We start from the raw sequence: 234254 nt of genomic DNA, 5'->3' as shown, positions 1-234254 counted from the left end.
TTATTATTTTTTAATTTGAGATAAAATTTACAGAGGCTGGGAATGTAGCTCAGTGGTAGAAAATTTGCTTAAGCTTAAATGAGGCTTTGGGTTCAATCCCCAGTACCACCTCACCACAAAAGAGAAAAGAAAATGAAATAAATTTTACAAATAATGAAAGGCTACAAATCTTAAGTGTACTGCTTAAAGTTTTATCTGTGTATAGTCTGTATAACCATCTCCCAAATAAAGATATGGAAAAATTTTTTATCACCCTAGACAGTTCCCTTCCTTTTACTCCCTTTGTCTAATTTTTTTCCACCATAAATTGAATTTGCTGTTCTTGAACTTCATATAAATAGAATCATAGACTATGTCCTCTTTTGTATTTGATTTCTTTTGCTCAACATAATATATCAGATGATCTGTGTTTTGTGTGTCAATAGTTTTATTGTTGTATATTGATCCTTCATTTGAATATACTACCAATTATTTTTTCCAGTCTGTTAATGGGAATTTGGATTTTTTCCAGTTGACTATTATGAATAAAGCTGCTATGGATATTCTTGTGCAAGCCTTGGTTAACTTAAGCACTTAATTCTCTTGCATATCTCTAGGAGTGGAATTGATCATAAAGTGCTATATTTTAACTTTATTTGAAATAGCTGAGGAGTTTTCCAAAATGGCAGTGACGTTTAATATAGCTGCCAGGATAATAAAATGGTTTCACTTGTTCCACACCTCACCATTGCTTGGTATTGCCAATGTTGTTAATTCTAGCCATGTGCTGTGGTTTTAATTTATATTTCCCTGATGATTGGTGATATTAGGCACCTTTTCATATATGTATTGACTTTTTCTTCACCTGTTTACATGTCTGTGTAGTCATAGTCTTGCACACAATACAGCTGGGAGTAGTAAAAGGATGGCGGGGTAGAGAAAAGATAAAATCAAAAGATGGGGTGTTGCTGCCCAGTGATTATCTGAGACTTGTGAAAATGGCTTGTTGTTTGGCCAAATTTCAGTCCTTTGGGTCACTATTTATATCTTCAGGGTGATGCTTGCTGCATCCCCAAACTTTCGTAGCCTAACAAAATAGAGGTATATTTTTTGATCACCTAATTGTCTCACAAGGGTATTCTGGTAGATGAGTGACCTCCTTAGTGGTTATTTGGGAATCCAACTCTCTTCCATCCTGTGGCTCTGCAACCTTGATATATGGCTTCTAAGTTCTTTTTTCATTAACCTAGAGAAAGGGAAAGAGTAGGAGTGGGTGGGAGAGTTGGACTTAATGAAAGTTTTTATGACTTAGGCAAGGTAATGGCAAATATGTTTTCCATTCACTGTTGAGAACTTGGTCACATCAACCATAAGGGAAGCTGGAAAATGTAGCCTTATCTGTGTGCCCAGGAATCTGGGAGTCAGCTGACACACTGTGCCAATGCTGAGGAAATGGGATGTTTTCTAGGACCCTTAAGTGGATTTCTGTACTTGATGGAGTCTTTATCTGCTTCAGATAGCAAGGAATCTGTGTAGATTGCTGAGAGAATCTTAAATAGGACACTTTCTTCTCATGCTGTTAACTACCTGAATATACAATAAGAATTGGAGTGACCATAGAAGTACAAGTAATGATAACTTAATAAATTAATTCCATGATGGCTTAAAATTCCTGGGTGAAAGCTTTTCTTAGAATATGTTTTTATCTTATATCAGCTTATGAAATAAACAGTTTAAGGTAACAAAATTACTTTGTCTTTCATTCATATTCTAGTAAGTTTTGCAACTTTCTAAAATCTTTGTTTTTAATGACTTCACTTATTAGACAACTTCTTATAAGACTATCCATGGAAAAATGCAAAGCTATTTCTTTGACACCTTTCCCTTGAGCTACTGAGATATTACTTATATATTGGAGTTGCCAAGTTGGGATATTGTTATTTTGTGATTAAAATCCTCTATCAATAAGAATCCCTTAAACCCTGTGCCAGCAATCTTTCTAGAGGGAAGATAGAGCTTGCTTCACCATTTCAGATGTCTTATAATTAAGTGGCCCTATATTGTTTACATTTTTTCCTAAGCAAATCATTGTTTTAGGGCAGGTCAATAGAATTACAATGTGAGTCACATATGTAATCAAATATACCAAGTATTGCTATTTAAATATGTAATCTAATAATTATTGAGATATTTGACATTTTTATGTTAAATCTTTGAAATTTGGTGCATATTTTACATTTATACCTCAATTTGGATGCTAAGTTTTCATTAGATATACTTGTTCTGCATTTAGATTTTATAAAATGTACAGTTATAAAGTAGATTCACAAGTTGTTCTAAATATGCTTAAAAGTTTTCCAATAGCTTAATCAAGTCCATTTTAAAATTTAGATTAAATAAAATTAAAATTCACATCTATAATCCCAGAAATTTAGGAGGCTGAGGCAGAAGGATCACAAATTCAAGGCCAGATTCAGCAACTTAGTGAGACCTTGTCTCATAAAAAATAAGAAGGGCTGGGGATATAACTGGGTTCAGTCCTCTGTACATGTACAAAAAAAAGTGTGAAGTGCACAGTGGCCACATGTGGCTAGTCAGTACCATGTTGACGATACAACTCAAGAGTGTAGGTGAGTTTACAATGGCTAAACTGTGGAGCCAACCTATATGTCCTTCAGTGGATGAATGGATAAAAAAAATGGCATTTATGCACAATGGAATATTACTAAGCACTAAAAAAGAATAAGGTCATGGCATTTGCAGGGAAATATGGATGGCATTAGGGAGGATTATGCTAAGTGAAGTTAGCCAATCCCCCCCCCAAAATAAATGCCGAATGTTTTCTCTGATATAAGGGGGGTTACTCAAAGTGGGGTAGGGAGGGGAGAGCATTGGAGGAAGATTACATCTAGATAGAGAATAGGAGTGAGAGGAGGGTAAGGGAGGGGGAAGGGGAATAGCAAGGATGGTGGAAGGTGATGGTTATCATTATACAAAACACATGTATGAAGATGTGAAAAAAATAAACTCATATTTTTGTAACAAAAAAAAAAGTGTAGGTGAGTTTAAACTGTGAGTTCCAGGAAGCAGGGACTTCTGCCTGGTGTTAATATAAGTGCTCAAAAAACATTTGTGGGTTGAAAATATTGCTAAAGTTAGTATTTTGGGGGGGTGGTGCTGGAGATTAGAACCCAGGGTCTGGTGCATGCAAGGCAAGCACTCTACCAGCTGAGCTATATCCCCAGCCCTGCTAATTTATTTTTTGTTGTTGCTGATGGACTTTTATTTTTTTAAACTTGTATGTGGTGTTGAGAATCAAATACAGTGTCTCACACATGCTAAGCAAGCACTCTACCACTGAGCCACAACCCCAGCCTGCTAAAGCTATTTTTAAATGTTTAAAATTGTCAGCATTGAAGGAAGTGCTTAATAAATAAGCTAGTTTCATTGAATCTAAAGGGAAGTCAGATTTCCAAAATTAAGCTTTTATTTCCCAAATTTATTTATTCCTAGTGAGTATTTGGAGTGCAGCTGTTTAGACCAAAATGATTATACCATTTTTGGGAATACCTTTTCCAGTCCAAAGGTTGGTAATTCTGGTCAATTTCCCTATTTAATCACCACATAACGGACCAGCTAAACAATGTTGTGGGTAATTAAGTTGTACATTCTGAAATCCATTGTTTGGACTTGGGGAATATAAATAAAGGGATAATGAATATTGTCAAAACAAGGCTGAAATTCTGAAAAATAATCATACATCCTATTCCACATCAGTTTCATATTTTTGTAGGAGTATATTGCCATTTATCCTAGCTGGAGGCCTAATGCTGGGTTCACAATATTTTATTCACTCAAATCACTTAATATAATTTCACTCTATAGATTCTTTTTTAAAAAATTTTTGTAGTTGTAGATGGATAGAATGCCTTTATTTCATTTGTTGATTTTTATGTGGTGCTGAGGATCAAACCCAGTGCCTCATGCATGCTAGGCAAGTGCTCTGCTGCTGAGCTACAGCCCCAGCCCACTCTATAGGTTCTTAATCAAGGAAATGACAATCCTTAATGCTAGGCACTGCAAAAGACATAATCAATTCACAGCAAACAATTCTAGATTAATTCTAAGCACTGTAACATACTTAATCACGATAGGCTCATGATAGACATTCCCTTTGCACACTAAGCTCAAGTCTCAGATCAAAAGTCTCAAGCCTTAGGCTTTAAGTCCAGCAGATGCACACTCACACAGACCATGGTGATCAGATCAGGAACCAAGACAGGTTTCTCCTGGGGTGGAGCTGACAGCTGGTAGAGGAGAGGGTTGTAGGGAGAAGTTGCGGCTCTCACCAGGGTCAAAATGTAGCTGTAGAGTTTGAGACTGTGAGAACAATGCAGAGAATCAGGCAAATGATGAAAAGTGTCAGTCCAGGTCCTCATCAGGCTCTCTCTCAGTGTGAGGGCATCATTGTTGGCTGGCTGAATGTCTGTTGGTTTGCTCCATTAATACAAAATTTGGGGGGTTTTGACCCCCCCTTTTAATCCTTATCAGGTGCCACGAGGTCTCTCAGTTCTGGTAGTCCCCATCCTGATCTTTTTGCCTTTCCCTCTTATTGGGCTAGGACAGCATGCCAGAGACTTCATTCTGAGTTTATCAGGGTGAGGAGAAGTAACTTGTTTGTGCCTGAGGGCCATACTGGAGGGCTCCGTAGGTGTCCCTGGTGAGACTGCAGGTTTCAAACTGGAGTTTTAAAATGGAATTGCTTAGACTTAGGTCTAAGACGATCCTTATACTCTCAACCTTAAAGGGTCTGTGGAAAGAAAGAGAGCCACTGGAATTCTTTATTCTTATATAGGGGACACACAAGGGGAGATTCTATGGAACATTCTATCCCAAAAAGGGCAAAAAGGTAGGATTCAAAGAAACAGGTGAATGTAATTCAACCCCAGCTGGTGACTGCTACTCCTGGAGCCATGCCTTGTTATCTGAGCTGGGATAACACCCAAGGTACTTTGAGGCAAGAATTGTTCAGAACCCGGTGCATCAGGACTCAAAGGCATCTGCATCCAGGGCAGTTCCCAACAGGAACATACACTTTTGGTGGGCAGGGGGTGGGAGTACCAGAGATTAAACTCAGGAGCACTCAACTACTGAGCCACATACTCTGCCCTATTTTGTATTTTATTTAGAGACAGGGTTTCACTGAGTTGCTTGAACTTGTGATCTTCCTGTCTCAGCCTCCCTAGCCACTGGGATTACAAGCAATTGCCACTGTGCCTAGCTAGGAGCACACACTTTTAATGCACAAAATTTTACCTGAAAAATGTTCTTAGTGTGAAGAGGAACTCTATATATATTTTTTGAAAATGGGAATCTTACACTCTAATGTCTGTTTTTTCCACTAGTGACCCATATTTCACCAGCTCATTCAATTATGTACTCAAGTTGACCTTCTTTCATAAAGCCTTCTTTGTTACTATAGCTCACATTTTCTTCCCTTCCCTCAGTTCATTTCTTATTCATGGTAATGCCCCAATATTTCCCAGTATTTGTTTTTCAAATATATGTCTACAATGGTGTGAATTATTTCCCATTTAATTAATGAATTTTATTTTTAATTTTATTTTAGTACATCCAAATTAGTGTTTGTTAAGTGTCAGTTACTCAACATTCACTTGAGTACACAGAAAACAAGGACAGTATGGAAACCCTGGCTAAGAAACATCTTAAAGATGTTCTAATGCATTGGGCTCAAATTGATATACTGCTTTCTGCTTGACCTGAGTAGTTCCAGAAGCTCAGCTAAGCTTAGTGGGAGAGCTGGGTTTCCAGATGTTGTTGGAATTGTAGATTAAAAGACAAGTCAAAATGAAAATGACAGCCAACCTTTTTATCCACTTAATGCAATAGTATAAAAACAAGGGTCTAAACTGGAGAAGGCACCTGCTTGCCCATTTCATGCTCTGACCCACCCCCATAGAATGACCCACTGGTTGAGGATCAGGTAGATCAGCACACATGGAAGGGGTCATAAAGTTCTGACAGTTCTGTGGACCTAGGAGCAGTGGGGAGGGAGAGGGGAAAGCTAAGAGTAAAAAGATTGGTTTCAAGTTAAGTGGAGGTGCCTGCGCCAGGAATATAAATATGTGTAAGGGCATGGCTATGCAGAGGACCATAGTGATTTCCAGAAACTGTATTGCACAGGCAGTGTACCAGGTCTGTAGGGAGGGCAGCTTTCCTTGTGGCTTGCCAGGCAAAGTCTTTGTAATTGCCTATAATCAGGCCTGAAAAATCACATAGGGTTTTTGACCAGGAGTCATATTTCTCAAGCAGAAAGTCACTAATGTTGTTAAGACTCAAGACTGTTCTCATTCACTCTAGTATGCACATTTTCTCAAGTTTTAATATCTATGAAAGCAGGGCACATTTTGCAATTGATGCCTGCAATGCTGTCAGTCAGGTAACAGTTGTGTGAGAAGCTTTCCATTGAGTAATATCCCCAAATTGCCAGCATCAGAAAGTCAGGTTTGATGATATTCTGTATAATTTTAGATCATGTTCATAAAAAGTATACATAAGATCTTGAATTTGGCCAGGTATATTCCTGGCATCTCTATTTTAGGCCTTCCTAAGACGTTCTGGCGTTCTGGTAAGCTCCTCAAGACTCAATTCTTAGTTCTCTGAGAATAACTTTTTCTTTTCACTTTCTCCCTCCATATTCCTCCTCCTCCTCCTCCTCTCTCTATCTCCCGCTTCTCCCCCAACAAAGCCCTTATTCTATAAAGTACATATCGGCACCGTCTTTATAGGAAACATTCCCATCTCAGCTTGGAAAAGTGTTTTTTCCCAGGAAACAGATGCAGTTGGCATATTTCAATGTGCATTGGAAGGAAGCAATCCTGCCTAGAAATATAGTTAGTTGGAATTCATAGAATCAACAAAGATTCATTTCTCTCAGCTAGGAAGGTGACAATATCCTTAGAAGAGAGAGAGTGGGAAAAAACGAATACCAAGGGCTGGGGTGTAGCTCAGTGGTAGAGCTCTTGCTTAGCATGTGTGAAGCACGGGGTTCAATCCTCAGCACCACATTTGTGCCTATCTACAACTAAAAATTATTTAAAGAAAAACTAATACAAAGGCTCTGACTTATTTACAATGTTTAGCAATGTTTTTGTTCAAGTTAGATCTTTCATGAGCCAGCACAGTGCAGATAACCATTCAGGTTACATCATCCTTCTTGCTAAAAAAGCAAAGAGTGATGCTTATATAAATCAGACTTATCGGTATTCTATCTGGAATCCATCATTTACTTGCTATGGTCATTACTCAAGGTGCTTAACCTCTTGCGTTGGGTGTTAATTTTTTTCATGTATAAATGGGGGACTTGTGATGATATTGAACCTATAGGTTACTAGAAGGACTGAATGAGATAACACATGTAAAATTCTTAGTAAAGTAGTTGAAATATTATAAGCTCTCAATCAGTCTTCATTATTATTGTTATTGATAGAAAGATTGATAGTATTAAAAGATTGTCAACAATACCCAAACTGGATGATCTCTATCAATAATTATAATCATGAGTGACATTTGACACTCCCATGCTGCTGGCAGGAACATAAACAGGCATAATTTATCTCGAAAGCCATTTGGCAATATGTATCAAGAATGTTACAAATATTTTATTTTACCCAGAAAGGGTGCTGTTGGAATTTATTTATTTTAGGCATGTGATCCAGTATAGGGACAAAGCTACATGCCCAAGAATGCTAACACATTTTTACAAATAGTGAAAAAATATGGAAAAACTCTGTCAGATCTTATGTCTTCCTCATTGTCTTTATTTTTCCCTCTCAATGATGCTTACCTTTTCTAGGGGTTGTTAGGACCATGCTTTTCTGGGAATGGCTTGAAGGTTTGCTTAGGAGTTTGAGAAACAAATAACATGATTGAAAATGAAATTCACTCATTTGGCTAGCTCTCTCACGAGGGAGAGGGAGTTGTGAAGAAAATTCACATATGAAATAGGACACTTTGTTGGACTGTGTCAGGACTGTTCCATAAGCTCTTGCCAGGTAGAATAAATGGGATGTTCTAGAGGCTTCCACAAGATTCAACTAGAGCCATTTCAAAATCTAGCTATTAAACCTGCACAAAAACAAGGAATGGGGATTTGATTCTAATGACATTGCAGTGAAACACACTCTGTCTTAATTTTTATTTATTTTTTGGTACTGGGGATTGAACACAGGGATGTTTAATTACTGAGCCACATCCAACCCTTTTTATTTTTTATTTTGAGACAGGGTGTCACCAAGTTACTGAGGTTGGCCTTGAACTGTGATCCTCCTGCCTCAGCCTCCCGAATCACTGGATTACAGGCATGTGCTACCACACCTGGCTGTCTTCATTTTTACTACCCCAAACTTTTCCGCATATTTTTCCCTTCTTTTATTGGGGTGGGGGAAGGAAGTACTGGGAATTGAACCCAGGAGTGCTTAACCACTGAGACATATCCAAAGTCCTTGTTATTTTTTTATTGTGAGACAGGTTCTAAGTTACTTAAAAAGAAAAACTAATACATAATTATGTATTTGGGGAGTTCAAAACCCAATTGAGTCGAATTTATGAAAGATGATATGTCTTGAGCTCTGTAATGTTTTGAACAATCAATAAAAAAAAAAGAAAAAAAAAGAAATAAAAATTTAAAATGTTAAAAAAAAAATTTGAACACACACACACAAAAAAAGAAAAACTAATAATTTAACTTTGCTGAAAGGCTGAGGCCGACTTTGAACTTGTGATCCTCCTGCTTCCGCCTCTCAAATCACTGGGATTATAGGTGTGTGTCACTGTGCCCAGATTTATTTCTCTCTTCTCATATTACCCTTAGCCTTGGGTTATTCCGATGTGTATCCCTTCTTAAGAACCACTAGCTAGATGTATATTAACAACTTCTCTTTTTTTCTACTTTCTTGAAATTTGTTTTAATTACACATTGCTCCATAACAAATTACCCCAAAATAGAATGGCTTAAAACAACATTTAGTATCTTTTCCTTTCTGTGAGTTAGTAATCTGAGCATGCCTTAGCTGCTTCTTTTGTTTGGGGTCTCTCACGATACAGTTAAGGTATTGGCTGGGATGTGATCATCTCAGGGCTTGACTAGAAAAGGACCTGCCTCCAGGCACTTTCCAATAGTTTTGAACTGTCTGTATTTTCTCATCAATTGTTGACCAAGGGCTGCACTGAGTTCCTGCCATGTGTGCCTCTCCATAGAATGGTTTACACCATGGTAGCTGGCCTTATCACAGTGAACAAGTCATGAGAAGGAAGGAGAAAGAAGTTGCAGTCCTCTAACCTGATCTTGGAAATAACATACCATCATTTTTTCCCCCATGGACCAGCGATGCTTTATTCAGCATAGGAGAGGCACATCTTCAGGGCATCCCATCACTTTTTCTGTATTCTGCTTGTTATAAGTGAGTTACTAGTTCAAACCCATACTTGAAAGGATTACATGAAAGCGTGAATAACAGGAAGTTAGGTTGTTGGGAGGCATTTCAGAAGCTTTCTACTGCACAATGTAAATTATTACACATGAGACACAATTTAGAGTAAGGGTATGGATATCATTCCTGTCCATAATTCTTGAATGTAATACTACCATAGCTTTAAATATGCAGTCTGACAATTTGATAGTCCCCATCCCATTAGAATAGCTGGTAGTTTGATCTCAGTCATAACTGGGTTTCATTCTTACCCTGACACATATATTCATGGTTGCCCGAGATTCAAGGGTCATAAGCACCCTTCAGCCCTCTACCTGTCCATGTTGCTTACTGCTGAGATAGATGTGGTTCTCTTGGTCAGTGTCTACAGGGCCAGCCAGTATCTTTGTTGCTGCCATTCTATGGTGGGGCAGAGCTGAGAGTTCCTTTTTCCAAGTTCTGGCCACCCTAGGTGTACCTCATAGTATGGGGTATGAGCACCAAGAGAAGCACAGAACACCAAATTATTGAAACTTACAAATCCTTGACCCTTCCCCAGTTAGGGGTTAGATGGTGGTGGTTCTTATTTTCTGCCGCCCTTTCAAGGCATTCCCCATTCCATCTTTCATTAATCTGAGCTCTCTCCATAAACTAGGAGAATCATTGACTTCATGTAGACCTTTTCAATCTGGGCACATTCTTGAGTCATAGAAATAACAAGGATCCTAGCTTCTTACTTGTAATGGGGAAGAAGGGAAAGATAAGAGAGTGGAACACTTTTCAGAATTATCCTGTTCGACAAGTTATCAAGAAAAAAACCTCTTAGACATCATTTAACTGTTGTGATTGTACCAAGCTGTTAATAATCTCTCCTTTCTGAAATTTTTGTTTTTCTAGGCTGTAAAATCTCCTGAAGGATTGATTTATATTCTCTCCCTCCCATTTTGTTTCCACACACTCATTTACTTGGAGCTTTCTTTGCTCCAATTACCACTGCATGTAACTGAGGTAATGCTGTTAATTTCTCTAAGCAGAAGACCAGTTTGGAATTCTTAGCCCTATTATTATTATTATTATTATTATTATTATTATTATTATTGGTACTGGGGATTGAACTCAGGGGCACTCAACCACTGAACCACAGCTCCAACCCTATTTTGTATTTTATTTAGAGACAGGGTCTCACTGAGTTATTTAGCACCTTGCTTTTGCTGAGGTTGGCACCACCATGCCTGGTTTCACCTTCTTTTTTCTTTATTTTTTTTTTTTACTGCCAATTACTAACAGATTCTTTTAATAAAATGGAAGGCTTTATCATCTTCAAGAACTATCTATCCTCCTTTCAGCTAACCTACCTCTGACTTTGCTTTTCCTTTAGAAATCCAAATCTTATTGGGTGAGGTTTCCAAAGATGCATTTGCAAGATGTTTTTATGAAGTGTATTTTATTGCAAGATAGGTAAATAGAGAATCTGACAACAAATAATTGTAAATATAAAAAATATACTTGACAGAATTAAGCATTTATCATTTAAATGGAAGCATCTTTTTGTAACCAGTCAAGGGAAATGAAATTGATTTTTCTTTTTCAATCTTCTAAAATTTGAAATACCAAAACATTTTGGTATATTTGTCATACATCTATTATTTTGTGGGATGAAATTATTTTTTCTTATACATATTAGTAAGTGGTGAGAATTTTTGCTCCAAAAAATTGTCAATAGAACAAATATTTAATAGAGCAACCCTATTTTACTAAGGGTATATTAGGTCAACACAAGTTTAACTTTTGTTTGTCTTATTCATTTTTACCTTTAAAATTTTAACAATGGTTCAACTAAAATATATACTTGCATTGAATTTAATGAATCATAAGTTCTATGAGATTTGTTCACAAAAAATAGTCATCTTCTTATTTCAGTTATCTATCACTACATTAAAACTACTGCAAATGTAGTTGCTTAAAACACTAACCATAAAAATAAATTAAACATTTTATTATTTCTTATCTCTAGGGTTTAGATGTTGAGTGTCATCAATGTTCCCTATGTAAAAGCTTGGTCTTCAGGGTGGTGGTATTCTGAGGTGCTGTGGACCTTTGTGAGTTGGGGCCTAGTGAAAGTCCTTATGTCACTGGGGTATGCTATCAGAGGGGGTTGTGGGATCCCAGTGCTGCTCACTATCTCTGTTCCTGGCTCAAGATGCAGCTGCTTGCTCCTACATGTGCTCTTGCCATGAGGTGCTATCATCTGACACCCTCATCAGAGGCCAAAGCAATAGGACTCTTTGATCTTGGACTTGTGAATCTCCCAAACTATGAGCTACATGAACCGTTTCTCTTTATAAAGTTAGTTATCTTGGGTATTTTGCTATAATGATGGACAACTGACTAATACACTTCTGGTTCAGTGGGTTAGGAATTCAGAAAAGGCACAGAAGGATGGCTTATCACTGTTCTGTGTGATGTCTGTTGCATTAAAATGTCCAAGATGGCTTCTCAGCTAAGATGGATCAAATGGCTGGGGTCTGGCTACAATAACTCAGCTGAGATTTATATATTTGGCTTTTTTCTTCTTAATGACTGAGTCCCTTAGTTCTTCTCTATGTAGTATTAGGGCCCATTCTTCACCTCTCCTTTCACGTTCTCTTCATGGGAGCTTTTGGGCAGAGAGCCCTATTTCTTACATGCCAGCTCAGAGCTTCCAATAATGCAAAAGTGGAAGCTGCTAAAACTCTTTTAAGTTTTAGATTTGAGACTGGCCTAGTTATCATTTTTGCTATGTTCTATTAGTTAAAACAAGTTATTGGACTAACCCATATTTAAGGGAGGGGACTCCCACGAACAATTCTCTCCTTGGCAGCCAAACTTTCTCTTGTGTCTGCAGTTGTTTTGAGCTAGAGAATTTCCTGTTCCTCCCAGTGGTAACAGTCCTTTTGTGGATAAAAGTGTAGGATCCTGGGCTTCAACTGGTTTCACCATTAGTAGACGGGTTTGCTTTTATTTTATTTTATTTAGTGGCAAATGGATCTTTGCTTATGTCTTGGGATGAGAGGATTTCCCATCGTTTTCCAGAAGCAGATGGACTTTGCTTTTATTCCTCCTATAGATGCATTGGAATTTCATCTGTGCTTTGGGCATGTCAGGGTTCCTTGCCCTAGTTTTTGATATTGGGAAATAGTTGGAGTGAAAAAGGTCATATATTCTTCCCTGCTGTAATTTTTCTTGTGGACAATTTAGTAAATGACCCTGGTCAGAGCTACTTAGTATTGGTGTCTTCAAACTATTTGAAACAGACATGCTTGTCCACACTTGTCTTTAGAATTCATTAGAAGTTTTGCTGAGGCTTTAACCAGCTTGTATGTTGGCTACTTCTTTTTTCTGTGCTTGTTAAGGGAAGAGACAGTTCATGTGTTCCATCTCTCCTTACAGCACTTGTTCCTCTTTAGAATTCATTCTATTGATTGGCAATGACTCCAGCTCTTTGATAGACTAAAGAAAAGTTTTCTATGTTATTTGGCTTTTGTTGTTAAGATGGAAGTGATGGTCTCTTGTAGTTTTCTACTTTCTAAGCAAAAGTCCAAATTCAATTTTCTGTGATTTGTGTAAACACAGGTTTTACACAAATATAAACATATTAATCTTAAAGCTAAAGATTCTATTATAAAAAGTGAACACAAGCTGGGCATGATGGCGCATGCCTGTAATCCCAGCAGCTCAAGAGGGTAAGGCAGGAGGATCACAAGGGCAAAGCCAGCCTCAGCAACTTAGCAAGACCCTGTCTCAAAATAAAATATAAAAAATGGAGGACTGGGCTGTAGCTCAGTGGCAGAGTGCTCTACCATGTGTGAGGCACTGGGTTCAATTCTTAGCACCACATTAAAAAATAAAATAAAGGCATTCTGTCCATCTACAACTACAAAAAAAGGGAAGGGGCATGGGGAAGGCTCAGTAGTTGAGCACCCCTAGGTTCAAGCCCTGGTACCAAAAAGGAAAAAAAAAAGTGAACATAAAATTCCCCATTATAGTAAACATAGAATCTCATAAAATTGCTTCTTGCTGATAAAAAATCTACAGCAGGGTTGGGGTGTAACTCAGTGGTTGAACACTTGCCTAGCATTATGTGAGGCCCTGGGTTCAATCCCCAGCACTGCAAAAAAAGACAAAACAGACCAAACCAACCAAACAAATAAAAAACCATTAATCTGTATACACTGTGATAACAAGATGAAGAGACACATTAATCTACCAAGAAAGGAATCTTTCTCCCAATTTGGTTAATATCTATGTTCTTATTGTCTTCAAGATCCTTTTTCTTTGTATAAATATATTTTAACATTTTAGTTTATCCATATGGCAATATGTAAAAGTTATCTCTGTCAGGTATCTGTTTTTCATTTTTCAAAAATTTTGTTGTGCTGGGCACAGTAGTGTATGCCTGTAATTCCAGTGGTTCTGGAGGCTGAGACAGGAGTATCGCCACAGCGAGGGCCTAAGCAACTCAATAAAATACAAAATAGGGCTGGGGATGTGGATAAATGGTCAAGTGCCCCTGAGTTCAATTCCCAGTACGGGGGGGGGGGGGGAAGAAAAAAAAAGAAAGAAAAGTCTTCGTTAAGTTGCAGTTTGAGTCTTTGTTCTCTGGGCTTCAGTTCAACTTGGCCAGGGCTGAGTTATTGACATTGAATGTACTAAGCACACCAGGAATAATAAAGGCTATGTTTGGATCCTCTGCTTTTACACTACCTAGACTTAGACTTTTCTTTATTTTAATCTGCTCCTCTGAATCCATAAGATAAATGCAGAGTATGTGTATGTTTTAAATCAGCTCTCCCTGTTCCACTTTATGATGGGGCTTCCTTTGCAACTGCTTAACTCCTCCCATTTCCCCTCACATGTTCTACAGACTTCAAGGAATGTGCTGGAGAAGATTGCAGTTAACTGCTGTGTGATCTATACCTTCTCTTGCCTTTGGGAAAGGATGGTGTTAGAAACAGTGGGTATTCTCCATGACAAAATCCTTCTCTGTTAGGGATTTTGATTTTTATAAACCTTAGCTTTGATTCTGCCCCCATGAGAATATAGTTAGGTAGCATCTTCTCTCTGTGTTGTTCAAAGAACTTGAAAAATAAAAAAGATGCTTTGGTTATGATGTGGCAAAACCTGGCACTGCAGTTAGGCAAAATGTGTCAAAACCTGGCAGACCTCTCCTGATGGTGACTGAGCCCTTTCCAAATACTTAGCTCAATGTCCATGGAGGAGCCTTCACAAGTATCACTTCAGCATTCTTACCATCATGACTCATTTGATATTTATTGAATGAGGGAGTGTCACAAAAAGATGGATTTTAAGAACTATTTGAAGGAAGGGTATCATTTGAAAAATGATATGTCCAGTGAATTATCCTTTTAACATGTCATTTGGACGATATTGTTCCTTTCTTTGAGACTTGTGAGGGTTCCTAATTTTTTAATTTGTGACACCCAGTCATGCAGCACATGAGTCATGGAGGGCCTTTCCAGCATATCTCAAGATGAGCTTACCCCTATCATTTGGCAAAAGTTTCTTCTGCTCCTCAAAATTCTCCTTTTATACTATGCTCTTGGATGTACACACCTGCCGGTCCTTCTCCAGAATGCCTATGGAGCCACGTTTCCTTCCTTTATTGAAATTCTTTTTGAGTTAGATTTCCATCACAATAACAAACACCCAAGTAAATCAACTATAAAGAGAAAAAGTTAATTTTTACTTCCAGTTTTGGAGATTCTGGTCTATGATTAGTTGGCTGTATTGTGTTTAAGCTTGTGACAGGGCAGTATATCATGTCAGGAGCATGTGGGTGGAGCAAAATCACTAAATTCATAGCCATGAAGAGAGGGAGGAGGGGGCCAAAGTTCTAAAATATCATTCAAGGGCATTTCCTGATCACCTAAATACTCTCTGCTAGTCCTACCTCCTAAAAGCTCTATCACTTCCCAAAAGTTCCACTCAGGAGATAAGCCTTTACCATGTGGACTTTTGGGGGCCACTTAACATCCAAACTATAACATTATTTAAGACCTATCACTTTGTAAAGGTTCCCCCACAAGTTCACCTAGATTAATAGTAAATACGTGCCACATTCCTTCATAAGAAGGAACTGTATAGTGCTAGCATATGAATTTAATTGTAGGTGTACAATAAAAGATTACTGGTTCTGATTTTGCCAGAATTCCTTTGGGTGTAGCTCCCACCCTTTGGACCAGGAGAGGAAGCTGAAGGAATGATAGAATGTGACCAGACAACAGAAAATGTATCTGATAATAGAGAAGATGTAAGACAAATTGCAACAATGAATTCTCAGTATGACTGGCAAATGTATTTGGAAAAGAACTTTTTAGATGCTTTTGATTAGCACCTTTTATTAAGCATCAGACTTATAGACAGGAGGGGCTACACTATTTGTGGAGTTTAGTGAAAAGTAAAAATTTTGGGCCTATTGTTCAGTAACTATTAAATAATCCAAGACAGCAATAGCAAGGCATTAAACCAAAGCAGGGAGCTTCTAAGTACAGGGCCTTGGGTGATACTCTTCCTTCCACAGGTCACATGACCTATCTGTAGAAAATTAACAGGAGATGGAAAGTTGAAAAGTGACTGACCAAAATCAAAGATTAATTTATTTAAAATCAAAACCCCAGGGCTGGAGTTGTGGCTCAGTGGTAGAATGCTCACCTAGCATGTTCAAGGCACTGGGTTCAATGCTCAGCACCACATAAAAATAAATAAATAAAAATAAAGATATTATATCCAACTATAACTAATATATATATATATATTATATATACATACACACATATATATACATACACACATATATATGTATATATGTATTTAAAAAAATCAAAAACCCAAAGGCCCATTACATTCCCAATACAAATTACAGATAATAACATTAAACCAAATCTTCTTGGTATCATGAGATACACAGAAGACTGACGCTATCTTCAATGTCAGAATTTTTCAACTAGGAAAAGTTATCAACTATGTGATCTTTAAGAGTAGAAGTATGTCATATTCTTATGTTGATTAAAAGTGAGTAGATTTTTAAAAGTAAAGAAACAGCTATAGAAAAGATAACATTTGGATAGGAAAGATTGCTGTGAGATTTGCAAGATACAAAGATTCGTTTATTCATTTATTCACTATACACCTAATATACTGTCAAATGCCAACCTTTATAGAAACCAGGTAGACTTTCTCTTATATAGTGAGAATTTGTGGATTTGGGCATAACATGCTTATCAATGCCTTGAAAGGGAGTGAGGTAGGAAGCAACATTGGGAAGAGGGAAAACTTGAACTGAGAGGCAGGTCCAGCAAAGCACAAGAATCTGCATTTACAAACCAGCTCCCAGTTGATGCTCATACTGTGGCCCAATGAAAGAAGACATGTACAGCTGCCCTCTGTGTCCATTGTTCCTCCATGGTTTCTTTTTAGTTGCAATACTATGGAAAAACCATTTGGTATTTTTGAGCTTGCTTAATTATGTAAAAATACAAATATTGTTTTCCATTCACTGGTCTTTTTTTTTTTTTTTTAAACTAGTGGTACTTAACCACTGAGCCACATCCTAGCCCTTTTTATTTTTTCTTTATTTAGAGACAAGGTCTTACTAAGTTGCTTAGGGCCTTGCCAAGTTGCTAAAGCTAGCTTTAAAATTGCAATCCTCCTGCCTCAGCCTCCCAAGCCTCTGGGATTATAGGTGTGTACCACCATACCCAGCTACATTCATTGGTCTTAATTAATGGTTTTTGAAGAGTATTTAATGAGGCAAATGCTTGGAAGACTTGTAGAATTTCCAGAAAGTGTGATACTGCATTAGTTCTTGGCAGGCTAATGTAATGAAGTCCATTTATATTTCCTCAGAAAGGTATTATGTGATTCTATTATATTTCAGATAAGGAGATTTCAGAAACTCTACTTGAAAGTGCCCTATTTGATTCCCATCAATGTTCTTACTGAAGTGTAATTGTGTGCACAGAGGTTTTGGTGTTTTGTTGCGGTTTTCCTTTTCTGAGTTAGTGGAATCTACTCACATTCTGTGATTTGTTGATTATACTCTCAAACCTGAAAGTAGAATTTTTGCTTATACAGTTTAAAGATTTAATTATAAAAAGTAAACCAGAACTTACTAATTAAAGAAGGGTTATCATCAGGGTATCTGTTTTTTAAATCAGAAACGTACTTCAAAGATGTCATAATGGTTTAATATCCAGTAATTCCAAATATGTTTTTGGATGTCCACTTCAGCTGGCTTTTCTGTGGTGTCTGTGTAAGAATTAAGTTTGATGCCCTAAAAGCATCCATTATATATAATGTTTATTGCATATGATATGAATAAATTTCTGGGCAAATTATGTCCTGTTCTTGGTAAAATTGTCACTTACTTTCTGTGTTTTGTGGTTCAGATGAGGAATCTGGATGAGAAAAGCTGCTAGTGATTCTTTTGGTTTTAAGAGTTGTAATTGTTCATTTACAGATTTCTGTGTAACTAGCTATTATTATTATAATGGAATAGAGAGGGCATCAGGAGTTTATTTATATATTTATTTATTTATTGGTACCAGGGATTGAACCCAAGGTGCTTAACCCCAGCCCTTTTTTAAAATAATTTTTTTAGTTGTTGATGGACTTTATTTTATTTATATGCAGTTCTGAGAATTGAACCCAGTGCCTCATACATGCTAGACAAGTGCTCTATCACTGAGCTACAGCACCAGCCCCCAGCCCCAGTCCTTTTTATTTATTTATCTATCTATCTATCTATCTATTTATTATTTATTTTGAGATAGGGTCTTGCTAAATTGCTTAGAACCTCTCTAAGTTGCTGAGGCTGGCTTTGAATTTGTGATCTTCCTGCTTCATCCTTCCAGGCTTCTGAGATTACAGGCTTGTACCACCATGCTCAGCTAGAATTGGGAGTTGATATAACAGTAACACATTTGCAACCTCCAATTAAGGCAGTGACAGGAAAGTAGTCTTTGATTTAGCACCATAATTCTGTTCTGTTGAAATATCACAGAGCTGAAGTTTTCAATTGAGTGCTACAGCAATATGAGAATTTTTTCAGTAATAAATATCTGAAACTAAGAATATTTCATATGTAGGTTATGTAGAATCCTGAATGCTGCTCCTCTATCCCTGTCTTCACCAGGGCAGCTAGTTCCTCTGAGCCTCAGCTATTTCAAAATATACTAATGTCCTTAGGTACTTTCTAGTAGAAGATGGGCATTTCTTGTATTTTAGTGCAGAGATGGAAGCTGTCAGGTGGAAAGATCTCCCATCTACAAATATATCTATATTCAAGCCTACTCTTAGTTCTGAGAGGATAAACACTCACAGTTCCTTCTGTAATGCATCCCACCCAGGTATCTTTTCTTTACAGCTTCATTTCAAAGACAAGCTTCTTTCATGCTTGCTGCTACCCTTCTCTCACTTGCACATACTCTTTCTGCTGCACCCACGGCCTGTCTGCTGCTAAAATGTCATTGTCGCTGGTTCTAGGAAGATTTGTCAAATAAAAAATGGATTCACTTTTCCAAGATGTACATTGAAGAAGGTGGATGATTTCAGTATTAGACAAGGGAAGAAACTCTTTCTATTTTCAACAAGAAAACAGAAATAAAAATTTTAGGAAACATAAAAAGCTCTACTAGGAAGTCATTGTCCAAACAGGTGGACTACAGGGTGGCATAAATTTGAGGAATCATTATAGTTTTGGAAAAGACAATTCAATTGACTTTGAGTCTTGAAATGCAATGTAGCATTACAGTTTGAGGGGCATGGGATCACACTTCTCTTTTTACAGGTATAAAATACTAGTTGGTTCTGCTGCAGTTACAATATTATTATTGTAAGGTCTATCTATTGATGGCTAAATTTTTGAATCAAGGTATAGATAAAACATGGAAAACCTAATAAAAGGAATGTAAACCTTACAAACCTTGAGAATGTAAAATTAGTAGTATAGTTGAAGATTTTTGAAGGTGGAATAGGGGAGAAGATATTTGGTAGGAAGGTTAAAGTAAAACTCTAGAGCAGCATAGTTCAATGGAAATACAATGAGAGCTTCATTGTATCAGGTGTATGGTATCCTGGAGGTAGTGGTGTCTTGGAGCCAGTTTGTATTAGCTCAAGAAGGGTGATCATTAAATTTTCAGGAATTTAGTTGCCAGGCCTAGCCATTATTAAAAATTAAATCATATAAATTTAATTAAATAAACTAAACTAAAAACAAAAACAATGGTATATGCTACTGCACATCTCTTTCCAGCTTAGTATATCACATTGGTAGCTTGAAATTGCATATCGTAGGAGTATTTGTACCACAGCAATCAGCAAATGCAATGAATGAGAGCTTTTAAAATTTTTCTTTGAGAAACTATTGTTAAACATTTACCAGCATACCACTACCTGGAAGCCAAGCGAAGAGAGATTATCAAGGAGAGTGACTGTGTCAAGTGCTGCTACTGTGAGGTCAGTAAAATGAGATCTGGAAATTGACCATAAGATTAAGCTACCTGGATTTTACAGTGACCAAAAAAGACAATCACTGCCTTCATGGCCCTTGCATTTTGATGATTGACCATTGCATTTAACAACTGGTATTTGGCATTAAATAGAATAGAAAATGAAAAATTTCTGTCTTCTGATCCCTGGTTTAATGTTACCTAACACACGGACACGTTGAAGGACCTGCTGCTTTCAGAGTGAACTTCATACTATCTTCCAGGCTTTCCATATTGTTCATATTTAAACTGCTAATTTGCTGCTTTATTCTGCTGGTGTACATCTGTCTAATTGTTCTTTGAGATTTGGCACAAATGTTTATCCTTTTTTTTGATACCAGAGATTTAATGCAGGGGTGCTTGACAACTGAGTCACATCCCCACCCTTCATACATATATATGTATATGTGTGTGTGTGTGTGTGTGTGTGTGTATTTTTGGTGGTGATGCTGAGGATTGAATCCAGGGCCTTGTGCTAGGCAGGCACTCTACCAACTGAGCTATACCCTCAGCCCCCTCCCATATATATATTTATATTTTTTAGTTGTTGGTGGATCTTTATTTTATTTATTTGTATGTGGTGCTGAGAATCGAACCTAGCTCGTCATGCATGCTAGGCAAGCACGCTACCACTCAGCTACAACACCAGCCCCTGCCCTTTATATTTTGAGACAGAGTATCACTAAATTGTTTTAGGCACCACTAAATTGTTGAGATTGGCTTTGAACTTTCAATCCTCCTGCCTTAGACTCCTGAGCTGCTGGGATTACAGGTGTATGTCATAGTGCCCAGCATATTTGCTCATTTTGACAGCCTTTTCCAAACTTTCCAGACAACTTCCCTGAACATGCCCATGTTTGTCTCACTCCTATATTTTTCTCACTTCTCTTAACAGTGGTCTGTTTCTATATCCACCCTGCAATGAGCCTACTGATGGTTAACAATTGGGAAATTAATCCTTAAATCTCTGGGATTTCTATTATCCTTAGCACATAGTAGATGCTAATACATATTCAGAGACTGAAAGAATGAAGTAATTATTCTGTCACATAAGATATTGAGACCTGATCCAAGGCAGAGACCAAAAGACCTACTCTTTGGAAGGATATAAATGGTGTCAACAGAGCTATGATTCTTTCAATCTCAGGACCTTTGAGATTCTCTTCCTTTATTCTTTTCTTCCCTGATTTGAATATCTCATCTGGGGTCTGACATAATCAAAATATTATATTAAAGAAAATTTGTTTCCTTTTTATTCAGAAAGCCCCTTTTGTTGCTAAAATTTCTCATCTGTTAAATTTTTCCTGATCAATTTACACTTAAATTTATCTGCTTAATAATTTCTATCACTTCATATTTTCTTAAAACCAAGTTACTTCTGAGCATCATTGTTAAGTTATGAATAATTTGGTTGCAAGGAACAAAAACTTGTTTAAGCTAACTTTAATAAGCAGCAGTTTATTGCAATCATATAATAGCAATGTCATGGACATCTACAGGCAGGAAATTACACAATAGTAGCTCAAATGTTCCACATGTGCAGCTGGAAGATTGGGATTAGAACTGTTGGCTATCATGTGACTCCCATCTTTGTTTCCCTCTTTGCTTCTCTTTACTCTTTTTCAGCTTTCTTTCTTTGCATATCTAACAAAGCTGTTGGGACCCCTGATGTGATAGCACCCTTGTCCACCACTATACAGCTAACTCTCTTTCCCATTCCTAGGTGAGAGTACCTAAAGGGTTAGCTTGGCCTCTTAGAACCTGAGATTCAATATGGATGAGAGGATGTGTTAGTTTTCTATGGTTATCATTACAAATTACCACAAACTTGGTGGCTAAAAACAACAGAAATTTGTTCTCTCATCATTGAAAGTACAAAATGAAGTAGTCAGTAGGCTTCTGGTGGTTCTGGAAATCCTGGGTACTCATCGATTTGTAGTTGCATCATGACAATCTCTGCTTCCCTAGTTACATGGCTTTCCCCTGATGGCCCCCTCTTAGTTGTGTCTCCTTTTCTGTCTCATAATGACACTGGTTATTGGATTTAGGGACCACCTTAATCCAGGATGATCACATCTCTATTACATCTGCAGAGACCCTTATTATACTTAAGGTCATATTTTGGGGTACAAGGTGGACATCTCTTATGGGGGCCACCTTTAGATTTACTCTGGGAGGTAAAATCAAGGGCTATTTAGCATGGCTTGAAGGCTCCATGGTAAATGTAAATGTAGTCTCCACCTCTACCAGGAATATTTGTTTTTATCATTTTGTATCTTTTCTTCCAAGTAACATGATCTGCCAAAACAGTTTTTGTATTGTAGTAACTTTCTGGAGTCCTCTTTCCTTTGGGCTAAATTAATGGCTCTTCTTTCCTTTTCCTGTAACACTTTATATACACCTCTTTGACAGCTACTTTTTGTTTATAGCACTTTATTTTACATGTCCATTTTACCATTTAAGCTGTGTACTTTTCCTGGGTGGGGCTCTTGCCTCACTCAGTTGTATTTCCACAGTTGTATTTCCACTGTATGTGATGCAGTCAGAGGGGGCCCTCGCCAGAGGCCAAACAATGGAGCCCCCTGATCTTAAGCACAAGACCTAACGTTAAGTTCTTTGAGGTATGGAGTTGAAAGGCTTGTACTGAGTCTTTCCCCATCTTCAACCTCAACGTTTCTTAATTAAATTGTATTAATTCTCCATTCTAGCCAGTTTTAATATTATCCTGTGTTATGTTCTTTGTTACATGCTCAGATCTGCCCCATCTCTTCCTTTCCTATGCTACCATTTAGTTTAGACTTCCTCAGAATAGTCTTGTTGCCTGCTGTGGTTTGGGAATAGTTTGTCTTCCAAGGGTTTTTGTATTGGAAGCTTAATCCCCCCATGGCATTGTTAAGAGGTTGTGGGACTTTCTAAGAGGTGAAGCCTAGAGCAAGGTAATTGGGTCATTGGGAGCACTGTCTACAAAAGGAATTAATATAGTTTTGGTGGGTCCCTGGTTAGTTCTCATGAGAGGGTAGTTATAAAAGATCAATCAATCTCAGCCTCTCTGGTTTATGTCTCACCATGTAATCACACCTCTTACATGCGTTGCGGTTGTAATATCTCCTGCCATGATGTGATATAGTCAGAGGGACCTTCACCAGGGGCCAAATAATGGAACCCTCTGATCTTAAACTTTCAGACCCCCAAATTGTCAATTAAGTAAATCTATTTTATTTAAAGTTACCCAACCTCAGGTATTTTATTATAGTAATGGGAAATGTGCAAGTATACTACCTTAGGTTCAGTGAGCCTTGCATGTTCAAGATTCCCCTATGCTACTTTAATTCACATTAATCTTCCCTGTTGTACAGATATGCTCATTCATGGGTATCCATTTTATACATTTTTATATTGCTCTTTAAATCTTAGCCATGGTCAGTGTATAGTATTTTGGAATTGCATTATTAGTACCAACTTGGTTTTGAAAAGAAGATGGAGGGAAAGCTGTGGTCCTAGAAATCATAGTGGAAAGAAAATTAGGACTTCAGAAAATATTGCTTGGTTCTTCAGGAAGTAAACAATGTTTCTTTGATAATTTATTAAGAGCAAAATATGTTAATTTTTTTTCTGAAATGTTTTAGGTGGCAGTAGTGTAGTCAGTGGTGGGAAATATGTCCTCTATTCCCTGTTAAGTTCTCTGTGGCAGGTCTTGAATATTGCCAGATAGTGGCTACTCCTTTTTAAAGGCTGAAGAAAATTAAGCAGCTGTGAATTTTCAGTTGAACTGTCTACTTCCTTATATTCTACCTGTTGGTCTATCCATGTCTGCTAGAGAGCAGTTGCAGTTTCCAGACAAAATGGACAATTCTTCTACTTCTCCTTGCAGTTCTTTCAGTCTTTGTTTCATGTGTATTGACACACTGTTTTTAGGCACATACATATTAGAGATTATTGAGCTTTCTTGTAGAATTGACCCCTTTAACATTATATAATGCCCTGATAAGTTTCCTTGCTTTTTATACTTCAGTATGGTCTGTCTGAAATTAATGTTATTCCTACTTCTTTTGGTTAGTTACTACCATAGTGTATCTTTCTCCATCACTTTACTTTTTAATTTATATGAATATTTATGTTGAAAGTAGGTTTCCTGTAAACAACATTTACAAGATGTTGATCCTTGTTCTTTTGATCCATGTGAATAATCCCTGTCTTGTAATTGGTGTATGTAGACCATTAAAATTTAAAGTGTTTATTGATTTAGTTGGACTAATACCTATCATACTTGTTACTGTTTTCTATTTGTTGTCCTTGTTTTTTTTTTTTTCATCTTCTTCTTATTGCCTTCAACTCCTTTTCTGCCTTATGTGGTTTTAATTGAGCATTTCATATAATTCTATTTCACTTCTTGCTTATCATATTAAACTTTTTAACTATTTTAGCAATTTCTCTGGAGTTTGAAAAATACATGTACAACTAATTCAAATCCACTTTCAAATGACACTATAATGCAAATAATCCCAATCCCTCCCTCCTGTGTCTTGTATCACTGCAGTCATTCATTTGGTTTATGTATAAACTATACTCATTCCCAGAGTCTTGGGGGACTAAGGCAGGAAGATTGTAAATTTTAGGCCAACCTGGGCCTGGGACCCTGTCTCAAAAAATGAAAAGGACTGGGAATGTAGCTCAGTGGTAGAGTATCCCTGTGTTCAAATCCCAGTACCACAAACAACAAAGCACAAACACACACAAAACCACAACCAAAACCCTGCAAACTATAATTATTGAATACATTGTTGCTATTATTATTTTGAATAAACTCATCTGTTAGGTCAATTTACAATAGGAAAAATAAAAGTGTTTATTTTACTTTCACTTGTTCTTTATTTAATGCTCTTCCTTTGTTTAGGTAGATCCAAGTTTCTGACCTATATAATTTTCCTTCTCTAAAAAAAACCCCTCTTTTTTGACATTTTTTGCAATGCAGGTCTACTAGCAATAAATTCTCTCAGTTTTTATTTGATCTCAGAATATATTTCTTTTTAATTTTGATGGATAATTTCATAGGATATAAAATTCAAGGTTAATGCATTTTTTTTCTCTCAGTGCTTTAAAAATTTCACCCCACTCTTTTCTTCCTTATTTAATTTCTGAAGAGAAGTCAGATGTGTTTTTTTTCTTTGCTCCTCCATATATAAGGTGTTTTTTTTTCCCCCTCTAGGTTTTTGGATTTTTTTTTCTTTATATTTCACTTTCTTTGGTTTGAATATGATACACCCAGAACTAGTTTTTCTGAAATTTACCCTGTTTGCTATTCTATGTGCTTCCTTGATGTGTGTGATTTGTCATCTGACATAAATCTAAGGAAACTCAGTCTTCATTGCTTTAAACATTGCTGTAGTTCTGTTATTTCATTTCTCGTCTTCTCCATCTGGTGTTCCTATTATGCATATATTAAACCGTTTGTCGTTGTCCTACAATTCTTGGATATTCTGTGATTATTTATTAAGGAGTTTTTTCCTTTTTGCATTTCCACTTTGAGAGTCTGTTGCTTATCCTCAAGCTCAGAGTCTTTCTTCAGTTATGTATGGACTACTAATGAGTCCATCAAAAACTTCTGTTAGAGTTTTTGATCTCTAGCATTTCTTTTTTCCTTTTCCTTTTCTTTTTAGAATTTACAACTCTCTGCATACATTATTCATCTGTTCTTGCACTCTATCTACTTCCTTCATTTGAGCCCTTAGCATATAATTGTAGTTGTTTTAAACTCATGGTCTGGTAATTCTAATATCCCTGCCATATCTGGGTTTCCTTTTGATGCTTTCTCTGTTTCTTTCAAGTGTGATTTTTGCCTTTGAGTATGCTCTGTGATTTTTTTGTTGAGAGGCAGACATAGTGTAATAGATAAAAGGAACTGTGGAAAGTAGACCTTTAGCAATGTAGTGCTAAGATTTGGAGGAAGGGGAAGTGTTCTATAGCCCTGTGACAGGGTCTCAATATTTTAGTGAGCAGGTGTCCCTGGACTGGACTGTGAACTTTACAAGTTGAGTCTCAGCTTTCTCTTTCCCCACCACTTAGGTGGTACAGGATTTCTAGAGAGTTTGCAGTTGAGTATTTCCCTTCTCCCATTAGATGAAACTCTGGTTTCTCTCAAGGGCAGGCCTTGTTAAGAACAGAATGCTCTGCTATATTTCTAAATGATTACTCTTTCCCTCCCGCTGCCAGAAGCCTGAGATTTTTTTCTCCAATCATTGCTATGAGAGCTTGGTAGAATGTGTCCCCCCACATTCCATAACAGGAATGTGACCCATAACAGGGTCACCCTGGAATATTTAACTCTCAGACTTGTCCCCATTGACCCTCCAGCAATTCATTAATTACAATCTGCTATGTAAGCCTATTGCACTGTTTTCACTTAGGGTCTTCCTTGGTCATCATTCTTGGAATTCTGTCCTCTTTGAAATTCTGTGTTTAGGCATCCGTTTTTCCCCTTTTATTTTGGTTTATGCTCTTGTTTTGTGTGTGATTTTCAATAACGTTTTGAAGAAGGGTTTCTGGAAGAAATGTTTCTTTAAACTTTACTTTTTAAAAAATACATTTTTTATTTTCTTCCCTTAATTGATATTTGGATGCATAGAACATCCTAGGTTAGAAGTAATTTTCCATTAAATAAGGCATTGATCCATTGGTTTCTAGCTTCTGATTTTGCTACTGAGAAACTGAAAAGTTTGAAACCATTCTCATTCCTGATCCTGAAAAGCTTTTTTCCCCTTTTTATTCTTTTTTTTCTGTTTATTACCCTCTTCTTTTTGTTTGTTTTTATTAGTGCATTATATTTATACATAATGATAGAACTATTATTGACATATTCATAAATACCTATAATGAAATTTACTTCAATGCAACCCTGAGTATTTCCCTTTCCCTTTCCTCCTCTCTTCCCAGTCCTCTTCCTCTGTTCTGCTTGTCTTTCTTCTATTTATTGATGATTTTAAAATTGATACATTATAGTTATACCTCAGAGTGGAATTCACTGTGATATATTCATGCATACACATAGCAAAGTTTGGACAACTTCATTCTGCAGTTTCCTCTTTCCCCTTTTTCCATCTATCCTCCCTCACCTTATTTATTTATTTATTTTTTGAGAAACAGGATCTTTCTGTGTTGCATAGGATGCTCTCAAACTCCTGGATTCAAGTGATCCTAACAACCTTAGCCTCCCAAGTGCTGAGATTACAGACATTCACCACAACACCTGACTTTTCTTTATTTTTAATATTCTGAATCTTCACTGTTTTGCAATTTAGTGTTAATTTATTTTCATTAATTATGCTGAGGACAGCAAGGACCTTTCAATCCTGGAACATACATTCTTCAATTCTTAGAAATGTTATTACATTATTTCTTTCCCTCCATTTCTCTGTCCTCTATTTATGTAACTTCTAGTAGTTAGATGTTGACTGATCCTCATCTCTTTGTCTTTTCTTCCATCTTATGGGAAATTTCCTCAATTGTATTTTCTAAGCTTTAAATTTCAGCTCTCAGATTAGTAATTTCTAGAAGCTCTTGTTCTCCGATTATGCCTTTTTCTTAGCATCTTTTTTTTTAACAATTTATAGTATTTATTCTTTATTCCATACACTTGAGAGTGTCATTCAAACCATAGTTTTAAAATTTTTAAATAGAGAGTAAAAGCAGTCAAATGCTGTTGCCCGAGTCCTTGTTCAACTATGTATCTTAGACAACTTTTCCTTTAAAAGTTCCTGAAACAAATGAAAACCAGTTTTTCAGAATTAGAAATCAAATATTTAGGCTGAGGACCTCAGTTAAGTCAGTATCCTATAACTTTGGTATTTGAAATAGTAATTCTCAAAGGGACAAGTTGAGCCAGAAAGGGGACTGTGTGTATAAATTGTCAGGTTTTGGTGTTTGTTTTCAATCACTACCAGAGAGAAAACTTTCTTTTTATCCTTCTGAGCACCCCACTTCAAAGGAAAACTACATAATTCTTATATGCACAACATCATGGCTGAAATTATCTAATTAGAAAGGTTATACAATTTACATTGTGAACTGCAGAAAGAGCACATTTTGAGTTGGGAAAGAGTGAAGTGATATGGGCTCTGTCAGTTTCTTTCAAAACTTCATATACTTGATCTGGCCTTGTTAAATTGTCAAGTTAAATTTTGAATGCAATTTGCCATATTGAAATAAACAAGAATGCCACTTGAACAATGCCCCTCCCCAGGGTTCCAGAGCCATGTTAGATATTGTTTTATTTTGCAAAGAAGGAGGAGATAGAGGAGGGGGAGGAGGAGGAAAGAAAAGAAAAAGAAAAAAGAACATGCAAGGACTTAAACAACATTGTACGAAGAATTGGGGAGGGAAGATAATATGTCTTTGAGTTTTGAATCTGAGATTGGAAGTCCCAAAGTAGCTGGCTTGTCATTTTGTGATCTTTGGTAAGTAATCTTGTACAGCCTCAAAATACCTACAGGCATAATACTTTTACGGTAGATCTAGCTTTTCAAGTAACACGTGCAAAAAGTAAGGCTCTACTGTTGAGAAGGAACCAGAGATTAAAACGTAAAAGTCTGAAAGGTTTGAATGGCAACCAAAGTTTGCTCTTTTGAAGTCTGTGGTCTCCTGAGAAAGCAATGGAATCTGGAGTCTGCCGGTCCCCTGGAGCACATCCTCAGGATGTGCTTTAGAAGGAGAAGGCCCCACCCCCAATCTCTAGATTAAGAAAATCCCAGACCACGAATTTTCGACCTGTTCTGCCCTTAGTCAATGCAGACAAACTGACTTTGCATCTTATTTTATTTTATTTTTTAGCATTTAGTAACTCTGGGTCATATTTTATAGATACATTTTTTATCATTTTTTCCTGAAGGGTTAAGTAATAGTTTCATGATTAAAAAACTGTTTGTTTTCAGCATTGCCTCTGTTTCTTTCAATTTTTTTCCTAAACATTGTTGAATAGGAGACATTTAGTTAATTTGACTTTGTGTCTGAAGAAGAAGGGGAAGGTCTTTTTCAGATTTTCAAGAAACTTCCTATTTTCATTTCCCATAATTACAGTCAGTTCTTACTGTTCCTGATGATTGTTGAAAACTCCGAATGAATTAACAAATACCGAACCACTCTCCACAGAAGTAATACATGGTTGGCTTCCCTTGAGCCTCTGGTCACGTTTTCATTAACAGAACCATATATAACCTGTTAGATAGGTATTTCTATTTAAAGATACCTTATTTAATATATAATGTTGATTCATTAACATGGAACTCATGCCCAAGTGCTTCTACTCATGCCAAAATGAAGCTTATCTATCACTTATTTTCTTCATGAGGCACATCATATAGACTTCTTTTTTTTAATTTTTAAAAATTTTTAGATGGACATATTACCTTTATTTTATTTGTTTATTTGTTTTTGTGTGGTGCTCAGGATCAAGCCCAGTGCCTCACACATGCTAGGCCAACATTCTACCATTGAGCCACAATTCCAGCCCTCATACAGCTTTCTTGTTCTTAAGACACTAGAAAGCACTTCAGCAAATGCTCAGGGGCCATTTGAAATAGTGAAATCACTACCAAAAGGCACAGAAATGCAAAACTCATGGCACTAAATAAACCATGGGAAGGGGGTTGGAGTTTTAGCTCAGTGGTAGTAGAGCGCTTGCCGAGCACATGTGAGGTTCGATTCTCAGCAACACATAAAAATAAATAAGTAAAATAAAGGTATGTGTCCATCCACAACTAAAGATATTTTTAAAAACAGACATGGGAAGATGCTTGTGAATAGTCTTAGAGCTCAAACAAGAAGGCAGAGTGTTGCTTTCTCCCAAATCAGCTGGGAATGTGTGCATAGGGTAACTTAAGTTTTCCAATACTGCATGTCTATGAATTAATGAAAAAGCATGGTGAGTATTGATTTGGAAATTATAAATAAATTTTAGCAAGTAGGTGAATTAAAAAATCAGAACTACATGAATACTGAAGGCCAGTTATACTGACATGATGTTTCAAATTCCTGAGTTGCTGGGGCTGGGGCTGTAGCTCAGTGGCAGAGCATTTGCCTGGGTTTGAGTCTCAGCACCACATAAAAATAAAATAAAGACACATATTTCCCCTCTCTTTAAAAAAAATTTCCTGAGATGTGTGTGATGGCACAATTATGCTTACTTCTTGTCGTCCCTTTTATGAATTTCTAGGTTTCAATTTTCTCATCTTTGCCAATCCATTTACTACTGATTCACTTCTCATTCCCCCCCCCCCAATTTTTTAGTATCTTTGTTATTTTCTATTGTTTGTTTTCCCATATGTTTTGCTTTGTGGTTCTATACTATTCCTATACATTTACTGTGATTTTTCCGGAGTTTCCTGAGAGAGTGGAGATAAAGTCAGATGCTTAACTGGCCAGGTCTTAACTAGAATTCTCTGACACACAGTACTTTTAGTAAAGTGTTATACATATAATAGATGTTTGCATCTGTTATATTATACATATAATATATAGATAATAGATGTTTGCATCTGTTTAGTTGAATAAACTAAAGAAGTGCTTGTCTTTTATGTTAATATTTACCTTTCCTACATAGTACACTATAATGGAATCTTAAGTATCTTATATTTATGATTTACTATGTATAGACTACCTCTTTCCTCCTTGTTTCTGTTAACCTCTCTGATTTAGTGGAACATGAATTAAGGAAGATGAAGAATGGGTTTTTTAAAAAAGGACTAGAAATCATACCTTGTTTTTAATCTTAGGTTGGGTTTCTTTCCTATTGCGTCATAACCTCTTCACTAGTCTATTTATTTTCTTTATGGTTTTATCAGTTATTTATAAAAGGTTGTAAAAAATTGTAGTGCTCATAGAGATCCCAGAAATCCTAATTTGACCCTTTGGTTTACAGAAATTGAGAGTCAGGCTGCCTTGGTTCAATTCTTGGCTCTTCAACTTAACTCCACTACTTGTTTTCACTTCAGTTTCTTCATCTGTACAATAAGAATAAAGGTACTTCCAATGTCAGAGGATTATTGCGAAGATGAAATGATTAATTTAAAATTTTTTAGTACTATCCCTGTCCTATAGTAAGAGCTCTTTATATTATTAATTATCATATCGTTAATAGTGGCTAAGCTGAGGCTCTTCCCTGCCAATTTAGTGGATTTTCCTTTACACATGAATAAGACTTGTAAACATTATTTCAGAATCAGCTATCATTATTTTCTTTCCCTCAGTTTTTTCCTTGTTTGAAGATAACTGCATGATTGCACATTTCTGCTTTCAAGCTAAGATACTCTAGGATTTCACTTATTACCACAGTCATAAGAACTTCCTGAATAGAAACTTTAAAATTTAGTCACTTCTTTTATGGTTCTTTCAGATGGCACTTCTCCTTTAAAGTTGAGTGGCTTGACAGATGAGTATGATTCTTTATTTATTTATTTCAGTTACAATAATACAATCCATTTCCCAGCATGAGTGGATAAGTGCCACCCTGGGTTGGGCTGGGCTTAAAAGCAAAGGAAAAGCCCCCAGACAACTAGAGAGGAAATGCACATCTTTGTGCATATAAATTAAAGTCCAGATCACCCTCTGGGTTCTGATTTGTGCTGTAGAGAAAAGAGTTGCCTTTGCAGTGGATCCTTTGAATCATCACCTGTGGAATACCACCTAGTACTGAAGGTGAGTGTCATCTCATTTAGAACAGTGATAACCCAAGCTCTTTTCTTACCATGTAAGAATCTTCTTCTGCTGTCTTTAGTCAAATTATGGGTCAGAATCCATTACATTATAGTTTATGTTGACAGGTACAGGGAATCTACTCTTTCAGCAGGTAATATTTTAACACACTGGGTGTTGATGGGGAGTCATGGGTGTCAGGAATCAGAGACTGGGGAAACTATATCTAAATATAATGGATTTATCTTTCAGGAAAAAAAAGAGAAAATTAGCTGAGGAGAGGCAGAAAAAAAAATCCTGTGTGTACTGGTGTTTCACAATAGGAGAGCTAGGGGAGAACAAATGATGAATAGCTAAGATGTGGTTTTAGTGGAGAGCCTATGCTTTGGAATCCCACAGCGTGGTTTTGAATCCTGTTTATGCCACTTACAAACTGTTATTTTTAAACTATTTCTATGTTGTCTCTGAGCCTCAGTTGGCATCTCTGTGAAGTGGAGATACCAACTCTACAGGGATTTTAAGGAAAGAATAAAATTCATGTAATGTTATTAGCACTTGTTAGTCTTATATGTTACATTATGATTCTTTTCTTTCCAATTTTGTTTCTGGTCATCTCAGAATGTTCTTGTGTAGCCCAAATTTCAGGTGGGTTTACAGACTTTAAAATGAAGGCAGTCATCTGATAGCTCTTACTCTTATCTTAGGATAGCTATACTCAGTGTCCTCATCCAAAAAATAAGGATACTATTACTTTATTAGGTAAAAATTGTCACTATTTGACTGTTTTGGGCAATTTTGAAAATAGCAATTCCATATAACTTAACCTAAAATATAATAATAGATGCATTATAAAATACACAAATGTAAATATTAAACATTTAAATTAAAAAAATGCAAATATCTTTCCTATTTACCTCAAAAGGGAGGAAGAAAATTCTTGGAAAGTGCCTTATAAATCTAAGGCGATTATTATTGCTACAATAATATCTACAGGCTCCAAATCAACATTTAAAAGGGAATAAGAAATTCTAGTTGACCAATGAAGTAAACTTTAAGCCAAATTCTTCTAGTCTGTGAGGAATTCTGAGGGACCAAGGAAGGTTGGGCAGCCTACTGCTTCCTTCCCAGAATATGGGTGGGAGTTTTAAAGAATGGGCAAAGAGGAGGGAGAGAATTCTAGGGACAGTATTCCCGTCAGTGAGTCAACTATCTATAGACTGCTAGCCCTGGGAGGGAGAATCAAGCAGCAAGGCCACTCATCCTCACTCAGTACTTCAGAATTTCTCACCAACCACTAGAGCTTGGTTTCAAGTTTTACTGTTCTGTGTTTGGCACAAAGTGGCTATCAACAAATATTAGTTGAATGAATGTATGAGCAACTCACTGAATAAAGGAGTAGAGCCTGCTCCACATGGTGGTACATTTTTGTACAAGTAAAATAAGATCAAGTTCAGCCTCTAGGACACAGCCTTGCATGAGAACTGATTTGCCAGAGGATAATATGTGTGTGTAGGGTGTGTGTTATGGGGGAGTGCAGGGCAGTACAACAGCCACATTCTATTTCTTAACTTTGGTCATATGAGATAGGATGTAGGCAGATGGAGATAATTTAACATGATAAAGTTTTCAGCATCTATTGGCTGAGGCCATGGCACCCCTCTTTGCTTCTCCATCCTGCCTTGTCCCTAGTCACTGCTGGTAGCCAGCAATAATTGCTTGAATTTATTTCTAGTCATCCTAGTCCTAATGATGACTACCTGTAGGTTTTTGTCCTTAAAGATAGGACATCATCCCTTGCTTAAGCGGGATTCACTGTGTATTTAAGAGTCCTTTAGTCTAGCATGGCTTATTCATAGTACTGTTTGAAAATTCTAGGGTTCCATTAAATGCTTTATTCAAATGAAGTCTCTCCAGCAGGAGATTATCTATTTCTAGGAAGTGGCCTCTCTTTAAAAGCCAGTTATTCAAGACTTTTCCATTTCAAAAGTAAGACTGAGGAGCCAGGAATGCAGGAAATGGTTGATGGTTCTCCTTGAGAGCACAGCAGAATCTTAGGGAATTTCCTGTATTTCAGATTTGGAGAGGACAATTTGCCTTCAGAAGACTGACATATTGAAACACATGAGGGATAGAGTTTCCAAGGACTGGAAGGTGCACATCTCTTGTTCAGGGCTCCTCTTTTGTTAAGTCAGTAATCTGAAAAGGCTTCACAGAATCTGAGCATTCAGGGAGGAAGCTTCTTGGTTTTGAGGTGTCTTTCATCAAGGCTGTGGTGAGCTCTTGTGGCTGCACTGCTAGAGTCTATTGCTCTCAGTGAGAGGAAATTTCATCATTTCCTCCTATAGATAATACTGGTTAAAAACTACCAACTTTTGCATATTAGTCATTAATGTTGTACATTCTAAGCTGGCCTCTCCTTTCTGCCCTTAAAGTGTCCTTCCATTTAGGACTCAATTGGTTGAATGTGTTCCTGCAACTAAAAAGCAATTAAGATTTTTTCAGATCCTCCTGTCTGATCTGTTTCCTTGGCTGGAATTCTGAGTAAATGCAAGTTCTACGAGTGTACAGTGACCCACCGAAGACAACTAGGATCACTTTTGTGCACAGATTTTACTAGATGAACTCATTTAAACTTAATTCTAAAATTCTGGGAATTATTTCACATTAGTTTGCATTTACTACCAATAAACAGTCATTTCTTTTTTTAAAAATATTTGTTCTTTATAGATATTCATGACATTAGAGTGTATTTTGACATAATATACATACACAGAGTGTGACTTATTCTAATTAGGATCCCATTCTTGTGGTTGTACATGATGTGGAGTTTCACTGATCATGTATTCATATATGAACATAGGAAAGTTAATGTTTGATTTATTCTGCTATCTTTCCTTTTCTCATCCTCCCTCCCTTCCTTTCATTCCCCTTTCTCTAATCCACTGAACTTCTGTTCATCCCCCTGTTTATTTTGTGTTAGCATCTGCATATCAGAGAGAACATTTGGCTTTTGGTTCTTTGGGACTGACTTATTTCACTTAGCATGATAGTCTCCAGTTCCACCCATTTACTGGCATAATTTCATTCTTCTTTATCACTGAGTAATATTCCATTGTGTGTATATACCACATTTTCTTTATCTATTCATCTGTTGAAGGGCACCTAGGTTGGTTCTATAGCTTAACTATTGTGATTTGAGTTACTATAAATATTTATATGGCTGTTTCACTTTAGTGTGATGATTTTAAGTCCTTTGGATATATGCTGAGGAGTGGGATAACTGGGTGAGATGATCATTTTATTTCATGTTTTCTGAGGAATCTCCATACTGCTTTACAGAGTGGCTGCACCAATTTGCAGTCCTACCAGCAACGTATGAGCAATGTATGTATAGAGGGTCTCAGTTTTTAAAATGCTACTCTCTTCAAGGGCTACAACTTCCCCAGCTTTTCCCCCACATCCTTGCCAACATTTAATGTTTCTTGTATTATTTATAATTGCCATTCTGACTGGAGTGAGATAGAATCTCAGTTTGGTTTTAATTTGCATTCCTCTAATTGCTAGAGATGTTTAACACTTTTTTACATATTTGTTCACCATTTGTTTTTCTTCTTCTGTGAAGTGCTTATTCATTTCCTTTGCCCATTTATTGATTGGGCTATTGGGTTTTTTGGTGTTAAGTTTTTTAAGTTCTTTCTATATCCTGCAGATTAATGCTCTATCTGAGGTGCAGCTGGCAAAGATTTTCTCTCATTCTTTAGGCTCTCTCTTCATGTTCTTGATTATTTCCTTTGCCGTGAAGAAGCTTGATACCATCCCATTTATTGATTCTTGATTTTACTTCTTGTGAATAGCAGTCATTTCTGTGGTGGTCCTTTGGAGAAGGGGAAAGTGGAAAAGTTTCTGGAGGACAGATAAGCATTAGAATAAGGATTTTGTCAGAATGACAATGCTCATTGGCTTTCCACAGTCACTAGCTCATTTCTGTCCATAGGTGCTCTGTGCTCTCTGTGGGATACTATAATTACAGCATTTACGATGTGGTATTTGAAATAAACGCCAATGCTCTATCTCTCCAAGTAGATCCATGGCCTTCAACCCTTTAATGCTCAAAACCACTGGAGGAATTACAACACAAGAATCATCAGTATCTAACTCACTGTAGCATTTGTAGTTTGAAAGAAAATGCAACTGTTCTCCTCTCTGTCCTTTATCTTCTTCCCCTTATTAAAAATCACTGAGCTAACGGACTGGGGCGTGGCTCACAGCAAAGGGCTTGCCTAGCACATGTGGTTGCACTGGATTCAATCCTTAGCACCACAAAACAAATAAAATAAAGGCATTCTGTCCATCTACAACTACAAAACAAGATTTTTTTTAAAAAATCACTGAGCTAGAATGTGACTTCCTTCAAGTCATGATGGGCTCTTCTTTTATTCCCAGTCCCTAACCTGTGGCTGGGACAGTGGTGAATGAATCCAGGAATGCATGAGGTCGTTGCCAGCCAATTCATGAGAGCGCCAGGGTTGGAACATAGAGGGTCTCAGTTTTTAGAATGCCAGTCTCTTAACTGCTATAACTTCCCCAGCTTTGTCTCTGGGTGTGATTTAATACTGTTGACTTTTAATTTTCAGTTTCTTTTTAAAATTTCACAAATAATTGGTATGTATTCTCCTGATAAAGTAACCAAGAATACTTACCATTAACTTAAAAACATTTTAATATATTAATATTTTATTTAACACTTAGTAGTCATAAGATTTAAAAATGCAAAAATACTTGGCAAAGTAACAGTTTTAACTTTAGCAGACACAATCACTTATTTATTAAATTATTGGACTGTCAACATTTTTGTTTTTATAGTATCCACAGTTGGACCTCCTTCACTCACTTTCCAAAGTGCTTTTAGGACATGTAACTAATGGAAGCTAAGATTAAAGGTGTGTCTTTTGCCCAAGAGATAGATAAAAGTGAGACAATGTTCTGAATGATTAGACACAAAAGAATGCTATTAGTATTATGATTAATTTTTAAAGACACATTTATTCTTCATTGACAAATAAAACATTTTCCCTTTATGTTTTATACTCATTTAAATCAAAGTGGCTATTTCATGAGAGAGGGGGGAAAAAAAAAACCTTCTACAGAATAGCATAGGCACCAACTGTTGCTGTGATGTAACAAGTTTTTTAAAAAAAATTTAAACAATTTTATTATAATTAATAATGCAAATTAATTATACAAAAGAATGAGTTTCTTTTCTTTCTTTCTTTTGATACTGGGACTTGAATCCAGGGGCACTCAACCACTGAGCTACATCCCTTGATCTCATTCCTGATTTTAGAGGAAATGCTTTCATTTTTTCCCCATTCAGTATTTTTATTTTATTCAGCCTTTTTAATTTTTTATTTTGAGACAGGGTCTTAATAAATTGCTGAGGGCCTCACTAAATTGCGAAGGTTGGCTTTGAACTTGCAATCCTCCTGCCTCAGCCTCCTGACTTGCTGGGACTACAGGCATGTGTCACAACTTCCAGCTTGGATTACTTGGTGTTAGTTTTTTAGTTTTTTATATATTCTGTATATGAATACTTTTTATATATTCTGGATATGAATCCAGAATATATAAATAGCTGGCAAAGATTTTTCTCCCATTATGTAGGCTATCTCTTCACTTTTTTTAATTAATTTTTTTTAGTTGTAGATGGACATGAGATTTTATAAAATAAAGATTTTATTTTTTGTGGTGCTAAGGATCAAACCCAGTGCTCTCCACATGTGAGGCAAGCATTCTACCACTGAGTTCCAGCCCCAGCCCATCTCTTCACTCTTGATTATTTCCTTTGCTGTAAAGATGCCTTTTCATTTAATATAACCCCATTGTCAATTCTTACTACTATTTTCTAATCTATTGGAGTCCTATTCAGTTCATTGTTGCCTATATCAATATCTTAAAGTATTTCCTCTGTGTTTTCTAAAAGTAGTTTCAGTATCAGGTCTTATATTAAAGTCTTTGATCCATCTTGAGTTGATTTTTGTAAAGTTAAAGGGATTTAATTTCAGTATTCTACAGGCAGATCTCCAGTTTTCCTAGCATGGTTTGTTGAAGAGGCTGTCTTTTCTCCAGTGTGTGTTTTTGTCAAGAATCAGATAGCCACAGATGCACGGTTTTGTTCCTAGGCCCTCTGTTTTATTCCATTGGTCTCCATGTCTATTTTTGAGCCAATTTCATGTGTTTTTGTTACAGTTGCTCTATAGCATATGTTAAAATCATATAAAAACAGTGCCTCTAACACTGTTCTTTTTGTTCAGTATCAATTTTTGTTAAGGATTGCTTTCCTGATTTCTTTCTCAGTGAGTTCATTGTTGATGTATGTTCCTTTTGTATCTTGCTACTTTGCTGAATTTGTTTCTCAGTTCTAAAAGACTTTGGGCGAACTGTAGAGTTTTCTAGGTATAGAATCATATGATCTGCATATAGGGATAATTTGACTTCTTCCTTTCTTATTTATATCCTCTTTATTTATATCTTTTGTCTGATTACTCTGGCTAAAGTTTCCGGTGATATATTGAATAAGAGTGGTGAGCATGGGCACCCTGATCTCATTCCTGATTTTAGAGGAAATGTTTTCATTTTTTTCTCCGTTCAGTATGATGTTGGCCATGGGGTTTGTCATATGTAGCCTTTATTATATTGAGCTATGTTCTTTATTTACCTAGTTTATTCAGAGTTTTTATGATGAAGGGATGTTAACTTTTATCAAAGCCTTTTTTTCCTGCATCTATTGAGATGATCCTGTGTTTTTTTTTTTAATCTTTGATTATATTTGTGTGGTAAATTACATTTATTAATTTGCTTATGTTGAATAAAACTTATATTCCTGGATTGAAACCAACCCAGTTATGATTTATGATCTTTTCAGTGTGATTATGACTTCAATTTGCAAGTATTTTATTGAGAATTTTTGTATCTATGTTTATGCAGGATATTGGTCTATAGTTCTCTTTTTTTGTTGTTATGTCTGTATCAGGTTTTGGCAGCAGAGTAATACTGGCTTTATAGAATGAGTTTGAAAGAATTCCTTCCCTTTTGATTTTATGGAATAGTTTGAGGAGCGTGGATATTAGTTCTTCTTTAAAAGTTTGATAATATTCAATAGTGAATCTACCCAGTCCTGGGCTATTCTTTATTGGGAGACTTTATTATTGCTTCAGTCTCAATGCTTATTATTGATCTATTTCATTTTTTAATATGCTCTGGTTCAATCTTGGTATGTCATATGTGTTTAGAAATTTGCCCATTTCATCTAGATTTTCCTATTTGCATATAATTTATGAAAATATTTTCCAGTGATCCTCTGGATTTCAATGGTATTTATTATAACATCCCCCTTCTTGTGTCTACTTTTGTTTTATATGGGTATTCTTCCTTTTGTTGACTTTGGCTAAGGATTTGTCAATTTTGTTTTTCTAAGAACCAACTCTATTTCATTAATTCTTTTTTGGTGGTTGTATTTTTAGTCTCTATTTATTTATATTTTAGAGACTAAAAATATTTCTGACATTTTTTATTCTCTTCCATCTACTGATATTGGATTTGGTTTTGTTCTTGTTAACCTAGGAATTGAAATGAATCATTAGGTTATTTATCTGAGACCTCTGTTTTTCTTCTGTAGGTATTTACAGCTATAAACGTCTCATAACTGCTTTTGCTGTGTCCTATATGTTCTGGCAGGTTTCATTTTCATTTGATTCTAGAAATGTTTAAATATCCCTCCTGATTTCTTTAATGATCTACTTCTTGTTAAAAAATGTATTGTTTAATATTCATGTGTTTCTATATTTTCTGTCATTGTCTTGCTGTTTACTTATGTTTTTTTTTTCTCTTATGGTGTGATAAGAAGGAAAAAGTATTTAAAAATTTTATAATTGTTAAGAGTTCCTTTTTGGTGTAAAATATGATCTATTTTAGAGAAAGTTCCATGTGCTGATGTTATAGTTTAGATATGAAGTGTCCCACAAAAGTGATGTATTAGATAATGCAAGAATTTTCAGAGATGAAATGATTATGAAATATAATCTATTCAGTGAATTAATCCATAGATATGGATTAACTGGATGGTAACTGTAGGCAAGTAGGGTGTGGCTAAGGAGATGGGTGAGTGGGGTGTGCATTTGAGGTTTATATTTTGTCCTTGGTGAGTAGAGCTCTGTTTCCTGTTTCCATGTTCTGAGCTGCTTTCCTCTTCCGTGCCCTTCCACATGATGTTCTGCTTCACTTTGGGCTCAGGGTTATGGCATTGGCCTTATGTGGACTGAGACCTTTGAAACCATGAGCCAAAATAAATTTTTCCTCCTCTAATTGTTCTTGTTAGGTCTTTTTGTCACAGAAGTGAAAAAGGTAACTAAAACATCTATTGAAAATAATGTATATTGTCTAGTTGTACTTAATAAAATAATCTATATGTGTCAAGCCGATTTGGTCTATAATATAATCTCTGATGTTTCTTTCTTGACTTTTTGTCTGGAAGGTATAACCATTGGTGAGAGTGGGGTATTGAAGTCACTATCATTGTATTTGGGCCTACATCATATCTCCCTTTATGCCCTAGAATGTTTGTTCTCTAAAATTTGGTGCTCCAACATTCATTGGATACATATTTATAATTTTTATATCTTGATGGATATTCCATTTTTTGTCTCTTCTGACTGATTTTGGCTTAACTTCTATTTTGTTAGATATGAGTGTAGCTATTCCTGCTTGATTTGGGATACTATTTGATTATAATATTGTTCTATATTTTTTTCATTTTCAGTCTGTGGTAGTTTATTCTGTATATCATTGCTCACAAGGAGAGTTTCTTGCAGACAGCCAACAGTTGGTCCTTTTAAAAATCCAATCAGTTAGTCTGTGTTTATTAATTAGAGAATTCAGGCCATTTTCATTTAGGGTTATTGACTTGTCCTGTCAGTTTGTTGTTTTTCTTCTGGTTGTTTTTAATGATCTAAGTTCATTTCTTTCTCTCCTATTCTTCTCATTTTTATGGTTTACCGAATTAATCATGGTTGAGTTATATTGCCATATTTGATTCTTTTTATTGTTTTTTAAATTATGTAGGCATGAGAGTAGAATTCATTTTGATGTAATTATAAAATAATGGAATATAATTTGTTCTAATTGAGTTCCCAGTACTTCCCCTTCCCTACCCATTCTCTTACCCCCTGTTCTCTTCCCTCTACTTACAGTTCTTTCTGCTGTTTACTCATAGTTTTTCAAAAAATTAATGTCTTGTGGATGTACATGATGGTGAGATTCACTGTGGTATATTAATATATGTACATAGGAAAGTTAGGTCAGATTCATTCCATTGTCTTGCCTTATCCATCCTTCTTCCTTTTCCTCCTTTCCCCTTTGTTTATTCCTTTGTCCACTGATCTTTCTTTTATTCTTTTTTTTATCCCTCTCCTAATATTTGGAATTACCTTTCACATGTCAGAGAAAATCTTTGACCTTTGATTTTTTTGGAACTGACTTACTTCACTTAGCATGGTAGTCTCCAGTTCCGTGCATTTATGGGCAAATGCCATAAAGTCATTCTTCCTTATGACTAAGTAAGTAATACTCCATTGTGCATATGCCACATTTCCATCATCCATTCATCTGTTCAAAGGCACCTCAGTTGGCTCCATAGCTTGGCTGTTGTGAATTGTGCTGCTATAAACATTGATGTGACTGTGTCATTGTAGTATGCTGGTTTGAAATCCTTTGGATATATACCAAGAAGTGGGATAGCTGGGCCATATGGTGGTTCCATTCCCAATTTTTTGAGGAATCTCCATATTGCTTTCCAAAGTGTTCACACTAATTTGCAATCCCACCAACAATGCAAATCTTGTTTGATTCTTAATTCTCACTTGATTGTGAACTTTTCTAGTAAGATTTATTCTTTCCCATGCTTTTATGATTGTGTTTGTCTTGCCTTATCCTTTATGTATAGGATCCCTTAAGTATCTTCTGTAATTCCGATTTAGTGATCATTAATTCCTTTAGTTTATGCTTATCTTGGAAGGTTTTATTTCACTTTCAATTCTGAAAGATTACTGGAAGATTAGCAGTTTGTTTTGTTTGTAGGGTTTGAATTATAATACTTTACACCCTCCTGGCTTTTAGAGTTTCTGGTGAGAAATATGGTGTTAATATAATGGATATGCCTTAATAAATGACTTGGCACCTCTCTCTTTCAGCTTTCAATATTCTTTCTTTGTTGTGTACTTTTGGCAATTTAACTACAATATGACATGGAGATGTTGTTTTTCTGGTCATTATCTAAATGAATCCTTTACTTTGATGTAAGCATCTCCTAAGATTAAGGAGATTTTCTCCTGTTATTTTATGGAACAGATTTTCTATGCCTCTAGTCTGTACCTTGGCTCTTTTGTCTAAACCAATTATTTAGGTTTGGTCTTTAAATTTTATCCCATAGGTATCGTATGTCCTCTTTGTGATTTCTTTTTTCCCTTTAATACTCTCTGAATGTGATAATTTGTAATCTTTGTCTTCAAATCTTGGTATTTTTATGTTAATCAGCTTTTTATCACTGTGACCAAAAGACCTGACAAGGAGGAAAAGTTTATTTTGGCTCACAATTTAAGAGGTTCACTTCATGGTTCACCAACTGCATAGTTCTGGGTCTAAGGTGAGGCAAAACATCATGCAGAAGGGCATGACAGAGAAAAACTACTCAATTCATGACAGCCAGCAATCAGAGATCTTGAGTGCAAGGAGTCAAGGATAATAAATTCCCAAGGGAAACCTCCTGTGATTTAGTTCCATCATTCATACCCTACTTGCTTATAATTATCACCCATTGATTCATTCAAATCATTAATCCATCTAATTAATTAATCCATATATTAGGTCACAGCTCTCATAATCTAATCAATTCACCTCTGAATATTTCTGCATTTTTCACACACGAGCTTCTGGGGGACTCCTCATAACCAAATCAAAATAATTGGTGAGGTTTGCAGTTGAGTTTTTTGTTTCCCTAAGATTTATGACTAGTTTATTTTCAGAATTGTCATCTCTATTGAATTGTTTTCTCATATCTGGTATTCTCTTCCTTAATTCATCAGTTGTTTATTTGTATGTTCTTTGATGTCATTGATCATTTTAAAAATCAATCTTTTGAATTCTCTGGCATTTTATCTACTTTGATGTCTTTGGGTTCAGTTAATGAAGAGTTATGAACCTTTGGAAGAGTTATATTGCCTTGTTTTTTCATTTTGTGTGTGTGTGTTTCTTGTGTTTCTGTATTGAGATTTGTGCATCTTTTGAGATGGTTCTCTCTTCCACTTTTATGTGAGGATCATCTTAGCATCCTTTGCTTGATGGCTTGGTCCCCAGTACAACTCAGGAGAAAACAAACCATGGTAACAATAACTCGTACTTGCAGCATCATCAGGTTTCCCTCCCTACCTGGGGCCAGGGTTAGGGTCATGGACTACTTTATGCTTTTCTCTGAGTTGCCTTTTTGTTTTTCTCTGCTTTTTAGTTTTCCCATTACCTCTTTCTTCATTCTCAGGGCCCTTCCTCTCTTTTTCTTCTGAAAATATAATTTCTCTTTTGTCGCTCTGACTCTTGTAAATCACATAAAAGACACTTTTATTCTACCTCTTACCTGGAAGCCTGTGACCAGTTTTTATTGGTGATATCTTTATGTTTATAAATCTACATTCTCATTCTGCTTTATCACTTCAGGCATGTTGGATTACTTATATATTTCAGTTGGTACATATATGGGAAAATTTTATCTTTGTAAAAACTGCATGTGACCTTTTCTGAAATGATTTATTTTATTGAAAACCCTTTTTCCTTATGGATGTGTCAAATGAAATGTAGCATCATTCATTTCTTCTGAAATAATGAGTTACTGTTTTTGCATGTCTTTTATTTTTAGAAATCTGTCACCATCTCATCTAGGATAAGACAAGGAGCCAGGAATCTTTTTGTTCTAATAAGCCCCTAGGATACACAAGCAATATTGAATGTCTAACATGTAACAGACATTACCTTGAATAACAAGGCCTCAAAGAGGCATCAGAGAGGTTTCACTTTCACAAAACTGGCTGTGTATGGGGAAGTTAGCAAGTAAACTATTACACAGTATTTTCTGTGACAGGGGCCATAGCACAGACGACATGTTGGAAGGGGTGACTCAAAGGAGGAATTGACTGCTCAGCTCTGTGTGAGAATTCAGGGACAGCATTTTAGAGAAGGCTAGCTTTGAGATGAGTTTGGAAGATGTTTAATTTGCCCAGGAATAAGGGTGTGTGTCGGGAAAAACAAAATGTCTTGATTTTCTTCTAATCTCATACCATAATCATCACATAATTCTTCTGACATCAGGTGGGTAGGGATTTCTCCCACCAGCAAACAAACAATTAGTTCTGCAGCAGCAGATATGGCTGGGTATCCTGTAATCCAATTATATTCTGCTGGAGGTAGCAGTAGATCCCACATGTTGGAGGCTCAGTCTCCAAAAATCCCTCTCCTCAATTTTAGATGCCACGATAAAACCTAGGTTGTTTTTTCTGTGCTTCTGATTGGCTAGAAGTTGGAGTTTACAACTTCCTACTTGGATTCAATTAATTTGTTTAAATGGCTCACAGAACCCAGGGAAACAGGTTTATTGGTTTATTATAAAGAATAATACATATATTAATACAATATTATATATATACAAGGTTATATTATATATACCATATTATAAATAATATTACAAAGAATACAGATATTGGGGGAGGGGTGCAGAACTTCCACCACTCTTTGGGAATGTCCACCTGTTTAGCTATCTGGAAGCTCCTGGACCCCTGACCTTTTGATTTTTATGGAGACTTAATTGCATAGGCATGATTTCTAATAGACTGAAAAAAAACCAACAAAACCTGTATGTGTAGTGTTTTTTCCTCAAAAGTATGAGGAAGGATCCCTGTGGATGAGGGGAGTCCTATGGTCTATTGAATAGGTCAGAGAATTTCATTATGTCCAGCTCCAAGACAAAAGCAGAAGAAGGTTTGAGTTTCTATGACCCAACTTGGAAAAGAGAAATTCTAGTTTCTATAACCTGTCTTGGGAGGCAGTTTTGATGAAGATAATAATAATAATAATAATAATAATAATAATAATAATAATATCACAAAGGGAAAGGGGCATTGGATGAATGTACAAAGCATGGATATGTGCCTAGTATGGTGCTTTTGGGAAACTGTGAGTTGTTCCATTTGGCTGGAATACTTGGGAACTGAGGCAAAGGCCAGAGGATGACTTCAGAGTGGTACAGAAACAGTATTTTTTTTTTTCATGAAGCAGATTCTTGGTGGTGGTTGTAGTTTTCATATTACATAGTAGAGTGCAGTATGGACTAAAGGAAAATATATTGTTATCACACATTTGTGTGATAACATCTGGGGTTGATGGAGTGATTATGAAGAGATTTATGTTATCACAGCCAACAAAACAGAATAAAATTGAATAAAAATAAAACCCTTCCTACTCAAGTATCTGTTTGTCACTTGAAAGGGGTTGTTGGAAAGAGTTAGGAAATAATCTCTCTGGTGACATTTTCAGCTCTCTCTCTCTCTCCAGCCTTCGTGAGCTAATTCAGGAAAAATGTGGATCTTGGCACTATGGATACTTCCTTTATTCTACAAATTCAGCCTGACAGGTAGGTCAGCCTGACCCTTTTATGGATCTGGTGGTTATCCTATTGCCTTCTTTGGAAAAGAATTTTTAACTTCAGTGCCAAAAGACACCCACTTCTAGACAATAGGGAATTTGTGAATGCCCTGAATTTGTGTATGTTGTGCGTGTGTGTGTGTGTGTGTGTGTGTGTGTATACAAGCACATCTGTACTTGAAAGTTTAAATATACCCCTATATATGCAAGTTTGGCAAGATGGCTTATATGACCTCCAAAAAGTTAAGATCACTGTGAGAGTATGATGGTAAGAGCTTGTCTCCTTAGTTTTTGTGTTGATTTATATAACACACACACACACACACACAGACACACACGTAAATACAAAAATAGATAATTTTTACATTTTTTGCCATAAATTCCAAGGATATAAAGGGAAATGAAGCAACAGCATATTTCTACGATGTACCAACCCAACACTACGGGCCTAATATCCATAGAATATTGTGCAGATCTAAGATATGTTAGTTTCATTCCATTTTATGCTGAAAAATTAAGAATCAATACATGTTGGGCTGTGGGAGGATAAGGAAGGCATTATTTACCAGAGTTTAAGTCCTTCTTCTCATATGTCAATGGTCAAGACGAGTTGCATGCCCATGCCTGAGTTCAAAGCACCAAGGAAATAAAATCTTCCTATATGTCAAAGAGAAGGACATATTGATGAACATTGAACATATTGATGAGTATTCATTTTATTTAGCACAAATTTCTAATACCAGTATCAAATGTCCTTCTTTAGACTATTGGTCTCTCTTGCTACATGGCAAGCAGTAAGGGCAAAACAATTGTAGCCCCATATAAACAACCCAGATTGAATGGAATTCCATTTTTTTTGTTACTTTTTTTCTTTTCTCCTAATACCTGTGACATTTTTAGTCCTGAAGACCAGATATGTGACATATTTTATGGCTGATGACTTTGAATATATGTTAACCAAAGCTGCTTCTCTTATATGAATTAGATTCTTTAAAAACAATTGAGATCAAATTCATATATGATATAATCTATCCATTGAAAATATTCAATCCAGGCTAGGGCTATAGCTTAGTGGTAGAGCTATTGCCTAGCATCATGAGGCATTGGATCTGATCCTCAGCACTACATATAAATAAATACATAAATAAATAAATAAAGGCATTGTGTCCATATACAACTAAAAAAATTTTAAAACAAACAAAAAAAGAAAGTTTATAAGACACTGGTAATTGTTATGCTTACAGAATTGTGCAGCTACTACTATAGTTTTCATGACCCAAAAGAGAAGCTTTATAACAGTTAGTAGTCATTCACTATTTCTCTCCTTCTCCCCCAAATATCTTCCCTCTTTCAGCCCAAGGAAATTGCTTGTCTCTTTTCTATCCCTATTTATGTGCCTACTCTGGACATTAAAAAAAATATAACTTCTATTTATAATTCTATATTCTTTGACCAATATTTTCTCATCTCCCATTTCTCCTAACCACCCAAGCACCTGGTAACCACCATTATGTGCTCTACTTTTATGAGATCATCGTTTTTAGATTATATATCTGAGTGAGATCACACATAGCACACACACACATGCACATACATTCACATACTGACATTCTCTCTGAGCCGTGGAGATAGGAGTGACTTGGTGAGTGTGCCAGACTCTCAAGACATTGTTGACTGGCCCTTAGTTCCCCTTATTCTAGACTTTGCACGTTCCCCACGGCAGCTATGAAGTGTTGAGTCTGTGAATATTCTTACCCACCCAAGGACTCCATGGGGAAAGTTTTAAACTATGTGGGCCCTTTGTGGAATGTATTAATGGTGCAGCTTCTAGTCTCCATGTAATAAACTGCATTATTTGGTTCAGGTTCCATTAATTTTGGTCTTGATAAGCATTTGGACTTGGAGATCAAAAGCTTTCTTGTGGTTTTCGGTATGCAAGTAGCAAAGTGAAGGACTTAGAGGAAGCAACTTCTCTGGAAAGAGCTAGAAATATTGACATAATATGAAGGCATATGGCTCTTCCTTATTCCTATTTGTTATTTTTAGGGGCTCCTTTACTCATGCAGACAATGTTCATTTTTTAAATTAAATATATAAATATATATATGTAAATACACATATCTAGAGCCTTTAAAAAATTTTTAAGAGCCTAAACTAAACAAAACACATAATAATGATTATATATTATTATTGTAGTTTGTTGACTACATTCATGATAGAAGGAAATTCTAAGTTTCAACAATAGATTAGTGAAAAATAACGATGTAGATCTTTTCCCATTAAAGTTCCTGGACCCCTGAATTCTACCTATGGACTCCATAAGTGTCTAGATCCTGGTTCTTATCCCTGTATCTAGTTATTCTCCTGGGTGGGGAACTATCTGGAACAAGATATGAAAATGCAGCTGAAGATATTTCTCTATTATACTATATTCTGGGAAAAGAAAATAATTGGATCTTTTTAAAAAATATTTTTTAGTTGTCAATGGACCTTTATTTTATTTATTTATATGCAATGCTGAGAATTGAAGCCAGTGCCTCACACATGCCAGGCAATGCTCTACCACTGAGCCACTACTCCATCCCCAATTATTGAATCTTTTGCATCAGTAACTTACAGTTGAAGTGTGGCATAGTTCAGCATTTTGAGCTTGCTCACATGATCTGTTTCCCAATTATCCAGAATGATTCTATAATTTAATGCTTTACTTAGTATTTAACTAATGCTTAATATTTGCCTGTTTTTTAAAAAATAATTTTTATTTCTCAAATGTTATTTCTTAAGAATATAAAATGTAATTATTAAAAAGTAGAATTCTAACTCTTCAAAGGGAATAATAAAAAAATTAGAAGAGCTAGAATTAGAGTCCTTCGTGAATCTGATTAGGAGAACTTATTATCTAGCAACTAAATCAACAAACCCAGCTTTTGGTAAGCCCGTTTTCAATGAAATTTTTAATGATGACAATATTTATTGTGTACTAAAATTGTGTCTATGTAAATTTTTTTTAGCTCTGCCAGCAAAGCCTGAAAACATTTCTTGTATATTATATTATAAGAAAAATTTAACTTGCACTTGGAGTCCAAAGAAGGAAATCAATTATACCACATACGTTGTTAATAGAACTTAGTAAGTATGGGAGTATGTGTTCTTTCAGTGGGGGCCATGGGAAGAGGCAGAGGCTCCTGATGCACTGATGAGCAAAACTGCTTAGGAAGTAAAATGTTTTCTCAGTTACAATTTCTGTATGGCCACTTTGTCTTTCCAGTGGCTAGGGTAACATCTTGGCTAATTACATCCATGCAGACAGGATCTGCAGCTACATGGGGAGGGGACATAGAGCCACATGATGACCTCCTCTTAGAGCTGCTGGATTGGCTGAGAATAGTCATTAGTTACAAGCAGAGTGGAAAAGTCTGTTTATTTCTTATATTCAACATACCCCTTGTCCTTCCAGCATGTTATACAACTGTCCATTCTTCATGGATGAAGATAGAGTAAGTGGAACTATGATCTAGCACTGAGAAGTGGATTTACCTCAGTCTGCCACTAATTTATTGTATAACCCTAAACAGTATTCCACCAGGACAATGATTCCCAAATTTTCTTTACTATTGAAAGCATCCCTTTTAATTCTGTTTCTATTAGAATAAACTTCTATAATTAAAAATCATCATCCCAGTCAAAAGTTAGGTGTTTTTATATGTGTACTTTTAAAAAAATGTTGAAAATAGCTCATAAAACATTATTTTCTTGTTGTTCCCCTAAAAATAAAGGGACTTATATTGAGACCATTGCAAGATGAACTACTATCTTATCCGTTTTAAAAAGAAAGCCTATGGTTCCAAACCTTTTTTTTTTTAAGCAGAAGATCTTGTCCTGAAAGGGAAATTCTTTTTTTTGTTGTTGTTGTTTTACAAAGAAAGGGAAAAGGCAAACACTATTTTTTGCAGTATCAATGTATCAATGAGCATCTATGTCAGATCAATGCTTTCAGACAGGACTCAGTAAACTTTCTGTAAAGGATCAGACAGTACAGCAGAGGTGGGGAAATTAGCCTGCAGGTCAGACACAACCCATTCTCTTGAATTTATATGGCCCATAGACTTATTGTTTTATGTTGTCAAAATGGTCAAAAGCATAAATCATAAGAAGAAAACTTGGTGCCATATGAAAATTATAATAAAATTCAAATTTCAGTGTCCACAAGTAAGGTTTTACTGGAAACCAGTCTTGCCTATTCATCACAAATTGTCTACAGCAATTTGGGGGCTACTGCAGTAGTGTTTTGTAGTTTTGACAGAGATCAATCTCCTTCCAGAGGCTGCATCTGCAATGCTACCTTGAGGGTATATTTTTCTTGGTGTAATAACTATCATAAATCCTTGAGATCCTTTCTGTTTTCAAGATTCTCTGATTTGGGCTGGGGATATATATAGCTCAGTTGATAGAGTGCTTGCCTCACAATCACAAAAGGCCTTGGGTTCAATCCCCAGCACCACACACACACACACAAATAATAATAATCTATGTGTCTAAGCTCTTTTCCTTTCTCCCACCCCAACAGTCACTGGCACATTACATGTTGAACTTCCTTTTATGTTCGTCTCTGTCTCCTTTGCAATTCCCAGAATCATGTTTGCTATGGTTCTACCCACCCATCTGATTCCTGCTACTATAGGTAAAAGTTACAGCTTAATAGGATCTATCCATCATCATCATCTATGTTAAACCCAGGGGCACTCAGCCACTGAGTCACATCCCTAGCCCTCATTATTTTTTATTTTGAGATAGGGTCTTGCTAAGTTGCTTAGGGCCTTGATAAGTTGTTGAGGCTGGCTTTGAACTTGTGATCCTCCTATATCAACCTCCCCAGTGGCCAGGATTACAAGTGTGTACTGCTAAACCTGGCCATCTATGTGTTTTAATGAGTTTTCTGAAAACAATATATGCTAGTGATAAAAGTCCAATCTGAAACATAAAGAATGTTAAAAAATCACAGACTCAAAGGTGACAACTTTAACAATTTTACTAGGGCCTTTCCAGCTATCTTTAGAATAGTTACATAAATATGTATGTTGACAACGGTGGTCATTACACATTTGATATGCAACTGTTTTTTTTCACCAAAAACAGAATATAGCCATCTTTACATATGAGTAAATATAGATATATTAAAAAGCATTGGTTAAAATCCTACTTATACGTCCACCATAGTTTATTTAACAAATTCTCTTAGACTTTTAAAAAATAATAAATCCTAAAAACTATAATCTGGAATTTCAGAGGCCAATACATTATTTCTTGCCAATAGGAAAAGCATTATGATTGGCTTTTAAGTAGGCTCACAGGGTTTCCAAGGAGGTCTCGAAGGCTCATAGTATCTCAGGAGAAAATAAGCAGGTAACTTTGACCTCTCTTTGAAGCAGAAGGAAACCAAATCCTGAGCCAAGAAAAGAACATCCTGGACCTCAAGAGAAACCCAGAGTAAAACTAAAAAATACAGCTTAATATATTAAGTATGACTACATTTCCAAAATACTATACTAACCTCATATTGAATAATTTTTTTCCTTCAAAGCTCTTTTGGAAAAAAACGTGACATTTGTAAAGCCAATAGTTCGACAGGTGCTTCGTGTTCTTTTTTCCGTCCAACTATAACACCCCCAGATTACTTCACCATTAAAGTGGAAGCTGAAAATAAAGATGGTGTAGCTACATCTGATATTACACGTTGGACCTTAAATGACATAGGTAAGTGTTCTTTGATGTTCTTAGATAGTCTTTATTGAGTCATTACTCTTCTCTTTCTTTTTTCTTTAAAGATGTATTTGTAGACGCAAAGTTCAAGGGAATAGTTGATATGTGTTATGGATATTCAGAAAACTCATTTTCTTATCAAAGAAGGAAGAAAAAAGGCAAGGGAAAGAGGAGGGGAAGGAAGAAGGGTGTGAGTGAGGGAGAAAGTGAGAAGAAAGCAAGCAAAGAAGGAATTAATTGGCCAAATAAGAAAAAAAGGAATGAGAAGAAATATCTGGTCACTGATTTCTTCTTACAGTTTGTTACATAAATTGAATTCAGATAAACAAAAAGACTCCTCCCCTAAACACATTACAAATTATTGTTGCTCATGAAAGAAGAGTAAAACACTTATTTTAAAAAATGTCTCACTAATTCTGACCTTTTACAATTATTTTTTAAAGACTCTTTTTTCCTGTGTTTTATTTATTTACTTTTTTGGTACTGAGGATTTTACCTCGGGTGATTAACCACTGAAGTACATCCTCAGTCCTTTAAAATTTTTTTTTATTGGTTGTGCAAAAAATTACAAAGCTCTTGACATATCATATTTCATACATTTGATTCAAGTGGGTTATGAACTTCCATTTTTACCCCGTATACAGATTGCAGAATCACGTCAGTTATGCATCCAGTTTTTTACATACTGCCATACTAGTGACTGTTGTATTCTGCTGCCTTTCCTATCCTCTACTATCCCCCCTCCCCTCCCCTCCCCTCCCATCTTCTATCTCTACCCCATCTACTGTAATTCATTTCTCTCCCTTGATTTTTTTCCCTTTCCCCTCATATCCTCTTATATGTAATTTTATATAACAATGAGGGTCACCTTCCATTTCCATGCAATTTCCCGACGGGTCTTGCTAAGTTGCTGAAGTTGGCCTTGAACTTGCAGCTTGAGCCTCTTGAGTTGCTGGGATTATAGGCTTGTGCCACTGCTACTGACTCCTGTAATTTTTAAATAACTACTTTATTGAGATATACTTCACATAACATAAGGTTCACCTTTTAAAGTGTTCAGTAGTCTTTATCATATTTACAAAGTTGTACAAACACTTCCACTGTTTAATTCATAACATTTTCATTATGCCACACAGAAATATCAGACTCTTTGGGTAGCAAGTGCCCAATCCTTTACTTACCTTTTCCCCATCCTCAGGAAAGTACAGGTCTAACTTTTGTCTCTATGGATTTGCCTATTATGAACATTTCATATAAATAGAATCATATATTCTATGGCCTTTTGTGTCTGCCTTCTTTCATTCAAATAACGTTTTCAAGGTTTGTCACCCCGTAGCATGTATTAGTTCATCATTTCTTTTTTATAGCTGATTGATATTCCACTGGATGGATATATCACATGTTGTTTATCCATATATCAATTAATATACATTTGGTTCTTAATACTTTTTCATTATTATGAATAATAATGCTTGCTGCAGTCCGGCTGGCTGGGCAAAATAACGGGGTGGGGGGGACTGTGACGAACAACTTGTGTATGTTGATACAGCAGGAGTGGAAGCCGTTTATTATAGGACAACAGAGGTATTTATACATTCCATACAGCTTATCTAATTAACATAAACTAGATACAGCAGTCAACCAATCAGGAATCTCCACACTTAATGGCTCACTGGCATTACTTCACAAACCACTCCCCCTGGCAAAATACCAGGCGCCATCCTGACTTGTTTACAGACCTTAACATTAACCACTCCCTCTGGCAAAATGCCAGGCGCCATCCAGTCTTGTTTACAGACCCTAACATTTGCCAGGCGCCATCCTGACTTGTTTACAGACTCTAACATTTCTTTGGCAAAATCCCAGGCGCCATCCTGACTTGTTTACAGACCTTAACATTAACCACTCCCTCTGGCAAAATGCCAGGCGCCATCCAGACTTGTTTACAGACCCTAACATTTACCAGGCGCCATCCTGACTTGTTTACAGACTCTAACATTTCTCTGGCAAAATCCCGGGTGCCATCCTGACTTGTTTACAGACCTTAACATTAACCACTCCCTCTGGCAAAATGCCAGGCGCCATCCAGACTTGTTTACAGACCCTAACATTTCCCAGGCGCCATCCTGTATTGTTTACAGACTCTAACATTTGCCAGGCGCCATCCTGACTTGTTTACAGACTCTAATAAATACTATGAATATTTCTGTAAAAATTCTTATGTGAGCATGTGTTTCAATTCTCTTAGATATATATCTAGTGAAATTGCTGAGTCATATGATAGAGAATTTTTTGAAGAACCACCAAATGTTATTAAAGTGGTTGTATCATTTAACATTCTCCTCATCCATTTATAAAGGCTATGGTTTCTCAATATCCTTACAGACACACTAACAATAACTGTTGTCCCTCATTTTGATTATAGTCATCTTAGTGAGTGTGAAATGGAATCTTATTATGGTTCTGATTTGCATTTACCCAAAAACTAAGGATGTAGCATCTTTCATATATTTTGTGGCCATTCGTATATGGTTTTTGGAGAAATTTTACTTCATATTCTTTTCCCATTTTTAATTGAGTTGCCTCTTTATTGAAATTTAAGAGTTCTTTATATATATTCCTGGTTTACAAAGAAAACTAAACGAAATTTTCTAATCTCTTTTGACTATATTTAGTATCTATTTAAATATTGTGTAACTTTTCACTGCTTTAAATTTGGAGTAGGGAGGAATTTTAGTCTAAAATAGTAAAACTCTAGAATTATAAAATTGATCTCTGAAGAAACTGCTTTTTATTATCTATTTCTAGGTCCTGGTAAAGTGTTGCTAAGTAGTAAAATATTTTTGGATTCCTTTTATGAGAGAAAAACATATAATAAATAACAATAATATATTTGTAATTAGAATTGTATTTAAATTCAACTGGATGGGATTATGACAGTGCTTTAAGAACAATTGAAAATAGTTTGATTTCTAACTGAAACATGTCTCCCACCACTTAGTGCTAAGAGCCATTAGCCAAGTAGGTATGACAATTTCCTTGCCAGCGTACCCCATGTTGCTTAGAGGAAGGACTCTAAGAAATGGACTTGCCTTGGACATTTGCAGTGACATTGCATGTATGTTTGAGAAAGGTGACCCTGCTCAAGGACCAGGGTGGATCCGGTTTTAGGGAGGATCCTATTGGATTAGGGCAGTTCCAGGTTTAAGGTGTACCCTGCTGGGAATAGGGCGTATCCTGCTGCCTCAGGCATGCCTACTCCTTGAGTTCCTGTTGAGTTCTTGTGGGATTCAGAGAGTATTTTGGGGGATACAGAGCGGAGTGGATGTGTGGATTTTGCCCAGAACGTGAATTTCCCCAGAACGTGTGTAGAGTACCAGTGTGAGTTCGGGAATAAAGAGTTGCTGTTTGAATCTACAAGGTGTGTGGTGGCTCGTGATTTTGTGCCCAGCCAGACTTCGGCAACTTAGGTTTACACTGATAGTTTTGTTTAAGCCTTTTTTCCCCCCCCATAGATAATGCTTGGGTATACTTTTAGTCTAACTTCTGTCATAAGTTATCTTACTAATCAAACTTTTGCTATGTTTGATATGTGTCCTTTTTAAAACTTAAAGTCTATTTTGTCTGATATAAATATACCTACCTCTGCTCTTTGGGTTACTATTTGTATTGAATGTCTTTTTCTTAGTAGTATTTTTTATTGGTGAATTATAATTGAATGTAATAATGGTGAAAGGGTAAAGTTTCTAAGCTGGAAAGCTTGAATGTAAAAGATTAGGTATTATTAAGTTCCTCTGTTACACCCCGATTCCTGAGATAGTTAAGACAATGCCCTACTGGCCATTTAACCTAGGGCCCTGTGCAGTTCGTCACAGGGCCGAACCAATCAGTTTGAATGTGTAACCCGCTTAGGAATGACCAATCACCCCCGCCCGACCTGTTCCCGCCAATGAATGTGCTAATCACGTCTCAGAGTTGTTGTTCAATTTTCCCGCGCCTCATGATGATTTGTTCTGATGTATGCAAAGCCCACCGCCCTCTCCAGAAAGTGTACTTAAGCTCTGCTTGACCTCTGCTCTGGGATCTGGGCTGCTCGCCCTTCTTGAGGGAGCACGGAGCCCCAGTGCGCTGGAATGGATCCCCAATAAATCCCCCCTTGCCAATTGCATGAAGTCAGTCTCTTGTGTGGTCTCTTTCTCCGACCCTTACAATGGGCTTTGTCTTCACATTTACGTACATGCACATAGCATAATTTGGTCAATTACATTCCTGAGTACCTCTTCTTTCCCTCCCACCTCTGGATCCCCTTCCTCTACTCTACTGGCCTCCCTGCTATTTTCATGAAACCCCTCCTGCTGTTTTGATCTTTTTACTTTCAACTTACTTTTGACTGTAGATTAAAAGTGAGTCTCTTGTAGATAGAATTCAATTGAATCATTTAAAAGAATCTGTCTGCCAGTCTATGCCTTTTGTTAGGAGAGTTTAGTTCCTTTACATTTAGAGTAATTGAAAAAGGAGAATTATTTTCACTGTTTTGTTCTTTTCCCTGTATGATTTGTAGCTTTTGGCCTCTTATTTCCTTTATCACTGCCTTCTTTGCATTTAGTTGATTTATTGTAGTTATATGTTTTTGTTTCCTTCTCATTTCCTCTTGTGTATATTCTTTGTGGTTACCATGAGGATTACATATATCACCTACACTTATAATCATCTAATTTGAATTGATACCATGTTACCTTGAATTGCATACAGAACTTATGCCTTCCCAATTCTTCCCCATTTGATGCCATGGATATCATAGATACTCACTAATAGAGATTTATAATTAATTTAATGCTTTAATCTTTTAAGACCCATGTAAAACAAAAGGACTTATGAGCCAGAATCATAATAATAATTGTTTTCGATTCCTCATGTATTCATTTGTACCAGAGGTCTTTTCATCTTCAACTGGCTTCAAGTTACTGTCTAGCATCCCTTTATTTCAACATGAAGGACTCCCTTTAGCATTTGTTTTAGAACATGTCTACTGGTTTATAATAAGCTCCTTTAGCTTTTGTTTATCTAGCAATGTCTTAATTTCTCTTTTAGTTTTGAAGAACAGTTTTACTAGATACAGAAGTCCCAGTCCCAGTTCTTTTTGTTTTTAAAGTTGGGTGCAAAAGCTCATACCTATAATTTCAATTACTCAGGGTGCAACAGCATATATCTATAATTTCAGCCACTCAGAGTGTAGCAGGAGGATTGTAAGTTTGAGGCCAGCCTGGGCAACTTAGCAAGACCCTTTCTCAAAATATAATTTTTAAAAAGGGTTGATGGTGTAGCTCAGAGGTAGCTATAGCTCTGGAATCACGAACACATGGAATTACTGAACTCAATCCTCAGTACCACACACAACTAAAAAAAAAAAAATCAGCACTTTAAATGTACCATGCCACTGCCTTCTGACCTCTAAGATTTTGTTGAGAAATCAGTTTATAATATCATGACATATCCCTTGTTTATGAGTTGCTTCTCTCTTGCTGCTTTTGAAATATTGTTTTATCTTTCTACTGTCTAGTTGTGGGTCTTTTTAGTTAGGTTTATCTTACTTGGGATTTTTTGGGATTCTTGGACTTGTAGATTCATGTATTTCATCAAATGGGAAGTTTGCCCATTATTTCTTTGAATAATCTTTCTGACATTTCCTTTCTCTCTTCTCCTTCAGAGACTCTCAATTGTATAATTGGCCTGCTTGATCATGTCTCACAAGTCTCTCAGGTTCTGTTAACTTTTCCTCGTTCTTTTTTCTTTTTGCTATTCAGATTTAGTTATTTCAATTGTCTTATTTCCAAGTTTGCTGATTTCTTCTTGTGCCTGCTCAAATTTACTCTTGCATCACTCTACCAAATTTAAAAATTTTCAGTTATTGAAGTTTTTAGTTAGGTTTATCTTACTTGGGATTTTTTGGGATTCTTGGGCTTGTAGATTCATGTATTTCATCAAATGGGAAGTTTGCCCATTATTTCTTTGAATAATCTTTCTGACATTTTCTTTCTCTCTTCTCCTTCAGAGACTCTCAATTGTATAATTGGCCTGCTTGATCATGGTAAGAAAAGACCCAAGCAGACTCTAAAATTTCACCTTGGATGGATCCCAAAACTCAGAGCAAGTCTAGCTAATCTGTGAAAGACTGTCCCAGTAGAGTCAGTATATAAACACTAGGAGAGGTGGCTATTGTTTCAAATATCAGAATCTTACTCAGCTTCTCTTTAGGACCTTATGTCATCTATTTTATGTTTCCCTACATAATTTCTTGCCCCAGGCTTCTACAGGTGTGAAGTCTTTCTATAGCTTTCATGAGTTGTTCCTGACACTTTTCCAACCTGAGATTCAAATTAGGCAAAACAAGAGGCCAGCCCTTTCTTCTTCAGACAGGTTAGAATGTTGTAAATAAGGTATACTCTGTTCCCTCCAGTTGAAGGAAGGGAATTAGGAACTGGGTTGCCATCTCCTTTCTACCAAGACCACTGACACAACACAAATAGTGTGGAGCAAGGCAAATAAGACTGCCATAAAACTTTTTTCCTACCTTTCTGAAGGTGACATTTTCTTAATTTGATATTCTAGATTGGTTAGTATAAACCTCAGATAGATTTCCAGAGTTCCTGCAAGCTTAGTCTACTCAGTTTCTGTCCATTTTTGTTTTTCTTTTTTTCAATGTTTCCATTAAGGAACAAAAATTTGGAGTTTCCTAGTCTACCATTTTGCTTATGTGACTCAATACACACCAGTTCCTAATGAACTATTTTGAGAGCCATTTTAATCACAGGAAAAAAATAATAACATATCCTTGGTGATAGAGTTGATTAGTTGAATGGTTATATAACAGGAATTTGTGTTTACTCTGACTAAAGACAGTTTAATTCAATGAATATAGGCAGGAACTTTGGCATAGATATAAATGAGTGTTATCTTAGTTGTTACTAGAAATTTATTTACCTTTTCTAAATCTCCTCTGTAAAATGGCCATTTTTGTTATGTGGTTGAGAGGAATTGACAAAATGATTCACCTGCAAGAATGCTTATGAAGTGTTCCATAAATACCAGTAATCTTATGGAAATACTTAATATGTCTATTGCTTATAGCTCCACTTATAGAGTGGCCATATAGTTTGGTCACCCTTTAGTTCAGGCATAAAAAATACACATTATTTTTTGAGTAGTCACTAAAAGATTTCTGAATATTTTAATGCAGTCAGTGTTTTAATGATATGGCCCTAACTAGGGATTTTGCTTTTCCAAATCCACAATGGTACTATTAAATTCTAGCTAGTGAGGGTGTGATGAGATAGGTATTTATACATTGTTGATGGAAACTGATATTGATGTAGCCTTTTCTAGGAACAAAATTGCACTGTGTAGCTGTTAACCTAAATATCTGTATTTCCTTTTGAAAAACCAGCCAATCAATTCTAAGGGAATTAAGGAAATAATTAGAGATGTTAGAGGAAGATTCATCTATTACCCATGCATTCATTCACTTATCAAATATTTGATACTGGCTATGTGCCAGGTTTTAATTCTGGACTTTGTGATCAAGACTAGCCTCTGTCATTAAGGAACTTTAAACAAAATACTGGAAACACTATGAATGCACAATTGTAGAAAAGTGGTCAAATAAATTTCATTTATTCATAAGGTAGATATTATGAAACTTTAAAAAAAACCATGTTTTGAAGAATTTCTGATTTTGTGTATTAAAAAAATTTGAGCATATGCTACTTCTATAACCAGAAAAACACACATTTCCATAGAGAGAAAATTGGGGCTAGAAGATTTGCAGTGTGAAAAGAAAATGAGAAGTTCTTTCTAATGGGGTTTCCTTAATCATGGGGATCAAGGGGAGGGAGGCCAAGGGGAGGTAGATACAGGGAATAGCTTATTTTCTTGTATGTAGTCTCTCTTTAAATTTCTGTTGTAGTTTATTGTGTAACTATAGTTTGTCTTGATTACTATTTTTATTTATTTATCTCCTTTCTGGTATAAGATATGACCCAATCAGTAAAAGACTGATTTGCAGAAAAATCTCAGGAATAATCCTCTTTTCATTAGGTAATCCTTTTTTGGAGTTAATTTCGGTTGAGACATTCCTTTTGCACTTCCCTGCTATGCCATCTGCATAAAGCAAACAGCAAAATGTGTACTACTATTTATTTTCTAGGCTTATTGTGCTTTCAGTTTGGGCTCAATGTTATTAGCATCTCATTTTCTTGCAAATATGAGAATTGTATGATTTTTATTTTCAGTGAAAATGGAACCACCTAAGATTCTTTCTGTAAAACCAATTTTGGGCATCAAAAAAATGATGCAAATAAAATGGGAATGGCATGACTCGTTATTTTCTTCATCTGACTTCAAATACATGCTTCGATACAGGACAATCAATAGTACCCATTGGGTAAGTTATACTTTTATAATATTTCTATTAGAGGACCTGAGGAAGAGATTCATTGACAACTTTGTTGATCTAGAATCTTTTTAACTTTCTACATTGCAAATAGAAAAGTAACATACTAAGTACTATACTTTTCAGTTGTTTATTCACATCTTTTAGATTGGGTAGATGTTTCACCACAGGTGTATTATAGTCTGAGCACAGTGACACATTAAAGAATGAAAATTTTACTTTTGCATTCTACCTTGGTTTGTTTCTAGGTCTGTTGGTTATCAGATACGCTGTGGTTTGACCATTTCTTTTTTTTTTTCCCAACCTTTAGTAAAAATTTTAAGCATAACACATCTTGGAAAGTAAACAAAACATATATTGCATTTGTCAAATTACTATTAAGTCCGCACTCATGTAAAAGCTACCGAAGTCAAGAATAGAACATTTTCAGCATTCCAGAACCCTTTGATTACCTTTTTCTGATGATTACACTTTCTCCCCTTACAGTTAACTGCTATCCTGTTTTCACAGTAATCATTTCTTTGCTTTTAATATTTCACCATTATGCCAGCTTTCTGGAAAAATATAATTTAAGGAGTGCCCACTATTGTATAAGTGCCCACCAGAAATATATGAGGAACATACAAATTCAATCTATGCAATTTGTATTTTTTATGTTTGACTTTATTCTCTTGATATTGTGCTTTTAAGATTCATTTATATAATTCTAAAATGACTTCACTCATTTAAATAATTTTTTATTGACCGTTTCAAGTGTTATGGTTTAGATATGAGAAATCTCCTAAAAGCTCATGTGTGAGATAAATAAGAAAGATTAGAGGTGAAATGATTGGGTTATGAGAGCTTTAACTTATCAATCCACTTGAATGGATTAACTGGGTGGTAACTGTAGGCAGATAGGATGTGATTAGAGGGGTAGGTCACTGGGGATGTGTCTTTGGGGTATATATTTTGTCTCTGATGAGTGGCCTCTCTCTCTCTCTCTGATTGCCATGATCTGAGCAGCTTTCCTATGTCATACTCTTTTGCCTTGATGTTCTGTCTCACCTCAGCTTGCCTTTTTGCTCTCTTATTAATGCTGAATTTTGATGAACAGAACTTCTTAATTTTGATCATGTTAACTTTTATCAAACTTTTCCTTTATGCTTAATGCTCTTTATGTTTTAAGAAACCTTTTCTTACCTTGGGGTTCAGAAGATAATTCTCCTGTTTCCTTCATCCCAGCCTGAAATTATATCATCCTTCATTTTTTGGTGACCACCTCACATTATGGAGATGTCTTTAAGACTTTTCCCCTCTCACAAAACTTGCTAGAAAAATACATATTCACTATTGTACAATTGTTTTTGTACTGATAATTGAACCTAGGCATGCTTTACCACTGAACCAGATCCCCAGCCCTTTTTATTTTTTATTTTGAGACACTCAGTTGTTTAGAGCCTTTCTAAGTTACTGAGGCTGACCTCAAGCTTGCAATCTTCCTGCCTCAGCCTCCTAAGTCTCTGAGATTAAAGGAGGACACCACCGTACCCAGTAATTTATTAGGTTTTAACCTGAATTCAAATGCTCTATTTGTTCCTATTGAATTTCTTCATTTTGGCCTTATTCATCATTTCACTCCACTTGGAACCTTTATTCTGCTACCCTAAACCTACTTTCAACATTTTACTTCCTTTTTAATACATGATAAACTTACTTCAGATTTAATAACTTAATTCTATGACTTTATCTAATCATTAAAAAAAGCAGTAACTGCATCAGATCCCTGTGGAAAGCCAGTAGACTCTCCAGGGGCATCAATGCTGCCTTCTTTTTTTTTTAATTTATTTTTTTAGGTGTAGATGGACACAACACAATGCCTTTATTTTTATGTGGTGCTGAGGATCGAACCTGGGTCCCGCCCATACTAAGCAAGCGCTCTACCACTGAGCCACAATCCCAGCCCCAGTGCTGCCTTCTTTGAGTGTAATCATTACTCAGGTTTCTACGAATACACCTGATTACCATGACAGTCATTTTTCATCATGTCCAGGAGGCTATCATGAGACCCTTTCCTAGTAGAAACCCTCAAACACGATGTCTGTTGTGTTCTATCCTGTTCTAGAATGCTTTAAGAAAAGAAAATTAGTCAGGTTTCATTTTCCTGTATTCAGAGAGAATGATGTTGGCCACTCCTCCTTCCTGCTTCCTTTCTGAGCCAACTCTGGAACCCTCTTCCCTGACCTTGACTATATGACACTGGACTCACCAATTTATAGTTCAAGGAGCCCCTAAGCAGAGCAGGCCTCAGCACAGCACAAACTCATCTTCCTTCAAGCCCGTGCCATAGACTCAGCAAACTGAGGAACTGTGGGGTGGTTCAGCCACACAACCAGCCCTGACTAGCCACCCCAGTTCTTTCTATTGGTAGGGTCCCAGAGTCACAAAATGTTCTAAGACAGAATTCAACAAGAAACAAACCAGAGCCTACGTCACTCTGACAAATTACTCAACTATGTGTAACGATAAGTGAGGCCAACAAATAGAAGTTGCTCCAACTCTTGGCATTCTATACTCCACCCTTTAACAAAGTCACCCACATCTGCATCCATCTTTGCCTTCTCTCTTTCTGTCCATGAGGTGAGATGACCTTCCTTCTGCTCTCCTGGAGAGAGAGCATCCAGGACTCACTCTCTCCTTTCAGATTTCAAACACAAGCAAGTCTCCTCAGTTCTAGAACCAGCTAAGATCAACCCAACCCACTCCAGCCTCATATTAATGGTCCCCACTCATGGAAAGAGGTACAAATCCTTAACCTTCTGAGACCAGGCCGCACCAACCCTCCAAGCTTGTCTTTCACCTTGAGCTTACTTCAGTAGTAATTCTGGATTGCTTGTTTTCCTTGCAGCACACTGTCTCCCTATTCTGTGTCTCTGCCTAGAACACCCTCTGCTTTTGTACCTGTGCTACTGCCCCTCTATTCATCTTTCAGAACTTAGATGAGATATATTTCTTTCTTAGGGTCTGAGCGAGGTTCCCCTCCTCTGTAAGTCTCTGTCATGGCACTTAACAATCAACACATTTAAACTCATTAGATTCGCCCCTCAGTAGACTGTAAACTCAAATGCAGGTACCTTGATTGTCATTTTTATTTTACCTTTGCTTGTCACATGGCTGTGTTCAACAAGCATCAGTTTAACCAAACAAAACCATGTAAAACTAATTCTAAAATCCCATTGTGCCCATATAAGAAGACCCATGTTTGTATGATGTTATATGGGTAACAAAATGCTTTCTTATGTGTCACCTATTTAATTCTTGCAAATATCCTATACATGAGGCATTGCTATCCTCACTTATAGATTGGGAAATTGAGATGTAGAGAGATTAATAAACCAAAATCACAAGGTCTGCAAGTTGCAAACCTAAGCCCAGGTTTTCTGACTCCAGGTTTGTCATTCATGTGACCACACTTCAGCAACCTTCAAACCTTCCTGCGGTTCTTGTCGCAGGGTTTGCCCCTTTTTACATGTGGACATCCTAGAAGCCATGTGGATATCCTAGAAATGAATCTCAAGATTGTTTAAAGAGTTTGATTTAGGCTTTGCACCAAAACTTCTGACTCATCCCTATGACAAACACTTTGGGTGAGCTAGGATTTGGCACGGAGCATAGACTTAGAAACAAATCTGATGGAGTTAATTAGTGTATTGGTAGGATTCCAAGGCCTGGGTGGACATGGGGAGGCTTTAGATCTAAGCCTGTGTATGAAGGCCTGGAGTCTGGGAGAGCCAGTAGCTCCTCGACTAGACAAAAGCTAAGGTATAAATCCAAGGCAATTTACCTTAAAGGCAAAGTGTTGAAAAGACTGAACAGCCTGTTTTGGTTTTTCTGTAGCCGGGGCTGGGAACAGCAGGTTTAAGTGGTTAGATGAGACAAAGCTTTCTCAGCCTGAGCATGATGAGAAGTACCAAGTAGGCCAAGTGTGTGTTGAAGGAAAAATTAGGAAGATTATTTTAAGAAAGATTTAAAAAGAATATTTTTAAAATTTTTATTTTTGGGTACTGGGATTGAGCCTAGGGGCACTTAACCACTGAGACACACAACCATCACTTTAAAACTTTTTTTCTTAAATTTATAGACAGGGTCTTGCTAAATTGCTGAGGACCTCACTAAGTTGCTGAGGCTGGCCTTGAACTTGCAATCCTCCTACCTCACTCAGCCTCCTGAGCCCTTGGGATTATAGGCACTGTGTCCAGCAAATATTTTGCATTTTAAAAGGCATAAAAAGTAAAATAGAGCATTATTAGACATCCTTACAGTTGGCATATGGATTAGAATTATTTTTATAACCCCATGATGAATGACAGATTGTCTCAAGTTTTGTTCCCAATAACCTTAGTGTGTTGCCATAGTATCTCCTGGGGTTGTTTGGAAGAGGATGCTCCAGGAGCCCAGGCTTTAACAGTGAAAATGCTATTATTGCCTCTGGGTCTTACCTCCTTCCTCTGCCCCCAACTTGATTGGGCTTTCAGAAGTCCCTCTGTAGCTGGGGTGCTCAGCTCTCTGTCACACACTTTCTTCTTTTGCCCAATTACAGTTAGACCCAGGGACTATAATTAAGTACTTCCCTTCACAGCTCTTACATACGTGTAAGAAATATCAGAACTTCCTTCTCTCGCTGGTTGTATACTAATAAAATGGACATCCTGTTAGTGAAATTTGTTTTTATTAATCAACTCAACATAAGTTTAATAAACTAACAGCTAACCATTTTCATTGTTCCAATAATGTCTGTGCTCAGAAATTATATATATATATATACATATATATATATATTTTTTTTTTTTTTAGTTTTTCAAGAAGGGTTGGCTCCAGAAGGGACTTTTAGAAATTTTATAAAACACCACCTTTATTTTGCTAATGATAAAGTGACACTGATTGAGAGAAGGGAACTGATTTAATTGGCCATTGTTCTTCCCAAGAGAATGTCAAAATGAATTTATATATCCAGGCTGTTGAGACTTTAAGCAGCTTGATTGGTTACCCCAAGACCAATCATTTATAAGGGAATATTGGGGTAAAAGAAAGAAACTGGGAGTGAAGAAACTTGTGTTCTGGTTCCAGTTCCACTGATCACAAATGCTGAGGTTGTCTTGGGGTCACTTAACTTTCCTGGGTCTCAACCCTGACCTGAGAGGATTGACCTCGATGCTGCCGAGGTCTCTAACCCCCTTGACCTGTGAAACTGTATTTCTAGGTACTGAAATCATCTCTGAGTTTAAGCTGAGGCCCAGTTTGCCCTGGGTCATGGAGTTTTGCCTTGTATCTTCTAGAACATCATTCACCAGGCCCAGAGATGGAAATCTCTGTTCCCAAGCTCAGAGACAGGAAATGGGGATGGAGGTGGTGGTTCTTGGGGTGATTACATCTATTTAGGTACAAGTTGTCCCCAGGCAGGTGTGGAGGTTTATTTATGAAAATGATGTTTTTTAAAATCAGAGATACACTGTTTCTAGTTCTGAAAGGTAAGAGAGCATTGAGTAGTGAAGGAAATGTGGAAAGGGAAGATGTGCTGCCCCCATTTCAGCTGAGAGCTTTTTCTGTCTCGCAGGTGGAAGTTGACTTCCAGAGTGATGATCTGGTCTACAACCTCACGGGGCTGCAGGCTTTCACAGAATACATCATAGCCATGCGATGTCTGGTCAAAGGATCATACTTTTGGAGTGACTGGAGCCAAGAAAAAATGGGACTAACCGAGGAAGAAGGCAAGCTGCTCTCTGTAATTCCTTGTCTCTGTGCTCTGGTGTAAGGCTGTCTCTGCCTAGACCTGGTAGATTTTGTCAAGTGCCAGGCTTGAGAATCATGGAATCCTGTGATCCCAAAACCTGGAGAGTCCTCATGTTCCCTCTCCACAGGCACTTATAGTCCCCACTGAGCCCCTGGGAGCAAGCTCTGCTCATCTGAGGATGTTAGTTACCTTAGCATCTTTGTATCCCAAAGGCAAAAGATCTCTTCTTTAATGTTCTTATAAGGTTCTTACATTCTACCTGAAGAGGTATCATATTATTTAAAGGTATCCTTTTATAAACTGAAGATATATATTTTAAATCCTAAAGCTACTACTAAAATATAAAGTATAACTAATGAAATGGGAAAAAAAATCACCTTTAATGACAGAAAGGGAAGGAAAAAGACAAGATAGCCAAGTTCCATGGGGGTCTCAGATAACATCTGGTTTCAGCTTCTACTTGGGTCCAACAGTTCATTCCTCTGGCTCCTGCGTGAATTTCCCATGACACCAAGTTGATATTAACAGATGTTTGGCAGAGTTACCCGTGTGATAGGATTCCGGAAATGGTCTGATGCCTTGTGAGTCTTGTATTCCCCAATGGATGTTCATGCTTAGCCTGGACTTCTCCTTAGTGGCTATGGTTTCAGAACAGGGATTCATGCTGCAAATGGGGAATTGGGTTAGACATCCTCCAAAAGCTCTTCTCACTCTGAGCTTCTTTTCTTATATGCATTGCTTTAGTAATATGGAGAAAAAAATCACAGAAAATACCAAACCATTAAGTGCTTAGAACTGTGCCTCACACATGATATTTTTATATGTATAAAATATTTGTTTATTTAAAAAAATTTTTTTAGTTATAGGTGGCCACAATGACTTTATTTATTTATTTTTATGTGATGATAAAGATCAATACCCATATTGTATCCCCACAGCACAGTTAAGTGAGTGCCCTACCACTGAGCCACAATCCCAGCCCTATTTATTTATTTTAAAGAAATTAAAATGTATGTTAAAACAAGGTATGGGCCATGTGTTGTCCTAGCAGCTCAGGAGGCTGAGGCAGAAGGATCATGAATTCAAAGCCAGCCTCAGCAACTTAGTGAGGTCCTAAGCAATTCAGTGAGACCCTGTCTCTAAATAAAATATAAAAAGGGATGGGGGGGGGGGTTGGGATTGTGGCTCAGCGATAGAGTGCTCACCTCGAATGTGCGAGACCTTGGGTTCGATCCTCAGCACCACGTTAAAAAAAATAAATAACTGAGGTAAAGGTATTATGTCCAACTACAACTAAAAAATAAATATTAAAAAAAAAAGAAAAAAAAGGGATGGGGATGTGGCTCAGTGGAAGAGTGTCCTAGGCCCAATCCCCAGTACCAACAAAACAAAACAAAACAAAAAACCAAGGTGTGGACCTAATGTAAACTAAAAAATACATACATTTGGCACATATTGACATTCTATATATGTCATTTCTAAATGTCTAATCAATACAAATAAAATGGTTTACAAATATCAAACAGCACATAAATTGCACAATAAAAAAATGGCCCAGTGGTATTGTTGAAATAGTTCATGTTGTCTATATTTTAGTTAAACCCTCCCTTTAAAATACTAAAATGAAGCCCTGGGATATCATTGATCTTTTCTCTGCTACACCTTTCAGTAGGTAATTTGGTGATTAAGTACTACCTTGGGTGGGATGGTATTTTATCCAGCACTTTTAAAAAATATATATATTTTTAGTTATAGATGGACACAATACCTTTATTTTAGTTATTTGTTTTTATGTGTTGCTAAGGATCAAACCCAGTTCCTCACATGTACTAGTTGAGCTTTCTACCACTGAGCCACAACCCCAGCCCTTGGCTAGCACTTCTCTCTGTGCCTATCACTCTTCTTGTCTGGTGCCTTTATGGCTCAGAGTCTCAAGTCTGGTAAGTTCTTCAGTCCAGCCACTCCCTAATGTCAGTTTCCTCAACTTGTTTTGCTGTCAGAAACAAGATTTACGATTTCATGTGATCTATTAGCTCGGCAAGCTTGGTTAAGAGTAATTTGCAGAAACACTTGATGCTGGTGTTCTCGTTTGCTAATTAAATCAATCAACACTTATTTGTCAAAGTTACCCATAAAGAACATTGGCTCTCCCTCCCCCAGCATTTTCAGGATCCAAGAGGAAATTGATGAAAATGCATATCCAACCTCCTAGCAAATCCCAATTTCTGATTTTCCAACTCATAAACCCTTTGTTTCCCTACTTCACAGTGAAATGCTAGTTGTCTAGTACATATAATTTCAAATCTAATTATTTGAAAAATTCTAAGTTAATGTGAGGTACTACCTATTTTCTCTTGGATTTCATCATATTAATAGGGCTGTATACCTACATTTTGTCATTAAATATCTACTTCCTAAATGATTCTGGTATAATTTGATTCAATTTTTAGCTTTATTACTTAGAAGCTTGTGATATTGGGCAATAATTTATGCTTCAGAAATGAGGATTATGAAATATATGATTTGGGGTTAGATAATTCAGGTAAAATGCTTAATATAGCGATACTTACTAAAAGATAGTTGTTATTATTGTTGGTCTTTAGCAAGGGCATTAGTATGTGTCTGCTTGCTATTGGTTGAGGGGATACCCATATTGTATCCCCACAGCATAACATCTAATTGTTTCTAAATCAGTCCAGGTAATTGATGCCTTAGAATACATAGGTATTTTGATGGACTTGGAAAAATTCAATTTTTTCCCCCACAAATGTAGAGTTACTACTCCTACTATCCTTTGGTTAGACTATAAATTCATTATCAACTCATGGTCAATGAAAAGTTCACTGTAATAATTGTAGAAGATTTACATGCTAGTCAGGCAGGTTTTTTTTTTACTAAAAACTGCATCTGATAGAAAGTCTATTTGGATATCTGCAAGAAATAATGGCCTCAATGAAAGAAGAAAATGCTCAATTAAACTCATTCATTATTGCTGTCTACTAAAACTAAGTGGCTGCCCAAGAGATAAATCTAAGGAGAATTTCACTAAGGTTTCTAATCAAAAATAAAAAAGTCAAAATGCCTGGGATGATTATTTAATAATCAATTTATGTATTTATCCTTGAGATGACTACTTAGGACTGGATTATAATGATCATTTTGTGTTTAGAATTTTCTTTCTTACTCCCAATATTATTATCCCTGATTTGACTTTCCACATGACTGGAACAGAGAAATTCTGCAAATTAAAGAGAACGAGTCCCTCCAATTCTGTGGGTTACCTTTGAAAGTCTGATGGTTTTGTGGGCCCATACTAAGGCTGTCTCTGAGAGAGGCTTTACCTGTGCATATGTCTCACTTGTCTTATAAACAGGCTGAAAGCAGCCTGTTTCTTCCTGGGAAAGTTGAGTACTGGCTGTTCTGTCTTGTCATTCAACAAAGACTGTTGGGAAATAGAAAACTCCTGGGAGAGCTTTTAAGGCAACATCTCAGTGGAATTCAGGTGAAGTCACATGTGAAGTCTAAACAGCTCCAATCACCTTATAAACAGTTTAAATGAAATTACAATAAATCTCACTGGGAGATGCTAGCCCTAGTAGCTAGCCTATGTTACTCATACTTTTGTTTCTGCAAGAGTAGTTGTAGAAATGTGGCTCTCCCTTGATGACAAAACAAGTTATCGGCTTAATTGCCCTTTGGTGTACTTTTCTACACTATAAGGTTGTCTTTAGTTGCAGATACTCATTTCACTATAAGATCCCAATCATTTAAAGTTAAAAAGATCCCTGAAGACAGTCTTTCAGTACTAAAATAGTTCAGATTTTGGCCTTAGAGGTAGGCTCCATTCTTTGTGGACCTAATATAGCATCCCCAGCCACACAACTTCCTCAAGAAAGGATTCAGAGAGCTGCAACTCTTTATTAGGTTCATTTCCTCTCTGCTCCAAATTGTAGGCCACTAGTCTCCTGGACATTTCTTTAGTACCTTCTGCTTGCCTCTCCTGGCTGATGTGTGTGGGTCATTCTTTAATCAGCAGGTCAGCATTTTGACATTGCAGGTACATGTTGGAGCGTTGAACTACAGATTGCTGGTGATCCATCCCTTGTCAGAACTTGCTTGAGACATTTGAGAGAAATAGTCCAGAGAGAAAGTGAAATGTAAATTCCTTATTTTTGTACATTTTGTCCCTGTATACTTAGATCATCGGAAACCTATATTCTCAGACTGTGTTTTTACTAAAAGAAGTTGACTCAGATTTTATGTCCTTGTGTTTTATAGATGACAACCATGAGAAACATGTTTGTATTGTATTTCTATGCTTTTACTCACCTGGGATTGCCGTTTTTGGTCTTTTTGTCGCCCTGTGTCCTTTTTGAGATAAGTCCTATTTATGAACTTAGTGTCCATAGGCAGAAAACAATAATCTCTTCATATGAATTTCTGTGTTTTCTTTTTATCAGGTTATGAGAATTTATTCTTTTTTACTTTTCTTGCTGGGAAGACCAGCATTAAATTTAGAGCTCAGTATCTGAGTGTGGTGACACACACCTGTAATCCAGTGACTGTGGAGGCTGAGGTAGGAGGATGGCAAGTTTGAGGACAACCTCAGCAACTTAGCAAGACCCTGTCTCAAACTAAAAGAAAAAGGATGTCACTCAATGATAGAATGCTTATGCAGCATGTGTAAAACCCTGGGTTCAATTCCCAGTACAGCTAAATAAATAAATAAATAAAATAAAAATTTAGGAGCAGTGAGGAATAGTGAAGATTATTTCCTTGTTACTTTCCTTTTTTTTTTTCCTACATCTTATACCATTATAAGTACTCAAGTTCATTCTTTTTGGACATACACATGGTATAAATTATATATACATAATTTCTTATCAATTATCTGTGTCACTCCCAGCTTTATAGACACATTTCCATCCAGATTTGGAGGATCAATTATATTACAATGGGGTTGTATTGTACTTTTCTTTTTCTCTTTCATTAAGTTATCAGACCCAAGTGCACTTCTTCCTTCCTTCCTTCCTTCCTTCCTTCCTTTGGCACTGGGGATGAACAGGTTTTGTTTTGTTTTTTGGTACTGGGATTGAACACAGGGCACTTTGCCACTAGCTACATCCCAAGTCCTTTTTATTATTTATTTTGAGACAGGTTCTTGCTGAATTGCTGAAGTCTCAGTTGCCCAGGCTGGCCTTGAACTTTCAGTCTTCCTGCTTCAGCCTTCCTGGGATTACAGGCATGCACCACTGCATGCCAGGATGAGCAGTTTTATTTTTAAGTTTGGTTCCTCCCAGTTCTTCAACCGCAAAATGAAGACCACCTTGTTGGTCATTGCAAGGCTGCCATCTCTTCATGCTGCCGTCCTCAGCTGGCTCCCTCCAGCATATTCTTCTCCATTGCCTTTCTCACCCAGTAGCTCAGCAAACTTTCCCCATCTCCTGTTGCAATTCCCTTCTAAGTTGAGCACCTATCTTGTTCCTTTCAGTTCCAGGTGGCCTGGATCTGTGGAGGGTCCTGAGACCAGCTGAGGTGGATGGAAGGAGGCCAGTGCAGTTGCTCTGGAAGGTGACCTTCCTTTGAGTTCTTCTTTGTTTTTTCCCTGTTTAAACAAACAAATAACAACAACAACAACAACAAAAAAAAAAACTTTGGTCTTTTATCCCTGTAAACACTATGATTCTTGAAATTTTACGTCCTGAATTTCCTTTCCTAGAGAGCTTTATGATGCTTCAAATCTCAATCTTTTTTTCTCAATGCCCAGCTCAGAAGAGCCCCAGAGGTCATCTTGTAGATGTCCCGATGCACATTATAGACCCTGGGTCCCTCTTTGGTCTGAAACATTAACATTTAGGACCATTATGAAGTACAATACAGGAGGCACTGTGACCTTTTGCCAGAAGCCATCCCGACTGGCTGCACTAGAACACAGTGTGAAGACTCTCCCTACACACCCAAGAGGAACACTGACAAGGGTCAGCTCAGTGTCCTGAGGTCATTGCCAACATGTCTGGCACATGTGTCCCTTTAAGAACCAGGATATCAGGGTGCAAAGATAGAAGAGGGGCCATGTGATCCTATATAGGATGGAGGCCTGGGAGTGAGGAACAAGGAGAAAGGAAGAGGTAATAAGAGAAGGAAGTAGGAGAGGACAGAAAAGGAGGGGGAGAGGTAATAAGTAGGAAAGAAAATGGACAAAGGAGAGGGAAAAACTTCATGGGAAGTAGGAGAGAAAAGATAGGAAGTTGGGAGAAGAAGATGTCTCTTTAGATGTCTCCAAAATTCTCAAGATAATGCTCATTAAATAATCCCCTACTTGCTGAAGTTCAGACAAGTTTAAATCCTTTTGAAAATGGAGAAATCACTCTGATTAGCCAAGTGACATCTCAATTCCAATTATTCAGGGTTGGAATACCCCCTGCCTTTGTCTCTCTCCTTTCACACCCTAGGGGACACCCTCAGGTTGTGGAGGCAGCAGACAGGATTGGGAAATCTTTGAGAATCAATCCCAGACGCTGGGATTTCTTTTATCAAGAGTGGAAACAGATGACTCTCTCAACAATTAATTTTTAGGGAGATAAACAATGACACACACCCACATATGGTCTTAACTACGCAGGGGTGGGAAAGGATCAAGTAAGCCAGACTGTGAAGTAGGCAAGACAGCTTCAATGCCCTCCTCCTACTTCCCCTTGCCTGGGGACTGGCTTTTCTTTTGCCTGGACAGGACAGCTTTTTCTAAGAATTTGAGTTGGTTTAAAAAAAAAAAAGTACTAAAATTAGATAGTGCTAATGGTTGCAGGAGTCTGTGAATATCCTGAAAACCATGGACTGATACACTTTCGAAGAGTGAACTTTATAGAATATGATTTTTATCTCAAAGCTGTTGTTTTAAAAAGAGAACAGGTTTTCTTGAGAGAGAAAAGCATATTAGTCATTAATAGTGTTTTATCTGGTCTTTTGTGCTGTGGTCTGTGTAAAGGAAATTCCTGAATAAGGAAGGCAATGGGCCAAAGTGACTTCTAAAGCCCTGACTGACTACACATCCAGTCATTCTTCTCCATCTGTGTTTGTAATCAGCAAGAGAGAACAAAAACACTGGGAATCCCTATAAATCCTGGGAAATACTCAGTATGGTGACTACTAGGCAAAACATCTGGTTAGTAGGTCCAGATTCAAGGCTGAAAATTGGAAGTTTGGCTTGGAGCCCCTCCACCCTCTCATACTGGCTTTTGACCAAGGGTCTGGGACTGGTAGGGCAGACCAGAATGTCTTAGTCCTCAGCTGGATGCTTGGCTAGGGTGCCTGGACTAGGGACGCCTGCTGTATCCTCAGGGGTAGGAAGTATGGAGATGAAAGACAAAGGCACAGGTATTCTCCAGCCCTCCAGGCTTCCAGGAAGAAGTTAGTCAGGGCCAGATCAGACTTGAGATTGCTCAGGGCCACTGCCTTGTGGGATGGAGGGAAAGACTTGGAGGTGTGTTGCTTACAGTGATTTGGGCATTCTCCTCATTTAGTCTCATGAAATTGGGCCTATGCTAAAGGCTGAAAGGTACCAAGATGTCTTTTAGCAAATCCCTTCTTTTGGTACTTGAAGGTTAATATCACTGCAGCAGGGTATGTATTCATCACTGAAGGATAATTCCCTGATTGTAGGTCAGCATCTCAGAGCTAACATTACCCCCAACCTCTATTCACCACTTCTCACTGTCTCAATGCCTTTTTTCTTTCTGGTATTGGCAATAAGTTGTGTTTCCTTTGGCTTTAGAAAGCAAGAGGAGCCCCAGTCCTGGAGAAAACATTTGGCTACATCCTATCATACTTTCCAGAAAACAACACTAACCTCACACAGATAATTAATACCACCACCCAGCAGTGTGAGCTGTACCTGGGAGGTGAGACCTACTGGGTGTCTGTGACTTCTTATAATTCTCTTGGGAATTCTCCAGCGGCCACCCTGAGGATTCCAGCTGTCAATGAGACACGTAAGTAGAGTGTGAACTTCTTTTGTGGGTGCCTGGTCCCATCCAACTGCCCATAGCACGTCCTGTCTTCTCAAGAGTAGTTGCTTCTCTTGAGTTAAAATGACAAGGGAGTGGGGACTTTTTAGGTTTTGGTGGAGAATAAATCTGCTGGTAGGTAATGAGTCCCCTGAAATACGGTTTCTTTGGAACAAAGTCTGTGTTACAAATTAGAGACTTCATAAATGTTGGACAAAGACAATAAAGCTTAGGTGCTCTCCATACAGCTCATGTTTGTCCTGGTCCAAGCAGATGAAAGCTGGGTTGAGCCACTTGCAATGGTCATATTTGATCACGATCCTCAGTGATCAAAGCCTCCCTTGATCTCCTGCAGGTGGGCTTGACCAGTCCCCAGCTATTGGGTCTGAATGCTTACTTTCTAGTTTTCTTCCTTTTTTACCCTTCCATTTGACTCCCAAGTTAGGACAAATTCTAATGTGTATACTTGCTTGTCAGTGGCACCTTATACTTGATTAAGAAGCTTTGAAGATCTTACTGCTTCCAGGAAAACTTATATTTTACATCCTGTTTTGGATTAAAATGTCTTTTTGATTCTTATTGAAGAATTGCAAGCAATAGATTTCCTTTCCTCTGATTTATTTTTCTCTATTAAACTAGTACTATCCTTCATTCCATGTATTTTCTCATTTACTCCTTCAATAAGATGCATGTCCAATGGGTAGAATTTCTGTTTTCCCTTTCTTCTTCCTTTCTTCCTTTTCTTCTTTCCTTTTTCTTTTTAAAAATCTAATTTCAGTTCCTATAGAAGCACAAAGCAGTTAGCATAGAGAACGCTCTCAGTGGGGATTTGTCAGCACCATTGTTAGAGAATGTTCTCTCCCATTTGCCACTCTCTCTCTTTGTTTGCCCCAGACTGGCTCAGGCATTTATCTAACCAGCTTTAGACTCCTGTGCCTTTTCTTCTTAAACTTAACTCATTTCCCCCATCATTTTAGAACTCCTGGAAATTTGTATTTTGTGTTTTGAGCAAAATCTTGATATTATTTTAGTATTTAAAGGCATTCCCTGTGGTCCTTGGTTCCTGACTTTCTAGTTCCTACCTGTCTGGTACTCTCATGATGAAGTTTCTGAGAAATGCATTTTGTCCTTGGAATATTCATGCTTTGTTTGTAGGCATTTTGATAAATAGTAATCTCAGTTCCCTAGTATGGCCCCAGAGTGAGGAATAGTGACAGAGGCCCTACAGTCCAACAAGCTCTGAGTTCAAATCTGTGCACTTGCACACGATACCATGAACCTTGGGCAAGTTACCCCATCTCTCTAGATCTAGGCTCCTTGTAAAATGGAGCTATTACATAATAACACAAACTTAATAGAACTGTTGTGAAGATTAAATGAGATTCTGTATGTGAAAATCTTTGTCTTAGTGTTAATTATTATTGTCATAAAAAATTCTGGTTAATTGAATTTCTATTAGACATGAATTATCAATTTAAAAATGCTATAAAATATACTTTAGCTAAAATTATGCTAAATTCACGTAGGTTTTCTCTATCTTTATGTTAGAAACATCAATTATAATGGTCCTCGAATAGAGGTGTTGGCCGACTTGTGTCCAAACCTGGTCTGACACCTGTTTTTGTCAAGTTTTATTGAAACACCACCACACCTGTTTGTTTACATATTGTTTATGTCTTCTTTTGTGCAACAGTGGCAAAGTAGTTGTGATAGAGACCATGTAGCCTGCAAAGCTTAAAATATTTATTTTCTGGTTCTTTACAGAGGAAGCTTACAGACTCCTGTACTAGACATATAAGAAAGTACTGTGGCAAGGCCCTGAGCAAGTTGGTGAGACCTGTGTCAAAATAAGCAATAAATAAAAAGGGCTGGCCATGTATTTATAATACATCAAAATACACTCTACTTTCATATATATCTAATAAGAACAAATTAAAAAAAGAATATATGGGGGAGACATTATTTATTATTTGAATAAAAATAAAAAATGTTTGTATTCCTTTTAAAAATTAAAGAAAGAAGAAATAAATAAAAAGGGTTGGGGATATAACTCAGTAGTAAAGCTCCCCTGGATTCAATCACTAGTACCAAAAAAAAGAAAGAACAAAGAAAAAGTAATGGTCTTCAGAATTTTATTTAATAAAGTAGAGATAACTGGAGAATTGTTATAATTTTTTTAAAGTATAATTGTTACATATTGTCCACTTGTATGTGTCAGGCATTATGCTGAGATACCTTCTATTACCTCATTTTAACTTTGAAATGACCCATGATATAGATGCTGTTAGATCCACTTTCAAGATGATGCAGATGTCCAGAAAAGTTTAGTAACTTGTCCATGGACTCTCAGATGAGATTCCAGCCCAAGTCTAGATGAACCAAAATGGTACAATATACTTTATCTAGAGTCTTGAACGTGGTGTTAATTCTGGTCACAGTTGCTGTGTGATGCTGGGCTGGTTACTTACCTCTGTGGGTACCCATGTTCTCATCTTTAGAATAAGATTGGAATAGATAAATCTTCAGGCGCCTTATGCCTAAACATGGGAGTTTTTATGAGACTTCAGCCAGCAGTCAGTTGAACAGTGTTCTGAGGCAGGGTGTGAAAGAGCACAGCCACTGTGTGGTGAGGGACCTGAGAAGGAGAAGGGAACTATGCTGGAGTAGAGATCAGGTTGGGCCATGAGAGCTGGCAAAGGGGAAACAGTAACCGAGAATTTGTTGGATCCAGTGTGTTTGTCTTCATTAAGAAATTAATGGTGTTTGTAGTCAAGCGCTTTCCCCCTTTCCTAGGGAGGAGCTGTGTTTCCTACCACTGTGGAAAATGTGTTGTATTTAGAATAATTGCTCAAAAAATTCTTGTTGAGTGATGGAAGGACTAGCAATTAGTCTATATTCAGTAGAATGATTTGGAAAATTCTTTTTGAAAATCCCCCAGTAAGGCAAGGCCTTTCCTCTTTTATAATTGCCACATGGCTTCTTGGAACTCTTTCCCTGCCTCTCATGATCTCCTCAATCTTGTTAGCACACTGGGCACTTTAGACCTGGCTCCTCCTATTCCTCATAACTCCTGGTTTGGTGAGCAGAAGGAGTGTGGTTTTTTCAGCCAGTGCTCGCTCATTTTCAGGTCAGGATCTGTGGGCAAATCATTTATTAAGAAAAATGTCTCTGGAAAGATCAGAACTGCAAACAAGGGAAACAGGCCAGGTAGGGGAGAAGACTGAGCCAAGGGTGCTTTTCAGTGTCCCATGACTGCTGTCACAAAATACCACAAACCATGAGCCTTAAAACAAGAGAAATTTATTGTCTCATAGTTCTGGTGGCTAGAAGTCTAAAGGTGTTAGCTGAGCCATGCTTCCTCCAAACCTTTCAGGGGAGGATCCTTCCTCCCATCTTCCAGCTTCCAGTAGCACCAGGTATTTCTCAGCTTATGGAATCTCCACTGACTCCAGTAACTCCAATCTCTGCCTGTGTCCTGCCTCCTGCGTCTCTTTTTCTGGGTCCAGATTCCTCTTTTCTTATAAGGACACATGCAACCCATAATCGGTTGGGTGCAATCTGAAATAAAAGTCCCGAGGAAGATGGTCCCTCCGAATCCTGCAGAGTGACTCTGGAGTATATATTTCAGAATTATCCCAATCAAGCAAAACACACAAACAATAAGAATGAATCTGAGAGGGTCTAAAAGATAAGATTTCCAATGCTCCAGCAATGAGCTTCAGCCTGGAGTAGCTGAGAATGCTTCAAGCCCTGAGCAGGACGAGTCAGGGAGGAAACAGCAGGAGCTCTGGGACTAGGTGACTTGATACCTAGGCTCTGTGCTTCTTGCTGTTCCATGGCCCCTACTTCAGTTTCACATGTTCTTTATACCTTAGCTGTCCTTTCTCAAAGCTACCATTACAGGTAAACAAATTACCTGGCTAAACAAATTACCTGGACTAACAGCTGGAATATCTCATAAAGGTCCAGTTTGGGAAAAGGACCCATAAACTGTGGCTTACAAGAACAAGACTCTAAAATATACACACCACCTAAGAGATCCATTCTTTGTCTCAGGTTTGCTTTTCTTTTAACTTGCAGAAACATCTATGGAAGGTTGATCTCTTTAGATAATAACTCTCTATTGAGATCTATTTTAGAAACAGGTCAATTTAGGGGGGATAAAAGCAGATAAGAAGGTATTTAGTGCTCAAAGGTATTGGATAAAGAAAAAGAATACAGAAATAGCACCATCTGGGGAGGCTGTAGTGGAAGTCCTGAACTTTGACCTTCTTTCACAATTTGGGCAATAATTGGATGCCAAGTGGTTGGGGCGTTGGGTCAAGCAGCTGTGAAGCAGTTTTTATGTCATCTTTCAGCATTTCAGTGCATTGAGGCCATGCAGACCCACTTTGCCCAGGACCTGCTGGTGGTGAAATGGCAAAGCTCCAATCCAGTGGTGGACACATGGATGGTTGAGTGGTTCCCAGATTTGGACTCGGAGTCCTCTGACATCTCCTGGGAATCTGTGTCTGAGGCCAGGAACTGGACAATTCCACAAGGTAGCTGGTGCCAAACCTTCAAGTTCCCTCTGTGTAGGATTTGGTTTCATTTTAATCAGCTTTTAAATTTTTAACTTTGGCTTCCAAACTGTAAATGTAGTTAGTAGCATTTGACAAGCTTGTGCAAGCTTACTGAAGTGTCACACTATTTGGCATTTCCCAAGTATCGCTGGCACAGAAAACTGTGGGTCTCAGGACATGGAGCCTTTCCCTGTATCCAGGCACAGATGAAAACACCATCCTAACACCCAGATATCTTGATCATCTTGGGGATAACACCACAGTTTGGATACTATCTGTCCTACTTAGGTTACTCCTTTCTGTTTTGGCTGCCTGGTTAAGGACCTGGTTAAGGTCCCTTTCTCAGGTGACTGATATAGGGAATTGCTGATTTTCAAGAAAGTCCCTGCCCTATGCAAGATGTGAGGCTTTAGCTTATCACTCTAGCCATTTCTGAATGCTTAGTGGCCTTCATTAGTAATGGCACCTATACTAAGAATTATACTAGCCAGGTGTGGTGGTGCATGCCTGAATCCTAGCAGCCTGGGAAGCTGGGACAGGAGGATCACAAGTTCAAAGCCAGCCTCAGCAACTTAGGGAGGCCTTAAGCAATTTAGTAAGACCCTGTCTTAAGATGAAAAATTTTAAAAGGAGGTACTGGGGATGTGACTCAGTGGTTAAATGACCCTGGGTTCAAACCCTAGTACCCCCCCCAAAAAAATTATACTCATGTAGGGATGCAGGCAGGCGAACCAGAATTCATGGTATCTCAGTTCTCCAGGGTGATGTGCTATTGCCAAAAGGATTAAATTTTATTCTGCACTGCTCCAAATCATATGATAAAATCAGTAATGGAGAAGGGACTGTATATCTTACTTGGATGGTTTTGTAATTTTATCAGAGTGGTACAGCGTTTAATTCTAAGAATTAATTAGAAATTCTTAGAACAAAAATAGATATTAGAGATCATCAAGGAAATTGTAGAGAAATGAAGTATCTTCCGTTGGAACATTGAAATATCTTCCAAGTTATGGTCTTAGACATTAAGCATTCCTTCTACTCTGCCATACTCTACAATTAGCTTAGTTTTTTTCCCTTTCTTTCCTTTTTTTATATAGATAAATTAAAACCTTGTAACCTCTATAACATCTCTGTGTATCCACTGTTCCAAGACCGAGTGGGAGAACCATATTCCATCCAGGAGTATGCTAAAGAATGTGGTATGTATGAACAAGGCCCTGTGGGTGAAGGGAAACCATGGGGACTGTCCAATATTCAGAGAATGATGTGAATGTCTATAGCTCATTCATGGTTGCCTGAAGATCCAATTGTGCAGGACTTCCATCTTGTAGCCATCTCTGTGTTGGATATAGTGGGGTCAGGTTATAGAGTCACTAGATTTTATAGGTGGGGTAGACATTGAAGATCATCAAGTTCAGTTCTGTCACTTCAAAAGTGGAAAACTGAGACTCAGAGAGGTGAAACAACTTTCCCAAAGTCACCAAAAAATTTAGTGCAAATGGAGCTACAACTAGAAATAATAATGAAGACCAATCAGGGACCCTATAGAGTTCATCACAAGTTAAACATGTTAAAATTATTTTTCAATTTTTTCTCACTAGTTATACATGATAGTAGAATGAATTTTCACATATTATACCTATATGGAGTATAACATCTCATTCTTCTGATTGTATAATCATATACACATTTAGGATAGTAATGTCTGATTCCTTGTACAATCTTTCCTATTCCCATTCCCCTACCTTCCCTTCATTCCCCTTAATTTTTTTTAATGTAATAAGTGCTTTAGTGGCAAATTGATCAGATTTATTTTTACCTCTGTGGAAGTTAACATATTCCAGATTCAGCGTTAGAAAATAACTCCTGCTATATATGCAAAGGTAGCCTGTGGAGGCAGTGTTCAACTACTTGAAAATAGCTACACTTAACACATATAAATGAAAGAACTGGGTGCTTCATTGGAGCTAGGGGTATATAAATAAAGTATTTTTCCCTCTGGTCTTTGATGCAACTTTTCTTATTATTTAAGATGCATGATTGTAGAAAACAATCCTTCCAAATAGGGTGACTTATCAGTTCCCTCCTCAACCTCCATTCTCTACTTCAAGGACTGTGGTTTTGGTTTGAGTAGGGACAAGACCTCTGTGGGGAAAGGATCTGCTGGGATGTGTTTCCATTTGGTCATTTATCTTTCTGTCCTCTCAAGCTCCAGAGAAGGGTCCTGTAATCAAGGCAGAAAATATTGGTGTGAACTCAGTTACAATTACATGGGAAGAGATTTCCAAGAGTGACAGAGGAGGTTTTATCAGCAACTACACCATATTTTACCAAGCTGAAGGTGGAAAAGAATTCTGTAAGTAGGCTCATGACCAAGTTGAAGAAACATAACTCCTCAGATAGATGATGTGGATAGACTTGGAGGGGTAGCTCCTATGGTTGTAACCAGCAACCTTGCATGAATCACTTAGCTCCTTTGAGCTTTGCTGAAAACTGGGTCCCTCTTGAGTTTGGAGGTTAAATAAGAGTGAAATGACTTACCTAAGAGGCCTATAGGAACGGCAGAAATTTGATATCATTATCTTGAACAGGCTTTGAGTGATTTTACCCCCTGATCATTTATTCCTGGGAGAGGTGTGCCTGGCTTAAAGAATGGCATAGGACCAGTAGAATAGAGGAAGGAGACCAGGGGTGGGAGGAAGGGAGGATAAGGGAGAGACTGGAGAAGGAATTGGATCAAGTTATATTGTGTGTATGTATGAATAGGCAACAATGAATCCCACTGTTATATATGATTATAACTCACGAGCAAAAAGGAAAAAAAAAAAAAGCACATGTCAGAGGGACATGCCCTGTTTTGATGGCACTTACTTTCAAGGTTCTTTACCACGACTTCTACTGCCCACCACTATGCTGTGCTTTTTTCTTGAGTCTACAGTATCTCCTGATATCTTAAATTTGGGGGATATGCTTGGATTCCTGTCTAGGATAAGGTATAATACACATAACATAAAATTTACCCTTTTAAACAAGTTGTACAATTTATTAGCATTAAAAATATTTGCAATATTATGAAACCATCACCCCTATTTCCAGAACTTTTCTATTCTCATTCAAATAGAAACTCTGTATCCTTTAATCAGTCATTTCCTATCCCCTACTTCTTATAGCCTCTGGAATTCACCAAGCTGCTTTATGTCTCTATGTATTGCCTGTTAAGGAACATCTCATATAAATATAATTAGGGCTGGAGTGTAGTTGCCAAGCATGCACAATGCCCTGGGTTCAATCCTAAGTACTGCAAAATGATGAAAAATAAATAAATAAATAAATAAATAAAGTCATACAATATGCAGCTTTCAAACTTCTTCTATGTTATAGCATTGAGTCCTTAGGGCCTTTTTATGATGGAATAATATTTCATTGTATGGTTATTTGATGTTTTGCTTACACATTCATTGTTTGATGAGGCTTTGGGTTGTTTGACCTATAGATCCTATGAATAATGCTTCTATGAATATTGATGTGCAAATATCTGGGTTTTTGCTTTCAGTTCTTTTGGGTATATACCTCAGAAAGGAACTGCTGAATCACATGGTGCTTTAGCTTATTGAGACACCACCAAATTATTTTTTAAATATTTTTTTTAGTTGTAGTTGGACATAATACCTTTATTTTATTTATTTATGTTTTTAATATGGTGCTGAGTATGGAACCTAGTGCCTTGCATGTGCTAGGTAAGCACTCTACCACTAAGCCCCAGCCCCAGCCCCCACCACACCATATTTCACAGTGATTACATTCCCACCAGAAATGTATAGGGTTTCAGTTTCTCTGCATCCTTGCCAACGCTTCTTACTTATCATTACAAAAAAAAAAAAAACCCAAAACTATTATGGCTATCATAGTGGGTATGAAGTGATTTCTCACTTATTTACATTTCTCTAATCTCTACTGTTACAGTCTGTTCATGTAGTTGTCCGCCATTTGTATATCTTCTTCAGAGAAATCTTTAATCTTGTTGAGGATTTTAAAATCAGATTGTCTTTTTGTTGCTGTTACAAAAATTTTTTTATAGTTGCGGATATAAACTTCTTATTAAACATATGATTTGCAAATATTTTCTCCAGTTTTGTGAGTTGTCTTTTATTCTTTTGGTATGTCTTTTGATGAATAAGACCTTTTAACTTTAATGAAGTTATGTTTAATCTATTTTTTCTTTTGTTGCTTGTGCTTTTGGCATCATATTTGAGAAAGCATTGTGAAATTCAAGGTCATGAAGATTTACCTTATGTTGTTTTCTAAGAGTTTTTATGGTTTTAGCTCTTATATTTAGGTCTTTGGTCCATGTTGACAGGCTAATTTTAAGCAGGTCATGGATAGGGGTTGGAATAAATGATGGAAGTATGGGTTCTAATGTTCTTATTTTGGTGCTACTAAAATGAAATTTTCAGTCCACTTGACAGTGGTACTTGATTTCTGTATTTTTCCTTTAGCTAAGACCGTCAGCTCCAGCGTCCAGCAATATGACCTTGAATCTCTGACACGAAAGACCTCTTATACTGTTCGTGTCATGGCCAGCACCAGAGCTGGGGGGAAAAATGGGACGGAGATAAACTTCAGGACATCTTCCCTCAGTGAGTATCCTTCTTAGCATTTATGGTAGGTTATTTAGAAGTAGCATTTTCCAAAGGGAAGGGAAGTCAGATGAAAGGACAGTACCTAAGTGAGAAGAACCATCTGTTCTCTGGTTCATTTGCCTTCTTGGCAGGCATATAGGTCAAGAGAGAGATGGGGGGCAGGAAAATTGAGAGTTGAATTTAGAAAGACCAGTTATCTGTTCCTTCCCATGGGCAGCCCCGATCACCTCCAGGAGAAGTGATAAATTTAATACCAACTTCAGTCTGAGCATCATACCAGCTCCTATGACAATCCTGTCCTCAAGGTCATGGTCCTCAGTTTCTGAACGTGAGAAGTTACTGCACAGTAGGGCTTTGGAGAGAAAACCTTGGTTGATTAAGAACCACTGACTCATAAGAAAGAATTTAATTTTAGCCTTTGTGAAATTTTTTGAGCAAGAAAGTATATAATTTGCTCACCTTACCAGATTTTACATCTAAAATAGAGAAGAAGAATTTAATAAATATAACAAATAATGTATCTTCATGTGATGGCTTATTAATGCAGATGTTCAAGAGGGACAGGGAGGAGACAAAGTAAGGAGGGAGATGAAGGAGAAGAAGGAACTGTTAATTTCACCAAGTCCTTGAGTGACACAGATTAGATTTTTAAGAACATATTAAAACTTTAAGGAATGAACAATCTTTTAGATTAAAAATGAGGAATCTTACAAAGTTTTGCAATAATTTGTGTAAGCTAAAAATTGTCTGCTTGAAGTTTTTTTGGAAGTCTCTTGTTGTTTACATTCTTAGAAGATAAAATAGGACTCTGGAAAATGTAGCATGTGTCTTTACAAAGAAAACATGTTCTGTTTCATGGACTGACTTTGCCTTCTTGGAACTCTTCTTGATATTGCTGCATAAGAGCATTTAAAAACCCATGTTGTATTTTCAAAACACTAGGCACAAAATTGTATCTGCTCATGGAATTTTCTCCAAGGTTCAAACTGAAGGCAAGATTCTGTCTTGAAGCCTAGAAGTTCCTTAGTCTGTGGATTATAAAGCACCCCACTTCCATCTTTGACCCTCTACAATCTATTCTCTACACAGCAGCCATAGTTCCCAGGTTTACAGTCCCTGCTTAAAACCCACCAGCTCCTGCTCTTGTATTTTTTAAAAATATTTATTTATTTTTTTAGTTTTAGGTGGACACAATATATTTATTTTATTTTTCTGTGGTGCTGAGGATTAAACCCAGTGCCTCATGCATGCTAGGCAAGCACTCTACTACGGAGCCACAACCCCAGCTCCTGCCCTTCTATTTTAAATGAAATCCAAACTCCTCCCCATGGCTTTCAGAGTTCCTCATCATCTGTCCCATGCTGATCTCACTTTCTGTCACTTCTGCTTCTGTGTTCTCTGATTTGTTCCTGCTTCAAAGCTTTTGTTCCTCCCAGGAATGCGTTTCTCTATACTTTCGCATGGCAGGTCCCTCTCATTGTTAAGGTCAGCTCACATGTGGCTTCTTCCTTGGTCACCCTATCTGATGTTTCTATCCTGCTTTCCACCTTATCCTAGTTACTCTATTACTCTGTTTTATCTGAACCAGTCTTGTTATTTATTGTCTTAATCCAGGTACGGGAACATAGACTCCCTGAGAGGAGGCATCTTCTATTTCTTGCTTATTGTGTTTGTTTTATTACTCACAATGGTGTTTGGTAAATGACAGAGGCTCAGTAAATATTTGTTGAGTGAATGAAGTTGGATGATGGCTTTGGTAAGCTCAATGTCTATCAAATACAATGTTAATAATTAAGCTAATGTCAACCTCAGTTACCAACCATAGATTGTGTCCAAATCATCCACAAACTTTTTGTACATTATATACTTGACTAATTTTTCTCAATTTTTAGCCTCCATCAGAATTGAGCCCTTCCCCAAGGGTATAACATCTGTCACATTAGCAGGGAGGAGACAGCTAGGTGGGGAACCATGAATCTCAGGTTTTTTTTTTTTTAAGTAGAAAGAAATTGAATTTATTTGAAAGAAAACTAATAAGAAATGTTGATGAACTACTAGAAGAAAAAGTTAATCTTTGATTTTTGTCAAGAAAGTGAAGAACTTGGCTTGCAAAAGACTTTTCTTCTCCTTTTCCCAAAGGTGTCTTTGAGATTGTCCTTATAACTTCTCTGGTTGGAGGAGGACTTCTTATATTCACGGTCCTGACTGTGGCCTCTGGTCTCAAAAAAGCAATGTGAGTTTATACATAACAGTGGGTGCTTTAAAACCTAGGGATGGAAAAGGGTGGAAGACATCATGGGCACATGATACAAGAGGCCACCATGAAGATATTGGTAGATATTTATTGAGATCATTAAGGGTCACTTTCTGTGGTTCATAAGAATTGTGACCAATCAGGAGGACTTTCACACCTGCACAGCTCCACACACTAGGTTAAGGCCTTTCTGAGGCAGGGAGTGTTGGCTGCTCTTCCATTTGAGTCTAGAGTTGCTAGAGGGACCCCGACAATGGCAAGAGGCAGAGCAGGGAGTTTTGTACTTCTGGGATTAGAACATTGACCAGTTGTATGACACTACAATTTTGTTCCTTGCTTGTGGTACAGTGTTGAAAAGCTGGCTGCAGGGACATTTGTCCTTCTTACCCTGTCTAGTGTGGAGAAGGAAGCCTGTCTTCAGGATCTTGTGTTTCTCCTCACAGTGAGCCTCATGTTTCCCTGAAGGTCCTTCTTAGTAGAGCTCTCTCTCCACATTAGACACTTGTAGGTCAAGCAGCTGTGTTTAGTTAATAATTAAGCTAATGTCAACCTCAGTTACCAACCATAGATTGTGTCCAAATCATCCACAAACTTTTTGTACATTATACACTTGACTAATTTTTCTCAGTTTTTAGCCTCCATCAGAATTGAGCCCTGCCCCAAGGGTTTCTGATTCTGGGTTCTGGAGTGAAACCCAATAATTTGCATTTGCAATGAGCTCTTTTTGCATTTGCAATGGTGCTGCAAATTGGAAGCCACTGAAATAGTAGCTTAAAAGTATTGCCTTTCCAAGGGAATAACTCAAAGGAGTGACTGTGATGGTGCAGTTTTCAGCATCAGTATAGGTGTAAAGACTCAGGGGTGGGAGAGAAAGGAAAAAAAGGAACAGCTTTACAAGGGGAGAGGTCTCCTCCCATCACATTTCATAGATAGTTTACAACTTCCCTCCCCAAACTAATTCACTTTCCCCATCTCTGCCAGGAGACCAGCAGCTTGCCCTTAGTTAGTTAGTGGGGAGCCATGCAGTACTCTTTAGCAAACCTCACTGTTCTGCCTCAGCCATGCAGCATGTGTAAGACACTTTGTGAACTTACCTCCTGTTTGGTTTTTCTTTTCTTTTTTCTTATCTCTCATTAGCAAGTTGACTCACCTGTGTTGGCCCATTGTCCCCAACCCTGCTGAAAGTAGTATAGCCAAGTGGCACGGAAATGACTGCAAGGTAAACAAACAACACCACTGTTTCTGTTCAGGAAGTCATTGTGGGCTGGTGTGGGAAGTGACCAGATGAGTGGAGCTGTGGGGAAGTCGTGAGCTGGGCTTTTATTTAGGGTTCATATAGAGAGAACTCAAGGTTGGAAAGTTCCAGGGAACATCTGGTAGGGCAGATGGAATCAGCCTTCCTGGAATGACTTTGACCTTGTACTCTGCACAAGAGGAAAGGACTTATTAGCAAGGATCCAGTGTGTTCTCAGCATGGGGCTGGTCTTGTAAAGCTTGGTGCTAAAGAAAGACCCCAACCCTATCCTCAATGACTTGATAGTCTAATGAAAGAGAGAGAGAGAGAAGTAAAGAAAGAGAAAAAAGTAGGGGGAGGAGAGGGAGGAGTAGTAGGTAGCTTCGCTATAAGATTTGAGGTCATTTAAAAAGCAGACAAGAACAAATTAATCTAGGGACCACCTAGAGACCCTGAGGGGATGTGACAATTATGGCAATCCAAAGGCTGCCTCAAATCATTTTTCTCAGACTGAGAAAATTAGAGTCACTTTATGTAATTGGGGGTTAGAGTTTTCTAGTATACTTTAAGTAGAAACCCTCCTGTTTCTAAGTTTTTATATTGAAAATTGTTATGAAATTTCTAAGGTATAATTTCTTGCTTAAGTAGGAATAGGCCCCATCAAATTTAATAACCTTTAAAACTTTATTGTGGAAAGACTATTACCAGTTTTTCCTTGTTACAGGCATTACAAATATTAGCCCTTATTTCATCTCAGAAGTCTTCTGTGGCATGGGCATTTTTGGTGAAAATGAATTTCTATTTTCTCCCTCTTCAGTCTTAAGTCACCCTCTTCACTTTTCTACTTATTGAAAGTTATCTAGAGAATAAATGAATTCATAGGCAGTGTGGTGTGATGACTGAAGTGCTTTTTGAATAATCTGCAAGTCAGCTCTCAGCAAGCACTGATTAATGGCCTACTGAGTATCAGGCCTGGGCGAGATCCTGGGGATACAAGATGATAAGGACACATCCCTGCAGTGAGACCACCTTTGATTTTTCTGGTGGTATTGGGCAGGACTGTCAGGGATATAGTTTTTCCATCTCCAAAAGCTCTAAATTTGGTACTCCCATCTTGCCTGGGATTTTGTGAACATTGTGTGGAAAATAGCCTTGAGCTCTCTGGAAGACTTCTTTGAATACAAGGTGCTATTTCTCAGGAGCTGTTGCTTCACTCTTGCCAAGCTCACATGGTTGGCCATCACTTCTGAGCCAGGGAGGAAGGTGGAATGCTGTTTGAGGGGTTGGGACTTTGGTGACCCAAGTTCAATGAGGGGTATGTCCCTTTTTCTTTTCCAGAATAAGCCAAATCTTAAGGAATTTGATGACTCTGTGAACACAGAAGGTAGCATCCTAAAATCATATTGTGTTCCCAGTGACCTCATTGACAAATTGATGGTGAACTTTGAGAATTTTTTGGAAGAGGTGTCCATAGAAGAAGCTAAAAAGGGCCAGGAAAACATTTGGGGAGGAGAAAAGAATGAGTATGTAGCCTCCCCCAACAGGCCTGACTGTCCTCCAGAAAAGAGTTCACAGGTTTTAACTGAGATTCCTTCCAGAACATCCAAACTCTTAAAGTTAGAAATGTCAGAAGATAACTCTTCAAAAGTTGAAGAGCAACTTCTCTCTTCTGGTGAAAGTTTAGGACCAGACGATTTCTATGAGGAAGGAACATTAAACCCATATTTGAAAAATTCAGTGACAACCAGAGAATTTCTTGTGCATGAAAAACTTCCAGACCAAACCAAGACAGAAGTCTAAAGGCCATCATGGTAGGAGACCCTCAGTCTCAGTGTGGATGACCTGGCCTAGAGAAGATATCAAGACTTGGCAAGAAACGCTTCTTTGGCCCCTTCCGCATTCTGCCTGTATTGAAGAAATTCCCCCAGCCCTGAGCTAATACTTGGGCTTGCCTGGCACAGGTGTGAACTTGTGCTGGGGAGAAGAAGAGACATGGTAGGCCTGAGTGCTTTGTAGAGGAAAAGAAGTTATTTTCTTTTGTTCAGGTAATAAGCTCCACTGAAGGACTCCTCGACACATTGACTAAAAATGAAGACCCAGGTTCTGAACTCAAAAGACTTCTTAGGTGGACATCTGGTCTCCCTAGGAATTGAGTCATGGTCACAGCCTTTGCTATAGGGCTATCCCTTATAGTTCCCAGAGGGACTGTGCCAGAAGATTGTTTTTGGTTGGTGCTTGGTGGTCTGGTGGGAACCTGTGTTCTATTCTTCCCACGTAGCCCTAATATCTTACTCTTCTCAACACAGAGGCATAGAAATGGAGTAGAATTTTCTAATGGTGTGCCTGAGCCTCCTCATAGTCCTTGCTAAATTTCAAGTGTGTATAGCAACACATCCCACCCAGAACTTTTCACCCTGGTTTTTTTTTTTTTTTTTTTTTTTTGTATTGGTTATTTTATTGAACACATGGCCTCAACTTGTTAGGCAAGCACTCTGTCACCAAACCATATCCTGACCCCTTTACCTTTGCTGGAGCAAAGGAGCAGAAGTCTTGTCCCAGCCTACAGGCCATTTTCCAGCTTCTGCTGCCCTTCCATCTTGCTCCCATGCCTGGGAGTAAAAAGGTACCCAACATTGAGTGATTTTTGTAAAGGGATACTGACCCCTCACACTGGTTCAGAGCCCAGGAATGCTTACTGAGCACACCCTTGAAAGTCCTCTTCCCAGCAGGGGCTGAGCAAGACCTTGGTACATGCAATGCAATTCCATCACAAGGACTTCTCCTTTGCTCCAGCGAAGCACAGAGCTCGTGACAATTAGTGCAGCCTTTGGTGAAAGTGCTGAGTCGGGATTCCTTGCTGAGACTGTGGCCTGCATGGTGGGGGAAAAGGGCATGTCGCCTGGGATACAGGGATGGTCAGGAAATGACTGAGCAGCCTAAAGGGCCATGAACCCAGCATTTTCAGCCAGAAAGGCTGATAGTATTTTTTCAAAGAGACTTCTAGAAGTTAGTACTTGTGTTGCAGATATGAACTTCACAGGCTTCCAACTTAGGTGCAAAAATATTGCTTTACTTTCCTATAACTAAAATTAATTGCTAGTGCACGACATTTCAAATCTGGTGGGCCAATATGGTGACTTCTGAGTTCCTCTGGGTTTGTAATTCGGTCACAGTTGGGACTTTGACCTTCCAGGTCCTCTCTGGGAGTGATGCTGAGAGTGTTCAATGGAACACTCTCAAATGGAACACAATGGGGTAGGTAGCCACTCAGTGGAATCCTCTGGGATCATGTGTTTTTCTAGCCATGGTTTTGTTGTTGGTTTTATGTTTGTGCCTGTATCTCCTCCTGTCCCTGTGGAGTCACCTGCTACTGTCCTCAGCTGCATTCTTACCATGGGCACAGGAAGGTGTGGCTGCTCTCCCAACCCTGTCTCCCTCCTCATTATGTTCAAATGAGAATCCTCATGAGGTCTAAGGTGGCTGCAGACCCAGTCCCAGGGCTTTTCAGGCCTAGTTTTCAGAACAGTGACTGCTGGTAAACCTGTGAGTGAGAGAAGCACGAAGCAGGCATTGGGGCATGAGACTGTTGGCCTCTAGCTCACTCCCTTACCCCTTCATCCTGCTTTCAAGCCTGGGAGGAGAAAGAAGCCAAACAAAAGGGGTACCTGCATGCCTGTAATCCCAGTGGCTCAGGAGGCTGAGGCAGGAAGATTGTGAGTTCAAAGTCAGACTCAGCAATTTAACAAGGCCCTAAACAACTCAGTGAGATCCTGTGGGAGGTGTGTGGGGGTGGAGAGCCTCGGACCTCACCATCTTGTCTGTCTTATATCTGGTGAGGCTTTTTTTTTTTTTTTTAATAAATACTGGGGATTGAACTCAGAGGCACTCAACCACTGAGCCTTATCCCCAACCCTATTTTGTCTTTTATTTAGACACAGGGTCTCACTGAGTTGCTTAGTGCCTCGCCGTTGCTGAAGTTGGCTTTGAACTTGCGAACCTCCTTTCTTAGCCTCCCAAGCCACTGGGTTTACAGGCATGCACCTGATGAGGCTTTTGAATCTGAACATTCAATAATTTGATGGCTAGGGAGTGAGAAGGATCCCAAATGGCTCCAGTGACTGGATTCCAAGATGAAAATATTGCTTTCTGCCCGCACCTTCTTAGTCACTGAGGCTGACTTGGTAGTTTGCAGATGCGCCCAGCCCTTCCTCTGTCTCATTTCTTCTTCCCTTTTCTCACTTCTGGCCTCCTGTCTTTTGCTTCTTCCCCCTACTCCCAGAGCATCATTTCAACTCTTCCTCTTTATTTTCTTGTTTTTTTTCTTTTCTTTCCTCTCCATTCCCATCAGCCTCCCTCCATCATCTGCCCTGTTTACTTTCGTTGCCTTCCAGGGGTAGGGAGCTGAGGCTCTCTGCTTTGCTCTAGGTAGACCCAAGGTGGCCTCACTGAAGCCAGTCCAGGGGGCTGCTCACTCAGCTCTCCAGCGCAGACTCAGGGCCAGGCCTTCAAGCTCAGAAACCACTGGTGGCTTCTTCTTCTGGATCAAGTCCCCAAATCTCCCCACTCCCAGAATCCTGCTTCTGCTGATTAGAGAAAGGCCATCTGTGTTTTCTGTCAAAGAGGCATTGGGAGGACACAAACAAGGAGACTTGCATTTTAGCAAAGTCATTAAAAACAGACAAAATCCCTCTTAAAAGAGTTTTCTAGGACTCTGGAAACCCTGCAGAACAATTGGGTTGGTGCCCAGTGGTGTCCTCTTTTTTACAATAATACTTTAAAAAGTCAAGAAAATTCAGAGAAACCAATCTGTGTTATTTATTTATTTACTTTTTTACAATGAATGAATCCTCTGGTACTGGAGGCAGCAAAGTGGAGATACTGTATGGGGCTTTTGGAAGAGGCAAGAGGGGAAGAGTTGAGAAAGGAGCCCTAGCATAGGCCCCTCTGGGGCCTGCTGTTCCTCCCTGTGTGCTGGGGTGTCTGGCCACCCAGGGCTGACCTGTCCTCCTTTCCAGGATGCCTTTAGTTGCTGGTACTGCTGCGGGCACACTACCGCCCAGGGGGTCTCAAACCATGGCCCTTGAGCCAAATCCTAGCCTTGTTTTGGTGGGACTATCAGCTGATAATGGTACTGGCATTTTAGACAGTTGAAAACAAAATCAAAGAATGTTTCATGAAGTGAAAACATATGAAATTAAAGTTTCAGTGCACATAAATAAAGCTTCATTGGAACCCAGCCTTACTCATTGTCCATTCATCATCTGTGGCTGCTTCTCCCTGTCAAGGCAAATGAGACGGTTGTGCCTGCAGAGCCTGTGATGCTCACCATCTGGCCCTTGCAGAAAGTACGTGGAAGCCTGCTGTAGCTGATGCATGTGAGGCTCTGGATGCATTATGTTTTAACTTTGAGTTAGCTGTGAATCTTAAAAAAAAAAGTCAGGATTTGTCATTCAGGATCTCCAGGTGAATAGGGACTGGCTGCTTTAGAAGGGCATACAGTCTCTGGCTCCCCCAATCCTTATCGCTTCCCGCCTCCTGGCCACAGCTGAGGTGGAGAGTTGGTGTCTGTTTATCATTCTCACCAGTCCTTAACTGTGATTTGGCCTCTCAATCTCCACTCTTTGACTTCCTGGAGGTAATTTTGTTTGTCAGGAGTAGGAGGGTGCTGCTGGCATCTAGTGGATAGAAGCCAGCAGTGCTGGTAATCATCCTACCATGTTGGGCCCCAAATGACGGCAGTGTCGAGGATGAGAACCCTGTCCTGCCTAGCCTCTGCCTTTGAGACTCGTAGGGTTCTCCTGGGTGTCACTCAAGCATCCACAGATACCTCTAGATCTCTTCCCCCACTTCTCCTCTCTCAAGTTGAAGCTTGTCTTGATCTTAATATTAAAAATTCTGAGAACTTTAAATACCAATTATTTACATCATTCCTGATTCACTCGTGGCATGATATATGTACACCTGTATACATTTTCATCTGTGTGCAAGTATATATTGAATCTATTGTATTCTACCTTTACTTTCACTTATTAGTTCATATATAAAATGCATGCATGAATATAGTTTGTAGCATTTTGAAGAGTCATCCATACTTCTGCTTTATACCTTCATATTATGGTTTGTTAAGGACTTACTTAGTTGATAGGATTATTATTATTAAATTGGTACCAGGGATTAAACCCAGAGGCGCTTAACCACTGAGCCACATCCTTAGCCCTTTTTATATTTTATTTAGAGACAGGGTCTCACTGAGTTGCTTAGGGCCTCGCTCAGTTGCTGAGGCTGTCCTTGAACTCAAAATTGTCCTGCCTCAGCCTCCCAAGCCACTGCTGGGATTACAGGCATGTGTTGCCCTCCTGGCTAGTTGATAGACTATTTTAAATATCTTCCTAGTATAGAGAGAGTGCAGCAAACATCTTTGTACAAAATTTTCTTTTTGGACCTTTGTCCTATCTCCTTGGAGCTGTTTCCAAAAGTGAATAGCTGAGTCATAGCTTATGTTTATTGTCACATCCTGCATGATTGCACTCTCCCAAATGCTATAGTTACTTACAGTATCATCAGAGATGTATGTCTGAGGTATCTTTTGTCCATTTCCACTGATAATCATCTGTTTACTGCTGTAAACTTGATTTTGCTTTCATCAATTGTTTGATGCAAATGTTAATGATCAATAAGGCCTATCTATAATCAAAGTGTGTCACAATGCTGGTGTCTTGCACTCGTATTGTGAGAATCCAAAAGAGTGGAATGTGACAAAGTATGCTAGCAGACCTCATTCTCTCCACAGCTGTCACTGGACATCGGGGTCCATGGGAGAGTTTTCTCAGCAGCACAAACAGCCCCAGTTCATGTTGGAAGTGTCCAGAGGCCACCTTTGCCCTCTGTGCTGAGCTCTGTGCAGGGTGGGTCCTGAGCAAGATGGCTGCCTGTGCTGTGGGAGACAGCAACAGGAAGAACTCAGGTGAGGGCAGAACCTGCAGTCAGCAGAGGCTCCCATGCTAGTTAGATTTATGTTCTACCAATTTCATGTTTAGGAATGGAATCCTCTTGTCCTACTCAACTTTAATATGTGTGGAGTAGGATGCCAGAAATGTATCCCAAGGCCTGGACTTGGAAATAGAAATCAAAATGTGCAAACCAGAAGAGGCTTGCAGAGTGTTCTGGAAGATTGTGGCAACAAGGAAGATGGAACTTGTGTACTCAGGAGGCTGGCTATGCTCTTTCCCACCGACTGATCATCTGTTCACGCAATACAGGGCGTGGAAATGTGCACTTTCAAGTTGAGGATGGAAACATGGCCATGACAATGGGAGTAGCTTTTAAACTGCTTTATTATAAGTGCATTTGTATTTTAACCTGTCAGACAATAAATCTGTAATGCCATTTTTATGTAATGCTATGCCTGTCTTTTAAAGTTTTGCCTACTCAGATGTCTAAAATGTGAACATGGCAGAGGTCAGGGAGTCTAGTGGTTATGGGAAAGAGCCACAGATGACTGGACTTACCAGGTTAACCATGCTTTTGCACTTCCTGGCAACTATTTGGCGGAGCTTTCACATCTTCTATTTAATTCCTCATGGCAGTGTCTACACTCCTCCCAGCTCCTTGAGTTCCCTCCAGGTTTCACCTCACTGCTCTCAGCAGATGACAACATCCCCACTTTACTGGGCGTGTACCACCAGCCTTTCTCTCTTGTCCTGTTCAGGCCAGACTCCTGGGAAGGGCTCAAGGTGGCAGGTGGCCCTGCTCCTTCCCTGAGCTCTGTCCCCCATCCCTTGGCAGGTTCAACTTCCTTTCTGGCCATTCCTTTCCTCAGTTCCAAACATGCTCCCTCTCAGCACTTCCATCTTAAAAGAAGGAAAAGAAAGGGCTCCCTCCATCTTCATTCCCCGCTGGCTTTCTGGGGTTTAAGGGTGGGGTCCTCATTCTGTGTAGCAGCTTCTCCAAACATCTTTTCCTTTTTGGGTAGAGAGAGAATTGCACTAGTTAACTTTGTGGAGGCATAGGAAGTGAGCAGTTGAAAGCAGACAATTTTGGGACAGAGAATAAAGTCACCAGAACAGATGAAAAAGTGCCCCAAGGTAAGGCGAATATCTAGTCATCCTTCCAGGAGAAGCCCTGGAGCAGGGCAATATTTCACATAGTTACCCTGTCCTGTTCATTACTAAGGTGACAAAGAACTAATGTTTATCAGCACTTACCTTGTGTCAGGCACTGAGCCAAGGACACTGCATGTGTAATTCAGAAACCCCATGACCTCTCTGTAGGGTCAGCAGGATTATGCACTTACAGGTGGGGAAACTGAGCTTAAAAGGCTAGGAGACTTGGCCAAGGCTCTGTAACAAGAAGCGGTGGGTTGGAACCCCAGCCTCTGATCCCCCTTGTACTATTCTGTCTCTGGTTATAATAAAGATGGCCTTGTTAACTGGTGATAACAATTAATTGAATATTTCAAAATAGCTAATAGGATGTTCAGTGTCTCACACACAACCCCACCCCCCCCCCCACACACACATGCACGCGCGCACATACACACAAAGATCTGAGGTGATGGATATGCCACTTTTCCTTATCCTGATCATTACAGGGTAATGTGACATTGAAATGTGACATTGTAATGTCTTATTGCTGCTGTAACACATGACCATAATTTTAATTAAACAACACAAATTTATTATTTTATAGTAGTGTTGGTTGGAAGTTCAACATAGGTCTCATCAGGCTAACATTAAGGATTGTATGTGTCAATTAAAGAAGGAAGAGAGAAGACAAAAGAAAATGGAAGAAAGAAGAGAGAAAACAAAAGAAAGAAAAAAGAAGGAAGGAAGGAAGGAGGCCCTGAGGTCAGAGAGAGATGAAGGGGCGTGCAGACTTGGTGGTGTGGAAGACCTTGAGGGTTTCTTCTTGGAGGGCCATATACACCCTTCCCCTCTTCCCTGGGTGCCTGCTAGGACCTCTGAGGTGGGTTTTAGAGTGAGAGAATTGTCTGAGAGAATTCTGAGAGAAATGTCTCTAGGGAGTAGGAGGAAGGAGGGGGCATGCCCATGTCCACAGCACAGAAATGACAAGTAGAGAGAAGACCAAAGGACCCTGAACTTCAGGGTGGGCTTGAGATGACTGCAGATGCAAGAAGAGGTGCCATGACAGAGCGTAGGTGCTGTGAGCTCCTGGAGGACTTGGGCAGGGCAGAGGGGGGTCTAGGGAAAGGATGGCCTTTGCATGGTTGTTGGAATGCGTACCACATGTGACTTTCTTCTTCCCATTCCTTCCTGATTCTTCCTCCCACGCCTTCCCTTTTCCTTTCCCCATTCCTCCCAAGTCACTCTTGTGCTTTTGGCTAACCTGCCCTTGAGCCAGGGAGTTCCCCGGGTTTCAGTCCTGGGTGGACAGCTCACTCCACATGCTGACCTTCTTGCACACCCACGCTTCAGCTGTGTCTGTATCATCCCCAAATCTCCATCTCCACCCTCACTGTCCAACGGAGCCCCGCATCCGCATTTCCACCTGCTTGCTGGAAATCTCCACTGGGAATGAACACATCCAAGACAAACTCTTAGTGTACACTTTCTTTCTCATTTTACCTTCCATTCTCCTTGTTACCCAAGTTGGACACTTGGAACCATTGAAACTGCTTCCTCCTTCTCCACTAGCATCCCATGGGTGGCCAATCCTTACACTCTTCTCTGCAAAACTCTTTTCCTGTGAATCCTTTCTGCTCCATTCCATGGATCCCTGACAGCGCCAGCCTTCATCGTCTTCAGCCTGGATCTCGGAGTAACCTCCTCACTGGTCTCTGTGATTTCAGTCCTGTTTCCTACCCTCATGTTACTTCCAGAGGGCTGCTTCCATGCCTAGATCCAGTTTTATCTCTTGCCTGCTGCCTAATTGCCTCTGACTCGTGACATGGGTACAAAGTCCTTAGTATAGCAATGGATGAAGTTCCTTTAAATTATTGGCTCATGTGCTATCCTTTTAAAGAGTTCAAAGAGTCCTAAGACTATCTTACTGCTCTGTAACACATGACCATAACTTTAATTAAACAACACACATTTATTTTTTTATAGTAGTATTGGTTGGAAGTTCAACAGAGGTCTCATCAGGCTAAAATTAAGGTGTTGGCAAGGCTATATTCTTTCTGGAGTACCACCCTGACCTTTTCCTGCTTTTAGAAGATGCCTTTTTCCTCCGCTCCCAGCCCCTTCCTCCTCCTACAAAACCAGCAGGGTTGCTTCTCTTAGTTCTGCGCTCACCTCCTGCTCTGCCTGCTGGGGCCGTTTTCAATCTGAGTCCTGGAGCACATCATTAAATCTCCAACTAAAGTCTCAACACCCATGTGTGAACTTTCCTCTGGGATGTCATGTTTGTCTACTTCTCAGTGTTCCTAACCCAGCGACCAGCCTTGCGTGACATCAGAACCAGGAACTGAGCCCAGAAATTAATCAAAATGTCATTTTATTGTTGCAAGGCTGCCTAGAAAGCCTGGACTTGACCCAGAAGGCTTGCCAACAGTGCCCCAGAATTAGACACGCCAAGTCACAGCCTGCCACGTTCCCACGGGTCTTGCTTGGCAAGGACAGGCCCTCTACTTCATGTGGGGCACAGAGCTGACCAGGACATGTCATCTTTGCTCCCAGACCAAACAATCAAGGGAGCAGGGGCTGCAGGTACCAGAGCTGAGGGCCATCTGGCTGGCTGGGAACTGGGCCCCTCAGAGCAGGCCCCTAAGAGAGGGAGCAAGGGAAATGAGGATGGATCCCAAAAAACATCCATCTCAGTTCAGAAGTTCTAAGGATTAACAAGCTTTCAGGACTGCAGAGGGTTCAAGATTCCACCAAAGTGCACCCCAGTGAGAGAAAAGCCCAGCAAACTCTGGGAGAGTCAAAACCACAGCTGGCTGTGTGCACAACACAGAGCTGCTGTATTTCAAATCTCCTTTCACAAGAATCAACCCAAAGGACGGACGGGGACATGGACACACACACACACACACACACACACACACACACACGTATCTAGTTGGCCTTTAGGATCAATAATACATATTATCTTAAAAGCTAAGCTGCATGTTTTCTCTGTGTGTCAGCATGTGCTAATTAAAGGGTCTGTGGTGATCATTTTATCAGCCAGTTTTTGTTGTCCTCCAGGAAAAAATATGAGTTCCAGGAAAAATGACATGCTTGCTGGATGTTGATTTCCTGTTGATAAAACAACAGCCTCCTAAGCAGACGTGTCTGTGACATCTCACGGGCTGGTTCCAGAGAACATTGTATCCTTTAACACAGGGGTGAGTCTTCTCCAGGACTCACAGACTCTAGAGCCCAGGTCCCTGCCAGCCCTCCCAAAGAGCAAATAAAACATCAAAAGACAATAGCAGCAATAAAAATCCCAAACAAAACCTTCCATAACAAGCACTTCCAACAAAACCACAAAATGAAAAATTCAGGTCTCTGATTGACTGAATAATTTCCTTCAGGCCCTCCCTAACTTCATTGGCTGGGAGACCCCAGTGAATGTGCTCAGGATGGTCCTCCTGAACCTGATCTGGGATGTGAGGGACCCAATGCTGGGCTGCCCATGGCAAAGGGGATGTGTAGGGCCCAGATGAGCCCCATCTCTGCAAGAGCTGATTCCTGCTCTGAGTCAGGGCAAAGCTAAATTCATAGGTGGAAGAGAGTCGGGCTTCTGGGGTGCCTGGGTTACCTGACAGCGTGACAGACAACCAGAATCACAGTGTCAAGTTAGGACCAGTTCTCAGCAGGATAGAGCCATCCTCAGGTGCTGATTATGCATGATCACCCAGTTGTCACCCATTCTCCACTGGCTGTGGCTTCCAGCCTGGGAGGTGGCAGCAAGGGGCAGCAGGGAGGTGGTGGGGAGGATGGTAAAAGGTCTGGGGGTCTCGCACACTGGTGCCCTCACTTCCCCAGGCCACACCCTTGTGGGAGTAGGGTATGGGCTCAATGGCAAGCCAGGGCTTCTCTGGCTCATTGCCTGTGTGCAAGACGCAACAGAATCCTAGCAATGAAGACCTAGGGTTTCCATGGCTCCCTGGTGCTCCTGCCTCCCAGCTTGTGACTCTGGTAGCTTGGTGGACCCTGGCTGCATTTCGAGTGCCTGTCCATGTGTATCTAAGGGTTTTGAGAAGGAGGGACCACAGTGTTAAAACCTTAGTGGCCTGGGCCCTGGGCTGGTGAGACCCTTCAGGAGCTCAGGGTCCCATCCCTCTTTTAGAGTCACACACTGCTGACATTATCTTGGCATGAAGTAGTAATCTGCTCCTATGCCTTCAGCCCGCTTGTGCCCACTGACCCTGTGGCCATGGAGCCCCTGGGGATGTGGGGATGGCCCTTAATCCCTGCTTCCTTGGCAAGCTTTGCCCTAAAGTCAACCCACCTCCCATAAGACTTCAGGCTCCTCCCATTTCCCATAATGCTCCTCCTGACCCGGACAGCCCCTCAGCCCGTCATAGGGAATGGACCCAGGAGACATTACTTCCTTTTCTCACAACAGTATCAAACTGGACAGTCCCCTTGCTCCACCATGTGGCTAACCAGTGTCAAAATGGATTACCTTGTTTTCACCATTGAGCTGGGCGGTGGCTGTGAGACCCAGACTTTAGGGTTTGCTTTTCCTGTCTCTTCAAATGACTTGCTCTCCCAAGGGGGTCACTGGTGTCATGGGGCATCCACTCCTTCCAGTGGACCAAGGCTCACACAAGGCATTGGCAAAGTTGGCTGAGTCCATCTTTGTCCTCATCTTGAGGCTCTGGTCATGGCTCAGATTAACTAGGTCAAGTGTCCCCTCCCTAGTAACTTGCTGAAGAATCAGGTGGTTTCTGGTTAGCCTCTGGCTGGTCTCCCAGAGCCTGGGTGGATGAGTTAGGGGTGGTTAGTGAAAGTGGGTGGGGATGGGGTATTCTGTGCTAAAAGCTGATCCCCCTGAGAACTCTTCTAGGTCCCAGGGGGTACACCTACTGTCAAATCCATTGGAATCTCCACATTTCATATAAACGATGTTGTCTTTTGTTCACAAACATTTTGAAAGGGTTTTATGTTTCCTTCTTGAAATGATTTGACTGTAAAACCCTGTTTTCTGATTTCTCAGGAATCATCTTTCCCTTATTGGGATTCTTTTGAGTTGACAATAATCCATCTATTACAGTTTGTAAATTGCTTACAAATGTGATACCATACCACTTTAATAAATTCTGAAAAGAACGAAGCTGACATTGTTAAGATGTTTTCCCCCCAGTTAATGGAACATTCTTCATTTTCAATTCTATAATTTTCTTGTTTTGTTGACAATCACTCTTTTCTTTAGGTCAAGTATATTTCTTTAGGTCTCTGAAGAACTCACAGGTCTTGGATCCTGCATCTCTAGAGCCAGATGTACTGAATATCTCTGGCTGAGTGTTGTAATGAAAAATAAAAAAAAGCCCCACTACCACCTAATTGGAAACCTCTGTGGAAGCCATTGGCATTTAAGATGGACATAGAGCAGAAGCGGGCAATGCCCTTCCTTGGGAGATAGTGGGGGTTCCAGGAGGAAGGCGTGGGTCAGAGGTCCACAGAGAAGTAGGAAGATACCTGTCAAGCGGACAGAACCCAGCTGCAATTTCCCCCTGCTCCCTATTTCCAAGAGCTGGTGGAACACTGGGTGTTAAATGTGACTCACAAACAGGTTGTCCCAATGGATCTCCTGGGAGGTTGGGGAGCTGCCAGTTTAGGTGATTATCCTTCTAACCATCACCTGGTTCCTTCTGTGTACACCTTCCCAGTATTAGTCCAGATAGAGGGTTGTGGTCCTATGGTCACAATTGAAGGCTGCATTTGTACAGAAGTGAGGTTAGGGATGATATCTTAGGTGATGGTCCACATAAGCAAAGCCTGAGAAAAATCCGAGTGTAACTAATATTATCCCAGGTGAAAGGAATACGGGAGCAAGAGAGGACTGGTGAGAAAGGAAGATTCTGGGAGAGAAGAGCATGGTTTCAGACCCAGTCCTGCAGGGCAGCTCCTGCTTGATCCTGTGGAGGACCCTGGAAGTAAGTGACTGCTCAGAGTCCGTCCCACCTGGGCAAGGGGATGCGCAATCATGCTCCTCCTAAAGGGGGCCGTTGCCAGGGGCTGCCCCATGAGCTATGTAACCTCCAGGCACTTGAGACTCTTGGCTGAGGTCTAGAGCTCCAGCAGCCACAGGGGAGCCATGAAGAGGAGCCACTGGAGCAGAAAGTGGGGAGCAAATCTCATGGCAGCTGGCGGAGATGGGGCCACCCTCTGCAGGGCCAACAAACTCGGCAACAAAAGATGCGGAGCTTGTAATGAGTTCACACACACGGGTACTGGCCAGACCCCCCAATCCTCACCCAGCAGGCATTTTCAGGGGTGCTTCTGTTTTTAAGGTGGGGCACAGTCAAACATCTGGAGCAAGAGATTGGGGTTGCACTTGCTTACAAGCTCCAGCTTTGCTACCTACTCATCTGAGGCCTCCAAGAGTCCCTCCACCTCAGTTTATCTATAAAATGGGGGAAGGGAAATAATGGTATCACTGCAGATGGAGGAGAGATTAAAAGAAGAAAGGATTATATTGTGCTGAACATACTGCTCAGCATGCAGAAGGTGCTCAGTGAATAACCAGCTGGGCTTTTTTGGGTGGAACACTCAATCACTCAGCTACATCCCCAGCCCTATTTTGTATTTTATTAAGAGACGGGGTCTCACTGCATTGCTTAGCATCTCACCGTTGCTGAGGCTGGTTTTGAACTTGCAATCCTCCTGCCTCAGCCTTCCAAGCCCCTGGGATGACAGGTGTGCGCCACTGCACCCAGCAACAGCTGTGTTTCTATGGTTCTCACTCACTGAGCCTCGGGAGTTGTAGCAGTCTGTTGGCCTCCCTAGCCCCCACTTTTTCTAGTGGTAATTTTGCATCATATATAGTTTCTGGGTGGGACTCTGTAATCTGGAAGGCTGAACACTGGAGCGTGTAAACAGGCTGTTAATGAAAAGGTGGGCAGAGTCTGGGGAAAGACCCCTCCCCATTTTCCTGCCCCTCACCTTCCCTGATGCAGTCTAAAATGGGGAGGGAAGGGTTCAGGCTGGAGGGACTGCAGAATTTCATAGGAGGCCTGCAGTCCTAGAGCAGTGTCCTGGGGTGAGATCAAGGAAGGAGAGATGGAGACAATGGGCAGCGTGAATCTGAAAGAGGAAGGGAGCTCTTTCTCAGCTCAGCTCGGTGCCTTGCTTGTAGGAGATGCCCTTGTTAGAGCGCCAGGGCAGTCACAGGCAGGAAACACTCTCGAGCCCTCCTCCATGTAGGTAGAGTCACAGCAAGGGCATGGCATGGGTCCCTGAAGTAAGCCCTGCCGGTCTCAGGGTGTTGCTTAAAGCTCAGTCCTCATTCCGGTGTCAATCCAGTATTGAGGACAAGTTTTGAGAAAGAGGAAAAAGAAGTTTCATTGCTTTGCTAGCGGAGAAGAAACACAGGGTAGTCCTGTCCCAGAGGTCGTGATCCTGTCAGGGGAACCAAAGGGCTTTTGAGGAGGTGATTCAAAGCCTAATTCAGGCTGTGCCCTGTCAGGGGTCATAATTGACTTGTAACCTCGAAGAGCTGCTTCTTAGGTCTCTGGGGTGCCAGTTCCAAAGCCTGAATGACTTCATTCCTGTGGTGTGTGAGCTCAAGGGCAGGTGACTCGGCCCAGGATGGGAAAAAGGGCATTCATGTTTCACCCACGGTTAGAGAGGGAGAAGAGAGAGGAGAAAAACCATGTCGGTTTTTAAATAAGCTGCCATGGCGGAGCTGCCAGGGTTATGTTCAAAGCATAAAGTGGATCCCTGTTACAGGCATGGGAAGAGGGCCTGGCTTCAAGGGGCCCAGAGCCTGGGGTGTCCCTCCTTGTCTCAGGATGTCTTTCTTTGGACTCCTCTACAAACTCAGAAGCAGGGTAACAGTTCCTTACCTATCTGTATCCTTCCTGTCCCTCTTTTCCTGGAGCCTGGGTCTGGTGGTCATCAGGCTGCTTCTGAAGGTCTTTGCCATCCTGTTTTTCCCCCCTGGTCTCAGTCCCCTTTCCTGCTTCATCCAAATCAAAGAAAAAGGTGTGCTGATGATTCACGAAGGGGACCTCGTGATGCCAAGTAGAGACTTTGATGCCCAAGTGCAGGTGAGGAGTTGAATGGAATTGTTTCATAAGATACGAGTGAAAAAAATCCAGACTTCTACATTCCTGGATTATCCTGTATGACCTAGGGAACGTCTGACTATTATTAATCCACATCTCTGAGGCTTAGGATCTAAGTGCTCCCCAAACCATTCTTTAGGGTCTTATTGAGGGATTGGCACTGCCTCCTATTTGATTCAGGAGATAAGTTGTAGCCTTTTGTGTGGCCCGACTACCAGCCTTTTTGTATGTGTTCTTTCTTTTTTCTTTTTCCCTTTGATACCAGGGATTGGACTCAGGGGAGCTTTCTGCCAATTAGCTCATCCCAGGCCCCTTTAGTTTTTATTTTGAGACAGGGTCTCACTAAATTGCCCAGGCTGGTCTGTAAACTTGCGATCCTCCTCCTGCAGCCTCCTCAGTAGATCGTCTTTCTTTTTAAAATTTTTTGTTTTAGTTGTAGATGAACACAATACCTTTTAATTTTATTTATTTATTTTTTAATGTGGTGCTGAGGATTGAACCCAGTGCCTCACACACGTTAGGCGAGTGCTCTACCGCTGAGCTACAACCACAGCCCCGGTCTTCTTTCTTAAAGCTAAGCCTGATCCTGGCATTTATTTTGTCTTCCCCTCTGAAAAGTGACTCTCCACAGAGCAGGGCTGCTTTCTATTTTCCTCTTGTGCCTAAAGTGTGTGTTTTCCCCTGTGGTGTTGGCAAGTACACAAATTTAACTTCTCAGGACCCTGTTTTCCTTATCACTGAGATGAGGAGGAGTTTGTAAGGATGATTTGTAAGGATCCATCTGACTTTTATTTTCTTTAAAATTTTGCTTTTGGACTCAGTGTACATTTTGCTTTTCAAGAAAGCCTTTGCACTTGGAGGGGGTGGGAGTGGGTGGGGAGGAATCAGGAGATGACTTTATGTTGGGGATGGGAGGAGGCAAATCCCTCATTGTCCATGTACCATGTGACATTTGGTTAGTTGAAAGCACCTTTAAAAAAAAACAAAAAACAAAAAACAAACACCTTCTCCATCCTGTCCTGTCTGTTCATGTCCTCACATAGTGCGCTTTAACAGACACATGCTATATACCAAGAACTATGCTAAGTGTTAGGGGACTGGAGGTGACTAAGCTGGGCCCCTCTCTCCAGGGAGATCAAGTCGTCTGCATGGCCTCAGGACAGAAGAGGCCCTTCACTCTGGGGGAAGGACAGAGGAGAAAACTGGAAGATTTCACTCAGAAGAATCTGAGTGGATTCTTGGTGGACAATAAGAATTTTTCAGCTAAACGGAGATTGAGACCTGAAGACCATTTTATAAGAGGAAGTCATGTGCATAGGCTAGGAGGGTCAAAGAAACTCAGTATGGTCTGCAAACGTGCAGAGTGTGTAGCTGGAGAAGAGGTTATGTCAGGCTGGAAAGAGGTGCCAGGCAGAAAGCAAAAGGAGTGAGCTCTTTTGGACCAGCGGGCTGCCTGTGCTGCCCTCCAGTGGAGCTGCAGGGGGAGAACAGGAGCTGTAGCCGCCACCAGAAATCAGAGGCTCCTGAGGTGGGACAGGCTGGGGAAGTCTGGACAGAACCAGTGAAGGCAAGGATGTACTCTGGGTACTCTGTCCTCAGGTCCTTCTGTCACCAACTGAGGCCAGATTACAGCAATAGAAGATTCTTTGGCCAAGATGATGAGACTGTGGGTGTCAAGTGAAAGTGTGTTTGCGTGAAAATGCCACATGGGTTAGAGCAAACTCGCAGGTGCTAGAGGGGAAGTTCAGGCCTCAGGGCGAACTCTGATGAGGGCCAAAGAGGAAAGAACCTGATCAAAACACTGCTCTGGGCTCAAGGCTGATTAGGGTGCCTCAAAAAGGAGGGAGGGGGCACAGTGTGAGGGCACCTGATCACAGTGTTCATGGGTGGGAAGGCAGCAACAAGAGGGGAGAAACACTCCAGGTCAGAAAGCGCTGGGAAAACAAATGTTCTCCACAAGTGTTGCCAGGGAGGCCTGGACATGCTGAAAGCCATTTGGTACTGTTGGCCACACACTGAAGGATGTGGGCTTGGAAAGTCGGTTTTGAGTCAGAATTGCATTCTGCTATTTGTTGACCATGACCCTGGGCAAATTATGCAACCTCTCAGAGCCCAGGTCTATAAATGGTGCTGGCATTTCCCCCATAAATATTTCCAAGGATTTAATGACTCAAAGCACACTCCATAGATGGTAGTATTTGCTCACTTTTGGACACCTGTGTCAGCATGTGGCCCCTGTCAGTTCATCAAAAATGTCTGAGGGGCTGGCATTCTGGCTCAGTGGTAGTGTGCTCGCCTAGTAAGCGTGAGGCCCTGGGTTCGATCCTCAGCACCACATAAAAACAAATAAAGGTATTATGTCCAACTACAACTAAAAAATAAATTTAAAAAATGTCTGAGGGTTTGCCTTGAAGGGGAACAGCCTTGGGCATGCATCGAACAACTTCTTATCCCAGCCACATAATCAGCCTCTGACCTTAAACTTCAATTTCCTCAGAGGTCCTTTCCTATACTTTGATGCTGGCCCGGGAGTCCTGGTGTTTATAAGTCTAGACTTATAGTCGCAAAACCCATACCAACTTTTATTTTTGGATGCCTGTGCAGAAAAGTTTTCTGTTGTTGGAACCTTAGTGGCTTTGAGCACCCTTTTGTTAAGCTATTCCTTATCAGGCCTTTCATTTAAAAGTGATTTTTCCCCTCATAGAAGTTGATAGAATCAAAAAATCAATGGCATTTTTGTTAGCCTATTTAAAAGCTATTATTAGTCAATAGCATTATTCTGGTCATGGCCAAAATTGGAAGAAAACAACTTCCCATCATTATGGGACCTGTTATGTATATAATAGTTGTTTCCTGGACCAGTAACCTAGATGAGAGTGTCTGACAAAGTGGGCCTGGTGTGAGGCATGCCACTTCTAGTCACTGGGTGGGTGTTACCCTGCCCTCACGGTTCCAACCACTATGGCTGTTTGCTTCCTCTGGCTCCTCTGCCAGGGTTATGAGGAAGCAAACTGTGACAAACACTTCATCTATTTCTTTTCTTCACTTTTGTTTGTGGAGAGCCCCACTATATGTTTCACTATGTTATCCCAGTAAGCTAGAACTTCATGAAAGGCACAATTTTATAAATAAAATGCCACTGAAGTAGGGAATGGTTCTGGCTAAAAGTTCAAGCACGCAGATTCTAGTTATGTTTTCCTGACATGTAAAAATGACATGACCAGAATCACAAATAAATGTAAAAGAACAGATTTAAAAAAAATTTATTTGTTCTCTTTAGATATACATGACAGTAGGGTGTATTTCGGCATATTATACATACATGGAATATAACTTATTCTAATTAGGATCCCAGTCTTGTGGTTGTACATGATGCCGTTACGCAGGTCATGTATTCAGATACAAGGATGGAAAAGTTATGTCTGATTACTTCTACTGTCCTACCTATTCCCCTTCCCCTCTTTTCCTTTCATTCCTTTTTGTCTAATCCAATGGACTTCTATTATTCCCCCTCCCTGCCCCTTGTTGTGGGTTAGTATCCACATATTAGAGAGAACCTTCGGCTTTTGGTTTTTTGGGATTGCCTTATTTCACCTAGCATGATATTCTGGCAAATGCCATAATTTCACTTTTCTTTATGGCTAAGTAACAGTCCACTGTGTATATATACCACATTTTTTATTCATCCATCTGTTGAAGGACACCTAGGTTGGTTCCATACCTTGTCTATTGTGAACTGAATTGCTATAAACATTGATGTGGCTGTGTCACTGTAGTATGCCAATTTTAAGTCCTTTAGGTATATACTAAAGAGTAGGATAACTGGATCAAATGGTGGTTCCAAGTTTTCTAAGGAATCTCTATACTGCTTTCCATAGTGGTTGCACCAATTTGCAGTCCTACCAGCAATGTATGAAAGTACCTTTTCCCCCACATCCTCACCTAACATTTATTGTTACTTGTATTTTTTTTTATAATTGCCATTCTGACTGGAGATGGAATCTCAGTGTAGTTTTTAATTTGCATTTCTCTAATTGCTTGAGACATTGAACACTTTTTCATATATTTGTTGACCATTTGTATTTCTTCATCTGTGAGGTTCTTGTTCAGTTTTTGCCCATTTATTGATTGGGTTACTTGTTTTCTTCATGTTATTTTGAGTTCTTTGTATATCCTGGAGATTAATGAATGCTCTGTCTACAGATTTCTAAAACAAGCTATACCTTCTCACTGATTAAAACCCTTAGGGTTGGAGGTGGAGCTCAGTGGTAGAGAACTTTCTTAGCATGAAAGAGGCCCTGGGTCTGATTCCCAGTACTGTAACAAGAACCATCACCATCACCATCACCATCACCACCACCACCACCACCACAACAACAACAACAAAAACAAACAACAACAACAGCACCCCCCCCCCCCCAAAAAAAAAACAAAAGAAAAAAAGCCCAAGTTAAACAAAAACAAACAAAAATCTGCTTTGGCATTTGGGAGAAAATAACTATCATTTTAAAAGTGTAGAATTTTGAATAAAGTTATTTTTTTCTTCTTCAGTAGAGACAGACTATTTTAAGCTGTTGAGAAATGAAGAAGCTGGCTAAGGTTTCTCTAGGATGGTGGAGAGGCAGCCTAAACATACAATTGCCCGACTACCTCCAGACTTGCCGCTTCACCAAACTTTCTCCTTTTCTGTCTCAATGCTCCTTTTCTCACCCTCTTGTTTATCCCATTAACTAGCCAAAGCATTGGACTTACCTGTGTATGGAAGAGCATATGTACTGAGGTAATGTTTTATGTGGTGAAAGTCTAAAAAAGAATGTGTGCTATTACTTTAGAAAGAACAAAGTTTAAATGGAAAGTTAAGTAATCCTGAATCATTTTTTGGCCTTTAAGCCAGAAAAACAAAATAGGCCATCTTTGTGGAAGCAGGAAGGCCTATATCCATTGTTCAAATTAGGATCAGACAAGAGGCACATACATTAAAGACATTAGGCTGAGAAAGGTGCTGTGACCCATGCACGTAACCTCAGCTAGTTGGGAGGCTGAGGCAGAAGGATTGTCAGTTGGAGGCCAGCCTGTGCAACTTAGGACCTGTCTCAAAAAATAACAAGGGTTGGGAATGTAGCTCTGTGGTAGGACTCCCCTGGGTTCGCTCCCCAGTACTGCCAAACAAAACAAAAAAACAGACATAGCAAAACATGTGATTTTAAACAAATGAACACATGGCCTAGAGCCAAGATATTTCTATAAATGCTGATAATAGATTTGAAGGGATAAAACATTGGCTTGTGGATTTTTTTTTTACTCACTGCATATTTTAGATGAAATCATAATATGAAGGCATAAAGTTCCACTAGTAACAATTTTTTTTTTCCAGGTGGGCTTGTTGACTCTATCAGTTTCATCAACTCTTAACTCAGCGATCTCAAGAGGAAGCAGTGGGACGCTGTGTGTCAACCTGCTTCAGGTCTCCCAACAAGGAGGGAAACACAGTACATTGGCATACACAGGCCACAGGAAGGCACACACCTGTGTGGGCATACACAGGCCACAGGAAGGCACGCACCTGTGTGCTAGGTCCCTTTCATCCCTGCAAGAGATTCCAGAACTCATGGAGAAAATCTGGTAAATGAAATCTGCCATCTCCATTCTACATTATTAAGGCTATGATGTTGTACTGCTTTTCTTCTTAATCCTATGCCATGATGCCAAATGAACAGTTAAAAAAACTACAGAAACTCATAAAACATTTGTGTTTATACTAAGGCCCTTATTTAACCAATGCTAGTACGGACAACTGCCATTACCTCAAGCATTATGCAGGACAGATGGTTGTAACCACACACAGAAAAAACTTAATGAGAATTTATTTCTTAAACTTACTTAAATGATTAGAATTGATATATAGTAAAATGTTTATGATAATATTTTGAGTTATGTCAACATAAAAATGACAGCTGTGGTTTTAATTAGCACACACAATTCACTGCAATTTAAAAATACATACAAGAACCTTCCAAATGAAATCAGATGAGGTGGGGTGAGACAGCATGTGAACATAAAGGACTGCACTTACAAGAAATAGGGCACGGCTAGGATGTACACAGGACACACGCCTAATGCTAATCACTGCATGTTGTGCTAGCAAATTGCACATTTAAAGTATATCATTTAATATAATGCACATTAAAAACTACAAACGGTTCTCAAATACCCATCTTTAAATTGTTTCTGACACATCATTTTGGTATTCATGTAACGGCATTTGAAACCTGTAGTTACCAAAGCATGTATTCAAGGGATAAAGACTGGGAATATTTATCACCACCGGCCTTGAGTGCATTTTCATTATTATCTGTCAACAACTGGGTAATGAAACTAACCAGTCTGAGGGAGTTATTGATAGTAAAAAGCCCTTAAAAATATAGGAACAAGTAAGTAACAGAAGAGCTCACCCTGAGCTGCACCTTTTATCTAATGCTGTGTGTACTAGAACATATGCTAATGCACAGACTTGGAGAGATATTGTTGACTTTAGAAATTTTTTTTGACTTATATTTTAATTCACTTTATTAACAATCTGAAAAGGAACTGCTGCCAAGGACCAGTCTAAAGAATTAGGCTGTAGGCTTGCTAGTATATACTTTTTCTTTGCAGTCTGTGATAATTCCCAGTTTTAGACTAATCCTAAATAGCTGGTCATTATTATGGCTGTGTGTTTTCTAAATGTACATAAAAGTACAAATTTTTAATTAAAAAGTAATCTTACCTGGGCAATGTAACAGTGATGCTTGTAATAGAAAGCTATTCCAATTCTTAGAAATAACATTAAGTTTTACATAGCTTATTGTTTTGATATTTTACTCATTTTACCATAATAAAACTTTACTGAAACACAAGTATGTGGTTTAGCTGGTTTTAAGAGCAAATTTCTGAGTAAAACAAAAAGGAGAATGATGTAGGATATAAGTGAATGGAGGAAGATTTCTCCTTCTTGATTTCCTTGGTTAAACATATAATAGACAAATATTTCTGGGAATTCTATCTGATCATCATACTTTTATATATATGTTATAGTTTTAACTAGTTAACATGGGCAAAAAATTACATATTTAAAAATTATTTGATTTCTATTTCTAAAACTACCTTAAATATGAGCTTTAATAAATAAGTATCTTATAAGTATACAAACTTTATTAACCTTTAATTTCAAAATAAGAGCTATGGTCACTGGGTGGACTTCAGGTGGTAGAATCACTTTTCAAGGAATAAGGCTGAAGTTAAATGAACTAGGTAGAGAACAGGCATGAAGATATAAATGGTTTTGCGTTTTTCTCCCTGGTTCTATTCAAATGTTGAGTGTGTTCATATTTAAAAAAGGATGAAAAATTTATATTTTAACAGAAAAAGCCTGAAGTTTTAATTTTCTGATAATTATTCAGCATTATCCTTTATGAGAGCTAAGGGTAGGATACCAAAAGACCAGTAACTGACAGTTAAATTACAATAGCAACACATATAACATAGGTTGGTTTTTGTTTTTTAATCCTAAAAGGGGCAAATTGCATTAGAAGCAGTGTATTAATTTTGTCCACAAAGACACCGTCTTCTGGTGTACTAGCATTAAACCACACTAACAATTTAAAGAGTAATAAATCCACTAACTTTATTAGACTAGTTTTTACATAAATAAACCAGATTTCTCTGCCTACCTATAATACAATGTACATGCATCAAAAGATTATTCTAAAACATGCTCTATTTTGTATTTAAAACAAGTTTTATGATTGCTTTTCAGGGCAAAGTGTACATTATTTATTGGTGTGCCAATATTTTTTTCCTGAATGAATTTTTGAACAGTAACAAATGTAACCACGTAACATGTCTAAAGTGCTCTGTGGCATTCACTCACTGGACCATCTTCTATATGGGATTCAACATGCAAATCTACTTACGTGCAGTCCTTTCTTCCATGACCCTCCATTCTCATGCCCTTGGATCATGAGTTCACATTTTATAAATGCTCCCCCAAAAGTACAAAGTTTACAATGTTCTTCACAACACTGCTATTTGTTATGAGGAAGGGTAGAGTTAAACATGATCACAATAACATCATTACTTAATTTGAGGAAATAAAAAATAAAACAGGTACAAATTTCCTGACAGAAATATACATAGCAAAAGATACATCTAGTCCTGACCTGGACCAGCATTTGATGGCCATCTAGAATGCTGGTGACACCGTTATCTTGTAGTGTGAATCTGGGTCTCTCTGTCCCTTCTTGACTTCTCTGGGCCCTATTTTCTTCATCTACTTATTCTATCATTTTATTAACCTCAAGTTGGTTTTGCCAAAGTAGGAAACTAGATATCAGAATAAAGCATCTACTCTCACAAAGATCATATATGTAAAAGAACTCAGAAAAGTATTAGGCATTATATAAATGCAAGAACACAAATGATAAAAATATAGCAGGAAGCCTAATAGAACAATATTCCAAGTAAAAGAATTCAAATATATACCAATGTTTTAGCCTTTTACTCTTTAATAACATCTACAAACTATTTTAAGTCTGCCTGTTTTCTGAAACTTACTAGTAAAAAATAAAACCCTTTTCCTCTGAATTCACTTGACGGTAGTGGTTGACCACTAATTGAGCATGACAATTTCTTCTCATTTACTCAACCTCATTCTTTAACCCCTGCTTCCAGGTCATGCATAGGTTATCAGAGGATGGCACAAATGAATTAGTGACTGTAAGCTAAACCCTGGAAGCCTGGCTCGTTTCTCCCCTGAAGAACAGAATTGGGAGATTTTTAAAATATTTCTATATCACAATGTAGAACTAAGTTCCACTCTACCTCAGAACAGGCAGATATTAAAATACTATTCTTGGCAGGTGCATGGCACATGCCTGTGTCCCAGCTACTGGGGTGGCTGGGCAGGATCATTTGAGCTCAGAAGTTTGAGGCCGGCCCAGGCAACACAGAAAACAAAAACTGATCTCTACCCATGCAAAACAAAACAAAAAAATACCTCTCATAGTATAATCAATATGTATGTTTTTAGGGTTCCGTTTTTGTTCTGATGAATACTGCCCTCTTAGTTTTCTTCAAACACTTATTAGAAAAATTTAAAGCTTGGTATACTTAAAAACAAGGCATATTCAGTAAAAATACATTTTAAGCTGCAGACATTATACAAAGTGCTTTGAGTTAACCAAATTCTGTGAAGTTTTAACAAGGGTCAAAGATGTTTACACACATATACATAAAATGTTAATTTGTCTTAAAAATGACAAACAATTTTTAAGATTCTTGAGATAGTTTGTGATGTTTATTCCTAGCTCTTATAAGGGCCCTCTGCTTAATTTGTGAAATGGATCTTAAAAGAGGATGTCAGTAATTTTTTAAATTTAGTAAGATCTTGATTATATAATATTAAAAATATTTTTAATCTGCCAAGTTAGAGCTCTGGAGTTCCTTTTCTCCAGTAACATTTGACAGCATCATTACCTACATAAGGGAACTGAAGTATATTCTGTGTCCTATAAATGAATATCCCCACCATTTCTTTTGTGAGACCTCAAAAGATGGGCTCAGATAGTCATGCCCTATGGACCTCTTTTTAAATTATGATGTCAGATGAAGTAAAGGATCTAGATCTTGCTCCTCTTTTTTTACATTAACTATTCCTAAGCCACTTGTTTTTGATGATTATTCTCATCAAAATCAGTATGACTATTCGATTGCTGCTCATTATGTAAATACTATTTTCTATGTAAAGTAAAACACAAAGTTTAATTCCATAAAGTTCAGATAAGCTTTCTGTTTTTCTTCAGTGCAAACATTGTAAAAGAGCACAAAGTCATTCAGCTATTCAGAGGATAAAGTCAGTTTCTGTAGTGCTTAAAGTAAAATCCCAGTTGTTCTGGAATGAAAACAGTCCAGGTGAGATTTTTGTCCTTCAGGGCAAATGATCATCTTCAGGGAGTGAAGACTGTTTTGTATCTGAAGTCACAGACAAAATATTTTTAGCTTTATTTCATAGGTGTTGAAGTTGAAGGAACTAGTCTTTTACTGAGGCATGTAGCCACCTTGTCTTACAGTCTGTGGTAAGTAACTTTTAGGCATCCCTTCATCAATTGCAGCCTCAATCCCAACTGTTTCAAATCTCTCTACTTGTCCCTCAGTCCCTGGGCCAAAAGCATCTGCTACAGAAACTTCCTGAAACATTTTCATTTGGCCAGATCCAGAGGACTGTGAATTATGATTAGAAATCTGCTGCTGTTTAAGTCTCATAAAGTCTTCCTCGTTGCCTGATGAAACTTGCTTTGACCTTTCAAAATGTGAAATATCTGGACTGGTTTCAGGTTGGTTGCAGTTTTGTTTGAAATACTGTTGCCTGGGCAAAATGCCATCACTGCTGTCTACATTATCTACCAACTGCAGATCTTCTGGTCGCTCCTCTGACTCTAACAAGGGCTGGGTAGACTCAGATCTTGAAAAGACCTGGACAGATGGAACCTGGTGTCTGTAGCCACTATGCACGACAGTAGAATACTGCACAGTGCTTGAAGTGTTTTGTGTAGATTCATTTTCATCACTGCTAGAAATGCTTGGCCTAGAAGATGACATGCATGAAGATCCCCCAATACCACTACTGTGTCCTTCAGTACTAATTTTTTCCTTCTTGAACAGGTCCAGTGATTTCAGATCTTCTGGAAAAGGCTTTTTATCATTTGCTTCTATTTCCACAACACTTACATCAGTGAAATTTCCATCTGAATACATTTGATCTTTTGAATTAAAATTGTGCTGGTAAAGAGAAAAAGTGGATTATTACTTTTGCCATAACACTCAGTTAATACATCTCTGAAACTTCTCAATAAATTTCATTGGTGTGGAATTAATGTCACTAAATGACTGTCAACTATCCAAATTGCAGATAATGTTATGTAAAATGAGCTAATGAATAAGTTTCTTAGTATTTCTAAATCAATACTGTTGGTATTAAATTTTGATAGCTAATGGTCTAAAAATAACATTTAGTATTTTGTGCTTAGAGCAGGCAGCCTAGGATTAAATGGATTTAAAAAAACAAAACAAAACTAGGAAACAAGAAAAATCAGGCTGGATATGATAGTGCATGCCTATAGTCCCAGTGATCCAGGAAGCTAAGATAGAGGGTCTCAAGTTCAAAGCCAGCCTCAGCAATTTAGAGAGAGACTATCTTAAAAAAAAAAAAAAAAAAAGGTGTGTGGGGGGACTGGGGAATGTGTCTCAGTGGTAAAGCATCCCTGGGTTCAATTCCTAGTACAAAGAAAACAAAACAACTTCAATGAGTAAGGTTTTATAAAAGGTAAAAAATATACAACACATCTTTAATTTGTTAATATAAAAACTCAGGGATTATTAGAGGATAATAAATACAAACAACTTGCCCTTTAGGACTTTAAAAAAAATTTTTTTTTTTTTTTAGTCATTGACAGACCTTTATTTTATTTATTTTTATGTGGTGCTGAGACTCGAACCCAGTGCCTCACATACGCTGGGCAAGTGCACCTCCATTGAGCCACAGTCCTAGCACCTAGGACATATTTTTAGTTTGAAGAATTTAGTGTAGAAATCATTTCATCAGTATTAAAACAGTAGATTAGTAAACCAGATTTAAATATCAAATCCAATCCTGAATGCTCACATAACAGTTTCTCTCACATTGGCAGTTTTAGCACTTCAAGTTTTCAGTTTGCAAGTTTAATCAAATATTTGTAATGTTTATTGAACAGAACAGAATTAGGACTATCAAATGTGCTATGAAATAAACCCCAGAAAGCAGTTGTTATTTAAAATTTTGACTGTAACATTCATCTACATACTATATTATTTTCATTTACTTTTTTTTTTTTTTTCCTATACTGGGGATTGACTTCAGGGGGCACTCTATAACATCACCAGCCCTTTTTGTGTTTTATTTTGAGACAAGGTTAGCCTGAAACTTGTGATCCTACTGCCTCAGTCTTCTGAGCAGCTAATTATAGGTGCATGCTACTGCACCTGACACATTTACTTTTTTGATTCAACCTGATTATCTTTTGGTTAAACTCTATAAATGTATCCTAATATATCTCTGCATTATAAACAAATCAGATGCATTTTATCTTACCCTTGGAGGGGTATGAGGTGACCACTGGGCAATATGACTCTTTGAAGGATCTGGAACATTAGGCCAGATGTGTTTTTTAATTCTGAAGAGAAAGAAAAAAAAAGGCATATGTAGAACCACATGTAATAAACAACTAATATTCTCTTTCTTTCTGAACTGGTCATCTAAAACTATTAAGAAGCAAATCAATTAACTAAAGAACAAAACATACCTACACTTTACCCCAATGCTAAACAAATTATTTTTTTTGTGACAAATAGCAATATACTGTTAAAATATATATGGAGAAATACTGTTAAAATATATACGGATTTTAATGTATTCACAATGAAAAACAGTAATAAGGCTAAACTCAATCAGTATTCAATTTAAAGTCTCTGATATCCTGCAATAAAATCACTTAAAAATTTAATTTAGCCAAAACAAAATTAAAAGCAAAAAATGTATAATTTCCAATTGTCAGTATTCACTGATACAAAATATGATCGATTTTCTTTCTCTCTCTCTCTCTCTTTTTTTTTTTTTACAAAAAAGACAAGACAGTGTGGTACTGGCATGAGAATAGACACAGAGTGAAATGGAACAGAACTGAGGGCCCAGAAATAGATATAAACCTTTATGTCCAGACTAATGATTTCTAGAAAAGGTGCCAAGGCAATTCACTAGCAAAATAATAATCTTATAAAAATAAATGGTGTTAGAATTAGGTATCTGTGGGATAAAAATATACCTTGACCCTGAACTCACACCGTGCACAAAAATTAACTAGGAATAAATTGTAGACATGGTAGTGAAAACTACTGAACTTCTAGAAGAAAACACAGGAGAGAACATTTTTGACACTGGGTCAGGCAGAGATTTTTTAAACATGACACAAAATGTAGGAAACAAAATGGATTTCACAGTTAAAAACTTCTGCTGTTTTAATGTCACAGTTAAGCAAACAAAATGGCAATGTACAGCTTGGGACAAAAATTTGCAAAACACATTTGGTAAAAACTTTGTAATGAGAGCATGAATTCTTGCAGCTCAATATTAACAAATCAACTTAAGTTTTTAAACTTCCAACAGACATGTCACAAAAGAAGATATGTGACATATGAGAAGATCCATTAATAGTCAGCAAGGAAATGGATATTAAACCATAATGAGACAATAATATACAACCACTAAAATGAAAAACTGACAGAATCAAGTGTTGGTGATGGTACGGAACACTGCTGGTGGGAATGCCAGATGGTGTAGCCATTTTGAAAAAGTCTAGCAATTTCTTACAAAGTTAAACATAGGCTTACTATATAGCCCAGCACTCCCAATTATAGTTATTTATTAAAGATAAATGAAAATATATGCCCATACAAAGTTTTGCACATGAATATTCACAATATTATTATACATGTTGGCCAAAGATTAGAAACAACCAAACTTCCATAACAAATGGATAAATTTTAACATATCCATACTGCAGAATACTATACAGCCATAGAAAGGAGAAAAGAAGTAAATGCAACAACATGAATCTCAAAAATGTTAAGTGAAAGACATCACACACAAAGGACTACAAACTGTTTGATTTCAAGTACATGAAATTCTAAATAAGGCAAACCTATAGTTAGATTAGTAATTGCCTGAGGTCAAGGATTGAGGGAGGAAGATAAGTATAAACAATGAAGAAATTTAGGGTGATGGAAATGTTATACATCTGTGCACTTTTGCAAACTTTCATCAAACCATAAACTAAAAATGGATGAATTTTAGGGGCTGGGGTTGTGGCTCAGTGGTAGAGCACTTGCCTAGCATGAGTGAGGCACTGGGTTTGATCCCCCGCATCACATAAAAATAAACAAATACAATAAAGGTGTTGTATCCATCTATAACTAAAAAAATTTTTTTTAAATGGATGAATTTTATTGTATGAAAATTATAGATCAATAATGCTTGGGGGAAATACAAAACTATGAATATAGGTACTTACAAGTCTCTCTTATTAAAGCAGAACAATACTCCCAGAAGAGTTGTCAACAGGAATGCTAAGCAAACAGGCACGACTATGGCTTCTATTTCTCCTTGAGCTAAAAAAAAGGAAAGATTGTGATAAGAAATAATTGACACACACACAAAAGGGAAATAATACAACCTCCCAACCAATGCCTGTTGAATAGATAAAGTACTTTCTTGATTTTTCAGTCTTTTTGAACTTTAAAAGTGTTCCTTCCCTCCTTGTTAAATCATATCCTAACAATTTCTCCTTACATAGTACCATGACCAGGTAGTAAGCATAAAATACATGTTGGTTGGGGGAATAAAATGACTCAAAAGACAATATATCTGGTCTGTTAAAGCTTTCAAACCTAACCATTCATTATAATTATGATCTGCACTCAGAATTTTAGCAAAAGCTTAATATTATAATGTTCATCACCATAAAATGGAAAAATTATATCTGAATATGAACACTGGGTAGAACTGCAAAAGCTATGAAACAATTGAACAACAAATTTAACTTTTTTATAAGGAATAAAAATACAATTGAGGGCTGGGGTGTGGCTCAGTGGTAAAATACTTGCCTGGCTCGAATGAGGATTCAATCCTCAGCATCACATATAAATAAATTACATAAAGGTATTGTGTCCATCTACAACTAAAAAAATTAATAAAAAATACAATTGAGGTAAAAATTGTAAGTTATTTTCAAAAAGATAATATACTGAATATAGAGTTGAGAATTTTAGAAAAGATGCTCACGAGGCACGCAGATTGGCACAGAAAAAATGGCTTTTATGTTTTCATGCATTGGACATTTGCTTGTGCCACTCTATGACATCTTCTTTTTCCCAATTGTCCACATCCTAAACTTAAGGCTCCAGCATTGCCTTTTCCATGAACTCTTCTTTAAAGATGAAAATCCCCCTACTATCGTTAAACTCCTACTCACATAGCCCAGTATATATATATTTTTTAACTTTTATCATGTTCTTCAACTAAATTATATGTTAGATTATTTATAAATGAGGGATTAAGAATAATTTTTCTTCCTCTTTGTATTTTACTGTATATATTCCCTATAATGAACATTACTTTTGTAATTAGGGAAAATATTTTTCAAGTCTTATTATTTTTTTCAATGCTTTATTTCAAATATCATTCACTATATATCTATTAACATGTCCCAATACAGGACAAACCTTATCCTCAAAACTATATTCATTATTAGCCCTAATAGAAATGCTCAGGACCTTTTATTATGTATTTTATGTAGTCACTTATCATTTATTTTCTCATTCAGCAATCAATGAACTAATGAGGAACATGTAGATTGCTATTTATCATTCTCCTTATTGAAGCATTTGGGGAGTGAGAGCCACAAATACAATTCAAGAAAATAAGGTAATTTCTATAATAATTCAAATAGTTGGAACAAGAAAGAATGCATTTAAGTGTTCTTTTGGAAGGCTACAGGAACAATAAAAACAAGAAAAGAGGAGGATCCACACTAGGACAATGCAGGAAAAGGTGAAAAGTTGGACAGAATAATGAGGAGATTGCAGTTGGAGCAAGCTGCTGCTTCTGAAAGCACAAGGGCCAGCAATAATTAGGTATAACTGGTAGAACTTGACACTTGGTGTCAAGGAGGGAAAAAAGAAATTTTTTGTAATCACATCTAAATTTCTGTTTTGGCAGAGCTAGATGATTGTGGCCTGGAACAAAGAAAGAGAAATGTATTCAAGAAGGAAAGAGGATGGTTTACCCATGACAGGGAGTATGGATAGGCAGATAAAGAAATTGGCCAAGAACAGAGTTTTGGGGAATAAATGATGTAAAGGCTGAACAGAAAAAGAACAAGAGGGATGTGCCAGAGAGGAGGGAGATTCAGGAGAGTGCTAGTAGAAAAACAAAGAAAGGTATGATTGGATGAACCAGGGGAGGAGGGAGTTTCAAGAATGGAAAGGCCAAATAGATCCTATAATAAATAAAATGGAAAAAAGGTAAAGTTTAAAAAGTATGCACTGGATATGATGTCTAAGGTCTTTGATGAGAACACCAGAGAGGTTTCAGAACAGTGGTGGAGTGGGAAGCCTGCTTCTAGTGACTGAGCTGGAGGTACTAGTGGAGATTCCAAGGTGCACTAGTTTTTCAAGCAACCTGATTATAAATGGAAGGAACAAGAGAAGAGAAGAGGAAAAACTATAACAACTAATCCAGTGGAAAAGATGAACCCACTGAGGGGGATATGCAAGTTCTTGTGGGATTCAGAGTATAGGTGAATTCAGTCAGAAACAGTGTAACACCAAAAAGGTCAGGAATAACATTCCCTATAGTTAAAAGAAACAACTAAACCATATAAATATAAAAATCATAATTTATGAACACTTCATTTTATGAATCCAATGGTACATTATTTTGTTTTGTTTTGTGCTGGGGATCAAACACAGGGCACTGTGCACTACAGAGCTATGCCCCTATCGGCTAAAGGTGTACTTTTAAACAAAATTTTAGCACAGTAAGCCCATTTCTAGTCTGTTTAATTTTAAAACAAGATAAAATAAGAAAAGACAATTCATCATTTCTTACCAAACTTCGGTGTAGTAAAAGTGAATTCTGGACCGTCCTTTCCACCTTCATCTGTGTATGCTGTCATCCGTACCATGTACAATGTGTCACTGGTCAAGGAGGACAATGTATATTCTGTGTGGGAAGAATCCACATTCACAGCTGGAAGAAATAAAAAACAGCTTTATTCAATAATTCAACATTTTGGGGGCTGTGGCTGTGGCTCAGTGGTACAGCGCTTGCCTAGCATGTGCGAGGCCCTGGGTTTGATCCTCAGCACCACATAAAAATAAAGAAATAAAATAAAGGTGTTGTGTCCAACTATAACTTAAAAATAAATATTTTAAAAAAATAATTCAATGGTCTTGCTTTGTCCTATATTTGTTACGTGCAAATATTTAAAAGTAATAAAAACATTTTCTCAGAAAACAACCTTTATAACTCTGACATAATATTCTTCCTTAAGCACGATGTAATAATTTTTAAATAAAGCCATGAACAAGCATGACATATTCTCAAGTGTCTTCAAAAAATAATATATGTAAACAACAATAAAATATATGCAATAAAAAGATGGATAATGCAGCAAGATGAGAAATTAGTATTTAACAGCTTAAGAAAAAATATAATTCTTAGTAACTGATACAGTTTTATTATTACCAGTTTCATTTCCAATGATGGTTCTATAAAATATAGTGTAATTTCTGATAAATCCATTCTGAACATCAACAGGAAGTTGGTCCCACTCTAAGACAGCTTCATTCTTCCCCACTTTTTTTGTCCGAACAGTAGGTCCTTTGGAAGGTGCTATAACAGAATAAATGTATTTGCTAACTATAAAGCAACAGAATTTAGAAACTAACTAAAATTATTTGAATATAATGAGAAGTATCCTTACTTAAAGATGATAAAAGGTCTTTGTTAAAACTAAACAACATTCTTCAACGAAAGTGAGTGTGGACTTACGAGCTTGTTTAAGGTATGCCTTTGTAGATTCAGGGCTTCCTGGTCCATTGGCATAAACTGGAGTAATAGTTATCAAATAACATTTGCTCTCCATTAGTTTCCCTAAAGTAAGAATAGCAGATTAAGCATTTTTTTGATAATGAAAAATACAAATTAATTCTATGATCTATTTTCACATTATAATTTCATTATCATTACATTTTCCTTTAAAATGGCAGTTTTCTAAGTAAGCATTATCTTTTATTTATGGGACTCAAGCTTAAGGGTAAAACTGTTCATAAAAAGTCAATATTACTTTTATTGCCAATACAGTATATAAAACTACTTATATTGTTAATAAAAAGTTATTATATTTACATTCAGGACTTATAAAACACTGACCTCAAATTCTTCTAAATCTTACTTAGTTTGACAACTCATATCTTAACTAATTCTGAGAACTGCCTAATGAGCAAGATGCCACTAATAGACCTAAGGGAAAGCATTAAGGGTTATGGCTTCTCAGGTAAGTTGAAAAAAAAAAATTTAAAAAAAAGTGATAATTTCCCCTGTAATTTAAAAGAAAAAGTTATCTTAAATGCAGATTTCTTTTATTAATAATCTCTTCAAATTATCAAAGTAATCTATTCTTTTAGTATGTAGAATGAAGTTTTCCCTTTTTATACAGTGTATTATCTATCCACATCAGAAAATAGTGTTTATCCAAAAAAACAAATAGCTCTATCAATCAATGGGCCAAAGACCTAAATAAACACTTCTCAGAAGATATATAATCAATTAACAAATATATGAAAAAATGTTCATCATAGGAATTAGAGAAATGCAAATCAAATCTACTCTAAGATTTCATCTTATTCCAGTCAGAATGGCAGCAATTATGAATATAAATAATAGTAAGTATTGGCGAGGATGTGGGGAAAAAGGTGCACTCATACATTGCTGGTGGGACTGCAAATTGGTGTAGCCAATATAGAAAGCAGTATGGAGATTCCTTGCAAAACTGGGAATGGAACCAACATTTGACCCAGCTATCCCTCTCTTAGGTCTATACCCAAAGGACTTAAAAAACACCATACTACAGAGACATAGCCACATCAATGATTATAGCAGCACAATTCACAATAGCTAAATTGTGGAACCAACCTAGATGCTCTTCAATAGATGAATGGATAAAGAAACTGTGGTTATAAGAAAAATGTGGCATATATATACAATGGAATATTACTCAACAATAAAAGAAAATAAAATCATGGCATTTGCAGGTAAATGGATGGAATTGGAGAAGATAATGCTAAGTGAAGTTAGCCAATCCCAAGAAAACAAATGCCGGATCTTTTCTCTGATATAAGGAGGCTGATTCATAGTGAGGTAGGGAGGAGGAGCATGGGAGGAATAGACGAACTATAGATAGGCCAGAAAGGTGAGAGGGGAAGGGGAGGGACAGGGGGTTAGAAATGATGGTGGAATGTGATGGACATCATTATCCAAAATACATGTATGAAGACACAAATTGGTGTGAATATACTTTGTATACAGCCAGAGATATGAAAAAGTGTTCTGTGTGTAATATGAATTGTAATGCATTCCACTGTCATATATAAAAAATTAATAAAAATTTTAAAAAGATATGCAAACATACACACACAAGAAAATGGTGTTTGATATTGAAGCTTTTATCTTCAACAAGAACTTGTATTTCCCTTTTTTATTTTATTTTTTTATTATTTATTTTTTTCCTTAACTATTATTCATAAAGTTATATGCACATTTGCCTTCTTACACAGAGTAATTTAATTTTACCTTTTCTTGAAGAGACCACATTATCAAGAAATACACTATTTTTAAAGTCTACTGTGATAGTGATGCTTTCAGGCCTGTTGAGCCTTGAAACCCTGATGTCTCCAGAACCTACACTAGGCTTTTTAAGCTTCTTAGGTCTAGTTATTTCCAATCTGTCTTCTCCTTGGTTCCACCATTGCTTTTATTCAATAAGGTTGATAAACTAGACAATCAGGCATATTTAAACTGTACATTAAATAATAGGTTAGTAAAATCCAAACAACCTACCTAACGAATAAAGCTCAAAAAATTTATGGCAGGTTCTCTCTCTGCTTAGGGCTTTTCTCTGATATTATCTACAGGTTAAGTGTAATGATTATTCCCTTCTTTATTAAAAAAGCACATACTCACTGAATGTTTTTATTTTCTCTTCATAGCCATTATATATTACAGCCACGTAAGTAGTTACTCACCACACAGAATAATTCTGTTTGGAATGCTACAAAACTATTATGTTTTGGAGTTGGGGATGTGGCTCAGTGGTAGAGGGCTTGCCCAGCATATGCCAGGCCCTGGGTCCAATCCCCAGCACCGCAAACAACAAATCAAAAACCCCAAACAAAACACATTATTTTCTGTTCTGTGTTAGCAGTTAAAATTAAAAGGTACAAGGAAACCTGCATTCTGGTTGGACTACCCTAATCTATGGCTCTAAGTTCAGCAAGTCATCCAAAGGCTATAAGGAACTATTTTCTCATCGGAAGAATGAAGAGTTAAGTCAGGTGCAGAGAATACACAACCAATCAGTACTCAAGACTAGATTATTTTATCTAGTAAAACTTTAAAACTTTTTTACAGTTTTGTGAGTGTTCTTGTGGTGATAAGAATGATATTTGGGTATAAAAAGCCAAAAAGACAGTATTACCCCTATTCTGTCCATAGTTCAGAGAGGTTAAATGTTACTCGTTGATAGTCACACATCTAGTAATTAGTAGGGTTATGCTAAATTGGTTCTTTTCAATGGACTACAATGCGTATAAGCCAGAAAAGAATATGCAAAAGAAAAAGCTGTCTAAATGCATTAGAAAAAGGATATCAACTTAAATGTTTCTAGCCAGGTATACCTCTTAAATAGGTGCGATGCACAGTACCATCTTCTTGCTGCCAGTCTGGGATACAGGGTGATTTATCCGACAGTACACACCATTCAAGTATATATTTCTTTACAGATTTACTTGGAGCAGTCCATTCTACCCAAAGCATGTTATCTTTGGGGAACGCTTTCAGATTTGTTACAGGGTGAGTAGCTTTAAAACAAAGTTTGATGTCAATACAATGAATGAACATTCGTGATTTCAAACTTCAATCTCTTATAGTCATTTCTAAATGCAATTTATCATGTTTTGTAGGACATAACATTTATTTCCATGAATAAAAAGCCCTTTCTTTTAACTTACATGTCAACTGATCTTTAAAAATTCCTGTTTTCCTTAAATTCTTTAAATATTTTGTGTATGCAAGTTTGTAACAGCAACTTTCAACTTTTTTCTTCTCTGAAAACCACTAATAAACAACAATATATGCATAGAAACTTCTATATTTTTAAAATTAGGTTAAATCAATCAGAAAATGCTTAAATGAGCTGAACAGCATGCTAAAAAGTCTAAATGAGTTACATGGGGATGGGAAGTCATTCCATGCATTCTAAAGAAATCTGCTTTCTGACTGATTTCTGAAAATACCATCATCTCTGATACTCAGGTAACCTTAATTCATTTGTGTTTTTACAGGATCCTTATCTATACCTAACCACTCTTTTCATCCATGATCCAGACTCCATTTTACAGACACAAACCTTGAAAGTCAGAGGCAGGGATAGTTAAAATGGAAGCATCTGATTTGCCAACTAGATTTCTGGCTGTCAGAGTTGCACTATAGCGATCATTTGTGAGGTTTACTGTCAATTTTGTGTCATTAACTGTGTAATTTTGTAAAAGTGATTTCCATCTTGTAAGAGTCACTTCATAATCCAAGATTTTCCCATTGGCTTCAAAAGGAGGCAATGTCTGTAATAAAATATTATTTTAAAAAGTTTCATAAATATTGAATAATTACTTTTTTATATTCACAAATTCTACCATTATATCAAACCTCTAAACATTTAATTTGAAGAAACTGGTAAATTTATTTTGCAGTCAGTACTAAAGTAATACCACTATCCACTGGATGAAGAGTAAAAGAATGAAGCTCAACTGAACAAGGGGAAGTACCATTTTTCAGTTAGCTTCCAGTTCTGCACAGAATTCTGCATTATGCTATGTTGGTCAATATTATTTATACTTGGGTATTTTCTCCCTACTCTTTTTAGTATGATGTACTCATGTACACATATCAACTTATTATAATACATTTTGATTACTGCAAACCTTTATTGCTTTCTATGAGGCACCCTGGTAAATTCAATAAAGTATACAAAAGGGTACCTCTTGTAGGTTTCACACTTTCATAGAACTGTGCTGAAATAACAAATGAGATATTATTTGCAGTTTATGAACTTAATCCCTACATAAAGCTTTGTTAAATATATCAAATGCTTTGCTGATCTTAAGATGAATAAAAATTAAGTATTAAAAAACTTACACCAATAATAACATTAAAATATACTTATGAGATAAAAAATAGAATTTTTTTTACCTTCCATATAAGTTGTACAGATCTATAGCCAAGAGAATGGGATGGATTTATCCTATACCAGAAACTTGGTGCTTTGGATGGTCCTAAAGAAAACACAAAAATTTAAAATATTTTTATCTGAATATAATAAAACCCTGTAAATTATTCTCTTACTTTGTTCTTAATATTCTTTCCCTTTCATCTCATGATGTGTCTAGCTCTTCACAGCATTTTCCCATCCCATCAAGATATATCTGGGTTTTCCTTTAGACATGGTAATAGCTTGATGATTTAGATAATAATTTTGTTTAATTTATTTTTTTGAAATAGGGTCTTGCTATGTTACCCAGGCTGGCCTTGGACTCCTAGGCTCAAGTAAACTTTTTGCCTCTGCCTCCTAAGTAGCTGGGACTACAGGACAGGCCTATACCACCGAGCCTAGCTACAGATTAAAGAAACTTTTTCTAACCTCAAAATTATATATAAATGTGTTCTAAGCAATAACCAAAATATGTCATTATTTATTTCTTACAATTTCATGTTCTTTATTCTGCTCAGATGCTGCTCTATACATGTATAACATGTACAATCATGTTAATCTCTGTGCTGACAGCCTTTCCCCCAGCCTTCCTGATCTGCCTAACCTCTCTTCTCTGCTTTGTCATTTATAATTGCCTCTTCATGATCAACACATTATTGCTTAACTTATTCTAAATCTTTTCTCGTTCTATTGAATACCATATCTTACAATTATAATACTTTAAAAAAATCAGTCAATACTAATGACTTTTAAAAAAGAAAATACAGGCCTGGAGTTGCTCACTGGGCAAGACACTGGGATCGATTCCTAGCACTGCCCCCCCCACCAATTAAAAAAAACAGTGTGTGTATAACATGATAAAAATCAACTGATACTATTTATTGTTAAATATCAAATTGAAAAATCATACAGAAATACACAAATATATGCCTAAAATATGACTAAAACCTCTAAGTATATAAACATAATATAAAAAGAAACTAAATGTAGTAAATGTCACAAAAGTTTATTGCTTTATGTTGGGATATCAAAGAGATAGAAGAATTTAAGTATCAAATACTACCAAATACTAGTCAATTGGGAGGTTGAGGCAGAAGGATTGGAAGTTTAAGGCAACCCTGGGCAACTTAACCAAAACCTTGTCTGGAAATTAAAAATGTAAAGGGCTGGGGATATAGCTCAGAGGTAGAATGCTCCTGGGTTCAATCCTTAGTACCTCCAAAAAAAAAAAAAAAAAAGTGTAAAGTACCAATATAGTAGCCATCTCTTATCTGCAGAGAATGCATTCTAAGAACCTCAGTAGATGCCTGGAACTCTGGACAGTACTGAATTCCATATATGCTATGTTTTTTCTATACATACAAACATGCATAATAATGATAGATTTTAATTTGGAAATTGGGCACATTACTGGGATCAACAACAATAATAAACAACAATAAATAACAATATGTAGTAATAATAGTTATTTTAAACTTATTAAGTCTTTCTCTGGAATTTTCCATCTTGTATCTTTGGACTGTGGGAAACTGAAACCATGGAATGTAAAACTACAGATAAGGATGGATCACTGTAATTAGGTTTAAAAACATTCCTGTATCTGATATTTCAAAAATCTGGTAAGTATAATTATAAGCACAGTATTCAACAGAGTAAAGTCAGAATCAGAGTAAAACCTGAGCAGTGATATCCTGGCCATGAAGATATACGGATACATGACAAAATAGAGAATAGAACAAATAGGTCAGGAAAGCTGGGGAAAAGGCTCAGCCTAAGAGGTTCACATAGACATATACACAAGTCTGCTGCAGCACCCAAACAAAATAAAGAACATGAAATTATAAAGAAAAATTTATGGGCCAGAAATATTTTCTAACATCAAGAGAAACTAGAGGCTTCATTCTTTAAGCTTAGGAAAAACTTTGTCCAAAGGTTCATAATGTTCTTGGCTCCAAAGATCTCCTATCTAAGATTATACACCCTCACCCCAGGGAGATGCATATGCTAACCACACAATAATTTTGCCTGCACTTTGAAGTGCTTCATGAACTTCCCCAAAGGATCCATTTAACTCTATAAAGGTCCTAAGAATCTAATTCCTGGTCAAGTCAAAGGAATCTGAGGACTCTCAAATCAGCAAATAGCAAGACTGCTAACCTGGCATTTCTGAGAGCAGAGAGAGTAAATTCTGAAGGGAGAAGGTTACTTTTGACATTCTCAATTCACACAATGACCTAAACCTTTAACACAGTTGGAAGCGAAGGGATACAGATAAGCCATAGCTGCTGTTGCTGACAACTAAAGAGTGAAAACTGCAATAGGAAAAGATTCAAAATGAAAAATCTATACGCCTATAAGCAATCTATTATTGCTTGATGGCCACACCAAAGACTCAGTAATGTTAATGCTTTGTGCAGGAAGTCTTACTCTAGACTTTACACCCTATTGTATTCTACACTATACATCTTCTATTATCCATGAGGGGGAAAAATGAAAATCAACCAATTCAGATCCCAGATCACTTCATTTCCAGGGACTTATCAAGTGCTGGTAGAAATAAATGAATGAAAGATATAATATAAATATCTTTTCTCTAGTTAGGGGTATTGCTGGACCACTCTCTCTGAATAAAATGTTCTGTACTTATCAACAGTTAAGTAAAGGTTTTTTGATGGCATTTAAGGTACCTTCCCATGACAGTTGAAGTATAAAATAAACTATCAATAATGCATATTAAATCATCTATCTCAATATCCTTAAAAAAAGTATGACACTTTATTTTGAATGATCATAAAATAAGAAGCAATGAGATCTGTTATTAAAACCAGACATGATTCACAGACAGAATTCTACTAGCTTTATATCCTCATTTATTTACTTACTATCTTCATATGTGATCCCACTTGCATCTTCACTCCAATCACTCCAAAATCCCTTACCATCTTCCTTCATACAGCGAACCCTAAACACATATTCTGTAAAAGGCTTAAGGTCCTGGACAGTGAATGAAGACCGGGTAGATGCTGTATCTTCAGGAGGAATCTGAAAAAAAAGCAAATTCAGCAACAACAAGAACAAATCGCCAACAAATTAGGACTAAATTGTATACAATTTCAGAAACCAGTAAGATTAGCAAATTAAACTCAACCTCTGAGGAGAAATAAATGCAAGTCAAAATCAGTAAATGTTATTGCGTTTAATTTCTTTCCTTCTCCTTCCTTCTTCTTTTTCCCTCCTACTCAGGATCTCAGTATGAAATAGATGGTACACCCCAGTTAGAATGAATTCAAGGAGGGTTATGTAAAAGAACTATGGTCAAAAGTATAGGGATTACTTAGTGTAGTTAACACTCTGGAGCTTATAGCTATTACCACCTCTAAAGGCCACAGGGAAAAGGCAAGGCACCAAAGCCTGAAAGAAGAGGATCAGATAGAGAGGGCTGCCTTGATGGGCACAACCTTAGGTGGAGAAAGCAGGGGAAATAAACATGATGATCTAATTTTTCTTTTATCCCTTATCTCTTTTGCCAAGACCTTTCACTACCACCCCTAGCACCCACCATAGAAGTTGGCAAACTTTTATAAAGGGATAAATAGTAAATTAAATTATTTGACCTTATTTATTTTTATGTGGTGCTGAGGATCAAACCATCAAACCCAGTGCCTCAAGTGTGTCAGTTGAGTGTTCTACCACTGAGCCACAACCCCAGCCTGTAAGTTATTTCAGCCTTAAGCGCCAGAGAGTCTCTGTTGCAAGGGCTTGACTCTTTCCATTTTTTGCATAAAAAGACAGTATGTTAACGAATGAGTGTGGCTGTGTTCCAAAAATACTTTATTTGCAAAATCAGATGGCAGGCTGAACTTTGTTTGCAAACTGTAATATGCCAACACCTGCTCTACCTTCATCCTTGTAATCCATTTATTTTTGTTCCTCTACTTAATTTGCTTCTTATTACTTGTGTTCCTTTTACCTACCATCAAAAATGCTCTTTCCTGTCACCCTTCATCACTTCCATATTTCATTTAAAGATTACTGTACACAGCATAGCTGTATTTTTCTATCTGGATGTCTTCCTGTTTGCTCTTGTTAGAAATAAAGACCTACAACAGTTGTTAAGCAAAATATTTCACATAACCAGAAAATCAGACATTCAGAAAATGATTGAGACTTTTAGGTTAGAGGGTTCAAAAAAGACTATTTGAATAAACAGTAACTTTTAATTTACCTGGTTCCAAGTTGAGGCATCTTTGGTCCTATATTGAATGTTATATTTCAGTCTTATCACACTCTTAATACTTGGATTGATCCAGGATAATTTTAAGATACTGGACAGTTCCTCTGAGTTGCTCACTGATAAATTACGTGGTGGATTAGGCTTCACTAAAGAATAAAACAGAATCTGATGTTGATCACATTTTATTTTTACAACTTCAAAAAGAAAATCAAATATACTCTTTTTATATTTTTCTTTATTTTACATGATTCACTTATTTTTAGCACATGAACTAATTTCTCTGAAAATAGTATTATGATACATTATAAAATGGAAAGAAAAGATTTCTAAAGAAACTAGTTTTCCTTGTCAGTTTAGTATATTATGTTTTTCAGGTTCAGATATCAAAAGCAAGTAAATGTTTATGATAAATCAAAAGTTTGAAAAGAATAACAATGGAACATGTATACTGTGACTGCAATGGTATAAAACGTTAAGAGAATGGGACAAATACAAAAAGATAACATTTGAAATGAAAATAGTTGTTAGTATGGTTAGATTATGGTTACTTTTCTTTTCCATGATTATATTTAATATTGACAATATAATGACGTTGTAAAAATCACTACATTAATTAAATAAATGCTTATTTCTACATTAATTAAAATCTGAAAAAATAACTGATAAATCATTATTTAATCTACAAAATTCTCAAATTCAGTTTTATAACTACCTTTATCTATAGGATCAAAATTGATATGGTCTGATGTAACGTTCCCCAGGGCATTCTCTGCTTCTACCCAGACTTCAATGTTGACAAAATACACAGGAGAATAGTCAACAAGGCATGAGTTGGGGGTGTCAGGTTTCATTTTACAATCATCAAACTTCTCTGTTGCCCTAAATTAAAAAAAAAAAATAAAAAAGAAAGAATTAGTCATTAAAACTAGGTTTGAAAAAAGTAGTGAAAAAAGTTACTTGAAAAGAAATTGATGAGACAGATTGTGCAGCAGCAAAGTTTACACTTGTTTTAGTTTATAACTAAAATCAAGTAACTTTTCTTAAAAATAAGCCTGCTTTTCTATAAAACTCTATATCTTAAGACAAAATTATTTTCAAAGTTTTAATCAAATAATACTGTATTTTAGAATTTTATGCTCTATTTCTTATTGATCCTTCTCCAAAAATTATCAGTTTCCTTGTGATCCTAGTACAGTAAGTAGTCCTGCTCCATCCACAAGGGATACAGTTCAAGACTCCTCAGTGTGTGCTTGAAACTTCAGACAGTACTAACTCCTATCTACAGTATGTTTTTACCCATTATATATACACACACATATATATATATACACACACAAGTTTAATTTATAAATTAGGCATAGAAGAAATTAATAATAGTACAGAAAAATTAGAACAATATAATATAGTTATGTGAATATGACTCTCAAAATATCTTACAGTACTAATCTTTCTTATGATGATGTGAGATGATATAATGCCCACCTGATAAAGATAAAATAAGGTGAATGATATAGGCATTGTAAGGCAATCTTAGAGTATTACTGTCCTTCTGACAATAAGCCAGAAGAATCATCATCTTTTTCAGAAGATCATAGATAATAAAACCATGATGATGTCTGGAGCAAATGATGTCAATAGTTGGGGATCCTTGATAGTTGGAAGTACCCCCAACCCTGAAACCTTTTGGAAGAACATTATAATTGAAAATTGTTGTCTCTTTTTAACTCATCAAAGTGTTGCTAGAGAATGTAATCCTTTGGTGATCATAAAAGTGCTTTTAATTCCATCTGGGGATTATATTACATAATTTTGTTCTTTAATGTCTGTGCAATTCAAAATAGTTTAGCAAATTTCAGAAATGTTTACATTGCTGGTTCTGTTTCAGTTTCTTCTTCACCTTTTTCCTTTGTAGAGGAATGAACAAGTTCTTCTAATTCTTCATTTGTTAATATATCACAATGGCCTTCAATATTGTTTTTCATTTCTCTAGCAAGCACACTGGCAAATCCTTCTCCACCAACTTGTACTGCTATATAAAAGATTCTCCAAACTTCCATGAGAATCCTTTAAAATCATTTACAACTTCACTTGATAAATTTTTTTAGTGGGTATTTACATTTTCTGATTTTCTTTTTTTTTCCATACTGAGGTTTGAACTCAGGGCCTTGCACATGTGAGGGATACAGTTCAAGACTCCTCAGTGTGTGCCTGAAACTTCAGACAGTACTAACTCCAGCCGTTTTTTTTTTTTTTTTTAAATTCTGAGACAGGGACTCACTAAGTCTCTCAGGCTTGAACTTAGTGATGTAATGGGATGTAATAAGGTTCAATATCAGATGCATTGTACTGAGTCATAAAAATTTTTCACAAGAGTGTATACTGTATTGTTACATATTATGTGACATTCGGTAACAGGCAAAAATAATCTCTATGGTGAAGAAATTCAGACAAGGAGTGGCCTCATGGGGTGGAGTGGTGACTGGGATTGACTGAGAAGGAGCACGAGAGAACTTTTTGGGAGTGTAACAAAACTCACTAAAGGATGTACTTCAGATCGGTGTTTTTCACTACATGTAAATTTTACCTAAAAAACAAAATCAAACCTGTAAGCAAATACTGAATTCAATCATGCAAACACTGAAAAGTTTAAGGATTAAAAAACACCCATGCCTGTGCTTTGAAATGTGTTAACAAAAAGAGATGGATTAATAGATGGAAAGAAGGAGGCATAGATAAATAGATAAGGCAAATACAGAAAAATGTTAATTATAGAATCTAGATGATTTTTCAAACTTTTTTATGGTTAAATAAATAATTTAATCATGTATATACTAAAATGTTTAATAATAAAAACTACTAATGCCTATACTTTGAAATGTATTAACAAAAAATATGAATTGACAGATCTATATATCTATCAATCAAATAGAAGGATGTATATAGATAAATAGATGTATAATAAAGCAGATACAAAAAATGTTAATTGATAATGGGTATGTATGAGTATTCACTATAAAATTCTTTCAACTTTTTTATGTTTGAAACAAACCAACAAGGAGTTTTTCTTTCATTTAAAAAATTTCTTTTGGTGCTAGGGATTGAACCCAGGGTTTTACACACTGAGCTATAAACCCTCAGTCCTTTTTTAATTTTGAGACAAGGTATCACTAGGTTGCCCAGGCTGGCCTCAAACTTAAGGATCCTTCTGTTTCAGCCTCCTGAATAGCTGGAATTACAGGCACAAGCAACCACACCCTAATGGTAAACTTTAAAAAGAATGAATAAGGCTGATAACACCTGAAATCAATGCTCAATTTTAATATCAGATAAAAATTTCAATAAAACACTATGAAGTAGTTCTTCCATCATGGAAGTATATCACTCCTATGAAATAGTTTCTGGGGAAAAAATAATCAAACCTAAATTTGATTAAATCTGTAGCTCTTGGCACTTTTTAGTGAGGAGAGAATATGTTCAATGAGGTATAATAGTTTCCTTAATAACTGAATTATAAGGAAAAAATCGGGAAGCAGATAGAATCTATGGTTAAGAGAGACAAATATCAATTTGCAATGTATAGAGCTTATTTGGATCTCAATTGAAACAAATATAAAACAGACACACACACATAAACACACATATATACACATACACATATACATTCCATGAGATAGCTGAGGTAATTAATACTAACTGAGCATTTAAAGTACTTTAAATTATTTTGGTATAACAATGGTATGTGGTTATGTTTTTTAAAAGGCCTTGTCTTTTAGAGCTATGTACTGAAATATTTATGAATGGAATATGTCTGATGTTTTCTTGGAAACAATATGGGGTAGAAAAAGTAAAGTAAGATTGGTCACGAGTGCTATCATTGTTGAAGTGGGGTGATGGGTACACATGGGAATTTATTATAAAATTCTTTCTACTTTCATATATATTTGAGATATTCCAAAATAAAGTTATACTGTTTAAAATTTTGGACTCAATATTATTGCTTGATAAAATAAAACTTCCAGTAATAATGTCTAATTAATACATCCAACATAGGACAAACTTAAAATAAATTACCATTCAGATTTTAAAGTGAAGTTTGTTTCCAAGTACGTATCCCTTCCAGGATCCCACTGACACATCATTTTTCTTCCTTCATTCACAATGCAATTCAAGTTTTTAGGTTTTTCTGGGGGAACTAAAAGGAAATGATCATTTAAAAATATTTTATATCCACAAACATTGTCCAATTTATACACCCCCTTAGATAGAAAAACAAACCCAAGACAAAATTGTGGACATAATAAAAGACTGGTGACTAAAAAGTTAATTTCTTTCTACTAAAACTCAATTATAGATAGTAATACATATTTTATATCATAGCTGTCATTAACTAGTTTGTTTCACATTAATTTTCTACATAAAAATCAACTTTCATGGGTTGGGGATATAGCTCAGTTGGTAGAGTGCCTCACATACACAAATTCCTGGGTTCAAACCTTAGTACTACAAAAAATAAATAAATAAACTTTCATTAATAACTGGATTAAAAAATCAATAATAACAGGCAATTAAGTAGAAGCAAAATAATTCATTTATATTTCTGTTCCTACTGTTTTCTCAAACTCTACTGGAAGAAAAACAAATGCTGAAATTTTAATGGTTGGAGTGATCTGCAAATTTGGTAACCTGCTTTTGGACCATAGTTAACATTCTTTTCTTTTGTAAGATGGGTTGAAGCCAGGGGCATATAACCACTGAGTCACATCCCCAGCCCTTTTTAAAAAATATTTTATTTTAGAAACAGGATCTAGCTGAATTGCTTAGGGCCTAGCTACCTCAGCCTCCAGAGCCACTGAGATTACAGGCATGTGCCACTACCCCCAGCATAGCTTACATTCTTTATTATGTGTATTAAGAATTGTAATGCAAAAAAAAAAAAAAAAAAAAAGAAGTGCTTTCTCCAGTATTTGTTTACTACTTTCAGGGAGCTGCTTTACATATGCATTTTCACAGCAATTAAAGAATACTGGAAGTTACTATGAATATATTCACAGACTTCAAAATCAACAATAACTATTTTTGGGGGGTCAGGGTCTCAAGCCAAAATATTTTTCTAGAAAACTGGAAGAATGCTTGACTTTCATGAAACAAGAGAAAATCTCTGTTATTCATTAGGAATCTGAATATTAATGAAAATGTAGGTCCTATTTCTATGCTTATTTTTTTAAAAATATGTCCAAATGTCACTGAGCCCACAAGTTACCCCATTTCATAAATTTAATTCTAAAGGACAACACTAAAACTGTAGTTCAATAGTCATGACAAAATCAGAAATATGACAAAAACAAAAAACAAAACTTACATCCTGAAAGAACTGTAATTCCATAAACATTCTGCTCAATTTGTCCGAATGTAAGAATGTTGCAAGTAAGCTGAAGATTTGGTGAAACTACATTTGTAAAGGTAACACTGGCTGCTGTTCTGTTTATGATGGTATATTGTTCCTTAGGAACAGTTAGATGGTTTGTTTTCCAGATAATGTAATTAGCATTTACATGAAAATAATCCATACATTTTTCCTTTAGCACACAAACTGCAGTGAAATTAGAGCCACGTTCTATTATTGGAGATTCAGGGTTGATGTGACCACAGGGATCCAGAAGTTCACCTGAAAGAAGGAACAAAATTTTTTAAAACATAAAAATAAACTGGGCAAAAGATGTAGTTCACTGGTAGAGTGCTTTTCTAGCATGTTTAAGGGCATAGGTTCGGTCCCCAAACTGTTAAAAAAAAAAAAAAGAAAGATAGAAAGAAAAAAGTTTTTCTGGTACAAAATGGTTTCTGCCTGGTGTCACTCAATGTGATTCCTTGAATTTTCACTAAAATATTCCCTAAAAAAAAGAAACACAACTAAAAATGTGGTCTGAATTTAATGCCTAAATTTGTAAAGAAATACACAAATTACCAAACCGGATTAAGAAAATCTATATATGCTTCAGCTCATATTATAATATCTGAGCTTTTTCTGACTGACTGCAGCTTGACTCATATTTGTCCACCATCTGTCCTGTTCCTTGATTTGAACAGATCTTAATTAATTCTGCCTATCTCCAGAAGGTAGGCAATGGTAGTCTCCTTTCTCCAGTTCTGAATGCTGCTGGGAGAAAAGGTGGTAGATGGGGTACAGAAAGACAGAAACATATTATCCATGTAGCAAAATGTGGTCAAAAAAAGGAAATAGTAAGGGGGCAACAAAAACAGAATAGAACTAGATGACCAAATATATTAGTTTTAACAATAAATGTAGGGAATAGAATTTCCTATTTATTTTAGGAATTCTTATTAGTCTTAATAAATGTATTAGTTATATTTAATGTAAATGTATTAGAAATTTAATAAATTACATTTATTTACATGTGTTAGAAATCTATTAGTTTTAAATGAATGGGATAAGATTTCCTAATAAAAGACAAAAAATTAGATTGGGTCAAAAAATAAAATGTGCCAGCTATGGCAGCACACACCTGTTATCTCAACTTCTTGGAAGGCTAAAGCAGGGATTGCAAGTTTGAAGTCAGCCTAGGCAACTTAGTGAGATCTGTGTCAATAAAAATAAAATAAAAGGGCTGGGGATATAGCTTAGTGGTAAAGCACTTGCCTACCATGCATGAGGCCCTAGGTTCAATCCCTAGTGTCAAGAGAAAAAAAAAACAAAAACAAAAAACCAACTAAAAATTCTGTTGAAAGATTAGAATAGGCTAAAACTAATAAAACAAATTTGCAATGGAGAAAGTATCTATGTATCTATTTAGGTTTTTTCCTCCTTTCTTCTTTTTCTTAAAACAGTGCTAGAGATCAAACTTAGGGCCTTACAACATACACAATTCATGTGAAAATAATCAGAGAATATTTGTTCATTACTAGCTTAACCTGAAACATTGCTATATAACAGAGCCACTAGTCAGACCATGTCTACTTCAGGTACTTTTAAAAATAAAGTGTATTTTATTTAATCATTTTTATAATACTATACCATAACTATCCTTTTTATAATGCTTACTGTGAGCTGGGCACTAGCCTATCTTCACAACAAACCTAGAGTTAAGGATCATTATTTTCTCTATCTTATAGACAGGAAAATTTGAGGCACAGAATAAATAGGTAGTCAAACTACTATATCTCTTAAGATGGAGAACTGGGGTGGTAACATGATGAGACACAGGTAACCAAGAAAAGAAGCAGGAGGGCAATGAGCATGTGCAGGATTAGAAGCCACATCCTAAAATAAATGATTAGGATAACTGGCTAAGTTTAGTTTGGGAAAGAGGGCCTAGAGACACAGAAAAGTGGTCCTTCAATACTTGAAAAGCTGAACTGTTGGGAGAGAAAACTGGTATATTCTAAATAAAAAATTAATGGGGAAAATACAAAAAAGAAATTTGGGTTCAAGAATAAGAGAAGTTATGAACTGGGGATACAGCTCAGTTGGTACAGTGCTTGCTTCACATGTACAAGGTCATGGGTTCAATCCTCAGCACCATCAAAACAACAACAAAAAAGAATAAGGAAGGTTAAATTGGATGTGATGGTGCTTGCTGTAATCCCAGCTACTTGGGAGGCTGAGTCAGGAGGAACACAAATTCAAGGCCAACCTGAGCAACTTATAGAGTCCTGTCTCAAAAACTAAAAAGGGCTATGATGTAGCTCAGCAAGTGGTAAAGTAACACTGGGATCAATCCCCAATACTGCAAAACAAAAACCCAACAATAAGAAAAGTTAGCTGAGGGTATAGCTCAGTGACACAGTGGTTGCTTAGCATGTGCGAGATCCCGGGTTTAATCCTCAGCACCACCATCTTAAAAAAAAAAAAAAAAAAAGGAAGGCCCTTCTAAGAAAGAAAGATTTTCCACATAAACTTTCTGTCCCCAAAGTAGTTGTATTGATATGATTTGGAGAGGGTCTGATTTCTGATTTAAAGCAAGCTTTCTTAAACTATCTCGATGAAAGATCAGTATTTCCTTTATTCAATCCATCACAGACTACACTTTTTGTTTGCTACATTCACTAATCCTGTGCTGGGATGTCATGGCTACACCAAATTGTTAAAAGAGTTTCTAAATGTGTGTTCATTATTTCTGCATTTATCTCACTATGGACCAGTAATGACCAGTTCTCAGATGGGCATCAGGCTATGAACTATAATTTAAATAGTACTATTTCAGCTATCTCTTCATTACAGTAATACAACCACACTACTCAGAGACACTTTTGGCAATTAAAGAGTGAAGTGCTAAGATTTAACATATTTTTCTCCTTTTCTCTTAATATTTTCTTTTGCTCTCCCCACCTTAAAGTTACTGTAAAATAACTAAATAACATTTACGATTACTGAATTAGAACTTACATAAAACAAATAATCAAGAATATTTTTTATTTATTTAAATCATTTTAAGGCAACATTATACACTCAATAACACTAGAAAGAATAAACACATAAGCATAATAATGTATTATTGAACATAAGCTTAATTACATAAGTATATAAAAACACATAAACCTAATTTGTGGAGATAGAATGTAGGGCATTTCATTAACCTTACCTATAGATTCAGTTGTGAGGAAAATAAGCAAAGCTTTCACTAGCCAAATCTGCATCAACATCTTGCACAGATATTTCTGTAACACACACATTTAATATTATTTTTAATATTTTTATATACACATAGTTTAAAACAATTTTGTTTCCATTGTGTAATTGTTTTCTAACTGGTGGTAAAACTCTTATGAGAATGCAGAAAGCTAGTCTTCAAGATATTTTTCTTTATTTCTGCTTAAGTTATTACATAAAATGACTGAAGAACATAATTTATATTTTCAGCTTAAGAGACCAATCCTGTTTCTGTATTTTATGAAGTCCAACACATCAGTAACTGAGATTAAGAACTTCAGAGACACAATTTCTTCAAGACAAAACCCACTATTAGTAACCTTAAAAGACACTTAACAAGTGAAAAAAGAGTTTATAATTTATAACATGACCAAAAATATTCCCTAATATATGAAAAATGGCTATAAATCACTAGAACATTCTAACACCTACTAGAAAAATAAGCAAAAATATTTGAAAGGCAGTTTATAGGAAAGGAAATATAAGTAAACAAAATGTATGAAAGATACTTTCAAACTCACTGGAAATGAGGGATGAAAATTAAAAATATCCAGATAAGAATGAAAAATTAAGCAGCCACTTTATCAAGTTAAAAGCACACTCTAAGACTTGAAATTTCTACTTCTAAGAATGTACCTAGAAAAATTAAAATACATGTCTACATGAAGACATAATTAAGTGTTCATAGCTTTATTCATAATTGTCTCAAACTGGAAGTAACCCAGAACAGTATTCAGCAATAAATGGGAATGCATTAGCAATACATGCAATAGTATGAATGAAGCTCAAAAGCAATCTGCTGAATAAAAGAAGCCAGATACAAAAGGCTGTACTATATAATTCTATCTATAGTAAATTCTAGAAGTAGCAAAACTAAGGTGACAGGTGGCAGATCAGGGGTTTCCTGCACTGAAGTAGAGAAGGGACAAAATAAACTTTTTTGAGTGATAGAAATACTCTATGTCATGATTATAGTGATGGCTATAAGATGCTATACATTGGCCAAAATTCATTGAATTGTGTCAAGAACTACAAAGGTTCTGAGGTGAGATTTTTACCTTACGTTTGAGCTAACAAGTTAGCCTGCCAGAGTTTCAGGGATACTGGCAAAAGATGAGACTTCTTAAGTAAGAGACATAAGACTTTATTACTTTATTACTTTATTAAGACAACAGCAGTCATCAGAGTACTTTTTAAAGTGCAGTACTTTTTAATGTGCCAGATATTGGAGCCCCAATTCCCACAGGGTATTGTGAAGAGTCAGGTGGCACCTTACAGGAGAAAGACCAAGCTTAAGAAGCTCAAATCTTTAAAAAATGAGCAGGAAACATGCTTGATATTTACTCTGGAGGGAGACATTATCTCTGTCTTCTAATGCTATAAGAAAACCTGGCCCCCCCGTCCCCCCCCCGCCGCTTTGCAATACAGGGAGACACCAATTCTATCTTCCAATAAACTTGAAAAGATAGTTCAGAAAAAAAGGCAGTCAGGGCTTTAGCTTAGAAGACTGCAGAAATGCAAAAGACTCATGGGTTTCCTATCAAACTGTACACCAGGAATTGGTAAAATTTGCTATTTATAAATTAGACCTCAATTATAACCAAACAAAAGCTACACAAACAAGATTTAGAGCCAAATGAAACCAATGTTTAATTCTTCCAAAGATATATAGAAGAACATTCCCTATCAGTAAAGATTGGGGGTCTAGCCTCAATAGCGAAGCATTTGCTTAGTATGTAGGCTCTGGGTTCAATCCCTACCACCAAAAAGAAAAAGAAAAAAAAAAAGATACATTGTGGTATATTTTTTCAAGTAACTGAGTAATGACAATAACAAAGAATTATTTGCAAGTACACACAGCATGTATGAATCTCATGTATAAATCTCACGTATAATACAGAATGAAATAGACCAGACATTTGAAAAGGTACACCCCACATGATTTCCCTTATATTAAGTTCAAAACAAGCAAAATTTAACTTTTGGTGATAGAGGTCAAAGAGCAGCTATTTTTATGTAGGGAAAAGGACAAAAGGGAACATTCTAGGGTGTGGAGCAGGTTCTGTATTTTGACCTGGACAATGTTAAGAACTCATTGGGTTGTAAGCTCATGAGGTCTGGACTTTACTACATATGAAAGTAAACAAAAACAAGCCAAAAAACGATCTCTATACCATTCTTACCTATATAATATTGACAAAAACATAGATTCCAGAAAGTTATCAACATTGTTGTGAGACTAAAAAATAAAGGCCTCATTAGACACTTGCAGTAACTTGCAGGTTACAGCACAAATTAATTTAGATCCTTAATAAATCGTACACTTAAAACTAAATATTTATTGTTTGTAAATTAGATCTTAATTAAAAACAAAGATGGCTGTACCCAGATAAGGTGCATAGCCATATAAAGCATACTGCAATATCAGTTAAAAATTAATACATATACATTTGAATCTAATGATTTTATTTCTAGTTATTTTATCTTTCAGATATGAGCAAAACAACACATGTATAAGGTTATTCACTGCAGCACTCTTTTCAACAGTAAAGGGTTGAAATAACCTAAAATTTTTTGATAGGCCACTAAATTATAGTATGCCTAAACACTGTATACATGTAGTCATTAAAAAAAAAAAATTCTAGGCAGGGCACAGTTGAGTGTGCCTGTAATTCCAGCTACTTGGAAGGCTAAGGCCTTCCTTAAGCAACTTAGTAAGAACCTGTCTCAAAAAAAAAAAAAAAAGGGCTGAGAATATAGTTCACTGGTAAAATACCCCTGGGTTCAATCCCCATTATTACCTCCCCAAATCCTGTGTTATAGATACATAACATAATCTAAAGTATATTGTTAAGGCACAGAATGTATATCTGCTATTGTTTGTCAGTAAACAAAATTAAAAAGAAAACAAAATATACTCATTTCATTATTTATGAATAAAATATTTCTAGAAGGGATAAAAATTTAATGTTGGCTGTGACTGGGTGTTTGAGAAACTGGGGTGGGAGGGAAACTCTCTACTATACTTTCTTTGGAATTTTTCAATGATGTACCAATTTTACTTTAATACTTATACAAAAATACAGTTTGGGCTGGGAATGTAGCTTAGTGGCAGAGTACTTGCGTAGCATGTGCAAGGCCTTACTTTCAAGCCATGACACATACAATTTAAATAAAAAAGAATGTGTAAACTTTTTTTCCTAAGTAAAACTATGGACTTTTTTATTGGTGCTTCACAGTATTACACTTAGAACAGAGTATTCTTTTATTAAATATATAGTTCTAGGGGCTTGGGTTGTGGCTTAGTAGTAGAGCACTCACCTAGCACGCGTAAGGCCCTGGGTTGGATCCTCAGCACCATATAAAAATAAATAAAATAAAGGTATTATGTACAACTACAACTAAAAAAATAAATATTTTTAAAAATTATAGTTCTAACTTGACTATGTATTTCCTAACCATGTAAATCACTTTGTACAAAACAGATAATGAACTGTTTAGGCCACATTAGGAGAGGTATAAAAGAATTAAGTTGCAGAGGCCATTTTCTTCCACCTGTTTCTTCCCTTACTCCCCAACTTTAAAAAGTCTAACTTAGGAATGGGGACACAGTTCAGTGGCAGACACATGTCAACATGTGCAAGGCCCTGAAACTAATTCCATGCAAGGTTAAAAAAAAAAAAAAAAAAAAGGTGGTGGAGGGAGCACTTTAAATAGCCCCATACTAGAAAATTCTACCACAATGTTTAACTGCTCATGAAATCAGAAAACAAAGAAAATATGTGTGGTAATGTGAACCTGACCACTCATTCCACCAAATACCTCGGCTAACATTGTAAAGATTTCTCTACAGTTCTGGAAAACTGTCAATCTTTCTATTGATGTACCATATTCTTATAATAAAATTCAAAACAAAATATTTATGATTATAGTGTAAATATTTATGATTACTTCAAAGCACTCATTTAACTGAGCAGTGCGTGAGACGCAAGTAAAAGGACACAAGCAAAGAGGGGATTCATATTTGCAGTTATAGCACAAAGTACTGTTTCCTAATTTTAAAGATTATTATTGAGATGCGAGAGGGAACATCTATTAAAGCACTTGATTTCATATATAATTCTAAGAGATGGAGATAATAGCAGCTCTTAATAAAATATATGCAATACAGTTAACTTTATTTGGGAGCTCATCTTGTTTTAAAATTGACAGAACTAACAATATTCTGCTTATTTTTCCCTTTCATTTTATTGACAGTAAACACTCAATTTAAAATTCTATTAATAGTACTACCCTCTCCTCACTTCCTGTATAATTTTCTATGCATATATTGCAACAATCCTGCATACATTTATTTTCCTTATAATCTGCACATCTATAAAGCCAAATCATGACTTGTAGACAGACAAAGCAAAGAAATGAGTGAGTTTTCTATGACAGTAGTTCTTCAACCATGGTAGTTCAACATAACAGTGTTAAAAGTAGCTATGAAATATATCATAAGTAATTTGCTACTATTAATGTTAAAGTAACAAAGTTTATGAATGACTTATTTAAAAAATTGGAATATGAGATAACTGTTATAGTTGTTTTTACTTTGATTTCCATGGATTTTCTTAGGTAGGAGGAAAAGTGTAGAGATGCAATTGATGAATATTTAGTAGTTGTGACTCCTTATAAATTATTTTTATTGCCCATAATTGTGACTTTTGTTATTTTCTTTTTCTTAAAAATAGAACTCAAGAACAAAGAAAAACCATGAAAAGATGCATCAGAATTACATTACACATGAGGAAGAATATCAATGTGAATTTTGTTACCATGGTAAAATTACTACTATAATTATAAAATAAAAAGCAAAACCGTGCGTGAGGCACTGGGTTCGATTCTCAACACCACATAAAAATAAAAATAAATATATTGTGTCCACCTAAAACTGAAAAATAAAGATTAAAAAAAAAGCAAAACCATGTATTGAGTATTAAGTTGAACAGGGATTAGGATGAGGAAAATTTCTGTTATCTTTTATAGTACATTGTTAATTTAAATAAATTTGCAAAATGCTGACCATATCTACATTAAATAATTAAGCTAATTACTTAAAATGATATACCCTCAGCTCTATTTCACTAGAACCAATTACTAGTTCATTAACACTTGGATACTATTTTACCTTACACAAAATACTTTCACATAAATTATTTTACTTGATTCTCCTACTATCCTAGGGAATCAGGTGGGTAGGAAAGAGATTATTTACTGGAATTTTGCAAAGAAAAGACAAAAGTTCAGATGAGACAAATTACTTACCCCAAATCACAAAATTAGTAAGTGAAGGAGCAGGAATTTGAAACTAAGTCTTCTGCCTCCAAATGTCATGTTCTTTCTATTGGGTTTTGCTGTAAAGAGAGAACAGCCTTGTTCAGAAAGCCAACATATTGGTAACATTTATTATACATGTGCTTCTAAAATCCTTATTTGCTATTAGGTTTTCAGGTTTGCACAAAGTATTCCATTTTAGAGACCTTCTGAACTTCAGAATAAAATAATCTCAAAAACACTTGTGTAAGAATACTAAATAGCCTAGTTTTTTTTTTTTTTTTTTTTTTTTACCATTTTCTTTCTTTCTTTCTTTTTCTTTTTTAAGACAGGGTTTTGCCATGTTGCTCAGGCTGGCCAGAAACTATTGGGCTCAAGTGATCCTTCTGTCACAGTTTCAGAGAAATTGGGACCACATCAGCCCAGTAGTATGTTTAGATACATACTTGCAAACACTAAGGCTCACTTACACTTAATTCCAAATTCCTAAATATCTATGGAATACCACAGAAATGTGAAAGGGATGCTTTGCTGAATTCAACAAAAGCAGCAAGGCAATGCTTTGACAGAATCCTAATTTTTTTGTCTTTTGATAGCACTAAATTAAAACTGCTGATTTTCCAAATGCCAATGTATTCTATGCATATAGACACAAATTCATTTTAAGGTTTGCTCAGTGCTAGGTTAAATTCTAGCATGAGTAGTGGTGGTTCCTTTTTGAAATATAGTTAAGTTAAAACCTGGGCAAAGAATGGAATCCTCCATCATTGTTTAAAACACATTAAGCCTTTGATATAATTTAATAACACAAGAAACCATATTTATAATATTTTTAAAATTTTAAGTGAAAAGCAGAAAAATGCCAGGTGGAAATGCCCTGTAATTCTACCAAATAGCCTTGCAAAAATTTCTATGAATACATTATAACTTTATATTGTTTAAATATATACTTTTATACTTTACAAAGATAGGATCACAAGTGATAAATATTCTATTACTTGCTTTTTTCACTTAACACTATATATTGCACATCTATATTAATACAAAGATTAATTCCTGCCAGGTGCAGTAGTACTCGCCTATAACCCCAGCAACTCATAAGACCAAGGCAAGAGGATCTACAAATTCAAGGCCAATCTTAGCAACTTAGGGAGACACTGCCTCTAAATAAAAAGGACTGGGGATATTACTCGGTGGTAGAGTACCCCTGGGTTCAATTCCCAGGTCTGGGGGAAAGAAAATTCTTATAGCCTTTGCTCAAATTTCCCCTAATATAGAGATCTTCCCTGATGACAATGTATTGCTTATTTTGGCTCTTTTCCTATTTTAGTCTCCATAAACTTAAGACCTACTATGCAGGATAGCAAATATTCTATGTAAAGGGTCAGATAATAAATTTTAGATTTAGTGTGCAACTAGGCAACTTTGCTACTGGAGTGCAAAATCAGTCATAGTTAATATGCAAACAAGTAGGCATGGCTGTTTCCATATAGCTTTATAGACTGCAAGCTGGGTTTGGTCCACAGGCCAGTTTACCAACCTCTGTTCTAGAATAACATATAATGTACTTATTTTGCTTAATGTTTGTTATGGGTTTAATCACATTCCCCTAAAGATATGTTGAAGTCCTAACTCCCAATATTTTAAAATGTGACCCATTTGGCAATAAAGCCATGGCAGATGTAATTAGTTAAGATGTCATACTGGAATAGGATGGGCTCTTAGTATGCCATGACTGCTGTCCTTTTAAGAAGAGAAAGACACACAGAAAAATGTCACGTGACAAAAAAGGCAGAGACTGGAATGATGTTGCTGCAAGCTAAGAAAGCTATAACCAGAAGCTAGGAAGAGGTAAATGCTTCTTTCTAGACTCATGATTTCTATATTCTAGAACCTTGAGAGGATAAATTTCTGTTTCTTTAAGCCACCCAGTTTGTGGTAGTTTGTTAGAGTAGCCCTAGGAAATTAATACATTGTCTATATTACCAAAACAGAATGTAAGCATATAAGGTAGAAATTTTGTCTATTTTGTTCCCTGCTATATTCCTAGAATCTAGAATCATACTTTGCATAGAAAGCACTTGACATATATCAGATGTAGAAACACTTCCATTTTTGAATATGTATATTCAAAATTTACTGTAATTTAGTGCTGAGTCTTTGTAAGGACAGATGGTTTAATTTTGGGAGAGGAAATACCAGGAGTGGAATTGCTAGGTCATTTGGTTAAGTGTGTATTCAGCTATATATTCTCTTTGGTGATATATCTGTTCAAATAGTCTATTTTTTAATTAGGTTTCTTGTTTTCTTATTACTAAATTTTGAAAGTTTTAAAAATATATTCTGAATGCAAGGCCTTTGTTAGAAAATTTATTTGCACATAATTTTTTCCCTGCGGTTTAGTCATCTTCTTAATATTGTTTTTTGAAGAGCAGAAGGTCTGATTTAATGAAGTCTATTTTAATGGACTCTGCTTTTAGTGTTGTATTTAAGAAATATTTTCTAAAAGTCACAAGGTTTTCTTTCTCTTGTTTTCTTCTCCAAGTTTTAGGTTTTATGTTTAGGTCTTTGAATCATTTGAATTAATATTTATACAGGGCATGAAGCAGAAATCTAATTCATTTTGTAATATGAATAACCAATTATTTTAGCACCATTTTTTGAAAATGCTATTCCTTCTTAAGAGAACTGCCTTTTGCACCTTTGAAAAAAATTAGTTGTTTATATATATGTAGATTTATTTGTGCTTTTTCATTTCTAGGAGTGGGCAAATTTTTATGTAAAGGGATAGAAAGTAAATATTTTTGGCTTTAAGGGCCATGAGGTTTCTGCTGGAATTGCCAATCTACTGTTGTGACACAAAAGTAGCCAAGATAATAAATGGGGATTGCTATGTTATTATACTTTATAAAAATAGGAGTGAGCTGCAGTTTGCCAAATCTTGTTCTGTTCCATTAATCTATTTACTTATCTTTATGCAACTACTACACTGTCTTGATAATTATAGCTTTACAAGTCTTGAAATCAGTGTTTTGTGGGCACTTTAAAAAAAATCAGCTATCATGCCTTTAAAGAAAGGACTTTTGCATGAAAGGTCTTTTTATGCCTCTGGCTGTGTATAGGATTTATATGTTATCAATTTGATTGAGCAACTGAGCAACCTTTTTGTGATGCCCCTTAGCATAGTTTTCATCACGTTTCTTACACTTGAAGTTTGTTGAGCTTTTTAGAGATGATATCTGGGGCTAATTATATTCCTTCTATTGAGGTAAGACTTTTTTGTATATCCTCCCTAATATCCCAGGAACCAATATGTTTTCTAACCTGGCTGGTAAGAACAGGTACTATTTCAGACTTTGTGAGAATGTCAGGCTTTGTTACTTCTAATTCTTTTTTTTTTTTTTTTCAGTTTTTTCCCCCTGGTCCTTCAATAGTTTCTTTATATGCTCACATTGATCATTAATCAGCTGAATAGTTGAAAGGGACCTCTGAACCTTTCCAAGGTTCTCTGTAGTGTCCTCTTTTCTTTATTATTTTGTTCTTTTGACTCTACTAACCACTTTTGCCTCCCCAGTCACATCCTTCAAATTAATAGTATCCAATAGTCTCAGTCTTGGATTTCCTACCTGTGTCATAGCTTAAAATGTCTCAATGCAGTGAGCAAGGGCAACTGCAGGGTTCACTTCATTTGTTTCTCATTTCTCAAGATCACTGTCTTGGTTGGCCTATAATCCTAGATAATTTAGGTGGCTGAGGCAGGATTGCAAATTCAAAGCCAGTCCAAGTAACTCAGTGAGGCCCCTGGCAATTGAGACCTTGTCTCAAAAAATAAAAAGGGCTGCGGGGCTGGGGTTGTAGCTCAGTGGTAGAGTGCTTGCCTAGCACATGTGGGACACTGGGTTCGATCCTCAGCATCTCATAAAATAAATAAATAAATAAACAAAAGTATTGTGTCAATTTACCACTAAAAATTTTAAAAAGTGTGTGTGTGGGGGGCACACTGGGGATGTGGTTCAGTGGTTAAGAGGCCCTGGGTTCAATTCCCAAAACCAAATAAATCAACATCATTATATTTCATCATCTGATGTTCAGTCTTTTTAAAATATATATATAAAATAAAAAACATATATATGTGTTATATGTGTTTTTTGGTTGTTTCAGGTATAGGAGTAAATCCATTCCTTGTTATTCCATCTTGGTCAGAAATGTAAGTTGCACATACATTTGGATACCAAATAAATAAAAATTACATAACAAAAGTATTGTCAAAATTATTATGAACATTTGTGTGAAAAAGCCTGAATACATTTGAAAACAAAACCAAAATGTAAACACTAACAAGTACTTAGCTTAAAAATGTAAGCATATATACCTATAGCAATGGTTTTCCATTCCATGGTTTCAGTTACCTATGGTCAATCAAGGTCTGAAAATATCAAATAGAAATTCCAGAAGTAAAAAATTCCTAAGTTTGAAATAACTTAATATAGTATATTATTAATATGTTCTACCTTATTATTAGTTATTGTTGTTGATTTCTTCTTGAGCCTAATATACATATTTTTTATACATGCATATTCATAAATATGCATATATAAAAATGTAGCATTTATGGGTTTAGTACTATTCATGGTTTCAGATGTCCTTGAAACATCTTGGATTATAGCCTCTGTAGACAGAAACAGACTACCATAGTTCAAAATGAAAAAGATATTAATGTTACTATAATAATAGATTAAAGAAGAAAAACAACACATCATTCTAACAGTTGCTTGAAAAGCATCTGGTAATAGTCAATAACTGTTAACCTAAAATTTAAAAATAATAACAAAGCATCAGAAAACTAAGAACTTTTTGTCTCTTTTGAGACTATCATTTTAATAAATATGAGCAGGGAATCTGAACCAGATTGCCTGTGTTCTGATCTCAGACCCTCATCTTAGAAAAGTTATATAATATTCCTCATTTTTTTTTCCTTGTCTATAAAAATGGATATAACATCACTACCTACTTACCACCTAGGAATGCTGTAAAGATTAATCAACACACAAAGTGCTCAGAATCTACCTGGTTGATAGTAGATACTCAATAAAGGTAACAGCTACCAGTAGTACAGACCTTGCTGTTGCTGCTTTAAGTACTACTATAACAAACCTACAGTAAGCATTCATAGGTTTAAAGGTAAAAATTGGAAGATTCCTATTAAAGTTAAGATTCAGACAAGATGATTTGAGTCACATTTATTCAACACTGATCTAGAAGGGGGAACCAAAAATAAATAAAATGTAAAAAGAAAAAATTGTAGGTAAGATTGTCTATCAACAATGAGAAAATGATAAACTACTAGAATTATTGAGTTTAACTTAGTAGTTGAACAAAAGATTATCAAAAATTACAGCTTCCCTATATATCAATAATAACCAATTAGAAATTATAATAGGAAAAAATCCTCATAAAAGCCCCCCAAACCATAATATTTAGAGAAAATATAATCAGAACTATGAAAGAACTTTATGGAGACAACTATAAAATCTTACTAAAAGGTGCATTAATAATGTCTAAGATCTTTATGTAAAAGGTGGGCATGCTAGGGATTTAGCTCAAGTGGTAGAGTGCTTGCCAAGCATTCATGAGGTTCTGAATTGGATCCCCAGTACCACTCTTTCTCTCTCACACATAAAAACTCAAATAATCAAATAAATAAATAAATATAGTAGCTATCAATTATTCACAAAATAATATATAAATGCAATACAATTTTAATCCAAACAGCAAAGGAGTTTTCTTAGGGAATTTTGCAAACCAACTTAAAATTTCATATAAAAAATTTTAAAATAGCCAAAAGCCAATTCGCCAAAAGTATAAAGAGAATATTTGCTGTACCATCATCCATTAAGACACACTGGTAGAATAATTAAAACATGACTAGTACAGGAGAATACACAATGAAATTAATGGCACAAAATAAAAGACTCAAGGACATATACAAATTTATAGGCTGGGCACAATGGTGTGCCTATTGTTCCAGATACTCAGAAGGCTGAGGTAAGAGGACAGTTTAGGCCAGGAGTTTGAGGCCAGTGTAGTCCAGGAATTTGAGGCCAGTCTGGGCAATTTAGTGAGATCACATCTCAAAAACAAGAACCAAACACATATACATACACAAAGGAGAAATTTAATATCTGAAATATTTAAAAAGGCATCTTATATTAATGGGCTAAAAAGGACTGACTATTCAATAAATATTACTGGGACAACTGGTTCCACAAACAAAAACAATAACAAAGAGCCCTATTCCACCCAATGCACACAACACTCCAGACTTATTACAGAACTAAGTACAAAAGCAAAATTATAAGTGTGCCAGAAGAGAATATGAAATGTATTAATGACCTCACAGTAGAGAAGGCCTTTTACAAATTATCTTTGACTATTTTATTAGCCAAATGAAGAGGTTTCAAGTGTACTTTGATAAGCATCCAGGTACTCAACATTGCTTAAGAAATAAAACATGACAAACTGGGTGTTGTGGCACATGCCTATAATCCCTGTGATTTGGGATGATGAAGCAGGAGAATCAAAAGTTTGAGGCCAGCCTGAGCAACTTAGCAGGAACTTATCTCAAAATAAAAAATAAAAAAAGGGCTGGGGATGTAGCTCAGTGACAAAGAACCCTTAGTTCTATCCCTAATACAACAAAAAAGGAAAGAAAGAAATTATAAATGTAATTGGAGCCAAATAAATAATTCTTATAGTCAAGAAGTTCAAAGTTTAGAGTGAGAAAATTAGGGTAAGAGTTTTCTAGACAGAGAAAATAGGAAACACATGAGCTATAAATCATTGTTTCTGATTGTCAATTAAGATTAGCAATAGTAAAATCCCAGGACACCAGTCTACCTGACCAGAGTTGTGCTATACAACATATAGCTCTGATGAGTTTACTTTAAACTAGGTGGTGGGATTGAGGGGGCACATATAAAACAGAACACCCAAATGAAAAAAAGTATGCTACTCAGGAAGCAGGAATATCCCAAATTCCAGGCCAGCCTGGGCAACTCAACAAGACTCTGTTTCAAAATAAAATTTAAAAAGGCATTGGGGATATAGCTCAGTGGTAGAGTAGGACCCTGCATTCAATCCCTAGTACTGCCAAAAACAAAAACAGAAAAAGACTGTGTGGAAGACACTAACGTTAAACCCAATTCAGAAGTAACAATTAAGCCAATCTCCATTAGAGCAAAGGATGAAACTAATTAATGAAGAGAAAATGAAAATTTTGAGGCAAAACAATTTTGAATTTATTGTGCTAAAGGGAATGAAGTTCTGCTCTGGATATGTATACATGAAGCTTGAAAGCAAAAATTAAAACAAACAAAAAATACCCCAATAATCTACACAACAGTCATATTAACAAAGTTCTCTTATTCATGATCAATCAGATAACTTATTTCTTATTAAATTTCACTAAAATATATCATATAGCCTGGAGGAGGGGGTATCTATAGCCTTGTGACAACTGTTTCTGGCTCCTGTGTAACTAAATGATATAGTTGAGTCTTATGCTATGAATAATAAAGTATTTGGCAGCTACTTTTAAAATGCCAGTTTATTTGAATACATGTGACTACAACTATTACCTGAAAAATAAATAATTTTAAGAATTCTGGCTTGGATCTTTTTTAAATTTCACCAGCATGTCATCATCTTGCATATTCTGCCTTTGACTCAAATCAATTTAAAAGGCCTAAAAACAGAACCTATATACATACATGTTCATGCACACACATATTGATACACACTTCTTTTTTTTTTTAAATTACAGGGACTTACATTTTGTCCCCACCTATAAACAACTCACCCTATTCAATTGCCTGAGTCAGTATAGTCCTCTGTTCTCTTATTTGCCCATTACACTTTAGCTTTTCTCAGTTACAAGTTTGATCCAGATTTCTTTCACAATATCTTTCCCACTCATCTTTTTATCCTCTACCACAACCAATTTAATTTGGTCACCTCATTACTTATAACAACCTTCCTACTTCTAGTTCTCTTTCCTTCCTCCCATTCTGAACATTGTCAGTGGATGAATCTTTCTAAAACACTACCTCTAACTGTCATTCACTCTTAAAAGCTTTTTAAAAGGTGAACAATTATGCCAAATATTTTAGCTACTTTAAGTACCTGCTTTTTCCAGTTGATCTTTCCCAATATTCAAATCTCTGTTCTTAAAAAAAAAAAAAGGGGTGCTGGGTGGGGGTGGGGGTGAGGGGGAGACTGTAGTTCAGTGGCAAGAGTTTGCTTACTATGTGGGAGGTCCTGGGTTCCATCCCCAGTACCTCAAAACAGATAAATAAAATCCTTTTTTTAGACTTCTCCCTCAAGTTACTTCACCACTACACTTCCAGAGAGAACTGCAAGCAATCTGGCTTTTACTCAAATCATGCTGAAATTATTTTTGTAGTTTTCCAACTGCAAAACAAATATTGATGTTCTTCATTCTGTTTGGCCTCACATGTCATTCACAGTTTGGTTTTACCTTTCATTGTTCTCTCCTATCATCTCTAGATTCTGAGCTCAGGCCACAGCACTACTAGACTTCCTCTAACATACCTTTTTCTTTCAGTGTGTGTGCTTCTTTATATGTTATACCCTGTCTCTACAATGCCTTCCTGACTCAGCTTTACTGTTTATAACTCAGATGGAACATCTCTTCTGCGGAATTTCCCCCATTTTCACAAACATCTTTGTTCCCAATGCACTTTTAAATAGTTCCCTAAAAGGATTCATAACTTTGCACAATAATTATTTTACACATCTCGATATTTAACATCTTTCCAGTACTCACTAAACAACTAATAGTGGGTATTTATTTATTTATTTATCACTGTGCTGGGGATGGAACCCAAGGCCATCCACATGCTAGGCCAGCTCTCTATATAAGTGGCTACATTTTCAGCCCAAGAGTGGGTTTAACAGACCTATGGTATGGCCATATTATTCTACTCACTGTTACTCAAGTACCCCAAATGAAAAAGCATATGTATGGTTAAGAGATTCTGAAGCCACAATATCTAGATACAAATTTAGGATCTACCACTTATTAACTAGGCAAGGTAATTAACCCTTCTGTGCCTGGTTTTCCTTTTGTGTAAAAAAGATCCACCTATGAGGTGCAGGTTATGATATTTAAATACTTTATTAGGAGTAAGATGCCTACAATAGATACCAGTAGGAAATAAGCATTAAATATGTATTGGCTATTGTAATTAATATACCTTAGTTATTTCTGACCCTTTTCACATGAATAATCAACATTCACCCTAACATTTAACGGCAATGCCAATGTAATAGTCCCTCTATTACATTCTTTAGGTTCCCATTCTACATTACGTCCTCTGTTTTATATTATAAATGGGCTCCCACTATTTTTCCTTTTATCCAAATCTTACCCAGGTTTCAAGGCTGAACTCCAGCAGATTCTTTGTTCATTCCAATTCTTAATTGATCACTCTTTAACTTAAATATCTGTAACATTTTCTATATCGCTCTATATTTAATTAAAACTGCTTTGCATCCATATAATTTTTCACATTGGTCAACCTAATTTTTTTAAACTCTTTGAAGGTCCTGATGACATATAGGCATCTTGTGAGTTCCTGTAGCAGGTAGTAACTGATGAGTTTTGTTGCATAAAATAATAAAGCTCAACAGAAATCTCAACTCTGATTACATTGCCTTTGCAATAAAAGAAATGGAGAAACCTGTGAGAACATTCCATGCTTCCCTAGGAGCCAAGATGCAAATACCAGGGAATTCTGACTGCCATTAAAATGAGAAGCTCTGAAATAGCTTCTAAGGGAAAAAACATGGCTACCTCTATAGAGGAGTTCTGGTTTAACATTTAAGCTCCCCAACCAAATTGTAGCACTGAACTCTCTGTGAGAAATCTGTCAACACAAGATGTTTGTAGCAAAGGATTTGGAGCCACACAGATCTAGTTTACAGAGGGACCCTGAGCCTGTTTCCTTGTCTATCAAGTAGATAGTTTAACACCTACTTCACAGGTATATAATAATCAACATTCACCCAAACATTTAACTGAAATGCCAAATTCTCTTAAGAAAAAAAATTTAAATGAACTCAAAACACTGAAACTCATAAATAAAAATGAGAACATTTTGAGTTATATAAGAATATGCTTATTAGCTGGCAGCAATGTTTACAATGCTCTAAATTACCTATGAGAAACTTAAGTAATAGTATTATTAATACAGATATGAGATGAGGTAAATATTCTACTACAAAATTTATCTTTGACACTTCTTCTTAGTAATTTTTTTCTTCCACTTGTGATTAAAAACAAATGTCCAAATTATGCCCCAAAAGAAATATTTGGAAAGCACAGCCTAACTTAGTCTCAAGTTGGTTTTGTAAATGTAGTACTCCAGTTTATAGTTCAAAAATATTTCCAAATATGTATTAAAGTAAATTTAGGAAATCAAGATAATGGCGAACAGCTCATAAGATAGATCTGAGTCAGTAATTTCAAATTAAGAGTTGTTCCAACTTGAAGCTGGCAGTCACACACAGTCTAAAGGGTTTGTTTACAGCATGGAACAAACTAAACTAAATAATCTTTTAGAAGATTCATCCTGCCTTTCCAATAATAATTAATTATTTTAAAGCAGATAGTTGCTGAAATACAGCTATACAACTACACAAATAAAACCGAAAGAAGTTCCCTTTTAAAGAAAAAAAGGAAAAAGTGGTAAGCTTTATTTCTAACTTTAGTAAAGACCTTATTTTAAACCTGACATTTCTTTTTCAGTGTGAGGTTATGAATAAATGTTCAACCACAAAGAACAAACCCCTGCTACTTAGAAAAACCTTTAAATTTAGGGAAGAAAGAAAAAAAATTTAAAGATGGATTTGTTCTTTAGGATACAGCGGCATATGGGATTTGTCAGAACGATACATAGAAAAGATAAAAATAAATGTCAATAATATGTATAACTATTGTGAACTTACAACAATGCTGGTTGTTACAATTTAAGGTTGAAAAGAAGGATCCGGGAGAGAAATCAAGCTCAGAGTAGGGAATGAAGGGTCAAGTACGGGGCTAAAGACATTTAAAGGAACTGGAAAAACGTGGGATCTGATAACTAGAGGTGGGATCTGATAACTAGAGGTACGGGTCACCAAGGGAGTTCTGGGCGGGAGCTTCGGAAGGGTGTGCCAGCCTGTGCGCCGAGTGTGTGTGTGATCGGGTTAAGGTCTGTACCTAAGATTGAGACATCTAGGTGACAAAGTTGGGGAAGTACAATTCGGAGGTGGGAGCAGGGAGAGAGAGGAATGTGGGGATTTCCAGGCTGAGACTGACAAGTTCGGGACTCGCGCGCGTCCGGGTCCGCCTCTCTCGTGCAAGGCAGGCCCTTCGAGTGCCAGGTCGCCGGTCCTAGCCGACGAAGCCCCTACCCTCCCGCCACACCACCCTTCCTTCACCCCGCCCCGGCCCTCCTCACCTCAGGCCGCAGCGCCTCGATCCTCAGCGTTTCCACCGCGCGCGTCCCCCTCGACGCCAGGCCCTGCCGGACCCGTCGGCCTGGCGGGCGCGGTGCTCAGCTCAGCAGAGTCCAGAGGTCCTCCACAGCTCCGCGAGTCCCCCAGCTGCCCGCCGGAACCCGAGGTCGCTCGCAGCTCCTTCCCAGCGGACGCGGCGCGCGGCCCTCCTCCCGCGCCAGGGCGCAGCGCTCCCCTAACCCCGCCTCGCGGCGCCCCCGCCGCGCCCCGCCCCGCACCCAGGGCCTGTACGCTGATTGGCTCCCGAGAGTCTCAGCGCACCCCAGCATTGGCCCAGAGGCCGCCGACAGCGAGGAGGCGGGACTGCAGGCGGCTGAGATTCCCGTAACGCGGCTCCCGGCATCCCGGATTCTGGTGGCTGTGCCTGTCTCTCCCAGACGAGATCGAAGGCGTCCCCCACCTCCCCTTTACGGGCGGAAAGAGCAGAATGTTCCATTTTCCCGTGGAATAACGGGGTCATGAACTGGAGGCGCGGTGCTGCCCGTGCCTCCCACCCTGCCGTCTCACTACCGTGCCTTCGGCCTCCCTTGGTGGCCTTTCCCGAGGGACTCGGAGCCGCGAGGGACTGCCTTGCTCCCTAGCGGACCGGGGAGGTGTGGGAGCGCCTTGGGGACTGTGAAGGGTTTGGTGGCAGTGACTGAAGTGCCGCGGGTTGTGGTGGCGGCTTCGGTCCAAGTCTTGTAAACGAACCTTGCCACGGTATAGTTTTTTTTTTTTTTTTAAGTTAGTAAATGAGTTTGGGTATGATTAATCAGTGAATCCCAGAACTGGTAACCTGCCAAGAAATTAAGTGTTTTTTGCGGTTTGTTCCTCCCAATCTGTGATAAAAAGAAACACCGAGTAAAAACCAATTTCAATGAATTCACCCCTACTCCCTGACCCTCTGCCTGGAAAATGAATCTAAAGGCTCACGCTGATACACATATTTTTTTCCAAAGCAAGATGAGAAGCTTAAAAGATAAGGGGTGTGTCTGTAAAGAAATACAACATCAGTATCTACCTTGGAAGAATGGCAGGCCATAGAAAGACAATAATGGTTTCATGAAAAAATTACACCCCTGAATTAACAATTACTAAAGTTATTCATTATGCTGAGGATTCAGATGGAATTAAACATCAAATTATGATATCTTAGTTGTTGAATAAATAATTTTTAAAAAACAGTAACATGTATCTATTAAATGAGTCTCAGGTAAACTTGAGAATGATACTGCAACTCAAGTACTAATCTCTTGCTGCTCCTTATTTTCTTATATCTAACCTGTAGAAGGAGTCCAGATTATATTCTAGCTTTGCCCTTTATAGGTGTGTTTATTCTATGACAAACTATAAAAATTTGGAAAATTTACAAAGAGCTATCAAACATTTAGAGACAATATATAGTGATTAAGCTGTTATCAGACTGTCTAAATTTGAATCCTGATGCTGCTGCTTCTTATCTCTGAGATTGGGCAAGAATTTTCAATTTCTTCATCTGCAAAATGAGGATAATGGTAACAAGCTAATAGGATTGTTCAAAGAATAAACATGATTAAAATACATGAAGTGCCTGGCACATGGTAAGTGCTCAATAAATATCAGCTGTTATCATTTTTCTCTGCTTTCTGTGTTAATGTTTCCCAATATTTTTTTTATCATGATGAAAATGATATTTCTCAGGGTTTGGGGTGGAGAGAAGGGGATCAATACACAACCACACACTAACCTACCTTGGTGCACTGGTTGGAAAAGTGAGGTTCTTTTGTGGGTTTTTAAAATATTGATTTAGCTTAGGCCCTGCTGCCAAGAAACTCACATTTTGTGTGGGTGGCTAAAGACCTAGGTTAAAATTACGAATCAATATTAAAGAGAATTTTCAGAACAACAAGACAGCAGGAAACATCTACTCTGCTGGACTTATATGACTTTGCAGACACCTCTATAAAGTATTGGCCCTGAAATGACTACCTTCAGATAAGAATTTATCATTAGAAAGCCCTGTTAAATGGAATGGAATAGAAGACACAGAGACAAACCACACAGATACAGTCATCTGATCCTTGACAAAGGTGCCAGAAACATAAACTGGAGAAAAGACAGCCTTTTATACCCATGGTACTGGGAAAACTGGTTATCTATATGTAGAAGAATGAGACTAGATCCCTGTCTCTCACCCTGCAAAAGTCAATTCAAAATGGATCAAATATTTAGGAATTAGAACAGAAATTTTGTAACAGCAAGAAGAAAACATAGGGTAAACACTCCAACATGTAGCCACAGGCAATGATTTCTTCAATATGACCTCCTAAAGTTCAGGAAATAATACCAAGAATTAACAATTTTGATGGCATCAAATAATACCAAGAATTAACAAATTGGATGGCATCACAGCAAAGGAAACAAGTGTAAAGAGAGAAACTATAGAATGGGAGAAAATCTTTGCTAGCAACTTTTCTGACAGAGGATAAATCCACAATACATAAAGAGCTACACACACACACACACACACACACACACACACACACACACACATACACACACATGTTGAGAGCCACAGCCAAAGGGGCTCCAGCAAACTTCCAGCTGCCAGCTGATGATTGGCTCACAGCTGCCCCAGCAAACTTCTAGCTGCCAGCTGATTGGCTCCTCTGTGGTGATGCTCATTGGGCTGTTTCCCCGCCCTTTCAGACCACGAAGCTGCTCATTGGGGGACTTTTTGGCTCCGCCCACATGACCCAGCCAATCTGCCTCAAGAGCAGGAGGAGTGGGGGGGTTGAGAGGCTTGTGGGAAGCCGCTGGTGGCAGTTGGGCTCTGGGGGAATTCCTGAAGAGCTTGTGTGGTGTGGTGTGGCGTGTGTGTGTGTGTGTGTGTGTGTGTGTGTGTGTGTGTGTGTGTTTTCTAAAAATAAAGTTCGTTTCTGCTTGATAAGTGGCTCCTGAATTGTGCCCAGCCAGACTGCAGCGCGCGCGCACGCGCACACACACACACACACAGAGCCAATAAATAAGTGGGCAAATGAACTACAGATACATCTCAGAAGAAATAACAAATGGCTGACAAATATATGAAACAATGTTCAATATCTTTAGCAATTAGGGAAATGCAAATCAAAACTACCCTGAGATTTTATCTTTCTCCATTGAAATAACAGCCATCAAGAATACAAACTACACCAGGCAAGGTGGTGCATGCCTATAATCCCAGCAACTCGGGTGGCTGAGGCAGGAAGATTACACGTTTGAAGCCAGGTTCAGCAACTTAGACCCTAAGCAACTTAGTAAGACCCTGTCTCAAAATTTAAAAAAGGCTGGGGATGTAGCTCAATGGTAAAGTGCTCTTGGGTTCAATACCTAGTACAATAAAATAAAGTATCCAAACAACAAAATCTGAAGAAGATCTGTGGGAAAAGAAACACATAGTTGGAGGGGATGTAGATTAGTATAACCACTATGGAAATCATATGAAGTTTATTCAAAGACTAGGAATGGAACTACCATATGACCCAACTATACCCGTATTTGGTATCTATTCTAAAGAATTAAAGTCAGCATACTATAAAGCATACCTATGTTTATAGCAGCACAATTCACAATAGCCAGTTCAGGAAACTAGCCTAGGTGTTCATCAGCAGATGAAATGGATAAAGAAAATGTGGTAGCTATACATTATGGAGTTTTGTTCAGCAATAAAGAAAAATGAAATTATGTCATTTGCTGGTAAATGGATGGAACTATAGAACATCATGCTAAGTGACATAAGCCAAACTCATGAAGTCTAGGGTCAGATGTTTTCTGTCATGTGAAAGCTAGAAAAGAAAAAAATGTGTAAGTGTGTATGTTTATGTGTGTGTGTTGAGGTTGGGGGATCTCATGAAAATAGAAGTGAGACCAGTAGAGAAGATGAAAGGGATGGGGGCAGGAAGGGAAAAGGGTATGAAATTGATCAAATAATGCTGTTATAATGTACACATGGATATGTAATAATTTCACTGTTGTGTATAATTAGAATGCTCCAATAAGAAGAAAGAACAATAAAACACCCATCAAAGATTGCAATGTGCACCTTTTAAAAAATAGTTGTGGCATCTTGTTCATACCAAATATTGCTTTGATAATAATGGTTTTCCTGGTGGGGAGAGAGAGGAAAAAAGAAAGAAAGAAAACTCTATCAAAATGCAAAGGTAAATGGAGAAAAACGGCAGGTGGCAAGTTCTCCATTGCTGCCTGCCTTTCTATTTACCTAAATCTGGCCCTGAATAGGCATCCATCTACTTTCTTGTCTGGGCCTAGTTGTATTTCTGAAACTGTGTCATTCCTGGACCTAACCACATGTCTTGTGTCAATCTAATGATTTCAGCATCTATGATAATTAATCAGCTTCTTGACCTCACAATTTCTCATCCTTTTCTTTTCTAGTGCTCAACTTCACTGTATAGAAGCAACCAATAGATAGAGCCACACCTTCAACATAGTCATTGAATGAAATTACCTTCAGAAATTTTGATTGTTTCCTTATTCGTATCCATAGCCACCTATCCCTCTGCCTCCCTTTGTGCTCACTCCCACTGAATTTGTCCTCAGTGTGACTTCGTCTTTGTTCTTATAGCTTATCAGTTATTTCCTACCTTCTCTTATCTTCTAAGTAATGAGAACCCTTTTGCCAACTGTTTTAACTGCACTTTCACTAGTATCTTCAGTTCCCTTGACTTTCAGCCATGTTTACCTTATCAGTCTGTTTCCTATTTCTCTTTTCCTTGAACCATTAGCCCCACCCAGACATTTGTTGTTGTTGTTGTTCCCCTTCCCCGCTTCCCCCTTTCCCCCCCTCCCCCCCTTCTTCTTCTTCTGTACCAGGGGTTGAACTTGGGGCCACTCAAAAACTGAGCCACATCCCGAGCCCTATTTTGTATTTTTTTAGAGACAGGGTCTCATTGAGTTGCTGAGTGCCTCCCCCTTGCTGAGACTGGCTTTGAACTTGTGATCCTCTTGCCTCAGTCTCCCTTCCAAGCCGCTGGGATTACAGGTGTGCATGCCTGGCCAGATATTTATTCTTGATACAGAACCTTGTTTCATTATTCCTCAGAGAAATCAAGACTATCATTTTCTGAGCATCTTTGAGTTTTCTACAACTTAGGATTCAACTATTATGTATATTTATCGTTTTTCTCTTTTTTGCCCTCTGCTTTGGAAGAAGAAAGGTCCCTTTTCTTATAGAAATTCATCCTATATGTTTTTGCTCCTCTTCCTATTAAATTCAATACTGATTTATATTTTACATTATTAGCATAAAATATTCTAGGAATAAAAAAATTAAATATTAACTCAATAGTGAGTTGGGGACAACTACTTTGTATATCTTAAAGCCTTTGTAAGATAACAGCATCAAATACATAAATGAAAAGTAGTTACTTCAATATAAATCTCAAAATGAAGCAGATTGATTACATTGTAATCCATTTGATAAAAGGAGCTTTAGAAGTACTAAGAATTTAAATCAAGCTATAACTAAATTTCTAAGTTTGAAAACAGACAATGTTCATTTCATGACAATAAAACTAATAAACATTATGACTATCATTTAACAAATTTATCAATAACTAATATGTATTAAGAAAAATCAATGTATTGTAAAAGTATAGCTTAAAATTTTTTCTCAAACTGGATATTCTCAGATAACTGGTGTCCAGATGAAGAAAGAACATAACCAGTACTTAAAAGATCCCAATCTCCTACATAGAATTTGGATAAAGAGACAGTATATATTGTGTTAAATAATGGCTTAGGCCAAAGGATTTTGAGCTCCTCAAGGGAACATGATGACAGTGGTCATTGAAAAGTCAAAAATTAAATTAATATACTTCCTGAGAAGACCAGAATTTGCAAAAAATTGTCTGCTCTGATTTTTCTTAGAATTTCAGGGTATGTCAATTTTCTATGATCAACAAATAAGGAATTAAATTTAATGTCAGAGTCAAATGAACCTGGGAAGAAAGCTATTCTAGCTCTCATGTCAAATGATGATTGGTAATTACTACTTTGATGTAAAAGTGAATGACAGACTTTACGGTGAACTTGTGGCCTTTGGCTTCTGGTGTTCCTAGTGTGATTTCCACCCCTTAAGTGTGAAGGGATATACATGATTAGGTTATTTAAGATCTAAGTGCTCATTTTTCTAATGTATTTTACTCCTTGTGGTTTTTGAAAAATGAAATTATGCCAAGCATGGTGGTAATCCCAGCGATTTGGGAGGCTAAGGCAGGAAGATCACAAGTTCAAGGCCAGACTCAGAAATTTAGCCATATCCCATCACTAAATAATAAAAAGGGCTGGGAATATGACTCAGAAGTAAAGCACCCCTAGATTCATTTCCCAGTACTAAAATCAATCAATCAATCTGTCATGTTGTGGGCTCATCACATGTTGTTATACAACATTGTGATGATTGTCTTTTTAAATTTTTTTTATTTGTTCCTTTTAGATATACACTACAGTAGAGTATGTACATAAAGTGTAACTTATTCTAATTAGGATCCCATTTCATGATTGAGCATGATGTGGAGTTAAACTGGTTGTGTATTCATACATGAACACAGGAAAGTTATGTCTGTTCATTCTACTGTCTTAGCTATTATCATCCCCCTTCCCCTCCCTTTCCTTCATTTTCCTTTGTCTAATCCAATGAACTTCTATGCTTCCTTCCCCTTATTGTGTATTAGCATCCACATATCATATAGAATATTTGGCCTTTGTTTCTTTGGGATTGGCTAATTTCACTTAGCATGATAGTCTCCAGTTTCATTCATTTACTGGCAAATGCCATAATTTCATTATTCTTTATGGCTGAGGAATATTCCATTGTGTGTATATACCATACTTTCTTTATCCATTCATCTGTTGAAGGGCACCTAGGTTGGTTCCATAGTTTAGCTATTGTGAATTGAATTTCTATAGACATTGATGTGGCTGTGTCACTGTAGTATGCTGATTTAAGTCCTTTGTGTATATACCAAGAAATGAAATAATAGGGACAAATGTGGTTCCATTCCAAGTTTTCTGAGGAATCTTCATACTGCTTTCCAGAGTGGTTGCATCAATTTGCAGTCCCACCAGCAATGTATGAGTGAACGTTTTCCCCCACATTCTCGCCAACATCTGTTGTTACTTGTATACTTGATAATTGCCATTCTGACTGGAGTGAGATGGAATCTCAGTGTAGTTTTAATTTGCATTTCTCTAATTGCTAGAGATGTTCAACATTTTTTCATATATTTGTGGACCATTTGTATTTCTTCTTCTGTGAAGTGCCTTTCCTGTTCCTTTGCCCATTTATTTAGTGGGTTACTTATTTATTTATTTTTAGTGTTAAAGTGTTTTGAGTTCTTTATACATCCTGAAGATTAATGCTCTATCTGAGGTTGCAAGTGGCAAAGTGTTTCTTCCATTCTGTAGGCTTTCTCTTCATGTTCTTAATTGTTTCCTTTGCTGTGAAGGTTTTTAGTTTGATACCAGCCCATTTATTGATTCTTAATTTTGCCTGTTGCATTTTAGGAGTCTTGTTGAGGAACTTGGTTCCTAAGCCAACATGATGGAGATTTGAGCCTTTTTCATTTTCTTCTAGCAGGTGCAGGATCTCTGGTCTAATGCCTAGGCCCTTGATACACTTTGAGATGAGTTTTGTGCAGGGTGAGAGGGGTTAAATTTCATTCTGTTACATAGGGATTTCCTGTTTTCCCAACACAATTTGTTGAAGAGGCTATCTTTTCTCCAATGTATGTTTATGGCATCTTTGTTTAGTATGAGATAACTGTATTTATGTGGGTTTGTCTTTCTGTCTTCTATTCTTTTCCATTGGTCTTCATGTCTGTTTTGGTGCCAATACCATGCCATTTTGCTACTATAGCTTTGTAGTATAATTTAAGGTCTGGTATTGTGATGCTTCCTGCTTTACTTCTTCTGCTAAGGATTGCTTTGGATATTCCGGGCCTCTTATTTTTCTAAATGAATTTGTGACTGCTTTTTCTATTTCTATGAAGAATGCCATTCGAATTTTAATAAGAATTGCATTAAATCTGTATAGTGCTTTGGTAGTATGACCATTTTGACCATATTAATTCTGTCTAGCCCCCAAAATGGGAGATCTTTCCATCTTCTAATGTCTTCCTCAATTTCTTTCTTTAGTGTGCTGTAGTTTTCATTGTAGAAGTTTTTTCACCTCTTTTGTTAGATTCATTCTCAAGTACTATTTTTTTTGAGGCTATTGCAAATGAGATAGTTTTTCTAATTTATCTTTCAGTTGACTCATCATTAATGTATAGGAATGCAATTGATTTATGGGTACTAATTTTATATCCTGCTACTTTGCTCAATTAATTTATGAATTCTAGAAGTTTTCTGGTGGAGATTTTTGGATCTTCTAAATATAGAATCATGTTGCCGGCAAATAGGGATAGTTCAAGCAGTTCTTTTCCTATTAGTATTTCTTTAATATTTTTATCTTGCCTGATTTCTTTGGCTGGAATTTTAAGGACTATGTTGAATAGAAATGGTGAAAGAGGGCATCCTTGTCTTGGTCCAGTTTTTAGAGGAAATGCTTTAAATTTTTCTCCATTTAGAATGATTTTTGGCTTTGGGTTTAGCATATGTAGCTTTTACAATGTTGAGGTGTGTTCCTACTATCCCTAGGTTTTTTAAGTGTTTTGAACATGAGTGGTTGCTGTATTTTGACAAATGCTTTTTCTTAATCTACTGAGATAATCATGTGATTCTTGTCTTTAAGTTTATTGATGTGATGAATTATGTTTATTGATTTTTGTATGTCAAATAAACCTTGCATACCTGGGATGAACCCCTCTCAATCATAGTGCACTATTTTTAAAAATATGTTTTTGTATGCAATTTGCCAGTATTTTATGAAGAATTTTTGCATCTATGTTCATCAAGGAAATTGGGCTGAAGTTTTGTTTCCTTGATGTGACTTTGTCTGGTTTTGGTATCAGGGTGATACTAACTTAATAGAATGAGTTTGGAAGGGTTCCCTCCTTTTGTTTTTTTTTATGGAATAATTTGAGGAGTATTGGTGTAAGTTCTTATTTGAAGGTCTGGTAGAAATTGGCTGAGAATAAGTCTGGTCCTGGGCTTTTCTTTATTGGTAGGCTTTTGATGGTGTCTTCAATTTCATTGCTGGAAATTTTGATCTGCTTAAATTTTCTATGTCCTCCTGATTCAATTTTGGTAGGTCACATGTCTCTAGAAATTTGTTGATGACTTTGTGATTGTTCCCTTTAATTGTAGTATAGATTTACAAAATAGTTTCTGATTAATGTTTGTATTTCAGTAGTGTCTGTGGTCATATTTCCTTTTTCATCACAAATTTTAGTAATTTGAGTTTTCTTTCTTTTTATCTTCATTAGCTTGGCTAAGGACTTATCAATTTTATTTATTTTTTCAAAGAACCAACCTTGGTTTCATTGATTTTTTTGAATTTTGTTTCAATTTTATTGATTTCAATTCTGATTTCAATTATTTTCTGTCTTCTACCACTTTGGGCATTGATTTGTTCCTCGTTTTTCTAGGGTTTTGAGATGTAATGTTAGGTTATTTATTTAATGACTTTCTATTCTTTTAGTGAATGAACTCAACGAACTTTCCTTTTAGAACTGCCTTCATAGTGTCCCAGAGATTTTGATATGTTGTATCATTATTCTCATTTATCTCAAAGTATTTTTTAATTTCATCCCTGATTTCTTCTGCTATCCATTGATCATTGAATAGCATATTATTTAGTCTCTAGGTGTTAGAGTACCTTCTATTTTTTATTTTATTGTTTATTTTTAATTTCACTCTATTATGATCTGATACAATGCAGGGTATTATCTCTATTTTTTTCGTATTTATTAAGAGTTACTTTATAGCATAAGATATGATCTCATTTTAAGAAGGGTCCGTGTGCTGCTGAGAAGAAAGTGCATTTGGTAGTTGATGGATGAAATATTCTATATATGTCTGTTAAATCTAAATTATTGATTGCATTATTTAGTTCTATATTTTCTTTGTTTAGTTTTTGTTTGGAGGATATATTCAGTAGTGAGAGAGGTGTGTTAAAGTCCCCAGGATTGTTTTGTTGTGGTCTATTTTATTCTTGAAATTGAAAAGGGTTTGTTTTATATATATATTTTATATATATAAAATATATATATTTTATATATATATTTATATATTTTTATATATATTTATATATATAAATACATATGTGTATATATATATATATAAATACATATGTGTGTGTGTGTGTGTGTGTGTATATATATATATATATATATATTCCATTGTGTTTGGGGCATAAATATTTATGATTGTTATGTTTCATTGATGTAAAATTCCCTTAAGCACTATGAAATTACCTTCTTGCTCCCTTCTGATTAACTTTTATTACTTTTTTTTGTAGTTGTAGATGGACAGAATGCCTTTATTTATTTTTATGTGGTGCTAAGGGTTGAACCCAGTGCCTCGTACATGCTAGACAAGTGCTCTGCCACTGGTCTATAACCCCAGCCCCCTGATTAACTTTGGAAGTCCACTTTATCTTAAATGAAGATAGAAATCCCTGCTTGTTTACACGATCCATGTGAATAATATGTTTTTTCTCATCTTTTTACATTCTGTGTTTGGGTGTGTTTGCCCATAAGGTAAGTTTTTTGGAGACAGTATATCGTTGGGTTTTGTTTTTTGATCCAATCTGAATTATTGACAAAACTGTCATTTTAATTTATTTCTGGTTTTTAATTTTAATTAGTTTCTCTGTTGATCTACTAGTCTTCTAGTGTAGTTCCTCCCTTTGCTGGTTTTTACTTTTATTTTTAATTTCTTCTTCATGAAATATTTTATTGAGTATGTTTTGTAGAGCAGGCTTTCTAGTTGTGAATTCTTTTAACTTTTGTTTATCATTGAAGGTTTTTATTTAATCATCAATTCTGAAGCTTAATTTTGCTAGGTAGAGTATTCTTGGCTGGCTTCCATTTTCTTTCAAAGCCTGGTGTATATTATTCCAAGACCTCCTAGCTTTGAAAGTCTAGGTTGAGAAATCAGATGAGATCCAGATTGATTTTCCTCTATATGGGATCTGTTCTCTCCTTATTCTGTTTCTTAGGCATTTTGATAATAATTTGCCTTGCTTGATGTGGGTCTGTTATAATTTTGTATATTCTGGGTCCTGAATGTCTCCTGTATTTGATTTTCCACTTCATTCTTAAGGTTTGGGGAATTTTCAGATATGATTTCATTGAAATGATTGTGCATTTGTTTGGTTTGTATCTCTGAGTCTTTATTGATCTGGATAAATCTTAAGTTAGGTCTTTTCATGTTATCCCATATTTCTTGAAAGTTCTTGTAATGATTTCTTGAAATCTTTTCTTCATGGTCAACTTTATATTCAAGATTATATATTTTGCCTTTATTGCCTGAAACTCTGACTTCCAAGTAGTCTAATCTGATGGTGATGCTTTCCAGTGAATTCTTAATTTGCTTTATTGATTCCTTCATTTCAAGGATTTCTGGCTGATTTTTTTTTCAGAATCTCTATCTCTTTATTGAAGTGATCTTTCACTTCTTGCGTTTTCTCTATGATTTCAGTCCTTATATTGTCAGCTTAAATAAAACATTCTAAACTCTGTCTCTGATATTTCTTCTGTTGTAGTTTCAGTGGATTTTGAAGTATCTTGGTTTGTTTGGGACAATTCTTTCCCTTAATTTTTCTATGCATACCCATCTAACAGTATGGATCTGAGACAGCAGAGTTTCTATCTTGTAGACTTATAGTAACCCTGACAGTTTCCAGTACCTCACCATTTAGGGGGAGACATAAATACTAACAACAACCAATGCAAATAATATACAGCATAAACCAAATAGTCCCTGCTATGATACCTTAAGTATTAATTGTCTTAATAAACAGAAGTGATGTGATCAGCTACTGCCCCAAATAATAATAATGAATTTGCAAATGGGTTCACAATTTCAAATGGTGGATGGGGAGAGCTCAGAAGTGATGTAGGATGTGATGATTATGGGAAGAAGGAGAGAGAATAAAAGTAAAAAATTGAAAAAAATATCCAGGCACTGTGGTGCACACCTATAAACTCAGCAGCTTTGGAAGCTGAGGCAGGAGAATTTCAAGTTCAAAGCCAGCCTCAGAAGCTTAGCAAGATGCTAAGCAACTTAATGAGACTATGTCTCAAAATAAAACATAAAAAAATTTAGCAAAATTAAGCTTTAGAATTTACAATTAAATAAAAAGCTGGGAATATGGCTCAATGGTTAAATGCCCCTAGATTCAATCCCTTGTAAATAATAATAATAATAATAATAATAAAAGGAAGATTGAAAGAGATAACAATGGAGACTGGCTGTTACCAGAAGAAAAGAGAGAAAGAGAATCAAGGAAAACAGATAAGTGAGAGGAAAAATATATAAAGTTTAGGTTTTTTAAAGTATAAAAATAGAAGAATAATGAAATACAGTAATTAAACATCCTAGTCCTCAAAATACTGATCCATGAAAAATAACTGACTTCAAAAATGCTAGAAAAAAACTAAATATTAGTATGTGTATGTGTCCATGAATCATTTAAGTTGCAATTAAACAGAGAAAAGAAAAATAATTAAAAATTAAAAAATGATATTGATGAAAAGTTAAAGAATTGTTTCTGTTGGAGGTCAAAAGATTCTCAGCTTCCTTTGTCAGTAGTGGTGTTGGGGGGGGTGGCCTAGAGTATGGTGCCTGCTCCACCCTCAAAGTGGGGTTGCTTGAGTGTAAGAGGAAGTCTCATAGGTGGAACTCCTGAAGACAGGGTTGAGGCTTAGGTACGTCCAGGTTCTTCATTTAATAGCAATTGGTCTGAAGATTTTAAATTAGAACACCTCCAGGTCCCAGCAATTTCTGGTCCATGCTGGAAGACTGCACCTCAAGGATCTCCCCTGGGTTCAAATCATGCAGTGGGGAACCAATTCTTAGTCCCCTCCATCACTTGCTGACCCCAGTTACCTAGTTCAGTCTCCAAACTCAATCTCTCCTGCCCTGCCCTGCCCTACTTCTGAATTCCTGTCCAGATGTGTCTCTCTAAGCTGGCCCTGCAAAGTGGCCAGATTGGAGTATGAGAGGGAGAGCTTGGGGGGTTTCCATGTCCAGTATTCCCCTCTGTAGTCCCCTCTCCATGTTTGATTTTCTCCTGGTCCTTAGGCACACTCTACCTTGTGTGGTATAGATTTTTCCAGGCTTATATTTTGGGCCAAATTTGGGTTTTCCAGGAATCAACTCCTCTAGCAGCTGCTCCTGCTCCACAGCTGCAAAATAGTTTGTTCTTCTTCCTCCACAGGCAACCAGTAGAGACGCAGCTTCTTTCCTGCACAAGGATATTGTGCAGCACATTTTTCAGTTCAGCTGGGCAGTGTGTTTGGTCTCTGATCTCTCCATACCCAGACATGCCTCAAATATGCCTTCTAAATATGTGGATTCCTTTGATTCCCTTATCCCTCTGCTTTGCTCATAGAGGGACTGCTCTGGCTGGTGCTCCTGGCAACAGGGGCAGTGGTGGCACCTGGGATTTCTTTCTTATTTTATTACATCCAACCTCCTGAGTCCCTAATATGCTTTGAATGTTCAGTATTAAATCCCAGTAAAGTCACCTCCCTGCCAATTTTCAACCACCTTGCTGAGAAGCTGCCTATTTGCTTTCTTGGTTTCACACCATGGAACAGCCAAGAAAGTAAACTTCTCTATTCTGCCATCTTGAAAAAGAACTGAATCTCTCTCTCTTGAAGAGAGATTCTTGCTGTGTTTAATGAAGAAAACTTTCATGCTGTGAGATTCTGAATGGAGACAGCCATGGATTAAACTAAAGTTCAGCCGCCTCTGTCTATCAAGAAATTGAAGTTCTTCAACCTCAAGGAACAGAGCCAGATTCATCCCCACTCAAGCAATCCCCAGAAAGCAATTTTATTGCACCTTGTAAGACTTGAAGCAGAGAACCCAGCTTAGCTATATCTAGTCTCCTGGGCCAAAGAAACTGTAAGACAATCATTGTGTGCTGTTTAAAGCTGCTAAGATTGCAAGAACTTGTTATGCAGCAATAATAGAGAACTAATACAGTGGGCAAAGTTTGAAAGTTCTTCACACAAATAGTCATGACTAATATGAATTTTACACATTCAAATAAAACTTTTCTTAAGTCAATAAAATCTGGATCTGGAGAAGGAAATTATATCAAGCAGGAGGCAAATTGTCCTGAATCCCAGAAATTAAGAGAATCTTAACCATTCCAATTTATTCAATTTGTTCACTCAATAAACATTTGAGCATCAACTATGTGCCTACACTAAAATATGATATAAGGAATACACATGTGTTGTCCTTGAGGATTTAAAAGTCTAATGAAATAGATGAATTAAAAGAACAATTATAGCAATGTCATAGTGCTATGAGGAAGGTATTAAGAGAATCTCCTGGGAGCATTCACACATGAATGCTTCTGGAACTGGACTTTCTTGTTTTTTAATTTCTTTTCTTTCTTTCTTTCTTTTCTTTATTGGGACTAGACTTTATAAGAGCTCTGTGGCTTCCTTCTACCTCCACTTATACATCCTCACACTCTGGTGAATTAAAGATGGCCACAAATTCTTCAGTTTTCTTCTATGGAGAGTTGAGGTCTATTTTCCTTTTTCTTGAAATTGGGCAGGTTCAGTAGTACATAGATCAAAGGGGGACAGAGAAAGCGAATCTCTGCCAATCAGGGTCCTTTCCTTCAAGGTGAACTTTCACCTTGCTCCCTGGGAGTCCTGAGCCACCATGTAATCAGTCCAACTAACTTGTGAGACTACCTGAACAGGGCTGAGACTACATGAAAAAGGAGAGTGGTTTAGCTGATTCCTGCCTTTCTTTGTACCTGCCCAGGTACCAGAAATGTAAGTAAAACCATCTTGGAACTTTGATATCAGGTCAGCCACCAGGTAAATACAGCCAGTTGACCCCAATCAATGCCACATACGACAGAAGGATTGTCACACTGAACCCTGCCCAAATTCCCAACTTGAAAATTGTAAAATGCATTCAAATATTTGTTGTAAGTCGCTGTTTTATTAGGAGCACTATAACCAGAGTAAAACTGTCAAATTTATCATGCACAAATGCTGAAAATCTGATCATCTTACTCTCCTTGAAGATCTATCAGTGCTATCCCATCACCTGAGCCCTTTTGTATGTCATGAAAGTCTTCCACTACTTCACCCCTGCCACCAACCTTATCTCCTAACATGACTTCCAACTCCAGGCTCTCAGATTACCGATTTGCTAATGGTTCCTGGGCTAGTATCCAACATATTGTTTTCCTGTTTCTACGCCAAGAAAAGTCAGCTTATGCTGTTTCTTGGGCCTATCATTGCCTGCTTCATTTCTTCACCTAACTTGCTCATCTAAGAAATTTCCTCCCAGGAGTCTGTACTAGTTCATGAGAAAGTCACAGCAAATGCAATGATTCCAAGTGAGTGGCTTTTTACCTTAGAAAAGGAACTGAAGAAGTGGAGACTTCCAGACCACAGAGTAAAAAAGGAATGAGGGAAATCAAGTGCTATAGTTTGAGCATGGCTTGAGTATGTCACCCCCAAATTCATACGCTGAAAGCTTGGTCACCATTGGAGTGATGTTGAGAGGTGGGCTACCACTTTTAAGAGGTGGGGCCTAATGGAAGGTAATTAGGTTAAGGGTATACTGCCTCTGAAGAATTAATGCTGGTCTCATTAAAAAAAGTATTGTTATAGTGGTAGATCCATCCTATGCATAGGGGCCTACCCTAAATAGGCTTCTTGTGCACATGACTGTTTTCCTTTCTGTTTCTCAGCATGTTGTGATGAAGTCAGGGGGCTCTTATCAGAGGCAAACAGATGGAACAATTTGATCTTGGACTTTCAACCTCAAGACTAGGAGCTTAATAAACCTCTTTTCTTTATAAAATATTCAGAACCAGATATTCTGTTATAGCAACACACAATGGACTAATACACTAGGTAAAATGGTAGACTGGAAAAAATTCCTTGTTCTACAGGTTAGTCTTGCTCAACATACACAATATCATGAAGGCTGTTTTGGCCAGGTGAATAAAGTGTATGGTAGTTCAGAAGACAAATTACTTTGCCTGGGGAGATTTAAAGATGCTTTCTAGTGTAGGTGTGACTTGGGCTCTTGAAAGATAAATAGGGACTCAGTAATTGAGAAAATAGAGGGAGGTAGCTCTAGGCAGATGGAACAGCAAGAGGAAGCAGCTGGAATGTGAAAGGACAAAACATGATGAAGAGGTCTGGTGAGAGAAGAACAAGGTGGCCATGGATGGGAAATTAATGGGACAAGAAGTGGAGTCCTTCCTTAGATGCCATGCTACATAGGGAGTTTGGACTTCATGTTTTTAAAGTAGGAAACTGCTGTGAACAGACTTGGGCTTCAGAAAGAAAATTCTGTTAATACTATGGAAGATGAACTGGAGGAGGAGGAGACTGGAGGAAATGAGTCTAGGTTTCTTCAAGGGTCTGTGGTTGTGCTAATGAAGGCTTGAACTAGAGAAGCTCCTACTTCTAGAAAGGTGTGGGTCTCACGATGCCTGGGAGATAGAATGGACAGGGCTTAACAGTGGAATAGTGACCAAATTATGTATGGCAGATCTGAGATTAAAGCCTGGCTCAATCACTGCTGATCAACTGTGTGTTCTTAGGTAATTGACAGTATCTTTGAGTTTCAGATTGCTCACCTGTAAAATGGTTAGTCATACTGCATGCATTTCAGGTTTCTGAAAGGCTGAAATGAGATAAAATTGCAGGTAACTGGCAAAAGATCAGAGGAAAGATCCAATGTGTATGTGTTATTTTAGTTTCCTTTGGTCATTGTTGCAATCAGGAATGAGGTCAAAGAAACATTAGAGATGGAAAAGTTGGTGGATGGTGAAAAAGGAGTGAAGCACTTTGTCAAGGAAGAAGACATTGACTTCACTTTGGGATTTGGTTGTATAGAGCCCTAGCTATAATGCAAAATTTACACATTGCCATCATTCCTTTCCTTTACTTGTGTAAGGCCTTAGCTCTCAGGAATCTCAGACCCATGGCTAATCAGATTCACCCTTTGTTGGAAACCATAATTAAAGATGTACCTTAAAACTACAAACAAAATACAAAGAAATTAAAATTAAAAAGAAATTTTAATATTTCTCTCTCTCTCTCTCTCTCTCTCTCTCTCTCTCTCTCTCTGGCAGGGTACATGGATTAAACCCAAAGTCTTCATCACTGAGTTGAATCCCCATCCTCTTATATCTCATTTTGAGACAGGGGCTCACTAAATTGCCCAGGCTGGTCTCAAACTTGCTATCTTTTTTTTCTCATTCTCCCAAGTAGCTGGGATTATAGGTGTGCACCACTGTGTCTGCCTCTATATTTCTCCCGGATCTCTTGGTAACTTATTGAAGGAGGCTAGCCATTTGCTTGTGGTAGAGGAGTTGGGTGTGGTGGAGCTCAAGCTGGACTAGAGGGTGGGGAAGAAAGAGGAGGAGGAGGTAGAGGAGGAGGAGGAAGAGGAAGGAGAGAGAAACCCAATAAGAAACCACAGAGCCTTAAGAGACAGTTGGAGTAGTTTTCTAGGGACCTGGAGGCTCACTAGTTCTGAGCCCCACCCCTCTTGAATCTTGGCCACTGTTTTTTGTGGCTGCTCAAACTCCCCCAATATACCTTTCCTTTTCTGCTACTTATATCTATCAGCTATAATATGAGCTCATAGATGCTCCTATTGTCCTAAAAGAAAAGAAAACCAACTTTAATCTCTATTTGAAGACCCTAGCCTATCTAACAGAAAATGAAATAAATTAATTCTGAGTTTCCTCAATGATTTCAGATTTAAGTCCACTAATTTCAGGATTTTCTCCTTTTCCCTGGAGTAAGGTAATATCTAAGTCCATAGGAGAGGGATTCTGTTCTCAGCTGTGATGTGCCCGACATCTGTGGAGCCGAGCTGGACAATAGCTCCAAGTGGTCCTCAGTTGTCACCTCCTCATTAGGTACCCACAGAGATGTCCTTAGCCTCACCTGGGTTCTGCATGTATATTTCATGCCATTTCACTTTTGTGTCCCACAGATAGGATGATAAGACTCCTTGGGCCTTTGTCTGCCAAGTTCTTTGCTATTTCAGAGGGCACAGGTCAATTTAGCTCTCTGGGCTTCTTTGGGTTGCTAGAGATTCAGAGGGACTGCTCAGGCTTTCCCTACCTGGGGCACTCTATATGGCCATCATTCCCTTACTACTGTTACAGTACTGTGTTCTAGAAAATGTCTTCCTGGCTGCTGCCTCCCAGGGTTCCCGATGTCACGGGATCCCCAACATTCTTAAGAGCCTCCATTATTTCTCCCTACCTGGGAGCTGACCTCAAAGTAAAGGAAGACCTTTCTTAGATCTTCACTACCTACACAGTTCTCTAGTTTACATTTCTCTACCTTTGCTCTCCCTACTTTGAAAAGTCTTTAGCTCTCTGGGGTTGGCGTGGGAGATTGATATTAATGGTAGGAGCATTTTAGGACAGGTCAGCAAACAAACTTCCCAAATATTTCCGTCTTACACCTAGACCAAGATTTTTTAACTTGAAAGTGAAGAGTTTGGTGCCTTTATTCTCTGCTAGTATTGTCTTTTTTTTCTCTTAAGCAGTGAAGATTGCTTGGGGAGATTGGTGAGTGAGAAGTGCAGAGAGAGAGAGGGAAAAAATATTCTGGAACAAATACTTTACTAAAATATATTGAAATATCGACATAAAGTTTTTGTCTTTCCCAATCTATGCAATGTCTTTTTAAATCTGCTAAGATAGTCATAAATAAGAAAGTTCCGCTTATTATAAAGATTGTCTGCATCTTTAATCTGATTCCTGCTGCCCGGGCACATGAGAAGACTTAAGCAAAGGGTCAACTAGATTCTGAAAACTTGCTTTCAGGTACATGGCTCTGGAGCATAAAACTACATGTTTTACTAAGTGTTGACTCACTGGGGAATTGTCTCAGAGGTATTGTATAAAATTTCTCAGTGATGTTCAAGGCAACCCATACTTTCAATTGTGCAAGTAAAGGGAAAAATGAAAACAGCTGTTCTACACACTGATCTTCCTTGTATGCCTTTTTTTCTGCATGCATGGAGGTGAAAAAGGAATGAAAGAATGAATCAAAGCTCTTGTGTAGTGTTACTGTGTGTGTGTGTGTGTTGCTGAGGATCAAACCCAAGGCCTTGTATATGTGAGGCAAGCACTCTACCAACTGAGCTATATCCCCAGTCCTGGTATTTACTTTTAATGGTAGGAAGTAGGAGAAGAGAAACTGCTTACTACTCTAAACCCCTTTAGTGTCTGTAGATGGACCCAGTGGTTCAACCTAAATGCAGAAAACTGTAAACCGTAGGTTGTGATTTTTATTTCAAATAAAAAAAGTGATTTTTTTCCAAGTAAGAATAAGTCATGCTTCTTCCTCTAACTGATTAGAGACAAATTTATTTTTTAAGAGAGAGTGAGAGAGGAGAGAGAGAGAGAGAGAGAGAGAGAGAGAGAGAGAGAGAGAGAGAGAGAGAATTTTTAATATTTATTTTTTAGTTCTCGGCAGACATAACATCTTTATTGGTATGTGGTGCTGAGGATCGAACCTGGGCCGCATGCATGCCAGGCGAGCGCGCTACCGCTTGAGCCACATCCCCAGCCCAAGAGACAAATTTTCAATTCCTAAATAACAAGTAAAATTATATTTGTTACCCTTTCTTGCATGCATTCATTGGACTCCTGATATCCTCCAATTAATAGTAACAAACCAGTGTGAAAGGTGTTGTCATTCCTATTTTACATTTAGAGAAGTTAAAGCTTTGAGAGTTTAAAAAAATTAATAGCTCAATTTAATCTCCCAATAGATTCCATAGATGTAGATATCAGCCATAGAATAGTGGGAGAGCATGTTGACTGTTCCCTCCTATAGACAGCTTCAAGCCCCCTTTCTTCATGGCATCTGGGGCGTGTTTTGTGAGGAGAGAGGGTGTTCTTGTCCTGCTGATCATCTCCTATGGCCAATTCATCTTCATAGCTGATTGCACCCACTTTGCCCCATCAGCACCAATTTCCAATAGAAAAATATTGGATATCAACTCATACTCCCATGTGACCAGAGAAACCTTCTATCGTGGGTAAAAAGACCCCCAAAAAGGGAGGTGATTAATTAGAATTATGGAGATTATGAGGGGAGGGAGCCACCGTGGCAGGGTCCTGAGAACCCTCAGCATGTGCTGGCATGGGTTTCTGAAGAAATATAGTAGTATCTCTATCAGATGTGTTTGTCACCTTGGTTGTAATTTTCACTGGTAAGAAGGACATTTTCTTTAGATTTTGATCAGAATGTTTCAGATCCTAAATCTGTGGGTTCAAATTCATTTGTATTTATTCAATTTAGAACAGTCAGGTTGAAGCTAATGATTAACAGTAGACACTGTACTAACCAAAATATTTATCTTCTTCAAGGCAACTAATGAGTTTGATATTGTTCTTGAGCCTTTCTCACATAAAGAAGCAGAGAACACCATTAAAACTGCCCTGGAGTTGGGTGCAGTGGCTCATGCCTATAATCTGTTACTTGTGAGGGCTGAGGCAGGAGGATCACAAGTTCAGGCCAGCTTTGGCAACTTAGAGATATCCTGTCTCAAAATAAAAAAAATAACTTTAAAAGGGATTGAGGATGTAGCTCAATGGCAAAGCACTCCTGAAATCAATCCCCAGTATTGGAATAAACAAACAAACAAACAAAACCAAAGAAATAAATAAAGAAAACATTGCTTATTAATTGCTTAGGATAAGAAGTAATACATACCATTTATCAATTACCCATTAAGCATCAGGTATTTTATTTAAATTACATAATGTAATCCTTTCACCAATTGGAAATTTAATTCCATTCTCCCATATTACAGATGAAATCAAAGCTCAAAGCTCAAAGAGACTAGGGAACTTGCTCAAGATCACAGAGCTGAGAAATATTAGACTAATGTTCTAGGTAAGGTCTACAAGACCCTGAAACCCAGGCTCTTTCACTGTTTCCAGTTAGTGAGTATGGGTGACAGAGAGAAGAAAGCTGTTTCCTCAATGGCCAGGTCTTTAGTTCTTAGCCAATTTTAAAATAAAAATTCTACACAAGGATTAGCTATTCCAACATTATCCACACTGGTAAGATTCTACTTCAAACAAGCACTTCCAATCCCTTTTTAAAAACAAACAGACAACAACAGCAAAAATAAAACAGTGAATTCACACTGAGTTTTAACCCCAGTTCTCCAAATATTTCCATTTGATCTCTTCCTCTTTGTTCAACTTTTATAAGCATTTCAGGTTCTTCTTTAAATGTGAAGGGAGAAAAAGAACCATATACAGTCAAATATGAAACCTTTGGTTTGAACAAAGGTAAAAGATAAAAGTTGGGCAAACACTCAAATTAAATAGAATTTGGTTACTAGTTAAGATTAAGGCAGGACACAAACTGAATTAACTGAAAGACAGGCCTATCCATTCTTTTCCTTAGGCACCATACAAGTACTTGAACATTAACAAATGGTCCTGGATGGGGAGCTAAGTTTTTCACAAATGCACAATTTGGCTGAAATAATGCTCTATTTGGAATGTACACATTATGCCTTTCTTGGGAAACTTCATTCTGTGCTCAGAGCATCAGGATTGTGAGGGGGCAGACTAATGACTAAGAGTTCCAACAGCTCTGTTTGAGCCCTGGCTCTGTAACCTCCACACCATGCAGTCTTTGGTGAATCATATAATCACTCTAAATTTCACTTTTCTAATTGGTATAATGGACTGTTCCTAACTATTGTGCAAAGACAGCATGAGAGCCAAATGAGAGAAGGGACAGAAAAAGGATTTCTAAACGCTAAAGTGCTGGGCAAATGCAAGGATTAATATCAACCTTAGGATTTCCTAGTTTTGTGTGTGATTATCCATGAGAGGATGGTGGGTAAGGGAGATGGCGCTAAAGAGAATCATGTCCTAGGGAGGATATTGGCATTTTTTTTTTTATCCAGATGCTAAATCACATTTGCTGGGCAGGTACAAAGCCAGGGCAAAGCCTGCTCTCTAATCCAGCTGCACCTGAGACCCCAGTTTCCTCTCTTCACTATCTCTTAACTGCCTTGCTTTTCAGCACTTACTATGGTTTGGATCTGGAATGTCCTCTGAAGGCCCATGTGTTGAAGATTCCCAGCCTGTGGTGCTATTAGGAGTGGTAGAGTCTTTAGGAGATGGGGCCTAGTGGAAGGAAGCTATATCACTGGGGAATACCTTTGAAGGAGATATTGGGACCCTAGCCTGTTCCTGTTTTTATTTTATTTTGCTTCCTGGCTGTCTAGGTGAACAAACCTCCCCTGCCACATGCTCTTGCCATTATGTTGCATCCAACCACAAGCCCAAAGCAACAGGGCCAAGTGACCGTGGACTGAAACCTCTGAAACCGTGAGCCAATAAGCCTTTTCATTGATTATGCTGAATAGCTCAGCTATTTTATTACAGTAATGGAAGGCTGACTAATGCATAGGGAAATGCAAGGCCCTTTACCTCCTACAAAGTCCAGGAACAAAGCCAGCACTGAACCACAGAGAAGTTGGGTCACTAACAATAGCAACTATTTATTGAGTATTTACTATGTTCTAGGTATAAGGTAAGTGTTTTACACACATGATCTTACTCATTTCTCATGTTAGAATATGAGGTAGGTATGATTGTTATCCCCATTTTGCAGATAATGAAACTGAGGGTCAGAGAAATCAAAGAAATTGCCCAAGATTACAGTATTGATAGCAGCTTCCACCCATCAAATCCAGATAGTCTGATTCTAAAACCCCCATCCTCAAACACTAAGCTACACTGCAACATTCAGCTCATGTACATCCTTGCTCTCAGCTTCTTGTCACCATGTTCAAGGCCAGGTACCAGGCAATACACATAATGAGGTACTTAGACATGAAAAACAGCAATGGAAGGTAGTCTGTGATGGAAACAGATTGGTGCTTTAGAAAGTGTGCGAAACTGAATTTCAAAGATGGAGAGACAATTTGGGGCAGGACAGTTAGTGTGACTTTTATGAATGAGGAAGTAAATTGGAGGATGGGTCAGATTTGACTAAATGAAAAGGGATAGGGACTGAAGGAAGAAATTTAGGAGAAGGTGACATTGTAGGAAAACATAACACATTCAAAATGAGTGGAAATGAGTGCTGGTGTGTTAATGATTTCAGCTACTTGGAACAGAAATGGGTGAAATGAATTAATTTTTTCACATCACCCCAAGGTAGGATAGGCTTTGGATTGCTTGACTCCGATGCCAGGCAGTGTCATTAAAGAGCCGGTCCTGGGACTGGGTCTGTAGCTCAGTGGTAGAACACCTACCTAGCATGGTGAGGTGCTGGGTTCTGTCCTCTGCACCACATAAAAATAAATAAATTTTAAAAAGGTATTGTGTCCATCTACAATAATAAAAAAAAAACGCCAGATCCTAAAAGGGTCATAAAAGTCACATAATCTTCTCCCTTGTTCATATCTCACAAGAGAGAGATTTGATTTCAGAAAGCTAAACTAGCCTTTCTTTGTATTTCATTGACTCAAACTGGCTTTAGTTCTGTCTTGATCGCATCCCACGCAGGCATTGGAATTGGGGTCCCTCTTGTTGGAGTGGTCTGGCTGTGAAATAGAAGCTAAGAAAGACAAAACAGCAAAGAAACCACAGGGCACAGGAAGTAATTTCAGAAAGCAGGGGCAGGACAGCTCTCTGATCTTAGGGATCGAGCTTCCATATTGGAAAGAGAGAGATGGAGCCTGCTCTTGCTTTTTTTATATGGGGGGGGGCATCAAAGGTTTTCCAAGGAATATTCTTCACCAAATAAGGTAGGGGGTGGGATGTCCAGTTCCCAATGGGTTTCGCCCAACTCTGGAGCTGTCTCACTATAAGAGCAAAGACAGAGATCTGATGCTTTGGGAAGTCTGACACACACGGGAAAGCCGGGATAGTTCCCAAGGAAAAACCTCAGTCTCCATAGCTCAGTAAAGACCCCTCAAGTAGCTCACGGGTGGCTTCCCACAGGTCGGTCGGTTCCCAAATCCAACACTGATCAAGGAAATTGGATATAACTGGCTTCTACCAATGGGTCTCCAATATTAGTCTCACTGGAATCACCTGGAGGACTTGGAAAAACACCATTGCTGTCTGGCCCTGCTTCAGTTTCTGATTCAGTAGATCTGGGGTTGGGATTTGCATTTCAAACAAGTTGCCATGTGATACTGGTTCTGCTATTCTAGGACCAAGCCTTGAGTACCATTATCTTAAAATTATCCACTGGGGTAGAATGTATTAGGGCATCAACCACAGAGTGTCTTATAGACATGGCAACCAAATGTTCTGGTTTGCCTGGCATAGTTCCTGCTTATGCCTGTTAAGCCAGTGTAATTATGTTCCCCTTCACTCTCAAAAGTATCCCTGGTTAAGAGATAGGAAAAATTGTGCTCTATATGTGTCATATGAACTGTAATGCATTCTGCTGTCATATATATATATATATATATATATATATATATATATATATATATATATATATATAAAACAAATTAGAATTTAAAAAGTATCCTGGTTATTTTAACATATAGATGACATGACCTTACCACAAGGAGCTTTGAATTCAAGTCAAGGACCTTTTCTACAAGTGAACACAGGCTTGTGAATTAGGATTCATCAATAAAATGTGTGATTCCAACTCTCTTCTCTGTCTTATGCCTAAGATGTTAATGAGGCAGAGGGAGAGAGAAAGAGACAGATCTTTATCAGCTATATTTAATATTGTTGGATACTGACTGATGTGCATTAGGGGTGTTGCTTTTAATCTATATGGAAACTACACTCTTCATAAATGTAGCCTTGGATATTCTTTTATCTGATTATTCTTATTAGTATAATTCATTTTACTAAACAGTAGGGCATCCATTACATCTGACTCATTTTTCTGTCTTATGTTCCTTGAAAAACATTTTTTTGTAAAAATATAAAACATTTTATATTAAGCTTAAATACCATTTTTTAAAACTTTGATCCAGAGTTCAGAATTAATAAATGGTGTTGGTTGCCAAATATTTCTGGTTCATCTAGAACTAAAAGTTTTTGTTGAAAATTAACAACATCTGGAAGTTTTAGTAGGAGGTCATGTCATTTCTTGAAGAAAAGTATAAAAAAAAATCCTGTTTTTCTTTCTGAATCTAGTTTCTTTTTCTTGGATTTTTCTGCCTAAAGTTTACCTAAGACTAGGTTTAAAATGATCTTACATATTAGACATTTTCTAATCTTATTCATGGAATCAGACCTACTCTCTTTGAAGGTCTTTCTTAAGAAACCGATAGCAAGCAGTGTTTGGGATGCTGTTTAAGAATTTACTTAACCACTTCCTCCCAACCCCACACAAAATCACAAACCCAAGCACAATCCGGATTAGAATCATAGGCTTCTCATGGCTCTTTGCAAAACCAAGAATTGTGAAATTCTAGCTAATCCAAAATTGTTTGAACTTTGTTTTTTTTAAGCCTTTTATTAGACTTTATTCTCATGCCAAAATAACCACATACGGTTCTAATCTTTCAGGATAAGGACAATTCTGGGTGAGTCGACTTGAACAGCAATATTTAAAAAGATAAATATGGTAGACTTTTTGAGCTGGAGAGTTCCTAACAGTCTTCAGTTCTAAACTTCCATTCATTGTTGGAGTTTCCTCCTTCAAGATCCCTGAGAGAAGGGAAGCCACAGACAACATGGGGGGTGGGGTGGGGAATTACTTTGACTGTTGAATGACTTTAGCTAGGATGTTTTCTTACAGTGACTCTCAATGTGTTTCTCAACACATTCACTTTAGAAATCCATAGACCAATCTATGGACTGAACTGCATTCCTCCCCTCCCCCAAGATTTAGGGGTCCTAACCTGCAATATGACTGTATTTGGAGACACAGCTTTGGGGCAGTAATTAAGATAAAAGAGGTCACAATGTTGGGGTCCAAATCCAATACAATTAGTGGCCTTTAAGAAGAGAGAGAGAGAGAGAGAGAGAGAGAGAGAGAGAGATTTCTTAGGAAAGGCCATATGAGAATACAAGAAAGTATGGCCGTCTGCAAACCATGAAGAGAGAGAGAAACCAAATTAGCTGGTACATTGATGTTTAACTTCCCAGCTTCCAAACTATGAAAAATAAATCTCTGATTTTGTTTCAAGCTGCCTAGTCTATGGTAATTTGTTATGGCAGCCTGTGCTGACTGAAACTGAATACGTGTACTGCCTTTTTTATACCAAAGTTCTTAGCCATCGCGCTTATACCAACACATTCTTAAAAATAAAAATTGATAGTGAGTACCATTCTTCGTTATCTGATGCAATTTCTAGATGTTGTTTAGACCAATTTTTCACTTCAAAATCACTCCAGCTTGTGTCAACCTCGTCAAAATGATGGTGTCTGAACTAAATAAGTACATTCTGATCAATACATTGACCTTACTTTCTATGAGCTGGATTCTATATCTTATAGGCTATATATAATATAATGTTGGTTTTGCTTTGTCAGAAAACACACTAGGTTTGGGAGTATAACTCAGAGGCAGAATGTTTCCCTAGCATGCACCAAGCCCTGGTTGAATCCCCAGCAATGCAAAAACAAAACAAGATGAAAGCAGAACAAAACACCAGAAAATACATTATACATAGGTTAAACTTGTGGTTACCTTAAATATGCATAGTTTTAGTTGAGCTTTTTCCTGGGCCTTATAATCCAGTTGAGTCCTTGAATTAGCAAGTATGAAACCATATGAAAAAGAGTTGGGATTTCACAGACTACACAATTATGAAAAAATATAGTTGGGTGCTTTATGACTGATTTTAAAATGTCTAACTTTATTTTTTGCTAAGTCAGAACACACACACCAGAGTTTTTAGCCACCAAATTCCTCCTAACATATCCTCCTAATATCCTCCCCCCACACTCACCCAATTACTATCTGCTATTACTACAATTTTATAAAATAAAAACTTTTTTAACATCAAAAAAGGAAGAGCAACATAGAATGGCAACTGATGAATTTACATACACATTTTTCCTAAGGACTGATGAAAACTGTTACTCAATGAGCTTTTGGGAATCACTGAACCAGTGATTTGGTCTTGTGCAGACTCTCAAGGTAGGTGTGGGGCTTATAAATATTGTAGAGTGGTGAGATAAATGAAATATTCATTAATTCATTCACTTATTAATTTGACAAGTACTTATTGAGCCCCTCTGTGTGCTAGATATTTAAAAGCCAGGATATGTCAATGAACAAAATACACAAACATCCCTGTCCTTGTGGTACTTGTATACTAGGGAGAGGAGGAGAGAAATAAATAATAAACATAATACAAGAGTCAACTATACACTGTTTTAAAACATGCTAACTGCTATGGAAAACAAGAAAAAGGAGAGCAAGATAGGGGTTTGGGGACTAGATTCTTCCTGGTCATGGAATAGCAAGGCATACTGGATCTCATTACTGTGGACATCACTTTTTCTACTTCTACTTACTGTGTCAAACACAGCCATGAGTAAATTGATTAATTTTGTAATTTATTGCTTATTTTACATATTCAATATGCTTAATGCAAGGTTGTTGTAGACAACCTTAATTAATTCAGCTCAGGAAATAGTCACTGAGTTATTTATTTAGAATAACTGCTTGGGATTTTATTTATTTGTGGTGCGTTTGATTTTGAAAACGCTTTCATTCAATCCATTGATTAGTCATCCATTATTTAGTCAAAAAATATTTATGAACTGCTTGTTATGCTGAAGGCTGAATTGTATATGTACATATGTTAGAGTTATAGTTACTGAATTATGAACTCTGGAATTCCCATGTGTTTGTAGGGGGAAAATGAATTGCATAGAAATATTATGAAGTTAAAAATGGCAATATTATCTAACCCAGTGAATATTGCTGCAGTCTGAACTTTTTAAAATTTTGCTAAGAACACATTAGTTGGTCTCACCACATGTTCTCCTTATCCTACATGTAGGGAAACTTGGGAATCCAGGAAGTTAAACACCTTACTCTTAATCTGTTAGGGAATGCTAACATTGCAATGGAGACCTTGGGTTTCAGAATCATTGTCTAGCAACATTTGATCCTGAGCTGATTGACAGAAGAGTTTCATACCTTTGGCTCAAGGTATCCCTGGGAGTTGAGGGAAGCTCAATGTACTGCCCACCTAGACCTCACCTCTTAGAGCATCCACTTGTTTCTGGGCTGTACATCTTTGTTGTAAAAAAGTTTCAGACAATAAAAAATATTAGGATGCACCAGGTCTTCTGTTTTAGTCAATGGGAGTTAGTCCTCTCTCTGGTCCAGATATTGGTAAGTACAGAAGGAAGGTGAAGGTTAAAAGTGGGACAGGGAAAAAGGCCAAAAAAAGAACTGACCATGTTTATTCTAGCTCCTTTATTTTCTGGCTGCTCTCATCCTGCTTCTTATACTCCTATCCAATTATCCATTTTCCAAAGGAAGATGTTATTTACAAGAAATTCCAGGTATGTGACCCTGACCCATTTAGCTTTGGGGAAGCCATAAATAGACCACATTTTTTGGACATTCTTAGCTGGTGACTTTGAACCTGATTATAAAATGGGAGATATTATAAAATTGCCCCATGGAGGAGATATATTAAAATACCTGGGGAAAGACTAAAAAAAAAATGACCTTTCCCCTCCATCCCCCTGTCCTTGAGTTTTATGAAACAAAGGTTTTCAACCCTGACTATACATAAAATCACCTGGGGAAATTTCACAAACTGCCCATGGTTGGGTGTACCTCCAGGCATCTGAGTTCATTGGTCTGGAGTAGACTCCTGGGTGTTATTTTATTACAGCTTCCGGTACTTTTAAAATGCAATCAAGATCACTGTCCTGCTGATCCTATATCACTGACAGCAGCATGTCCTACCCTTAGATGTGTCAGAGCTTGGGGAAAAGCTTGAGAACTATTAATGCAGGGGTCCTTAGAGTATGGTCTATAGACCAGTAACATCAGCATCACCTGGGAATGACTAGAAACAAAAATTTTGGTGTCCAATTCCAGGCCTACTAAATTCCAGAAACTCGCAGGATGTGACCCAGTAATTTATATTTTAAAAAGACTTCCTGGGGATTCTGATGCGTGCTAACTTTGAGAACCACCATCCTAACTAATCTTTACTATTATTTGCATATAATTGAGTTAGATACAATCCTTTCGGATAAAGGGAATATTCTAGATATGAGCAAGAATGCAGAGTTTGTTTAGCTAAAGAAATTAAAATATGCCAATAGGGATATCAGACATTAACTAGGAAGGAATCTGGGGGTGGGAGCAGAGTTCATATGGTTTTTGTTTTGAGATATGGAATCTTCTAGAGAAATCACAGCATGGGGGCTGCCTTCTTCTCCCCCAAGCTAGCATTCTTTTTACATTAACTGTGAGTTCATATTTTAACTTACTCTAATAAGGCTCTTTCCCATAAAAGAACAATGTATTCAAAGACAGCGAAGATCAGCAAACTCAGTCCTGTGCTAGACTAATGGACTAGAAAACACCCTAGTAGAGGGCAATGCAGAGCCAAGATGTCCCACAGGAATCCATTAGCTTCTGATAGAGTGATGGCAGACTTCTGGTGGTCATCAAAATAGGGGCAGAAGAGTAAGGTTTTGGATTCACTTTGACCCTCGGTGATTCTTTGGTGCTGAAGAAACTTTTAGATATGAACCTTCATAGGTGAGATGGTATATTTGTTGGACACCCTGCATATCATCATATTTCCAACTTTTAATCATATGGATGGGGATTTGAGCAATGTCCTAAAGCAAGGTAACTGTGTTAGTTGTCATGGGAAAAGCTTCCTAGTTGACAAACTTTCATACAGAGTCAAACATCTCTCTTGTGGCAGATCTATTATATTATCTGGGATCATGTTGAATTAGACTGAAACAGATTGAAGAAATTAGGTTGCTTCCAGACCTCACCTATTTCAAGTAGCTCGTAAATTTCTGAGGAGTCAATTATTCTTAGTGGTACTGAAAATATGCTTAAAGTCAGAATGCGATGGTAATGATTCACTCTGGGATTTTATTTCAAGCCACAAGCACTAAAATGCCAGTATAGTTCCCAATGTGAAACACAATCTATAATTTTAATCCATTTAACTTCCCTCAAATTAGCAGATTATTCAAAGAGCTGATTTCTTCATAGAGCACAGATGAATTTCTTCTGTGATGTCACCATCTGTCCCATTGAGATGTCCAGGCTCTCCTCACCATCGGCATATTCTCCTTCAGGGAAAAGCCCTTGAACAAGCCCAATTGGTCTGGTTAGTGGCATGTGCTTTGAAATGTGATTGACTGAGTTTGAATGTACCAACCTGGCTTGCAAGAGGTCTACCTCCAGATGGATTTCTCAACCTTGCTAAATTATAATTTTACCACCTATAAAATGGAGAAATAAGCTAGGCATGGTAGCACACACTTGAAAATGTAAAGATATAAGGAACCAGGCATGTGCCACCATGCCTGCTTATTCCAGCTACTCAGGAAACTTGAGATAGGAGGATTCCAAGTTTGAGACCAGCCTGGACAATTTAGAGAGATCTTGTCTCAAAAGAAAAGAATAAAAATACTAGAGATATAACTTAGTGGTAGAGTGACCCTGGGCTCCACCCCTGTACCTCCCCACTGAAAAGGAGAAATAATACTATTGACTTTGTAGCTTTAGCAATGGAAAAGTTCTGTTATACAGCAAATGCACAGTAAATATTAACTCTTATCTAAGGAGGCAATAACATTATGGTTGGGAGAAGAAGTCTTGGCTACCAGGAACTCATCCAATAGGCTTAATGTCCTTATAAGAAAAGATGCCAGTGCTTCCTCCTTCTTTGTTGTTCTCTCCCTCTCTTCAGTCTCCTTTCTGTGCACATTCACCAACAAAAGACCATGTGAAGATGCAGAGTGATGGGGGCCATCTGCAAGCCAGGAAGAGTGTCCTTAAGAGAAACTGACTATGCAGGCACCTTGCCCTTGGATTTCTAGCCTCCAGAACCGTGAGAAACCACATTTCTGTTGTTAAAGGAACCCAAACTATGGTATTTTGTTATGGCAGCCCAAGCTAATACAGGAATTGTAGAGCTGCCTACTGGTGGGCACACCCCATAGCCCTGAAGACTCCTGTCCTATCTGGAGGAAAGATGACCAAAAAAAAAAAAAGTTATAGTCACCTCTAAGGAGTAGGGCTCCAGGAAGGGACCTCCTTGAGTCCCATGGATGGTACATCTACCCAGAGGTGCTCAGAGAGACATGGAGAAAATTTAGATTTCATTTGAACTTGGTAGATGCAGAGAGATTCTGTGGAAATTTAGACCAACAACCAAGTGGACATTGACAGTTGTGATCCAGGGCCTTTTGGTTTGAAATCAACTTAGGAGTTATCTAGCTCTCATTCCACAGATGGAGCATCCAAGGTCCAGAGACTTCCCAGAGAAACTTCCTGAGATCTTGGTTCTCAAAAATCTTAGGCATATACCCTTTTGTTAGGTTATAAAATCTTCCCAATTTCTGGATTAACTTTCAAAGATTTTCTGACTTTTCTGAAGGGAGAACTTGGGAGAATGCTCTAAGAATTCTTGCTCCGCTTAAGGCCAAAGCTATTCATGTTTGTCTCACATGGGGTTGACAAAGCAAAAGCCTTTGGTTAAAAATCATAGATAGATGCCGATGTCATTATTTATATTTCTCTTAACACTTATTAACTAAAGAAAAAGTGCATAATAACTTTTTTTGGGGGTGGGGGGTGAGGCTGGGTATTCAAGACTCACTCCAACCAGACAAACATATGACTAATAGGACAAATACACCTTTCTGAGGTTCAAATGTAGTGCTTGTTTACACTAAAAGTCTGTTCAGATCACATGAAAGAAGTAGCTTTTGAACCTGGAGAGAGGTGGCCAAGCTTAGCTCTGGAATGGAGCTCAGATCCTGTCACATTCCCAGGAATCTAGGGGATTGAAGGAATGCAGTGAAGACTTCAGAAGACTGTATTGTCTAAAGAATTCAGGGTGGGGGCTGGGGATGTGGCTCAAGCGGTAGCGCGCTCGCCTGGCATGCATGTGGCCCGGGTTTGATCCTCAGCACCACATACAAACAAAGATGTTGTGTCCGCCAATAACTAAAAAATAAATATTAAAATTCTCTCTCTCTTTCTCTCCCTCCCTCTCTCACTTTCTCTTAAAAAAAAAAAAAAAAAAAAGAATTCAGGGTGGTGGCACATGCCTGTAATCCTGGCTACTTGGGAAGCCAAGACAGGAGAACCACAAGTTGGAGGCCAACCTTGGCAACTTAACAATATCCTGTTTCAAAATAGTATTTTCAAAAAGACTGGAGAGTGTCGGGTGCGGTGGCGTGTGCCTGTAATCCTAGAGGCTTGGGAGGCTGAGGCAGGAGAATTGTGAGTTCAGAGTCAGCCTCAGCAAAAGTGAGGCACTAAGCAACTCAGTGAGACCCTGTTTCTAAATAAAATACAAAATAGGGATGGGGATGTGGTTCAGTGACCGAGTGTCCCTGAGTTCAATCTTCAGTACCAAAAAAAAAAAAAAAAAAAAGGTGGAGCGGTAGGAAGGTAGTTCAGTGGTAAAGCACTTGACTAACATACATGAAGCCCTGAGTTCAATCCTTAGTGCTTCCAAGAAAGAAGAAAGCAAGCAAGCTAGCTGCTAGCTGGTATCCACACCTTGTAGTTCTGTGTTGCCTCTGTCCTTCTTTTGACAATAGGTATTTTGAAAATAGGTAATCTATTCTGCCAAAGAAAATAGTCCTTCCAGGCAGGGAATTAAGTTATAATAACAATAATAATTTTCATTTATCTAAGGTATTTTTATTTTCAAATGACTCCTACACATTTGAATACATTTGAGTCAACTGGCAGGTGTACCTCTACTTGTATTTCTACTTGAGAAGCCACAATGTTTAAGATTCAGAGAGATCAAATGATTGAGAAAATTAAATAACAAAGTCATAAACTGAGGCCTGGAGGTGTAGCTTGCATAACATGTGCAAGGCCCTTGTTCCATCTCCAGCTTTGCGAACACAACAAAACAAAAACACCTAGGAGTGGAATTAATGTCTTCTGGCAATTCCTCTATAGTATGCTCTAAAAATGAAGCAACGAGAAAGTATGGACATATCTTATTCAAACAGTGGCTGTTCTTATCAAATGAAAAAAAAAATTGGGAGATTGCACCCAGGGCCCTGCACATGCAAGGCAAGTGCTCTACTACTGACATCCCCAGTCATTTTTTAAAATTTGTTTTGAGACAGGATCTTGTTAAGTCACGCAGAATGGCTTCAAACTTGCAATGCTCTTGTCTCTGCCTCAGATGGGATTACAGGCATGTACTACCATGCCAGGCTCAAATGAAATTATTTTAAGAAAGCAAGCAAATGTATTTCAATTCTCCCAATAGGGTTCCAAGTTTGTGGGTGTTTTTTGTTCACAGCTTGAGTAGTCCAGGTGGATTCTGGATCTGCTTCCAGGACAAAGTTTTGTCTTTTCCCTTTATAGGTCCTCCTTAACAGAAACGATCCATGTCTGCTGTTGCTGCTCTTAGGTTTAAGCAGATAAGATTTGGGGAATGGTATGGCTTGGTTCTTGAATGTCCCCCCAAAACCCTAGTGTTCAAGTTTTGATCACCAGTTTGGTGCTATTGGGAGGTAGTGAAAACTTTAAGAGGTGGGGTCTACTGAGTAGTCTTTCAAAGGGGATTTGGGGACCCTGGCTCCTTTCTATCTTTCTTTTGCTGGCTGGTGATGAGATGAGCTCTTTTGCTCTACCATGTGTTCCTACCATGATGTGCTGCTTCACCATAGGCCCAAAGCAATGGGTCTACCAGATCATGAACTAAAACCTTCACAGTTCCCACCTTTTCACTTTGTATGTTGATTTATCCCTGGTATTTGGTATAGTGATAGAAAACTGACTAACATTGGGGGCATCTCTAACTATTATCTGATTTCTCTCCTCAGTGGAGTCAAAGTCATTCAAAACAGAATTCCTATTAATTCTCTTAAACAATAATCTAATATTCATTGATTTTTTTCGTGATTATAAAAGAAATTTTAGGGATTTATTTGTGGAAAATTTAGAAGGTTCAGAAACGAACAAAGAGGAAATAATGTTCACTTGTAATTTCTTCTCATTAGGATAACCATTGTGAACCCTTGAGGTGTTTCAAGTTTTTTTTTTTGTTGTTCTTCATTTAGAATACTTAGGTCATACTATGTACATAGTATTTTCTTTTTCTTTTCTTTCTTTTTTTTTTTAAGATGTGATCTTGCTATGTTGCTTAGATTGCTGTCCTTGAACTTGCAATCCTCTTGCCTCAGCCTCCCTAGTAGCTGGGATTCCAAGCATGTGCCACCATGCCTGACTTTATACACAGTGTTTTATATCTTGCTTTTCATTTAAGATATTAATATATTTTTGCATGCCATCAAATATTTTAAGAACCAATATAATTATTTAACGGTTGTATTACAACTTATTTACATGCTTTCCTGTTATTGAGCATTAGATTTGCATTTATTTTTATAAATAATTCTATAATAAATTTCTTGCTGGGTGTGATGGCTCACGCCTGTAACATTGGCTTGGGAGGATTGCGAGTTCAAAGCAGGCCTCAGCAATGGCGAGGTGCTAAGCAAATCAATGAGACCCTGTTTCTAAATAAAATACAAAAATATGGCCAGAGATGTAGCTCAGTGGCTGAGTGTGCCTGAGTTCAATCCCCAGTACAAATTAAAAAAAAAAAGTTCTTAACATGATTCTCAATTTTTCTCAAATATCCTTAGGATAGAATCTTTTAATAGGGGAGTTATATTGCATCAAGTACAACAAATCCTTTGAAGACTCTTGATACTTAGAGTCAAATTGCTTTTCAAAGAAACATCATTTATCATTTATTCTACCAACAGCAGCACAGAATAGTGTCAGGGTATTGTCTGTTTCATTACATTCTCCCAAATGGACTCTTGCCTAATTTTTCTTTTTCTTTTCTTTTCTTTTTTTTTTTTTTTTGTACCAGGGATTGAAGCCAGGGGCGCTTTACACATCCCCAACCCTTTTTATTTTTTATTTTGACACAGGGTCTTACTCTGTTGCTAAGTGCCTTGCTCAGTTGCTGAGGCTGGTTTTGAATTCACGATCCTCCTGACTCAGCCTCTTCCCAAACTCCTGGGATTTCAGATGTGTACCAACACACCTGGATTGCCTAATGGTTTAGTTATGGTATTTGGCTCCTGCATCAGGCTGTCTAGAGTTGAATCCCACTTTCTACCCATGTGGATGGGAAAAGTTGTTTAGCTGCTTCCTGGTTTCTCTTCTATTAAACAGGTATAACAATACTGACTACTTCATAGGGTTGTTATAAAGTTTCAATGTACATTAATTTCAACAATACATTATCATATATATATTTAAATGGTATTAAAAATAGAAAATAAGTAAATTATTATTAAAAGTACATTGTTAAAATTTATTGTTATTGTTACTAGCTTATTGCTTTTAATAAGATTCTCTTCTGATTTGACATGTGAAAAGCTGTATCTCTTTGATATTTTTAATTGCTTTCTTTAGGGCTGGAAATGTGGCTCAGTGGTAAAGTGCTTGCCTAGTATGCACAAGGCCCTGTATTAATCCTCAGTAATGCACATGCATACACACAGGTAGAGGCAAAATTGCATTCTTTGTTTGCTTTTTATGATTAAACAATATCATTTTTGCTGGCCCATTTGTGTCTGTGTGAACATGTCCGTTCACTCCTTGTAATTGGGGTTTTCGGTTCCCCTTTTACAAATTTGTTGGAGCTCTTTGTATATTAAAAATATTAACCTCTTATATGTCATGAATACTGTCAATTTTTTCAGTTTTAAATTACCTTTTAAGGCATGTGTGGTGGCATTTGCTTGCAGTCTGAGTGGCTCAGGAGGTTGAGGCAAGAGGATTGCAAGTTCAAAGTCAGCCTCAGCAATTTAGTGAGGCTGTAAGCAATTAAGTGAGATCCTGTCTCAAAATAAGAAATAAAAAGGGCTGGGGTTGTCACTCAGTGGTTAAGCACCTCTGGGTTCAATCTCTGGTACCAAAAAAAAAAAAAAAAAAAAAAAAAAGAAAAAGAAAAAGATATTTTCTTTAACATCTTTCCTATTGCTTTTTTTTTTTTGCTTAGAAATCCAGTCTATCTCCCACATTAGTTTGTATACATTATCATCTATAATTTGAATTATATATTCTAAGGTCTATTGTTGACGTTTCCAAAAAGTTTCCAGTTTTGCAACAACACAACACTGTTATTCTAGCTTTATAGCATCTTTGAATACCTGCTAGACATTTGCTTCCAAATATTTCTTAGAATTTCTTGAATGCTTATGATTTTCAACTGATTTTAATGTCCTTATGTCAAGTTCCTACATATAAAAAAATCTTTTAAATTAGATTGGATTCAACCTATAAATTAATTCTGTTTTAGGAACATAGACTATTTTTTCATTTATTGCAATTTCATTTTTAAAGTTTTGCAAGTCTGCAGTTGATTTTGTGGTTGTTTTCACATAGGCCTACCTAGTATTATTTCTATAGTTTTTAATACTTTTGTAAGTGGATTTGCTGCTTCTATTATAAGGCCTAACATTGCTGGCATATAGAACATATATAGATTTTTGGAGACTTCCAAAGAACTCTATTTGGACTGCTAAAAGGTTTAGAGTGGAGTCAGTTGGATTTCTAAGTACATAATTGGATCATCTAGAAGTAACATTAATCTTTTTCCAATCATTATACTCTTTAATTCTGTTCATGGGTATTGTTTTGTTACTGAAAATGTGTGGGAAAAAAATGAAACAGAGGAAGCAATCTCTCTTTCTCTTTTCTCTCACTCCTACAAGAAAAAGACTTAGGGGCAGGGAAGGAGGGGTGAAGTGGGGTGGGTACTCATCCTAGAAGAATGAAAGGGAAATGTCTGGGGTGGTGAGTACCAAACACAGTGTTTGCAGCCCTGGGTGCTGGCCAGCGGGGCTTGCCCAACGCAGCCATGGGCTGAGTTTTTGATTTGCTGTGATCAGTGATCTGCCACCCCCGCCCCCTTGTTTCCCTTCTCTCTCTCAGCCCTGCTTTTTTCTCTCCCTCCCTCCTCACTGGGGCTCTGGCAGTGGTCCCATCTTCTGCACAGAGGGGAGAAGTTGTCACTTGCCTTGCCTTGTTCATCTTGGGCCAGGAGATCAGACCAAGGCTCAGCAACAAGGCCCCCTCCTACACCTCCTCTGATGTATCCTCCTCTCCATCTTCCCTGATTTCACCTTCCCTGAGCCACCAGCAACTCTCACTGTGACTCTTACAAGACCTTCCTAAGTGGTTTCCCTCCAATCCATTCTCCGAACAGGGTAATATTTTTAAAACCTAACGAGAATGCACCCCCTTATTTAAAAACTTTCCAGCAGCTTCCTATAGCACTTAGAATAAAATGCAAACATGGACATGTGTGGTTGGTCCCTTCCTGTCTCCAGTAGCACATTGTCCCTCTCTTCTCCTTGTTCTCTGTGCTCCCAACACTCTGCTTTCTTTTCTGTCACCAGAAAACGCCAAGGACATTTCTACCCCAGGACCTTTGGACTGGCTATCATCCCAGGCCTTGTGTGCATTTGCATCCTCATTATTCAGGTCTTGTATCTGTTATCTCTGTCTCCACCCTTCCTGCTCCCAGAGCACTGTTTATGTTCTTCGTGGTGCAATCTACAATGATCTTCTTTGTTCATTTGTTGAATTAGTGTCTTTTCCACCTGAAATGTGAACTCCATGACAGTAGGATAACTTGTTTACTTCTGAATCCCTGGAATCTAGAACTGTGGCACATAGAAGGCACTGGGAAAATCCCATTTTAGCCAGAGTTTCCTCTGGAAAATGAAGTCTGCTCCCAGGATCTGCTTGCATTTTGGGAAATGATTCCATGCAAAAAGAGTGAAGTTCAGCAAACAGTGAAGGAGGGAAAGCAGCCCAGACGTCTGTTCTCAAGTCGTTACTGTCGTGACCACTTAAGACTAGGAATCACAATAATGGGCATCTTCTGTGGAGTCAATTGTCTCAGGATTGTCCATCCACAAGAAAGAAAAAAGGGGTACCTACCTAACAGATTCTGTGTCAGCTTTGGCCAAGAGCCCACATTCCCATGGGTGCATGCAAGACCACATACATAGTTTGCAAGATTTAGTGCAAAAATTACAGGTCCTTATTCAACTAGTATTAAAATTTCAAGATGGAGATGGCTGAGGCTTAAGCCAAAAATGACACCCTTCTGAGCAAGGGGCCTGGTAGCACTGCTTAGGTCATATGTTCTTGTCTGCGTTAGGTGTATGCATGGGGGCCAGGCAATTTCCTGCAGGCATCCTACTAGATGTCAGAGTGTCAGAGAAGCCCAAGGGGACAAGAGCTAGAACGATAGGGTACAGGTGAAGAAAGATGCTGTCAGGTTATACCTGTGGGAAACAGGTTGTTCTGCAGTGGGGGGGAGTAAAAGATGGACTGAGGAGATGGATGTCAGGAAGGGTCACTGGAGGTGTCAGAGATTCAAAGGAATAAATACTTTCAAAGTTTCAACTGCTTATTGAAATCTGCTTAAAATTCTGAAAAACTTTAATGGTAATTTTTAGAGTTATCATTCGTATATTATTGATGATGATAATAGATATAACTCTTGTCCATTGATCATACAAAGTGAGATCTTGGTATTGGTTTAAATGAGATTGTATTTCTTGTGTGAGAAAGTAACCCATTCCTAGTATTCTGTACAACTGATTGTTAGTGTACTGAATAGTAAGACCATTTCCTTCTGTTCTGGTTATCTATTGCTGTTACAAAGTACTGCCAAACTCACTGGCTTCAAGAACCACCTTTTGTCAAATCTTGTATTTTGAGATGAGAAATTCGGGGAGAGTTTGGCTAGGTATTTCTTCTCGTCCATGTAAGGTCACTCTTGGATTCAGTTGTTGGACAGGTTCATTTGGAGAGTCCAGGATGGCTTTACTTGCATGTCTGGTATTTTGAGAGTGTTGGTTAGAAACCTGGTCTCAGCTGGGACTGTCATTCAGGGCACCAACCTGGGTCATCTCCAGCATGGGTGGTCTCATTTCTTACATGGCAGCTTGCAGTTTCTAGACAGAGTCCAAGTTTCTAGCCTTGTAGTCCTTGGCTACAAGTTTTCTTATAACCTAGCTTCAGATATCCTAGAATGCCACTCTATCACATTCTATTTGTTAAGTGAGACACTAAGACCAACCCAGATCCAACAGGAGAAGAAGAGCAGAGAATTTGCAGCCATCTTTAATCCATGGCACTCCTGTTAAAATTTGTTGCTAAATCACACAATATTATAACCAATCTCATATCCCTTTTGATATGGAACAAGTGGCAACTTCAGTTAGGGTTTCCAGATAAAATGCAAATATTTCATGAGACATACATGAAATAATGTTGTTTATCTGATATGCAAAAGCAACTGGGCATTTTAAAATTTCTTTTCAGAATCTGGCAACCCAAGTGTGTGTGTGTGTGTGTGTGTGTGTGTGTGTGTGTGTTCAGATGTGTTCTACAAATTCAATTCCATGTGTTGGGAACTTAATTTCCAAAGCAACAATGTTGGGATGTGGGACCTCTGAGATGTGATCAGGTCATAAGGACTCTGCCTTGAAAGAATTGCTGTCACTATCACAGGAGTGAGTTTGTTATGAAAGCAAGTTTCACCCTTTCCTGACCCACCCTCTCGTGTTTTCTCACTGTCTCATAATTCACCACGGGATACCACAGCAAGAGGACATTCCCAGATGCTGGTGTCTTGATATTGAACTTTAATGAGATATACATTGCTTTTCTTGATGTTGAATGTATAATGAGATATACATTGCTTTTCTTTATAAATTACCCAGTTTGTGGTATTCTTTTATAGCAATACAAAACAAACAAAAGTAGGTGAATTCAAAAGATATGAGCAGAAGATCGAACTGTGAATGTGTCTGAAATATAAAGCATTTTTGAATTGAATTGCATGGTTATTTCAGTTTTGGGATCAGCTGAGAATTAACTAAAAGCCCTCTGTTTTAGAATGAGCTTATGCAAATTGTTTAAAGCATAGGAAAGACCACATACAGCAGTTGTTAAGAATCCAAGCTCTGGGTGCTGGGGTTGTGGCTCAGTGATAGAGCGCTTGCCTTGCACTTGTGAGACACTGGGTTCAATCATCAGCACCACATAATAGTAAATAAACAAAATAAAGGTATTGTGTCCATCTATAACTAAAACAAATAAAGAAAGAAAGAATCTAAGCTCTGGAGTTACATGGGCCTGAACTCAAGTCCCAGCTCAGCCCTGATGAGCTGTGTGAAGAAAGCTGACTCTTGTGAATTCTGTTGCCTTATTTATAAAAGAAGGCACTATATTTTGTTCCTGACAAAACTCATGTTGAAGCTTAATTCCTCATTGCAGTATGTCAGGAGGTGGGGCCTTTGGGATGTGGTTGCAACATGGGGGCAGTACCCTCATGAATAGTTAGTGTCTTCCTCAAGAGACTGAATTATGTCTCTTGAGCCTAGATTAGATCTTGTGGGAGTGAGTTGAGTCTTGAGGGACTAGATTAATTATTGCAAGAGTGAGTGGTTACAAAGCAAGATTATCCCTGGTGTTTTGGCCCCTTTTGCACACTGGTTTGCTATTCTCACTCATGCTCCTGCCATGGGATGCCACCACAACATTTAGCACAGGATGAGGCCCTCTCCAGACAGCTTCCTGATCTTGAACTTCCTTATCTGCAGAATTGTGATCTAAAAAAACATCATTTCTTAATAACTTACTCAGCCTCAGGCATTTTGTTGTAGCTACAGAAAACAAACCAATTAATACCTTATAGGGAATTTTGAGGGTTAAATTAATACTTATAAAACACTTAGCATGGTACCTGGTACATAATGAATGTTCAGAAAGTTACCTGTTACTATTTTAAACCTTAATAAGTAGTGTTATGCTCGAATTCGGGACCCCCAAAAGACCACCAGAGACCCAGGATCGATGTAAGCAGTAAAGAGGTGTTTATTGCCAGCTAGCTGGGTCCTCCGTGCACACACAGCAACTGGTGATGCTGAGAGGCCCAGAGCCCAGGGTTTGCAGCAGTTTTATACATTCTTTGGAGAAGGTGGGGACTTCACATACATCATAGCATCTCTTAGCAAATCATCACACACTGCAGGAAAATCAAATAACAACTCTAAAACACGATTAGCACATTCACTGGCGGGAACAAGTTGGGTAGGGGTGATTGGTTACTACAAGAGGGGGGTTCATTTGAACTGATTGGTTTAAGCCAAGAGGGGTGTACGTGCTGAACTACATGGTTTCCCAACACGTTATCAACCACCATAAACTACTGGGAGGGTTATCTGGCATCCCAGGTATTTCCCTGTCTCATGCTGATTGGTGGCTGCTAGGGGGTTACTATGGATCCCCATCTAGCCTGACTGAGTCAGGGACACCTGGTACAGCAGATGTCTCTGGTTATTTGTAGATGAACAACTTAGCAAGGTGGGAATGTGCCTAGGAGTGCTCTGTGGGTTTTTCCAAGGACAAAGGTGATGTCTCTTCCTTGGACAGGCTTTGCTCTGAGGTAGAGGCTGGTTTTTCAGTAGAACAGGCTAAACTTAAAACTTTTTTAATTATTGAAATTATATGAAAATCTACTTATAGTAAGACATATAACAACATTTAAGTTTTTACAAAAATCTTAGTATTTTAGAGTTGGGCATATAGAAAGTGCTCAACAGTGATTTGCTTAATGGCTTCTTTCATTTACACATACATTATAAAGAGAAATGGTGGTTGATTTTTCCAGTTAGTTCACTTTGAGGTAAAAATGAGACTCAATCTTTAGAAGAATTCCTCTGAAGTATGACACCTGATAGTGAAATATTTTGTGTAACTTATTTAAAGCAGTATTTTCAATTGCTAGTCATGGTATTCATGTAACAGTGACTAGCCCTAAAACCCCAAATACTTGATCAGCTTCAAAAACCCTAATGAGATAACTCTACTTTCTCTTGGTTGCGAGAAGATGAGAATTTTAATTTTTTAATTTTTGTCTTTTGTGCTCTATTCCCAATAAGGGAAACCAGCCATACCATATCAATCATTGAATCAGCTTCAAATATTATTGGACATCACAGAAACCGTTTGACAAACTATTTTTCAAGGCTTAGAAAAGTGTGAACACTATAAACATTGATGTGGCTGTGTCCTTGTAGTATGCTGTTTTTAAGTCCTTTGGGTACAGTCCAAGGAGAGGAATAGCTGCGTCAAATGGTTGGTTCCATACCCAGTTTTCCAAGGAATCTCCATACTGCTTTCCAAATTGGCTGCACCAATTTGCAGTCCCACCAGCAATGTATGAGTGTACCTTTCCCCCCACATCCTCCCTGACACTTATTGTTATTTGTCTTCATAAGAGCTGCCATTCTGACTAGAGTGAGGTGATATCTTAGAGTGGTTTTGTTTTGCATTTTATAGCAGCACAATTCACAATAGCTAAACTGTGGAGCTAATCTAGATGTCCTTCAGTGGATGAATGGATTAAAAAAAAGTGGCATATGTACACAATGGAATTTTTACTCAGCACTAAAAAAGAACTAAACCATGGCATTTGCAGGTAAATGGATGGCCTTGGAGAACATAATGCTAAGTGAAGTCAGCCAATCCTCAAAAAACAAATACCAAATGTTTTCTCTGATATAAGGAGGTTGACACATAGTGGGATTGGGAGGGAGAGCCTGGGAGGAATAGATGAATTCTAGATAAGGAAGAAGAGTGGGAGGGAAAGGGAGGGGGCAGGGGATTAGCAAGGATGTTGGAATGTGAGGGACGTCATTATACAAAGTACACGTATGAAGACTTGAATTGGGTGTCAACACACTTTATATACAAACAGAGATACAAAAATTGTGGTATATATGTGTATTAAGAATTGTAATGCAAAAAAAAAGTTACCTTAGATTAGGTAGAGGAAAGTGAAAGGAGGGGGAATGCGGGGATGTGGGGATAAGAATGATAGTAGAATGAAACAGACATTATTACTTTATGTATGTGTGTGACTGCATGACCAATGTGATTCTACAATATGTATACTCAGAAAAATGAGAAATTATATCCCATCTATGTATGATATATCAAGGTATGTAAGTGCATTCTACTGTCATGTATACAAATAAAAAATTAAAAGAAGTGTGAACACTAACCAAACAAATTTATAATATAAAATATTAGTATTATGTGCTGTATTTTAAAGAAACATTGGCATAGTTTTCTTTTTTTCTCCCATGTTTATTGGATATTATAATTATCCATAATGGTAGAATTCATTGTTACATATTTGTACATGCACATTATCTAACAATATAATATGGCCAATACCTTTCTCTAGAATTTTCCCTGTATTAGCATAATTTTCTAAGGCATCCCAGGGAGAAGCTCTGGGACTGAACCCAGGGCCTTGAGGCTTCTAGGGGAGTACTCTATCATTGGACTACACCCCAGCCCCCAGGCCTTCACTTTTGTTAATCACTCTGTGTACTTCATTAACTCAGTAAGTTATTCCAGGTCTACTTCAGTTTAAGGAAACAGATTCTAGTTCTAGGACAAGAAGCTCCAGTTCCCTGTCTTGTGCCCAAGGCAAACATGGCTAATTGACGATGGCATTTTACTTTCCTCTGAATTTCCTCTGTGCTTAGAGGTACTACAGCTTCTTTTTTGTCTTGGGCACCAAGATAGTCTTCTTCTTCTTTTTTTTTTTTAAGAGAGAGAGGGAGAGAATTTTAATATTTATTTTTTAGTTTTTGGTGGACACAGCATCTTTGTTTGTATGTGGTGCTGAGGATTGAACCCGGGCAGCACGCATGCCAGGCGAGCGCGCTACCGCTTGAGCCACATCCCCAGCCCCACCAAGATAGTCTTCTAACTTGGGTAGTTATCAACCTGCTCAGCCACCTCCACTGGACAATCCAGTTAATCTCTCAAAGGATAAAGAAGCTCATTTCTCTCATCACAATATTTGATACAACTTCAAACACTGATCTTCTTATTTTCATTCTGCTAAAACAATTGTGTGTACATAATGGAGGATGGATAGGGGGGAACATTTACTAAGTGTCTGTATCAGCATTGTGTAAGATGCATTAGGTATTCATGTAATTTAGCAGCTACAGGGTCACACTGACAGATTATATAAGACATCCTTATTTTTTTTCCTTCTTTGCTTTAACTCTCAAGAAACCAATAACTAATTTCAGTGAAGGGGTATTGAGTTTGGTTTACTTATTAATTCATTCCCTTACTCCTCCAATGATATTAATTAAGTGCCCATGTAATGCACAAATCAGTACTAGGTTCTGGGGAAGAATACAGACATCAAGGACTTGGCCTTCATGGTATTCAGCTTTGCAAAGTACAAACTTAGTATAGTGAGCCATGGCAATACAGAGAAGAGAGTGAGATGTGGAAGACTGCAGAGACAGTGACCTTTCAATTTGGTCTTGATAGATAAAAGAGGCTTAGAAGCTAGGAAAGGACATTGTAGACTGAAGTAAAATTGTTTGTAATGACTTGGATGCCTAAAAAAAACCTATGTGGCATATCTAAGAAATTGCAAGAAATTTGGTATAATTTACCATTACTATAAGTTCTGTTTTTGTAATATTATGTATATTGCTCATAATGGTAAATCATAAATTACAATTTTGTGGTGAACTCAAAGTAATCATGTTATGTATGTGAAGTTACTGCATCAAGAAAATATCAACATATTATAATATTAACATAAAATAAGAGGGAAAATGATTTGCTGCTAAGTAGCTGTCTCATCTATAAAATGAATGTTGATGTAGAATTTATTCTTTAATAAACTACTATTGGAAGAAAGAACAATAATACCAAAAGCTCATTCTCAAAATAAAAGGGAAAAGAAAATCATCAGGTATTTATTAAATCTACCCCAAGTAAACTTACAAGCAAAGAAAGAAAAGGAGATTGGTATATATTTAATGTCAATTTGACAAAATTATTAAAAATTGCTAACAAGATATTAACGTGGAAGTTTGAACTTTCAGATTTGTGTAGGGTAAAATGAGACCTGTTGGGAGAAAAGAATAATTAGAAGTCTAAGCTGTGCAGTTTGAGGAAAAACTGCAAAATTCATATAAAGCAATCAGACAAAGGATATCACTCTGCTCTTTTAATATCATGTTCTCTAAAAACGAAAGTTATCGCTCTTGGAACTCTGATGAGAAAGGTTCCAGAAGGCAGGTCAGGAAGGCTTTTATTTAATATTGTCACTTCCTGAGCTGATGGGACAGGGAACTTTTAGTTTCAAACTCAGTCTAGGCTATAACACATGGAAAAAAGATTCTTGTGTTTTCTAGAAAGAAGCAAACGTTACCCGTAAAAAAAGTAAAACCTACATATCTCTGTTTCTATTTTGAAATTCATGTGTGCAAAATATCATAATATAATAAATGTCCTATGTTCTTTGTATAAAGAAAGGTTATGACTTTCAAATGCATTTTCAAATAACCAGGTAGCGAAACAAATATTCACTTGGCCAAAATTGTAGTAAGAAGTGAATTCTCTGAGCTCAGTGGGGGACTATTTGAGGCTTCCACACTTAGAGATTCCATTTCATTAATTTCAACTAAAATCTGTGGAGTGTGTGATAGGCACTGTGTTAGGTGCCAGGTATACTATGGAGGATAAAACAGGTACCCCTTGTCCTCACCAAGCTTAGAGTCTTGGGGTGGGGAGCGCATAGCTAAAATTTTTTGATATCATTAATGCCTTAAAGACAATCAGTAACCTGCTATGAAAAAACAGAAATGGAGGGGGAAATCTCCATTTGGGTGAGGCAACCAGAAGAATGTAGACTTTGTGCTTTATCCTTGGGATGTAAAGCAAAGACTTTTCACTCATAGCACCCTGAATATAAAAATAGTGAAATTCATCAGTCATTTGAGTATTGCTTGCCCCCTTAGATCTAAATAAAGTTCCTGAAACCTCCCTCATTCCATGCTCTGTGGAAGTCAAAGCCCATTCCCACACTTCTGCAAATTTCCTAGGAGCTTATGGTCTCATTGTCACCCCTGATCCTGTTTTTGCAAATGGGTTTAGATTATGGAACATGTTGCGTTCTTGTAAATATTCTTTCTGTTCCTTGTTAACCCAGTTGTAAACCTCAAGCCTTCTTTTGACTGCCACAGAGCCATTATAGGACATTTATATGCCCAATAAACTTTTTGGAGGATTCGAAAGGGGATGGAGTAAAGAAGATGCATCAGTTAGGATGCGACCGCTATAACAAACTCTCTTGAAATAACCTAGAAAGAACAATGAAGGATTATTGTTTACTTACATCATAGTCAACGGGAAGTAGAAGAGGCTCGAAGAGCCTAGTTCTTCAAAGAACTCCTCGCAGTGGCTCCAGCATCTTCTAGGATATGGAATCCTCCACTTGATTCTATAGGAAAAAGAACAGAGTAGAGGATAATGTGGAAGCTATATTGGTCAGGTCTGGAGGTAGCGCATATCACTTCTGCCTATACCCCATTGGCTAAAATTAGTCATATGACTATATCTAACTTCAAGGGAAGCTGGGAAATGTAGACTAGTTTTGAGCCCAGAAAGGAAAGAAAATGGGTTTTGTAATTTATCATTGTTACAGAATTTATTTTGTAGCAACACAGCCTCAAATTTAACATTATATCTCCTAGTATTGAGGAATTCCTCGGTTACTTTGCTACTAGGAATTTTTAATGTAATTCACAGATTCGTGCCAACTGCTCTTCTTTCCTCCACTTTATATCTTCCTTCTTTTTATCTCTTCTTATATGCTGACATTTCTGTTAGTATTTTCTAACAGAAGGCTTCGAATTCTTTCTCACTGCCATGTCTCCCTCAGGCTCCTAAGGGTCTCACTGTCCATCTAAATGTTTTACCAAAGAACAAGACAGCTCCTCACTAGAAAATTCTTCACACAGCATCAAACCCGAGGCCCTCTGAGGCCTAGATGCCACATGTATCTGTGCTTCTCAAACTGACATAAATATATTTTTGGAATTCTAAGGCCTCATGCTTGGAAATACATGAAGCCCCAAGATAAAAATAATCCGTTCTTAGTGCCAATTTTTTTCCCCCAGAGGCCATGTCTGTGTTCTTCCCTTCTTTAGTGGGAATTGTCCTTTTGTCCTCCATCACTTGGACGTGCAGTGTAAGTCTTCAAAATATGATTGGTGTGTGTGTGTGTGTGTGTGTGTGTGTGTGTGTGTGTGTGTGTGTGTTGCAGCAGCTTTTTCCTTTTTTAGGGAGAAACTGAAATATGGGCCCCTCAACCTTCCCCTTGTGGGAAGAAGAAACCAGAGGCAAAGGGGATAAATGTACTAGGATTCTCCATCCCTTGAATCATCTTGTCCTTTCTGTTTATAGGAGCTGACAAGTGCCCTTCTCCCTCTAAGCTAGTTCAAAATATGGTCTATCACTTACAACCCAAAGAATTCTGGTTCACACAATAAACATAGCAACATTTCTGAAAGAGCCATTAAATACTACTATTATTAAGTTTGCACAAGTACCCCAATGTCATTTTTGTTTTTAAACCATAGATACATATAATTAAGTAGAATATCTGGCTATGGTCTAGTCCTTGAGGCTGTACCTATTCCTTTCCACCTGGAGGTGTTTTGGTGGGAAAGTTGGAGGTCTGTTATCATTGTTCTAAGCTTTAGATAGGTCCAATTATTTTTTCCCCTGTACATTCCTCTGTGGAGAGGAACTTTGCGTGAGAACCTGGGAGTGCTTTCCATGCACTCGCTCATTGGATGTGTTTTGGGGTCTGGAGCAACAGAAGCAGGGACATGCAATAGAGCAGCAATATCTCAAGTCTGCTGAGCCATCTGGCATTGGGAGAGTTTGCCCAGCTTGCTTCCTGGAGGTTTTGATAAAATTTATAAATAATTTGTAACACAAGGGCCTCCAGAGAGGCTTATAGGAAAACTTGGTGCTATCTCAATCTGTTGGGAACAAACTGTAAACCCTTAGCTACCTCCCCCACTACAAAAAGTGCCAGTTTTGAATGGAAAGGAAACACTCGTAGCTCCATTTCCTCTCAGGCACAAGCAGCTCTAAAAAAAGAAGCAATGTGAACAGAAAGTCTTAGAGAAGGAGTTTTTGCTATCTTTTGCAAAGTGATGAGGAAGCAAAGCTATAGTTATCAACAGAAATCACTGGAGACTAGGGCCAGCAAAGAGAATTGAAAATTAGAAAATATGGATTAACAGGATAGAAACCTCAGTAGGACCTACTTCCTTGCATGGGGGACATGTTTGTTTGCTCATTTTCTGAGTTCCACAGTTGGAATTATCTTTATCTTAAGTTGTGCCTATTTCTTGTTTATTTTCTTCTTATACCTGGGAATTTCAATTTGAGTTTTAGCCATGTTATTTTGAAATTTAGTTTTCAGGGTATGATCAGCCATAGCAGGATATGGCTTTTTTTTTTTTTTAAGTGAGGTTGATTTATGCAGGGTTAGACTTAGAATTGTTGAGACTAATTACATAAACATGTACACACTATTTTCATACGTTTTCCATAGTTGTAAATTTTCACAAATAAAGGGGTCCTGGATTCTACAAAAACGTGTATTGTCAAATATGCTTTTGACTCATTTTGGTCTCTGGCCAAGTAAACCTCTTATTTTCTTTCCTATAGAAAAGATACCTAGCTGGGTGTGGTGGTGCACACCTGTAATCCCAGCGACTCTGGAGGCTGGGGCACAAGGATTTCAACTTCAAGGTCAACCTGGTAACTTAATGAGACCTTGTCTCAAATAAAAAAATAAAGGACAGGGGGTGTAGCTCAGTGGTAAAGCACCCTCAGTTTAATTCCCAATACTCTTTTCTCCAACACACATGCATAAAAGGCATCTAATTTTATGAAAATAACAAAACTGACCTATACTGGAATTGGTTAGGATCATCAGATTTATCATATCCAAACCACTCAATTTAGGGCTAGGGTTGTGGCTCAGTGGTAGAACACTTGCCTAGTATGTGTGAGGCACTGGGTTTAATTCTCAGCACTACATATAAATCAATAAAATAATGATCCATCAACAACTAAAAAATTTTTTTTTAAATGCTGAGTTTAGGTTTCTGATGTGGAGTTAATCTGAAAAATCAGTTGTTAAACTTGATATTTTATCTTTTGTCTTCATCTATCCCCATCAAAAAATGACTTCCATATTAATATGATTAAAATTAATCTGATGAGGAGACAGTATAACTCATTTTTAGAAAAAGTTCTAAATTTACCATGTTTGGTGGTGGTTTCCGTTTGACAAACACTAAAACAAAACCACAGTGCAGCCCAAGCCACACCAAGCTACAGCTTGGCAGCCTGCTTTTGTACTTCTAGACTGTGAAAAACATCCAAATGCTATGAGGACAACCAGAGAAATAGTAATGGCAAATCGATGGCTTCCAAGTGTCCAAAGTGTAACTTGCCTGGGTTATGGAATAACTAGTTTGTCCAGCATTATTTATGCACGTGTTCCCCAGAAAGGTTGCCCATCCAGAAACACATGGAATTTACCTTCACATTTAAAAATCTAGCAAAATTCACTCTTTTTGATATCAGGTTCTTTGAGTTTTGACAAATCCTTGCTACCACACTATAGCCAAGATGTAGAACAGTTGCTTCATTGCTCTCAAACTTCCCTCGTGCTATCATTTTGTACTCAAAACCTAGGTGCTACCCTTAAATTCTGGAAACCACCTGTTTATTCTCCATTGCTATAGTTTTATATTTTCCGGAATGCTATGTAATGGAATATGGTATGGAAAATAGATTTCTATGTCTTTGTATAATACACTGGAGATTTCACTTTTGTTGCATGTTGGTTCCTTTTAATTGCTAAGTACTATTCCATTATATAGATGTTATCAGATTGCTTATATATTATCTAATTGAGAGAAGTTTGGGTTACCCAAGGTTTGGGTAATTATGAATAAAGTTACTATAGCCATTCATGTTTAATTCCTTGTACGGGCATATTTTCATTCCATTTGGGTAAATATCTAAGAATGAGATACCCGGAAGTTTTGAAAAACATCTCCATGCTCTCAGAATTACAATCTCTTGGGTCTGGGCCTTGGAATATGCACTTTTAAAATGCTCCCCAGCTGCAATTTCTTAATGGATAAGGATTGTCTTTTGAGTGATAAAATGTTTTGGAAATACAAGTAATGGTTGCACGGCATTATAAATGTATGAAATACCACTGAATTATATTCTGTAAAATGGTTGATGGTTACTTTATGTCATATTCATTTTATCTCAGTTTTTAAAAACATGCTCCCAGGTGATTCTAATATTTGAAAGCTCTGACTGTGGAGGCTATATCTTGCTGGGTTTCATGTAAAAAGATGTCTACACTGGTCTCAGTCTCTTGAGTTATGGTCCAATCTTGCAAATCTGTAGCAAATTGAATTTTCCTTAGAAAACTGAAGGAATCTTAAAAGTTTTGGGAGGTTAACAGGTAAGTCTGTAGCTTATGTCTGGTTGCTCCTGGTTTGGATGGGCCCAGAATTCTGAGGTCATCATCTCTGCTCAGGTCTAACCAGAGCCCTGAAGGATCACCATAGGCCTGGATCCAATTTCTTCTGGACTGGAGCAGTGTGATTATACATGTAAACACCTACACACTATCTTCATAAGTTGTTCATAGTTGTAACTTTTCACAAACATCTGTGGTCCAGGATTCTCCAAAATATCTATTGTCAAATATGCTATTGCCAATATTAATTCTGCCTTTCCAGGAGCATGGGAGATCTTTCCATCTTCTGAGTTTTTCTTCAATTTCTTTCTTTAGTGTTTTATAGTCTTTCACCTCTTTTGTTAGATTGATTCCCAGGTTTTTTTTTTTTTTTTGAGGCTATTGTGAATGGAGTAGTTTTCCTAATTTCTCTTTCAGTGGATTCATGGCTAATGCATAGGAATATGGTTGATTTATGGGTGTTGATTTTATATCCTGCTACTTTGCTGAATTCATCTACTAGTTCTAGAAGTTTTCTGGTGGAATTTTTTGGATCTTCTTGATATAGAATCATGTCATCAGCAAGTTTGATAATTTGAGTTCTTCTTTACCTATTTGTATCCCTTTAATTTCTTTCTTTTGTCTAGTTGCTTTGGCTAGAGTTTCAAGGATGATGTTGAATAGAAGTGATGAAAGAGGACATCCTTGTCTTCTTCCAGTTTTTAGTGGGAATGCTTTCAATTTTTCTCCATTTAGAATGATGCTGGCCTTGGATTTAGCATAGATAGCTTTTATAATGTTGAGGTATGTTCCTACTATCCCTAATTTTTCTAGTGTTTGGAACATGCAGGTGTGCTGTATTTTGTCAAATGCTTTTTCTAAACCTATTGAGATGATCATATGATTCTTGTTTTTAAGTAAGTCTATTATATGATGAATTACATTTATTGATTTCCATATATTGAGCCAACCCTGCATCCCTGGGATGAATCCAACTTGATCATGGTGCACTCTTTTTTTTTTTTTTAAAAATATGGTTTTGTATGCAATTTGCCAGAATTTTATTGAGAATTTTTGCATCAATATGGCCATACTTCCAAAAGCATTATACAGATTTAATGCAATTCCTATTAGAATCCCAATGATATTCTTCATAGAAATAGAAAAAAGCAATCATGAAATTTATTTGGAAAAATAAGAGACTCAGAATAGCTAAATCAATCCCTAGCAAGAAAAGTGAAGAAAGAGGCATCACAATACTAGATCTTAAACTTAATACTACAGAGCTATAGTAACAAAAATGGCATGGTATTGGCACCAAAATAGACTTGTAGACCAATGGTACAGAATAAAGGACACAGAGACAAACCCAAATAAATATGGTTATCTCATACTAGATAAGGGTATCAAAAACATTCACTGGAGAAAAGATAGCCTATGCAACAAACAGTGCTGGAAAAACTGGAAATCCATATGATAGAAAAATGAAATTAAACCTCTATCTCTCATCCTGCACAAAAATTAACTCAAAGTGGAGCAAAGACTTAGGCACCAGAACAGAGACCCTTCCGCCTAATAGAAGAAAACATAGGCCCAAATCCGCACAACATCGTCCTAGCATCTGACTTCCTTAACGAGACTTCTAAAGTGCAAGAACTAAAATCAAGAATCAATAAATAGGATGGATTCAAATTAAAAAGCTTATTCTCAGTAAACAATAACATGAGGAGAGAGCCTACAGATTAGGAGAAAATCTTTACCACACACATCTCCGATAAAGCATTAATCTCTAGGATATATAAAGAACTCGAAAAATTTAACACCAAAAAAGAACAAAATACCCCAAATAACCCAATCAATAAATGGGCTAAGGAACTGAACAGACACTTCACTGAAGAATACAATTAATCAATAAATATATGAAAAAGTGTTCAACATCTCTAGCAATTAGAGAAATGCAAATCAAAAGTATTCAAAGATTTCATGATATATCAAAGTTCATATATCATTCTACTGTCATGTATAACTACTTAAAATAAATAAAAGAATTTTAAAAATATGCTATTGATTCACTTTGGATCATGGCCAAGTAAGCCTCTTGTTTTTGTTTCTATAAACTAGGCATCTAATTTTATGAAAATAACCAATATGACCTACACTAGTTATGATTGTCAGACTTACCACAAAATTGTGTTTTTGGTTAATCTTAAAAATCAGTTGTTAAGTGTGATGTTTTACATCTATCCCCATCAAGGAAATGACTTCTATATTAATCTGATTAAGATTAATCTGATGAAAAGATGAAGTATAATTCATTTCTAAAGAAAGTTCTAAAGTCACCATAAGATCATCTAGTACAGACTAACCACAGAGTCTGTAGAGACAATCTTCAGAATCCTTTTGGATGTCCAGGATCGATATCAGTTCATATCTGTGTTAGTCAGCTTTTTGTTTCTGTGGCCAAAATACCTGACTAGAACAACTTAGCGAAGGAAAAGTTTATTTGGGGCTCATGGTTTTAGAAATCTCAGTCTGTATGCGGTCCACGCCATTGCTCCTGGCCCAAGATGAAACTGTACAGCATGGCAGAAGGGTCCAGCGGAAGACAGCTGCTCAGCTCCTGACAGAATCAGGAAGCAAGGGGAGAGGGTGAGGGACCATTGGGAAGATGAACTCTTCTAAGGCATGCCCAAAGTGACCTACCTCCTCCAGCCATGCCCCATCTGTCTACACTTATCAGTCAGTACATGCAAAGTAGGATGGACTGATTAGATTACAGCTCTCATAATTCAATCATTTTATCTCCAAACATTCCTGCATCAACATAGTTTCTAGAGGACATCTCATAATCTCATATCCAAACCTTAAGTAAACCATGTTACCATATTTTTACAATTTATCAATGTAAATCAACTTTTTTTTTTTAAATGGGTCTCACTATGTTGCCTAGGCTGGTCTTGAACTCACACACTCAAGTGATCCTTATGTATTAAGCCTCCCAATAGCTGGGACTACAGGTGTGTACCACCATGCCTAAGATGAAACTACTTATTGCAGCATTCAAATAGATTAAACTTCATTAACTGGCTCAAGATATACTGGGAAGACCTTATATTTATAACCTTAACTATGTCAGAGCATGGACAGGTCTTCAGAGATGAGTAAAACTAGTCAGATGTCCTTCTGAGGTGGACCAGTAAGGTAAAAAGAGCGTAGGACAGTAACATGTGAGATCTTAGTTCTGAACTATTTCCTTTCCCTTTAAAGACTAAAGCAGAGAAATAGTGTATTCCCTGGGTCTATGGACATCCATTTGTCATTCTAATCTTTCTTCATGTTTTGCCACCCTTGATGGTTTATATTCTTATAGCTTCTGATTTTGTCTTTTCTGAATCACTTCAAACTTGCCCAATCTGAGAGTCGTCATACATGAATATGTTCTTTTTCTGGAATCTATGTGCTCTTTGCGACTTTGAGGATGAGAGAATGAGCTAAAGGGAGAAGGGGGCTGGAAGTTGAAGCTCAGAGTTGAGCTCTGTCTCTCTGCATTTTCTTACACCACCACAGCAGTGGGGGGTGGGGAGCCCTTTTGAAAAGCAGGCAACATCTCAAGTTCTGCACATCTCAACAGAACTGAGTCTTAGAATCTGAAGAAGACATTGTTTGGACTTCTTATTACTAGTTTCAGAGGATACTGGTCTTGCATACCAATAGAATCTCTTTCTTTTTCTTCGATCCCTAGAACAGAGTCTCTTCAGATAGATTAGTCTACACATTGCAAAAGGATTGCACTTTACAGCAGAGATGGAGGGTGGCCTTGGAGGAAGGCTATTGTTTATGATATCTGATGTGGGGAAGGAAAAGTGAATGTCCACTGTCTACTTAGATTGCATCAGAACACGAGCAAGAGGAAATACTGCAGTCTGCTACACACAGCTCATCTTCCCAACTTTCCTTGCTTTCCCTGACTCAGGGTTAGCGCATATACAAGAACTTGGCCATGGGGCCAAAGGACAACCAGACAAACTTGCAGCAAAGATAATTTTCTACCTCTGTTTCCTTTTCTGGACCTCTTTCTTTAGAATCTGGTGCCTTTAGAGACCCCCAGAGTGAAGGGCTCTGGTTGTCTACACTAGTAGAACTTCATGTACTCCACCATTTCTGAACATTTCCCTTTTCTCTTTTCTAAACCCTACTTCTCCTGTCTCCTGTCTTTCACAGGTAGTGGAAAACTGGACCTTGGCTGTGGGGAATGGCGGGGTCTTAACATGCTGCCCTTTCACTGCTTCCAGATAACGTTTTATTTTCTCAGGGAAGGGTGTAAGGAAAAATGGTAGAGTGGTTGGAAGAGATGTTTTTTGAAAAAGGAACCATTTCAATACATATTATATGAGGAATTTACTAGAATGTATGGGGATATATATATATATTTTTTTTTTTTTCAAAATTCTAGGTGTAATGCAGAAGTATAGAGTTAACATTCACATTTGTCCATCTGTTCATCCATTCCAAGAATAATTATGGAACTCTCCTGTGTGCACTTGCACTGTACTATCTGATATATGTACTATGTGCTGGGAAGGAGAAGGAAAGAAATAAAGTTAAAGTTAAAAAGATAAATGACCAAGTCAAGGAAGTTTTTGTCTGGGATTTATCACCAGGAGAGAATTTGACAAGCAGCTGGTACGCCCATTGATGATCCTTAAGGAAAACAATACAACTGCTTCACAACCCAGAAGGGCCACCAAGAAACACACAATGACATCTTGGTAAATCAGACTTCAGGGCTGTTTGCATAGCCTTTGGTTTTAGTAGTGGCTAGCAGGCTGTGTTTTTCATTAGTAACATCTCTCTTTGTGGGAATAGTGGTGTAATTGTGGACAGAAGTTCATGCCGAGTCCTATTTATAGCTTCTGTTGACTCATTAATGCTACCTTAGCAAAGGCTAGCTCCAGAGCCAGCCTTCTTTTACTCTATTAGTCAAAAACACTCTCACTGGAATATTCTGATGAAATCAAAAGCAAACTGCAAAGCCCTCCTAGCAATTTGCTGTCAACCTTTTAAGGGGTGTAACATTAACACCCTCACACTCAGTATCCCAAAGTACAACTGCTAAAGGTACCTGTGGCTCCCAGTGCCTACCAACAGGTAGTGATGGGTTAATGGAAAAAAAAAAAAAGAATTTATCGTTTGTCTTCTGCAGAGTTAAACTACCAGTTGATTTGGAAAATATGTTAACCAACCTTCAGAAGTATTTCCGTTCCCGGAAGTCTCTCACCCTCTGTGACTATGCCCTTTGTGACATTTCCACACATGTAACCTTCACACTCACCACTTTGATTCCTACAAAGAAGTCATGGTCAGGGGTAAGTAAGACTGTGCTGGGTAGAGACGGTAAGCTAAGACTTTGAAGCTGCTGTACTTTTATCAATTCGGTCTGAAAAACAATCTCTGTGGTTAAGCATGTTAAATCCCCCTGTGCTTTCATGGCAGCTTGGCTAAAAGTTATTACCATGAAGGCTGGAGGGTGAGGGGGAGATAACAGACCAGAGAACTCTCACTGAAACGAGATCAAAGGAGTTAACTCATCCTCTATGCATCTTAGCAGAACCTCATAATCAGATACTTCTCTTCGCTTCGTTAAACATGTAGCATATAACAAAGCTACCAATGCCACGTGCTAGCAAGGACTATAACGCTAGAACTTTTGTATATTACTGATGGAAATGCAAAATGGGGCTTTTGGTAACAATTTGGCAGTTTCTTATAAAGTTAAACATATATGTAATAATCTCACTCCTACCTATTTACCCAAGAGAAGTGAAAACACACAGCTCTGGGCCAGGAGTGGTGTGTGGGGTAGACACAGAGCATTCTGGAAGAGGGTGCACTTGCACTCTTGCGTGGAGGATTAAGAGGAGACAACAAGACAAGGCTGGAGATGTGGCTAGTGTGGGGCTTCGTGGGTTGTGGTGGGAATTTTGGCTTTTATTCTGAGAATGATGAGAGACTATTAAAATATTTTAAGTAAAAGGGTAGCATAAACATGGTGCCTTTTAAGCAGATCAGTCTGTTCACAGTATGGGGAATGGACTGGAAGGAGGCAATTATGGGACTGTGGGATGGTTGTTGAATTGTCTGGGGGAATTCATGACGGAGCTTGGGTTGGGGTTATAACCTTGGAGATGTTCTCTTTGAATTTCTCTGAGAAGATTTGCACTGGCACCTTTTATATAATAACATTTATAAGAGACACAAATAATTACTTCTTTTAAAATATGTTTATCATAAAATGCTCGATATTTTAAAAAGAATTTATGTAGCATTAAAGTAAATTATAAAACATAGTAGGAGATACATGAAGTCATCTCTTTGTTCTAGAACTAGAACATTATTATCATGAAATCCTCTGTCTGTTTGCTGTTACTATATAATGGAATACCACAGACTGAGTAGTTTGTGATGAATATATATATATATATATATATATATATATATATTTTTACCTCATGGTTCTGGAGGCTGGAAAATCCAAAAGCATGGTGCTGGCATTTGGTGAGGGTCTTCTTGCTGCATTATAACATGGCAGAGGCCAAACAGAGTAAGTGTGCTAGCTCTTGTCTCTTTTCCTCTTCTTATAAAGCCACTAATGCTTTCAGAGGACTCCACCCTCATGACTTCATCTAAACCTAATACCTCCCAAAGGCCCTGCTGCCAAACACCATTAACACGTGAATTTGGTGAGTAAGTATCCAACATACCAACTGTGGAGGATGTGATCTAACGTAGCACCTTCTGTAAGCAAGCCTCTGTACTCAATTTTAAAAGGGAATTGAAAACTCTTCTTGAATTGCAGTGATATCAGGACTTGCTATCCATTAGAGCCCATAAGCTCTGGAAGTGGCTGCCTCTGGAAGCTGTGGGAGGCCAAGCTGCAGAATGTCTGTGTAAGGACGTGGAAGAAGGATTCCCAGGAGAGGAGGGAGGGTGGATGACTTTAAAGGGCCCATTTTGAAATGCTATGTGGCAGTGCAATACAGAGCATGAAAACATGTTAAGAGCAAAGTTCTCAAGGGGCATTTAAAAACATGGGATGTTGGTTTCTTAAAATCAAATGTGGAACAGCTCCTTTTTGATAAGTCCCTTGATCTTTGGAACAAGTAAGATGAAACCATATGCATACATATATATGCCAAACTATTTTAAAATTTTAAGCCCCAGGTAATGGGTTAGAAGCTGATGAGACATTGTATAGAGCTTTTGAATATAAGAAAACAGTTTCAATAACTCCATTTTCTATTCCGCAGCAGGCGTTGGCAGACTAAGTCTTTGTGAGCCAAGTGGTACTTGTTTTTTCATATGATCATGAGCAAATAATAGTTCTTGTATTTTGTTTGATTAAAATTTGAGATAATTATAGATGTACACACGGTGATAAGAAATGGAAAAATAGATAAAGGAGGCTTCATCAAAATTATCTCAGTCAATTTTAGTCTCTGTGAATTTCACTCTTCTAGGTACCTCATATGAGTGAATTGTACAATATTTTTCCTTTCGTTTCATTTTTTTTTCACTTAGCATAATGTATTTAAGGTTCATTCAGGCTGTAATATGTATCAGGCTTTCATTCCTTTTTAAAGACCAAATAATATTCCATTGCATGCACTTACCATATTTTGTTTATCCATTGATGAGCATTGAGTTGTTTCTACCTTTTGGCTATTATGAATATGCTGTCCTGAACAAACATAAAAATATGCTCTTTTTCAACCATATAAAAATATGCAGTTCATCAAACATATGAAAAATATTTGTATATCAGTAGGCTGGGAAATGTGGCTCAGTGTTAGAGAGCTTGCCCAGCATGCATGATCCAAAGAAGAAGAAATAGCAAGAAGAAGAAGACAATATTTATGTATCAAAAGAATAAAAAGACAATTCACAGAATGGGAGAAAATTTTTGTAAAGAAATAAATTTCTGGACATCTGATAAGATTGATGTCCAGAAATATAAAGAATTCTTATAAATAAATAGAAACAAAATTATTTAAATAAGCATAAATGATTTGAATAGACATTTCTCTAAAGAAATATTGATGATCAATAAGCACATGAAGAAAAATTCAACATAAATAATCATCCAAATCAAAACCACAATAAAATGCCACTTCTCATTCATTAGAATGACTATACCAAAAAGACAAAAAAATAAAGTATTAGCAAGGATGTAGAGAAACTGGAACCCATGTGCACTGCTGGTGGGAATGTAAAATGGTGCAGCCATTCTGGAAAACAGTAGTGTATTTCCTAAAAAAATGAAGCATATAATTACCATATTATTCATCAATAATTACCATAGTATTCAGAAATTCTGCTTATTGGTATATAGCTAAAAGAACTGAAAACAGGGACTTAGTGATATTTGTATACCAATGTTCAGAACAGCATATTCATAGCAGTCAAATGGTGGAAACAACTCAAAGCTCAGCCCTAGAAGAATAACTAAACAAAATACGGTCTGTGCATAGAATGGAACATCATTCAGCTTTTTTAAAAAATATTTTTTAGTTGTAGATGAACACAATATCTTTATTTATTTATTTTTATGTGGTGCTGAGGATGGAACCCAATGGCTCACGTGTGAGAGGCAAGCGCTTTACTACTGAGCCACAACTCCAACCCCATCATTCATCTTTTTAAAGAGAATAAAATCCTTCATCTCACACCAGTCAGAATGGCAATCATCAAGAATACAGACAACAATAAGTGTTATCGAGGATGTGGGGGAAAAGGCACATTCATACATTGCTGGTAGGACTGCAAACTGGTGCAACCAATCTGGAAAGCAGTATGGAGATTCCTTAGAAAACTTGGAATGGAACCGCCATTTGACCCAGCTATCCCACTCCTCAGTCTATACTGAAAGGACTTAAAATCAGCTTACTATAGTAATGTTTATATAAACACATCAATGTTTATAGCGGCTCAATTCACATTAGCTAAATTGTGGAACCAACCTAGGTGCCCTTCAATAGATGAATGGATAAAGAAACTGTGGTTATTTTTATCCAATGGGATATTACTCAGCATTAAAAGAGAATAAAATTATGGCATTTGCAGGTAAATGGATGGTGTTGGAGAATATCATGCTAAGCAAAGTAAACCAATCCCCAATAACTAAAGCCGAATGCTCTCTCTGATAAGTGGATGTTGAACCGTAGTGGGGGAGGGGGTGGCATGGAGAAAATGGAAGAACTTTGATTGGGCAAAGGGGAGGGTGGAGTGGGGAGGGGGCATAAGGGCAGGAAAGATGGTGGAATGAGATGGACATCATTACCCTAGGTACATGTATGACTGCACAAATGATGTGATGCTACATCATGTACAACCAGAAAAATGAAAAGTTCTGCAGCAATTGTGTACAATGAATCAAAATGCATTCTGTCATATATACCTAATTAAGATAAATAAATAAGTAAATTTTAAAAATTTAAACAAAGGAATAAAATCCTGATACATTTTATAGTCTGGATGAACTTTCATGCTAAGTGAAAAAAAAATAGAAACAAAAGGACAAATATTGTATGATTCTACTTACATGAGGCACCAAGAGAGTCAATTTCACAGAGACTAAAAAGGGTTTAGGAGTGATGAGGAGTTATTTTTTAGTAGGTACAGAATTTCATTTTGAAAGAATTAAAAAGCTCTAGAGATGGATGTAAAAGTAAATGTAACTTAATGTCACTGAATTATAAACTTAAAAATGGTTAAAATCACAAATTCTATGTTATACTTTACCACTATTTAAAAAAAGAATATAGAGAGACCCCATGTGTTTTTTACTATTTTCTCCAATGGTAGGTAACATCTTACAAAACTATTCAACACAATATACTAACATCAAATCTTATCCTGATTTACTCTGATTTTATGTGTATTCATTTGTGTGGTTTTTACATTTGTGAATGGTTGAAAGCAATAAAAGGAATATTTTGGTGATATCTGAAAATAATAGAAAGTTCAAATTCCAGTATTCATAAATGAAGTTTGGAGAATGGCCACACTCATTCATTGATATATTATTGATGGCTACTTTTGTGTTGCAGTGAGAGAATAAAGTAGTTGTGATAGAGACTGTATGGCCTGCAAAGCATGAAATATTTATCATCTAGCCCTTTATAAAAAGTTTGTCGACTTTTGTTCCAGAGTAAATTCAGCTGCCAAGAAAAGAATCATAAGTATAAAAAAAACCTTAGGGGAAATGACTGGATAAAGTTTAACCTTAGGCAAATGAATCATAGTGAAAATGGCAAATTGTGGAGAGTGATATTTATATAACTCAAGTCAAAGCTAATTGGCCTTTTTGGGAACCTTAACTGTTTCTAAGGTATACATTCTTAGCTCGTTCTACCAGGATGAGTGTGGAGTATTTTTTGTTTGTTTGTTTGTTTCTCTTGCTTTTGGTCATTGTACCAGCAGATATGCTTTTGGTGTATGTAACAGAAAATGCAAATGAATAGTTTCAATGTAGAAATTTATATTAACTCTCATTATCATGTTAGAAGAAAGGAAGCTCTTGCATTGATTAATCAATGGCTCAATGATATAAGGCAGGACCCACATATTTTCTACTCTTCTGTTTTGCCATTTCTGCCTGCTCTGAGGCTCACCCTGTCATGTTCTCAACATACCTGCCCTGGCTCCTCAGGTTCCAAGATGTGAAGAGGTGAAGAGGCCTATGTTTTCCTCAAGTTCCATCAAACATGATGTGATGAAGACTCTTGCAGAAGTCTCCTAGCAGATTCCCTCTCTGGGTTGCTTCACAGGTCTCTTATAGCCTGGTAAGGGCAGGTAGAATACCATGAATGGTCTAGATGAATCAAGATTCATCACCAGATGGGAAAGGGGCTGATGTTTCTGAAATACACAGTCATCTAATACTGAGCAAAACTGAAGCTTTGTTAGCAAATTTTTTCTTTGTGGGAGAAGGAAAGGAAGAAATAAATAGTATCTGCCATGGTCACAATTTGATGTCTGCAATCTCAGTTGTGGAGTTCACCAGTTTCACTAAAGCACAGTGTGTAATACTGAAGCAAATATATCCTTTAATGAGGAAATCCAAATGACCCGATTTCCCTTTCTTCATTCCTCCTCCCTTTTTTCCTCTAAAAACTAACAGTCAACTTGGTCTCTCCTCTACGGGCATAAGAGATGGAGAAAGAAGGCCTCAGATTTTGTGAGACTTTGTTCAATGCTATGGTCTGAATGTATGTGTTCCTTACTCCCAAATTAATATGTGAAAATCCTAACTCCCTTTCTGGGCATGGTGATGCACACTTACGATCCCAGTTACTTAGGAAGAAAAGGCAGGAGAATTGCCAGTTCGAAACCAGTCTGGGAAACATAGAGACGCTGTCTCCAAAAAGACAGAGATCTTTTAGATAAAGATACTGTCTCCAAAAAGAGAGAGAGAAAAAGAAATTCCATCTATGGAGCCTTTTGGGAGGCGACTAGGTCACGAGGTCACAGGGGTGGAGCCTTCATAAATGAGATTCGTTCCTTTATAAAAAGGGCAACCTATGGATGACTGCCTTGTCCTTCCACCATGCGATGACACAGTAAGGAGGCGCCATTTTAATGAAACTGGAAATAGGCCCTCACTAGACACTGAATCTATTGGTAGCTTCATCTTGGGCTTCCCAGCCTCCAAAACTAGGAGTAATAAATGTTTTTTATAAATTATTCAATCTATGGTATTTAGTTACAGCAGCCTGAAAAGAGTATCATTCTAATCATCAATACGGATCCATTTGTGCCAACAATCAACACAGCAATAAATACTAAGTGAACACATATTATGTATGTGTCAGGTTCTGGGGATATAGCAGTTAAACAAAATAGATCCACAATGGATCTTACACTGTAGCAAGCAGATTGAGTGCACTTAATTCTAAAGTGTTCGTTTAGTATCCTCTTCAGTCTGGGTCTTAACATATATTTGAATGTTGATTTTCCTTTCTTAGGTAACATAACTTAGTATTAGTCATCTCAATTTGTGGTGGAAATAAAACACTCAGATCAATCTGATGCATACAGAATCTCACAACCAACCTACCTCTTCTTTACCCACAACCAACCTACCTCTTCTTTTTAGGAATAGGAGAAAAAATCTGAGAAAGGCACCTCTAATTGAAATAGAAAAAAAAGAATCAGCAATATCAGTGAGAGGGTTTCTAGCAGAGTGAAGTTGGGTGGGATTGGGGGTGGTGCCATAAGAGAGAAGTCTGGGGGCTGAACACTTCCATAAACAGGGAGGTTGGGGCAAAAGTACATCCGAACTAGAAATTCCGGAGTAATGATAAAACTCTTCTCACTCTGATTTGAATCTGAAATCATGAGCAATGAGAAGTTTGAGATCTAAGGTTAGATCTATTCTGAAGAAGACTGACCTGGCCAGAGTTAACCCCAAGGACTCCTTTCCCTCCTAGACAGCTGTGCTCCCTGCTTCTGGCCACCCCAGTCCTTACCTGCTTCCTCTAGGAGACCTAGTGTGCCCACAAGATGGCTCAAGCCTCATCTAGGGAGGTTGGGGCTCCCCTCCCCCAGTCAGTTCTCTTTCCTTCCTAAATGATCTGTGATGCCATTTTTTAGATCCAGGATGCCTCCAACTCTCTTCCAGGCACCCGAGGACCTTCTCTGAAACTTCTTTGGTATGCCTCTGCCCCTGAGCAAGTGGAATGGATATCCTGAATAGATCTTGGATCTTCGTAAGTGCTCTTAGAGCATAGGGATCTGCTGAGGGCCATTACCAAGTAGGAATGACGCATCAAAATTTTCTTGCCAAGCATACCCCATGCTGCTTAGAGGACATTCGATGGGACATTGCATGCATGCTTTAATAAGGTGACCTTGCTCAAGGACCAAGGCGGATCCGGGTTTAGAGATCAGGTTTGAGGAAGTAACCGGCTCCTTGAGTTTAAGGTGTTGCCAGTTTAAGATAATGGGTTTTAGGGAAGTTAGAGGTTGAAGATTATTGCTGGGATTAGGGTGTTCCTGTTGCTTGTTCCTGTTGAGTTCTCGTGAGATTAAAATGGGATTTGGAGAGAGCCTTGTGAAGTAGGTGAATTGTGCGGGAGACGGTAGAACGCGATTGCCCCTGGACCTGTGTGGAGGCGGTGTGAGAGCGGGAATAAAGAATTGCTGTTTGAACCTACGAAGGTGTGTGGTGGCTCGTGATTCTGGTGCCAAGCCGAGACATTGGCTTTGGCAGGGGTCTTATTAGGAATGTGTGTGTGGGGGAGGGTGTGTGTGTGTGCAGTAGATTCTGAGCATGGCAAAGATTGTTTAGAAGCAGTCGCTGTTATCAATGTTCCCAAGGTTAGGTGACAGAATCCTGGGACACGGGAGGCCTGGTTGACTCCCTTGGTGAGCCAGCAGCACGTGAGTGTGAAGAGGTGGGAAGGAAGGAAGCTCCTCATAACTCACTTTAATATCTTATTATTTTGGTCTGGTCAGTAAAGATTTTTATTTTAATTTTTTATTTTTGCTACAAATCCATATATCCATGCTAAAACTATAATCAGAATTCTTTTGAAAGAATGGTTTATTCATTCACATCTCTAATCCTCTCTCCAGAAAGAAAATATAAAATACAACAACACTAAGTGAGGAATAATTAGAAACAAAGGAAGAAAGACAACCTAAAATGGAGTCAGGAGTCTATCTACACCATAGTTACTAGGCATAAAGCCTGGTCGTGGTGGTGTACTCCTGTAATCCTAGCTACTCAGGTGGCTGAGGCAGGAGGATTCCAAGCTCCAGGCCGGCCTCAGCAACTTAGCAAGACCCTGTCTTGAAATAAAAACAAAAAGTGCCCGGAATGTAGCTCAGTAGTAAAATGCTCCTGGGTTAAATCCCAAGTATCGCAAGAAAAAATAATTATAAGGCATGACCCATTGGCAGATTTAGCTTTGGGTTTACCAGCAGGCAGCTCAAAATGGGAACAGTGACTACTTATATAGTTCACATAGTCAATAAGATAAAAAGGTCAGTGGCCCCAAAGAAGTACAGCCATTCCTGGAATTAGGGTCAGAAAAATTCTCTGGAAAGAGCTCCAGAAAAAGACAGGGTGAAATGTTGAACAATGTGCTCCATCATATCCTTAGAGGAAGTCTAGCGATAAGTTCTTCCTAACAGCATCCTTCAGAAAAGTAATTCTACTCTTGGAATGGTAAGAGAGGTTTCTTTGAAATTTCAGTATGTATTCATAACTTTGAAGAGCAAGAAACATATTGCCAGTTTGGGACATTTCAATATTTCAGTGAGGAAAAAAAAATAGCAGTCTGTTTTCTAGTAGAAGGACTAAGTCCTGCCTTCAAAGCTCCAGTACCTTGGTTCTTTTCTCCTATCAACACACACACCCAGACATACACCTCTAAATTTTTATTCTATAGCTTAGCTGAATGAAGGAAAGGTTATAATGTAAAATCTATTTTTAAAATGGAACAGGAGGGCTGGGGATGTGGCTCAAGTGGTAGCGCGCTCGCCTGGCATGCGTGCGGCCCGGGTTCGATCCTCAGCACCACATACCAACAAAGATGTTGTGTCCGCCGAGAGCTAAAAAATAAATATTAAAAATTCTCTCTCTCTCTCTCTCTCTCTCTCTCTCTCTCTCTCTCTCACTCTCTCTTTAAAAAAAATGGAACAGGAACAAGAAGCCATCAATTAAGGAAATGAAGAACTGAGACTTGGTAGTGAATTGTAATTAAAAAAATCATTCATTCTTACACAGTGATGGAGCCAGATTTTGCATGAGTCCTGAAGCTTATACAATTTTGGGTGCTGTTTAAGGAAAAGAATGTGAAATTATGAATATAAAAATTGGTATGACTCAGAATTAAAAGAGAATAAAATCATGGCATTTGCAGGTCAATGGATGGAGTTGGAGAATATCATGCTAAGTAAAATAAGCCAGTCCCCCAAAACCAAAGGCCAAACGCTTTCTCTGGTATGTGGATGCTGATCCAAAATGTGGGGCTGTAATATGGGAGGAGTGGAGGCACTTTATTTAGGGCAAAGGGGAGGGAAGGGAAGGGAGGGGCATGGGGTAGGAGAGATGGTGGAATGAGATAGACATCATTACCCTAAGTACATGTATGAAGACATGAATGGTGTGACTCTACTTTGTGAAAAACCAGAGACATGAAAAATGTGCTCTATATGTATACTTATTATGAATTGAAATGCATTCTGCTGTCATATATAACAAATTAGAATAAATAAATAAATTTTAAAAAATTGGTATGGGGCTGGGGCTGTGGCTCAGCAGTAGAGCACTTACCTTGCACGTGTGAGACCCTGGGTTCGATCCTCAGCACCACATAAAAATAAACAAATAAAATAAAGGTATTGTGTCCAACTACAACTAAAAAATAAATATTTTTTAAAAATTGATATGAAAATAAGTATACAGAAAGAAAAAATGAATCATAGTAAGTTCCTAGAATAGGGCTGAAGGTATGGCATAGTTGGTCCAGTGCTTGCCTAGTATGTGCAAGGCCCTGGGTTTGATCCCCAGCACTGATGAAAAAAAAATTACTAAATCCTTGGAGATCCATGTTCTTTTCTTCTGAGATTAGGCAATTTACCAGAAACTCTTACATAGAAACAATTCCTAAATGTGTCCTGCCTTCTATTTCCCACCAGCAGCTAACCCCAGCACTCTCAGGAGCTGGTGGGAGCAAGACTCCAAAGCCTAAGCTTTATAGACATCTTCTCTGTTCTCATCACTAAGTCCATCATCTTCTTCTAGAAGAATAACCTATTTTACTGATGATGCAAACTTTGAACTGCTCTTGACAAGACTAGACACAAATCAATTCCTCCATTTCTTTGGAAATGACTTCATATTCATCTGAAAGAAATAATATCTTCCAGCTTTTTTTTTTTAACATACAAAGTGATAATGTGCCTTTTCTTAGCAGCAGGGCTCTAAAAATGGGTATCCTTGGCTATTGTGCAAGAGAATTTCCAGAGAAGTGTCTTGGGGCCAAACAAGAGGAATTGTTCTGCTCTGTGAGGCAAACAGCAAGTTGGGAAAGTCTGTTATCTCTGAATGCATTTTCTGTACCATCTTGTCATCTATTGAAATTGCAAGAAAAGCTATACTCAGGTTTTCATTGACCAGTTATGAGAATTTTATTTTATTTTTGGTGCTGGGAATTGAACTCCTGGGTACTCAACCACTGAGTCATATCCCCAGCCCCCTTTTTTTGTATTTTATTTAGAGACAGTCTTGCTGAGTTGCTTAGGGCCTCACTAAGTTGCTGACGCTAGCTTTGAACTTGTGATCCAGCTATGAGAATTTTGACTTCAACCTTGTAACCAGTAAGTTGAAAGTAGAAATGCCAATTGAAAAAACCATCTCTGACCTGAAAAGTAAATTAGGATACGATCTATACTGAAACAAAATCAGAAGTGTGTAGATTTCACTTAATTCGTTTCCTCTTCACTTCTTGAAGTTTTACCCTGAAATTGAAGCAATGTTAGCATGTTTGTCACACAATAGGTTTCCTATAGTAAGACTAAAAAGTCCCTGGCTGAAGGGAAGCAAGGACCTTCCATGAGTATTGAACACAGAATGTAAAATGATCAGATCTTTTACAAGTGAGACATCAGCTTAACACAGGAAGCCTCCACTGCATCTTGGTACTTTGTAGTAATTAAACTTCCTGCAGCTGATTCACAACAGTGACTTCCCTGGAAGATGGGGTGTGCTGGGTCACCAGTCACTGTGAGTGCCCAGGGGAAAGCAGGTCTAAGCCAAGGCAGGAAAGCAAGCCTGGGATCCTCGGGCTGATTATTTAACCTCTGATCTACGGGTCTCTGGAGAAACTGGGGAAGCATTTTAGAGCTGCCATTTCTGCTTAGGAAGGCTCAGAGCTGCCACGAGAATATATCAAGCAGATCCACTTTTTTTTTTTTTTTTGGATAGGAAACTGTATAGGGAGGAAATGGGGAGCAACACTTACAAAGGGACAAGAGTAGCTGGGCATGGTGGTGCATGCCTGTGATCCCAGAGACTTGGAGACTAAGGCAGGAGGATTGCCTGGAACTTAGCATGAGCCTGTATCAAAATAAAATGAAAAGGGCTGCAGATGTAGCTCAAAGTCAGAGCGACCCTGGGTTCAGTCCTCACTGTGTGGGTGGGTGGAGGGAGTTGGGAGGCACTGAGGGAAGAGGCCTCATGCACTCTGCAGCTGGAGCTGGAGTGTGAACTTCTGCCACCTTCACCCTTTGACTGCAGCATCTGGAACAACCAGATAATTATATTGTGATGCATATCAAGGTTATTGGACTCTTGTTTTTTTATGGACATGTCCATTCTGTTTATACATTCTTTTCTTTATCTGCTGTCAGTCTCTAGCCCCTGTTTTTTCTCAACATTTCAATTGATGTTTCCTACAGAGAAATTTTATCTACTCTGTGATAAATCGTGCTGCCTGCTGATGTATGCTTCCACTTTCCTTGCCTTGTTTGGAACATGGATTCAGATCCATCTGCAGCTGTGTCTCCTGAATTATGGTTCCAAATAATGTTCTTTACTTTTATGGTTTCTGAGTTTGAATTGCTCAACAGCTAGCATAGTCTCAAAGAGGTCTGATCTGGTTAAAAACATAAACAATACATTAATTTTAAAAGTAAATATAAATTTGATATTTTAAGGCATTTCTCTTAACAGTTAAATAGCTAACGAAACAAATAGGAATCCTGGGATTGCTTAAATGCCTACAGAAGAAAAATTATAATCGAGTCATCTAAACAGAGGGTGTTAAAATTACTTGATGTACTTGAAAACAATTTGTTTCCACAAGATATCTAAACAATTTTAGGATTTGTTTTGAAAATCTTATTTTTCTCAAAATATGCATTGGCAGGTTTGATTTGAAATTACTATGTACTGTTTAGCAAAGTGCGAAAGAATATAGTTTTGTTCCATAATAATATAATAACTGTTCCCATTTATTTTATATTTTATATTTACTATGAATCAGACTTTGCACAGATTGTTTCTTTTCTTTCTTTCTTGTTCCTCTTTCTTTGTCCTGTATTGAGGATTGAGTCCAGGGGCATTCTACCACAGAGTTACATCTTGTTTTTATTTTATTTTGAGGCAGGTCTTGTTACTAAAACTTGGTCCTTGTTCCTGATGCCAATCCAATAACAAGGACGAGGTTTGAGAAAAAGGAAAAAGAAGTTTTATTGCTTTGCTAGCAAAGAAGAAACAGAGACTTGTGATTCTCTATCAGGGGAACAGAGGGTTTTTAAAGAGGTGATCCAAAGGAATCCTGTTTCCCTCAAGATCAGGGAGGAGAGATCCGGGAGGAGTAATTAGGGATGGAGAGGAAGAAGAGAAAAAAATATTTCTGTTTTAGAGCAGCAAGGGCTATATTCAAATTATGAAGTGGACCCCTGTTACACAGTTCCCACTGTCAATTTCTACTTTCCATTCTATGGAAAAATGAGCAATGTACATCTCCAAGCTGCTTCCTGCTGAGAGAGGGAGGAATTGGGGGTAAGTGACCACAAGTTCTGTTCTCTAGCAATTGGGCATGGACAATTAAGGGTATTTAGCATTAAGGATGTCCAGAGGTCCTTAGTGGCAGTTGGTGGGTGATTGGACAAGGCATACATAGGGTAGGGATCATGCTTGGACAACAATAAGACAGCAAAACATTACTTTTTTTGGTAAACAATTAGCATCAAAACAATTAGCATTTCAGTCAGTCTCTGAAACTCAGGACAACCTTGTTGCCCTAGAGCCCTTTGTAATAGTTATTATTAAGCACTTCGACACAAGGATGCTTCCTTTAGAGCCTCCAGCTTTACTTACTTTTGGTAGGGATGACACAAGTGTACATCTTAAGTTGTATTAAAAAAACCTGCTGTCTTTCCTTTCACATGTCCAGGTATGACTGTGCTTTGGTTATACTCTTCTGCCAGGTGTTTGAGAGAAAGTTGGTTAAAATTGACCTCGTTATTATCTACTCTTAAGGTCAGCTGAGATTTCCCAGAGATAACTCTTGGGATGTGTGAGAAGCCTCTTGACCCCGTCAGCCTTCCTCTACCAGTAGTGCCATCTGTCAGGATGGGCAGAGTCTTGCTGACCATATATGGCTTCCTTCTGAAGCATCAGGGACATTTCCCTCTCCAATCACCTTCCTCCTTGCAGAATGTGTGCTGGTTGGTTTCTTGTTCTCAATGCTCCTCTTGATCCCTGATCAGGAGGTCAGATGACTTACTGGAGTTGCAGGACCCTGGGGGAGTCCCATCATTCCCTGGAGCCAAGCTGACTATAGTCAGGGGCCAAAATGTTGGCTGCTTTTTCCTTGGCCCTTTTGCTTCCTTCACTTTGGTCTCTAAATTTTTGGTTTTAAACACCGAGGAGGCCAGTTTTATCCGTCTTCAAGTGGGAATAATGGGTTATAACGTCAATGTCTATAATTTTACACTTACCCTTTTCATTTAATTGGGTTCGGTATTAGTACTGGGAGTTAGCATTATATTCTATCTGTCCTAAAGGTGATGACTTATTTTCTTAAATAAGCTCAGGTGTTCTGTTAGAAGTAGAACTTCTGCAAGGCAACATTTATAAAATTTCACAAGGAAAATACAAAATGAACACTAATGTATCTTGGGTGTCTATTTAGCCTTTACAAAGACCCATGTATCTATCAACTCGATTACTTATGAAATTCTTTCCAAGTTTTACTTCTTTTAAAATTCTTTTACAAACCTAAGTATCTTTTACAATTGGTCCAACTTTGACTTAAGTTTATACCACAGCCCGTTTATTTTGAGATCATAGTAAAAGTCCACCTTTTAAACACAACTTTAGCTTAATTCTAGCCTACTTTGGAGTCATGCTAACATGGAGAAGGATGAGCGGCAGAGCCTCAATTCAGGTAAGGACGGCCTCTTGACAAATCTTAAAGTATTTATTTGGAGGTGATCTTTTCCTCTTTTTTTTTTTTTTTTTAAAATCATTCTATAAATTCTCATATATTATTTCTTGATTTTATGTGAATCTCATTCAATGTAATGCATTACATCTGAAACATAATTAAACAAAAAGGCTAAGAGAACTCTTAATTTCCTTGCCTGTAAACCTACATAAACTTTCATTTTATGAACTTTAACTTAACACTTAGACAGGTTCAGACAAACATAGTTCTCAGATGAATACATATCTCTAATCACATATATTTAGTGTGCCAACTATATTGTAAGAACCTAAAATAACCAATTTCAAAGGATCATTTAAAAGACTTTAAAACAGGTACAAACCCTAATTCCTTTAAGACTTATTTTCCCTAAGTAATAAAACCTGACATAAGAAGTTATCTGGATAGATAAGAGCTATCAATGTTTCAGACTTTACTTCATATCAGTACATTAAAATTCGACTTTAGAAAAACTCTCAAATAACTTTGTGCTAATTATAGCCAACTTAATGACATACACAAACTTTTTGAGATTTACCTTCCACAAATCTTCTGCAACTTATTTAGACATTTTACACTTATTTACCTCCTTAGTTTTGTCCTCTCTTTCATGTTGGATTTTAGCATAAGAATATTATTCTACCATACAAAATACTTCTCATCCAGAAACATTTCTTTTTCCTTCTAATTTTCCATACTAAATATATACATATTTCTATACCTATAACTTTCTTATATCTCTTTTCTAGTTTTAGATCCTTTCTTAAAATATTATGAAACAATTCTTATGAATGCTTTCTGTGCATTTAATTTAAACAACAAATTTCATTCCAAGAGAGAGATCAGACAATCTGGCATATACAAAAACTGTGCCTTAATCTTTTTTTCTCCTAGATTGCATTCAAAGAGTTGGATGGAGCACAGGATATTGTTGAGCCTGGCCTGTCTCCCTCCGATTCTCCTAATGCCTTCCACTTTGAGTTTCCCACTGTCAATTGTACACAGAGGGTTTTGGGAGGCCTTTCTCTTAGAGTAGGCACATTGGTATTCAATGGAGGAGGCCCTTTCTGTTCTTTTCTTTAGGCTTCCTTGAAGGTCCCTTTGTAGAGTTTGCTAACAAAACACAGGTTGGCTTTAGTTTCTTTTTGGTCTTTTCTCTACAGTTGTTTATCCCTCCAGTTTCCCCATGCATTTTGTTTGATGGGACACTATCATAGCTAGAATTGCTCTGTCCCAGTGATGGGGGTTCCATGGTCAAATGGGGTGTCCTGTCAGATCTTAAAAGGGGAGACCATTCCTGTCCCCAGGTCACAAACTAACAGTGCTGGAACTTACTGCCATGAGCTTTGTGGCCAGCAGCTCCACCCACCATGGACAAAAGGGGCTGGAAGGCAGGACAGAAACTAGGTCCTCTTTGCCCATTTCTCTACAGCCCAGGCAGTTTTCCTGGGTCCCTCCCCCCCGCCCCCCCAGCCCAGGGCAGATATCCTTTACCCATAGTGAGATGATCTGCAGTTGCCTAGGGCCAGGCTAAGAAACAGTGCTAGGACGCTTAGCACTGGGTTAAAAAGATTTCAATCTTTTTTAAAAAAACCCTTTATTCTGGTGTCCTGCTAGGCTTGCACATCTTAAGTTAGTTTCTGACTATTTGGACTCCTTCTCATGCAACTGCATAAATGCCTGTATATACAGAATTTCTTCCACTTATTTTACCTCTGACAGACCAACTTCAAGGCTGTACAGTAATTCAGAAAAACATTCAAAGGTCAGACGGTGTTACAGTAAAACATCTTTCTCTTAGACATGCTTATTTGTAATTATAGGTGGTCTTTTCAGCCAAGATCTTTCCCAAGAGACTACCTACAGGATCAATGCAGTGTCTTAAAGGGCCAGTAACAGATGCAAAACAACAACTACACCCCCCCCCCAAACAAAACAAAACAAAACAAAACCCCTAAACAAACAAAACACACAGAGGGATAGTCAACCAGAGGGGATTCCAGAACCCAAGACCAACAAACAGATAAGAACCTAGAAAACAGACCAGAAGGGAGCAAAATCCCAAGGTTCCTGAGTCCCACTGAGCCGTGACTCCTATACCAGTGATGTTCCAGCTGTCCCCACAAAGTGGGACCAGGTGTTCCCATAAAGAGGAACCAGACGGATGAAATCAAGGGTCTTGGTGTGCACACCGGGAGACTTACCAGATGGCCAAGAGTATCACGACTTTACTGCATTCGGTTTCCTTTTTTCAAAGTAGACCAACTGATGGAGCAAACTGTATAGTTCAGGGGGAGAAGGGGAGTTCCCCGAAGCAAAAGGAGCTTCAGCAGCTGCTGGGACTGTCCCTCAGTCCCTCCCTTTACTCACAGAAACAGCTCCTCCAGATCTACCCTACCTTCTAACTCACCCATCTCCTAATTCTCCAGCAGTTGGCTCTCCACAAGCTCCCAGCCACTTTACATCCTCAGCAAGGAAAAGGAGACCCCCTGGAGCACCAGACCTACCTAAGAAAACCACAGTGAAGGGTTTCCACTTCAGAGTCACCAATTTGTTCTGGAAAGCTTGGTCCTTGTCCCTGATGCCAATCCAATATGGTGGACACCATTTTGAGAAAAAAGAAAAAGAAGTTTTATTGCTTTGGTAACCAAGGAGAAACACAGGGGACCCCTGTCCAGAGGCTGGGATTCTCCTCGTCAAGGCAACAGAAGGTTTTAAAAGAGGTGATCCAAAGGGATCCTAATTCCCCCAAGATTGAGGGTGGGGTAAGATTAGGGAGGAGAAATTAGGGGAGGAGAGCAATAAGAGAAAAAAAATATGTCTGTTTTAGAGCAGCAAGGGCTATATTCAAATTGTGAAGTTATAGTCTAAGTTGCCTGCCCTCACACTTGTGATCCTTCTTTCTCAGCCTCCCAAGTCTCTGGGATTATAGGTGTGGGCCACTGTGCCTGGCAAAAAGATATTTTATAGGAAGGATTTGTGTGTGACTATGTGTTGTGTTGTGAAGGGGGGTGTACACTAGTCAAGTCTTCCACCATTGGGCTCTGTCCCCAGCCCTGATCTGTTTTTGTATGTGTGTCTTTTTGAGATTGTATTTTTTTTAAAATTATAAATCTCTATCCAGCGAAACATTTAAAAGAAATCAAAGGGCAAAAGAGTGAGATGTACATAAAGTAAGTTGAGAGGCTTGGACTGAGGCTAAGGCTGAGGGAGGAGTTGAGTTCAGTAGCCAGAGATCAGCCTGGGCAATGTACCAAGATCCCATCTCAGGGAGGGGGAAACACACACACACACACACACACACACACACACACACACACAGACACACAGAGACACACACAGACACACGGGCACGTGCGTGTGTGCGTTCGTGTATGTGTGTGTGTGTATAAAGTCTCATTTAATTCATTCTACCTCCCTATGTGGTAGTTGCTATTATCATCTTTAATAATAAACTAAACTGAAGCATAGAGCATACTTGCCCCAAACCATAAGGAAGGAGGAGAACCACATCCAGATCCCATGCCATTTTCATGGATGCTTCCCTTCTCCCCATCATCTTCACCCCAGAGGCAGATGGCCTTAGCTTGGACTTCACTCCCCACACCCACCTCCTTGCACCCCTGTTGCTTTTCTGAATTCTTCCCATCCTTCAAGGCCCTGCTCAGCATGATAATAGCATTTTTATGAATGTTTACTATGTGTCAGGCACTGACATATACATTATCTTATTTAATCCTCATAACAGCCTTTGGAGATATGTACTATTATTACCCCCATGAACAGAAGTGAAACAGATTTAGAAAGTCTGTTAAAGGCAGTAAACAGCAGAGGCAAGACGGAGCCACTGGTCTGATCTGAGGCTCCTTTCTCCCAGCTAGGGTCTACCTACGCCACAAAGTTCCCCCTGGCTCCATTGGGTTGGAGTGATTTCAGTTTTCTGGGTACAGCTTTAGCATTTCTTTTCTTTTTCTTTTTTTTTAAAAATTTGTTTTAATTAGTTACACATGACAGTTCAATGACTTTGACATATCATACATTTGAATCAGATGGGATATAATTTCTCATTTTTCTGAGTATACAGATTACAGAATCACATTGGTCATGCAGTCACATATGTACACACAGTAATAATAATGTCTGTTTCATCCTATTATCCTTCCTATTTCCCCAACCTCTCCCTTTCCCTCCCATCACTTCTCTCTACCTAATCTAGGGTAACGCTAATCTTTTTTTTTTCCTCAGATCTTCATACATGTATTTTGTATAACAATGAGGGTCTCCTTCCACCATCCATGCAATTCCCTTTCTCCCTCTCTTTCTCTCCCACCTCTCTTCCCTATGTAGAGTTACTCTTCTTCCCATGCTCTTCCTCTCTTCCCCATTTTGAGTCACGCCCCTTATATCAGAGAAGACATTCGGCATTTGTTTTTTAGGGATTGGCTAACTTCACTTAGCATAATCGGCTCTAATGCTATCCATTTCCCTGCAAATACCATGATCTTATTATTTTTTAGTGCTGAGTCATGTTCCATTGTGTATATAAACCACATTTTTTTAATCCATCCATCCATTGAAGGGCATCTAGGTTGGCTCCACAGTCTAGCTATTGTGAATTGTGCTGCTATAAACATTGATGTGGCTGTGTCCCTGTAGTATGCTGTTTTTAGGTCTTTTGGGTATAGTCCGAGAAGAGGAATAGCTGGGTCAAATGATGGGTTCCATTCCCAGCTTTCCAAGGAAACTCCATACTGCTTTCCAAATTGGCTGCACCAATTTGCAGTCCCACCATCAATGTATGAGTGTACCTTTTTCCCGCATCCTCACCAGAACTTGTTGTTGTTTGTCTTCATCATGGCTGCCATGCTTACTGGAGTGAGATGGTATCTTAGAGTAGTTTTAATTTCTCTAATTTAGCATTTCTTATTTACAAATCAAGACAGCATCTGTTCACAAATTGCTCTGGAGTATTCTCTGACAGTGTAGCATTCTAGCTTGTTCTTTTTCAACCTTTATATCTGCTCCTGGTAAGCAAAGGATCTATTTTTAATGCTCAATCATAGTGCAGTTGTAGAAGTCCTACCTTATAAAATTGAACCAGAAAATGAACTAGTGAAAATTGAACTCTGCAGACTTCTGTCTGGAATTATTTAACTTTTGAAAAATCAAATATATGTGCACTGGAAACCATGAAAGAGGAAAGAAGGTAACTTACTTAGTGCAGTGATTCTGTCTGCCATTGCTCTCCCAGGGCTCTTGGCTTTCGCTCATTATCCTTTGGGCCCACCTGATTGCCTATGTGTTTCTATAAAGCCTGGCAGGACCAGGAGGCTGGGCCTGCCTTGGACTGGTGGGTTTCCATTCCGTGGGCTTCTTAGGGTACAGGTGCACTTCTTTATTAGTGTGTCCATTTGTTTCAGGGTGTATTTCTTCTTTTCTTTCTAGTACAAATACATCATAGCTTCTACATAGGGGTCAGCTACTTTGGTGTTCAGTTGAGAAATTAGAACTAAATTCAAATGGTGGAATTAAATCCAATTATATATTCTACTTGTACAGAAATTTAAAAGGCTCTTAAAATTGAGCATATACAGTTTCTACCTTTGGATTCTAGCCCCAACCTCAGATGTGACTACATTGAACTGGAGGTCCCTAGCCAGAGAATCTTCAGATTCCTTTAGTTCATGCTCCAATAAACATGAAAATGATTTTCCACCGTGAAAAGAGATCTGTGTGTCAAATGAAGTTACTTTGTTTTGTTCCTCCCTCATCAGTCTCCAGTGACAACGTTTCAGTCTGAGGACTAATGAGAATCACAGGTGTGGCCTCTATTTAGGGGAAACAGCAACACACTCTCTGATGGGTCGATTTAGCATAAACAGAAGAAAAGGGACTTCGTTGTTGGGTGAGGCAGATGATGGGATCAGAAGGCCTCCAAGATTTCTCCTCAACCTCTCGATCTATGGTGGTTTTCCAGCTGTCCTAAGGCTATTGTAAAAAGGTCTCCTGAATCATCTATGGCTTCCTTTCCCCCTTAACTAGGCATATCATCGCTCTTGGTTCTCATTCATTTTGGAAGCAGTAGGGTCTTGGATCACCTCCTAGGCTGTGGGTACCACTGCCTGATTCTACAAGGTTCAGTAACCCACTGACTGGAGTGGCCCAGTTACTACTCTTGCCTGATTCCCATTAGCTCAGTGCACCTACAGGGAGTGGATCAATTAAATTTAGGTGGAAATCAGTGTCATTTGAGAATATTTGGATCCTGGGATCCCAAGCAGATGTAGGGGTTTACTTTGGAGCCTTTCCCTGAAAACAGAAGAAAGATCTGAGGCTGTAGGCCAGGACTTAAGGGTTGGGAAAGCTGGACACCAGGATGAGCATTGGGAATTTTGGGGTATGGCTATGACCTCTGCCTTGACCTTTGGGCCCACCTAGTCGTCTCTGTGTTTCTGTAAACACATCTTTGTTTTATGTGACCCACTTTTGGCTTATCAGAGGAATGATGTTCTTGGCCAATGACCCTTACCCAGGGGTCCCTCAGAAATCTCTCTCATCTTTTCAGATTTTATACCACTTTAGGGGCATGTTAGGCTAGGATGCCTTAAATGGATCTTTATTTAAAAGGCATCTCCTCTGACTGCTCTTCTCATCTCCCTTCTTTGTCTGTTCTCTCAATTCCACATCCAGGTTCTGAGAGTGCTTCCTGGCTGGAGGGAGAAGACCATCCTATAGCTTCTCTGCCCAGTAAGTCTTCCCATTTACCAAGCCACAGCCCAGGTGCCATCTCCTTCAGGAAACCCTCTGTCCTCCACCACCACTCCCCAAGTACCAACCCAGCTGGCACTATGCCACTTCCTTGCTCCCAGGACACCGAATACTTGCTCTATTGGTCTGTCTACCTGTCACTCTGAACTGTTAGCTCCTAAAGAATAAGAACCAGCTTTTATTAGTTCTTGACTTCCTGACTCTGGATTGGGCCAGTTGGTGTTAGGGAACATTGACTTGCATGGGAAGTTTAATCTTCCTATTTCCTATATTGTGTCCTTGACTTTATTTGTTATTGGTGGTACTGAGGATCAAACCTGAGGTCGCTCTACCACAGAATTATATCCCCAGCCCTTTTTATTTTTTTATTTTGAGATAGGATCTTGTTAAGTTGCTGAGGCTGGTCTTGAACTTGTGATCCTTGTTGTTGCCATCATAGGTGTGACATCTGCCTGGCATTTTATTTGATTTTAACTTTTTAAAAATCACACATTTTTAAAATAAATCAAAAGCATAAAGAAAAGCATAATTAATATTCATTTGGAGCTACCTAAATTAATATCACACTCCTTGCCATATTTACTTCATGGCTGTTCTTTCAGTCCAAATTATTTCAAAGTAAATTCCATATATAATGATATTTCACTCATGCATGCCTATCTAAAAATAAGGATGTTTTCCTGCAGAACCATAATATTATGTACATGGCATGATAAAATAAATAATAATAATTAATAATAATCCCAAATATCATGAATTGTTCTTACAAGGCCTTATTATTTTTATTTGTTTGTTTTTATATTTGGAGGTGCTGAGGATGGAACTAGGGCCCTACATGTGCTAGGCAAACCCGCTATCACTGAGCCACACATCCAACCCTTTTTCCTTTTTCTTTTTTGAGACAGTATCTTCCTAAGTTTCCCAGGTTGGCCTTGAACTTGTGATTCTCCTGCCTCAGCCTCATGACTAGATGGGATAACAGGCATGTACCACCTTGCCTGGCTTCTCGGAGGTCTTTACAACTGGGTTATTCAAACCAGAATCCACTCCAGGGCCACATATTACATTGAGTTTTTATGTCTCCAATTTCTCTTCCCTCTTCTCCCATGTTATTGATTTATTAAAAAAAAAATTAGGCCAATTCTGTTGAAAGCCCCTTTTCATGGTGCTGTGTGACCTCCCCAGACTTCTGAGGTGGAGCTGACCTAAGGGAGCATCAAAGTCGCCATAATGGAGACTCCTCTACTACAGGAACCCCCCACTTCTATCCTCCTTTTTGTCCCCATAATCCAAGCACCCTAAGGCACTGGCTCAAGAGTAAAGGTTTGCCTCTGCTGTGCTTTGTCATCTTTTGCCTGGATGTCCCTTTCCTGGTGTGAGACTTCCAATAAAGCAGGGCCTACATGACTCTCTCTACAGCTTCCAGCAACAACCACATGAAGCCTCAGTGTCCTTAACACATTCTGTGGAGAAAGCCTTTGAACTTGGGGCTCTGAGGCTTCATATGCATAGCACGAACCATAGCCACCATTTTACAAAATGAAGTTAAAACTCCCTCCCTCTAATTTTCACAAATTCAACAAACCTCTTGACTTCATCTCAGAAAAACCACCTATTTTTCCAAGTGACATAAAGTCCAGCAGTCCCACTGCTACCTTATGGTTCTGGATAGAGAGTCTCCAGGCAGAAAATCACACTAGTTGCTGCCCCTTCCAGAAAAATAAAGAGGAGGAGGAGGAGGAGGAGGAGGAGGAGGAGGAGAAGGAAGAGGAGAAGTTTCCATTGTTTTGATGAAGAGATGTGAGGAATTTGGGTCACAGTCTCTGGCACAATGTCAGCAAGGAATTGTCTTGGCTGAGATGCCCCAGCAAATCAGCCAGGAAGAGCAGGATCCACTTTTTGTTTTATAGGTGGGGTGGATGGGAGGCTGGGACAGGGAGAATGCAGGAGGTGGAGTGCTTCAGAACAGCTGTGTGTTTGGATCAGAGGCCCTGGGCTAAGGTCAGTCAGAGAACATGAAAATTCCAGGCACAAAGAGAAGTGGAGTCATGCCAGCAAAGGGTGCGGGCTGGAAACCCTAAAGGACAGTTTCTTCTAGCCTGACACAAATGCTCAACTGTTGACTTTGGCTCACTGGATTTCTATTTGTGTTTATTATTTTTTTTAATAAGAAAAAGCTCTCCAACAGCTACTAGGGGTGGAGTAGATTACATTTTATTCTTCCTGAAAATGGTAAAATGCTTGATAGACAAAGAGGGTGGAGAAGAGCAGACTTTATACTTTTCATTAAATTCTCAATTTGTGGGTCAGTTAAACCTTTTCATTTTCTGGCTCTTCCTCTTAATTTTGTTTCCTGTTTTTCCTTTCTGCCCTAATGTTCCCTCTCCTTGCCTCCCTCCGCCCTGACTCTACTCTCTTTCCCTACTTTCATTTCAGTG

The 234254-nt window shown here is 37.7% G+C and overlaps 2 protein-coding genes and 2 long non-coding RNA genes across 5 annotated transcripts; 2 read left to right on the top strand and 2 right to left on the bottom strand.

The window, feature by feature from the left end:
• Positions 1-45352: 45352 nt before the first annotated feature.
• Positions 45353-94795, top strand: Il31ra (interleukin 31 receptor A). Its single transcript, XM_078016391.1, has 14 exons — positions 45353-45425; positions 48448-48565; positions 51018-51190; positions 59485-59636; positions 65239-65416; positions 70913-70986; positions 73187-73403; positions 77777-77959; positions 79078-79179; positions 80190-80336; positions 82477-82617; positions 84760-84853; positions 86012-86093; positions 87447-94795. Exons 1-14 carry the CDS (start codon positions 45371-45373, stop codon positions 87906-87908), a joined length of 2178 nt encoding a protein of 725 aa, XP_077872517.1. The 5' UTR covers positions 45353-45370; the 3' UTR covers positions 87909-94795.
• A 15130-nt stretch (positions 94796-109925) lies between these two features.
• Positions 109926-154342, bottom strand: Il6st (interleukin 6 cytokine family signal transducer). 2 transcript variants are annotated; one of them, XM_005319617.5, is made up of 18 exons: positions 154201-154342; positions 142670-142758; positions 140681-140709; positions 137292-137367; positions 134054-134359; positions 132766-132886; positions 129407-129573; positions 128686-128840; positions 127343-127502; positions 124442-124524; positions 123603-123813; positions 122872-123054; positions 119969-120070; positions 119663-119809; positions 119024-119164; positions 116427-116523; positions 114452-114533; positions 109926-113103 (listed from the first exon to the last, which is right to left on the bottom strand). In XM_005319617.5, exons 4-18 carry the CDS (start codon positions 137350-137352, stop codon positions 112363-112365), a joined length of 2757 nt encoding a protein of 918 aa, XP_005319674.1. In that variant the 5' UTR covers positions 137353-137367; positions 140681-140709; positions 142670-142758; positions 154201-154342; the 3' UTR covers positions 109926-112362. The 2 variants fall into 2 exon arrangements, with proteins under 2 accessions (XP_005319674.1, XP_013211551.1); XM_013356097.4 differs by lacking the exon at positions 140681-140709.
• Positions 154343-199502: 45160 nt separating this feature from the next.
• Positions 199503-216415, bottom strand: LOC144365244 (uncharacterized). Its single transcript, XR_013423568.1, has 3 exons — positions 215737-216415; positions 200870-200974; positions 199503-199597 (listed from the first exon to the last, which is right to left on the bottom strand). It is a non-coding gene; the product is annotated as an uncharacterized LOC144365244 (long non-coding RNA).
• LOC144365242 (uncharacterized) lies at positions 210275-219977 on the top strand. Its single transcript, XR_013423567.1, has 4 exons — positions 210275-210411; positions 211689-211785; positions 215754-215886; positions 217725-219977. It is a non-coding gene; the product is annotated as an uncharacterized LOC144365242 (long non-coding RNA).
• The last annotated feature ends 14277 nt before the right edge of the window (positions 219978-234254 follow it).

The sequence above is a fragment of the Ictidomys tridecemlineatus genome, chromosome 1 (assembly GCF_052094955.1).
Source record: "Ictidomys tridecemlineatus isolate mIctTri1 chromosome 1, mIctTri1.hap1, whole genome shotgun sequence".
Taxonomy (NCBI): Eukaryota; Metazoa; Chordata; class Mammalia; order Rodentia; family Sciuridae; genus Ictidomys; species Ictidomys tridecemlineatus.
Note: the sequence above shows the minus strand (reverse complement) of the source record. Positions and strands in the feature narration are given on the sequence as shown.

What these genes read in the sequence shown, in the direction of transcription:
- Il31ra (XM_078016391.1), top strand. Translation starts at nt 45,371, where the DNA reads ATGTGGATCTTGGCACTATGGATACTTCCTTTATTCTACAAATTCAGC. An exon ending in GGAGTATGCTAAAGAATGTG is followed by an intron (nt 79,180 to 80,189) that starts GTATGTATGAAC and finishes TGTCCTCTCAAG; the next exon opens with CTCCAGAGAAGGGTCCTGTA. An exon ending in TGAAGGTGGAAAAGAATTCT is followed by an intron (nt 80,337 to 82,476) that starts GTAAGTAGGCTC and finishes TTTTTCCTTTAG; the next exon opens with CTAAGACCGTCAGCTCCAGC.
- Il6st (XM_005319617.5), bottom strand. Translation starts at nt 137,352, where the DNA reads ATGTTGATGCAGATTTGGCTAGTGAAAGCTTTGCTTATTTTCCTCACA. An exon ending in TTCACTTTAAAATCTGAATG is followed by an intron (nt 129,574 to 132,765) that starts GTAATTTATTTT and finishes TTTTTAATTTAG; the next exon opens with GGCAACAGAGAAGTTTGATG. An exon ending in TTTTACTACACCGAAGTTTG is followed by an intron (nt 116,524 to 119,023) that starts GTAAGAAATGAT and finishes CCTTTTTTTTAG; the next exon opens with CTCAAGGAGAAATAGAAGCC.